The sequence below is a fragment of the Pogona vitticeps genome, chromosome 5 (genome assembly GCF_051106095.1).
Source record: "Pogona vitticeps strain Pit_001003342236 chromosome 5, PviZW2.1, whole genome shotgun sequence".
Taxonomy (NCBI): domain Eukaryota; kingdom Metazoa; phylum Chordata; class Lepidosauria; order Squamata; family Agamidae; genus Pogona; species Pogona vitticeps.
This window is the reverse complement of record NC_135787.1, coordinates 12,180,136-12,467,116: the sequence shown is the minus strand read 5'-3', so window position 1 is coordinate 12,467,116 and position 286,981 is coordinate 12,180,136. Positions and strand designations below refer to the sequence as shown.

At 41.3% G+C, this 286,981-nt stretch overlaps 11 protein-coding genes and 1 long non-coding RNA gene across 36 annotated transcripts; 9 read left to right on the top strand and 3 right to left on the bottom strand.

Annotated features, from left to right (window-relative positions):
* Nucleotides 1–34,812: 34,812 nt before the first annotated feature.
* GPAT3 (glycerol-3-phosphate acyltransferase 3) lies at nt 34,813–67,197 on the bottom strand. 2 transcript variants are annotated; one of them, XM_020801765.3, is made up of 12 exons: nt 66,854–67,197; nt 56,291–56,363; nt 52,131–52,401; nt 50,994–51,068; nt 48,737–48,826; nt 46,038–46,131; nt 43,967–44,082; nt 41,854–41,909; nt 39,650–39,735; nt 39,208–39,336; nt 38,550–38,629; nt 34,813–35,894 (listed from the first exon to the last, which is right to left on the bottom strand). In XM_020801765.3, the coding sequence occupies exons 1-12, from the start codon at nt 66,995–66,997 to the stop codon at nt 35,774–35,776; spliced, it is 1,335 nt and encodes a 444-aa protein (XP_020657424.3). In that variant the 5' UTR covers nt 66,998–67,197; the 3' UTR covers nt 34,813–35,773. The 2 variants fall into 2 exon arrangements, with proteins under 2 accessions (XP_020657424.3, XP_020657425.3); XM_020801766.3 differs by lacking the exon at nt 66,854–67,197 and adding an exon at nt 66,356–66,568.
* Nucleotides 67,198–71,313: 4,116 nt separating this feature from the next.
* Nucleotides 71,314–88,621, top strand: ABRAXAS1 (abraxas 1, BRCA1 A complex subunit). Of its 4 annotated transcripts, none has more exons than XM_078394520.1 (9): nt 71,314–71,328; nt 74,484–74,574; nt 76,005–76,041; nt 77,053–77,119; nt 77,767–77,960; nt 79,570–79,689; nt 81,264–81,348; nt 84,409–84,520; nt 86,635–88,621. In XM_078394520.1, the coding sequence occupies exons 1-9, from the start codon at nt 71,326–71,328 to the stop codon at nt 87,051–87,053; spliced, it is 1,128 nt and encodes a 375-aa protein (XP_078250646.1). In that variant the 5' UTR covers nt 71,314–71,325; the 3' UTR covers nt 87,054–88,621. The 4 variants fall into 4 exon arrangements, with proteins under 4 accessions (XP_078250646.1, XP_072858115.2, XP_020657455.3 ...); XM_020801796.3 differs by lacking the exon at nt 71,314–71,328 and adding an exon at nt 72,699–72,886; XM_020801797.3 differs by lacking the exon at nt 71,314–71,328 and adding an exon at nt 72,761–72,886 and having other exon boundaries at nt 74,488–74,574.
* MRPS18C (mitochondrial ribosomal protein S18C) lies at nt 87,912–93,079 on the bottom strand. Of its 2 annotated transcripts, XM_020801799.3 has the most exons (6): nt 92,880–93,079; nt 91,306–91,367; nt 89,765–89,848; nt 88,490–88,547; nt 88,152–88,211; nt 87,912–88,072 (listed from the first exon to the last, which is right to left on the bottom strand). In XM_020801799.3, the coding sequence occupies exons 1-6, from the start codon at nt 92,977–92,979 to the stop codon at nt 87,996–87,998; spliced, it is 441 nt and encodes a 146-aa protein (XP_020657458.3). In that variant the 5' UTR covers nt 92,980–93,079; the 3' UTR covers nt 87,912–87,995. The 2 variants fall into 2 exon arrangements, with proteins under 2 accessions (XP_020657458.3, XP_078250647.1); XM_078394521.1 differs by having other exon boundaries at nt 87,912–88,211.
* A 357-nt stretch (nt 93,080–93,436) lies between these two features.
* On the top strand, nt 93,437–119,919 carry HELQ (helicase, POLQ like). Of its 7 annotated transcripts, none has more exons than XR_012087815.2 (18): nt 93,437–93,728; nt 96,914–97,631; nt 99,234–99,412; nt 100,745–100,945; nt 102,488–102,560; nt 103,629–103,726; nt 104,481–104,579; nt 106,192–106,337; nt 106,495–106,734; nt 107,906–108,047; nt 109,282–109,386; nt 109,575–109,797; nt 110,888–111,045; nt 112,091–112,189; nt 112,849–113,032; nt 113,711–113,824; nt 114,916–115,050; nt 119,716–119,919. XR_012087815.2 is itself a non-coding variant. In XM_020801791.3 (18 exons), the coding sequence occupies exons 1-18, from the start codon at nt 93,555–93,557 to the stop codon at nt 119,806–119,808; spliced, it is 3,171 nt and encodes a 1,056-aa protein (XP_020657450.3). In that variant the 5' UTR covers nt 93,444–93,554; the 3' UTR covers nt 119,809–119,919. The 7 variants fall into 7 exon arrangements, 4 of the variants coding, with proteins under 4 accessions (XP_020657450.3, XP_020657452.3, XP_020657454.3 ...); XR_012087814.2 differs by having other exon boundaries at nt 93,438–93,728; nt 112,849–113,022; nt 113,711–113,897; XM_020801791.3 differs by having other exon boundaries at nt 93,444–93,728; nt 112,849–113,022.
* Nucleotides 119,920–126,929: 7,010 nt separating this feature from the next.
* HPSE (heparanase) lies at nt 126,930–155,354 on the top strand. The gene is made up of 12 exons (XM_073002015.2): nt 126,930–127,217; nt 134,625–134,770; nt 137,418–137,552; nt 139,626–139,799; nt 141,313–141,484; nt 142,041–142,088; nt 145,151–145,244; nt 146,428–146,534; nt 147,169–147,283; nt 149,045–149,163; nt 150,969–151,115; nt 153,024–155,354. The coding sequence occupies exons 1-12, from the start codon at nt 127,009–127,011 to the stop codon at nt 153,181–153,183; spliced, it is 1,626 nt and encodes a 541-aa protein (XP_072858116.2). The 5' UTR covers nt 126,930–127,008; the 3' UTR covers nt 153,184–155,354.
* A 1,579-nt stretch (nt 155,355–156,933) lies between these two features.
* On the top strand, nt 156,934–174,101 carry COQ2 (coenzyme Q2, polyprenyltransferase). The gene is made up of 7 exons (XM_020801762.3): nt 156,934–157,220; nt 161,377–161,543; nt 162,034–162,155; nt 164,805–164,890; nt 168,179–168,312; nt 169,714–169,902; nt 170,805–174,101. The coding sequence occupies exons 1-7, from the start codon at nt 156,962–156,964 to the stop codon at nt 170,985–170,987; spliced, it is 1,140 nt and encodes a 379-aa protein (XP_020657421.3). The 5' UTR covers nt 156,934–156,961; the 3' UTR covers nt 170,988–174,101.
* Nucleotides 174,102–174,251: 150 nt separating this feature from the next.
* LOC140707650 (placenta-specific gene 8 protein) lies at nt 174,252–186,445 on the top strand. Of its 3 annotated transcripts, none has more exons than XM_073002018.2 (5): nt 174,252–174,757; nt 179,360–179,497; nt 181,107–181,231; nt 183,334–183,442; nt 186,041–186,445. In XM_073002018.2, the coding sequence occupies exons 2-4, from the start codon at nt 179,389–179,391 to the stop codon at nt 183,436–183,438; spliced, it is 339 nt and encodes a 112-aa protein (XP_072858119.2). In that variant the 5' UTR covers nt 174,252–174,757; nt 179,360–179,388; the 3' UTR covers nt 183,439–183,442; nt 186,041–186,445. The 3 variants fall into 3 exon arrangements, with proteins under 3 accessions (XP_072858119.2, XP_072858120.2, XP_072858117.2); XM_073002019.2 differs by having other exon boundaries at nt 184,473–186,119; XM_073002016.2 differs by having other exon boundaries at nt 174,255–174,757; nt 186,229–186,445.
* A 9,937-nt stretch (nt 186,446–196,382) lies between these two features.
* Nucleotides 196,383–209,106, top strand: LOC140707651 (placenta-specific gene 8 protein). Its single transcript, XM_073002020.2, has 5 exons — nt 196,383–196,648; nt 203,454–203,571; nt 204,540–204,664; nt 207,400–207,508; nt 208,942–209,106. Exons 2-4 carry the CDS (start codon nt 203,472–203,474, stop codon nt 207,502–207,504), a joined length of 330 nt encoding a protein of 109 aa, XP_072858121.2. The 5' UTR covers nt 196,383–196,648; nt 203,454–203,471; the 3' UTR covers nt 207,505–207,508; nt 208,942–209,106.
* Nucleotides 209,107–219,820: 10,714 nt separating this feature from the next.
* PLAC8 (placenta associated 8) lies at nt 219,821–233,526 on the top strand. Of its 2 annotated transcripts, none has more exons than XM_073002026.2 (5): nt 219,821–219,900; nt 228,501–228,620; nt 229,638–229,762; nt 230,986–231,094; nt 232,915–233,526. In XM_073002026.2, exons 1-4 carry the CDS (start codon nt 219,855–219,857, stop codon nt 231,088–231,090), a joined length of 396 nt encoding a protein of 131 aa, XP_072858127.2. In that variant the 5' UTR covers nt 219,821–219,854; the 3' UTR covers nt 231,091–231,094; nt 232,915–233,526. The 2 variants fall into 2 exon arrangements, with proteins under 2 accessions (XP_072858127.2, XP_072858128.2); XM_073002027.2 differs by having other exon boundaries at nt 219,833–219,973.
* A 1,074-nt stretch (nt 233,527–234,600) lies between these two features.
* On the bottom strand, nt 234,601–248,169 carry COPS4 (COP9 signalosome subunit 4). Of its 2 annotated transcripts, none has more exons than XM_020801730.3 (10): nt 247,939–248,169; nt 243,610–243,689; nt 242,828–242,979; nt 242,238–242,341; nt 239,892–240,045; nt 238,794–238,944; nt 237,013–237,183; nt 235,959–236,074; nt 235,418–235,502; nt 234,601–235,062 (listed from the first exon to the last, which is right to left on the bottom strand). In XM_020801730.3, the coding sequence occupies exons 1-10, from the start codon at nt 248,010–248,012 to the stop codon at nt 234,929–234,931; spliced, it is 1,221 nt and encodes a 406-aa protein (XP_020657389.3). In that variant the 5' UTR covers nt 248,013–248,169; the 3' UTR covers nt 234,601–234,928. The 2 variants fall into 2 exon arrangements, with proteins under 2 accessions (XP_020657389.3, XP_020657387.3); XM_020801728.3 differs by having other exon boundaries at nt 236,995–237,183; nt 247,939–248,130.
* A 287-nt stretch (nt 248,170–248,456) lies between these two features.
* On the top strand, nt 248,457–279,824 carry LIN54 (lin-54 DREAM MuvB core complex component). 10 transcript variants are annotated; one of them, XM_073002022.2, is made up of 15 exons: nt 248,457–248,584; nt 259,669–259,733; nt 261,309–262,027; nt 263,677–263,797; nt 265,644–265,789; nt 267,848–268,003; nt 268,360–268,576; nt 270,091–270,167; nt 270,323–270,520; nt 272,170–272,261; nt 273,727–273,798; nt 274,264–274,366; nt 274,635–274,772; nt 275,960–276,162; nt 276,413–279,824. In XM_073002022.2, exons 3-15 carry the CDS (start codon nt 261,344–261,346, stop codon nt 276,612–276,614), a joined length of 2,409 nt encoding a protein of 802 aa, XP_072858123.2. In that variant the 5' UTR covers nt 248,457–248,584; nt 259,669–259,733; nt 261,309–261,343; the 3' UTR covers nt 276,615–279,824. The 10 variants fall into 10 exon arrangements, with proteins under 10 accessions (XP_072858123.2, XP_078250637.1, XP_078250639.1 ...); XM_078394511.1 differs by having other exon boundaries at nt 267,845–268,003; XM_078394513.1 differs by lacking the exon at nt 248,457–248,584 and adding an exon at nt 248,769–248,867 and having other exon boundaries at nt 267,845–268,003.
* Nucleotides 279,825–281,582: 1,758 nt separating this feature from the next.
* LOC144589579 (uncharacterized) lies at nt 281,583–284,377 on the top strand. The gene is made up of 3 exons (XR_013545766.1): nt 281,583–281,682; nt 282,546–282,569; nt 284,154–284,377. It is a non-coding gene; the product is annotated as an uncharacterized LOC144589579 (long non-coding RNA).
* The last annotated feature ends 2,604 nt before the right edge of the window (nt 284,378–286,981 follow it).

Below are 286,981 nucleotides of genomic sequence, written 5' to 3'. Positions count from 1 at the left end.
TACCATCTCAGCAACATTGCTGGGGTTGCTTTTAGTATTTAAATATAGTATCATAGTAAAGACTAGTAAAACAAAATATATCTAGGAGGTAGGTGCCATTTCCTCTTCAACTATAAAACTGTTAAACCTTTGATTGTATTTTAATGCAGCTCCTTTTTTAAAAACCAATTTTAATGGGATTTTTATGCTTATTTTAATTGTTACCTTTTAGGAAAGCACCGGCAATAAATTTCAATAAATAAATACATTCTAAGCTCAAAATCAAATGATGTTTTAGAAATGCTCAGCAACCAAGGAGGTCTCTCGGAGGCAGGGTTACAATAAACTAAAACGGCTTTCTTTATGGGGTCATTAGTGGAGCATGGTTCAAGGAAGTCCAGAAGCCTCTGTGATGATGAGGCACAAAAGCTCTGGTGGCCATCCTGGAAGTCATGATAAATGTGTTTTCCAATTAAATGACCCAAGCATTAGCATATCTTTCTGCTGAGCACCATGCACATTGGGGGGGGAGGGGTATAACATAATCGATTTTTCAGTAAAGCAGATACCTTTCTACCTTCTGCAATGACCTGAAACCCACTCTTGTAAGTTCTTTGGAACATCTAGGATGAATCCCAGTGACACAATACTGGCCAACATGTTGACAAATCTCCTTTTTTCATTCCATGCCTAAGGCTACCAAGAAAAAAAGAACCCTTTTTTAAAAATAACATTTTGAAAGTAATTAGTCAGTACTAATTGTTGCACTCCCCCTGAAAAACAACAACACTATAACTGCATTATTTGGATACAACCTTGAAAAGTAGCATGACACATAACACTAATACCTATGTGATGCATCGCCCCTCCGACATTCAGTGTTTATTTGCAAGCCTTCTGAACTGTTTGGGAAAAGAGCCTATAAATGTTTCAGTCAACTAAATAATAAATACATGGCAAGGTCTCCCACCTTCCATTTCTGTTTCCAAAGAGTTTTGGTATAGTACAACTCCAGTGGTGGTTTCAGCCCCTTCAGTCCAAGAATATTCATTGGTGGGAACTCATCGGTCCTGCCTGCCATTTACACACTTGACTGACAAGCCTGCATCCTCTTCGTCAAAATATCACCGTGGTCCCGCCAGCACCGTGGGAGTTTAGAGGGTAGGGGACACTAGCTGCCCTGTCATTTGACGAGGTGTCAGCCACTGCATTGTTACTCATCCTAATCACAGTAATTGTTACACGCAGAGACAGGTTGGAAGGAAACAAGGAAATGAAGGCTATCTCTCCCGGCAACAATGCAACTTCATTTAACCTTAACAGACCAAGCAGCGGCTGCTATCATTTCTCCTTGGCACTCCTGCGTGATTCCGGTGTCAGAACAGCTTCTCATTTGCAATGTATGACAATTGCCTCGCATCTGAAAAGACACTGCCACAAGTCAATAGACTATAAATTGCACTTGGAAATGGGATCTTCTTAACTAAGGCCTACTTGCTTTCCCCTGGAGGTTTGGTGCCTCGCTCTGGCGCTCTCTCTCTCTCTCTCTCTCTCTCTCTCTCTCTCTCTCTCTCTCTCTCGTTCCCTTCCCCTCCCCGCCTTCCTTCTCATAATTTGTATGTTTAGGCATTTGGTCAATTTTCACTAGCCTTGTAATATCGCATAGCTGAAACCATTGATCAGAGTCATAAAAAAGAATCGTAGTGCAATATTGGAGATGAGGGCTGGTGGAGAAAGGGGCTCACGTTTACTATGCCCAGCAGCTTGCCTCCTTGGAAAATTGTCAGAGATTTCAGGTGGTATGGGATTTATCTTTTCCTTATTCTTACTGCCACTTGTGGTGGTGGTGGTAGTGCTGCTGCTACTGTTGTTGTTGATGATGATGATCAAAGACCCTCATGGCACAATGGTTAGACTGCAGTACTGCAGTCAAGACTCTGCTTGCAACCTGAGTTCAATCTTATGGGCTCAGGGTTCACTCAGCCTTCAGTCCTTCTAAGGTTGGTAAATTGAGTACTCAGCTTGTGGTGGAGGGGGAGTTAATATATATCCTGCATAATTAAGTTGAAAACTGTCCAGAGAGTGCTTTAAGTGCTGTAGGACAGTATATAGGCAGCACACTTTAATTTATTTGTTATATGTAATACCCCATCTTTCTTCCAGCGAGCATAAGGCAGTACAGTATATTTGGCTCACAACATCCTCACTTTGTTTTCACAACAGAACAAAGCCTCTTTTAATAATTTCCTAAAGTTGACACAATCAAGCTTGGAGCAGCTGGAAGATTTGATGAGCTGTAACTCACAAAGTAGCTGGTTTCGGTATCTCCCTGCAGAGTCAGAGTTTACTTCCCCACTGTGCCTCCTGTAAGTAGAGCCAGCCTATTATTCCCGGGCAAACTGTACAGTCCCCAGAAGAAGGAAGGGTAAACCACTTCTGAATATTTTTATTTATTTATTTATTTTATTTTTGGACTTATATACCGCCCCATAGTGCTACAAGCACTCTCTACCTAGAAACCATGAAAAGGGTCACCGTAAGTCTGACTTGATGGCAAATGATTATTATTAGTCCACAGAGTAACGTTTCCAAACTCTATGGAGGGTTTGGATTATGGCAACAGATTTCAGTCCTATTTTTAGCACAGTAATCTTTCTTTGTAAGAAACTCTTATGAAAGCCTAGGAGTGGGAAACTTCTCAAGAGTCAGGATACCCTCTGGTAAATCTTGCCCTAATCCTTTGCAAATCTAGGTGGCAGGGATCCCTCTGCAAATGACAACTCATGTCCCCATAAGCCTCATCATGTAAATGGCACTTTAGCCTTTCTGATTCACTTGACAAAGACCAGAAGATGCATTTTTTGAGAAACAGGAAGTTACTGTCATTATAGGTTACAGGTGTGTGGCCTCACAAAATGGCACGGAAAAATATCATGCGGTAGAACCACTGGCTCTTGGTCCATATCTTGCAACTGAATGAAAAACAATGCGTTTTCTTTTAGGTGGCTAAGAAGTAATTCTTTACTCACTTTCAAGAAACAGAAAAGTAGAGTATCATGTGAATATCGTAACTAACTACTTCGGGGACCTTGATACTATTACTGCAATGGCTTTTAAAAATAAAAGTCTGTAATATTAGTTCCCCCAAAAGAAGCCAAATCATAATCACACACGATTAAAGATTTCCTGCACTTTGATTCAATCATCAAGCCAAACGGTGATTGCAGCCAAGCAATCTGAAGAAGGCTGATACTTGGAAAGGTGGCTGTGAAGGATCTAGAGAAGGTCCTCAAGTTCAAGGATGTATCACTTTAGAGCAAGATGAAGACTGTTTACACCAGTGGTTCCCAACCTTAGGTGCCCAGATATTCTTGCACTAAAACTCCCAGAAGCCTTCACCACTTGCTGTGCTCACCAAGATTACTGGGAGTTGAAGTCCAAGAATATCTGGTGAACCAAGTTTGAGAACCACTGGTCTACACCATGGTATTCTTGATTACTGTATACGGATTTGGAAGCTGGGCAGTGTTTTGGAAAGGGAAAAAAATCATTCGGCATTTGGTGCTCTGGAGGAGAGCTTTGTGGATACACTTGACTGCCAGAAAAACAAATAAGTAACTTGTAGATCAAATCAAGCTTAAAGTCTCTCTAGAAGCAAAACTGACTACACTGAGGTTATGAGATTTTGGCACATCATGTGAAAACAGATTTTTCCAGACTTGCCGGAAAAGACAGTCATGTTTGGAAAAACAGAAGGCAACAGGAAAAGAAGAAGAGCATAAAAGTTTCCACTCACTGAAACAGTGGTTCCCAACCTTGGGTAACCCAGGTGTTCTTGGACTGCAACTCCCAGAAATCCTGGCCAAAACAGCTGGTGGTGAAGGCTTCTGGGAATTATAGTCCCAAGGTTGGGAACCAGTGCACTAAAAGAAGCCACAGTGCTGAGTTCGCAAGAGCTGAGCAGGGCTGTTGACTATAGGACTTTGTGGGGGAGTGGGTCAATGATTCATGTGTCACCGTGGACAGGCATTGACTTGACAGCACATAAGAGCAAGAATACAAAGCTACTCCCAAAGAGAAAACTGCTGGAGTATTTGGCAAAAAAAAAACCCTTGTAACCAACTAACCAAGTAAATAAAGTAACCAGAGCCTAGAGAAACAGCTACCTTAGATTCTATATTATTCTATAGTCTGGACTTCCTGATGTTTTGGCTACAGTTCCCCTAATCCCCCATCATTTTCCATGCCGGATTTCACTAATAGGCCCAAACATATGAAGGGTCAAATGTTCCCCAGTCCTGGACTAGACTATTGATGGGGTCATCTTTATTAACAACCTTTTCCCCTACTAGTCAGATTAATACATACTGTATAGTAGGAGGATGAGATGTCTGTTTCCATCTCAATCTCTTCTTTTAAATTCGAGAACCTCGTCATACAAAAAATATTTAGGCCTGGTTTAAGGCCCAGGGGATGAATATTTTTTTAAAATGTAATTTTCAGCTCGGCTGGTTTCCGCATTCTATTTATTAACCGAAGAAGGTCACATTGGTTTCTACTTTAAGAAGCATTAATGAGGAGGCACCTATGGCTGAGCTGTTTAAACTAAATTAAAACAGCCAACAGAACAATCCCGAACTTTATGCTGTGATTTCCCCTCAGTGCAATTCTGTCTTGGACCAAATTTGGAAGTTCTTATGCGATGAGGGGATGAAGAATCTGTTTTAGAGTCTTAAATCTCCAGGGAAAGGAAGCTTCCTTATACCAAGTCAAACCTGTTGTTCTTCAAGGTCTGCACCACATTTCCATAGCTACCCACCTTTAGGAGAAGCTGGATTACAACTCCCATCTTCCTGACTACCGTATTTTTCCGTGTATAAGACGCCCCCACGTATAAGATGCCCCACACTTTTCTAACCACAAATTAAGAAATCTAAGTGGGGCTTAGGGACGTGGTGGCGCTGTGGACTAAACCGCAGAAGCCTGTGCTGCAGGGTCAGAACACCAGCAGTCGTAAGATCGAATCCACACGACGGAGTGAGCACCCGTCACTTGTCCCATCTCCCGCCAACCTAGCGGTTCGAATGCATGCAAAGGTGAGTAGATAAATAGGGGCCACCTTGGTGGGAAGGTAACAGCGTTCCGTGTCTGAGTCGCACTGGCCATGTGACCACGGAAGATTGTCTTCGGACAAACGCTGGCTCTATGGCCTGGAAACGGGGATGAGCACCGCCCCCTAGACTCGAACACGACTGGACAAAAATTGTCAAGGGGAACCTTAACCTTAACGTTAAGTGGGGCTTAGCAAGTGTAGGGGGGAAGGGATCAAAGCACTGCATGATCGCTTTGATCCCTGCTTTCCTCTCCACTTGTGTTTGTTTTCTCCTCAGCTTACTTCCATGTATAAGACGACCCTCAATTTTTAGTCTAAAGATTTTAGTCAAAAGTATAGTCTTTTACATGGAAAATATGGTATTTGCCATGCTGCCCAAGTTTGATAGGAACAACAGCAACCAGCAAGGCCAGATCATAAACTGAAGGGTCCAGGTAAGACAGAAGGGTTTCCGGCTGACCAGTGGCTGTATGCAGAGCAGGACGCTCTGTTTCATTTCAGTTTTCATTCCCTCCCTCACATTTCCCGGGGGGGGAACCTCCTGCCAAAGCAGCCACCAGGAAGGGTCTGAAGGACTTTAAAGGGGCATGGACCTTTGTGATGTCTTCTTAGAATGGCAATATAGGAAACCTGCACCTCTCTCTCTCTCTCTCTCCTCCGACCCTTCCTCCTCTCTGATTCAACAGCTAGTGATGCAGTAGCCATAACACAGACTGTGGTGATTAAAGCAATGACTTCCAGCAGGAAAGAAAAGACTTATTTCTCAGGTAAAGAGAATAACCTCCTTCTCCTTCGCCACCAGGAATGTGGTGGCGCTGTGGGCTAAACCTCAGAAGCCTGTGCTGCAAGGTCAGAAGACCAAGCAGTCGTAAGATCGAATCCACATGACGGAGTGAGCGCCCGTCACTTATCCCAGCTCCCGCCAACCTAGCAGTTCGAAAGCATGCAAATGTGAGTAGATTAATAGGGACTACTTCGGTGGGAAGGTAACAGCATTCCGTGTCTGAGTCGCACTGGCCATGTGACCACGGAAGATTGTCTTCGGACAAAACGCTGGCTCTATGGCTTGGAAACGGGGATGAGCACTGCCCCCTAGAGTCGAACACGACTGGACAAAAATTGTCAAGGGGAACCTTTACCTTTACCTTTTCCTTCGCCACCAACTCAGCCTCTTCCTGAGTTTTCCTTTCTCTTTTCCTCTTTCGAATTGTGATGTGGGAATGCCAGATTTAACCTTAGTCACCCCCTGTAGGAGTTTCCATGTGATTGGGGCTTTGATTTTTTTTTTCAGCCACATGAAGAATCCTCCTGGTATAGATAACTATCCTCTTCAGATTTAGATCTACAGACAGAGAAGGTGAGATGGAAGAAGGCAGAATGAGCCAGTTGCCTCTGCTCCTGGGTTAAGGTAAACCCCTTTACTGAGTGCCAGAATTGGGTTATTGCCTATGCGTGACATGGGCTCTAGGCTCATGAAGAAGGAAGCTTCTCCCAGAGAGCACCCAAAGGCTAGCAGATGCATAGTCCCAGTGGATGAATACAGAAGACAATAAATATTTTGAGGCTTCACACCAGAATTTGAGACCTACATACACACTGCCATGGAATAGTTCTCAACTCCCATTGCTGTGCCAGACAGATTAAAAATTAGTAAGCCTTACACAGCTCTTCTCAGAACTGCAGTTACAACAAAACCATTCTTCGTAATCCGTTGGCTTGAAGGTTGCTTGCTCTCTGATCCAAAAAGGTAGTGAACCAGACATGAGCAGTTCCTACAGCACTACTATTTCGAAGGGAATGTTTGCAAAGCCATGGCAGATAGTGGCCACATAAATAATATTTACTGTTATTATCATTATATGTCATGTTCACTCTGTTTGGCTGCCATTAATAAACCATTCAGGCAATGTTGCTACAACATATAGCGTCCATTTTTCATCCCTCAGGGAAACATATAACTATGAATGAAATAACAGGACTCCGTGGAAAGTTCTATATCTAGGAAGGGGAGAAACCAAATGCACAGCTACAAGATGGGAATATTTGGTTCAGTAATACTATAGGTGAGAATATATATAGGCATCCTTCAGTCTCGAAAGACTATGGTAACATGCTCTGAATTGAGGAGTGTCCCCTCCAGAGCATGAAGCCTGGGTAAAGTAATATGGAGGATAGGCTGTTACCCAAGCAGCAGATCCCCCCTCGCCACGTCGCTGAAATGGTCCAATGGAAAGGCAAGAGCCAATACGACTGTCCTAGTGAGGCAGGATACTTAGCATGGTAATAAGACAAGACTGTAGCTAAAGGCTTAAAATGAACACAGGACTGGAGGGAGTGCTTTACTTTGTTGTTGTTGTTTAGTCCTTAAGTCGTGTCTGACTGTTCGTGACCCCACGGACCAGAGCACACCAGGCCCTCCTGTTTTCCACTGCCTCCCGGAGTTTGGTCAAATTCATGTTGGTAGCTTCGACGACACTGTCCAACCAACTCATCCTCTGTCCCCTTCTCCTCTTGCCTTCACACTTTACCAATATCAGGGTCTTTTCCAGGGAGTCTTCTCTTCTCATGAGAAGAGTTAAACTGGATATGGAACAAATGATTGGTTCAAAATTGGGAAACGAGTACGACAAGCCTGCATATTGTCTCCCTGCTTATTTAAATTATATGCAGAATACATCATGTGAAAGGCTGGACTGGAGGAATCCCAAACCAGAATTGAGGAATTAAAGAACCTCTTAATGAGGGTGAAAGAGGAACACAAAAAATGGTCTGAAGCTCAACATCAAAAAAACTAAGATCATGGCCACTGGTCCCATCACCTCCTGGCAAATAGAAGGGGAAGATTTGAAGGCGGTGACAGATTTTACTTTCTTGGGCTCCATGATCACTGCAGATGGTGACAGCAGCCACGAAATTAAAAGACGCCTGCTTCTTGGGAAGAAAGTGATGACAAACCTAGACAGCATCTTAAAAAGCAAAGACATCATCTTGCCGACAAAGGTCCGCATAGTCAAAGCTATGGTTTTTCCAGTAGCGATGTATGGAAGTGAGAGCTGGACCATAAAGAAGGCTGACTGCTGAAGAATTGATGCTTTTGAATTGTGGTGCTGGAGGAGGCTCTTGGGGGTCCCCTGGACTGCAAGGAGAACAAACCTATCCATTCTGAAGGAAATCAACCCTGAGTGCTCACTGGAAGGACAGATCCTGAAGCTGAGGCTCCAGTACTTTAGGTGAGAATAATCTTGGAACTATTGAAGGTGACAAGCTGAATATGAGCCAATAGTGTGATGTGACTGCAAAAAAAAAAAGGGGGGGGAAATGATATTTTAGGCTGCCCTGGCAGAAGTAGTCTCCAAATCCTGTGAAGTACTAGTTCCTCTTTATTCAGCGCTTTTTAGGCCTCATCTTGAGTAGTGTGTCCAGTTCTGGACTGTTGTTGTTGTTTAGTCATTAAGTCATGTCCAACTCTTCGTGACCCCATGGACCAGAGCATGCCAGGCCCTCCTGTCTTCCACTGCCTCCTGGAGTTGGGTCAAATTCATGTTGGTCGCTTTGGTGACCCTGTCCAACCATCTCATCCTCTGTCGTCCCCTGAGGAGGACGACATCATATACCGTAGAACCCTAGTATCCTCTGAATCAGTATCCACTATTCACTTATCCACAGTCACCTGCAGTCAATGAAACCAGATCACAAGAACCTGTTTAAATTCTGCAGATCCATTCCTCGGATCCAGGCCAGTTTTTCAGAATGCTTGAAGTAAAGTTTTCAAAGAAGCTAGGAAAGAATTGCTAGCTGGATAGAAGGAGGAAGGTTTCTGACAGAAAAAAGTTCCTCTTTCCATATAAGTAAGAAATTAATGAATTAAAGTTTTAAAGCATATTTACAGCTTAAACTTTGTTAAGCTTGACTATTTATTATGGCTGAAATTATTCATGTTTCTGCCCTAGTAGACAAAAAACAGTTGTTGTTTTTTCTCAAAAAAATTAATTAATTAATTAAAAATATTTATATGCGACCTTGCTCCCCACAGGTGATCCAAGGCAGCTCAAAACAGGTAAAATAAGAAATTTAAGAACACTATATAAGCATCACATTTTAAAAAAAACCAGTTAAACATGCATTAAGATTAACAATCAAGCATAAAAATAATTGGGGGAAAATTTTAAACCTGTAGCTTAATACCCAGCATTCTTGAATAGCTTGTCAATTTCTTCCAGATTTTATTTAAAATAATAGTATATGTAACATGGCAGCTAAGTTTCCAGTCAATCATAGGCTTTTGATGTTATTATTAACCATATATGCTGTATCCTTAAGTCTGTGAAATCATAATTTGAGCCCCTAAAATTGATTTATATCCCAGTGATAGAGTAGTCCCCATTAATTATTCCATATTTAATTAATATACGCTTGAAAAAGGAGTTGTCAAAATATGGTGTTAATTAGAGCGATTTCAAGAGGGAAATCCGTAAAATCCAATGTATCACATTTTAGTGAAATGATAATCTCTGACATTATTATATATTTTATTTATAGTATTTGCACATGCCTTTGATTAAAGGAAGCTTTAAAGACAGAGGCAAGAGTATAAGCCTCAGGCAAAGCTTTGACTTTTTAAAAAATTCTTTATTTTATTTATTTTATTTTATTTTATTTTGGTCTCCAACTCTCAGACTTTTCTAGTGATTCTTTCCAAGCTCTGACCTCAAGTATATACAACTGGAAGAGACTTTACATATTTTAAAAATAATGGCCCCAATCCTCCAGCATAGGTAGCAGCAGGAGGGAACTGGTATGACTTGCAGTGGATAATTGCTGTTAATTATTGAGTCTCTGCTTAGATTCCTGGTTATCCACCAAGCTAGAAGGCGGAATAGCAGTTTCCCATTAGTTTCTATGGACGGAAAAGAGCAGATACAGATTAAATGGTTTTCAATGCATTCCTATGGGAAATGCAGATTCTACATAAGAACTTTTCCACTTGAGAACCACCTTCCAATATGGATTAAGTTCTTAAGTAGAGACCCCACTGTAGTTCCTTTTGACCCTTCATGTGTCTTCATCATCCCGGGCACCATGGAGCTGGGCATGGTTCAGAAGTAACACAATTTTTCAAAACCCACGTCCAGATGAGTGTATCAGGTTCCTTTGTTAAAAGCAGGTTTTGGTTTAGGATGGTGCTGAATTACTGACAGCCCTTTGTCTCACAAGAACCCTACTCAACCCCATAGTTATAAAAGAATTGCACAAACACTTCTGATTTCATCTGTGTGTTTTTTTCACATTTGTCCAAAGACATTGTTATTTTGGTTGTTGTGGGTTTTTCAGGCTCTTTGGCTGTGTTTTGAAGGTTGTTCTTCCTAACATTTCACTAGTCTCTGTGGCCGGCATCTTCAGAGGACAGGAGTAGCAGCACTCTGTGCTCTGGTGCAGTTTGTTTGGGAGTGATCACAACAATACACCCACAACAAAAACACACCGATCACCATAATCACCCAATCTCCTGAAAAGGACGAAAGCTGATTCCACAGTCATAAACACTCAACTCCCAAACAAACTGCACCAGAGCAAAGAGTGCTACTCCTATCCTCTGAAGATGCCGGCCACAGAGACTGGTGAAACGTCAGGAAGAACAACCTTCAGAACATGGCCAAAGAGCCCGAAAAACCCACAACAACCATTAGATCCCGGCTGTGAAAGCCTTCGCAAATACATTATTCTTTCCTAGTAAAAACCCAAAGGCCACGTACATTTTGTTTATGAACACCCACAATCAGCCTCATTGCTTTGGACCATAAAGCTTCTTCCAGTTCCTCAAAGTGACACTGCATGGAGAACACTGCAGAAAACTGGCCCCTGTGTGTTGTCAAGACAGCTGGACACCCTCAAGATAGCTGTTGGCGTAAAACCTGGACTGCACAACCTATCGAGCAGAAAAGACCATCAGACATAGGGTTCTCCTCTCCAAAACCGACCATTTGGACATCTTACTTGCACCATGAACTCCAATCAATTAGAGCTGGTGCTTGATCTAAATGGCAGTGCCACACCTACCTTGGAAAGATGCTTGCCACCGCTTCCAGTTGCTCATGGCCAACCACCACATGTTTGTGAATTTTCAGGAGGAGCTTGCATGACAGGCATGGGAGAGGGAGAAGGTGGCAAGTGGGGGAGAGGAAAAGGTTGAGCACTGCCTGCTTGGGAGTCTATACAAACTAAATCAAAGGTATTGTTCAAAATTTACAGCAGGTCATCTCTTCTTTTTTCCCTCCTCCCTATTTCTTTTCAATATCGAATGAAGGGCTGCCCGGGAAGGTCACTCTTTCCTTATTAATGAGGCATCTCTGAAGCTTTGTCTCATTAGGGCACTCAGAACTGTGCATTTACTGCAATTTCCAGCACTTAATAGAGGGAGGTCAGAGCGGGTCATATTCAATTTCCACTTGGCAGAGGGAGGAAAAATGGAAACGATTCATTTGCACAAATTTGAATAATTCCTCTCCTGTCTTGCCACCCGAGCTTTGCTTACAAGCCAGTGGCGGGTTTCTCTCAAAAACTCTATTAGAGGTGGCAACTCCTAAGCATCCAGGTGTCAACATAACAACTGTATGTTACCTGCCTGCCTGCCGCCACCACCTTTCCTATTTTCCCCTCTCTTCCACCTTTCCGTTCTCCACAGGGAATAGCGACTGCCTCTAGTGAGCTCTTAAACTTATCATAAATGTATCAAGATTGCTGTGGGCCATGAAACAGCTGTAAACAATTAATCTTTCCACAATTCTTCCACATCAGAATTGCTATCCCCGCAAAGTAACATCTGCTGTGCTGAGGTGATTATTCATGGGCAACGGGTGACACCATAGTTTTATGCATAGAGCCATCAGTGGCAATGAAGCAAAATTTATAGTTTTCCCTGGTTCAGTAAGAATAACATTTTGGCTGCATTAAAACATCATCCATCAGCATCGTCCCTGGGCTCAGGGCCTCATCTCATCTGGAGAAATTAAAAAGTATTCATTTTAATGCTAAGTTGTGAAGTCTGTAGTGACATTGCTATATTATTATTATTGTTGTTGTTGTTGTTGTTGTTGTTGTTGTTGTTGTTGTTAGCGATATTGGTGAAGATGTTGGAAAAGAGGTGATGCGGTGCAGTGAAGCTGAGGATTAAATGTGCTACTAGGTAGTGATGATATCCCAATTATGGGGCTAATGCTTCTTATTTATTCATAACCCCCCAAATACTTAATCAAAATTCCTTGAATGAAATGCAACAGCTAAAGAGGGGAAGTTATTTCACTGAAGCAGTGCAATTCTTAAGCCTGAGAGAACAAGAAAAAGAAAAAAGAAAAAGAAAGGGAGCTAGATGTGTTTGGCCTTAACTGGGATGGCAGGGGTCTAATATTTGAAAAAGGAAGCCAAATTACAGAAAGGAGAGATACAATGGGGAATTATAAGAGAAAGATTTACCAAAAGTGTTCTAAATTCCTTATTTTTAGGCCGAATCATCTCTTGTTTGTCAGGGAGCTTTTTTGGGGAAAGATCTGAAAGTTTCTTCTTATATAAATCAAAAGGGGTCTAATACGCCATTCTGTTAATGATAAGATGATAAGACATTCATAAGATCCTAATAGTTATACTATGGATGTTAATGCCAAACAATGAGCAAAGCCACACAAGAGAGGTGTGTTGATCACAGGAATTATTCACCGGTGAGTTTCCCCTCTCTTCCTGCTATAGCGATTTGATGTTGTTCCCCCCCCCTCATGAATGTTCTGATTGCTCACCAGCCAAATGATGGTCAAACAGATATTAAGCTCATGAGGGCTGAAAAAGCTAAACCCTGCTCATCAGACTTTGAGCATGTGACACATCTGTCACCTTCATTGGAGAAGTCCCAAGTGATATCTTCTTTGTTTTGAAGCGGTAGGATCTCTTTTCTTCATACTTTTGGGTACCTTCCCAGATCTGCTATGCCAACTTGTCAGATATGGTCATTTGTTGGTGTCGGAGTATCTTAAAATCACATTAAGGAATTTTAAGATTTGAACCGGCCTTACATTTTGTTATAGATATTGACCTAATGCACACCTCTAAAGTAGCTCATAACTTACTGTGTGTTTAGTCAGTTTGGATTTTTTTTAATAACTTGTAAGCTGTCTGGGTCCCTGAATTAGGAGAAAGGTGGCATGCAAATGAAAATAACAAACACATTGTTAAATTGATAAAATCCAGTCAAACAGACTGCATGTTTGAACTCTCCATATACAGCTGGATGGCTATGTTGAGTGCACCTGTACTTCCAGATTTATCACTACACCATTCGCTTCATCACTGGGCCTCATCCTTTTGTTCTCCAGTTTGTTGTTGTTGTTGTTGTTTCAGCTTCAGGGCTTAAAGTTTAAGAAGCCCTGGACAGAACTCCCAATGGTCAGAGACTCTAGGTGTTGAGCTCTAAACCAGTGGTCCCCAACCTTGGGCCTCCAGATGTTCTTGGACTTCAACTCCCAGAAATCCTGGCCAGCACAGGTGGTGGTGAAGGCTTCTGGGAGTTGTAGTCCAAGAACATCTGGAGGCCCAAGGTTGGGGACCACTGCTCTAAACCATCTGGAAGGCCAAAGGCTGGGAGCCATTGCAAGAATCACTCATCTCAGGGGGATCCAATCATCATTTGCCATGATGATTTGTCGAAGGACTTCCCATGCCTTACCTGTGATCTTGCATAGGCCAACGTGGTCCTGCCCATCCAGGAAACATTACTGGTGTGAAAACTTCAGGATACTGGGGTTACATACCTCAGTCCTGGACCCTAACCTTTAACTAGTCCCCTTAATGCACTAGAACTGTTGTGCAGTTTCCCAAAACTGCAATTTCTCCAGAAGATGACCTCATCTCACTTACACACCATAAAGGGAGCTGTGTCGTGTGCTAATGTTGCTGTTTCCCTTCTCCTCAACCCTGTGGTTATGATCTGAAAAAAGGGAATGCTATGTGAAGGACTGGGGGAAATGACTGGTATATTTCATTTTCAGTGCTTTGCAGCTATGAAACTATCCATGCACACTGATGCCGTGGTCTTTATTGGGGGGAAGGGGAATGATCTGCATTATTTGGCTGGTGAGCTGTCAGAATATGGGTTTTGCATGCAGAAAATTGCAGGCCATTTTCATGTGTACTTTCCACTAACATAAAAAAAATTTTCTGGGCTTTTGAGTAGACAACTCTGGTATATAGGATAAACAACACGGTCTCCTAGGCACTCTGCTCTGAAACATAGATGTGAGCTCCCCATGAAAAAGAGGAGAATGAGGTGTCCTCCCAAGAGAAAGAACATTTTTATCCTTTAAAAAAGAAGGAAAGTGAAGAGGACTAGAAAGTGCTGCCATTTTGATTTTCCTAAGGCCCCACAGTAGATTCACCTCTAGATTTCAGGGCCTTCTGAATTCTGGTGCTCTGGGATAGTTGTTCCTCTCTAGTTGCAATCCTGTCCAGATTCCCCCAAGTTTTTTTAAACATCTATGTGCAATTAAGGACTCAAAAGCTCACCTTTGTTGCAACTTTTTAGTCACAAGATATGTTGAAGGGTTTATAACCTTGCGTGCTGACTGGAAGGGACCTTTCTGAGCTGTGATGACTGTCAATCTGTCTAGTTCTAACCCACCACTCCTTCCTGCTTCTGAGTTCAAAGTCTCTCTCTCTCACACACACACACACACATGCTGAATGCTTGGTTTTCTCTCTCTTGAGTTTATTGGGATAATTGTTTTGTTTGCTGTTGATCTGTTCACACCTGTAACGATTTTTCCCTCCTACAAATGTCTCAGAGTGAGTTACTGAGACTATAAGTGCCAATAAATGAGAAAGGGGTGAACTATTTAGGGAGCTTTTAGCTATTCTCCGCTGTGGATCTCTGTACTTCTCCTGCAAAGAAAAGGTGCTTCACCAAAAGTTCAAAACTCTGCAGCATGATACAGGTGTATAACCCAAGCCAGAATTTTGACCCTCCAGTTAGGAATGTAGCCAATTGTTTTTTGTTTTTTAAAAGATGGGAAAGTGAGGCTTTTAAAACGTACCGGCTAAGATAAAGAAAGAAAGAGATAACTGGAGGATAAAACGCACTAGGCCCTTAATTCTACTTGATTGTTTAAAATGGCAACGCACAAATTATCCAAGGCTTAGCACTTTCTCAGGCCTCTGAAGTCAACAGTTACGGTGCTCAAATTTAATCAATCACATAAAATGTTACTCAGAAAGTGACCCTGACGTTACAGCTGAAGTACATCTCCTACATTAAAAAGCACTTTTGTTTCAGCTTGGCCAATATTATTGAAAGCAAGAGTTGCTAATAAGTAGTACCTCGGATGAGAGTGAAGGAGAGGAGGTGGCTGGGAGGAAAGGATGAAGAGAAATGGAACAAAAAGAGCGAGAACGTCAATTTGGCTAGAATATATGAAAAAGGTTTTATCAGGGCTGCACTCATGCCGTGTTGCCATGAGAAAATGCAGGGAGGTGCGGATGGGAAGGCACTGTTGGACATAGATTTTATTATTATTATTATTATTATTATTATTATTATTATTATTATTATTATTATTATTATTATTATTATTATTATTATTATTATTATTATTATTATTATTATTATTATTATTATTATTATTATTATTATTATTATTATTATTCCTGGTGAATTTTGCCAAACGTTTGCTTAAAAAGAAAGAAAAAATGCTAGTCCTTGTGTATGCAAAAAAATGTTTTCTGGGCCACGAAGAATGAATGAAAAAGGACAGGTCAAATGGCAGAAGCCAGAGCAAGGGTTGAACCGATTTTCCGGCTACCATAGGGAGCTCAAGTGCCGAATTTGGAAATATCCTTTTTTAAACGCAATAAATTTCACTAAAAGTTAAGGTGCTCTCCCACACACACACACAACCCAAGAAGGTAACTCTTTAAGTAGCTGCCTTTTATTTCCTTTGTAAGAAACAGAAACTAAGAGCATAGTTACCCCAGAGATGGTTCATGGCTGGACCAGTGAGAAGACTGCCCTCATTAAATTTCAGGGTGATGCACCCATCACTGAATCCTCTAGTTCAGATCTAGGCAAAATGTGTCCCGAGGGCCACATACAGCCCATGAGCCGCACCTGTCTGGCCCGGGGACAGTTTTGAACATCAAAACCATTTACAGTATAGCTTTTTGTCTAAAGTTGATCAATTGCTTATCTTTAACATACTGCAAAAAACCTGTTTAGTATTTGTGAAAATTAACAAGTTTAAAATAAAAACAATAATAACATCACTGTTTCATTTTATTTCAAAGTAAAGTTGGTTCGGCCCCCAAACACAGTTCAGATTTTTCATGTGGCTCCCCCCTATGGAAATTAATTGCCCACCCCTGCTCTAGTTTCTCCCATCTGTCACATGACCTCGCCATTCAGCACATTTAGCGCCATTCAGCACATTTAGCATCGTGGCTTCCATCCGTGAGTATACTGGACACTTTTCCTACTGAAAATGATGTAATTGATCCATTTTTATTTTTAGATTTACTGTATGTTGAAAACTGACAAAGTCCTCAAAGCCTTCCCTGTGCAGTCCAACACATTTTCTATTTCAGGGGCAACATCACCTTTGGACTGCGGAGCTGAAAAGGACCTGATGGATCATCCAGTCCAGCACCTCTCAACAAGGCACAGTGGGGAATTGAACTCTCAGCCAGAGTCCTCAGCCACTGAGCTGTCCAGCTGTTTTACTTTTGTTTATTGCATGTATTTAATTTTGTGCATTGTTTACATTGTATACTTCATTATTATTGTACACCACATTATTATTGCGCACTACTCTTTAGATTTTGTTATAACGAATTAGAATCTTCAACTGCAGAGCTAGAAGGGATCCTATAGATCATCCGGCCCTTCTCAAAGAGGCACAGCGGGGAACTGAACTGCCAACCTCTGGCACCACAGCCAGATGCCTAAAGCACCGAGCTATCCAGCAGTTCAATGATCAGTTGGTTGTTTTTAAATAGTCTGTGTTAAGGCCCATAATTCCATATCATACAACAGAACCAAAAATACATAGACCAGAGAGTACAATGCAAGTCTTGAGTTTAATCTGAACTCACAGCTTTTTAGAAAAGATTTTAAAATCCCATTTTAATTTGCTCAGCACAGTCCAAAATTGGGCACTCAGATGCTGTCTCGCTTACACATCACATATTCCATTCTCCGAAGGAAAATGTTTCCACAATGAAAATAATGTGGCACAAGGGAGAGTCTCTGTTTGGGGTTATTAAAGAGAAATGTAAGTGAGTCATGTTCATTAAAGGCAAGCTTGCAGAATGTTTTATATTAGCGGCTGTGTAATGATTAGAGCTTCCTGTAATAATGTTAATGAGGATTCAACTATATGAATTGAACATTCTAAGTTAATTCACATCCTTTCAACTAATAAGCCCTTAAGGACTCAGTGGGAGGAAGTGATGCTTTTAGCTCATCATCTGAACGGGCTAGACAAAATCGGCATAGCAAGCGAGCCAACCCCCTAAGACGTGGGGTCCTCTCTCCCTTGAGATCATCTTGGCATGACTCTTTTCCTTCTGGAGGGGAATAAAAGATCCATTTATTTTGTTGTGTCTCTTTTTGCCTTGATTTTGCCAGACAGTTATGGAGTTCCGCAGTGGTGTTGCGATGGCTGGACTTCAGGACTCTTTAGCCCATGGAGGGCCCAAATAACTATTGAGAGAACAGCAAAAGATGAGATGCTATCAAGGATATGCCCAGATTTATTAGAACTGGCATGGCCCATCACAGGATCCTTCCTTTCTTGTTTTTTTAAAAAATATTATATAGTTTGTGGAAGACGACTGGTCATGCACGTAGGTAAAGTTTATCATTTTATTAAGTTTACTTGGAGTAAATATTGGACTAAATCCAATTGTTAGCTCCAGTTAGAGCAGATCTACTGAATGAATGGGTGACGTTTGGACACACATGTGTACGTCTTGTGGGTTTTATGGCGTCTCTGGCCATGCTCAACCTCCCTGTCTTGACAGGGAAGCTCTGCTGTGACACTACAGCCAAGTTCTGCAGAAGCAGCTTGCAATGTTTTCCCTTGGTCAGATTCAGAGCTTCAAAAATTACTCTTTTAGATCACAGACTTCTAAATCCCCTAGCTAGAATGGCCAATGGTTGAGAGATTCTGGAGTTCTGGTCTAATTAGGTTCCTGCAGCTTATTTTTAAGTGTGGGAGGGAGGATGAAGTTTCTTGGTCAATGCTGAGGGGAAAGCATAGATCCTCAGAGTCACCCTATTGCAACTCAAGCTGTTTAAGGATTCACCACCTTGGACCCACTGGCTCACCTCAGGCCAGTTACCTGTTACTGTGTTTCACTGCCCCCCAATTAAAAAAATTGGGCCCAGTTTTTAAAAAATATTTATGAGCGCAATGTAGTCCGTTATGTACCTTTGATGTACTTGGTAGTTGGTGACTTCCTTTCATTCTGTCTTGGAGCCAACTAAATGCACAAAGCGTTCACTTCTGGCTTTCTAACTGTGGCTCATTTGAGTTTGGATAGTGTTTGTGTTAGCGAAGGGTTGCCCTTCAGCCCAGCTAGTGTTACTTCACTGGCTGTGGAGTCGCAAAACAGAACCCAGAGTGAATCTCAGTAATAAAATATAAAACACTATTATTTTCGAAAGCAGGACAATCACTAACACGCACAGAATATATGTAAAGTGGGTCTCACCAAATAAGAAACAGTTGCTCTTTTATAGCTCTAAGTGGAAATTTCCAAAGTGACAACTGAGCATGTACAGGAAAGCATAAATAGAAACAACTGCTGAAAAGCAACTACATTAAGGACAGCTTTTGCACAGAAATTGTCCGGTTTATCCTATGTTGAATGCACAAGGGCACTGTTAGCAGAAGACAGCATAAATCACAATAGACAATGAATAAGTAAAAGAGCCCCCAGTGTTATGGCTGACATTGGACTTGTGACTGTAGATATGGGGAAACAACCGATCTCTCGATTTGTGTCAAGGCCTTCTTCCTGTCTCTGTGTCATGTTGCCTGTTGTATGTCACTAGTTGTATAAGATTGAGATTCTGTCTGTAGGTGTGTGCATACTGGCCAGGTCCCCAAAGCCTGTGAGAGATAAGTATTATGCAGAACTGGCTGCAGATCATTGATGATACATCATTGATGATGCATCTTAGTGGTATCAGTGGGAGCTGTAAATGACTAATAATGATTTCTATTTTTCTCTGCTCTGCAGAAGATGCAGTCTTGCAGCAGCTAGTTCCTGGGTACCAGTCTAGCTCTGTCCATTTGCTTTTTCACCACATTGAGTGGGCAGTGTAGTTTAAGAAATCTCTATTCTATACATGTGAGTTTTGAGCTTCTTAAACTATGTTTCTTATGATTCAGCTTCCAGTTGAATGAGCTTATGCACATGGAACAAAGAGGGGCACCATTTTATGCTTTGATTTTGACATCTCAATGTCTTGGGCTTCTCTTGTGCTCCCTAAATGCCACATTGGAATGAGCTTTAGCCCCAGACACTTTGCACATGCAGCTGTGTCATGAGCTAATAGACTGAAACTTTAATATTTAATTTTCCGATTGTTTACTTTTCCTGCACATCTGTTTCCATTAACGCCTTCCTTATTTGTTCTTTGTGATTTCTTTTAGTTACAGTTTTAGGAGGCTGATAATGAATGTTGATAAGGTTTCAGTAAACAGAAACATTGCATCTCTCAAATTCCGATACCTGACAGAAGACATTATAGGTGAAGAAGCTCAGACTGTGTTTAGGCCCAGACGTGTATTGTTAAATGTGACGTGCTCAATTTATCATTAGTTATGAAGTGAAAACGGATGAATACACATTCAATTTAGTTCAGCTGCTTTCTTCATTTATCACACCCTTTCATCATCCATCATCTCCCCTTCTCATCCCGTTTGATTTAAACAAATAACACAGTTTCATAAGTTTAATCTAATTAATCATAATTCTAAGGTAATGTTCCCTTAATGAACCAGACATTGGGCTTTATAAAGTTTACTGCAAATTTTAATAAAATCAGGCCTGATAGAATCTACAAATGAACTTGTTTTTACCCAAGCTACCTTCCCGTCCCTCATTCTCCTTTCCTGTTATTGTTTCAGATAATGAGGGTGATGGATCAGTCACTCGAGCATATTGCCCTTGGACGGAGAACAACAGTTCCAATATATTGGAAAGTGTTCATCATTTTATGAGACAAGATATATATTTAAGGACAGGTTAATTGAAGCAGAAGCAAAGAAGAAAATCAAGCCAATGGGTTTTCGTGTTATCACTGTGAAAGAGGCGATGCTCCCTCAGTCAGCTTAAACCCTCACAGACACCAATGGATAGTGAAAGGAAAGTCTTCCTTAAGAAACAGAAGGCAGCTGTTAAGAAAATCTCCATCAAATGTACCTCTTAATTTCTCAAATTTTAATTAAGTGGAAGAATTTGTCACCTTATCTTCAGGAACACTGGTCCAAGGAAGTATAGTGTACGAGGTGATTAAAACAGAAAACTAAAATTCAGTGGAAGTTATTTGGGAGATGCATGAGGTGACGTTGCTCACCTAATGAGATTTTTCCTCATTCCCTCCTTCTGCAACCCATGGTGAACTTTTTAAAAAACTTCTTGGGAAGGTTCCGGAAGCCTCCAGACGAGATTTTGACAAAGGCATATGGAGTTACTTTCTTTAGTTGAGGTAGACGTCTTCCTGGATGACACACAAACTCCACAAGGAGGGAAGCCTGGTTGTAGGCTCATCCTTCTGCACAGCAGAGCTTGGAAATAATCCATTCAAAATGAACTCATTACCCATAATGTGTAAAAATAAAATAAAATAGGGCACCGGTCTGAAAATCCTCTGGCCAGAATCCTATTAGTGATTTCTGCATGGATGTTACATTGACAACACATTGTGGTGAATTGGTACTAACTAACATAATGCTAATCACATTACAAGGCATGTGTGTGAGCAAATTAGTAAGTAGCAATTCTCTGCAGTAACTTATGCAATTTAACATATGCATTTTGTGTCCTGCAGAGTTGTAGCCAGGATTTTAGTTATTTCAGACTAATGATGGCGCAGGGGTGTGTGCTTTCAGGGTTTGGTTTGGCTTTCTTGAGGAAAAATCATTGGTTCTTATTCATTAATTCATTATTGGCCATTTCTGCAATTTTAAATTAATATGGTTTTAACCTGATGATTTAATGAATTAATTTTCTTCCATTTTCTTAGCAATTTACAATTAAAAAAAAATACATGTTTTGGTGATTCCACAACAGTTCATCAGCACTACTAATAATGCTAAAGCTCTGTTGCATAGCTGTCATTGATTTCTAAATTTGATGTGGGGCATTTCAAACTACCTTTGACACTTTGATGAGTAAGTCAGGAAAGCATTTTAACTTGCCATCCTAAAAGCAAGAATGACAGCCTTGCTTTTAGGATGGTGGCATAATATCATGCATAACCTGGAGTAACCAAATGTTGGAGATCTTGCAATTTCAGTGCTAACTGTGGTTTGTGTGTCAATCTGTCCAGCACTAACCAATCGGTCTTTCCCGTCCCTGAATTCAAAGAAAGTCCTGCTTCTCTGCTGAGTGTCTCTTTCCCTCTCCTTAGTTTGTTGGCTGCAGTGATGTTGTTAGTTTTACTGTTGATCTGTTCACAACTGTATGTAATGAAACACTTCTTATTTTTTCTACTACTAATGTCTCAGAGTGAGTTATTGAGACTGTAAGTGCCCGTTAATAAGAAAGAGGTGGACTATCTGGAGAAGTTTTAGCTATTCTCCTCTGTGATTCTCTTTACTTCTATTTCCACTACTTCTACAAAGAAATTTTACTAAAAACTCAAAACTCTGCAACAAAAACCTCAAAGGCAGAAGAAGAGATTAGCAAGTTTTATATAGTGGCAGGTCAGGAAATTGTAAATAGCAGGATGGTGCAGGACTTAAATAGCTTGCTCTCAAATCAGTTTGCCCTCTTCAGTTTAAAGAGACCTGGGAGAGGTTCCACTTTCTTAAAGCCATGCTCACAAAATGAACTAAAAAGGGGCTGAAGAGATGGGATTAAAACAAACTGACACCCCACAATTTTAAATTGTGCAGTGCTCTGATATGAATGGGGAAAAGAAAGACCAAAACTCCATATCTTTGGATTTTATGAATTCACAACTCTAGGATACTGTACTGCCTTTCTGAGGAAAATGAGCCAGTAAAACACTATAGATGAGTGATTTCCAAGCTTGGGTGACCCAGATCTTCTTGGACCACAACTCCCAGAAACCCCACCCAGCACAGCTGGTAGTGAAGGCTTCTGGGAATTGCAGTCGAAGAACAAATGGGTTACCCAAGGTTGGGAACCACTGCTATGGATGATCCAGGTAATATTCACATTTGACATTCCCAGGTTTTGCATTTTATTTGACAAATTAAACCGTGTCCTTGGGGTTTAGGCACGACAGGTTTCCCTCTGGCTCTTCTGTCGTGAGGGATGTGGTCGGACAGCTCCAGTCCTTTATGTTTCCGCGGGAGCTGGCAAACTCTTGTGTATAACATCATGTGCCCCAGTTGTACTGTATAGGCTTTCTCTTTGTCCTCCCGCTCCTTCCACCTATTTCAGCCTGTGTGGCTGTAGGAGCAAGTGTCAAGATCAGGCCTTCTTTCGTTTGTGTTCTAATTCTCTCCAAAGTCAGACACAACGATGCTCGTAAGAACGAGAAAAGAAAAATCACCCCTTCTAAGGTTTTGTGCATCAAGTAGATTATCAGTCAAAGTCTCCCAAACATTTCAGCGGAGATTGTCCTCATTTCTCCCATTAGGCTAGCTCTCTCGGTTCTCTGTTCCTCTGTCTCCCCTGGTTCAGCTTTTCGGATTGCTTCTGTAATGCCCCTGACAAGCTTTGGCTGTGTAATCTTGCCGGTGACACCTTGCTCCTCCGCTCGTCCTCCGTTTCTCCTTGTCTTTCTCCGGCAGAGAGGAGGACGCTCCTCCTGGTGCCCTGGAAGCTGTCACTTGCCATTAGAGGATGGCCAAAAGCATGGCTACCAATTAACATTACGTGTAAAGAGTGAGCTCTATTAATCATTCATTATCTTCATGCTGCAACAGCCCACGTTGCAGGACCAGCCAGCCCAATAATCCTTACGACCCCCCAAGGTGGCCATCTAGTGCAGTACTGATTGCTTAAGTGCCTGCAGTTATCAGGTGGGGAGAGAGACAAAGAGGGGAACAGTAGTCCCACTCAATTTTATAGGCTGTCACAACTCACAAGCAGTTTGGGAGTTCCCCAATCCAGCATCCACAGCAAGCTTCCAATAACATCCCTGCTCATACATCCCAGAGCAGGTGACAGTTTTGTCAGGGTGGGAATGAAAATTGGACCAGCCCAACATATTTTGCTACCTAAGACTAATGACTAGAGATGGGGATAAATCATCAAAAATGGGGCTTCGTCTTGCTTTGTGAGTCATCAAGTTTGAACCACAAATGGCCTCCCAGTGACCTGACGAACAACTAATCGATTCGTTGGTTTGTAGGGCTATGCAATTAATAATAATAATAATAATAATAATAATAATAATAATAATAATAATAATAATAATAATAATAATAATAATAATAATGATGATGATGATGATGATGATGATGATGATGATGATGATGATGATGATGATGATGATGATGCCCAGCCCCTCAGCCTTCCTATGCATAGGAAAAGGAGGGGGGGAAAGGGATCAAAGCGATCCCCCTACCCCGCTGCCCCAGGGATGGGATTCCCTTCGTGCAGGTTTTAGCAAGCCACTGGAAGGGAAAATCCCTCTCTGCTTATGCCCCTGAGGAACAGCTGATCCGCGGGGGGCATAAGCAGAAAGGGAACAAAGGGACGAAAATGAAAGAGTTATATTCGTTGCTTTGTATTCGTCGGGGTCTCTGGACCCCAAGAATACAAAGTAACAAATATCTGACGAATCAGGGATATTCAACAAATATCCCAATTCGTTTTTATATTCATCCCCATGTCTACAAATGACACAGTGCACTAGAGGCTATTGCCTATGAGCTGTGGGGGTGGTGAGTCCATTCCAGATTTCAATTTTAATTTTACGGGTTTTATATCCAAGGTAATGCACCTGTTTCAGATGGTAGCATTCAGCATTCTGGAAAAATCTTGGAAAACTCAAAGCAAATTCAGCACTCCTTGAAACTGAAGTAACTAGGGGTTGTGCTCTTGCAGGATTGTTTGTTTGTTTGTTTTTGAGTGGTGAGATTTCAGCTCTCAGAATTCTCCAAAAAAATCCCCAAGCAGAATTCTGGGTATATCAGCCCATAAATGCACACCTACAGCCACTTACATTTCACATACCTGGAGCAGAACCTAGCTCTGAGGTTTCATTGCCTTCTCAGATCTTGGTTTCCTGTGGTAAATATTATATAAAAAAGAACTATTGTAATACTTCCTGGGAGTCATAGTCTTGCTGCTTTTTAGATTCTACCTCCTCAAGAACTACAACTCCCAGGAAGCATCATGGCAGGGAACAGTATTTTTTAAAAATATTAACAACAGTATATAAAGGCCCCAGAAGGGCAATCATCCTCAGAAGTTGGCTTTTCTCTAGGTGACCTAAATGTAGGTGCCCAAATAGGTGCATTTGTGGGGTGAAACTTCTAGAATTCTTGGAGTTGTGGGTCTTTAAATAATAAACAGCACATTCTGGAAGCAATCAACCTTCACTGGCAAAATAGTGAACAGTTCTGTTTCATGTATAAAATCTCTCTCTCTCTCTCTCTCTCTCTCTCTCTCTCTCTCTCTCTCACCACCTGATAATGCAGGCACTGGACTAGCAATTAAATCTGACTCCAACATTGGCAATGAGCTGGGATCTTCTACCACACTAGCAAGCTAGTTTAGGAGGGCCTGGCAAGCTTTCTCCAAGGGAACAGAGGGCCAACATCCACCACCTCAGGCCATCTCCTCAACCTCTGTTAGGACAAGACCTATTGAATCCAGCAGCCGTGTGTTGATTGGGATCTTCCTCATCGTCATAATTTGTAGTACATCCTTCTCCAGCCTGGTGTCCTTCAAATGCTGAAGGTTGAACTGGTCAATACAGTCAACGCATCATTAGGTATGGAGCTCCCTAAGGACACAGGTGTGTTGCACATCAGCTTGCTTCTGTTTTGCAATAGGTCTTCAAGAGGTAAGCACCACTTTGTTTCTATGTCTATTTCTTAGATGCTAGCTGTGAAAAATATGCATGCCTAGAGGGAAAACATTATAAAAGGAGGAAACAAACAATTCCATTAATTTGTCATTTAACCCTTAAATAGAACAGATACAAGAAACCCCTGGTTGTATTTCATGCAACAAAGTCCAGTGCGACCTACTACCTCCTTTCCACTCTACTTGGAGCACTGAATGAGATACTTTTCTGATACTCATTCATTCACATCAAATTAAATAAGAAATTTCAGCAAAAAAACAACAACACAGAGACATGAATGTCAGGGCAGCAAAAGCAAGCTGTTCATCGAAGGCACGACACAATAAATCAATATTTGAAAAAAACACATTTGTAATGAGGGACCTTACAAGTCTCCAGTGGAAATAAGTGCTGGACAGAGGTAGGAAAAGTTATTTTTTTAAAATCCACCATTCTCAAAATATCCCAGGCAATATGGTATCCCAAAATGTGACTTTTCCCATCAATGGATTCACAGCTTAGGGTTTGTTGCTTGAAAATCCCCATGCCATGGCATTGCCAACTAGACTTCTAAGATGTGGAATAGGAAGCAAAGGCTTATCTGATGATCTTGATAGGTAGACAAGTCCATATAGGAAAGAGGTGATCCTTAAATTGCCCTGATCCCAACCACAATAGGTTTTAAATGTCACAATCGGCACCTTTCCCTGTACTTTGAAACAAATTGGAAACCAATGCAGACATAAAATAGAAATAAAATAACACGATCCATTACTTAGGCTGGATAGATCAGTGATCCACTGTGTACCTTGTTTTAAAGTGAAGAATGTGGGTATTTGCAAAGTGTTCAACATGGTCGCAGGGGCACGAAAAGAAAAAAGACTCCATGTAGCTAATGGGATATTTTGTAAATAACATTAAGCAGACAACACATGGAAACAACACATTTCTCAAAAGTCATGTCTCAAAATGAGGTAGTAAACGACTCCAGAATGTTCTCCTAATGAGGAAACTGCAGGTTTTTAAACCAAAGTGACAGCTAAAACTTGACTGAATGTTTAATCTTTTCATCCTTGCCCCTCCCCACCCCACGCAGTGGTGCATCTTCAACACAGAGAAAAGGCATGTTCCAGAACTCACCACATGGCAAAGCATTGAGGGATGGGAAAGATATCAGTTTGGTCACTACTGATTGCTAAATAAGAGCATAATTAATTATTTCTTCAAAGGGATTGTCCAGAATCCCACCACAAATCAATTGGCTCTCTGAGCTGCAAATGCACGGACTCTATTTTAGCTCAATGAAAACAAAATCAATTGGGGGCCAATTATACCCCATCTCATTAGAGTATGCAAATAATGTGTGATACAAATTAAAAGTTCCTCTACTCCCTCCCATACCCACCCTTTGGCCGGGCCTTGAAACCCTGTAATCCAGAATCATGTTGAGGAAACGGCTTTCTTCAAGGGAGAAGAAATCATGTGTACCAATTCTGGCCTCTAGCTGCTGCCTGCTGTGTCAAAAAAAATTATCACAGAATTCAAGAAAAGGGCAGTGGGCTTTCCACTGGAAGAACATCCATTCTCTTGGGCAATTCATTCTGCATTCTGTCACTGGATAATCAGGTCTCTTGATCTCCTGAACATATTTCAGCATACAAATTTAGCAGATGGTCTATATTGCTATGAAATGCTAATTCATGTATCTGAGGAAACAGAGAAGATCTGTTTTTAAAAAGTGCAAAGCTTTTCTAATCTTGATGCAAGTATCTAGCAAGAAGTCACTTTATGGAGCCAGAGATTATACAGCGCGCGCGAGAGAGAGCAAATATGGCAGCCAATTATCCAAATACTTTGGGAAACAAGTATTTTCAGCAAAGGTTGTACCTAGGTACATCTCATAAATGCACATAAACCAAACTCAACACAAACACAAGTTGGGAAGAAAATATTCAGATACATCCAATATTTAGATGGAGACGTTTATGAAGACTCACCCACCTCACCCTCCAAAAAAATTCAACTCCTAATCGCTTGAGTACCAATATTTTCAGTAAGGTTAGTGAAAACTCTTTCCATTTAATGTGGGTTGCTCCATACAAAAACGTAACACAAGGAGCTTTCAAGAAAAAGAGAAGTCATTTGCAAAGCAACTCTACTGGGCCATGGATTGTATTTTTATTTTATTAGGATTTTTTTTTATCTTATGACATGCAGGCTGAAAGCCTGTCGGCACAAGGATGCCCACAGAAAGCTGGTGGTGTCATCAGCAAGGGGCAATTTTTGGAAATTAAACATTTCCAATTCCTGTGCTTCAGCTGCCTTGTAGTCCTTTGCATCTTGTGGAAGCTATGGGAGTCACCAGATGGAAGCAGGAAGTCTTTAATTAACTAAACATTCTGCTGACAGTAATGCCATCCCAGCAGCAGCTATTCTTAGTGATTACGGGCGTCCTCCCACAGCTTCCGTACAATGAGAAGACCTACACGAGAGCCATGATAGCCACAGCACGGCCACTGATGATGTCATCAGCCTTCTGTATGCTTATTCATGACAATAGGGTTCCAGCCACTGTTTGTTTGTTTGAATATTTTGATAATTGTAAGCACCCGAATCATCATCATCATCATCATCATCATCATCATCATCTTAGAATTGCACAGCAGGAAGGGACCCTATGGATCGTCAAATCCTGACCCTGTCAAGAAGACAAGAGCGATCCAGCTGTTAAGAATGTCAAGTGCTGCTTTTAACCTTGTGTTGATACCCGGCCTCCTTTGAAAGATGCTGCTGGCCAAAGTAGAACAGCCAATTGCATGGTTGGCTCGTGAGACAGGGGGTGCCTCACACACAAATTTCAGGGGAGCCCCCCCTGCTCCCTCCACAAGTCACCCAACCAGTTGTTCTGTGTTACGGGGGTTAGTCCCTAGTTGATGATGTCCTGTCTCTCAGGGAGATAAAGGGAGAGGTGGTACATTCCAGAGAGAGCGATAAGTTGCTTTCTCTCTGTGGGTTTATTTGGAAACTTAGGAAAAGCTGGATTCCTCTCCTTGGAAAAAGCATTTGGTAGTTACTGCTCAGATATCCAGTGTGGTGTAGTGGATAGAGTGATGGACTAAGACTCTGAAGACCAGGGTTCGAATCCTCTCTTGGCCATAGAAACTGACTGGGGGAGTGGCACTGGTAAAACCACCCCTTAAATATCTCGCTTACCTTGAAAGCTCTTTTAGGGTCATGATATAAGTCGGTTCTGACTTGCTGGCACATAAATAACCATTTACGGTTCAACTCCTGGCCTTCTGTACTCAATAGACCAAAGGCCCCACCTACAAAATCATTCCAGCCCAACAGACATTTTTTTAAAGAAAAACCTAGGACGATGCATAGATTGATGTGGCAAACGTCAGCTGGGATAAAGAAAGGGCTTTTTGGGATTCAAAGCATCAACTCTGAAATTTCGCATACACATATAATATATCTGAGGGGAGTGTGAGCTTTCCAACACTCAGCATGATTTTTACATTTAAAAAAAAATATCATAGTGCTTTAATTGCCACCAAAGGAACATAAAATTCCTTTTAGGTTTCCACCATCTTCTCAGATTCCAGTTTTCAACTGCTTCCATTTCCTGGGTCATGGTGAACTTGTCAAAGTGAAGCCATTAATATAACGGCAATAAAATAAAATAAAAATTTAAAGGAGAAGAAGCACCACCTTGAAAAGACTTGGAAAGTATGAACCAAAAGGGGTGGGTAGCGAGGGGGGGGCAAGCTTTTAACTGTGAAGTACTGTACCTAATAGATTCCTAATACTTCTGGAAATAAAAGTTTGAACTTCTACCTGTAAACATCAGATGTTCCCAGCTTTGATAAATTCACTGGTTCCCACTCTGATATATATTTTTTGTCCACTGGGAAAGAGCTTGTAAAAGTTACTTTCTGGTCTCATAATAAACCACAGCTTTAACAACGCAGAAGGAGTGCATGCATCTCTGGAAGAACATATAGTATATATAGCTCATCATCAGACACACAGGAGAGCGCATTGCCTCTCCTCCAGCGCCACCAACTGCTGGTTTCCTTCCTTCCTTCTTTCCTCTTTTCCTTCCTTCCTTCCTTCCTTCCTTCCTTCCTTCCTTCCTTCCTTCCTTCCTTCCTTCCTTCCTTTGTTCGTTCGTTCATTCGTTCGTTCGTTTGTTCATTTGTTCCTTCCTTCCTTCCTTCATTTGTTCGTTCGTTTGTTTGTTCATTTGTTCCTTCCTTCCTTCCTTCCTTCCTTCCTTCCTTCCTTCCTTCCTTCCTTCCTTCCTTCCTTCCTTCCTTCCTTCCTTCCTTCCCAAAGAAACAAAGGTTGCTTGACCTCTCCAACTTTTGCATTTTTTTCTAGTACTACTGTGGAAATTGACAGGAGGGAATGGGCAAAGCATACGATCTTCCTTCCAACGAAACCACACCATGGATTAAACCATTGTGAGGAATTTCTCTGTATGTGTGTATGGTTCTCTTCTTTCAAACCCATTTCTTCTTAAACCATTTTTTTAAAAAAAAAAACAGTCTTATAGATCATGTCAGAGTGTAGAATGCAGAGATTGTATCTGGGGGAGAGGGGTGTACATAACAGTATTAGTTTGATGAACAACAAAATTAGTGCCAGTCAAAGGGAGGTCTTCCATATACAATCTTGTGCATAAAGTAAATTCACCTTTTTGAGATTGTTGAGCGAGTATGGCTCAATCTCATTTACATGGATTTTACTGAGCAAATAATAAAAATAATACTGATAATCGAATAAGGTAGAGATGACAAATGTCGTTCGGAGTCTGATCTTGATGTTACCATTCTGTCCCCTTTCTTTTAAGAAAAGAAACACTCCAGAGTCAATTATGGGTGCAACCTAGCAGGGAATTCTTGTGTGCAAGCCCCCTTGAAATGTATGGGAGCTAGGTGAGGAGACCTCTTTACTCTTACAGTGAAATGTGGGAATCAGTGTCACTGAATTCAACAAGACTGAATAGGCATGTACGAGGAATGCAGTGTTACGAGTGCTATCACGAAGTTATTACAATGGGTACCATGCAGGCAAAAATCTTGCTGGATCAGGGCCTGTGAAAGCACCCCAGTCTTCAGTTTTGTCCAGGAGCCTGGAATGAGTGAAATCATTGGGATGAGAAGAACAGTTTAAGCAAAATTCAAGGCGCTGCTTCATACACTGTAAATACTAAATGGCCTGAACTTGACCTTATCTGTTCCACATGCTCCTCCTTGCACTAGGGCTAATAGTGATAACAGGAAGTTGTGGTGATTATATTGAAGAGTGCAGAGTGCAGCAGAAGGCTAGTCAGGTGAGCTTATGGGTACGAATTAGAAGTAATAACTCAGGATGTTGATGGTATGGTAAAAGGAAAAATTGATAGTCTATTGTGCCATTCAGAAGAACACAAGATAAAATCTAGGCCTTAAAAAAACTGTTTTATTAATTTTCAGTAAAAAGAAAACAGCAACAAATATACAAAACACTACTAACGTATCAAGTTAAAAAATAGACTTGATAATTGTGGTTTCGTTTATTTTTTTAAAACCTAGGTTTGAAGAAAGAAGCTCCTAGAGATGGCTTCCAAAACCTGAAGACTGAGAGGGGTCACTCTTATGGCTCACCCTTTATAAGAGATGGAGAATCGAAACACAAATTATTTCCTTGAAGAATGAGAGCAGTCTAAATAAGATGTGACAAGTGACTAAGGAACTAGCCAAGATGGGCAAAAATATCCAAGCCCACCTGGCTACTTGTCAGCCTAGTGCCCCCTACTGGTCACTTTAAATACTGTAGGACTCCCGTACAGTATTATAGCAAACACTATTTTAATAGTGAACACTTTACATAGCATGATCTCTAACTTGCTCTAGTGGCTAGTTCTGGTAATTTCATCTTTAGAAATATACAGTTCTAGGATTTTTCATTTAATATTTTTCATATTTTCAGACCGTAGATAAGTGCATCAGCATGTACTGATCCCACAGATAAGGGAGTCGTCCTGTACAATATTTCTTAGTTTATTTTAAACAAGAGAATCATTGCCTGCAAAGCCAGGTTTTATCAGGTATTACACTGTGTGCCATCAAGTCAATTCCAACTTATGGCAACCCTTTCCAGGGTAAACAGAGCCTTTTTGGTAATTCAATTCTTTAAAAAAAAAAACAACCCTCTGGATTAGGAATCTGGGATACTGTGTGTCTGTACAAACAATTCAAAACAGCAAGAAATGGCCTGACATTGCTGCACAATATTGTGCCCGCATTGCCAGCAGGAAAAAAGGATGCCAAGCTTTACATTGCAAAGTGCTGCTTGTTGACAAAACCAATGGCAGCAGTCGATATGGTCTACAGCAGGGGTCCCCAACCTTTTTAACACCAGGGACCAGTTTAGTTGACGACCATTCTCCCAAGGACCGTGGGGGGTGGGGGGGTGAACATCCGTGCATGTTTGGAGCGGGGCATGTGGGGGCATGCATGCATATGGGTGGGTGTGCATGCATGCATAAGGGTGGGTGTGCATACATACGGGTGGGTGTGCATGTATGTGGTTGGGCGGGAGTGTGCGCATACACACATGTTCCTTCACAAACACAAAGCAATTGCCAGGGCTGTTTGTCAGTAAGTATTCAAAATAAGCAAGACTGGTCTTTTTCAATTTGTATGAGCTATTTTAAATCCGGGGACATACAGGATCTCTTGTTACTGCATGGGGGGAAGTTTTTACATTTTAAAATAATAACTTGAAACCCATTTGCCTAAACATCCCCAAATTTGGCACAGAGCAAGAATGGCCTAGTTGCTACATCTGTGCAAAAGCTGGCGTCAATCTGAAGTCCAGTTTCAGAGTCATAATTTTTTGTTTGGACTCCTCCTCCCTGTTTGGAATTGTTTTGTAGAATGTTGATTTGTTGCGCTGTGCATTAACATGACTACACTACTGTGCAGCTATAACAACAGGGTGTAAGAATATTTTGCCAGCAAAGGTTTTTTAGGACTGTAGACTCGTCCATTCTAGAAAGTTTGTTACAAGTTCTTCTTCTGGACAGACTCTTAAATAGGAGTGTGCCAAATGCTGCTTCGGTAACATACTTCTTATCCATTCACTTTATTTGTTTTGAAATTTTAAAATAATGTTTTATTGTATTTTAAAAATTTCTGTGGTTTCAGGTGTAGTTCGGCAGATTATCAAACTTTCTAAACAAATAAATCTTCCCTTAAACAAATATATAGTTACGTACATTTAGAACATTCAAAAAATGTCTAAATAATTCTTTGGGAAAAAAAGATCTAAAAAAAATTCCAGATAAATATACATCCTTTTAAATTTGTCAAAATTTTGATTTCATGTTTTCCAGTGTTTAAACTGGGTTCTTAAGATGGAAATAAGAACTGAATGGATAAAACCCAGCCAGAGTTAAATACAAATCACTCTAATGGGTGTATGGATGAAGGATTGGTATCCTGACATAGAACAGCTCTCCATATGTTTAGGTTAACTCAGAAATAAACCTCAGGCTGTTCAATGGGTTTTCCTTCTAAATGTCATAACATGAGTGGTCTTAACCGACCAGATAGGTGGGATATAAACAAAATAAATAAAATAAATGCCAGCTTACATTTCTGCCCCTGGAATCACAGGCAGATAACAAGACTTGACCAGTGCTTGGAAACTCTTTCTGAATGCTGGAAATGCATGTGAGAATTGGAGAAGCAGGAAATAAAATGGATTTTTCCATAAAAATTCCATCATTTTGTAATTGTAGCGCTCACATGCATTTAAATCAACTCTCTGCTGCATACCACGGCTTTCAGGTTGGTAAAATGATTTGTAAGGCCACCATCTGGTGGCAAAACATGGAATTGATTCATCCTTCTGTAGCTATTTTGGTCACGCTTTCAAACATGTGCTGGATCTAACCAGCATTCCTTACTAGAAGAGTTCCAGTGCAAATTGTTGTTGTTTAGTCGTTTAATCGTGTCCGACTCTTCGTGACCCCATGGACCAGAGCACGCCAGGCCCTCCTGTCTTTCACTGCCTCCCAGAGTTGGGTCAAATTCATGTTGGTCGCTTCGATGACACTGTCCAACCATCTCACCCTCTGTCCAGTGCAAATAACACTTTTCAGCTCACTGTTCTATGAAAATCTCATTCATCACCCAGCCATAAGACACTTATTTTCATTGTCTCCAAGAGGATCTCAACAACTCAGAGCTGGCTGATTCCTAAGTACTGTAGAGGAGTTCCCTAGATCAGGCATGGGGAAAGTGTGGCCTTCCTTCCCATCAGCCTCAGCCAGCATCACCAAATGTGATGGGTTATGGGAATTTCCATTCAAAATTTGGTCCACACATTCTCCATTCCTGCCCGGAATGCTATGCACTTTTGGAATGTTCTGAGTGTTTTACATAGCTAGACCTTCTGTCTTTTCGTTAAGTGACTATATTGGGCGGTTTTCAATGCATTTCAATGGGGTTTTTAATTTCACTTTACGATGTTTTCGCTTAACAGCGATTTTCCTGGAACGGATTATCGTTGTTAAGTGAGGCACCACTGTATATTGAATGGGCTGCCAGGGCAGACTCTTGTATAAAGAGAAATAACTGTCAGAAGGGGAAATGGAAGCCTTGAAGGTCCCCATCAGTTTGCTTCTAAACAGTCACAAGTCAGCTGGGCACAGTAACCCTCTCCCAAACACAAGTAACAAAATTTTACCCAGGAGTAGGAAATGCTTGGTTGCCAACAAGCAACAATATTAAGAGGTACCTGTGTTTTAAATTTCCAGAATACCAAAATTCTAGCTTTTATGTTTCTGATAAATAAGTTTGGAGAATAGTGACAGTGCACAAGAAAATATCAGAAGCCAACAAGGATATACGTCTGACGTTCGTAAGTGATGGGTCTTTGGTGATGTTGATTTGTTCATCACAATTATGAGCAATAACAGCAGGAATTATACAAAGGTACATATAACAAGGGGGACATGGTGGCGCTGCGGGTTAAACCGCAGAAGCCTCTGTGCTTCAGGGTCAGAAGACCAGCAGTCATAAGATCGAATACAAATGACGGAGTGAGATCCCGTCTCTTGTCCTAGCTCCTGCCAACCTAGCAGTTCGAAAGCATGTAAAAATGCGAGCAGATAAATAGGTACCACCTCGGTGGGAGGGTAGCAGTGTTCCGTGTCTAGTCGCGCTCGACAGGTGACCACAGAAACTGTCTTCGGACAAACGCTGGCTCTACGGCTTGGAAACGGGGATGAGCACCGACCCCTAGAGTCAGACACGATTGGACTAAATGTCAAGGGGAACCTTTACCTTTAAATATAATAAATCATTTATACAAAGCACAGAATTTATGCAACATTGCCCCAGATTATTATCCTTAACAATGGAGTATACACACCTCTGGGAAAGAAAACAGTAACTACCAAAGATTAGAAATATAGATTTTTATTTCAATTTACAATAAGGCAACATGACATATTTCTCAGACAGTGACAGATAGACATATAGGCTGTTGCCAACACAGTCCATGAGAGAAGTGTATTTTATTAAACATTGCTTATCTCTGGTATTTCTTCCCTCCCATCTGTAAGAGTTTTAATATTAAAGTTGTAAACAAAATTGCAAGGCTGGACTTTTTAAATTGCTTGCCCTTTTCTCTTGTCCAGGGCACGTATACATATATAGAGAAGGAGACTGACTGAATCAGTCATATTTCTGGATTTATTGGGATTTTTTTAGAAATATGTTTGAGAGAAGGGGTGGGTTTCTCTCAAGAAGTGAAAAATCTTGCAACTCTCCCAAAGTACACAGCCTGTTCTACCTCTTCATCGTGACTTCTAAATAAAGTCGACCAGCCATCCACATTTAGACTGATAATATTCAGATAGTTATTTCCTCCTGAAGACATCTCATCAACAACAAGGACCGGAAAACAACAAAAACAAACAAACAAACAAAAAACCCACCCAGAAAACTACCTCGGAAATGTAAGACCATCTATTCAAGTAATCAACGCACAGCAACCAGTCAGAGTGAACAGGAAGGAAAATTTGTTCAAACATTCCATAAACACGGGGAGGATACCACTGCTGGCATACAATTAAATAATTCCATTTTATTGTTATGTACATTCCCTTTGGAGAAAGACTCCAAATTTGCAGACCATCTTTTTTTTTAAGCACCAGGATTTTCCACTCTGCTTCGAGATCCATTCCTCTTTTCCAGACATCAAGACTGGGAACTCACGGGAGGATGGAAGCAAACCGATGAGAAAACTAAGCATCTCCCTTCCATTGCCCACGCTTGGTGCTTTATTATCGTTCTCTAACTGGAGAAAAAAGCCAAATTATTCTGTGGTGCTGAGGCAAAAGAAATCACAACTGGGAGCTTTCAGTCCGAGTCTGTGGTTCCACTTGACGTTGCTCCGTTACCTATGATCATTTTGCTGTAGTTTTTCTGTTCTTCCTCCTTGAAAGTCTCTTTCACTTTAGCTCGTTTCAAACCCCCATCCCTTGAAACAAGGAAAAAAGGGAGATACAAGAAGCATTACCTTTACCCATCATGATAACATCTTAAATTCATTTAGCTTCTAATGATCTTTAATTCTGAGACTGAAAATGTAACCTCTCCATTCTTGGGTGGGTCTCTGGTTCTTGTTGTGTTTACATTATTTAAGTCACATTTAATGCATTGCCCAAGCATTTACTTGATCTTTCAGTTCTTGTTCCACATACATCTGCAATTCGTGGGCACAACGTGCAGAATTATTGTACACCTTTGCCATCCAGAATTTGCCACCTTTTATATAACACCCTAAAAGCTGTACTGGGATACAGTCTCAAAAATGATAGAATGATTTCAATACGAATCCAAGGCAGACCTTTCAACATCACAGTAACCCAACTTGATGCACCAACCACCCATGCTGAAGAGGCTGAAACTGACCTATTCTATGAAGACTTACAACACCTTCTAGAACTGACACCAAAGAAAGATGTTCTTCTCATTATAGGGGACTGGAATGCTAAAGTAGGGAGTCAAGAGATAGCAGTGACCAGAAGATTGGAAAAGATCAGTCTACATCCCAATCCTAAAGAACAGCAGTGCCAAAGAGTGCTCCAACTCCTATACAATTGTACTCATTTCACATGCTAGCAAGGTTATGCTCAAAATCCTACAAGGTAGGCTTCAGCAGTATGTGGACCAAGAACTCCCAGAAGTACAAGCTGGATTTCGAGGGGGCAGAGGAACTAGAGACCAAATTGCTAACATGTGCTGGATTACGGAGAAAGCCACAGAGTTCCAGAAAAACATCTACTTCTGCTTCATTGACTACACAAAAGCCTCTGACTGTGTGGGCCACAGCAAACTATGGCAAGTTCTTAAAGAAATGGGAGTGCCTGACCACCTAATCTATCTCCTGAGAAATACACGGGACAGGAAGCAACAGTTAGAACTGGATATGGAACAATTGATTGGTTCAAAATTGGGAAAAGAGTACGACAAGGCTCTGATGTTAGGAAACTATGAAGGCAAGAGGAGAAGGGGACGACAGAGGACGAGATGGTTGGACAGTGTCATTGAAGCAACCAACATGAATTTGACCCAACTTCAGGAGGCTATGGAAGACAGGAGGGCCTGGCGTGCTCTGGTCCGTGGGGTCACAAAGAGTCGGACATGACTTAATGACTAAACAACAACAACATTGACCTTCAGCCAGCTGGGTACTCAACTGACCAAGCTTGGAGGGATAGAAGGCCCAGATATCTGGGACTGAACCTGAGTTTTGAGCAGAGATTTTGCTGCAGTACTGCAGTGTAACCACTGCGCTATGGGGCTCCTAGTAAGTAAGTTGTTGTTGTTTAGTCGTTTCCGACTCTTCATGACCCCCATGGACCAGAGCACACCAGGCCCTCCTGTCTTCCACTGCCTCCCAGAGTTGGGTCAAATTCATTGGTAGCTTCGGTGACACTGTCCAACCATCTTGTCCTCTGTCGTCCCCTTCTCCTCTTGCCTTTGCACTTTCCCAACATCAGGGTCTTTTCCAGGGAGTCCTCTCTTCTCATGAGATAGTCAAAGTATTGGAGCTTCAGCTTCATGATCTGTCCTTAGGAGACTCCTAAAAAGGAAGAAGTTCAGCGAAGAATGTGCAACTAGAGAGCACCAAGGTATCATCACTGCAAAGGGAAAGCAAAATATAGCTACTCATATCCTTGTTCAACCCTCTTTTCACTAGTTTCAAAAAATAGATTCTGCTGCATTGCAAATTCCTTCCAACCTTTCCCTGCAACATCATCCCACAGCCATTGAAGGGAGCAGTACAGTCAGAGTTGGCTTGGGGATGATATCGCAAAGCTGATTCAGAACAAGACCAGGAAGCACTAACTCACTGCCAGGGGTGGTCACAAGCTCCAAAGTCTTGGGAATCAATTTTCTACCCTCTTGCACCTACTGCATGCCATATCACACCCACAATTTGCAGGGCAGTTAAGCAGGGAGAAACTAGACTTGGCCACAAATCCATTTCCACTTTCACAAAATCCAGGGGTAATTAGATGCTGTGAGTTTGCATGAATCCCATTTTTATCCCCAATCCTTGGTGAGTGAACACGTCTGGCCCTTTCATCAAAAAACAAATAGCTGTTGGAGCTGGGGAAAGAGAAAGCAATGCTTTGGAACGGCCAGAAGGGGCTCAGGGCTCAGCAGCAGTAATAGCCCAGCCACTTGAAACAGTGTGGAGAGCATGTACAATTTGGTGCATGGACAGAGATTTCATACAGTTGCCCGTTCCCCAGGCAAATGCTCCAAAAGGAACAGGAAAATGTGCAGTCCAATGGATAACAGGTAACATAGACATTGGCCTGTCTGTGCTCAGATTCTTCTCCTACAAGCTATGGATACCAGCCGGGCCATCTATGAAATAAACTGGACCATCCTCGCTCTACCAAGATGGCTTCCGAAGGGCTCCTTTCTTCCTACTGTCTTCCCTTTTGAAATTAAAAAGTGCTTCGAGATTAAGAGGCTGGAATAGAAAACGGTTCCAGAACCGCCTTCTGGATCAGATTTAAGAGTTCTAGAGTGCCACCGACTCAAATGAAAGGGGAAAAAATATCTCCTGATACAAAGCTTTGGCCTCTGAAGCACAGCAATCTTTTTTTTTCCTCACCAGGGCAGTTCAGTCAGTCCTCCTTGGAGAGCAATGGCAGACTTCACCCGGTTGGCAAAGTGAACAGCATCCTCTCCTTCCTGCAAAGCAAGCAACAAAGGGTGAGAAGCCAATCCTCTGCAACCTTCAGGAATGCCACTGGAAATTTAACTATGCCTTTTATAAGAAGGGAGAAACAGAGGGTTTGTTTAAAATATTTATACACCGCCTTTCTCCTAAAGGATCCAAGGTGGCTTACAGAATTAAAAAAAAAAGTTGAAAGCTAAAATAAAAATCATTACAATATTTAAAAAGAAACAGATATCATATTCAAGTTGATTTATGAAGAGCAACATGAAAAACATAAATAAAACAACAGAATACAATAGTTGTTTTTAAAAAATCCTGTTGGTTAAACAGCCCTTTAAAGGAAAGCCTGTCTGAGGAGAAAGGCCTTTGTCTGCTTGCAGAAGGACAGCAAGGATGGGGCCAGCCTGGCTTCCCATGGGAGGGAGTTCCAGAGTCTGGGAGCAGCCACAGAGAAGGCCCTCTTAGATAAGGGGTTTCTGCTTGGTCACTCTCAAGAGGTGACAGGGATTTTGATAGGAAAGAATTTTTTCTTGCATGTCGAAATCCCAGCATCTGAGCAAAGCAATATTAGAAATTTTTAAAAAAATACCTCTCTTGTCATTGGTGGCAGATACCACACGTGGCATACGATGGCCCAGCTTGTCATAATTCGCAGGAGATAGCTTACGATGCCATACTTGCTGCTGTTCCAGAAGGCATCGCCAAACTGGGGGTCATACTGAAAAACGAGGACAAACATTTTCATCCCTAATTCCAAAACCCAAGCGGACATTTCAGAGCACATGTACCACAATGCTTCAACTAGGTTTATTTTAAATGTATACATAACCCATTTACAAAATACAAATTAAAACCAGGCTATCTTTTAAAATGAATTAATATAACCAATTACTCAACTTAGCATTGAGACTCGACTCTGTGGCCAGTATCCTATTGCGTAGTAGCTCCACCTGCACAACAGGAGGGATCCTGCTGGCAGATGCAGATTGCCAGTAATTAAGGTACCACCAGAAAGACTTATGCTCTCTTACCTTGATGGCAACTGGGTAGATGGTGCCACCTATCTCAAAACTTCCCTTTTTAAACATCATTACTGAAGTGTTGTTTATACAAGTGCCTGGCCAAAGAGAAAGCATTAGAGTGAGATCAATAACACAAGCATGCACACAAACACAAGTGGTGCAAATAATTTGAGGGAGTAGATAAGGGGAGAAACCTTCATCCACCAGGATAAATACATCCCTACCTAAAAAGTTCTCCAGATTTCCTTTCCTCTGTTGGATCTTGCAAGAGACTAACAGTTCCATAAAATGGGGGTGAGAGATTGTCAGTAATTACCATTGATATGATCAAATCAAGCCTGAAATCTCTCACTGAAGGTTCAAATGGCTAAACTGAAGCTATCATACTCTGGGCATATCCAGCAAAGAGAAGACCATGCTGGAGCAGACAAATGGAAGGTGGTAGCAAAAGAGGAAGACGGAACATGAGTTGGTTTGACTCAAAAAGGGAAGCCACGGCTTTAGTTTGCAAGGCTCAAACAGGCTGTTAACAATAAGACCTTTTGGAGGTCTTTAACTCACTGGTTCTTAACCTTGGGTTGCTCAGGAGTTTTGGACTGCAACTTCCAGAAGCCTTCACTACCAGCTGTCCTGACTGGGGTTTCTGGGAGTTGCAGTTCAAAAGCATCCAAGTAACAAAGGTTAAGAACCACTGCTTTAACTAATAGGGTCACCGTAAGTCAGAAAAGTAACTTGACATGTAACAAAAAAGAGTACTATTTACCATAGTAATAACTACCTCAAAGTCCAAAATGTGAGAGACCATGTCATGACCCTAGTTTGCTCATTCCTCAGCTCTCACCTCCCCGTGATCCACACCATGAGGTAGCAAAAGCATTGAGGATAAGCGGAACAGGCCCTGTTTTCAGCATTTACACACCAAACACTTATACTTTCTGTTCCGTGTCTGAAAGGGGAGTCGACGCGTCTGGAGTTCTGGTTCTGGCGAACCTTGCAGCCTGACCAATCTTACGGCCCAGGCTGACCGTGATGAAATCTGGTGGCTGTACTTCATGAATGCTTTGAGGCCAAGAGGTTCTTTCACTGTCTTCCAATTGCATGGGCCTTCCACGGCTAGGGTTTTCAATTACACAAAAAGGCTGAGCTCTCAGATGCTGTGCAAATGCGGGGCAGAGAGGGCCAGCCAGCAAGCATGGGCATTTTGGAATGGAGTGAACCTTCAGCTCTCCAGATTTGGTGTGCGTTTGAAAGTGGAGGCTGGGTGAAGAGAGAGAAAAGTGTGTAGAATTTTCCAAAACATCTTGTGTCCTTGCTCTCCACAAATTCCACATCTCTAGATAGAATTCTGTAAATATTGCTGTCTTGTCAGTGGGAGCTGAAGGACAATTCAAATGATAACACTGTCAGAAAACGGGCACTACCAGATATGAACACTACAAATATTGTACTACCTCTCCCAGATATTTAACTCCCCTTAACAGAGCCAGCTTATACATGTCTCTATGGTATAAGAGATTCTACCCTGCTCTCATGGTCATCCATTATCTGGGGAAATTGCAAATGATTACAAAGAACATCTTGTAGGGGAAAAGTTCATCAAGGACTGTAAATAGACCATCTGATTAACATTCCTGTTACTCTACCATTGTTATCTTACCATTGTTAACCTATGACAGAGGGTCCGCCTTCTTTACAGCAATGGTCCCCAACCTTTTTGACACCAGGGGCTGGTTTAGACCATTCTCCTAAGGACCGGGGGGGGGGGGGGCGGGGGATACTTGTTATGCAGTAGGTTGTTGGAGGATAGCTTTCAATTGAGCTCATAAAGGAAATGGCAAGCAGGAGGTCAGCTGCCATTGAAGCTCCACCTCCTGTCAGATCAGCAGAGGCATAGACCGGTACTCGTCCGCAGCCCAGGGGTTGGGGACCCGGCTTTACAGCACAAGCTTCTACTAAAGACCTGCATATCAAAGATGCTTTCTTACTGACCGCTCACAACCTTGAGGCCCAGTATAAATATTTGCCATGTTGTACCTCCTTCTTTTATGCCTGATGAAGTAGACGTGTCCACAAAAGCTCACATTAAAAAATATATAAAAGTTAGTCTTTAAGGTGCCACCACGCTTTTGCCTTTTTTAAAACCTTTTTTTAAAATTTCTTTTTCACCGTAAGAAATATAAACAAAAGTTCTCTTGCTGATGTCCTCCTCTTACCTTCTGGGAAAATTAGGATGGGCAGTTTGTCCTTGTTGGCCACGTGTTCCCTCAGTCTAAAAGAAATGGAGAAATATTTGAGCTATGGCCTCAGGACTGAGGAGTCAATACTTGGTCATTTCAATGAAACCAGCAAAAAAGGTTCTTAAAACATGAGGCCTGGTTTTCAAGGTTTTTCCCTGGCTCCCTAGGCTCCACTGGTTTCAGAGCAGAGTTTCATATTTTGAGGGTAATAGGAACAAAAGTTTCAACGGAAGGAGGGAAAGATCCTCAACAAGGTACAGTCCAGGATATATTCTAAAATTAAATGGCTGCACCTCGTGTTTTCTAGACCTTTTCGGCTTGAATCCCCAACACTGCCAGCCAGCCAGCACAACCATGCTGGTTGGGGACAATAGAAGTTGTAGTTAATCACATCTGAAATATAACACGTTGAGGAAAGCTGGTGTATTTTAGCAGCATACACTGCACTTCTACGTTGGCTCAGACATGTTGTGAGAATGCCTGATGGTCGGATTCCAAAAGATCTCCTGTATGGAGAATTAGTGCAGGGAAATCGCCCCAGAGGGAGAACACAGCTGACATACAAGGATATCTGCAAGCAGGAGCTGAAGGCCTTAGGAATGGACCTCAACAGATGGGAAACCCTGATCTCTGAGTGCTCAGCCTGGAGGCAGGCGGTGCATCATGGCCTCTCCCAATTTTGTATTTGTCTTCCATGTGGAAGGGATGGTCACTCTCGAATTGGCCTTCTCAGCCACACTAGACGCTGTTCCAAGTCCTCCATTCAGAGCACATTACTCTAGTCTCTCGAGACTGAAGGATGCCTAAATACTGCACTTTTTTATTTTTACTACTTGAAACAAGAAGATTCTACTAGCACAAGTTATTTCAAAACCTCTTTCATTTTAAGCCAATGGGAACTCTACCTCTTCACGTAGGAAGGTAGGGCTATTTATCTAGCTGGGGGGGGGGGGGGGAGTCACTAAAACTGCCAAAAGTAGGAGCTCTTGGCGAATATTTGTATGTGGTTTCCACCACAGCACAAGGGATGCTCCACCCTCAGCACAAAATAATCAGCTTTTTGTCACATGACATTACCTTGCACTGTTTTAGTGGATTGCTCTGTTGCCCAGCAACAGACGTGCAAATTAAACTTAATAAAAACGTATTTTAAGCATTTTTAAAAGAGGAAAAAAGTGTTTGTTTTTTTTAAAAAAAGGCAGCCACAAAACAGTTTCTAAGGGCCAGCTTCAAAACTATTTAAGTGAACAATATGTGATGGGAAGAGCTATATAATTTTTTCATAATATAATCAACCCAACTCGAATCCAGATTTCCTTCCTTTCAAAAGGCACACCAAATTAGAGATAGACAGAAACTGTGTCAGCTAAACATCTAGTATTTATATTCTGAGATTATGGACAGTAAATGTGTGTTGTAGTGACCACTGCGTCAAGAGTTAGTTGGAAGAGGCTTTGGGGTACTCTACTCCTACCTCTACTCTTCAAATATACTGAACTACAAGACCCATGAGCTCACTTTGCTGGATGGCAGATTCTAGGCACTATAATCCAATCCTGCAGAAGGGCTCCAGGTGATGGAAGGATGCTACAGCTGGTCCTGGACATTTGGGAGATCTATCAAGAAGCAAAAAGGGACATGGTGGCGCTTTGAAGCCTCTGTGCTGCAAAGTCAGAAGACCAGCAGTCATAAGATCGAATCCAAATGACGGAGTGAACTCCCGTCGCTTGTCCCAGCTCCTGCCAACCTAGCAGTTCGAAAGCATGCAAATGTGAGTAGATAAATAGGGACCATCTCAGTGGGAAAGTCATGGCGTTCTGTGTCTAGTCACACTGACCACGGAAACTGTCTACGGACAAACGCTGGCTCTACGACTTGGAAACGGGGATGAGCACCGACCCCTAGAGTCGGACACGATTGGACTAAATGTCAAGGGGAACCTTTACCTTTATCAAGAAGCACATAGCACTTCCACGCAGCAAACAACGAGTATACACACACTTTGCATTTGAATATGGTAAACACTAATTACTCTAGTAGTTATTATGAACAAGCGTCTAGCCTTTTTCTTAAAAACAGAACTGTCTACCTTCTTGTCACTAGATGGCGATCTTTCATTTCCGAGCGTTCAAACCATACATGCGGGCAGGCCTTGACCGTGGCTCTTTGAATGACTCCCATGAGACCGCCATGAGACTGACCAACCTGTAATAAACACACACCAAAAAAAAAACCCATCATCATTAAATCAACACACGTCCCCTCAAAATGGTAGAATTGCCAGTCTTCCTTGCCATAAACAATTCTATTTTCAAGGGGCCAAACTGCATTTCACGGGAGAAATCCAGGGCTCCCGACCTTTAAACATCCTTCAAAATCTAGAGTAGAGGCCCACTAAGCAAGGATGCTGCCGGAAGCAGAAGAGTCATTTAGCACACCAGACCCACCCAAGTCAAGACAGCAGCCACGTTATTCCAATATTAAGGCAGAAAAGGTCCCAGCAGGTTCTCCCAATCCCAGGCAGTAAAAAATGCAGGGTTAACAAACTAAATATCTATTTGCTACCCTTAACAGGACACCCCCAAATCCGCAGTCAGAAATAGCAAGCTTGCTCTGATGAATGAGGACAACTTTTTGAGGTTTCAGGAAAGCAAACACCTCATCCTGAAAATATATTCATTTTAGTAAAGTATAAAGTATTCAGTAAATACAAGGCACAGGGCATTTCAGGGAATTAGTAAACACTGGGCCTTATTTATTTATTTATTTGATTGATTGATTGATTGATTGATTGATTGATTGATTGATTGATTTCTATCCCATCATTCTCTCAATGCTGTGTTCCAAAGTGGTTACCTAGTTTGTATGGTGTAATGTGTGAGAAGTAGTGTAATTCTAAGAATTATGTCTAATTGTGATGAAAGTTGTATATACAGTGGTGCCTCGCACAACGGGTGCCTCACACAATGATGAATTCACACAACGATGCCTTTTTCTGTTAAATTTGCCGCCTCACACAGCGATGTTTCCTATGGGGGATTTTCACACAACGATCTCCCTTTCCGCTCCTGTAAAAGTGTCTTACAATGTTTGGAAGCCGTTTTAAATGCTTGCAATGGTTAGCCCACCTCCGGAAACCTATGCAAACTGATTTTGGTGTTGTTCTGACACTTCGTTAATTTATGATGATTTTTTGAATTTTCTCCATTGGAAACCATTGGATGGTCTGTCTAATGGTTTCCAATGGAGAAAACAAAAAATAATCATAAATTAACGAAGTGTCAGAACAACACCAAAATCAGTTTGCATAGGTTTCAGGAGGTGGGCTAACCATTGCAACCATTTTAAACGGCTTCCAAACATTGTAAGACACTTTTACAGGAGCGAAAAAGGACTTCACAAAGCCATTGAAATGTATTGAGTCGGCTTCAATACATTCCAATGGAGGAAACATTGTTTCACACAGCGATGTTTCCTATGGGGATTTTCACTCAGCGATGGCAATCTGTTCCAATTGGAACGGATTAACCGGTTTTTCAATGCATTCCTATGGGAAATGGTGTTTCACAGAATGATGTTTCACACAACGTTGATTTTTTTTGGAACCAATTAACATCGTTGTGTGAGGCACCACTGTATTGGCTTAAATTAGTGTCAGTAAATCGAATGCAAATTATGCCCCCTTTTTGTGAAAAATATTCTCCCTGCTGGTGTTTCTTGTCCTCCGCTGCTTCTTTTTCGTGAGGTTGCAGAGGCCATCCTAAGCTACATAAGCAAAAAAAAACCCCGTGGGAATACCAGTTCTTAAAACCTATATACAAAGCTGTCAGGATTCAATAAACCCCACACATTTTACCTCTGCCTCCTCTTTCTCTACTCTCCCCATCAAATTTTGGAGTGAAAGAGCAGGAATCCATTCTCTTGTACAATGGAAGAGTGCCACCGTGCTGATGAAGCTACCAACCAGCAATTTATTTACACTGTCATTTCAGGTTGTGTAAATAAAAACACATGCTGATACATTTTTATACAATTGCCAGGATATGTAGCCATCACGAAAACGCAGCATAGGAACTCGTCAAGTTTAGTGATGGTTTGGGTGCCGTTTAAAGACTTTTTGCAATCCTCAAAGTTACAAAATTCATGTTACGCTGACATACCATTGCATAACAGCCATCATTTGTCAGTATTATGACATCTATTGGCGACGTATGGTTGGCAACACAAATTCCTCCTTTCTGCGGTTTGTTCTCCCTGCAGATATACAAAGACAAGAGTTATTCATAGTAACGTCGTGATATGTCACTAGACTTACTAATGTGGCTCCGAGAAACAACAGATTAGAGTGTGAATCCAGTTGCTAATCCCAACTAGACCAGACTCGCTGAATCACATTTGGCAATTGGTGCCACTGGCCTTTACTAGCAATTAGAGATAGGCTGAGTATTAGGAATATGGCATTTGGATATTTGGGACTCCATTCTGGGAGTTCCATCTGACAGACTGACACCTAAATTTCACTCACTGAGGAAAAGACCTCGCTCGAAGGCTTCATGGCCTAGCGCCAACCTAGCTTTCTGTGGAAAAAATTATGAGAGTGGCAATCCAAAAAAATCTGAATGGCACATCTCTATTGAGTATTCCATCACCCAACCACCTACCTATAAACATTTAAGAAAAAGGTATGGTCAGCATCCTATTGATTTAAGCAATCATGAAGGCCAATTTCATAAGCAACTCTGCCTCTTTACCCAATCATCGTGCTCCCCTGCAACCACTCACTGAATTAAAAAAAAATCATATGTCAGATTGCATGATGGACAGAAAGCCAGAACAGAAAAATTCTTATATGATTGCTATTATATCCATAGTTTTTCCATAATATGATTGGCTGGCGTTTCTAAGCAGTTATGTGGTACAAGATGCACTTGAATTAGCATATATATTTTGAAAACAATCGTCTTGAACTACAACTCCCATCAGCCCTACTAAAGCTGATGGAAAAGTATAGTGGGAGTTGTAGTTGAGCAACAGTTGTAAGGCTGGAAGTTGTTCAAACTAGTTCTAAAGCTGTTCCACAGTTCAATAACGGTAAAGCAAACACACTGATAAAACACAGAATACTGGCATATGCATATGCTCCAAGAGCAAAACTGATAACAGAGATCCTCGTTAAATCTGAGTTGGCCTCAGGTTTAATTGTCATCCTATGAAGAACACTTGCGAATGAAAAATGAGTAAAAACATGACTCAGCCTCTACCAGAAATGCACTCTTCAAGATAGATGCTATCAAGAGAACACTCAGAGAACAACAAAGATTACTGAAGGAACATTCTCTGCACATGTGTAAGTTTTTACAAGATACAGTGGTGCCTCACTTAACGAGCGCACCATTTAAAGACGAATCTGCATAGCGACGCGTTTTTTGTGATCGCTAATGCGATCGCATTGCGATGATACCAATGGGCAAAAATTGCATTGTGATGATCGGTAAGCGTTTTGCTTACCGATCTTCGCATTGCGATGTTCTAAAAACAGCTGATCGGCGGTTCCAAAATGGCCACCGGAAGAATAAAATAGCCGCCCGCAGCGTTTTCGCGCCCTGCCCTCGCTTGCCGAGGTGGCAAAAATGGCGGCCGGATGGGGAATCTTCGCTTACCGGTGAGTTTTCACCCCACAGGAACGCATTAAACGGAGTTTAATGCATTCCTACGGGGTTTTACATTCCATATAGCGATGTTTCCGGATAGCGACATTAATCCTGGAACGGATTAACGTTGCTATGTGGGGCACCACTGTACCTTTCAGAACTACACACTAAGTGATGAACACCAACAAAAGCAATACATACAAAATATATGTAAGCATGATGTAAAAATGCATACCAGTCATGAAAGCTTTTCTGGTTAAGAAACTTACACAGCCTTAGTTAAAGCAGCTATAAAGTGTTATCATCAGGGCTTTCTTGAGCACCCCCGCGGAATAATGCCGGCATGAGTATCTCCAGAACTGTGCGGCCAACACTAAGAAGGCACTGTTATCTTACTGTCACCAACCTAACCAATCTTATTGGAAGCAAGATCATACACATGAAGGCACTCCTTGAAGATACTACGTTGAACATCTTAGAAGCTATGCAAGGACAGTCTGGCTAGTACTTGGATAGGAGATTACCAGGGAATACTGGGGATCCCCAGACAGGATAGGAAAGAATCCTATCTGAAACCCTGGTGGGCTACTATTACTCAGAGTTGACAACACTGGCTAATGGACCAATGGTTTAAACTCTATGTGAAATCTCAACAAGCAAGTTGAGTAAGATCATGCTCAGGCATCACAGCATTTGCTTCATATGAGTCACCTGCATGACGGCTAGGTGGGGGCACACCTGTTCTTCCATTACACACATACAATACTGCAAAGTAATATATAAATGGGAGTCAAAAATAATGCAAATACTTCTTTAGGCATGGCTGTAAAATCCAAGAACATGACGCTGCTCAAGTAGGTAGGAATCAAATCTAAAGCTATGCATTTTTTTCAGCTCTGTGTATTCAACAATAAGAAACAGGCAAGCTGTCTGCATTAAAGTGACCCAAGTTCTGCCTAAAGAAAAGCTAGATACTGCAGTATGTATGCATCCCATTACGCTGCATTGTTCATCTTTGCTGTTATGAAGATAAGCATAGTGGGGATCACTGATGCCCTGCCTTTAACCTCTATGAAATTCCTAGCCTTGGGAACAGCAGTTCAAAGATGTAACTTTTCCAAATTTTACAGGAAACAGATCAGGCTTAAGACTTTGCCTGCACGACACTCTCATTTGCAACACTGTGAAGGAGATATACTTTTACTCACTTGTTGTGGTAATAGATGGTTCCAGAAAGGGCTCTCACAAGGATCCGGGAACATGTGAGATGGACAAGATCGCTCAGCCAGTCTTTGGTTCTATTAAATAGGGAGGATGATGAAGTTTGGATAAGAGCAAGAACGGCACAGCCTTGTCCTACTTAAAGAATCACAGCACCAGCAATTATAGTGCGCTCTCTTGCTTTTAATGTGTTTTTAGTCCTGATTTTATTTACCATTTTTACCATAATGCTTGTTTAATTCTTTTACATGCTTGTATACTTATTGCTTTTAGCTTTCAAACATGGTCCTTTTCATGACATGCTTCCTTAGGTCCTTTTAAGGAGAAAGGCAAGGTAAAAATATTTTAAATAGATAGATAAAACAACACTGCAAGCAGCTTTACGTTAATGGCCAGGAAGGAGTCAGCATGTAGCACATACATAAACAAACAAACAAACAAAAACAGGGGGAGAAACCAGCCCACCATTTCAGTAGCACCCTAGATATAGCACAGGGACAGACAATTCTCAAAGATTTTAAACTTTAAAAGCCCCACACATTCACTAGCGCCCAAATGATGTTTGAAAATGTATAATAAATACTTTGGGGGACATGGGACTCAATAGAGCCTGGAGGAGGGGGACAAACTTAGCAAAATGTTTTCCCATCGCTCCTGGTGAACACAGAGCGGCTTTCTGAGCCAAAATTGTAATTACTTAATTAAACCAACATTGACCTGGGATGCTAGTGGCACTAGAAATTAGAGAAAAGCATATTCAAACATTAGGGTTAGCAGGCATGGGTTGAACTTTTAAAAAACACTTTTTTCTAGCACCTTAAAAACCTACACATTTATCGTGGCATATGCTTTCCTATGCTGAAGTCCACTTCGTCATCAGATACATTCATTGCCTCAAACTAGCACGGGTGTAGACCAATACAGTACACATAAAGGGAAAGGAAATTTCACTTGATGTGAATCAACAAAGTGAAAGGCCCTTTTTTAAAATGTGGATAATGACATTAAAACTTTATGTAAAAAAAATTTTCCAACTGAATTTAGGAACTCCTCCCAAGATGCGTTGCTGTGCTTGTTTTGAAGTCTTGTTTTTGCTGCAACAGATGTTCAAGGTTTTTTGTTTTTGCTTATAAGCAAGAGTCTACATTTCTCTCATTGCCTGGAGAAGATACAGGCGCTGCTATGGGCATAATTTCACTGTCTACTTCATGCCTTTGCTAAAGATGTTGGAGGTACATAGATGTTGCCCATACACACAGAGAGACGGGTTTAAGGACTCTTTTCAGTCTAAATTGAGTTCTCTCACCCCATACTGATGAGGGTAAGAAAAAGCTTTCGTACCTACCTCCATGCAAGGCTGAATCCTCAGATTCCAACCTGCCCCCCGTTTGAAAACAAGAAATGGCCACAAATTTACAGAAATGTTTTGACAGCTTAAAAAAAAGTGGAAGGACACAACTTGTGCCACCCGAGTCATATACCTTCCTGGAGGTTTCCAGAGGTATTGGTTCTCCCTTTCTCTGGAAGGACTTGAACAAGGGCCGGGCGGGGGTGGGTGGGCTGCTTACAAGACTCTTCAGGCAGTCAGAAGGGCCTTGGTGGGCTGCCTCCTCAGTTTCCTTTCCTACTCTAGACAGAACAAAGCTGATGTAAATAGTTCATTATGTGGTAAAACTCTCTTTCAGCTTTACCTCATGGCACAGTGGTTAAACTGCAGCACCTCAGCCAAAACTCTCCTCACAACCTAGTTGTGAGGTATCCAGTTCGACCTTCTGAGGTCAGTAAACGGAATGCCCACCTGGTGGTGGTAGGTAATGTGTAGTGTGCATAATTACATTGTAAACCACCCAGAGTGTGCTTTAGGCAGTATATAAGCAGCACACTTTTGTGTTACCATTTCAAGCGAGTGCAGGACAGGATCGCACAACCAAGTGTTTCCTTTGTAGGGCACAGAGAAGGGAGGAACTCTTAAGTCCAGAATACAAAACACATGTGAGCAACAAGACTGGAATGCATGTCCTCAATACTTAGCTTTCTATGCATATGAACTTTTGATGAGGCGAATCATTACTTATTCTAATGATTCCAGGCAATATAGTTTACTACACTGTAATCATACCATCACTGGTATAATTGCCTAAGGAGGAATCAGACATGTCTTATCCTGTTTTGCAATCTCTCCTGTTCTTCAAGCTGTTCTTTTTTCTTTTTCTTTTTTTGCTAATGCAAAGGAGATTCACTTACGATCCATTTGGCAGCTGTCCTACCAGAGTGGTGCCCGTGATCATACTAACTGTCCCAATCGTTGCCAAGGTCACACTGGGGGGGGGAGGGGGAGAGAAGAATAACAAATACATTATCCATTTTGAAGCAACAAAAACTGACTGAAGCATCTTTACAGAGTTCATGAGAGAAGGTGCCATACAGCAAGAAGAAAAAGCCCTCTTAAAGGCTGCACGCCTGGCCTTCTGATATATTATTTACATGTTCATTGCCTGTTTATGCCACCTTTCTCACAGTGAGGGACTCAAAGTGGCTTACAATTTGTTTTAAAAATGCAAGCCAACTTTAAGCGCAAGAGGTGATTCCGTTAAAAACAGTTAAACATACAAAAATATGCAAAAAAATTAGTTAAAATGTGTTTAAAGACACATATACAAAACAATAATAATAATGTGCAGCATCCCACAATCAAAACCTCTTTGTTGCCTCATTCAGTAGTTAAGTGGTTAAAAGCCTATCTGAAAAGGAAGGTCTTCCCTTATTTGCCAAAGGGCAGGCAGGAGGGGGCTAACCTAGTCTCCTAACGGAGGGCCTTCCACAACCTGGCTGAAACTAGCAGTAAGGCCGTTTCCCACATCCTCATCAGATGTGCCTGTGAGGACCTCTAGAAAGCTTCTCCTGAAGATGTCAAGCACTGGAATATTTCTTTGTCACAGTGACACTCAAAGTGATATACATAGCATTGGGATGGGGGGATGGAGCCTCCAATACAGGCGCCGACCAGACCAATTTAAGCACAACAAATATGTTGCACGATATGCTTTCTGGCCAAGTCCTTGACTAGGGTTGGGCAAAACGAAGCCATCTAGAACTTAATGGACTGCAACTCCCAGCTGTCTTCAGTGGTTTTATATTCACTGGTTTGATATAATGTGAGCTGCAATCCAATAATACGTGGAGGGCAACACATGATGGACTTCAACACATGATAAGACTCAGTAACATGTGGTCCCAAGCATTTCTAATTTCCTTCTAATTCCAACAACTCATAGGACATCTCAGCAGATCTCTCTCTCTCTCTCTCTCTCTCTCTCTCTCTCTCTCTCTCTCTCACACACACACACACACACACACACACACACAAGTTGCTAGACCTACCGAAGAGGCAGCAAGAGGCAATACCGCACAAAGACGCCAATAACCCACACCACCGTCAGCCGTAAACTGATATACTGGAAGTTGACGTTGGTCCTGGTGAGAAGGTTCCAAGAGACGAGTTCCTCTGAGCTGAACCTTTGGGTGACCTCGTCTTCCACAATTGCTTCGAAGCCTTTCTTGCAGAAATAAAAAATATCCGAGACCTCAAAGTCACCACGGCGCAGACCGGCAATAGCCTCCTCCATAGTAGTGTGATCTCTCTGAATGATGACTTTAGGGTGAGGAAAGGAAAGGAATACATTACAGCTGGATGACAAAGTTTGGCAGGAGAGCCCACCCCAATTTGTACTCATCAATAAAGAAAATGATTTCCACTGTTTTATTCTTAGTTTTGAGCTCTCTTATGAAACATTTGAACTCATAAGCTTTGGTTTTGCTGCAACTGATTTTCTAGTTTGAAACATATAGCCTTTAACAAGCTTTAGAGTGCATCTGCACCACAGTTATAACAGATAAGATTTCACTTTAAGTGCCAAGGCTCCATTATTATTACAAGATTCTGAGTTTGGTGAGACACTGAGAATTCTCTGCTGTAGCTAACAGGTGGACATTTAACACTCCTTGGCAGAGAATTCTAAGTATATCATAAACTACAAATTCCAGGATCCCGGAGGAAGAAGCCATGGCAATTAAAAGTAGGATCAAAATGGCTATAACCCTATAGTCGAGATACACCTTCAGGCAGCATGCCTGATTTTCATGGATTCTAGGAGTTGTGGGCCAAGAATATTTGAGGAGCTAAGGTTTACATGGGAAATTCTGGAAGTCACTCGTTTGTAGGGTTGCAGGTGACTTCACAGTACATAACAACAACAATTGGGTTTATAATCATTAGTCAAGGGAATCAGCACCACCTGAAAGGAATTCGCCCTAGTAACTGGAAATTACGAAACGGATGGGCCACCTTTCCTCCAAACATGTTTACCGGCTTGGACCGATCAAAGCTATGTTCCCCACAGTCAGCTTCTTGTAATATATTTGCTTATGTAAGACTTTCATATAACAAATTACATAGACCAACTGGGAGCAGTTGAGGAGCGCCGGGGTGGGGCAGGACACCTTCTTCTCTGACCCACTGTTCGATCTTTGAGATGACAACCACATAAACGCACTGGACTTTTACTACACAACGCAATATATGAACTGGATCAGTGATTCTTAACAGGATCGATATGGGCCCCCAGACGATGATGAATCACTCTTGGGGGGGTGGCAGGTGCCCACAGAACTTTGAGGGGAAACTAAGGAGGAGATGCAAGTCCTAGGTCCCACTGGCGAAAGAAACTCACTGAGTGATTTTCGCTCTGTCACTTTCTGTCACCCTGACCAAACTCATGGAGTCGTTGCAGAGATGAAGTGGTGAAACGACTGGAGAAAAGGCTAGATTCAAATGTAATTTTTTCAGTACAATAGATTAAGAAAGGCATGCCGAGGTTAGCAGACTGCCCTGAGGCCACCTGCTACGCCAGAAACTGTTGGAGCTCTTTCTTGGGTGTACCTAGGACACACTGCACAGAATCGCAGAACTCCAGTTTCTAGGCAAACTGTCTTGTACTGGGTCAGACCATTGGTCCATCCAAATATTGTTGATTAACTGGCAGTTGCTCTCCCAGATACCTCGGGGTAGTATGTCGGCACCAAGAAGAACGACTGAGGTTGAACTGCTGTAGAGCTGTATAAATTACCGAAGCCTTACTGGGAGAAGTGAAAACCTTCCAAAGGTCTAACTAAGGTCTGAAGTTTCTCGATGTAACGCAAGACCCAAAATAATGTATGGAAGAGGCCACTCCTAGAGATCCTGGGAATAATACAATCCCTCTGAGTCAACAGCTGGTGCAAAAGAGGGCCTCTCTACGGATCCTGTTTCTCGGGGGCTGGCCTGACAGTGATAAATTATGCAAGTACAGGCCAGTGTTTCATGTGTTGATAAGCTTTAGAAAGAGACATTGTCGTGGCATGGATGAATTCATTCACAGTCCCATTCAAAGCAGAAAGTAGAACAGGAAACTGAAAAGACAACCCAGCCCAGTGAGAAAGGAACACAACTGCCTTTTTAAAGCGACATGGGTGGAGATGACAGCACAGAAAATACCTTGGAATGCTCTATGACTTAACAAGGAGTGAGAACTAGGTAATTATTTTCTCTAAGTCAACCACGGCCTACAGCTTAGTCACACGGGACGGTCAAAACATGCTGTGTAACAGCCACAGTGAGGTGAAACGTCAGTTTCAAAATCTGGGTAAAAGGAAGCAATGTTAAGCAACTGTTTTTAACTCATGAGTGATGCGGACAGAAATGCCAAAGAAGTGGAAAGATAAGGGCACAGAAACTAAAGTTGTAAAGGAAAACAAAACAGAAGCAAAGGATGTTGCTAGAGATAGGAGCTTCACATTTGTATCCCTGGGGATACGAAGCGCAGCACCAGAGATGGACAACCAGAGATGGACCACTATGGAGGTCCATTCCCTCCCTGAAGAACCAGCCTGGTCCACTCACCCAGCTCCAAACAGCACGCATGTCCACCGGTGGCAACATTGCACCAATCACAGAGGTAGCCTGACTGGCTCTGCCCCGTCTCTCTGCACAGCTGACCACTCCAGCGAGGAGGCGGGATGATGAGTCTACCCATTCAGCTGTTCACCAGTCAGGACTGTGTGGGAAGGTGAGGCAAAGCTGGTCAGGCTACTTCTGCAATTGGCGTGATGTTGCCACTGATGGATGTGCATGCTGTGCGGAGCCCAGTGAGAGGACCAGGCTGGTTCTGGGGAGAGGGAATGGACTTCCATGGCACCTGTGGGGCCACACTTCGTATTCGTATCCCTAGGGAACACGAATATGAATATGCTCCCATCTCTAGTCGTTACTCTTGTCTTTTATTCACTCCAGTATCAGATTTTTATCTACCCTTCCCTCCCAAAGAGCCCCTCTTTGGTCAAGTAGCTGCCCTAGCACTAGAACAGCTAACCTTTAAAAGGAAGAAGGAAAAGAAAGAAACAGGATGGGACGGGACGGGAAAGGAAGGGAAGGAGAAAAACAAGCAGACCCAGGCACCAGGTTTGGGGAGAAGATTCTAACAGCACCCATTTTCCCCTATGTCCTGCCTGTCGTATTGCTGCTATATCTGGGTGGCTTCAAATCCAATGATTACAACCACTCCGTATTGGCTCAAGCAATCGCCTGAACCGATGTGACTGAATTCAATTTCAAAAAAATAGAAGCCCCAGCGGTAGAAGAAAAGCCTACGGATGGGGGCTGGGGATTGACTCCAAACTGATTCACACTGACTCGTATGTCATAGAGTCAACAGAAAACCATGCAAATCTAATCATCCGAATTCCAGAACATTTCTCACATTATCTGTCAGGTTAGTCGCCCCCTTGGTATTCAGGCAGGCACAGATTATTATTTTTTATCATTCTAACAAAATAGCAAATTGTGATTTGCCTCAAACCACCTCTGAGAGGCAGAGAACTGATACTGTACTCACAAAACAATAGTTGGCGTTAAGGCTGAATAAGCCTAACTAGGTCTTAGCTCGCTGATGACTTGAAAAGTAAACTGAACATAAAGTGAATTAACATACCAACTAAAGATACCTGAAACTTAGAGGAAAGATCTACGTCACTGATTTGTTAATGAGGACATGTTCGGCATACAAGCAATAATCAATGTTCATGCTATTTCTGCTAGTTCATGAAATTTCCATAATCCTCTTACAGCAATTATCTAATTGGTTTGTACTATTTTCCTGCTCACCTCTGGCAAGAAAAAAAATCACCTCCAGGTGACTAGGTATAGACGCATAAGAGGGTTTTTTCTAGTAAAATCTACATAAGTGTCCCAAATAACAAACTGACAATGACAGCAAGAAGGGCTACTGTCTTTTCCAGATTTGCAGGACCAAAGAGGGGCTACAAGGGTCTCAAAACGATCACATCGAGGCTTCCATTTACTGAGCTTACTTTTCAGCTCGAGGGGACCTCCTTTCACCCACTTTCACTGAATACAACCCTGTACCCTTTAAAGCCAACGTTTGTTTAACTAGCTTGTTGCACAGTAAATGCACTACACACACACTTTTAAGTTTGGAAAGCTTTACCATTTGAAGGTGAGGGTTTCACTGCCTCTCTCTGCTGCCTTCTGATTCCCTTCTCAATCCGAAGCGTGGCCCACTGTTTGAAAAGAAAGAAGAATCACACTGTCGCTTGTTGATTAGTGTCATAAATTGCACAAGAGTAGGCCTACTGAATCAATGGAGATTTGATGAGTCAACTCCTCTGTACCTTCTCTTGATTCAAGTGGGGCTTTACCATAGTAAGTCACAGTTACAGTAATCCCGCTGAATTAACAGAATTTACAGAGGAGCAATGACATATCTAGACAGCATCTTGCCAACAAAAGTCCACATAGTCAAAGCTATGGTTTTTCCTGTAGTGATGTATGGAAGTGAGAGCTGGACCATAAAGAAAACTAACTGCTGAAGAATTGATGCTTTTGAATTGCGATGCTGGAGGAGACTCTTGAGAGTCCCCTGGACTGCAAGCAAGGAGAACAACCCTCTCCATTTTGAAGGAAATCAACCCTGAGTGCTCATTGGAAGGACAGATCCTGAAACTGAGACTCCAATACTTTGGCCATCTCATGAGAAGAGAAGGCTCCCTGGAAAAGCCCCTGATGTTGGGAAACTGTGAGGGCGAGAGGAGAAGGGGACGACAGAGGACGAGATGGTTGGACAGGGTCATCGAAGCTACCAACATGAATTTGACCCAACTCCGGGAGGCAGTGGAAGACAGGAGGGCCTGGCGTGCTCTGGTCCATGGGGTCACGAAGAGTTGGACACGACTTAATGACTAAACAACAACAACAGAGGAGCTGACACTAAATCTTCATTGATTCAATGGGCTTCATCTACCCTGTTTCCCCGAAAATAAGACCTAAACTGAAAATAAGCCCTAGTATGATTTTACAGGGTGCTCGTAATATAAACCCTACCCCAAAAATAAGCCCCAGTTAAGTGAAACCCCGCCCTCCACCCTTGTGCAGTAACCAGAAGATGACATGACTGTATGTGAATAAATGTAGATTTTTGTACATGAAAAAAAAATATCCCCTGAAAATAAGCCCTAATGTGTTTTTGGGAGCAAAGATTAATATAAGACCCTGTCTTATTTTCGGGGAAACACGGTAGTGCTATTTACTAGAGAAAGGCAGAGTAAAATTATTTGAAATAAATAAATTTATTTTGCAAAACCTCAGCAGAGCTATTAATGATTAGACTTCCTACGGGTCATTAATTTGTAAAGTCAGTGTAAGTCTGAGGGCACATAACATCATACCCAGCTGTACAAACTTGAGTTCCTGGTATTCAAGGATTATTCACCTCATCATTAGGAGCTAAACTGTAGTTTATGGAGGAGGAGGGAATGGCTTAAATACCGGAAATACTGCATCTGACTTCAAACAGTAACAGAGATCTACTTCTAATGTCAGGTTATCTCAAGAGGGTAGGGCATGGCAGATATCAGCAGTCGTTAAATACGTGTCAAAATGCCTGTCTCATGACAAGACCAGGGTTGATAATCTTATAAAGTAAACTACTGGAACGTGGTCCCTGTGAAACCACATTTGAAGGATGCCCAGAAATTCTGCAACAGATGGGAAAGAAAATCAAACAGATGCATCCAACACCATGGGGCCTTTAGTGCAAGGTTTAAAAATACTGAATTTCACAAATAATAATAATGGGGAAAAGCAATTAAAGGGGTTTCTATAAATGGAATGCCAACAAAATCTGCATAGAAGATTACTGGTATGTTTTCAAAGGTTTTCATCATCACCAAGAGAAATAAAAAACCTATTTGCATTAGAATTTTGTGGTAAAACTATAAACATTTCAGTTCCAAAGCAGATGAAAACCAGTTTTCTCTAGGAAAAGAACAATAAAATCCATTCTTCCCCAGAAACATATAACTGACATCTACTTCTGCTCAACAAAGTTACTGCAATCTTTTGCAGTTCTAAAAAGCTTCAAGTCAATCACTGGTATCCTATCTCTGGAACATCCTCTAAGATGCTACGTACACTTTAAGCATCTGTGCTCCCTTTGCTTCTACTGTCTAAAAAAGAAGATGCATTAATAGCCAGGTGCAAGGCTAAAATAAACCTTGCCTCCATAACTGCTCTCCCAGCTCTGAAATGTAAGCAGGATGATTTAAGAGGACACTGATTTAACCTTGAATGGTCAACCAGAGGGTCACATTTCAAGCTCTCAGGAGACCATGGATAACTGGCCTGGGAAGAACTGACAACAGACTATGGGGTTTCAACAAAAGTGTGAGTGGCTGAATTTACCATCCCAAGACCTTCCCATAACCAATCACATTGTTCCCCAAAGGGAAAAGAAAGTCAATTTAATGGAAAAGACACGTTTAAATCCTGGCATTTGTATTCCCTGGTAAGGCTTTCCACTGTGAACATTTCTTCACCTTAAATTTGTTACCTCCCAAATCATAACAACAATGATTATGGCCCATCAAGTTAATCCTGATTTATGGCAATCCTGAGTTTAAGCATTAAAACCAGCCCCTCTTCCTGGCGGTAAATGAGCTGTGACAGAGCAGCTCGCCCAAGGCCACATCAATCGCAGGCCACAAACCTCCATCAGTGATGCATCTTCTGAGTGACTTGACCAGGCCAGTCTCCCGGGTGATGCAATATATTTTCACATTCCCAATCCCTGGTTCCAAAACCAGGGATTTCTATTCAGTGAATGGTATTCTCTTGGTTCTCTCCTTTTGTTGCTAGTTGTGTACCCTCAAAGTTGCCTCTGACTTACAGCAAGGTGTGACGTTCAAAGGGAGTTGACATGCGTCAGAGGTGACTTGACTGTTCTTTCCAACAGATTATTATAAAAATGCTGTTTATAAACAATAATGTTAGGGCAGAGATTGGGGACACTTAGCCCACCAGACATTGTTCAACCGCAATGCACACGGAGACATGGCTTGCACAACCGGTGGCGATGACTGATGGAGAAATCTGATGCCGTCCGAAATCTGGAAAGTCACAGATGCCTGCATCAGGGTGTTTTAAAGCATACCGCATCTGCTGACAGCACTGAAAAGCAAAATGCTATCCCCATCGCGCCATGTAATTTGACAAAGGCTAATTGATGAATGTGTGGCAGAAGAAAGCAATTTGCACTAGGGACTTCACAGTTTGTAAAAACAAAATACAATGGTGCCTTGCTAGACGATGATAATCCGTTCCACTGAAATTGCTGTTTAGCAAAATCATTGTCTAGCGAAAAGCATTTCCCCTTTGGAATGCATTGAAATCTGTTTAATGCGTTCCAATGGGGAAGAATCGTCGTTGTCTAGCAAAGATCGGCCATAGGAAAGCCGCTTTGCGAACTGCCTATCAGCTGTTTAAATCGCTGTCTTGCAAACCTTAGGTCCCGAAAACACCTGTTTTGCGAGCACAGAGGGAGCTGTCAAAATCATCACCTAGCGAAAATCGGTTTGCAACGCAGGGACCAAACATTGTCCAGCGAAATTCCCCCATAGGAATCACTGTTTTGTGAATCGCTATAGCGATCGCAAAAAGTCAATGTCTAGCGAAAAAAACTATCATGCAGGGTAACTGTAACTCAAATGCAACAGGAGGCCATTGATCTCAGAGGCGCTTTCCCTCTGTATGGTCTCAAGCCCAGAATTATCTACTCTAACGTAGAAGTCTTAGACTTGTAATCTTTCCCACCACCTGCCACTCCTTCCCGTTTTCCACCAGAGACACCCTATCCCGTGCCACAGACCTTCTGCGTGCAAATTAAGTGCACAGTGGCTGAAGTATGACCCTGCTCCTCCCTCAAAGCCACAACTCTGCACCCATTCTCATTTGCACAGCCTTGTAAATAAACCCAAGCTTGTTGTATGGATCAACTGGAAAGGCCGGAGGAGGATCAATACACGATGCATGGGAAAAAGAGTTTTCCTGTTTTAACAGCGTGTTTCGTTTCTATGCTGGGAGCAGAAAAGGGGCCCGAATGTTTCTCTCTTTTCATACCCTGCCTACTCGCCTATGAGGTCCGTGAACTCACTTGCACACAGCCTCAGGTCACCTAGGAAGACAAGCACCAAAGCAAGTATTCAGACAAAAGCTGAATTACTATTACTTCAAAACGACTGAACATTCTGATCTTGGGTTAGTTAGATCAAAAACCAATCTTTTTTAAAAATATATATTCCTAAGAAAAATGCCAGCCGTCTGGATAGTTCAGTGATTTAGGTATCAAGCTGTGGAGCCAGAGGTTGGGAGTTTGATTCCCCACTGTTTCTCCTGGGAGTAGAGCCAGCCTGGGTGGCCTTGGGCAAGCTGCACAGTCCCAAGACGCCCCCAGAAGAACGGAAAGGTCAATCACTCCAGTGTACAGTGGTGACTTGCTTGACGAGGATAATCCATTCCAGCAAAATCGCTGTTATGCGATATCCTCATCAAGCGAAATAAAAAATCCCATTGAAATGCATTGAAAACCCATTCAAATCATTCCAATGGGCTGAATAACTCACCGTCCAGCAAAGATCCTCCATAGGGCGGCCATTTTCAGCTCCCTGTCTTGCGAAAAAACCTTCCTAAACACAGCAGGGAGCCATTTTGTACACCCAGTGGCCATTTTGAAACCCGACGATCAACTGTTTTTGATCGTCATAATGCGAAGAATCGGTTCCTGAAGCAGGGAACTGATCATCGCAAAGCGAAAAAAACCCATTCAAACATCGTTTTGCGATCGCAAAAACTTCATCATTAAGCAATTTCCTCGTCTAACGGGGTAATCGTCAAGCGGGGCACCACTGTATTCTCTACCTGAAAAACCCTGAAAAGGGTCGCCATATATCAGAACAACTTGATGGCACATAAAAAACAACAACAGTAAAATGCCAAGTTGGGTCATTTTCTTGTGACCCTAGCTTGCAACTTCATTTTATTTGAGTCAGTCTTACTTTTTAAAGAACATTTGGCCCCTGGAGAAAAGGATATGGAAGAAGGGGAAATGGGACAAGACTTGCAATGAGGTCACCTCACAGATGAGCTGCAAATCTGAGCCGCAAATTATTATTTAATTAATTTTTTTCCAGCATCAAAGAAATAATGTTGTATGCCACCCTGGAGGGAAAAGCTTTCCCAAGGCAGCTCAGGTGCTTAATTAGAAACAAGACTTTAAAATGTTCTTGTTACAATTATAACCCTAAAACAGATGTCTAGAGACGCTGTAAAAGCCCAGCATAGCAACTCAGAAAAGACAGAGTTGGAATCAATTAAAAGTGATGTCAGCAAAGGTGTGAACTCTTTTGGGATTACCTGTCTTCCCCAATACCTGAGGCGGAAAGCAGATGGAAACTAACAGATCTAAAATGGATCTAGTAAACCCTATAAACCCCTTCACAGATTGCTGCCTTGTCGTGGCAAAGGGGCGCAAGTAATTCAGAGAAGCTATGGGCTATGCCGTGCACAGACACCCAAGATGGACAGGTCATAGTGGAGAGTTCTGACTAAACGCGATCCACCTGGAGTATCCAGTATCTTTGCCAAGAACGCCCCATGATCAGAAACAAAAGGCTAAAAGATATGACGCTGGGAGATGAGCCCCTCAGGTCGGAAGGCGTCCAACATGCTACTGAGGAAGAGCAAAGGACAAGTACAAGTAGCTCCAGAGCTAATGAAGTGGTTGGGCCAAGGCTGAAAGGACGCTCAGCTGTGGATGCGCCTGGAAATGAAAGGAAAGTCCAATGCTGCAAAGAAAAATACTGCATAGGAACCTGGAATGTAAGATCTATGAACCTTGGTAAGCTGGATGTGGTCAAACAGGAGATGGCAAGAATAAACATTGACATCCTGGGCATCAGTGAACTAAAATGGACAAGAATGGGCAAATTCAACTCAGAAAATTATCATATCTACTATTGTGGGCAAGAAGCCCGTAGAAGGAATGGAGTAGCCCTCATAGTCAACAAAAGAGTGGGAAAAGCTGTAATGGGATACAATCTCAAAAATGATAGAATGATTTCAATATGAATCTAAGGCAGACCTTTCAACATCACAGTAATCCACATTTATGCACCAACCACCAATGCTGAAGAGGCTGAAATTGACCAACTTTAAGAAGACTTACAACACTTTCTAAAACTGATAAAAAAGAAAGATATTGTTGTCATTATAGGGATGGGAAGGCTAAGGTAGGGAGTCAAGAGATAAAAGGAACAACAGATGAGTTTGGCCTTGGAGTTCAAAACGAAGCAGGGCAAAGGCTAATAGAGTTTTCTCAAGAGAACAAGCTGGTCATCATAAACATTCTTTTCCAACAACACAAGAGGGGATTCTACACATCGACACCACCAGATGGGCAATACCGAAATCAGATTGATTATGTTCTCTGCAGCCAAAGATGGAGAAGCTCTATACAGTCAGCAAAAACAAGACCTGGAGCTGATTGTGGCTCTGATCATCAGCTTCTTATAGCAAAATTCAAGCTTAAACTGCAGAAAATAGGAAAAACCACTGGGCTTATCAGGTAAAATCTAAACCAAATCCCTTATGAATACATAGTGGAAGTGAAGAACAGATTTAAGGAACCAGATTTGGTCAACAGAACGCCTGAATAACTGTGGATGGAGGCTCGCAACAGTGTACAGGAGGCAGCAACAAAAACATACCAAAGAAAAGGAAATGCAAGAAAGCAAAGTGGATGTCCAACGAGGCCTTACAAAAAGCAGAGAAGAGAAGGGAAACAAAATGCAAGAGAGATAGGGAAAGTTACAGAAAATTGAATGTAGACTTCCAAAGAATAACAAGGAGAGACAAGAGGGATTTCTTAAATGAACAGTTCAAAGAAACAGAGGAAAAGAGTAGAAAGGGAAAAACCAGAGATCTGTTCAAAAACATTGGAGATATTTAAGGAACCTTTTGTGCTAAGATGGACATGATAAAGGACAAAAATGGTAGGAACCTCGCAGAAGCAGAAGACATCAAGAAGAGGTGGCAAGAATACACAGAGGAATTACAGTGGTGCCTCGCTTAACAGGCGCTCCGTTTTACGACGAAATTGCATAACGACGAAGTTTTTGCGATCGCAAAGGCAATCACAAAACAATGTTTCCTATGGGGGAATTTTGCTTTGCGATGATCGGTTCCCTGCTTCGGGAACCGATTCTCGCAAAACGACGATTTTCCTACAGCTGATCGGCGGTTTCAAAATGGCCACCGGGTTAAAAAAAATGGCCGCCCGCTGTTTTCTGGGATGGATTGTTGACTGCATGGGCAGCGAAAATGGCCTCGCTATGGAGGATCTTCGTTGGACGGTTTCAAGCCCATAGGAACGCATTAAGCGGGTTTTTATACGTTTCTATGGGCTTTTTAATTTCGCTTTACGATGTTTTCGTTCTAGAGCTATTTTGCTGGAACGAATTAACATCGTAATGCGAGGCACCACTGTATATCAGAAAGGTCTGGATGTCCCAGACAACCCAGATAATGTGGTTGCTGACCTTGAGCCAGACATCCAGGAGAGTGAAGTCAAGTGGGCCTTAGAAAGCATGGCTAAAAACAAGGCCAGTGGAGGTGATGGCATTGCAGTTGAACTATTTAAAATCATAAAAGATGATGCTGTTAAGGTGCTACACTCAATATGGCAGCAAGTTTGGCAAACTCAGCAATGGTCAGAGGATTGGAAAAGATCAGTCTACAACCCAGTCCCAAAGAAGGGCAGTGCCAAAGAATGCTCCAACTACCGTACAATTGCACTCATTTCACACGCTAGCAAGGTTATGCTCAAAATCCTACAAGGTAGGCTGAAGCATGTAGACCGAGAACTCCCAGAAGTGCAAGCTGGATTTCGAAGGGGCAGAGGAACTCGAGACCAAATTGCTAACATGCACTGGATTATGGAGAAAGCCAGAGAGGTCCAGAAAAACATCTACTTCTGCTTCATTGACTACACAAAAGCCTTTGACTGTATGGACCACAACAAACTATGGCAAGTTCTTAAAGAAATGGATGTGCCTGACCACCTTATCTATCTCCTGAGAAATCTATATGTGGGAAGAACAGGAAGCAACAGTTAGAACTGGATATGGAACAATTGATTGGTTCAAAATTGGGAAAGGAGTATGACAAGGCTGTAAATTGTGCCCTTGCTTATTTAACTTATATGCAAAATACCGTACATCATGTGAAAGGCAGGAGGAATCACAAGCCAGAATTAAGGTTGCCGGAAGAAATATCAACAATCTCAGATATGCAGATGATATCACTCTGATTGAGGACGAATTAAAGAACCTCTTAATGAGGGTGAAAGAGGACAGCGCAAAAAATGGTCTGAAGCTCAACATCAAAAAAACTAAGATGATGGCCACTGGTCCCATCACCTCCTGGCAAATAGAAGAAGATATGGAGGCAGTGACAGATTTTACTTTCTTGGGTTCCATGATTACTTCAGATAGTTACAGCAGCCACGAAATTAAAAGACGCCTGCTTACTGGGAGAAAAGTGATGAGAAACCTAGACAGCATCTTAAAAAGCAGAGACATCACCGTGCCAACAAAGGTCCTCATAGTGAAAGCTATGGGTTTTCCAATAGCAATGTATGGAAGTGAGAGCTGGACCATAATGAAGGCTGACCGCTGAAGCACTGATGCTTTTGAATTGTGGTGTTGGAGGAGGCTCTTGAGAGTCCCCTGGACTGCAAGGAGAACAAACCTATCCATTCTGAAGGAAATCAACCCTGAGTGCTCATTGGAAGGACAGATCCTGAAGCTGAGGCTCCAATACTTTGGCCATCTCATGAACAGAGAAGACTCCCTGGAAAAGACCCTGATGTTAGGAAAGTGTGAAGGAGAGAGGAGAAGGGGATGAGAGAGGATGAGATGGTTGGACAGTGACATTGAAGCTACCAACATGAATTTGACCCAAGGCATTGGAAGACAGGAGGGCCTGGGGTGCTCTGATCCATGGGGTCACGAAGAGTTGGACACAACTTAACAACTAAAGAACAAAACCCTATACAGTGGTGCCTCACTTAACGGGCGCTCCGTTTTATGACAAAATCGCGTAACGACGAAGTTTTTGCGATCGCAAAAGCGATCACAAAACAATGTTTCCTATGGGGAAATTTCACTTTGCGGTGATCGGTTCCCTGCTTTGGGAACCGATTCTCGCAAAACGACGATTCTCCTACAGCTGATCGGCGGTTTCAAAATGGCCGTCGGGTAAAAAAAATGGCCACCCGCTGTTTTCTGGGACGGATTCCTCGCTGCATGGGTAGCAAAAATGGCCGCGCTATGGAGGACCTTCGCTGGATGGTGAGTTTCAAGCTCATAGGAACGCATTAAGTGGGTTTTTATGCGTTTCTATGGGCTTTTTAATTTCGCTTTACGATGTTTTCGTTCTACAGCTATTTCACTGAAATGAATTAACATTGTAATGCGAGGCACCAATGTAAAAACAGAGGTAAACAAATCATCTTTTAGAAGGGCATTCCACTACCCTGGGAACATTATTTATAAGATCCTGTCTTCATTGTCTACAAATGTAGTTGGATTTGATGGTGGGTGGATGTGTTATGTGCTCTCAAGTCTTTTCCAATTTTATAATGATTAAACAAAGTGACCACCTCTAAAAGGTTATATCATTAATAGCTCTGCTTTGATGATGCACACTCAAGACCATGGTTTCCTTTATTAAGTCCATTCCCCTCTTGTTAGATCTTCCTCTTTCCCTACTGCCTTCCACTTTCTTTAGCATTATTGTCTTTTCTAGTGAGTCTCATTTTCTCATGATATGTCCAAAGTACAACAGCCTCTGTTTAATTATTTTAGCCTCTAGTGAGAGTTCAGGCCCGATCTGATCTCAAATCCTCTTATTTGTGCTAGGGCCTTTGGAGACGAATGTCTTTCAGGTTTATTTTTACACCCAGCATTTCAGGACAGTTTTCCTGGGCAAGACGTGACCTCAAAGGCCATTTGCCAGGATTATTTTTTTTTTTTTAAGCTGTGACAACGACCTACGCAAGAGCAAACGGAACACAAAACATTCCTGGAAGCAAGCAAGGCAGGCGTGTTCTGTGCATGCAGCTTTTTAAAAATATTGTACTTTCCACCACCACCCCACATACCCCCATTATCCAGTTGGTCCATGGCAGAAACGCAACGCAGCAGGTTTGTCGGGAAAGAACGACAGCCAGCCCCGCAAACGCGCGACAGGATTCAACCTAGGCTCGCCAAGATGGGGTGGGGAAGAGATGTCTGGAGGGCGACCATTGTTCCTTTCCAGCTTGCCAACCCTGAGCGGCTCTTTCTCTCTCCCACCCTCGGTCCCCGTTCCCCCCGCTCCCAGCATCGCGGAAACAGGGAGGGTCACGCCTTCCTCCACGTTGAATCTGGCCGGAAAGGTCAGCTGTTAACGGTGCCAAAAGGCGCACGCATCGGCACGCCCGGGCGAGAGAGCGCAAAAGGCAAGATGCCCCCCCACACTCCCACCCCGCTAAACTGACTCTCTCTCACACACACACACACGCATCTTCTGGCTTAGAATCCACACACCCCGATCTGTGAGTAGCCCCCAGCAGATCGGACCGAGCCCCCCCCAAAAAAAAACACACACACACACTCACCTCCCAGGTCTTCACCAAAGCTTTAAGGTACAGCTCCGAGATGCCCAAAGAGATGCCGAACAGGGACGGGAGCACGATCAGCAGGAAGACCAGAGCGAACCAGGCGCCCAGGAGGTGGAAGGCTAGCGTCAAGAGCTTCTCCATGGTCGCCGAGGCTGCTGCGGCGGCGGGGCAGGCCGCCCCTCTCCACCCACACCCACCGGCTCTCCCTGGGTGCCTCCAAAGGGCGCAAAGGCCGTCTCCTCCCTGCGCGTCTTGGCGAGGAGAAGGAGACCACGGCGTATCTCTTCCGAGCACAGCGTCCCCGCTGGCGGGCCTTTCTCCTCGGCCGCTCCGCCCTTTTAACTCCTTCTCTTCCCCCCCCCCTCGAGGCCGGATCCAGAAGCAGCCCGGTTTCCCTCCCTCCCAGGCAAAGCTCTCCCCCTTCCCGCCCCGTTCAGACAACCGCGCTTCCAACGCGAATCGCGGGCGCCAGGGCAGGACTTCTTAGGGGCTGCCCTTGCGCCTGCCGGCGGTCATCTCGGAACGACCGCGAGCTCTTCCTTCCTATTATTCGCTCACGGGTGTCCTGTGATTCTCAGGATGACTTGACAACGTCGGGAGAGATTCGTGGGAAAGGGTGGTGGAGGGCTGGTCGTTTCCTGGAAAGGCTAACCGGGGCCACCGCAGAGCAGTCGCCCCTGTTCTGTACAGTGGACCCTTGACTTACAGACGGCTTGACTTACAGACTTTTTGAGTTACAGACTTCTCTGGCCGCAAAATTGAGGTTTGACTTGCAGACTGAGATTTGACTTACAGACCAGAAAAAAACCAAAATGGAACAAAAACGGTCTGTTACGGGATTAATCGGTTTTCAGTGCACTGTAGGTCAATGGAGACTTGACCTACAGACTTTTTGACTTGAGAACCGCCTTCCAATACGGATTAAGTTCTCAAGTCAAGACCCCACTGTATACAGAAGTCATCACAAATGATAGAGATGAATTTTGTTTTCGAGAGCACCCCTGGCTTAGCACGACGCAAGACTGGCTTTGCCGCATGCCCAGCGCACTTCCCTAACATCCTACTGGCAAACCAGCAATCTTGCATGGAAATACAGTAATTGTTATTGTGTGCCCAAATCGCCCTCGCAATCCCATAACAGCCCTGCTGAGCTCTTGCAAACTCAAGCCTGTGGCTTCCTTTACTGAGTCAGTCCATCTCATATTTGGTCTTCCTCTTTTCCTCCTGCCTTCCACCTTTCCCAGCATGATTGTATTTTTTTTCCCGCCAAAAGTAGGGCAACCTCAGTTTCAACCTTTTTACTTCCAGAGACAGTTCAGGCCTGATATGCTCTAGGTCCCATGTCTTTGTCTAGACTCTAGGGTATCTGTAAAGCTTTCCTCTGGCACTAAATTTCAAACAAATCAATTATTTTTCCTATCCACTTTCTTAACTGTCCAGCTTTCAAACTGGAGAAGGGAAAAATGCGTACAAGAATGTGGATGATCTAGGACTTGATCTCTAGTGACACCTCTTTATCCTGGATGGTCTTTTCTAGTTCCTTCATTGCTTCCCTTAAGAGAACCAGTCTTCTGATTTCTCGGCTGCAGTCTCCAACTGGATTGACCAAAGTACTGTATACAAAATCTCTGATTATTTCAGTATCTTAAAGTTGTATCGTGCAAATCTAATACATGGAATTATGGGAGGAAGGAACCTTTCACCAGACTAACTTGTTTGTTGACCACTAAAATCAAGCAGTCATAAGATCAAATCCATGCGACGGAGTGAGCTCCCGTCGCTTGTCCCAGCTCCCGCCAACCTAACAGCTCGAAAGCATGTAAATGCAAGTAGATAAATAGGTACCGTCTCGGTGGGAAGGTAAAATGGCGTTCCCTAGTCACGCTAGCCACATGACAACAGAAACTGTCTTCGGACAAACGCTGGCTCTATGGCTTGGAAACGGGGATGAGTCCCTAGAGTCGGACACGACTGGCCTAAATGTCAAGGGGAATCTTTACCTTACTATGTTTCACTGATGCAGTGGTTTCTAATATTTTCAATGTATGTCGAGACCTGGAAGTCTTATCACTGCAGTAAGGTAAGCAATAAGCGCCACTTCACGCAGTTGGACTTACTTTAAAATTAACATGCATAGGATTGTAAAATAAACTAATCTGGATAGCAGCTAAGATGAAAAGATAATTTGATAAAGAAAAAACATTGTTAACCATGTTTATAATTACACTCTCCCTTCAGCAATGCTGGGGCTAGAGGCATCAGACTCCCGTGTAGTTCAAAGTCTGTGTTTAACTCTTATGCCCCCAAACATAACTGGAGCCTCTATCGGAGTGGGGAAATGAAGGCACGATGTCCTCTCACAGCAGTGCGCTGCTCCGTTGAGGTGGGAGGAAGAGTAGAGATGTAAACTTTCTGAAATTTTCCATTTTTTTCCTGGGGGGGATTTTTTTTGCCTTAAATGTTCTACTTCGTCCAAGAAAAAAAAATTTAAAAAGGATTTTTTTTCTTCAGAACAAATGGAACTTTTTGGAACTTTTACATTTCTTCTCCTTCTCCCACCTCCATGGAGCAGTGCGCTGCTGTGACCTTCCTCTACCTGTGTCAGCCTCCCAGCATGCCCCAGCAGCCTTCCAGAACATGGTATGGAGCTGCCATGCCCGGAGAGAAGGACGGTTAGGCTGCTGCACCAACATCTTACCTTTCTCAACACACTGCCTGGAGACAAATAACAGCACAGTATTTACTGAATATTTATTTATAAAAATCCATATACCACCAAAACCATGCTCCTCAAACCCATGCAATTCAAGGGAGAAGTGTGTTGTTCAGGTTCATGAAAAATGTGTCACGGTCTTTGAAGGCCACAGCTGTTAACACCTTGCCATAAATGAAGCTAAAGTTCATTGTCTGCCTTCTCATACAAGAATAAATGGCTGGGGGGTGCGGACACGGGAATAGCTGACTTCAGAGAAGTTACTCATGTACCTTGGACTCTGACTCTCTTTTTCAATTAATGCTCTACTTTCTCTTACCATCTCTTTCTTCCATGACTACTGCCAAAGCAAGAATTGCTGGGAAACCACAAAACTGCATTGTTAAGATTACAGTTCTCTTGTACACAAGTTACCTCAACATGAGTCTTACTGAAATCAGTGAACAGATACGAATAAAATAGTTTTGCTACTCAGAAGAATCTAGTCCTACAATATCACCCAATGTCCCCTTTGTTTTCTTAAATGCATTCCAGTCAGGGTATCATAGAACATTACAGAACATTTAGTAGCTCCCCAATTTAGAGATTATAAAACTGATCGTATTAAACCATTATTATTGCATCAAGAAAGTTGGCATAACAAACATTTTGGTGAAAATATCTATGCCAATATATTTGGAATAGCTTCTAGCAGTCCAAAATACAGTGGACCCTCTACTTAAGGAATTAATTTGTATTGGAACGGTGGCTGCAGGTCGAAAAATCTGTAGGTCGAGTCTCCATTGACCTACAATGCATTGAAAACCGATTAATGCCGTAACCGGCCATTTTTGTTCCATTTTGGGTTTTTTCTGGTCTGTAAGTCGATTCTCTGGCTGCAAGTCGAACCTAAATTTTGCGGCTAGAGAAGTCTGTAACTCTAAAAGTCTGTAAGTCGAGGGTCCACTGTAAGTATTCCTCTTGTGCCGACCTTCTCTAGTTTTCATATGTTTGACTTAAATTAGTTAACACAACTAAATGGATAAGGACTGGCTCATGAACTGTACTGGGGGATTTCATTCCTGTCATGAGTAGCTTCAGGATATGCCCTAAAATACTTTTAGTCAAGGCTTTGCACCCATTTCCCCCCTCTTCTCAACCGTAGAAGCACGTGTTTCTTGCTGTTCCCCCCCCCCCGAAATCAAGCTTTAAAATCTATTTTATTTGGTGACCCATTAGAACACAGACCCTTCCCCCAGTGCATGTCTGCTGTATTCCTGCCACTACTATACAGTATACTCAAATAATGTTTTCCTTTATTTTCAGTCTTCCATCTCTGAAACATAGCAAGGAATTCCTATTGCCTTAGGTAACCCTTATAAAAGAAAATAACTGATTTGTGGCTCACATACTTTCAGCGTATCATGAGAAGACAATTTTTACCGAAAAACACAATTATGTTGGGGAAGGTTTAAGGCAGCAGGAAAAGAGAAAAGACCAAACATTAGATGGACTCAGTACAGGAAGCCGTGATTGTTATTTTGCAAGCAGTGATTGTTATTTTGCAACACCTGAACAGGACTGTTAATGACAGGATCTTTCAGAGGTCACTAATTGATCTGGTAACTGGCTAGACTGGTCAGTGGTTTAAATATGTGGCTGTGGAGCCAGAAGAACCGGGGAGTTCAGTTCCTCACTCCTTTTCTCCTGGGAGAAAAGCTAGCCTAGGTAGCCATGAGCAAACTGCGCAATTCCAAGGTGCCCTCAGAAGAAGGGAATGGTAAACCATTTTTGAGTACAGTATTCTCTACCTAGAAAACCCTAGGAAAGGTCACCATTAGCTGGGATAGACTTGATGACAAATAATTTTACATTAACTGATATGGTTAACATATACTGGAAGACATTTTAAAGAACTTAATACAAATGTTGAGCTGTAATCCTGCTTTTTCACTTCCTTCCTTGTGTATCTTGATTTACTGATCTTTGCTCTGCCAGCTTTCACTCCTCTTTCATCTGAAATCAGCCCAGCTTTTTGTATAAATTGTTCAGCTTATAAATTGAACAGCTTGGTGAGATAAAATAAGCCCCTAAGACACCTTTGAATTTTTGAAGCTATTCTGCGTTGCCATATTCTGCCCTAATACCATGTTTCCCTAAAAATAAGACAGGATCTTATATTAATTTTTTTTCTCCAAAGAACACAATTAGGGTTTATTTTTCAGGGAATGTTTTATGTTTTTCATGTACAACCATCTGTATTTATTCAAATACAGCCATGTCATCTTCTTGTGGTTGCTGTATGTTGCATCACACCCATTTCTTTTAGAAAGATCCATAGCTCTCCGTGATCTCCATAGTCCAAGGCTTTGCTCTGATGTGTAAAGCACCATCTGATTATCTTCTGGAACTGTTTGGTTCACTCCAGCAGCAAGTATATATATTTATCATATATGTTTATTTTTTGGAATCCACCTGAATAGTATTTCTCACTCCATGCATGAGAAGACTTTACAGTGAAAAAGTCCTGCTCCTTGCCCTACTTTCACTTCACACACACTTGCAATCCCCAACACAAACACATCACAGACAACAGTTTTGGTAGGAAACCTTCTGGTTTCAGAGGCCTACAGGATAATTCTGGTTGAGAAAACTAAAATCGAGGACGGGCCAAGGTAAAGAGTCGAATTTGGAAGTGCAAATGACAAGAGGCCCCTAGCCATGTCCTTAGAAAGGCACACAAGTGCAGGCCTCAGGATTGGTGCTTGCCAACCACAGAGAAGCCGGACTTTTGGAAAGATCATTACTCTTAATAGCCGGTGGAAAAACCAACACCCAGATATTCAGATATTTTTTGGTCTGAAAGCAGGGATGGTTTGCAGCACTAAATCCCTGCTTCTCCCACCTCCTCCTGTGAGGATTGCGGGCAAATTCTGAGGGGACATGAATGAAGGCCTGAGAGGGAAGGCGAGTCCTGTCACGACCCCCAGCCGTTTGGAAAAGCAGCCCCTGCAAGGGGCGGTTCGGATTCGACTACCCACCCACCCTTCAGGCTCGCACGGCCGCCTTTCCCGGGGGGAGGCTCCCTCAGCGGCCCAGGCGGCGGCTGCCGTGCGCCCTTCGAGCGCTAGGGGAGCCCCCGGCCCGCCATTGCGGCGCCCGCCCGGCTTCCTTTCCTCCGGCGGGAGGAGCCTGGCGGGCCCCGCTGGGCCTCCGCCTTGGCCCGCCGCCGCCACCCCGTCAAGCCGGCCATGGAGGGCGAGAGCACCACGGCCCTGCTGCCGGGCTTCGTCTTCGGCGCCCTGGCTTTCCACCACCTCAGCACCGACTCGGACGCTGTACGTAAGGCTTGGTCGCGGGTAGGGCTCCCACGTGCACGCAAGACCCGTGTCCCGTTGGTCTCTGGTAGACGAAACGCGCCTCCCCCCGAAAGAAGCCGGGAGAGGGCAGTGACTTTCCCCTTTGGTTGAGTCTCTCATGGTCTCCCCTCTCCCTTCCCCCGCATTAGTCCCGGGTCGTGTTTTTAGCGTCATGGAGCGAGAGAACCCCAGAGCATGTGCAGAGGGCCTTCCTCTTTCCAGGCGGGGGAAGCCCCTCTGTCTCGCCCATCTTGGAGGCTACTTTCTACCTATAGTCTCCGTGTCAGCGCCTCTTCCTGGCTGTCCAAGTTCGCAGATAGGTTTCCAGTCGATTCCAACAACAAAAAACATTCTGCAACAGATGGATGTATTAATCACCTTCTGGTATAGCAGCAGCCACATTTCAGTAGCGGGGAAAAAATGATGGGAGAGTGATGGGTGCATTTCTTCCTACCTGTATTTTATGCCACAGACAGAATATACTATTGGCCACCACCCCACCTTCCTGTCAAAAGCATTACCTAAGAATCATCTTCCTTTAGTAAGTCAGCAAAGATTGCTCCCAGCCCTTTGAAATCTTCTTAGCGTCCAGTTAAGGGCATGGAAGAGCGGCTGGATTTGGCCTCCCACATATCAGTGGCCTCAGTTTCAGCCTTGCAACATGCTTAATGTGTTGCTAGACCAGTTCCAAATATGCTTGCATAATAACAATATAGATTTGCTTTTGTGCAAGCATAAATCTAACATCCCTAGCATTTCCACATGAGCTACGGTGCATGTTCAGTCTCTCATGCCTTCCATCTCTTCTTAATGTAACTGAATATTAAACTATGGTAGTCGTGTCTGAGCAAACCAGCTTTTAAGATTGCAAGTGCCCAATTATTTTTAATTTTAAAAACGCTTTGAGGTTCAATCTTCAAAATAAATTAATACTTGTAAAATAGCCTATGCCTCTGATGTAGAAGTAGCAGTAGGAGAGATTTCCATATGGGTGAGTAGGTAGACATAGTAATTATGATTTTCCTTATACAATTGGAAACCATGGATTATTTGGGTTTTTTAAAATATATACTGAGCAGTCACTACATCTTTCTTTTTTCCTTTTAATGAAAACCAAGTTTTTGAGAACTACCAATAGTGTGAAACCCAAAGCACGATGCTCCGGTACCACTAGAGGATTGTGTCTTTATCTGGAAAAAAATTTTTATGGCACTTCCAAAGTATGGTGACCCTGATAAGGTTTTTGATATATATAAGATTTTCTTGCCATTGTTAGAGTTTGGTAAGTTTCTGTAGCCAAGTGGAGATTTGAATCCAGATCAGTTGAGTCCTAGTCTGGCTCTTTTATCTACTATACCACACTGGCTCCTATAGAAATGATATTTTCAAAATTCAGTCTCCAACTTTTTAAATTTATTTAGTAAATGAATATTATGTCTTTCTGCAAGTTATTACTGCAATATTGTTGGATGTACTTTGTATATTTTCAGTTCCCTGTCTTCTAATCTTAAATGACCAAAGCTGAAATTGTCCGGCACCTACAATACATTGATAGGTTTGTTTTCCACTTTCAAAGGAAGGATTTCTCCTTGGAGATGTGAAGGGTGAAGCTAAAAATAGCATTACAGATTCTCAGATGGATGATGTTGAAGTTGTTTACACAATTGGTAAGTCATTCCAACACAGTTTGTCATTTTCCTAAGAAATACGAAGAATGGTTTTTCAGTGGTCCGCTTTACTAGTTTTACTGAATTACAGTGGTGCCTCAACTGACGAACATCCCGACTTACGACCAATTCGAGTTACTATCAGCTCTGGCCACAGAATTTTGCTTTGACTTGCGGCCGGAGCTTTGATTAAAATCAGAGGGGGAAAGGTGGGGAATTCAAATTGCTAATGGTTGGTGGCGAAGAAGCTGCTTCTTTGTAGCTCTTTCGCCTCAACGGTTAGAGAGTGAGTGATCGGAGGAAGCTTCAGACTGCCTGATAAGGTGCTGCTTTCTGCTTTTTAAAAATGCCTGTTCTGGGTGGGTTTTGCAGTGTGGTTTTGGGCTGGGGGGGTTATGTTTCTGTGCTGTGATGGGTCTTGCAGGGTTTGTTTGCTTTTTTGGTTCCCCACCCCCATTTCCGATGGGTCTTGCAGGGTTTGTTTGCTTTTTGGTTCCCCACCCCCATTTCCGATGGGTCTTGCAGGGTTTGTTTGCTTTTTTGCCCCCCCCCCCATTTCCGATGGGTCTTGCAGGGTTTGTTTGCTTTTTGGGTCCCCCTCCAATTTCCAATGGGTCTTGCAGGGTTTCTTTTTTCCTTCTTCAACTTCCATGTTCTTCACAGTGGTGTCTTACTTTCCAGCATAGTCAGTGCAGCAGAACGGGAAAGCACAGATGTGGACCTAGTTTAGTTCTATTTTTGGTCGTGTTCCTCGAAGAAAAAAATCTATATCTTTTGATTTTTTCCCCATCATTTCCAGAGTAGTCATTTCCCTCTCCCCCCATTCTTCTCTATATTTCAAGTTTGTTTTTGTTTTGTTCTGATTAGGCCTAAAACTCTAATTTGTGTTCTTTTTGCATCAGAGCTCTTTCATCGTGTGGATTTTTCCTTTTTAACTGTATTCAAGTAGCAATTTATGTATTGTGAACATTAAACCCACTCTTACAAAAATCAAAACAATACCCATAAAGACATTTCTCACATAGTTATGGTAAAAGTAAATAGTTTAGTTGTAGTAACTAAGTAGTTAATTAAGTAAGTGTAATGCAATAGGCGAAATCCTGTCACATAAAGTTACACCTGTGTAAATCAGATCTGGTGTCAGAAGTATTTAATTTATATAATCTGAAAGTTTCTTAACTTCCCCTTTCAAGTTCTAAAGCTCCTTGGAGCACCTGTTTGCTCTGAAGAAGGGTTTGGGAGCCTCAGTTAACACAGTATAACTTTATGCTAATAGGATTTTGCCCGGTATATAATAATGATTTATATCCAATTCCATTATTCTATGGTTCTATGATATGAATCTTTTATTTTTAAATTCTTTGAGGAAAAAAAGACAGAAGGAAGTCTGTCTCAAGCATTCAGAATAATATAATGTTGTTTCATTTCAGATATACAGAAACATATTCCATGTTATCAGCCTTTCAGGTGAGTATATTTTACTGTAAAAATAATGAAAGTTGTTTTGTATACAGTTTTATAAATTTGGAACTAACATTGCTTAAGGACTGTATATATACTAGTTCTTGAAAAGCTGAAACACTGGCTTTGATTAGTTTTAGAAGATGTAGCCATAGTCTGTGCTAGCATATCCGGCAGAAACAAAAAAAAAAAAAATAAAGATGTCAAAAATATGCCACCTTAAAGATGGAACTACTTAGCCTTAAATCCTAGCTTTGATTATGTGATTTTGGAACATGTTACCTAGCCATACAGATGGGTCTGCCTCATTTGTCTAGCTGAAATGGACAGTAAATTTCTGTTTGCACAGTCATTTCGGAATGCAAACAATGCACAATGTCACGAAAGAAAACATAACAGCACAATCCTGTATGAAATAACTTCCACAAAATTCAATGCTACTTAATCTTGTTTCTGTAACATACCATCTGAGAGTAAGCACCAGTGAATTCAGTGGTAGTCATTTCTGAATAAATACTGTATGATTTCGCACAGTTAGTCCCATGCATATTTAAGATTATCTTGTAATTTAAGCTTATTTCTTTCCCTGTTCTATTAAAATAGTGTTACAAGTCATATACCGGTACTTCCGAGTTTGCTTATAAAACAGCTATTATGCAAGAAATCTACTTTGCATCTCGTAAAAGCTATGGGAATTGGTTTATAATACTGAAATTATTGTGCTAGAGAGTCATTATTCATCTCTTTGCAGTAATGCATAAAGATGAAATCTAGTGGTGGAGCACAATATATGTCTTCTCCTTATATTCCTTCTCATCTGTTCCCATAGTTCAAAGGGGGAATCTCTGAATTCTGATTAAACTTATTAATATTATTTGTATTTTTTATATGAACAACATTATTCAGAAAAAATTACTATTTTAGATAAAGTTAGCATTTTAGGACAACACACCCTAGATAGAAATCCATTTATTTCAGTACCTCTATTGCTGTCTAATTTATCTATATCTCTTCTAGCTTTTATAATTCAGCTGGAATATTGAATCAGCCAATGCTGAAGAAAATATTATCAGGATGTAAAAAGGTATTTTACATTCAAAATTTGGCCTCTTTCCTAGATTGATTCAAGGAACTGTATGAGTATAGCCAACTATTATAATTTTATATAAAGATTTACATAATTCCCCCTCATCCTAAATAATTTTTCAAGAATTTTCAGATTAGCAGGAAAAAAATTTTTGTTTCAGCTACTAACTGAAATAGAAAATTGTGAATTTTACTAATGGTGAATTAGGGGGGCATAAACCTTTTTATATATTTATACCATACATTTAGCATATAGTTTTTAAATAAAGGTTATTAATCTTACTTAATTTGGATTTTTTGACAGTCCCAAATAGATATTTTTCAATATTGTCTTCTAACTCTAATGATTCCCCATCAAATTAACATTTCTGGATTATATACATACTTTCCCCAATAAACCTCAATTGATTGCCTAAGTAATAATTTTTAACATTGGGTTATCCCTATGCCTTATTTTCTGTGGCTATAATTCTGGCTCCATGATTTATTCATTCCAGCAGCTCATTGAATTAAATGGTATATATTCTTTAGAGTTTGTTTTTTCTTGACTCTGATTAGTAGAAGTATGATTTGGAAGAGGTGGTTAACAATACATTTATATGAAGCAAGCCACATCTAATATTCAGATTGATTTTCCTTTTCTAGACTGTGGTAGGATGGTACAAATTCAGGCGTAATACTGACCAGATCATGACGTTCAGAGAGCAACTCCTGCATAGGCATCTACAATCATATTTCTCAAATCAGGGCCTTGTTTTTCTGTTACTCACCTCCAGTGTGACATCTTCAAGTTCATCCACTTACAAACTTGAATATGCCTTGCATAAGCCACAAGAGGGGTAAGTAACGTGAGGTGCTGTGTAACTTTACTATTTCGTTCCTTAGCAATGCTGTTGACTAGAAAGGAACATAGTCAAGTAAAACAGGTAACAAAATAAGCCTACGGCCAAAATCCTGCTTAAACAGCAGGAACGGCATCATTGTCAGCAACAAATTGTTGCTCATTAAGTTCTTCCTTTTTCCAAGTTTGAGATGAAACCATAGTCCTCTTGAGACAGAAAAAGGAAATCATAGCATTTAGGCAGTGACAGAATCTGTCCAACAGAATTTCAGCCCATGTACTGAAACGGATAACTGATCGGTTTCTTCAGTTTATCTGCCTAACCCAATTGATATATAGAAAAACATTTCTGTCTTTGAAATTTGGAGTTTGTAGTGGAATTATTTCTTTCTACTGAAATGTTGCAGCCACTACCTACAACCCTCTACATCAGGAATGAGGAAAGTGCTGCCCCTCAAATATTCTTAGAATAAAACTTTCATGATCACAACCATTAACTAGGATGGATAGTGTTGCCAGGGAGTTGTAGTCCAGCATCCGGAAGTCCACTCATTCTCCATCCTGCTCTACGTAACTTATATATAGTCTTGTACAGGCTTAAGGCTGCTGAGGATCTTTGCGTTCCATCTGAAATCTAGAGATAGCTTACATGTTAGATTGAATTTTATTTTGAAGCTGTGATCTTGTAGGCCTCTATATGTGCACAGTTGACATACTGTTCAAGCTGCCATCTTAGACGTATTCGTACCTCATATCTGATGATGCTTCAGAATGTTTATCTTAAAAACCCGAGTAATTGTCTCTTGCATAGCATATGCAAATACAGGTGTTGGCCATACTTTCATGGGTTAAAAAAAAGGAACCTGATAAAACACAGGAACAACTTGGATTTTTCAGATATGGAAATAAAACAGCATTGCTAAAATTGGTCTAATATCTTTATCCTGTTCTCCTGCAACCATCGAAGTGATTGCCCAGTGCTGTCCAAAATGGCTTGTCATGAACATCAAAAAAGCTAGTTTTGGTTTGTGATCCATAAAGCTGTTCTTTCTTAAAATATTTCCCCTTGGCTTGCAGCCACACTTGCGTTAATACTATCATAGATGTTTAAAAGGAATTGTCACTTAAGGACTAAAGAAGTATTGTCGTTCTGGCTTTAGTTGTCTGTTCTTGTGCAAACAAAATACTTCGGAAAGCTTTGCATTATCTTGATTAAAATTTGTGGCTGAGCATTACTTAGTCTTAAATGACTGGCAGTGCAGTCTTATAGAAGGGGACAGAAAAACCATGATGGTTTATAAAATCCAAAACTCTGCTGGGTAATGCAAGCAGAGCAGAGGGGGGGGTGCCATCTCCCATATTTTTTATACTGGGAGAAATAGGATCGTGGCACTTTCCCCTATTCTTGTGTGGGTGGGGGAGCTGGAGGGATCCAGTAGATCGCAAGCCACCTCTGCCCTTCCTCCATTTTGCTCTCTAAACTATTGCAGCAGTAGTGGCTGCAATAAAGCTTTCTGATGGAATCGGCATTGTCACATGTTGATAAACCATCTAATAAAACTTCCCATAGTATTTGTATCAATTCTTTCATTTCTGCTTCTGTAAAGTCTATTTCAGAAAGTTCCACTTGTTGTGGCCAACCTAGGAATGGCAGAGCAGCAAAGTTACAGAACAGTATCTGGTTCTTGTACTTCTACTGGTGTTTGTAGAGCAATTGCAAAACACAGGTAGGAAGAGAAGATTTTCATATTTTGTATGGCATTTCCAGTAGCTCTGTGAACAATCTTGTCTTTTATGGTTCATTCGGAATCAGAACTTAAATGTTGAAATATATTCATACTCTCCAATAAAAGTTCTATTCAACATTCCAGCTATACATTACTTCAGGAATAAATGATTTGAGGCTCAAATTCACCATAATCTCTCAGTTTTTGTTATACCTAACACTAAGTCCTTTATTTAGGTACAGTAGGATGCCCATATCCACTGGGATTAGTTCCAAACTCACTTCCCCCCCCCCCCATGGATACTGAAAACTGCAGATAATAGTGAATGCTATATTGCACGGAAAAAGGAAAAATAATTTCTTGCATGCATTACCACAATTGGCCACTAGAGAGTTCCAGGAACCATGCTACGTATTATTCACTAACAGATACCATATTTTTCCATGTATACAACCCCCCAATGTATACGAGGACCCCCTGATTTTGTCCCTTGGCGGAGGAGCAGTCAATGGGCAGCCGCGAGGGGTGGCTCCGTCTCCTCCTGCTGCTGCCTCTGCCGCCAGATCACATCACCACCTTGTCCCCTGCCTGAAGGGAGCCTGCGAGTGGTGCTGGACGAGGCAATCCGGTGGGAGGAGGAGGAGGAGGCAGCAAAGGAGCAGCTGCACTCAGCCACCTCTCGCTACTGCCGCAGCTGCCAGATCACCTCCTCCAGCCACTCGCGAGCTCCCTTCGGGCAGGGGACAAGGTGGCAACGTGAGCTGGAGGTAAGCCCTGACGGAAGGAGGTGGTGATCGGACAGCGGTGGCAGCAGTCAGTGGGCAGCTGCGAGAGGCGGCCAAGCGTGACTGCTCCTTTGCTTCCGCCTACTTCCATGTACAAAATGACCCTCAATTTTTCCTCTAATGATTTAGGAAAAAGCGTCATTTCATACACATAGCAGTCTCTGGCTCCCTCTAGTGACCGGTTCTGGTTATATACATGTGAAAATAGTTTTTTCTGGATTTTTTAAAATATATTTGCAGAACATGGATAAGTGAAACACAGACACTGATCCCGCGGAATCTGCTGTATTAGATTTGTACCATGCAGTCCTAAAAATTAGGACTTAATTGTGCTTTTGAATGTTATTTTTGTAAATATTTTTCTATACTTGTGAACCTCAGCATACTTAGGGTGCCAGTATTGCTTTCTTAAAGGTCTTGTGCTAACTCCATTTCTGAAATGCTGTTCAGTACTGGAAGGAGCAATTAAAATATTAAAGTCCAATATGGGAAAAGAAGAAGATATGCATATGCACATTTTAAAAAAACATTTAAACACTTTGGTGTTTAAAACTGGAGTGTGTTTTGCCTGATTACCTTTACATGGCAATATCCTAAGGAGCAATTTTTGTAAGGTAGCAGTGCTTAAGGTAAGGTCTGCTGTGTATATCAGTAATTTTGATATCAAATGTATGTAAACATCCATATGTAGAGTAACATAGAGTAGTGAAATTTAGATACTTCAAAATCTACTTTACTAAAAGTTATGGGTGCAAATAGTAAATTCTAGGTTTCTTTTTGTATGTAAAGGTCAGAATTTTTTAAAGAAGATGGGACTCTAAAAGAGGTTCATAAGATTAATGAAATGTATGCTACTTTGCAGGAAGAACTGAAGGTAAGTTATGCGTTTTTGGATGACATTTACCAGGTAACGTAAAGCTTTTCACGTATATTTGGCAGCACTGTTAAAAAAATAAAAGTTCTGGCAAAGTGTCTTGACGTTGGGTGGCGTAAGTTAGAGAAGAGCGAGCACCACTTACTTGCGGCCCCTTCAGATGTAGCAATATGCCTCCAAGAAATACAGTGGTGCCTCGCACAACGAGTGCCTCACACAACGATGAATTCACACAACGATGCCTTTTTCTGTCAAATTTGCTGCCTCACACAGCGATGTTTCCTATGGGGGATTTTCACACAACGATCTCCCTTTTCGCTCCTGTAAAAGTGTCTTACAATGTTTGGAGGCTGTTTTAAATGATTGCAGTGGCTAGTCCACCTCCTGAAACCTATGCAAACTGATTTTGGTGTTGTTCTGACACTTCGTTAATTTATGATGATTTTTTGTTTTTTCCATTGGAAACCATTAGACAGACCATCCAATGGTTTCCTATGGAGAAAAAACAAAAAATCATCATAAATTAACAAAGTGTCAGAACAACACCAAAATCAGTTTGCATAGGTTTCAGGAGGTGGGCTAACCATTGCAATCATTTAAAACAGCGTCCAAACATTGTAAGACACTTTTACAGGAGCGAAAAAGGACTTCGCAAAGACATTGAAATGTATTGAGTCGGCTTCAATACATTCCAATATAGGAAACATTGTTTCACTCAACGATGTTTCCTATGGGGATTTTCACTGAACGATGGCAATCCATTCCAATTGGAACGGATTAACCGGTTTTCAATGCATTCCTATGTGAAATGGTGTTTCACAGAACGATGTTTCACACAACGTTGATTTTTTTGGAACCAATTAACATCGTTGTGTGAGGCACCACTGTACAATGATGAATGTTATTTGAGAAAGCCACTCCTCTAATTGTAAGAAAACAGAAATCTTATAGCACCTTTAAGACTAACTAGTTTTTATGTTTTCTTAAGCTTTTGTGTGTCCAAGCACCCTCCTTCAGATGAATAGCTGTGTCTCTGGGAGGAGTCTGAAATTGTTAGCAAAGTGAACCAACAATACTGCCTATTGGTCTGGGATGAAAAAAGTCTTTGACAGTTGGCAGTGATTGATTCGGTTGTAATGGTGGTGATTAATGTGACAGGGTAACAAAGGCCCCTTGTTAAAGATCTTCATCCAGGATCAACACACCTTCTCTGTCAGTAGTTTTTAATTCCCTCCAAAAACACAAACACTCCATTTGTCTGAATAAGTGTGATTCAATGCACAATAGTTTATTAAAATAAAAACAAGCTGATCATAGAGGTGCTACAAATCCTCTGGTTTCTCCTGTACAACTAACATAGCTAGTGGCTAGAGTTGTTGTTGTTGTTCAGTCGTTAAGCCGTGTCCGACTCTTTGTGACCCCATGGACCAGAGCATGCCAGGCCCTCCTGTCTTCCACTGCCTCCCAGATTTGGGTCAAATTCATGTTGGTCGCTTCCATGACACTGTCCAACCATCTCGTCCTCTGTCGTCCCCTTCTCCTCTTGCCTCCACGTTTTCCCAACATCAGGGTTTTTTCCAGGGAGTCTTCTCTTCTCATAAGATGGCCAAAGTAGTGGAGCCTCAGCTTCAATAGAGTACCTTCTTCTAATTATAGAATTGTTCAGAGAGAAACCATAATCCAGGATAGCTTTACTTTCAGAGGGTCACCTACAAGCAAGTTCTTTCTCATTTCTGCAGACATAACTACATAGCTATTATTTAGAACATGTGTACTTCCAGAGTTGATAGCAAACATGCAGCAACTGAGGAGAATCTCAAGTACTGGACTCTGTTTCAGAGAGGGTTCTTGGGGCCGCATTCCAGTGGCAGTGGGTCCAAAAGCAAAACGGTGGTGCCAAAACACCAGCCTATTTTTGTTTAAAGCTCTAACTGTCGATAACTAAACCACAGTGTAAGTATTTCAGTCATTTAGAATGGTGTAAAAAATGTGAAAAGCCAACCAAAAGTAGTGTCATTAAAGAGTATGTAGTTGTGGGCCTCCAGCGAATGCTGTGGAGACAGATTGAGACCTTCCAGGGCCTGAGGTTCTTAGTGCTATCACAAAAAAATGCCTCAACCTGTGTTCCTTGATCTAGCTAGGGAGTAAACAGAAACAATTGTGGAATCAATGTGTAGATGGCTGACTGGTTTTACTTCACTCCCAGCTCAAGTGAGAAGAACATTTGTATTTCTCAGATGTATCCCATGTTTATATGGTTATGAGTTACAGCATGTAGTTGATGTGTACACAGTTCTTGAAATACAAGTAAAACCCATTACAGGTAGAGATGTAGAGTACATCAGCAGCTAGTCAGATTTAGCAATAAAGCTGTTTTCTGGCAATTGTATACAGTGGACCCTCTACTTACAGAATTAATCCGTATTGGAACGGTGGCTGCAGGTCGAAAAGTCTGTAGGTCGAGTCTCCATTGACCTACAATGCATTGAAAACCAATTAATTCGTAACTGGCCATTTTTATTCCATTTTGTTTTTTTTTTCCTGGTCGATTCTCCGGCTGCAAGTTGAACCTAAATTTTGCAGCCAGAGAAGTCTGTAACTCGAAAAGTCTGTAAGTGGAGCCATCTGTAAGTCGAGGGTCCACTGTACCAGTTTGGCAGCTGAACTGATCAGAACAGATTTAAGAGTGTGTGCAATATTGGCTGCCTAAGAGTGGTCACAACAGCCAGATAGGCGGGATACAAATAGAAGAAATAAATAAATAAATGAGATTTTTAAATGGCTTGTTGTACTTACTGCTTTGAAAATGTATTTTGGTGCTGCTTATATGTGTTTTTTAATTATGGTGTTTGATACTTTTTAGAATTTGTATATTTACTGTTGTTAGCTTTTAATATTGTCTTTCAGTAATCTGCCTTGGGTCCTTTTAAGGAGAAAAATAGTAAGAAGAAAAATAATTCAAATAAATTATCATTACACTTCTAAACTATCCACTAACCAGAGTTCCTTGGGCATTTGAGTGTAATGATGCAGTGACGTGTCCATTTTCTTTTCTTCTAGAATTTATGCAGTAAAGTAGTGGATAGTGAGAGATCAGTAGAAACCCTATTGGCAGATGTAAATCAACTGAGACAAAGAGTAAGAATCAAGAACGAACGGAAGCAAATTGCTGGTAATGTAAACAGTTTATATGCGAGAACTATGGTTTTAAAAATCCTTACTTTGTAGTAAATGTATAGCATACCCAAGATTAGACATTTATTGGTACCACTCAGAGACCCCTAATCGGTTGTTTCTGTTTTATGCTTTCACTTAGTTTTGTTTTTATATTTGTTGATGCTGCAATATAGACATTTCAGAAAAGCTTATTATAAAACCTTATTATCACTTCTTTTCTGAATATTTAGCTGGTAAGGCTACATGGCAAGAACCTGTGCCAACTTACACTTATTTATATGAGACTGGTGGGACCAACTTCACGGGTAGAGAAGCGCACATTGTACAGGTGGACCTCAAGTTTTGAAGGCAAGCTCTGGTTCCCAGGTTATCAAAGCTTCAGTATTCCCACTCAGTGGGCTGGAGACCAGTTTTGCGATGGGAAGAAAGTGTTGGAGTGTCCCCCTCCCCCTCATCCTGTTATCCTTGTCTACAATAGCTTGCCAAGCAGATGTGTGGCAGACTGACCAGAGAGCAATTTGGTGGGAAGCAACAGCATACTAAATTATGCTCTGGATAGCATCAAGCACATAGTTTGGTGGGCAGGTGCTGATTATTGATTCCCGTAAAACACCTATTTGGTGGACCAGTCAGATTGCCATCAGGGAGTGTTATCCTCCCTGTTTAACTCACACATCTCCACCTTCCAGCTTATTCGTGGCAAAAAAAAAAACCCTAAACAAACAAATCTTAAGCTGTGTCCAAGTAATTTCCAATATCTGTTCTATGGTTTTACATTTTCCCTTTGATTCCAGCCAGGATGCATCACTGGATTACCGCTGGTATTGATTTGCATCTCCATAGGTTCAGTTGCCACTAGGCATAGCTGCTTTTTTGGGGGGGCTCCAGATCCCAGAATCCTCCATTCTGAGAGTTCCATTTGCCACACCTACCGTAAATTGTGTACCTGTGAAGAAAAGCTGCACTGGAAGGTTTCATGGCCTAGGACAGGCAGAGCTGAGCGCCTTTCAGCCCAGCACATTTTGGTGTGAGTCCAGCAGGTGAAACTCCCAGAACAGAGAATTCTGGGATTTAATGTCCAAAACTGAGCGGGTATGTGACTAGTTGCCACTTATTCCTGCAGATGAATCAACCACTAGGAGTTTTTCATATTTAATACTCTAATAATACTAACAGTTTTGTGCCATCAAGTCTGTTCTGACTTATGACCAGCTTTTTCAGGGTTTTCTAGGTATCCTCAGAAGTGGTTTAGCATTCCTTTCTTCTTGGGACGCTCTAGGATCCTGTAGCTTGTCCAAGATATTTCTTAAAGGAGGCAGATTAGGAAATTAAATTCCTGAAACCTGGTTCTGCAGTCAGTTGTTCCCAATCTATCCCCTGCTTAAATTTTACAGAGGTATTGATAGGTACTTGCTTTTCTGACAAATGCAAAGGGAGTGTAGGTGATGCACTGGTTTTCCACATAATGGTATGCCAGCATTTCCCATTTTGCACATGGGTTGCTATATGCCTGTATGGCATGGTCTGCCCTACTTTTGTGACAGTCCTTTGTGACTGTGGTTAGAAAAATAAAACACCTTAATTTCAATTAGAAATTTTCAGGCTATTCTTTTATGCATACCACAAAATGAGTTTTCAGAAACTCTAACCAGGCAATAAACTTAAGAAGCCAGACACCTGGATTATTTTTCTGGTCTATTTAAGTAGTTCTTCCTCCTGGTTATCTAGGGCACTGGTTCTTAACCTTGGGTTACTCAAGAGTTTTGGACTGCAACTCCCAGAAGCCTTCACCACCAGCTGTCCTGACTGGGGTTTCTGGGAGTTGCAGTTCAGAAGCATCCGAGTAACAAACGTTAAGAACCACTGATCTAGGGGGAGCATACAAAAACAAAATTTTGGATGGACCCACTCTTGCACACAGATTTAGTGCTAGACTAAGTTTAGCAATACATTCAAGCCAGCCTATTGAAGTGGTGTTCAGCAATATGTAGTGTTGGTTTTGTTTGTTTGTTGTTGTTGTTTTTGTTATTTATTGTGAGTTGGCATTTTTCAGTCTACCATAGCATTGGTGTCAATATCCTCTCCTCTGTCATTTTTGTGCTGTTTCAGGAAGGAATAAAAGTCATTCAGAGGAGCCAGAAGAGAATATATTTCTTTGTCAAGCTTTGCAAAACCTTTTCCCAAACTCTGGACTACAAACAAGCATTGTTACTCTAAAAGGAAGGCAGATTTCTAAGCAGTGTTGTAACATCAACCACAACATCGAAGTAACAGATCAGTTAACCTTAATGCTCAAGGAAATCAGTTTTCCTGAAGCAAAAACAAAGCAAGTAATTAAGCGAAAAGCTACGGTGAGTACAGGTGGACCAAAGCCATGCAAAAGGCTACGATCGTTCCGACTGCGTCGAAAGCTCTTCCGAGAAGATGAAGAGGACAGTGATCAAGAAACAAATGTTATGAGTAACCCCAAAGTAGATGAGGATGTACCAGGGGAGCCAGATGAAAGCCCAATGTCTTCTACTATCTGACCTTTTCTAGACAGATAAAAGATTTCCTCTATCCTGAGCAACTACTGCCTGTGTAATTTTCATTCTACATTAATACACGGTGTCTTGACAAATCCTTAAGATACAAAAGTGCACTGATCAAGATACAGAATAAAGTAGTTCAGAGCTCTTCCCCATCAAATTCTGCCTTGCTTATCTTCTCAGGGATTATCACTAGTGGAAGGTAACAGCACACAAACATACTAAGTGCTTGTGTTTGTAAGTGCTGGAATGAGAATATAACACAATGGCTAAAATCCTGTTTGTAGCAAAACAAACATTTGACTTTCTGGCCATTCCTTCCTGGTAGAACCACTGTTGTCACAACTGTCAGGGGTTCATGCTGGGTTAGTGCATGCACAAGCTCCTCAGAATTTCAGCAACAGTTATTTACCAGGGAGAAATGACCTGGAAACTAACGCTTAAATATTACAAACAAGATTTGAGCCTATGTCTTGCCTTCCAAGTGAAGTGGTAGCATTAGCAATTTAAGTGATACAGAAAGAAGATTCTGTTCAGATTATCATTTTATACCATATATTGTTTTTGTAATGCAATTATGTAGATGAACCAAGATTAGTAGCTAAGACTACATCATGATGAGCATAGTGAAAACCTAGTTTCAAGCAAAGATATAACAGCATGTTCTCTGTCATTCATGAAACAGCTGTGATTGGCTAATACCTACTGTGACTTGAACAAACCAATATAGTTTAAAAAGAAAACAACCTGATGCTTTCTAGGTTTGTGTCACTCGTTTAATCAGGCTGCATACCTTTTTAAAAGGACAAGTACTCAAAAATTTTCACTGCATTCTTTGTACATGAGGAAATAGGCTCATTGAGGTTTGTGGCTTGTTTATTAAGATTCTCCAAGCAATAATTACATATTATACAAACAGTTTTTATGCACAATACATACAATTCATTGTGGGTATTTAATATTGCATATTTTGGGGTCACTGCGGAACGTAGGGTGCTTATATGTTACTGGCATTAAACCTGCAATATAATAAATAAGATGTTTTAAAAACAAAACCTATTTTTTTAAAAATTGAACTTTTACATATCTCAAACTTACCCATACATCGGGATCTTTTAATAGCTTTTGAGATTGCCAGTTGTTTCTTTCCACATAAACCTGTCAAACCAAACAACCATTCTAAAAGCCACTTCCAACCATTTAAAAGGCTCAATTTATCCATTAATTTGAATTAAGCATTTAAGGTACTGGGGGGGAACACTCAAAATATTACGAAGTTTTTTCTCCACTTCAGTTTTAGAAAACATGTTATCTAAGCTAACATAATAAAATGCCCAACAGTTTCTGGCTGGCTGTTTACATTGTTTAAAATTAAAAGAGGTGAAAGGTATTAGCACTGGATGTAAGAGTTGACATAATGTTACGTTTTTTATTACCTGTTATGTGTCTACCAAGCAGACGACCAGTATATGGAGAAATAAACTGTGATAAAAGCTGTTGGAGAAACGAGATGTTTAATTCTTAAAAATTAGTAAATGTTATCAGTAAATATTACTATTTTACACATATTTCATGTCCGTGTATGTTTATAGTTCTCTTAAATAACATTAACAGTGTTTTCTTTAAAGCAAATAAGCAATAACATAAATTAAATATTTTTAAATCCAGAAATTTTCTGATCTTTATGGGTGAAGATTTGCAAAGTGAAAATCTTAAAGGTTTTGAAAAGTTAATTTGAGTAGGGGGCTGGGAGCAATTTGTTGCAAAAAGTATGAAAGTAAAGGCCAACTTCAGATATGTATGAACAAGCAGGGGGGAAACTTCAATACCAAAGATTTTCTTTTTATTGTTCTGTGAAGTCTTGGCACATTTCAGCCCCATATTACTTTTAGGGTCTTCCTCAGGGCTACAAGGGAACATTAGAATAGATTTGAAACTCTAACTAAAGATAATTGAACTTCATTAAAATACAATTAAATTATACCATGCAACTTAAAAGCAGGCTTTGAAGGAGTTTCAGAAACAAATACCTATAATCCCACCAAAATCAAACACTGAAGAATCAAAGTTACACTATTTTATAGTGAGAAGCACAGATGTCACTGCTATTGCCCTAGCCAAGAGCTTTATGAAATGTCTCTAAACAAAAGTCCTATACTAAATTTGTTGTAAACTCAAGAAACAGATCCAGGAAGTATCACAGAAATAAAATCCTGTGCTGGATTTCAACCGTATTAAAAAAGAGGAAGGAAGTCAATGTCCTCATTTAGTCCTTGAGGAATTAAGCATTTTAAATCTATGAATCCATGTCATCTCTTTTTTCATTGCTGTTATATACCATATTAACTTATCATCTGATGTTCTATACCTCTTTCTCAAAATTATGCACTACTGGGGTATCCACTTTCTCTTTTCAATTCTCCATTTTTTCCCTAAAAGTGGACCGCAGTGTTTATTAATGTAATTTTTTTTAACAGAGGCACTTAATGATACTGTTCCTGCATATGGAAAAATGTCATCGGGCGTATTTCTTCAGTTGTCAGCATCTCTGAACTATATTAATCTGGAAATGTGCTTTGTTGTAAACATCACATCTGTAATTAGTAGGAAGCTGAGAAACTGCAACAGTGAGGTGTTATCAATATCTCAGACTTTGTTTCATTCAGTTTTTCAAAATACAGAAAGGCACATTAAAGTACACATGAACTTACCTGTATATTCTTGTAGTCAACTGTTACCCCACACAAAATGCACTTTTTCAGAGGTTCCTTATAGGGATCTTCCATTTCTACAGGCTGAAATAGAAACAGTTTGAGCCACAGCTTCAACTCCTGTTTCTAATTCTCTGTAAGATACAAAACTTCCACTGTGTAGACTCTGTACCACAAGCCATGTCTGTTTTGTTGGAACAACTAACAAATGTGGTTTCTAGCTAGGACTTAAGCCTCTTTGCAAAGCAGCACTTAGTCCTAAAACGAACCGTGCTTTTTCTTTTTTCATTATTATTAAACAAATCAAGACACATGCATAAACAGTTCATTTTAACAATGCACAAATAGAAGCCATCTTCTATAAAAACAACAGTATTGTGGAGCTTTTAAAACTATCCATTTTTATTTGGTTTATATTTGTGTGGACTTCAGACATGTGAAGCAAAATTGAAAATCCCAAACCTGTATATCCTTCAAGAAGCCACAGGCCTTGTTTCTACTGCAAGTACTACTACTCCACCCCTGGAGAAATCTTCAGTAAATTTTTCCACTGCATCCTTTCACAACTGCATCTAAATCTATTACATTTTCTCATCCCTGTATATTATCTTCATATTTCCAATAACTCCTGTTATACATTTTATGTATAGAACTTCATTCCACTATTCACTATGGTCTCAATACACATCTACATTAAAAATTGAATAAAAATAATTGTTCCTCAATGTCAGATTCAACTATTTCACTCTGATATATAAGCTAATAATTGGTCAAGATATGATGGAAAGCAACTGCTTTCATCAGACATTGAAGCTAATCAATGCTGGTAGCAAAGACTAGTCTACAGTCCTTTGCCCTCCAGTATGCTCCAAGCAGTAATACGTTAAGTCTTGCCCTCTCAATAAGCCTTTTAGGGACACTATGCTGAACAGCAATGACTGGTTCAAGATACAGTAACTCATTGAATTAAATCAGGGACCTGAGGAGCAGTTGTCACTCAAGTACAATACTATACCTTAATTTGTCATGGTATATCAGATCTGTAATGCAAACCACCATACTGTCATTTCCTTTTTAATCACAACTGCTGCTCTAGGCACAGTTATGATCCCCAAGATCTCCCAAAGACCCCTTCCTTTCTCTTTCCATGAGTTTAAAGACTTCGTAAAATGTAACGAGTTAGATACTGGATATGCCTTCCCCTATGAGCAAACCTTCATTCATGGAAAATTCCTTCAACTGATTGTTAGCCCCAGTGCCATTACTAATCTGATACATAGGGGTTTAAGGAGTTGTTGTGTGGAGGTTCATGCCCACCACCCTATTTGCACTTGTTCAACAAGTATCTAACTCAGTGTTTGGAAAAGTCATTATCTTCTCTGGTGCTTCTAAACCATTTTCCAACCTACTTCTTACTTTCTTATTCTGCCAAATAACCCAGCTATTTCTTACAACCCTAATGTTTTTCAGAGTTATATAAACAAAGAACGCATAAGATTCAAAAGTACACTTACTTATATGATGGTTACAAAATATCTTACCATATCAGCCTGACTGGGAACTTGTTCAGTTTGCAAACAATACTTCCGATTCTGTAATATAACTGAAAAGAAACACAACCTTGTTAAAATAAACAAGATTAAGACCATAAACGAAGCAGCAGAAAATGGTTATCATTGGTTTCCATGGGTCAGTCTTTCTTCGTTTTCATTAGGAAAGGTTGAAGGCAACAGGAAAAGATGAAGGCTAAATACAAGATGGATTGACTCTCTTGTAAAACTGAAGGCAAGAGCCTTCAATTTACAAAAGCTGAGCAGCACAGTTCAGGACAAACCATTATGGAGATCACTCTTTCATGGGGTCACCATGAGTTGGAGGCAACTTGACAGCACATATCAAGATAATGGACAAACAACAAATAATGTTAGCAAAAACACTTAACATTAATTACATTGTTAAATACAAGAGCAATTTGTCACAGGCAACATGAAATAGTTATAGCTTGCTATATGTTAGTAGATGCCTAGCTTGAGCTGCTATTATTTTGAAGATAGATCAAGAATGCACTTACTGTGCAGAATTACGTACAGTTTCCAAAGATAAATCATGCTGAATATATATGCCAGGCCAGACAAGTATGCCAAACCACAGTTAGGATTCAGAACACTGAGAAAAACCATTTTGACTGCTCTTGGTTGCCAGTATAGCAAAAACAGCAGCAGCCTCTAATACTTGTTAAATCCAGCTGCAATGTTAGTTTAAATATTCCACTTCTTCTGCCCCTAAGATTGGGCGGGGGAGGGGGGGAGAAACCAATTTCACCTCCCTTTGGGACAGCAAAGTAAAAACTCCAAATACCTTGCTATTCAAATATGCCATCATGTTGCACCTGACTTTAAATGACTCTAATAGGATTTTCAAGAAAAAAAAACAGGAAACAGCCATATGGTCTTTCACAATACACAAACACAACAGTAGACAATACCTTTTTTAATAATGATTGTGCCATCAAGTGAATCCTGACCTACGGCAACCCTTTTCAGGTTTCTCCAGAGAGAGATACTCTGAAGTGGTTTATCCTTCCCTCCTAGATGTATCCTGGGACTGTGCAGCTTGCCCAAGGCCACACAGACTGGATATGTTCGCAGGAGACATCATGAGAAATCAAACTCCCAACCACAGCCAAATACCTAAACTATTAGCAAACAACAAGCTTTCGAAGATAAAAGGTCCACTTCTTCAGGTTTATGTACCAATATTTGGTGGATAGTGCACAAAACCAAAAAATAAATACTTTTTTCAAGGGACGTGAGATACAGTATTCAAGAGGTGGTTTACCACTGGCACCTCCCAGTGATTTTCCATGGCCAAGCAGGAGTGTGAAAATAAGTCGTAATCCAGCACTCTACACGATGCATCCGATGATGTAACTTCAGCAGCAGCTCCAAAAGCCTTGAATAAATGGGCGAAACTTCTTCTTTCGTTGCGTTAATTTGCACTAAAATGCCGCACCGTTTGACTGCCTTTCCTCTCAGATGCCTACCCAGGACCCACTTCCTAGCTGCACAGTCCATCAAAGACAAGCGGAAAAGACAAAAACCTGCCCTCTCCTTACCTAGACCAGAAGCCCACGAACCCTTCCTTAATCCGGCGAAGACAGAGGAAGACCTCCCTGAATCTTTCGCCGTCCCAACCAAGCGAACCAAGGCCGCCATCTTGTTCCCACGCCTTTAAGCTTCCGCTCCGAGCACGGCCGCGAAATCGATTCCCCCTCACAACACTTCCGTTTCCGCGTGCCATGTTTCCGGCGCATGCGCTCTGGCGGAAGGAAAAAGGAAGGCCGACGTTCCCCCCCCCTCGCGCGCTGTCAACCACCTTCGAGGATCAATCGCCGCCTTGCGCGAGGTCACGTGCGGCGCGTCTCTTTCGCGACACCCTTTCCCTTCCCGTTTCTGTGCTTTCTCGTCTCGCGAGACCCTAAGGAAGGCGCCGAGCGGTTCGTTCATCCTGGCCGAGGGGAGTTTAAAAAAAAAACGTTAAGAGGGAGGAAAGGGAGGGGGGGCGTTGACGTCAGTCATTTGGCTTCCTCACCCCCTCCTTTCTAGCCGTTGGTATAATCCTCGCCTCTCTTGGAACGTTCTCCTGAGGAGAATTGGACGGTTCCTTTTCTTTGCCGGGGGGGGGGGAGAAGAGGCCATGGAAGAGCAAACTTACCTGAGGCGGAGCGGTGGTGCCTTGTCTGCCCGGCGTACCTTGGGCTGACCCCAAGGATCGGCTATGTTGCTGCCTCATGGAAGGCGACGGGCTCTCCGTGAGGAGGACCCCGCGGAGGCAGACGCCGAGACGAGGAGCCGACTCGTGGGGCAAAAGGACCCGGGACGGGTCTGGCTCCCGTACTCCGCGGGCTCCCAAGAAATGGAGCTCCGGCGGAGGCGAGGGGGCTCAAGAGGAACCGGAGCCTGAGGTAAAAGAGACACGGGGGCTCCCAATGCTGCTGGAAGCCAGCCGAGTGTCCAGGTGTTTTATCTTTCTCTGGCTGAGAATTAAAGCCTCTCGCTCTATTTATTTAAGTTATTTACAATGTTTTCACCCCGCCTTTCTCCCTGAAAAGGACCCAAGGCGGCATGAATGTTGACTGTATAGATTTTTATGACGGGCTATTGGCTTTATTTATTGCACTTCTGCTGGCCCTTTCGGCTACAAAGTAGCGCTCAAGGCAGCTTATAAACCTGCTTTTTAAAAAAAACACTTAAAAACAATGAATGAAATCGTATAAACACCTTAATGTAAAACCATTAAAATCAAATAAAATGCATTAAAAACGATTGTAGGGGGGGTAGCTGGGTTAGTTTGCCCGTGTCTGATGAACTGGACTTGTACATGAAAGCTTGCTTAAAAATACAGGTATAAGTCTTTAAGATGCCACCTCGTTTATGTCTTTTTTAACTTTTTATTTTGTGTTCACCTGTAATTAAAAACAATGGTACTCGACAAAGGATACAAAATCAAGGGATAGGCTGAACATCATAGTCTAAAAAGATGATTTTTGCTCCCCTCTTAAAATCAGAGTGAAAACATCACAGCTCAGAAGGAAGTGTATTTCATAGTTTGGAGAAAGTCTTCATCCCCCCTCTATTCCAGTACTGTACATGGATGTACTATTTTACAAAATAATGGTAGAGATTCATGTTTTAGGAGCTTACAGTCTTGACAGGAAGCAAGGATAAATAAGGAGAGGATATACTGTACCAAGTTTTGTTACTGTTTTAGCAGAAGATGCTGAAAGCTGCCTAATAAGAAATTGTAACACGGCTATTAAAACAATAGCATTATAACATAATTGTGCATTCATTTCAGCTGCATGCTATTAAAGAAATTAAGGCTATAAAAATTAACACAGAAAGCATGTAAACATTTAAAGTAGCAGTTTATTTGCAGTAGCATTAGAATAACAGTTTAGAGTAGAATCCTGTATACATCTAGCTAGGATCAGTAAAGAAACTGTGCAGGTGCATACTGGAGTGATACAGTGGGGTCTCTACTTAAGAACGTCCCTACTTAAGAACAATCCAACTTAAGAACAGCTCCATTTGCTAAATTTTGCTTCTACTTGAGAACAGAAATCCAAGATAAGAACAGGAAAAAAAACTTTCCTGCTCTTTTTTTAACCTGAGGTCATCTTAGGTTAAAAAAATTTCTCCCCCTAGTGGTAGAGTACGTATTAACCAGCTTTGCATTAGTTCCTATGGGAACTAATGCTTCAATGTACGAACACACCTCTACATAACAAAAAAACAACCAGAACGGATTAATTGGTTTTCAGTCCATTCCTATGGGAAATTTTGCTTCAACTTAAGAACGTTTCAACTTAAGAACACCATTCCAAAACGGATTAAGTTCTGAAGTAGAGGTTCCACTGTAGTTTCTATGGACGGAAAAGAGCAGATACGGATTAAATGGTTTTCAATGCATTCCTATGGGAAATGGAGATTCAACATAAGAACTGTTCAACTTGAGAACCACCTTCCAATACGGATTAAGTTCTTAAGCAGAGACCCCACTGTATGAAGTTGGAGTCCTTTACATACTTACCTGGGACTCTGGGAGTAATCTTGTCTGACTATATATTGATGCACAGTAAGCTCATGTCATTTTGTGTTCTGTAAGGTACCGTGCACTCTCTAGATATTTAAAGCCAATAAATTGAATAGTTGTGAAGTAGTGTCAGGTGGAATATCTTTTCATTTATCACCAGTATTATCAGATCCTGCTTGATTTTATAATACGTGGAAGTGAGAGAATATTTCATTGCAGTTCTACACACACTTGCTTGCAAGCAACCCCCACTGTACTTGGCAAGCTTGTAACTCCATGAAAAGGAATTCAGGATTCCAGTACCTACCTTTAATTGTTTTTGTGAAAGAGGGAATTTCACCAGGTGTGCCTTGCACAGAACTGTTACAGGCAAAAAGCCTTATCCCCTTACTTATGTGGCCACTATGACCATATTTTTAAAGAGGTTATTTTAAATGAAAAAGTGGTTTCCCTCCCATCCGGTGAAGTTGTGTACATCAATGTTTGGCATTCTGTTAGTATATTTGTAAAGCTGAATTGTCCCCCTGAGGGAGCAATATACCATGTGTTGCTAGGGAGTAAGTAGGAATCTGGGGGCAGTTCTAAGGAGAGACAAAGGATTCCTGGTTTATTACGCCTTCCTCAGTTCTAGGGTCTGGATGTGGGTGATCAAGTGGCAGGTATCTAAATAAAAACAACAAAAAGTTAAAAATCTAGAATTACTTCTGTTTCATGTTGCATCCCGTTTGACCCACAAGACTGTAAATCTAGTCATGCTTATATGAAAGCAGTCACATTTTAACTTCGTGAGATTTATTTCCAAGCAAAGCTATCCAGGATTTTTGGAGGTTTTTTGAGTAACAGAGATGTTCATTTGTGGACTGCACCTCCTATAATTATAGGAATGTCCATGCTGCCTGAAGAATGTTAGGACATGTAATCCAAAATAGCTATATTTTATGACATTATGGCAGCATGAGATTACTTATGGACCACCTAGTCCAAACTTCTGCTGGATACAGAAAATCCAGACCTAGTTAATACCAAACAGATTTTTGTCTGGACTCTGCTTAAAGATGTGCAGTGATGGAGAGCTTCTTTCTTGCAGTTTTCTCCATTTTCAAGCTGCTCTTACTATATAGAGTAGAGGGCTAGATGGGCGGGATAGAAATCCAATAAATAAGTATTTCTGAATATTTAACTAACATTTCCTCTTGCATAGCTTATGGCTAATGGATTTGTTCTGACCCTGTGACATGACAAAGAACAATCTTGCTGTCTTCTGTATGGTGAAAGATTTTCAGGTATCTGAAGACTAGAACTTTCAAGTTCCTTTCAGCTTTTCTCATTAGTCTTGTTTACACATTCTTCCAATTATTTTTGTTACCTATATCTGAACTTGATCAGGTTAATTTATATTGTTTTCAAAGAGAAAAAAAGATATTAGCATGGCCCAGAGACAGTTTGTACACCATGTAGAAGTCTTTCTTGGCAACATAACTACCCTTGCTATATAAAAAGCTAATTATTTTTTAAAAACTCATACAGATTCCTTTTTTTCTATTTTCCTCCCAGTACATTGATAGTGAAGATGACATGTTTGGGGAATATGACAGTTTTTCTGGGAGCAACTCTTTATTGGCTGAAGTTAATGATATTGAACAAAGGTGTATTCAACTTACTGATGATGTGGATTCTGATAACTTAGATCACAGTAATGTCAGAAATGTGGCAGTGACAGAGACATTTTCAGCTACAAGTGTTGTGACCAGCTCCGTAAACAGAAGAGAATATGATTTCCTGAGGAATGCAAAAGAACATCAGAATAGCAATCTAAAGCATCAAGATACTGATCCAGAGAATCTGCCTTCATCACAGCTTTTATTTCTTAAAATGTCAGATGAATGCTTAATTGGCTGTCACGAAGCAGTAAGTGTAAAAGAAGGTGTCTATGGTATGGATGACAATCTCAAAAAGAGCTCAGATCTGCTTTATTGTCATGAAACAAAAAATGTGGTAAAAGATAGTGAACCATATACAAGTCTTGTATCTGAACCAGGAAGGAGAAAAAGTCTCAAAGATTATCTCAAAAGAGAAATGACTGGAAATGCAAGAATCCCGACTCCACTGTTGTCTAAAAGTAAGCAGCTCAAAGAAGCTGTAGTATCTGAGGAGACTGGTGTTACAGAGAAAAGAAATGGCTCTTCCTTTATTGATATTGGCCCTTTCTATGGCTTACCCACCAAAGTCAAGGATCTCTTACTACACTTCAGAGGAATTGAAAAACTTTATGGTAACAGCACCACATTGTTCTGATATTACATTCTGTTTAGTTCATTACAGCCTTTTCATTATGCTGTATGTATTTGTGAAACTGAATTATTTGATTTAGCGATTTGTACATTTATACATTTATCTAAACATTTTAAAAATAAGACAAATATGAATAATTTTCTTGTAGAACAGAGGACATAGTGGAAAAAAACAAGAAATGAAATTTCATTAACATATCCTTCTGGAATGTCAGGCAGAAATGGTACTCACAGTTTGGCCATTGTTATACATAATTTATGAGGTAGAGAAAAACTGTACTGTACTTTGTAATGGCAGGCGGAAATAGTACTGGCTGTTTTGACATTGTGTCATTAGAACAGCTTTCAGTTTTAGGGATTTTAGCCTATGTGGCTTTGGGCAAGCTGCACAGGCCCAGGGCTTCTCCAAAGGAAGAGAATGGTAAACCACTTCAGAGTGTTCTTTACCTGGAAAACCCTGAAAAGGGTCACCAAATATCCAAATTGACATGACCTGCCATTATTATTCAGTTATACTTGGAACAACAAGAATGTGCTCTGTTGTGCACATCGGTCACAGGGAACCAAGGAGATATAAACATGGAAGAACACATTTTCGCCTAGAAATCCAAAACAGCTGCCAGTTGAAACGTGTCATTGAATGTCCCTTTCGGGACGTCCTTCCATGGATAGCCTTCTGTGATAAAGATGTGTTTCTTTAGTTTATTATAAAAGTTTTTGCAATAATATTAATTTTCCAGTGAGTATCTGTATTTACTTGTACATCTCTCCAAAATATAAATTGTGCTAGGAAAAACATGTACCCCTTTTACACATAGATCAGTGAACTGTATTTTGGAACTCCTACGAATTCCATCATGTTTCTTTGTTGTAGTACATCATAGTTATACAATATGCATTCCAGTAAGAGGTCTTGAATTGCCTTAGAGGCATCTAGTGATGCATGAGGCATTCAAATCCTAAGCAAGCCCTTTTTTTGCAATAGGAGATAATGTGGTTGGGGGAAGAAAGGAAATGGAAGACAAATTGGCACACGTTTATTTATAGCTGTAATGTTTTGACTCAACTTAGTGCATTGGATCCAGGCATCAGATAACTTACCTGCTGACCAGTTAACTGCAACCCCATGGGTCAACTGGAGGAAAGGCACAGGATGGCTGTTAAGTGAAAGCCCACATGAGCACATGGCATCTTCTAGTTACGTACTTAAGAAAATACCCAGAATCAGAACAGTAACTGCAAGCACTGGCAGCTATTTTTAGTTTTAAGGTCCAAACTGAAATTTCTCCTCATTTATGTCATTGCTGCCACAAACAAAAGCATCTTCTTGTTTCACAAAGTGCAATTTGTTTCATTTTATGAGTTTTACTTTTATTGATTGAGTCATCATCCTGATGCCATCTGAACTATATGTGTGTTAAAATTATTTGTCTGAACTTAATTTTCCCCAAATGTCACATATTTCATGGTTTATACAACTTCTCTAAAATTCAAAAAAAAATATTTATCTTTATTTTAATTGCCTGCAGATGTTAAAATACAAGATCAGTAATGTAAATAATGGCTTTCTTTTAATTTTACAGATTGGCAGCATGCTTATTTAACATTAGAATCAGTGCAACAGAGAAAGAATTTAATATATTCCTTGCCGACCAGTGGTGGAAAAACACTTGTTGCTGAAATTTTAATTCTTCAAGAATTACTCTGCAAGCAAATGGATGTTTTAATGATCCTGCCATATGTGGCTATAGTACAGGAAAAGGTGTGAAATAGTAGCATTTTATATATCTATGCATCCTTCCCCCAGTCTGCAATACTGTGCACATTTTATTAGGAGTAAATTCCATCTTGGAACTTATTTCTGAACAGATAAGAATACCATTAGTTGTCATTCATAAAACTTGCTATTTTGAAATTCAGTGTGTGTTCTTATAATGAAAAACTACATTCTTCAATTAAGTAATTTACAAGATTTTCTATGGCTTGAGTTTCACAATTAACCTTGTATTCAAGACCTGCTCTTTACTGCATATTCTCAGTGTTGAACCTAAGGATCAGAATCCTGCATGATCACTTTAGGACAATCACATAGGTATTCCTCTCCTCCAGTAGGCAGCTTTGTGCTTTTGATCTTGTACTAGTTATATGATCAGGCATACACCTAGGGGCTTGCTGGAGGGAAAACCTGCAGGGCATCTCCTCTTACAGAGAAAACATCAACAGGATTTCAGCCAAGGTGTACTTAATGTTACATAAGAAGAGCCGTGCTGGATCAGGCCAAGAGCCCATCTAGTCCTGTATTATATTAGTTTTATTTGTATGCCATATTTCTCCCAACAAAGGGACCCAAGGCTGCTCACAGCATTAACATTCACACAAAACATAGTAAGTTAAAATTAAAAGCCAAATAATATATAATTGAAAATAAAATTAAAAGATTAAAACATGGAGAAGATTAAAATTACCTGCAAAACAAACTGATTTGTGGTTCATTTTTGAGTTCATTCTGGGGGGGAACCACCCAGTCCTCCCCCTGTCTCCGTTGCCACCCCACCTTATCCTAAAGCTGCTGCCACCATCCTGAGAAGCAGAAGGCCCAGCTCCTTGCATGGATGCTGGGCCCGTTTCCTGTATGTATGCGCCTACCTGTCAACTGAGCAGTGGGCACATGCACACAGGCAGCAGGCTTGCCTTCTGGAGCTGGGCCTGCTGCCTCCAAGGATGGCAGTGGAGGTGGGAGCAGCTTCAACACTATCTCACAGTGGCCCCACCAGATGCCTCTGGGAGCACAGGAGACAACTAGATACCTGTGTCCTGATTACCCCCCCCCCCCCGCATCTGCATTCTGAGCTACCTTCTTTTTAATCCTGGAGATTGTACATCCCCTTCATGGCTTACAAGCGATGGACCTTTCCTCCAGGAATCTGTCCAATCCCCTTTTAAAGGCCTCTAGGCCACATGCCATCACCGTCCTGTGGCAAGGTGTTCCACAGAGTAACAACACGCTGGGTATATATTTTATTTTGTCTGTTCTCACTCTCCTAACACTCAATTTGAAAGTAATGTTCTTACATTTCTGTTGCTTTTCTTAAAGGTTACAGGGTTGTCAAGTTTTGGAATGGAACTTGGTTTTCTGGTTGAAGAATATGCAGGGAATAAAGGAAGGATTCCTCCAATCAAAAGAAGGCTAAAGAAATCTCTGTATGTTGCTACTATTGAGAAAGGACACAGCCTGGTGAATTCCTTGATAGAAATAGGCCGAATCAATGACCTTGGTCTCGTTGTAGTTGATGAGGTTTGCTATCAAATTATTGATGTTTTTTTTTAAATATTTAAAGTATTGTTAACTTAGGAATGTTTTTATATGCTGCACTGTGCTGTAAATTACATTAATGTAACCATTTTAATTGCTTTTAGCAGGCTAAAATGTATTCAAGTACTAGGGATTAATGTGCTCTGTTATGATATTAAAAATTATAATTTTAATGGAAAATATATTTGTGTTGATAATATAGTGGAGTAAACATTTTCTGTAATTTCCTGAGCTCCATTCACCAAATGTCAATTTAAACACAAAGCTCTTATATTTCTTTTAGAAGAAATTCAACTTTTGCAACAGAAAATAGAGGAAATCAGTTCTGACAAACTGTATCTGCAGAAAATACTACTACCCAGTTTCCCTGAAAATAAGCCCTAACCTGAAAATAAGCCCTAGTATGATTTTTTAGGATGCTCATAATATAAGCCCTGCCCCCAAAATAAGTCCCAGTTAAGTGAAACCCCACCCTCCACCATTGTGCAGCAACCAGAAGAAGATGACATGACTACAGTATTTGAATACATGTAGATTGTTGTACATGGAAAAAAAATAAAACTGAGATTTACTATAGCATTGCAAATCACTAGAGTAACCTATCATACAGGAATTGACTCACTAAATCCCCATTGATAATTCGATTTATTACGTTAAGCAACAGGATTTTGGACAATGTGTATAAATCATTTAATAGGTTTCCTTAAATACTGTTTGTAACTTTCAGTGTCTGAAATTCTGTTAATAAGTCACAACTAGAGTAGGCCTGTTTGAATCAATGGAACTTACAGAGGAGTTGACTTATCAAATCTTCACTGATTCAGTGGGCCTAACCTAGGTTAACAGGAACAGGATTTTAGCCATATATGTCTCTGGGAATAAACTTATTTATATGTATGTCTCTGGGGAAAAACTCAGGCCCTTTCCTACATAGAAACTCTATACAGTGGTGCCTCGCATAGCGATCGCTCCATTTAGCAACGAAATCGCTTTGCGATGGACTTTTTGCCATTGCAGAAGCGATCGCTTTGCGATGGTCCCTATGGGCTATTTTTGCTTTGCAATGATCGCAGGGAAGCGATCGTCGCAAAGCCTCCATTTTCGGCCAGCTGATCGGCGGTTTCAAAATGGCCGCCAGGTAAACAAAATGGCCGCCCCGCTGTGTTTTTGCAAGGATTCCTCGCTTTAGAGGCACCGAAAATGGCAGCACTATGGAGGATCTTCACTTAAAGGTGAGTTTTAAGCCCATAGGAACGCATTAATCACGTTTTAATGTGTTTCTATGGACTTTTTAATTTCGCTTAGCGATGTTATCACTTAGCAGTGATTTTTTCAGAACAAATTAACATTGCTAAGCGAGGCACCACTGTAGCTCCATTTTTTTAAAAGGACAGGTAAGTCATAGTACAGCAAGTATGTCTAAAGAATCTGACTATTCTCCCTGTCAATATTGTAAAATTCTTGGGATCCATTCTCTTGTTTTCTTGCTCTCATCATTCATTTCTATCTTTCTCTGTCTTAAAGTTGCATATGCTTGGAGAAGGAGGTCGTGGAGCTATCCTAGAAATAACACTTGCAAAGATTATCTATGCAAGCAGTAAGTAGCTTCTCTATAAAGTCTATGATTCTTGTGATCAGAATTACCTGTTTTAATATGTTCAGTTATAGAAATTTCAGGACTTCCTAAAACTGTAGTAGTATAATCTATAATACAAAAGTAGACATTTTAAATTTTTTAACAAATTCTCCTTGGGCCTAAAACAGGTTGGGAGGGCAAAAACAATGCAAAATAGTCAATCTACCTGCTAGGGAGCACTGGGGGAGAATTTCACAGTGAGGGATCCTAGGCTGACCATGTGTTAGTTAGGCATCCTTCAGTCTCGAAAGACTATGGTATCGTGCTCTGTATGGAGGACTTGGAGCAGCGTCTAGTGTGGCTGAGGAGGCCGATTCGAGAGTGACAGTCTCTTCCACACTGAAGACAAATCCAGTTTGTCCCCTGTCCAGCTCCCTGGTTTTGCTGCTTTTGTGACTTCCTCTTTGCCTCAGCCTGCTGGGCAAGGGTCTCTTCAAATTGGGAGAGGCCGTGATGCAATGCCTGCCTCCAGGCTGAACGCTCAGATGTCAGGGTTTCCCATCTGTTGAGGTCCATTCCTAAGGCCTTCAGATCTCGCCATGTGTGGCCCACAACATTAACCACACTTTGGCTTACAAATTGCATGTAGTTCAGAATTATTTCAGGAAAATAAAGAGAAATTCAAACTAAGATTCCAACATATCAGTGGGGTTGTTTTCAGTTAATAAACAGTTTGTACATTGGTTGTAGTGAGATTATAGCATTTGTTTTACAATGGAGGATGTAAAGGTGGTTGGTTGGTTTTCAAGGCTGCGTTTTTTGCTGTTTCAGGTTTTACAATATTGAGTACAATTAGTTTTTTAAAAGTGTATTAAGACTGCTTGTGAAATAGATGTTGTTCTTGGCACTGGGTTACTAAAGAAAGTGCCTTATTTTATTTGTAGTACAAGGTTCTGTGGTTTTTTAATGCTATTTTTGTTTGCTGTCTGATGTCCAGATTCTCTCAGTCTTAGGTTCTTACTCCAAAATATTCAGCAAACTATACGGCAATCTTCCAGGCTATATTATATGTTGTTATATTTTATGTAGAAACAACTCAGATAATTGGAATGAGTGCAACTTTAAGCAACGTTGAAGACCTTCAGCAGTTCCTGAAAGCAGAGTACTACACAAGTAATTTCAGACCAGTATGTATGTGATTAGAGGGAACTGTATTAACCATGCTTAAAAGTAAATGTTCTATATTGACGGAATTGTTTATCAGTTAATGATGTATAGTGATATACAGTAGTTGCATATTAATTAGAATTGTAGTGTATTGAAAAGGCATGCTCATTTATTAACTGCTTATACAATTTATTTGGTACACTATAGGGCTTCCGTTTGCTTGCAATAACAGAAAAATATCTTTACCTGAGAAAGAAAGTGCCTTCATTTGTTAATCTTTCATATGTCTGGTTTTATGTGGCCAGAATTCTAAAAACAGTGTTCCCTGCTAGTCACCATGGCAGAGAAGGAAGATGCATTTGTTAATTTCACTTAATGAAACAAAATGTAGGGGGGAAAAACAATGAGCATCATAATTCTAGAAATCTCAATCTGCCATTTTCAGGAAAGCACCAAGATTAGGTGCAGACCTCCATAGACCATGCTACTTTTTACATGTGGCTGATAACGTCATCTGAAAGTGTTCCTTCCTTTTTTGAAAGAACCTTTCTCCATTTCATCCATGGTTAAATGCATGAATGGGCGAAGTGCAACCTCTTAGATGTTGTTGAGCTAGAACTCCCATCATTCCTCACCTTTGGCTATATTGGCTAGGGCTGATAGGACTGGTAATCCAACAATATCCAGAGAGCTGCAGTTTGCTCACCCTGAGTTAATGTGTGCTATCAGTATTTGTCATAATTTGATTATTGTTTGCAACTTTTAAAAATCTAGGTCAAATTGAAAGAATATGTTAAAATACAAGACAGCATATATGAAGTGGATAGCAAAGCAGAAAATGGTCTTACCTTTTCACGTCTCCTAGAGTTCAAGGTAATGCAGATAAATTTGCAAAGTTTTGGTTTTCTGTGGATAGTTTAACATTCAGTTGTAGCCATTACAGGTAGTGTGGGTAGAAGGTGAGTCAGACTTTATTAACATACAGTATTACAGGTCACAGTTTATGAATCCCTATTTTCTAATAGGAACAAATAGAGGAGGCCCCCTACCTCAAAATTAGGTGACTCAAAAAGAATGCTAGGGGTGGGAGAAGCTGAAGTGGGTTTTTATGTGATGGGATTTATGAGGTTGATTCTGATTTTAATATTTCACAGCTGAACATGTGTTCAGAAATGCTCTACTGTATTCTTAAAGCATATCTGGCTTAGTGAGCTACACAATTTAATTTACACATGCATAAATCACTAGCAGGATTCTGGCCTATAAATGTGTATATATACATACACAAATGTGACAAATAATCAGATACTGATTTGTATTGTTGTTGTTCTTGTTTAGAGACTGATTGACTGTACTTTTAAGCCGAAGTTTAAATTAGTGTATAATTTGTTTTTAAATGTTATTTTTAAATGTTTGGTCTGATTGCAGTGAATTTGTTTGCTTTAAGCGTGTACAATTTGCAACAAGGCCCTGACATTAAAAGAGCCCACCAGCCAGAGCTTTCTATGTGGTGTACACAGCATTCAAAATGTAGGAAACATCAGTAAAAATAAAGTTGAGACTGAAAACTAAATTAAGTTGTAAACTATAAAAAGACTTTACAGTACTACAGTAAAATCAGCAGGAAAGAATGGCTGAAATACTATTGTGTGAATGATAATGTCACAGCTGTGGGCTTCTGTCGGTCATTGAAAGTGCCCTATTCCATCTCCCCACCCCTAAAGTTCTGATGTTCCCTGGGGAAGCCATTCGGAGCCTTAGGACAGAGGTGGGAGAGGGAAGCTTTTAATGCCCGAAAATCACCAAAAGTCCCAATCTGGATGGCAGGACCGTTGGTGGTGATATCTTGAAGTTCTCAAAGGCTTCTCTAAAAGGCAGCATGAGGGAGCCTCAGAACCGTGGAGTTGAGGGGTAGAATAGGAAATTTTAAATGAGCAAGAAAAGATGTGGCTAGTGACAACATCAGCTTGTGTGGGTGTAAATTAATGCAATAGAATTTCAACCAGAAAAACATTACATTAATAGTAATAGTGTGCTGTCAAGTTAGTTCTGACTTATGGTAACCCTTTTCAGGGTTACCATAAGTCTGGGAGCATCCTAGAACCGTGCAGCTTGTCCATGACTGCACAGGCTGACTCTTCTGGGATGCACAGTGGGGAACTGAACTCCCAGCCTCTGGTGCCACAGTCAGACTTTCTGAGCTTTCCAGCCAGTTAAAACATTACATTTTACAGCATGTAAAATCAAATTAGAACAAGCCTCAAAGTTAGAGTACAGTGATGTAAAAATGCTAAGATTGTTTTTAAAAGTTATATATAACTTCACGGTTTAGTTAATGACAGAGAGGACATGACTTCATTGTAACTATTTAACAAGTTAATTGTGTGTACTGTATATATAAGATTGTGTGTGTGTGTGTGATGCTTTAATAGTTTAAGATACAAGATGTAATTCAATTTTAAAATAAAGTTATGTAATGTTTCAGTATTCCAGTAGTCTGCAGAAGATGGATCCTGACCACCTTATTGCATTGGTGACAGAAGTGATACCAGAGTACTCCTGCCTTGTTTTCTGTCCCACTAAAAAGAACTGTGAAAATGTAGCTGAAATGATATGCAAGCACTTGAACAGGTACGTTTCTTAGCTGCAATTCAGTCACTAAGTACTAATTTTTGCTAAGTACTAATTTTTATATACATTCAGTGACAAAGACTAAGCATGAAACAAACTTTTCTTGCATGTACAAATCCCTGAACCTGCTTAGTCTGAAAGTACTCTTCTTTCCTAGAGACTTCAAAAAGATCAAAGAGAAAGAAAAACAAGATCTTGTTAAAGATTTAATGGATATCTGCAGTGGAAGACTCTGTCCTGTACTGAAGAGAACAATTCCATTTGGAATTGCCTATCACCATAGTGGCCTTACCAGTGATGAAAGAAAGCGAGTAGAAGAGGCTTATTCTTCAGGCATCCTCTGTTTACTTACCTGCACATCTACCCTCGCTGCTGGAGTTAACTTACCAGCCCGAAGGTCAATCTTCAAACAAGCCTAAAATGTATTATTGTTTAATCATGTGCATTATAAGAAGATGAGATGGTTGGACAATGTCAGTGTCATTCTACGAACATAAATCTCACCAAACTCTGGGAGGCAGTGAAAGAGAGAAGGGCCTGGCGTGCTCTGGTCCATGGGGTCACGAAGAGTCGGACACGATTAAACAACAGCAAATAAGAAGAAATGTAACAATTTACTCAGTAGCTTGAAACCAGAGGAAGAGGTCCAGCAGCACAGCTGATAAAACGAGTTAGGTTCCTGAAATACCAGAATCTTATTAAACTGAACTGTCACAAAGAGTATTTCATACTACAGATGAGGGCTCATGACTGAATCTTCTTCCATTTAGGGGGTGGGGGTGGAAATCAGGAATCATACCTTTACATTTCTCTTACATACTGGTTGGGAATTATTTTTGCATGAAGGAGAATTCAATCATATGAGCCTTTGTCAGCAGTTTGAAATAATGAAGGTCAGCAACAGATCCATTATATTAATGGTAGTTGTTTAATATTATATCTGAATTTGGCCTATTTTGCTTCCAAGCTCAAGAACTAGTAGACGTTGTCTAGAGGGGCGGGGTAAAAATCAAATAAATAAATAAATAAATAAATAAATAAATAAATAAATAAATAAATAAATAAATAAATAAATAAATAAACGACTCTTGATCTATTTGCTTGTTCAGCTTGCCCTCTCTCTGTAGTATTTCTTCACTGACTATGAAGAAGAAGGGAATGAAGTCTTAGTAATGTGGGTGTCCATGTTTATAGATGTTGCTCTCAAGGTTTTTCTTTGCTGCACATTTGTTGTTTGCTCATTCTCATCTGATTCTGACAACACCATGCTGGGGAACTACTGTAGTTGTCAAGGGAGCATATTTCAGAAACACTGTCCTTTTAATTAAAAGACTCTATACTAAACTACTGTTTGCTACTTAGCCTGTCATTCATGGAGTGGTATGCACTTTAATATTTCTCTGGCATTTGTAACCATTTAGTGGACAGAATGCCATTGATACAATTATGCCAGCATAAACTAGATCTTGGCACCTCCCCCCCCCCTTGGGGAGAAAAAGAATTAAAATTGAAATATATCTGTAAAGTATTTTCAATATAATTAAAGCATGTTTCTTGTTCTTCCTTAGGGTTATTCTAAGAGCACCTTATGTTGCTAAAGAATTTTTAAAGAAGAACCAGTACAAACAGATGATAGGCAGAGCTGGTCGTGCCGGTATTGACAGAGCTGGTGAAAGCATTCTTATAGTGCAAGAAAAAGACAGACAGCTGGTAACTTAAGCGAAAAAGAATGACAATTTTGAGACTTCTGAGTCGTCAGGATAAGTCGATTGTATAGTATAGGGAGGAGCTCAAGTTTTAAAAACACAAGCTTGTTCTGAAATAATTTGATTCTTCTTTTAGTAAGTATATTTCAGGGTAGTTTTCCATACTTTGTTAGGATAGCTCATCTCAGTACTTCTCCTTGGAAGCCTATAGTGCACTGGTTGCCAATATTAGGTAACCAGGTGTTCCTGGACTGCATTTCCCGGAAGCCGTCACCACCACCTGTGCTGGCCAGGATTTTTGGGAATTACAATCCAAAAACACCTAGGTTTCTTAAAATTGAGAACTACTGCCATAGTATGTCATAATTAAATGGCATATGTTATATCAGATTAAAAAGGGCAAAGTGATATAACATTCTGGCTACACCATTTTGCTTGTTTTATCAAATAAGATGCCCTGTTTGGGTAGGTTTAGAGTATACTTACAGATTTCTTGCAGAACAGTTTAGAGTGTACTTGCAGAAAACTTCTTGACATTTATTTTTAAAAGGTCTATGTTGCTAAAATCATTCCTTATCCACATCTGGTGAATTGAACGGAGAACCTGTATTCTTCCAGATGTTGTCCGGTTCCACTCCCAGCATGGCCAACAGTCAGGACTGATGGGAACTGTAGTCTAACAACATCTGGAGGATCACAATTTTTCTGTCTCTACACGTATGCTTGCTAAAATAAAAATGTTTACATCCCAACTGAAAAGGTTTCAGAGCTGAGCAGATCTAAAGATCTTCCAAGCTAGGAAGTATATATTTTGGAAAACATTCTTTGAAGAATAATATTTTTTTTATCCTTTTGCTTGTTTCTGTTTGAAGTTAATCTTTTTTGAAAAGTCATATCTTGCCTTTCAAAAAAAAACTTCTAAAACATGTAAACAACCACATTCTATAAATTTAAGAAGGACAGCATAAAAAAAGTTGTCTTGCAAGGTAAAAACTCAGATGTTTCAGTGAGTCAATTCCAGACATCCAATGTTTTTGTGAATATGTAGTCATTTTGCAATTACTGGAAAGTTAGGAAAGAGATACATGATTACACATTTTGAGGCAAATTATTCCCTCAATCTGTGGTAACCTCTGAGATGATGGAGAACATCACCTTTGAGGAGTGATATAATGTTTAAAACTTTATTTCCCTACTTGTATATTTCACTGATCCATGTTATGTTACTATTTTTTAAGGTTCAAAACTTAGTATGCAGCCCTCTGGAAAACTGTTATAGCAATCTTCTGCTTGAACAGAACAAGGGTATCCGAAGTTTACTCTTATCATTGGTTGGATTAAAGGTAATTCTGAAATTTTAATGAAGGTGATTGCCTAAAGTGTACATGAAAAGTGAACATTGGAAGAAAGGAAGTTTTCAAGTGACATAACAAATAACCCATAATTTTTATGTATTGACACTATTTTGCTTGCTCATTTGAACTGGCCTTCACGTTGTCTTAGTGTAGTATCCTACTACTTTCCATTACAGATAGCAACCAGTCCTGAAGAGATTTACCAGTTCATGGGTATAACCTTGCTTAGTGCCCAACCACAGCTTCTGCCTAAAGAAAAGAGCCTTTATGATGTAACTACAGAAGTGTTGCAGTGGTTAACACAACATGGACTCCTAAAAGAAAAAGTGAGCTGTGATTGTCTCCAAAACATTCAGCAGAATTTAGAAATCACTCCACTGGGTCAAGCCACTTACAAAGGTAAATGATTTGTCTGTTAAAGCTGCACTCTGGCACGATTTAGATAAAGTAAGAGACATTGTTCCTAGGAAAGCCGCATGGTGGGTTAAAGAGGTCTCCTTTTCCTCTTTTCCTTGTCATATATTTCTGGTAGCAGAGCCATTATGTGCCTGGCAAAGCAAGTCCTTTCCGCTCTTCCAAGGCTTCTCCAAACCTATACAGCTGGGAGAGATCCCTCTGAATGCAGCTGCACTTAAATCTGAATGAATGTGTAAGACTACATATGGATGACTTTTCTCAACAGGGTGCAGAATGAGCAAAAATAGTGAAGATTTATAACCGTATCTCAAACATACGTCAACTGCGCAACTACATTCCATTTGTAGTGAGAGGCACATAGCAGCATTAGAACCCTTGAAATATGGACAGTTAATGGGATTTTCACTTTTAGTTTGCCATAGTGTTAGGAGCCCTCCATTTGCACATGGGTCACATTTTCCATTGTAACTACTGATTTTATACTAAATAGAAAAGAAAACATGTTAGTAATCATCTTGGGCAAAATCCAAAGAAACAAAAAAAACAAGACCAAAACATGTGGCACCTTAAATACTATTATATGTTATGTTATGTTTATTGTATTGTATTGTATTATAGGATGCACCACCATCCTTTAACAAATGCTCATAAAAGCAGCAGTGCAGCCCAACGCGTAAAAAATGACAGTGCAGCTCCCAGCCCCTTTCTTGTCTTATCTGAAGTAATTTTAAACTGATAGCAAACAGCATTGTCTTTATCTTAAACTATATGACTTTACTTTACTTGACTTGATTGGTAGACAAAATCTTCACCTGGAGTAAATACTTCCTGGTTTCCATTCAGAAATTAACCCAGTTTGATTGGGGAGGATTTGCTGCTAAGCGGGTGGATGGGTGGGTGGGTAGAATATCATGGGGAAATACTTCAGTGGGTAGTGAAGTTTAAGGAGCCGTCAGACACTCTCGCATCCTAAGTTGCCACATCACTCAGCATCTTCTCAATATCAGACCAAAAGAACATATACATCTACAGAATATTGAGCCAAGTATATTTGTTTTTAAATATATCTTAGGTTCTGTCGATTTGACATATTGTGACACACTGTATGCAGACTTGAAGAAAGGGCTTCAGGGGCTAATCCTTGAAAGCTACCTTCACTTACTCTACCTGACAACACCTTATGATATGATATCTCAGTGTAGTCCGGATTGGATGATCTATTTTAAACAGGTAAGTTTTCCTCATTCCCCAAAATAAGAATATTTGTTCTTAGTGTCATTTGTTATCTCCTCTCTGTGTCTGAGTTTAATGACAAGAAGCTTGGTTAATGGTCTCTGTGGAAATAACTGAAGCTGTGTACAGGTATTGGGAGATGAAGACATTGAGTTTTTGGGCCATGTCTTGCTTGAATGTCACCTCCACAGAGAAGAATGTAACAGACTTCTGTGCCCCATTATGAGGAAATGCCCTGCAAAGCCATTTGCGTGGTATTTGGAGTTTTTGTTGCAGTTATAAACCAAACAATCCAAGTCTGTTTCTTAAATTTTGTTTTCTGTTGTAAGATTTCATAAAAGACTGTATTAATTTAACAGAGTGCTTCTCCTAAATATGAGTATGTTCTAATAATTTTGTGTGTGCTTGTGTGTTTGTTTGTACTGTTTTAATTTTTGTCCTTGATGGCATAATAAAAAGAGTGTGTGTGTGTGTTTTAAAAATGCCCATTGTGGTGTAGTGGATAGAGTGATGGACTTTGATTCAGGAGATCTGGGTTCAAATCCCCACTCGGCCATGGAAACTCATTTGGGGAGCAGAACTGATAGAGCTACTCTTTAAATATATGAAAGCCCTAGTAGGATCATTATAAATCAGCTCAAATTTGACAACACATAACAAAGGAAACATTTTATGCTGTAATAAGCCTGGCAAATAGATTCCATCCAAGCAACAGTGTAAAGCCCATGTATGATAGATCCTTGAATACTCTGTTCCATATTGCTCCTTGCCTGAACCTAGGTAGGTGTGTGCAACACAATACCAGAGCTGCTTGTATCAGGGAAAGGTCTATCAGAGAGTTATGTATGTACTTTAGGGAAAGGCCTTTGGTTGCACATACGAAAATGCTCATGTCAAGTTAGGGAGGAGAAACAAGAAACTATTGGGGTTAATGCCAGTTCCACCTCCTATTTATGTATAGACTGATCATGCCCTGGTTGTGGGCAGGGGGACATAGTTTAATTATTAATTTATCTGACATATACTTAATTCCAATTTTTAGTACAGTCAACTAAGTCCAGTAGAACAACAAGTAGTAGACATTGTTGGAGTGCCTGAGAGTTTTATTACAAAAAAGGCTTCTGGACAAACTATCAAAAAGGTAAGAGAAAGATATAATATGTGAGGTGACTGGATATAATATTGGGGGGGATGTGATTCTTCATTTGCTTATATGATCAGAGCCTTGGATTTGTAGAGCAGCTGTAATTATTCAAAATTCTCTCCTTCATTCTCTCCTCCTTTTTTGTCTGCTCATTAGTTTTTTCAATCCTTCTAAAGTAATAATTTCACTTATTACACACAGGAATTTAAAATATTGTAACAGTTCCTGAGATATACTTCAACATGGTAAATACAGGACAGTTTCTCTGAGCTTCCTTCTTAGAATACACATATAAATTATATTTAAATAGTTCAGACTGATAGTTGAAATTAATCATATATGAAATGTGAAGTGACCATAAAATAGTTTTTTCTGAATGGCAAAGTACCTGGAAAAGAATGCAAGAAAGTGGTCTAATCAATGTTGTAGTAATAAAATTTACCCTTGTACCATTGCATTTTGCTTATATCTGAAATTCTTGGTTGAAGGTTTGTGCTGTTAATGCCTCTGTTAATGCCAAGTTGCCTGTTAGTGTCTCCTGTTAAATAATCATGGGAGTTCAGACAACAGTTGTGTTAGTTTAGGGAAGCTAAAACATGCAAAAGGGTTCCATTAAATTGCTTCTTGTATTTCATATTAAATTACTGTCTTCTTAGGATGTGGATAGCAGAAATGTCAGTAGACTTTATTTATCCTTGATTCTTCATGCCTTGTTAAAAGAGACCAGCATATGGAATGTCGCTGAAAAATTTAATATACCACGAGGATTTGTTCAAAGTCTTCTTAATTCGGCTGCTTCATTCTCTTCATCAGTTCTACGTTTCTGTGAGGTAATATAAGGTACCTGAACGCATCACTGCTAGAACACAAGAACATTATTCTTCATTTTCTTTAAAAAAAATTTTCCAAATGCTCTGATGAAATGTTCTAATTCCAGAGCTGAACAAAGGATCCATATTCAGTATATTGAATTGTTCTACCATGATTTATATTTAAATAGATTCATTAACTAGGTTCAGTGGGATCTAAGTTATCTAAGCCTAAATCCCACTGACTTTAATTGGTTCATTCCAAATATGAGTATAGCTGGAATTTACCCACTCTATTTTGCTTGCTTCCATATGGAGAACTCTCAACCTGAGAACAAAAAACTAAGTTGATAGAACCTTTGTGACAATGTCTTATATATTGCAAGATAAAAAGCGTTTTAAAGAACCATTGTAACATCAGTTAAGAGTTGTACCAATAGTTCATCGTATTGACTTCTGTTGTTGTCTATTGCAATCATACTTGCATTTTAAGATGGTGTTAAAAAGTAAGTTATCTCTTTCCAGTCTCCTGATTTTTACTGTGTGACATTACATCCTTGAACACTACTTTAGCTGAGGCAAGTGAAGGCTTACAGGAGTTGATGCATATCTTTCTATCTTCTAGAACCTTGGAAGGATTTAGCAAGCAATTTTCCAAATAAAATTAATCAACAAATGTGTTTCTGTGTTTCTATTTTATTTATTACAGGAACTGGGTGAATTTTGGGTTTATAAAGCACTGTTGACAGAACTTACAACGAGATTGACTTATTGTGTAAAAGCAGAGCTTATCCCTCTTATGGAAGTGACAGGAGTTTTAGAGGTTAGCAAAATCAGTTTTTCAGAAAAAATATTTCCTGAACTTTCTGTGAACACCTTTAGTACAAAGAAGCCAGGTAAATGATGCAACTGTATGACGCCTTAGAATTGAATTTTCATTTAAAGATGACTTTTGTAATGTCTTCAGAATGACCATTATTGCCTGAGAGCTGATACAGTTCTTTTGCAGGGGAGTAAGTTTCCAATAAAAGAGCAGTACACATGCCGGCAACCCAAAATGTAATTCCTGTTACATTACAATGAAATATACTGTTTCCCGTGTTTGCCCTTCTTCGTCATTAAAGCAGCAAGTCTCATGTTGCTACTGTAGGTACATGAGATCATATTCTTTGGAGTTTAACATGGAGACAGTTTTTGTGGCTATTTTAATGTAGAGTTTACTGTGGAAGTTTGCTGTGGGCCTTACTGAGGGAAGTTACTCTAATTTTTAGAATGTGCATCCATGTGTCTGTTTGTGCTGTAGCACTCAGTGAAATATAAGACCTTGGAAACTTGGCATAAATAGTAAGTGGAGATCATTTTGTTTTAAAATTGATCCATTAATTTTACGTAATCCAAAATTCTCCATAGCTTACAATACCATCTCCAATCCCTCAATGGCAGATATCCCTAAGCTTTGCTAGCGACAGGTCTCAGGTACTCATTTGTACAGAGGTAGCTCTTGCCAGGGTCTCCAAACTCTTCAGACAAGAGAGAGAAAGAAAAGGTGGTGGTGCCTGGCATGGGAGGGGAAGGAGAATGAGAAGAAGGAAAGGATGCATGAACACTAGGGCGAAGAGAGATGAAACATACCTGTACAAGATTTGGGATGATAGGGACCACTAATGTACAAAAAAGGCTGGTGTTTGAGAACATCTGATAGTCATCGGAGATTGTACAAGTAAGTGTTGAGCAGGGATGGGCAACTTGTGGCCCTGCCTGGACTGCAACTCCCATCATCCTGAGTCAGCAGTTAGTGGTGAGGGATGATAATAGTTGTCCTCTGAACATCTGAAAAGCCACGAGTTGCCCACCCTGATTGAGAACCATGGTGGTGGCTCTCTCCCTTAATTCGTTTCTTGTCTGCTTTCACAGGCTCGAGCCAAACAACTCTACAACTCTGGATATAAAACTTTAGCACACTTAGCTAATGCAAATCCAGACCTGCTGGTGAGGAATGTTGCACATTTATCCCGACGTCAGGCAAGACAAATAGTTTCATCTGCAAAGGTGATTAAAATTGCTATGAAAATATTAGAAAAAATATTATTAAATAGTGTGGTGGGGCCCACACTGGTGCCTTCTCCAGGCCTTGACATACATTCTGTGCCAGAATGCTTCTCCAGAAGCATCTAAATCAGTGATTACTGACCTTTGATGCTCCAGATGCTTTCGAATTCCCACTGCCAAAAGCCCCAGCTAGCATGGCCAATGATCTGGGGAATCTGGGAATTGAAATCCAACACATCTGGAGGCCCATAGGGTAATACCACTGCTGTTTCACTGTCTCCAGGGCTTTTTAGGCTGGGAAAAGCTCTTTGTAGAAAGAGAGAGTCAATCAGTTGTCACTTCAGGGTTTCAAAAAAAGGTCTTTATTGGCCCCAGAAAAGGAGTAATATTGCGTTCAGAGAGTAAACTTGTCCCCCATAAACCATTTGAAACACAGAAGAAAATTAGGGAGTGAGGTTCAAGTGGTAGCGTCGATCACAGAAGCTGTACTGGGGTTCTAGTTTATCCACCATGTTTTAGAGGAAGGTCTAGATTAGAACAACAGAGAAGCCCCTTCTCTTTTAGAATACAGTGCTACTGTTGTCAGCTAAATTTACCACGGAGTTTGCATAGTTACAGAGAGCAAGACAGCCATGTGTTTGAGCCAAGATAATATTCTCCTGGTTTCCTGAGGGAATTAAGGACACATTGAACAATGGACTGATGATATATTTGGGGGGGAAAGAGTGTGTGTGTTTTCTTTTGGGGAAATGTGTTGAATGGTGCTTACTGAATTAAGCATTTTGTTAGCAGTCTAATAACCATGGCATTTAGGTGCATGTAGAAGGAAGCTCATGTATCGAATGGTTCATTGTGGATTGCTTCTTTGCACTTGACAGAGATGTACATTGTACCTCTTAGCCGGTTTTCTGGCAACAAGGGTCCCCATGCACATTTTATACTCATCACAACAGTGTCTCCAAGCACAATAATTTTGTTTTATGTAGGATTAAATGGCATCCTTCATGGATTGCTGCCTTGTCGTGGCGAAGGGGCTTGAGTAACTCAGAGAAGCTATGGGCTATGCCGTGCAGGGACACCCAAGACGGACAGGACATAGTGGAGAGTTCCGACTAAACGCAATCCACCTGGAGTAGGAAATGGCAAGCCACTCCAGTATCTTTGCCAAGAACGCCCCATGATCAGAAACAAAAGGCTAAAAGATATGACGCTGGAAGATGGGCCCCTCAGGTCGGAAGGCGTCCAACATGCTACTGAGGAAGAGTGGAGGACAAGTACAAGTAGCTCCAGAGCTAATGAAGTGGTTGGGCCAAAGCCGAAAGGACGCTCAGCTGTGGACGTGCCTGGAAGTGAAAGGAAAGTCCAATGCTGTAAAGAAAAATACTGCATAGGAACCTGGAATGTAAGATCTATGAACCTTGGGAAGCTGGAGGTGGTCAAACAGGAGATGGCAAGAATAAACATTGACATCCTGGGCATCAGTGAACTAAAATGGACAGGAATGGGCGAATTCAGCTCAGATGATTATCATATCTACTACTGTGGGCAAGAATCCCGTAGAAGGAATGGAGTAGCCCTCATAGTCAACAAAAGAGTGGGAAAAGCTGTAATGGGATACAATCTCAAAAATGATAGAATGATGTCAATACGAATCCAAGGCAGACCATTCAACATCACAATAATCCAAGTTTATGCACCAACCAGCATTGCTGAGGAGACTGAAATTGAACAATTCTATGAAGATTTACAACACCTTCTAGAACTGACACCAAAGAAAGATGTTCTTCTCATTCTAGGGGACTGGAATGCTAAAGTAGGGAGCCAAGAGATAAAAGGAACAACAGGGAAGTTTGGCCTTGGAGTTCAGAACGAAGCAGGAGAAAGGCTAATAGAGTTTTGTCAAGAGAATAAGCTGGTCATCACAAACACTCTTTTCCAACAACACAAGAGGCGACTCTATACATGGAAATCACCAGATGGGCAATATCGAAATCAGATTGATTATATTCTCTGCAGCCAAAGATGGAGAAGCTCTATACAGTCAGCAAAAACAAGACCTGGAGCTGACTGCGACTCTGATCATCAGCTTCTCATAGCAAAATTCAAGCTTAGACTGAAGAGAGTAGGAAAAACCACCGGGCCACTCAGGTATAATCTAAACCAAATCCCTTATGAATACACAGTGGAAGTAAAGAACAGATTTAAGGAACTAGATTTGGTGGACAGAGTGCCTGAAGAACTTTGGATAGAGGCTCGTAACATTGTCCAGGAGGCAGCAACAAAAACCATCCCAAAGAAAAGGAAATGCAAGAAAGCAAAGTGGCTGTCCAACGAGGCCTTAGAAATAGCAGAGAGGAGAAGGGAAGCAAAATGCAAGGGAGATAGGGAAAGTTACAGAAAATTGAATGCAGACTTCCAAAGAATAGCAAGGAGAGACAAGAGGGCCTTCTTAAATGAACAATGCAAAGAAATAGAGGAAGATAACAGAAAAGGAAAGACCAGAGATCTGTTCAGGAAAATTGGAGATATTAAAGGAACATTTTGCGCAAAGATGAACATGATAAAAGACAAAAATGGGAGGGACCTAACAGAAGCAGAAGACGTCAAGAAGAGGTGGCAAGAATACACAGAGGAATTATATCAGAAAGATGTGGATATCCCGGACAACCCAGACAATGTAGTTGCTGACCTTGAGCCAGACATCCTGGAGAGCGAAGTCAAGTGGGCCTTAGAAAGCCTGGCTAACAACAAGGCCAGTGGAGGTGATGGCATTCCAGTTGAACTATTTAAAATCTTGAAAGATGATGCTGTTAAGGTGCTACATTCAATATGCCAGCAAGTTTGGAAAACTCAACAGTGGCCAGAGGATTGGAAAAGATCAGTCTACATTCCAATCCCAAAGAAAGGCAGTGCCAAAGAATGCTCCAACTACCGCACAATTGCACTCATTTCACACGCTAGCAAGGTTATGCTCAAAATCCTCCAAGGTAGGCTTCAGCAGTATGTGGACCGAGAACTCCCAGAAGTACAAGCTGGATTCCGAAGAGGCAGAGGAACTCGAGACCAAATTGCTAACTTGCGCTGGATTATGGAGAAAGCCAGAGAGTTCCAGAAAAATATCTACTTCTGCTTCATTGACTATGCGAAAGCCTTTGACTGTGTGGACCACAGCAAACTATGGCAAGTTCTTAAAGAAATGGGAGTGCCTGACCACTTTATCTGTCTCCTGAGAAACCTATATGTGGGACAGGAAGCAACAGTCAGAACTGGTCATGGAACAACTGAGTGGTTCAAAATTGGGAAAGGAGTACGGCAAGGCTGTATATTGTCCCCCAGCTTATTTAACTTGTATGCAGAATACATCATGCGGAAGGCTGGACTGGAAGAAGCCCAAGCCGGAATTAAGATTGCCGGAAGAAATATCAACAACCTCCGATATGCAGATGATACCACTCTGATGGCAGAAAGTGAGGAGGAATTGAAGAACCTTGTAATGAGAGTGAAAGAGGAGAGTGCAAAAAACGGTCTGAAACTCAACATCAAAAAAACTAAGATCATGGCCACTGGTCCCATCACCTCCTGGGAAATAGAAGGGGAAGATATGGAGGCAGTGTCAAATTTTATTTTCCTGGGCTCCATGATCACTGCAGATGGAGACAGCAGCCCCGAAATTAAAAGACGCCTTCTTCTTGGGAGGAAAGCGATGACAAATCTTGACAGCATCTTGAAAAGCAGAGACATCACCTTGCCAACAAAAGTCCGAATAGTCAAAGCTATGGTTTTTCCTGTCGTGATGTATGGAAGTGAGAGCTGGACCATAAAGAAAGCAGACCGCCGAAGAATTGATGCCTTTGAATTGTGGTGCTGGTGGAGACTCTTGAGAGTTCCCTGGACTGCAAAGAGAACAAACCTATCAGTTCTAAAGGAAATCAACCCTGAGTGCTCACTGGAAGGACAGATCCTGAAGCTGAGGCTCCAGTACTTTGGCCATCTCATGAGAAGAAAAGAGTCCTTGGAAAAAACCCTGATGTTAGGAAGGTGTGACGGCAAGAGGAGAAGGGGACGACCGAGGATGAGATGGCTGGACAGTGTCTGCGAAGCAACCAACATGAACCTGACACAACTCCGGGAGGCAGTAGAAGACAGGAGGGCCTGGCGTGCTCTGGTCCATGGGGTCACGAAGAGTCGGACACGACTAAACGACTAAACGGACGGAAATGGCATGCATTCAATAATATGAGGAAATGTACATGACCCTACTTGACTTGATGGCACACATATTATTACTATAATGATTCCACTATATCGTTGTATAGTATGCAAGTATACTGAGATTTACGAGTGAGGATTAAATCTAATCCTTGCTCATCTTCCAGTCACTGCAAATCAAATCAAGCCTTGATTTGCACAACCCCCATTCTGTGTCCAAATCTCACACTAATGTGACAGGAATTTGGAAGTTAGTCTGTTTGTGTCTGCATTTGTTGTATATGAGACAGAAAGAGAAGAGTTTATTATATGTATTAGACAAGTCATTGTCTTTGTCAGTTACATTTGTTGCAGGAGGATGAAATATACATCAGATGTGTGCATCATGTTTCCCCATTGAGATACAATGTATAATATCTTAATAATTTGACTGGTGATGCTTGTCTTTTTATGCAGATGCTCCTGGCAGAAAAGACTGAGGCTTTACAAGAAGAAGTTGAAGAACTATTGAAAATACCAACAGACATTCCTGAAAGCTCTTCCATATGAAACACTCTTCCATACAAGTCTAAGCATCAAACTGTCATTTTCTAATCAACCTAATGTTAGTAATGTGCTGTATATGCTGTATATATTTGTATATAAAAGTCAAAAAATCTTTTTGAGGACTCCTAATTATTACATCATGGAAACAGCACAGCTTATCAAACTGTAACAGGGTTTTTTGTTGTTACCATCTTGCAAACAGTACCCTGTTGGATATTTTCACATATGGAATTCCATCTTCAGGATTTTATTTATTTATTTCATCGATTTTATGCCACCCCTTTTAGTGCTGGAGCACTATTCTTGGTGGTTGACAGTCATGGAAATAACCTTCTATTCTAATTGCTAACCCCGATGCACTACCCCACTAGAAGCTGCTGTGATGATGCGATAAGATACCAGTCATCTCTGGTCATGTGCCGGATTACGTGTTCCAGTTGTGCTACCATGTCAGCTTTCCAACTGAAGTTCTACATACATAAATATTGAATAGGATACTCCTTTCATCAAAAGCTGTTCTCATTTGATCTACTATATACATATGGAATTAGTCCCCCGTCCCCACAAAGCCAGATCCATTTTGAGGTCAACATGAACATAGAATACTAAAAATTGTACAGATACCATTGGCATTATTTGCCTATACTGAGCAAACTAAAATATCAGATATGCATTTTAATAGCTTCTTTAAAAATTGCTTTTTAAGATTCTGACAACCATGGTTATGTCAAAAGTATGCAATGTACTGAAGCTTCCATTGGCACTATGTAAATATATTCAATGTACAGTACTGTATATAATTACCAGACTTTCTGCTGTGCCTATTAGCGACTTTGCTTGGGCTTGCAGGTCTGTCTCAGCTCCAGTAGTAGAAATCAAATAACTAATTATGACACCGATTGAACCTGGTGTGCTAATGGGCTTGTTTTTGTCAGTTTCAGGGGATTATTTAGTATGAAATGATAAAGACAAATAGTATGGGGATGGTAGAATAAGCATGTGTCTAGTAACCTGTGTGAGGGCTACAGCTATAAAAAGCAGATAATTCAGTCAAATTGCCTTGCTCAACCATGACCATTCTAGAGGAGCAGCTTGTGGACCAAAAAAGGAGGTTGCCTCACCCCCAAATTTTGTGGAATTCACCCTAGTCTGGACAGAAGCTGCTCCCCTTTTGTGAAGGGCAGTTTTGCTTCTGCAGCAGGGACTGTTCATGTAAATCTGTTCATCATGTTTTCTTCTATCTTTCCTGACAAAAGTAAAATAAACAAGTAATGCAAATATGTAGGAAATAAATACTGTACATAACCTATTCCAACTTGCATGGTGTGTCCCAATAAGCATGATGTGGGTTTCCTGTTCACCTGTTTTTTTGAGGAAGCAGCTTGAGCAGAATGAGTATGTACCTTTTTTTAAGTTACTAGATTTTCCAACTAGAAAAATTATACAAGAGTGCAATGTGTTCCTCCATGCCCTTAAAATAACTTAGGAAATAATTCCATAGCCTTTCCAGTGGTAGGTCGAGTGTTAAACTAGAATAGAGAGATCTTGATTCAGATTATGTGGAGATACTTGGAATAGACATGGGAATACATTAAAAAAACAATCACAATATTTGATAAAAATTTCTGATCAAATGAATATTCATTCCTTTGTATTTGTGAATTCCAGAGACCCTGAAGAATACAAAGGGATTAATATTTCACCATTCGGTGGATTTACACTTATGAGAAAATAATAAAGAAAATGTATACATACCTATTGGAATATGATTTGGAGGATGAGAGGATAAAGGAGAGAATGATAAAATGGGCAAGTAACTTTGGTTATAATATTGATCATTGGACAATGGTGTGGAAAGAGTTTTATAAAATGATTAAGCCAGTAAATTTAAGAGAAAATATCCTCAAAATGTTTTATAGATGGCACTACACCCCTGTAAAGCTGGCAAAAATGTCAGAGGGTAGCAGCAATATTTGTTGGAAATGTAAACAAAAAAGTAGGAACTTATTATCATATGTGGTGGACATGTGAAAAAGCCAAGGGTTATTGGTTACAGCTGTGGGAAATAATAAAAGGAGTCACTCAACAGAAACTAAATTTTAAACCTGAAATAGCACTACTAAATATTATGCCAGAAATTACTGATAAGAAAATTAAATATTGTTTGATGTATATACATATTTGTAGCAGCTAGGTTACTCTGGGCCACAAAATGGAAAAGTGAAGATACACCTATGATGGAGGAGTTCCTGAAGAAGCTGTTGGGTATTGCAGGACTAGACACACTCTCAGAAGCACTACGAGAACAACCAAGGGACTATGCAAAACAAAGCTGGAACTTAATATATGTTTGGGCCCAGGGACCGATCAAAGCTTAGGGCAAAATGATTTATATGTGGGTTTTTTTCAATGCCCTCTGGAAACTTGGGAAATTTAGGACTTAATGAGGTTGGAATCTGTCCTCAAAAGGGGGAAGGGGGATAATTTTTTAAATTTCTTTTTCTTTTTTTAAATTTTATACTTTACTTTGTAGTTTGTAGAATTATATGTTGAAATAAAAAAACTATTTAAAAATATTTCACCATTCGGCCCCCATAGACTAGCCTTCCCTTTCTGCCTATGGGCCTGCTGAATAGCTGAATTCTTGTTACCAGTGATTTGGCACAGGTTGATTGAAGTGACATGTCACAAGAGTTGCAATACTCTACTGGTTCATGTGGAATGTCAAGCCTATTTGTGAGACATGAGATACAGTAACTGTAGAATTTGGGCTAGCTTGAAAAACGCCCCATGTTCCAAGTCCTTGTGCCTCTTATTTACAGTACTCTCCACACACACTATATTCTTTGTGACTTTCAGTGCAGAAAACAGATCTATTTCATGCACCTATTAGACCAGAGGGGGCAAAATGCAGCCATCCTGATGTAATTTCCATCAGCATCACCATGGCCATGGGATTTTAGTCTAGCATCTGTGGGAGGCTCCTTCTACTGGCCTCTGTGCTAGAACTCCTAGACTGAAGAACAAACTTGTTTGTTGTACAGATGGAGAAAGAGCAAATCTAACTGCAAAGTTTGGGAGAGGGAGGGAGAATACAGTTGAATTGCAGAAAAACCACTCCTCAAACATTTCATTCTCATAATTCGTTCTCTATCGATATTTACACAAACCAACCCCTAGTCCAATTTTTTGTAGAGGTGGGATGTTTGTGGACCAAAGGGGAGCTTGCCCCAAAATTTCATTTCGTCTCCCTTTTTGTTTGTTCAGTCGTTTAGTCGTGTCCGACTCTTCGTGACCCCATGGACCAGAGCACGCCAGGCCCTCCTATCTTCCACTGCCTCCCGGAGTTGTGTCAAATTCATATTGGTTGCTTCGATGACACTGTCCAACCATCTCATCCTCGGTCGTCCCCTTCTCCTCTTGCCTTCACACTTTCCCAACATCAAAGTCTTTTCCAAGGAGTCTTCTCTTCTCATGAGATGGCCAAAGTATTGGAGCCTCAGCTTCAGGATCTGTCCTTCCAATGAGCACTCGGGGTTGATTTCCTTTAGAATTGATAGGTTTGTTCTCTTTGCAGTCCAGGGAACTCTCAAGAGTCTCCTCCAGCACCACAATTCAAAGGCATCAATTCTTCGGCGGTCAGCTTTCTTTATGGTCCAGCTCTCACTTCCATACAACACTACAGGAAAAACCATAGCTTTGACTATTCGGACTTTTGTTGGCAAGGTGATGTCTCTGCTTTTTAAGATGCTGTCAAGGTTTGTCATTGCTTTCCTCCCAAGAAGCAGCCGTCTTTTAATTTCGGGGCTGCTGTCTCCATCTGCAGTGATCATGGAGCCCAAGAAAGTAAAATCTGTCACTGCCTCCATATCTTCCCCTTCTATTTCCCAGGAGGTGATGGGACCAGTGGCCATGATCTTAGTTTTTTTGATGTTGAGTTTCAGACCGTTTTTTGCACTCTCGTCTTTCACCCTCATTACAAGGTTCTTTAGTTCCTCCTCACTTTCCGCCATCAGAGTGGTATCATCTGCATATCGGAGGTTGTTGATATTTCTTCCTGCGATCTTAATTCCAGCTTGGGATTCCTCCAGTCCAGCCTTCCGCATGATGTATTCTGCATATAAATTAAATAAGCTGGGGGACAATATACAGCCTTGTCGTACTCCTTTCCCAATTTTGAACCAATCCGTTGTTCCATATCCAGTTCTAACTGTTGCTTCCTGTCCCACATATAGCTTTCTCAGGAGATGGATAAGGTGGTCAGGCACGCCCATTTCTTTTAGGACTTGCCATAGTCTGCTGTGGTCCACACAGTCAAAGGCTTTTGTATAGTCAATGAAGCAGAAGTAGATGTTTTTCTGGAACTCTCTGGCTTTCTCCATAATCCAGCGCATGTTGGCAATTTGGTCTCGAGTTCCTCTGCCCCTTCGGAATCCCGCTTGTACTTCTGGGAGTTCTTGGTCCACATACTGCTGAAGCCTACCTTGTATGATTTTGAGCATAACCTTGCTGCCGTGTGAGATGAGTGCAATTGTCCGGTAGTTGGAGCATTCTTTGGCACTGCCCTTCTTTGGGACTGGGTTGTAGACTGATCTTTTCCAGTCCTCTGGCCACTGTTGAGTTTTCCAAACTTGTTGGCATATTGAATGTAGCACCTTAACAGCATCATCCTTTAAGATTTTAAATAGTTCAACTGGAATGCCATCACCTCCACTGGCCTTGTTGTTAGCCAGGCTTTCTAAGGCCCACTTGACCTCACTCTTCAGGATGTCTGGCTCTAGGTCAGCAACTATATTGTCTGAGTTGTCCGGGATATCCAAAACTTTCTGATATAATTCCTCTGTGTATTCTTACCACCTCTTCTTGATGTCTTCTGCTTCTGTGAGGTCCCTTCCATTTTTGTCTTTTATCATGTCCATCTTTGCACAAAATTTTCCTCTAATATCTCCAATTTTCCTGAACAGATCTCTGGTTTTTCCTTTTCTGTTATTTTCCTCTATTTCTTTGCATTGTTCATTTAAGAAGGCCCTCTTGTCTCTCCTTGCTATTCTTTGGAAGTCTGCATTCAAGTTTCTGTAACTTTCCCTATCTCCCTTGCATTTTGTTTCCCTTCTCTTTTCTGCTATTAGTAAGGCCTCGTTGGACAGCCACTTTGCTTTCTTGCATTTCCTTTTCTTTGGGATGGTTTTTGTTGCTGCCTCCTGTACAGTGTTATGAGCCTCTATCCAAAGTTCTTCAGGCACTCTGTCCACCAAATCTAGTTCCTTAAATCTGTTCTTCACTTCTACTGTGTATTCATAAGGGATTTGGTTTAGATTATACCTGAGTGGCCCAGTGGTTTTTCCTACTCTCTTCAGTTTAAGCTTGAATTTTGCTATGAGAAGCTGATGATCAGAGCCACAATCAGCTCCAGGTCTTGTTTTTGCTGACTGTATAGAGCTTCTCCATCTTTGGCTGCAGAGAATATAGTCAATCTGATTTCGATGTTGCCCATCTGGTGATTTCCATGTGTAGAGTCGCCTCTTGTGTTGTTGGAAAAGGGTGTTTGTGATGACCAGCTTGTTCTCTTGACAAAACTCTATAAGCCTTTGCCCTGCTTCGTTTTGAACTCCAAGGCCAAACTTCCCTGTTGTTCCTTTTATCTCTTGACTCCCTACCTTAGCATTCCAGTCCCCCAGAATGAGAAGAACATCCTTCTTCGGTGTCAGTTCTAGAAGGTGTTGTAAATCTTCATAAAATTGTTCAATTTCAGTCTCCTCAGCAATGGAGGTTGGTGCATAAACTTGGATTATTGTGATGTTGAAAGGTCTGCCTTGGATACGTATTGACATCATTCTATCATTTTTGAGATTATATCCCATTACGGCTTTTCCCACTCTTTTGTTGACTATGAGGGCTACTCCATTCCTTCTACGGGATTCTTGCCCACAATAGTAGACATGATAATCATCTGAGTTGAAATCACCCATTCCCATCCATTTTAGTTCACTGATGCCCAGAATGTCGATGTTTATTCTTGCCATCTCCTGTTTGACCACCTCCAGCTTCCCAAGGTTCATAGATCTTACATTCCAGGTTCCTATGCAGTATTTTTCTTTCCAGCATCGGACTTTCCTTTCACTTCCAGGCACGTCCACAGCTGAGCGTCCTTTCGGCTTTGGCCCATCCACTTCATCAGCTCTGGAGCTACTTGTACTTGTCCTCCGCTCTTCCTCAGTAGCATGTTGGACGCCTTTTGACCTGAGGGTCCCATCTTCCAGCATCATATCTTTTAGCCTTTTGTTTCTGATCATGGGGCATTCTTGGCAAAGATACTGGAGTGGAATTGCCGGTTCCTACCCCAGGTGGATTGCGTTTAGTCAGAACTCTCCACTATGACCTGTCCTTCTTGGGTGGCCCTGCACGGCATAGCCCATAGCTTCTCTGAGTTACTCAAGCCCCCTCGCCACGACAAGGCAGCAATCCATGAAGGCAGCCACAGAACCCCTGTTCCCCCCGATGCCTGGCTATTCTGGTGGGATGTGATTCCCCCCAATCCCCTTTAAAAGAAAGGAGTCTCCCGTCGCTTTGATGAATCCTCAGTAATGGCACGCTCATTATTGCCTAATTCAGGGGGGGTCCGGTACTCCCCTTGTGCCAAAGACAGCAGTTGATGCCAGTGGACAAAGTCGGGGTGCCCGCTGTGTGCGCAGAGGAATCAGGAAAGCCTGTGTTTGCCCCAAACTCTGGCCGCCCGTCATGCCTGCCCTTCCCTCCTCTCCCGCAACGCAAGGATATGCTCACTCTGTACATGCCCAGAGACACTCCCGCCCTTGCCCCGAAATCCTGAGGCCAACATTCTCCCAGTGTCGGGACGGAGCTGGTAGTGATGGGGGGGGGCGATGTCTGCTGAGCGTGGCTGGAATCCCACCCGGCCTTAGCAGGCGCTGGTTCAACAGGGCGTGGGGATTCCTCCTTCCATGTTCCCCACCATCTCCACTTTCCGATCCGAGCGACTTTTGGAGCGCAGGCTCGTCCGTGCTCGATCCCAGCGGAGGGCGTCGGGTTTTTCTACCCCGGAGGCAGGGCAGCGCTTTCGGTGTGTGTGTGTGTGTGTGTGTGTAAAGGCATGGGCCCTCCCTCTTCCTCCTCCGGTTCCCGAAGGCAAGCGGCAGGAGGCGCCCGGACAGCCGCCTGCTTCCTCGCCGGCATTCACCCGAGGAGATGCTGCTGCTGCCGATCCTGGCGTGTCTCTGCGCCGGAGCGCTCCGGATCGGGGTCTCCTCGGCGGAGCCTCCCCCAGCCGGCGACGAGGCGGCCGAGCTGAGCATCCCGCAGTACAGCCGGCCGCTGAGGCAGGTCAACCCCTCCTTCCTGTCGCTCACCATCGATGCCAACTTGGTCACGGATCCCAGATACATCACCTTCCTGGGGTAGGTAAAAGAGGGGGGGTACCACCTCGTCCCCTCCTGACAGCTGTTCCGTTCGGAAAATTTTTAAAAAAACACCAGATGTTCAACAGGTAAAGCTTTCTGTCCACCATAGCGCGAGGGAAAGCTTCACCTGACCGATGGCTACCTGCCCGGACCGGCGATTTGGAGGGTGGAATGGAATCGCTAAAACCGCGGCTGCTTTTCCATCAGTTTTTCAAGGGCTCCTATGCGGAGTCTGGAAAAGTTACTGTTTTGGGACTACAATTCTCAAATGCCACTAGCGGGCATGGCCATGTTAGCTGGGGGCTTCTAGAAGTTACAAGCCAGAAGAGTAACTTTTCCATGTTCTGCATGTCCAGAAGTTTTGCAGTTTTTTGAAACTTGGTTTCTCTCTGGATCTGCCTTTAACTGACAGTTCCCGTTTAGAAACGAGCCTGGTGGCAGCTCCTTCGGGCTTGAATATAGAAAGACAATGGCCATCATCCCCTGGTTAGTTGTGGGCATCAGACACGGCTTTTTGTGATGCCCCAAAGGGCAGTGGACAAATGCTCTCTTCTCGTTAAAAGTGCTGGAAAATGGTGGCATAAAACTGAAAAATAGGTTCTCAGAGCTACATTCTGGCTCATTTTAAGCCATGACCGTACTGCAACAGTACAGATGTTGTCTTTTGTGGGACATTTAAAAGTGATAAGGTCGTATACCAAAGTTACCGGTATGTGTAGCATTCACCCTCATTTGAATACATCCTTGGTCGAACAAGTTTGTGTGCACTCGCACTGCTTCAAAACCTGCAAGATCTGTTTAACCACAAGATGGAAAGCAAAGTATGTATGCTCCATGGGCAATGGTGTTTTTATTCATCTTTTAAATATTATAATATGCTTTTTAAAATTCTTAAGACTTGTAACTTGTTGAGTTTTAGTCGCCTCTATTTTTTAACCCTTTGGGGCCCACCTGGGTCCCTATATCAGGATGAAGGTGGCATAAAAATGTTCCAAATGGTCAGTGCAACCAAATGAAAAGTTACACTAACGTAACTCCATTAGTGAACATTTCAGCTGTGAATTGCATCATGTTACGTTAGTGCAGGTATTTACTGTTGTGTACTGAGCAACATCTTAAAAAGCAGAGACATCGCCTTGCAAACAAAAGTCAGCATAGCCAAAGCTATGGTTTTTCCAGTAGCGATGTATGGAAGTGAGAGCTGGACCATAAAGAAGGCTGATCGCTGAAGAATGGATGCTTTTGAATTGTGGTGCTGGAGGAGACTCTTTAGAGTCCCCTGGACTGCAAGGAGAACAAACCTATCCATTCTGAAGGAAATCAACCCTGAGTGCTCACTGGAAGGACAGATCCTGAAGCTGAGGCTCCAATCTTTTGGCCATCTCATGAGAAGAGAAGACTCCCTGGAAAAGACCCTGATGTTGGGAAAGTGTGAAGGCAAGAGGAGAAGGCGACGACAGAGGACGAGATGGCTGGACAGGGTCATCGAAGCGACCAACATGAATTTGAGCAAACTCTGGAAGGCAGTGGAAGACAGGAGGGCCTGATGTGCTGTGGTCCATGGGGTCACAAAGAGTTGGACACAACTTAATGACTAAACAACAAAAACTGAGCAACATATTCATGCTGACTTGTGGCAATTCACAGCTGAGGTTTACACCAGTGGAGTCACACCAGTGAGTGTTACTGTTAAGATTCTGGCTAATCAATCAATCCCAAATATCTTCATAGCAGCAAAAGCCAGCTATTTTTTTAAAAAAAAACTTCCCCTTTTCTTTTTTTTTTAAAACACCAACTAGCATGATGAACAGTTCTGAAGAACTCAAAAGCATGAATGCTTAATTTTAGTCTGCAGTACTCACTGTGCTTGGTCCTTTTTCGTGTGTGTTATTTCCGTAATTTTTAACCCCACTTGTGGCTTTTTGGTTTTCCTTTGTGTTCATCAACCAACACAACTATCTTTGTTTTCAGAGCTTAAATGTGTTTGCAAGGCCAGTCCCAAACAACCACTTCATGATCTTTCACATTACAATTCTTGGCTTACTCCCAGCCAAGTTGAAGTTCATGCTACCATATTTTTTCACATTACCCTTCTGCTATAGGGAGGATGGGTTAACATAAGTAGAATTAAGAAGCAATTGTACTCTTAATTATCTACTTGCCTAAGTATTTTTGCTTTGCCATTTCCTGTGGTTCCTTCTTTGTCTTTTAGTTGATGACATATGTATCTCGGGAATCCTGTTTTTCATGGAGCAGTGAGAAAGCAGTCTTTTTTTTTTTTTTTTTTTGCACAGCACAGAGCTACAGCAAACCAGTCTAAAATGCATCCATGCAAAGATTTCAGCAAAGTCCTGGGAGTAATTTACTGTGGGTACAAACTGGCACATCCTATCTGTGGATAAATCAAAATATAGCACCTTTACTACTGCCCTCATACATGCATTGGACCTTTAATTAGCCAGTTTACATTAACTGCAGATAACAGCGGAGTGGAAAAAACCAATGTTCCTGGAGTCAAAGCAATCTGATTGCCTTCCCATGACAATGAAATTCTTGCACATGTGAAAACAAGTTTATCTTGGGAAAATGGTATTGGGCAAAGTACTGTATGTGGAAACTTGCTGGCTTAAAAATTTCAGCTACTTCAGAGAAAAATCAAGACAGGGACCAACTGAGCAGATTATAATTACAAGTCTCCCTCAAATATACCATCCTTTATTGCATAGTTAGATTTACCTCAACTGGAGTCTCAAAAGATTCAGTCAGAGATTCTGGTGTTGAGAAAGAATAAAAATGTTTCTCTTCTACTCACAAAATCTTCATATCAGAATGAGAAAGAAAGCATATACACTTGTTACACAGTTTGAGATCTTAACTGGTTAACTATTATTTTTGACTAAATGGTTACATAGCAACATGTAAAGTCCCTTCCACCCAAACCTCTGCAAAAAAGCATAATATGAAGGTTGCTAAGATTTTCTGATTTCCCAGTAAAGACAATGGCATACATTAATAACACACAAGACTGCAAATCACTTTTGCAAATGAGCAACAATAACTACAGTTGGCGCCACCCGCCTCTAAGTAAGGTAAGAGGGATTCCTCTGAAAAATAACGTTCTACGCTCTAAGAACATGACTGCAGAAGAAGTATACAACTTTAACGTTGAGCATGAAGAAACTGAAATCGTGAAAGATTTTGTACATATACTCTGGTTCCACCATCAATCCACATGGAGACTGAAGTTAAGGAATCGGTCGAAGACTGAGACCAGGAATGGCAGCAATGAACGAATAGAAAAGATCAGCAAGTGGAAGGATTTGTCACTGGGGACCAAGGCCAAGATCATTCACCCTCTTGTCTTCCTGGTAACTATTATGTATGTGAAAGCTGGACAGTGAGGAAAGTTAACAGGGGAAATAATCAATTCGTTCGAAATATGGGGCTGGAGGGGAGCTTTGTGGATACCCTGGTTTGTCAGAAAGATGAAAAAGTGAGCAAATCATATATATATATATATATTTAAGTCACCGTCCCAAGTTCAGGATAAAATTGCCATGCTGACCAAAAAATTCAAGGTCCCATTATCCAAAAAAAAGAGTAACTTCCATAAGCTTTGCATTTATCATGCTGTTCTTTCCTCCTGTGCTTGCTGTTGTTAAGTGCCACAGTTCTATTTAATTCCCAGTACAGAGATGTGAGAGGGGGTTGGTGTGAACTTAGGACACTCTGCACAATCCATGTGTAGGCTGATGGATCTTAAAGGAAAAAATATATATTAAGATTTATCCGTTGGATGGGAGGAACCTCCAGGCATCAGACTTGCTCCTTCCCCCTCCCAACAGGCTGTGAACGAACATGCTTGTCTGTTTTCTTGCTAAGAGAACTTCAGCGGCCATAAACTGACCTTAGCTGACACAGATCCCTGCAAAGGGAGGCTACATCAGTTATAAACATGCTGTAGATAAGCAGCCGCCAAGTACTTCCTGGTGGAAGCTGATCGAGCATCGGAGTTAAATCAAGGTCTCGCCGCCAAAAGCAAGTGATGCTGCTCAACAATCATGTCCCCGAGCTCATCGAGTTGTATTCAGTTGCGTTGAGAGTCAGGCTCCCTCACTGCATCATTTATTTCTGCTTAGCAACTAAAAAGGAGATAAATAAGTGTATGAGTGTATGTGCCCCTTTTCTGCCGGTGTGGCTGGCCTTGTCCAGACTCAGCATCCAACATGAAGTGTTAATTTCGTGGTTGCAGGCTTTGCTTGTTTTGAACGGGAACCGACTGAGGGTGAGGAGCAGGTGGCGAAAGTCTCAAAGACTATGATTAAATGGGCTGAGTTTTTGGTTCACGACAGGGATTCTTAACCTTTGTATCTCACGTTCCACCAATCGCTCCTTCAAAAAGCTCAAGTCAAGTGGAAATAAAAGTTCCACTTCAGAGATGCCTGTGTTTACAGCCATTCTTATGTTCATTATTTACAGTAAATTATACTGTAGGAGAAGAAGGGGTTGGGAAAACAGGGAGTGTTTAAAGTTACTACTGTATAAGGATGCCAAAGGATCACAGACAAATAATCCATCAGGGGTGTGGGTCAAGAGGGTTACAGAAGGGCGTGGAGATTGAGGGAAAATACATTCCTAGCAATTGTTGTAATAATCCTTGGTTTTTGTTGTTGTTTAGTCATTAAGTCATGTGGGACTCTTCATGACCCCATGGACCAGAGCACAGCAGGCCCTCCTGTCTTCCACTCCTCCCGGAGTTGTGTCAAATTCATGTTGGTTGCTTCGAGGACACTGTCCACCCATCTTGTCCTCTGTCATCCCCCTTCTCCTCTTTCCTTCACACTTTCCCAACCTCAGGGTCTTTTCCAGGGACCATGTTATTTGTCAGACCGTCTCTCCCCAGTGTCATCTGCCCAACCCACCAGATCTTCTCAGGCTATGCTTCTGAGAGAGGCCCCAAAGTCTTCTACAAGAGGCAGGAATCAGCTCCTGGAGGAGTTACGCTTGGCTCCCTTCTTGTTGTCATTTAGGAGGCAGCTCAAAACATTCTTTTTCAGGGAGGCCTTTCATATCGACAGATTGTTTATCTCCTGCCCTACTCCGATTGGGAAACTGTTTATGGCGTCATTGTTTTTTATGTTGTCATGTGTCCCAATTTTACTCTTTATTGTTTGTTTAATATCTGTTTTATTTTATTCTCAAACTGCCCAGGATAGTGCTTCTGCCCTAATGGGATGGTATATAAAATAGACAGACAGACAGATGCTCCCGTGCCCTGCCTAGATTGCTTCTCTGTGTTACAAGTGACAATTTGGTTCAAATTTTTAGAAGGAGGGGAGGGGGAGAGACAAAATATTGAGGCACTTTAGCAGATTTCTTTTCATGCGAGCTTTTGTGGATCACGGGTGCTGCAGTGCAACGACATCTGGAAGGCTACAAATTGCTAGAGCTTGCTGTCATTTGTTGATATGTAAAAGGCACCCTGCACGTCATCAGGAGCGTCCTTTCTTGTTATTCCATCACATATCCAGTAGTTACTGGTGACGAAAAAAAATTCTGGGCCAGATCTCATGTCAAGGCTCTCCGCCCAATTAAGCCCTGGAGAACAGGAAATTACAATAGCTGTGGTTAAGCTTAATCAAACTTGCAGAGGCAGATCCTCAGTAAACAAGGCATCCGGAAATGCCCGTCCGGTTTATAACCTTGCTGCTCTTTAGTGAGAACCATTATAAACCTGTTTGATCCTGCATCTGCCAGCTCTGAAGAATCTAGTCTGACTTCAAAAGCTGCAGGACTGGCCTTTCAAGCCACTTCCACATGACTTTTAGATTCCTAGTGCAAATTTTGCAAGGTTTATATTTTTAAATGCCTTCTTTATTTATATTTAGCTGGCTGGTTAGCTCAAGTGGTTTAGATATCTGTCTGCAGAGCCATAGGTTGAAAGATTGATTCCTCGCTGTGCTTCTTATGAGTACAGCCAGCCTGGGTGGCCTTGGGCTAGCTGTGCAGTACAACGGTGCCCCAGAGGAAGGGAAGGGTAAACTAGTTCTGAGCATTGTCTACCTGGAAAATCCTGAAAAGGATCACCGGAAGTCAGAATTGACTTGATAGCACATCATGATGATGATGATGATGATGATGATGATGATGATGATGATGATGATGTTGAAGAAGAAGAAGAAGAAGAAGAAGAAGGAGAAGGAGAAGGAGAAGGAGAAGAATTAGACTTGTTGTATTTAGACCAAATAAATAATACATAAATTTAAGAAAGAAAACCAAAGAAACAGACAAAAAGACGCTGATGGTGAGTCACAAACAGCTGGAACAAACCAGTCAATGAAAAATCCTCAGTCCATCTTGTCACTCTCTTTCTCTTCCCATAAGCGATAAACTGTATGATCAATTTAAAACAACTATGGGGAGGGAGAGAGAGCATCTGAATTTCTTAAGTCAGTTACTTCTTGCTTACTCAAGTTTGCCTGATCTGAACGCCCCTCCCTCACCCTTACTGATGTTTGTGCCATGGACGGTGTGAGGACATGGAGGTTAAACAACCTGCAGATCAAAACTGCATGTATGCACCTGAAAACATATGCATGCATGGCTGCTTTAAAGCGTAGACAAAAGTCTTCAGAAAAGCCAGCCTTTGGCCCTTTGTCTTCATTTGCTTGGAAATAAGGGGTATCCACTAGACTCCCTTTCAGCTAAAAAACATAATACTTAGAACAAAGGACTTGCAAGGACACTGGGCTCTAAAAGGCAGGGACAGGTAGAAACACACGGAGAAAGAGTAAGTACCTTCTCCTAGCACACAATTTGGGGAAATGCAAAGTTGGACATGAATTCATAGAGGAATCATGATGATGAAAGGTGTTTCTTTGGACAGCGACTGTGGTAGGGTAGTTAAGAACACTGCACTGGGACTTGGGAATTCCAGATTCAAATCCCCCAAGAGCCAGTACAACTCACTGAACAACCCAGCTCCGTTTCTTCAGCCTGGCTAACCTCACAGGGTCATTTGTGAGTAATAACATTACAAGAAGGAGAGTCAAGTGTGTTGCCTGACCTTATTAGAAGTAAAGTAGGATCATCATAACAACAACAATCAGGTTTTTTGGTTGAAACTTGTATCAGTCAAAGTTTTTATAATGTTGATTGACTGTGTCTGATATTTTTAATGATGATGATGATGATGATGATGATGATGATGATGATGATGATGATGATGATGATGATGATAATAATAATAATAATAATAATAATAATAATAATAATAATAATAATAATAATAATAATAATAATAATAATAATAATAATAATAATAATAATAATAATAATAATAATAATAATAGGTAGTGGAGATGAAGATAACAATGACACATTTCTTGTCCTTTATATTCCTAGTTCTACAAAATTGCGCACATTAGCAAGAGGCTTGTCTCCTGGCTTTTTGAGATTTGGTGGCACCAAAGAAGACTTCTTGATCTTTGATCCTAAGAAAGAGCCGACATTGGAGGAAAACAATTTTCTGGATTTGCTGGCAAACCAAGGTAAAGTAGAGTCTCATACTGCAAACCTATACCCAGTTGGTAGTGAACAAAAGCTAGGGAATACCATGGGACTTCCATCAGAGGACACTCAGCTAGCATTCCATACCTCACATCGGTTAGAGGTACACTGCTAGCAGACTGAACAGGCACACATGGATCGCCTGATCACAAGAGGTGAAAAGTAATATATATTTTTGCTTGAACTACAGTATTAATATTCTCTCTTTAAATTGGCCTTTTACGTTGTTTTAATTGATTATTGAGATTATTTTATGTCTTTCTGTTCATTTGAATGGCTTTGTTGTCTAATCTGGTTTTAGTTTCTTTAAAATCTGTGTTTATCCTATTTTTGATCTGTTTGGAAGCCAACCTGAGTGCAATTTGTTAACTGGAAAAGCAGAGTGAAAAAGTGGTCAATAAATTATTCCTCAACACACATCTGTGCATATAAACTGGCCCATGCAATTTTTGAATGAATCTGCGCTTTCTTTCTAATGACAGGCTTCCACTTTTTGGTTAGCCACCCTAATCTGACTGTATCTGGAGGTCTGTGGGTCCTGATTTAAACAGATGCCAAGTGCCCCTTGCTTAGGGTTTTCGCTGAGCGAGTACTGCCAGCACTGGATGCCTTCAGAGCGAGTACTGGCAGCGCTGGATGCCTTCAGAGGCTGAATCAGGAAAGAAATGCAGAGTTTGGAAAAGTTATCTTTTTGGATGGGAACTAAAAACAACAACAAAAACCCTCCATCTGGATGGGTAATCCTTTCAGCTGTTGGTCAGAAAGAAGCTTCCAAGCTCTGAAAAGGGCTTCTGAGCAGAAACACCTACTTGACTCCACGGTCCCCCTGATTCTTGATACTTTTCTCTTTAGGAATTAAACTTTAGTCAGAAGGTAACTTTTCACAAACAAAAAGGGGAAAAAAACGAGAACTGATTCCTAGAAGACCAAAAAAAAAAAAAAAAAAAAAAAACACAAAAAAACCACCACAACAAAAAACCAACCCTCCACAAAACTCAACCTCCAACCCAACCTCTCTCTTTCTGCGTGGTGGGGTTCATGGAAGCTATTAATCCCCTTAGTGAAAAAGGTAATTGTTCTAGATTATCTCCCCAGGCTTTTTAATAGAAGTATGTCAGCAACCTTATTGTATGAAGCAGATGGGTCAGTACAGTTCATCCACATTTTAGACACTGAGACTGGCTGACAAGCCTGTTTTTCTGCAGTGGGCTTTCTCTTTACTATGGAAGGAGGTATGAGTTCAGACACAGCGTTACCCCAGCTGCTGGTCATTTCAACAAGAATAACAACAAAATTCAAATTCCAAGGTAGTGAGGAAGGGGAAGGGAAAATCACAGAGGGACTGTTCTTTTATTACTGTCAATCAAAAGGCCTCCAAATATTGCGCCTTTTTTAAATTTCTTCAGAACTCTTAGGCAACAGATAAGACTGTGGAATGGAAGAAAAGCAGAAAAGTCCCCAAACTAGGCAAATTTTGGACTTTTTTTAAAAAAGGAGCATCAGCGGTTTAATTTATCAAGGAATGAACAAACAAACAATACACTTGGCTGACATTTGGTTCAAATTTATATTCGATTTTTCCAGTCCAATAGGAAACACATTACAGTCTTAATGACAGTATACGGTAGAAGGAGTAAATCAATGCATATATGTAGTAATAGAATGGTGTTATAAAACAATAACCAAAATATCCCTTCCATTCCCCTTTTATTTTTATGTTAGTTCACTCCGAGGCCACTGGCATATAAATAAATTTGTCAGATCAGTCAATCAATTAGGCATGGTCGGCAGCAGTACAAAGCAGAACTTGGGAGATTTACCGTGGATTATAATTTTCAGATCTGGCCACTGGTGGAAGGATTCTGTTGTCTTCTTGCCAAAAGGTTGTTTCAAGCTTTTGTTAAAAATCTAGCAGATCAGAGTTATTCTCACTTCAAAACAAGAACCAAGGCCTATAGAACTCTCTTGGAAGGAAGTCCCACAGAGATGCTGCAACTGTGAAGCTGCCTCTCTGTGAAGCTGCCTCTGTTTTGCTGTCTCAAGATGAGTTATAAAGGCGAATGTGTTCCTCTTCCTCCTACAAAAGTTATTCTTCCAAGCTCACAAATCTTCCACCTCTGACTGAGTCATCAGATACGCAAACCAATCCATGCTATCTCCCAGGTGACCAGTTGCAATACAAATGCAGAAGCAAGCTCAGATTAGAATATACAGACATGATTTCCCTCTTAAAGGTGCACTGCTTCTATATACGGAACCTCCATCTCATCCTGCGGAGCATTGAGCTTCCGAAATCAGAGGCATGAGGAACAAGGTGTTCCCCAAGGCTTTCAATAAGCAGACTCCTGCTGCACATCCTAAAGGAAACTTCCCCAAATGTAGACCCTTTGATTGTTGTGTTAGATAAGAATTCTTATCATTTCCTACTACTGTGCCCTTTCAGTTGAATACTCCAGTCTCTTTGTTGACTACTCATTCTGGATAAATGCCATGAATGAACAAACATGCACAGCTGTTGTACAAAGATGTAGTAACAACTAACAACACAACATCCGCAAAGATGTTTATATAGCTTCATAGTAATACTAAAATGTTCATCTCTCTCTCTCTCTTTTCTCCCATCTCCAGATGCTGCAAATGTTTGTGGAATCAGATCTCCTCCTTCAGACATTATAGAGCTCTTGCAGTCTCAGTGGCCCTTCCAAGAGATGCTCATCCTCAGCGAGCAGCACAGGAATAAGCATAAAAACACCACCATTACACGTATGATGTTTGGATCCTTATGACCCTTTTCTGCAGTTCTCAAAACTCAAGAGTCTGGAATTCATTTAGAGTGGAGATAGGTCCCTGGAGCAGATTCAGCTTCCAACACAGGCCTAATGGCCTGATACTCTGTTCTGGTGTAGCGGGAAATCTGGAATTGTAGGGGCTTACCTTGATAGTTGACAAAGCCAGCTCCCATCACCACCCAGAAGGGCTCCCAAAATTCAGACGGCTGGGTCAGTTCATATGAACAAAGGGAAGAGCAGGTCTTTTGTAAAGCTAATAACTCTCAATGGTTTTGTACTCTGCAGGTCCTAAGAGAAGGGAGCCAGCAGCTCCATTTGGCCTGGACCTCACCTCACGGAGGGAGGAAAGCTCACCTCAGCCAAGGAAGCATGTTTTTACACTGAAATATTTTTTAACCCTTCTTCCCAAACAATGAGGGAAAATGTGAAATGACCTGGGTCTCATCTGAGCTGTCAGAGGGTATATTAGCCAGTAAAAGAAAGTGGATGTTCCCATTCCCATGGTCCTCTTCATATAGCCAGAAATATGGGAAACAATCCCTGATGTAATATATAAGGAGGAACAGAGATTCCCACATCATTTTTCCCAGTATCCACAGGATTGTGCAGGCTCATATGATTCCCTGGGCTTCACAAGAATACAAAATCAGCAGAGGAGATAAATATAGCTCAGTGATTTAGGTATTTGGCTGCAGGGTCAGTGACTGGGGGGAGGGGTGTTTGATTCCCTGCTGTGGTTCCTTGATGGGCTGGATGTGATGATCTCTTTCAACTCTGCAGTTCTGATATGGAGCTCTTCTGGAAGTTGTTTGCCAATGCCATGCCCTTTGATCTTCCATGGCCAAGGATGATTTGAACCTAGATCTTCAGGGTCCTAATCCAGCACGCTATCCACTACAGTAATAACTAGCAGCCAACACAGATTTGTCAAGAACAAATCCTGTCAGACTAATCTGATCTCACTTTTTTGATTGGGTAACCTCCTTGATAGACAGAGGGAATGCTGTAGACGTAGTATATCTTGACTTTAGCAAAGCTTTTAACAAAGTGCCTCATGATATTCTGATTAGCAAGCAAACTAGGTGTGGGCTGGATAGAACAACTGTCAGGTGAATACACAGTTGGCTACAGAATCATACTCAGAGGGTGATGGTTAATGGCTCCTTTTCAAACTGTGAGGAGGTAACAAGTGAGGTACACCAGGGTTCAGTCCTGGGTCTTGTACTCCTCAATATTTTTATTAATGACCTGGATCAGAGGATGCAGGGAATGCTAATTAAGTGTGAGGATGACACAACATTGGGTGGAATAGCTAATACCATGGAAGACAGAAAAAAAATTCAAAATGATCTGGGTAGGCTTGAGCAGTGGGCTCTTCACATTCCATGAAGTATAAATTCCCTTCTATTCGATACTGGTTAGGCCTCATCTTGAGTATTGTGCCCAGTTCTGGACACCACACTTTAAGAAGGATACCAACAAACTGGAGCAAAATTGGAGGAGGGCAACAACGATGATCAGGGGACTGGAAATTAAGCCCTATGAAGAAAGACTGAAAGAATTGGGCATGTTTAGCCTTGAGAAAAATAAGACTGAGGGGAGATATGATAACACTTTTCAAATACTTGAAAGGCTGTCATACAGAGGCGAGGCAGGATCTGTTCTTGAACATCCCACAGTCCAGGACATGCAACAGGCTCAAGTTACAGGAAGCCAGATTTCGGCTGAATATCAGGAAAAACTCCCTGACACGTTAGAACACTATGGCAATGGGACCAATGACCTTGAGAAGTGGTGAGTGCTCCAACACTGGAGGCATTCAAAAGAAACTTAGACATCCACCTGGCAGATATCCTTGGGGTTGAACTTGATGGCCTTATAGGTCCCTTCCAACTTCATGATTCGATGAACACTTGTTCTCATTTTAGCGATCACAAATGAAATGAATTGACTCGCCTAAGATTCAAGTGGAAGAGGCATTTCGTAGACTTGACTCTCAGCCCTTTAATAACACAGACCTTTGTTCTTTTTTCTACACGGTTCACAGGAAGTACAATAGATATTTTATACAACTTTGCACGCTGTGCAGATTTGCATCTGATCTTTGGACTCAATGCTTTGCTGCGGAAGGGCGACTCCCAATGGGACAGCTCAAATGCCGAGTTAATTCTGAATTACACGGATTCCCAGAATTACAGCCTGTCTTGGGAGCTTGGAAATGGTAGGAGGTGCATTATTTATTTGTTTAAAATATTTTTACCCCACCTTTCTTCTTAAAAATGACCCAGGATGGCATGCATCAGTAAAAGACAATATCCAAAATGTAAAAACAGAAAGATACAAATTTTTGAAAGGTTGAGACAAGTGCCGCACTAAAAAATGGTAAACAAAGGTAAAGGTTCCCCTTGACAATTTGTCCAGTCATGTCCAACTATAGGGTGTGGTGCTCATCCCCGTTTTCAAGCCGTACAGCCAACGTTTGTCCATAGACAGTTTCCGTGGTCACGTGGCCAGCACAACTAGACACGGAACACCGTTACCTTCCCACCATGGTGGTACCTATTTATCTACTCACATTTGCATGCTTTCGAACTGCTAGGTTGGCAGGATCTGGGACAAGCGATGGGAGCTCACTTCGTCACGTCGATTCGATCTTACGACTGCTGGTCATCTGACCTTGCAGCACAGAGGCTTCTGTGGTTTAACCCGCAGCGCCACCACGTCCCTTGGTAAACAAAAGCAACACCAAAAACACATTCAAAGCAGTAAGATACAACAATCTATTTAAAAACTCCTCTCAGGCAGCCAGTCACTGAGGGAAAGTCTGCCTGAAGAAAAAGGTCTTTGCTTGCAGAAGGACATCAAAGATGGGGCCAGGCTGGCCTCCTGTGGGAGGGAGTTCCAGAGTCTGGGCCACATGTTGGAACATTTCATATACCAACAAATGCCTGGCCAAGGAGGAAAAGAAAAAACCCTTTAAGAAAATTAGTTTTGCACACCTTGCAGAAATGTCTCCCATGCCATGATTTGGCCCAGGGATGTCTATGCGTCTTGTGCTGCTTTGTGAATTGATATCGTAAGAACAAGGTTCTAATGGAGAATTAGTTGTTCCACAAAGTAGAAAAGCGTGGATTAAATCTATATGTTTGGGCTGCAAAATTTGAATTATTCGTAATAACAACATCAATGTTTAAGGGGCAAGAAAAATGTATACCCAATAAATGTGTATAAAAATTGACTTTGAAAAAGAATTAAAATACAAACTTTCATTGTGAAATTTTCATTGTGACATAATCTTTATGCATTAGTTTCTCCTATGTACTTCTATTAATTGTGTGTATGTGTGAATTATTGGTATTTTGGATATCAAGACTATATTTTTAAAAAGTAATAATACGAAACTATAAACTTCTTTGTATTTTTAAAAACAAACTTGATATTCTACTTCTCTAGCCACAAAAAATGACATTGACATTTTTGCAAAGTACAGTATTACAGTAAATTAGATGTACTCGTCAGAACACAGTTTAGCTGGAATGTTCTTCTAAATAAAACAAGTCTCATATATTTTAAATTCTCTGCCATTGTATAAGTACAATATATCTAGTAACCACTATGACATTTAATCTCCTACACTTGGGATGGATTATTACCACTGTGCAAATGTTGAATGAGTCATGATGGATAACCATGTGTTGAGAATCAACTATGTTGACTTTTAATGTTTTCTTCAGAGCCTAACAGTTTCAAACACAAGTCTGGAATTTATATTGATGGATTCCAGTTAGGGCAGGACTTCATCCGCCTTCGTCAGCTTCTGAACAACTACAGCCGCTATAAAACTGCCAAGCTTTATGGCCCTGATGTAGGTCAGCCTCGGAAGCGAACTCAAAAGTTGTTGAGGAGGTAAAGAAGAAAATACTTTATTAAAAATGCTTGACTAGATAAACCAACAATGAGACATTTTGGCTCAGTGCAGATGTATCACAGTTGGCCTGAAATATGTTTTGTTAGCTTAGGCATGGTTAAGATCACAAACAAAATCATGAGAACAGGGTTTAATTTGCCAAATTTAAGGCTTTCTCCTAGAGGGAATATATATGGAAGTAAGAGTGAACACTACTTTATTCAGATTGTCTAAAGCAGAGAAATTACCTTCCTTCACAACCTGGTTTTGGCCAATATTAATCGTGCTTTAAATACAAAATTACATCTCCTGTAGAACTAAAGGGCAAAGAGGGAGCAGAGCTGGGCTAAGTTTTTGTTTTTTGAACTGCAATGCCCAGAATTGAACCACAATGATGCTGGAGTCTGGGAATGTTAGGTTTCAAAAATAATTTTCCAAGATATGAGAGAAAGCCATTAAATTACCCTGTTGGTGGGTGGGTGGGTCGGTTCGTTCCAACATACATACCACTCCATAGTACTATACACCCTTCATGTTGCTAATCTTGCTTTCCAGATTCCTGAAATCGGGAGGAAAAGTAATTGATTCTGTTACATGGCATCAGTAAGTACTGGATTAATATGCATGTTTTTCTCCCATGCCCACCTGGCCACTGGTGATGCTAGCCAGTAGCCTATAGGAGTTGTATATAATAAAAAAGAAAAATAATAATATTGCAAAATTCTGGCCCAGGGTCCACTAGTAACCATTCTTTACTCTTAGTTGAGACTTGTTCTTCTCATGATAATATGGGGAAAAGAAAATCACCAAATCTCAAAGTTGTATAAACTAGTATTGGAAAGAAACATGGAACAGGAAGTAATTAAAGAAAATATGATAAAATGGATGCAGGAATTAAGTAGAACAATCCAAACAGAGGATTAGTTTAGAGCATGGAGTGGTAACAAAAAACTATAAATAGGTACAGATTTGAAAGAAAACTATATGGAAATATTATAGATGGTATATGACACCAGAGAAATTGGCAAAGGTGAAGAAAAATGAGAAAGATAAATGTTGGAGATGTAAAACAATAAAAGGAACATTATATCATATGTGGTGGGGTTGTAAAGTTATTAGGAAATTTTGGAAAGAAATAGAAAAAATAATCACCATTGATTTAAAAATAAAAATGGAGATGAAACCTGAAACTTATTTGTTCAATATGGTAAAGTTAAACTTGAGACAAGAGACAAAAATTTGTTTATACATATTAGACACAGCCGTTATTCAAGTGGCAAAACAATGGAAAGACAAGGAGGAATCTTCAGTGGAGGATTGTTTAATAAAATTACAGGAACTAATGTTAATTGACAAACTAACAGACTCATTGAAAGGAAAGAGTAGAATGAAGCACGAATCTCAATGGGGGAAAGTAAAGAGTTATCTTAGAGAGAAATGGAAGAAAGATTCCAAACCTGTACCAAGTGACTTCAGTTTAAATTAGACGCAGAACTGCTCTCAAAAGAAGTTAAAAACAAAGTAAAGCAGATTGTTAATATGGATATAAAACAAGCATTAAGAAAGGTATTATTAAGATTGCGAAGAAAATAAATGTCTGGTGGAAAATAAGGAAGTGAAAATGTTAAAAGGCTTACTGTTTTGCGAAAGAAATAAAGTTATTTCGGTTATGTGCTAATAATTGTGATAATTATTTACTTATTTTTATAATTTATTTTTTAAATGCAATAAAGATTAAAAGTTAAAAAAGAAAAGAAAGAGAGACTTGTTCTTCTGTGACCAGGGCCTTGTCTGCAATACAACTAAAATAGCCAGCCTTTCTGGTGCACCATCCAAAGGGCATGGTAGATGCGCTGTTCACAGGGGACATATCCCTCCATGAACTCTGAATACTGTATATGGGCTTCCTATTTTTCCGCTTCCCTCTCTGATCCATGCCAAAATGGTCGGATTTTCTCTATTTTTTTTTTAACAAGACCGAACCAGTCCCTTTTCCAACGTGCACATTTTTACATGTATTTACATTGTAGACATCCCTGCAATGCATCACCCTGTTGGCCAGGGTCATTGAAGCAGTATTTTGGACACAGCTGAAGTGTTTTTCAAACATGTGCATAATCCAATGAAAATACCTTTCTCAGTAGCTGTTTCTCATTGTTCTAATTCAAGGGTCCTTTTGAGGAGAAAGGCAGGGTAAACATATTTTAAATAAGTAAATAAGAATTACATCTGGTTGATGGACTGTCCAGGAAGTGCAAGCCAGGCAAATTCTACGAGCCGTAGGAAAGGTCTGCCAAACCACATTGTTTATGCATCACATCCTTACACCACCCTCACTACAGCTGGTTCTTATAGTCATATGCAAGAACCAGCTGGAGTTGTTGATTCTTTGTGCTGAATCATGTACTGCATGATACTTTGCACCATCAAGAAGCTGCTACACATGTACTTACACAGTTTCCATGGTGCATGCCCACTAGCTGGACTGGCAGAGCTCCTTCTGATGAACCTATTTGTGACCTTAACCTTCTCCAAAGGTCTTCTACTCATGTCTTTGAAGGATGTGGTTTATTTCTCCTTTCTCTTATCCTTAGAACGTCTTCCAAGAATATTTTAAGCATCATAAAATTAAGTCCTTCCCAGACTATCTGTGCTGAATTGCACAACACTGTACTTCGGAATGATTGTTTTGATAAGAAATAAAGATAAACCATCTATCAATAAATGGACATACAGCATCTGTGTTTCTCCATCAGACATACATATCTTTCAGTGAATTGGTTCCCCCCAGGGAACCCTTGTTTGCTCCAGAGCAAGCAGGCCGATTATCACTTTCCATTCATGAACAATACCTAAATATAATGTCAATGATTGCTCATTGTACCCCATTAAAAATACAATGCTTCGAAGTGACCAAGTATTTGTAAACCAAAGCCTAAATCCAATTGCTAATCCCAACTAAAATAGACTCACTGATTCAACTCTTGAATGGTAACTCAACCCTTATGAAGATTCCATGGATTTAATAGATCTACTCCAGTTGTGACTAACAGTTTTCTTGGAACGCAAGCATTTTTCCCCCAAAAATTCCAAGTAAGGTTAAGGCTCAGAATTACATCATACTGTGTAAGTCTATTTCTTCTGACTTGATGGAATAAAACTTCAACAAATCTGTCTTTCCCACATTTCTTAGAACTAGTGGTAAAAGTCGTTATGCAACCAGCCAAATTCATTTATGAACGTTTGCAGGGGTTTCCCACCACTTCTTTGACCTTCTTCTTAAATAAGGCAAAACGTCTGTTAAAGTGGGAAAGAATGCATAGTTTCCCGGTACTTTCTCATTAGCAGAGCTACTCAAAAGCTTGGAACTGTTGTTGTTCCAATTTCAGAATCAGCAGCGGCCACGTTGACTGTGAGATTCTGGAAATAGTAATAAAAAGAAAAAATAATTGTTCCAAGCTCTGTCCAGACACATCTCATGTGAGAAATTATTAAATGATCATGGTCTATAATTGCACGAAGACCTAGAAGTCTGCTTTTGTAACATGGAAAGAATTCCACAAGAGAAATGTTACGTTACAGCTAGCCAAGACTCATCTGAATTGTGGAAGTACCATGAAGACAATGGCCTTCAAACCTGTGCAATATGTTTTGATTTATTGCAGTTACTACGTAAATGGACGAACTGCTACCAGAGATGATTTCCTTAGTCCGGATGTACTAGATACCTTAATCACGGCTATACAGGAAGAGCTCCAGGTATGTTATGTCTGTGGAAACAGGTGGATTACAGGGTAATGTGTAGATTTCCCAAAATGTGCACCTTCCGTATATGTTTGACTGCCAGCCCCAGAGGTGAACGTTCAGTACCAGCTGTTGGGGAACAGAATTTGGGGTGGTATTATGTTTATATCCTGCTTCTGGTCTTCTATAAGAGAGCTCTTGGATCATCATGGGAACAGTACGCTAGACTAGGTAGGCCTTCACTCTCTAATCCAGTGTGGCTCTTTGAGGAACATAAAAAGCTGTCGCGCAAAGTCACATCATTGGTTCATCTAGCTCAATGCTGTCAACTCTTGACTGGTTGTGGCTCTTGAGGGCTCCAGGCTGGAATCTTTCCTACGTCTCCCTGGAGAACCCTAGGGTTTTCCCATTGCTCTCTCTTCCAAGTACTAACAGCTTGTGAAATCAAGCTCGATTGGATGTGTTCAAGGTGCTGTGTGTCCTTGTGGCTACCTGGTCTTTGTCCACAGAAGACTGATCATTAAAGAGGACCGTTCCAGAGGACCATTCTTATGCAACTTCCACTCCTCCTCCCAGACCTTGGAAAATCAAGAAAGAAACCTCTTAAAAAAGCCCCCTCATGCCCTCATGCCTTCTAATGGACTTATTTAAAGGGGGCAAAATTCAAAGTGTGTGTGTGTGTGTGAGTGTGTGTGTGTGTGTGTGTGTGTGTGTGTGTGTGTGTGTGTGTGTGAGAGAGAGAGAGAGAGAGAGAGAGAGAGAGAGAGAGTCTACATGGCTAGCATCTACCCAATTATTTTGTGAATAGGTTTTTAAGTCCCATATACCATATTTTCCATGTATAAGACTATACTTTTGTCTAAAATCTTTAGACTAAAAATTGAGGGTTGTCTTATATGCGGAAGTAAGCTGAGGAGAGAACAGAAACAAGTGGAGGGAAAGCAGGGATCAAAGTGAGCCTGCAGTGCTTTGATCCCTTTCCCCCTACACTTGCTAATCCCCACTTAGATTTCTTAATTTTGAATTAGAAAAGTGGGGGCGTTTTATACATGGGGGCATCTTATACAGGGGAAAATATGGTATTTCATTTGATTCCCACTATCTGAGATTTATGAGGCATTAACAACACAACTCAGCCGGGCCTAGGTCCTTATACTAACTCTTCCTTTCTATACTTCACTTTCACCACATTGTCTAGCTCGTGGATGACATCACACCAGGAAAGGAAGTGTGGTTAGGAGAAACCAGTTCAGCCTATGGAGGGGGAGCTCCTCACCTGTCAAATACATATCTGGCGGGTTTTATGTAAGTAATATAAAAATCTGTGGCCTTGCTAACTAGACTATTCTTTTTGTTGTTATCTGGAAATCTAACCTTCCCTATCTGTGATTCTGTCTAAAAGAGCTGCACTTTCCTTTTGTCGAATGGCAGGATCACAAACAGAACATCTGGCCAGCTAGTAAGCCAGCAACTCTTCCTTTGACACGTGGCATTGCCAGGAATAACTTCTGGTTTTGTAAAAATTCACCAAACGGTCAGGGGGACGAAAGGAAGACCATGGTCTGTTTTACATAAACCCACACCAACGTCCCCTTTCCCAGAATTTCAGGAGAGGTGCTCACACATACTCTTGGATGGAACCAACAACAACGTTCTCTTTGTTGTCATCATTAGGGGACACAGTTGCTACACAGCACAAGAAATAATATCCTGGCTCATGCCATTCTCCATATCTCTTTCACCTTCAAATGATTCAAGAACCGCACACCTGATATTTCCCCTGGTCTTCATTTCTACTGTGCACAGAACAAAATACCACACTCTGCCAGCTACAACAGATTTCCTCTCTCCCCTTAACACTCACTGCTCTAAGACAGGCTGTGCGTTCAGGTTGCTTGAATTAAATTGGCTGTTTGTGTTTTCCTATTTTATTTGGCAGGTGGCTGGATAAACTAGGACTGTCTGCCCAGCTGGGCATCGATGTGGTGATGAGACAGGTTTTATTTGGCGCAGGGAGCTACCATCTGGTGGATGCCAGCTTTGAACCTTTGCCAGTATGTATGCAGTTGCAATATCGCAAATGTATTTGGACACAAACTAGGCTGCAGGCTGAATCTGGCCCACACAGCTTCCCTGTTCATCCCCTCCATTCCCTGAGGTACTATCCCGAGTGTTTGGTTTGTCTTGATTCCCTGAGACAACCCTACACCTCATCCCTTTCACTCATGGGTATGTACTGTCTGATGGCCCAGGGACCATTTCCCCTTCCCCGAGACCTGGAGGGGTGTACACACCCCCAACACCCAAAAGGGAAGGCTCCAGGCTTGCAAACCACTTCTCCTAGAAGGAAGGAACTTGCCCTTTAAACACAGTGGCCAACATCCTGTTGCTGAGTGTAGCAAATTGCACTAGAGTAGACCTGTAGACGTGGTGGCGCTGCGGGTGAAACTGCAGAAGCCTCTGTGCTGCAAGGTCAAAAGACCTGCAGTCGTAAGATCGAATCCACGCAACGGAGTGAGCTCCCGTCGCTTGTCCCAGCTCCTGCCAACCTAGCAGTCTGAAAGCATGCAAAAATGCTAGTAAATAAATAGGTACCACCTCGGTGGGAAGGTAACTGTGTTCTGTGTCTAGTCGCGCTGGCCACGTGACCATGGAACATTGTCTTCGGACAAATGCCAGCTCTATGGGTTGGAAACAGAGATGAGCACCGCCCCCTAGAGTTGGACACGACTGGATAAATTGTCAAGGGGAACTTTTACCTTTACCTTAGACCTGTTGAATCAGTGGGGATTTGGTGAGGCAATTTCTCTATAGGGGGCCCAATACAGTGGATGGTCTACCACTGAACTGGGGTGCTTCTGGCTTCATAGGTGTTTACATGTCCTTAATTCAACCCACTCCCACACGCACCCGTTCATATTTCTGTGCTTAGTGGTACGTTGTTCCTCTGTCCAAATGCCCCACACATTTTGCACAATGTGCCTTGGCTCAATTAGCTGTGATATCAGTCGGCCTCATCCATGTCTCGGAAACTGCGGCCAAGGTTATGACTTTGCAAAAATACAACTTATCTATTACTTGGCAACTGCAAAGTCATAACCATAGAAGGAAAATAAAAAGAGAAAGGCGGGCAAAGAAATACATGGCAAAAAGGAGATATTCTAGAATCATAGAAGAATTGAGTTGGAAGGGGCCTAAAAGGCCATTGAGTCCAGTCCCCTGATCGAGACAGGAATCTAGATCAAACCAGATCTAACAGGTGGTTGTCCATTTTTCTCTTGAATGCCTCCAGTGTTGGAGCCCTCACTACCTCCCAAGGTAATTGGTTCCATTGTTGTACTGCTCGAACAGTTAAGAAGCTTTTCCCGATATTCAGCCTAAATCTGGCTTCTTGTAGCTTGAGCCCATTCTTCCATGTCTTGGATTGTGGGATGTTCTGAGAAGAGATCCTGCTCCTCCTCTGTATGGCTACCTTTCAAGTATATTTGAAAAGCGTTATCCTATCTCCATTCAGTCTTCTTTTCTCCAGGCGAAACATGCCCAGTTCTTTCAGTCTTTCCTCACAGGGCTTGGTTTCCCATCCCATAGTCATCCTTGTTGGCCTCCTCTGAACTTGCTCTGGTTTCTTGGTATCCTTCTTAAAGTGTTGTATTTAGAACCGGACACAGTACTCTAGGTGAGGTCTAACCCATGCTGAATAGAGGGGGACTGGTACCTCATGGGATTTGGAGACTATACGTCTGTTAATTCATCCTTTATTATTAGTTTGGTTGTTTATTAAAGCTTTCTTTTTGTCTTTTTTTGATGCGATATAGGATTATTGGCTCTCTCTGCTGTACAAGAAACTGGTGGGCACCAAGGTTCTGCAGGTTAACATTGCAGGCCAAGACCCAAGGAAACTTCGGGTGTATCTCCACTGTACCAATGAGGATCAGTAAGCATTGAGTGCAACATTCACTATGTTCTGATAATATTAAAAATTCAACTTGCCCATCTTCAAATTTGACATGAGGCAAGTCAGAGCTAAGAGAAGGTGCAAAAAAACCCCTTTCATTAACCCCGGTACAGCAACTAAAGGCAATGTCATGGCACATACCAGAGGCAGCATGAGAAAAGATGGCCAGAATCCTATTGCTAACTTTGGCTTCCATAAAGGAAACTGCTTAAGTCTTACTAGCAATTTGCCACTCATTACTCATCCAGTAGTGCTTCGAGAATGGAGGATCAGTTGATAAGGTGCTGTTGTTGCCCAAGGAACAACTGAATGCATTCATAGTGTTCACAGACTTGGGGGAGGCTCTTTCAATGTCCACCAGCACTCATTGACAAAGTGCTGGTTGTGTTCCTGGATGCACATGCCCACTGAGGTGGAATAGAAGAGTGGCAATGAAGATCCAGGAGCCTTCCTGCATGCTCAGGCTGTTTGGAATTTGTCACTATCTGTACAAAAGTTTTTTTAATGACTTAGGAATTCTCATTCTGCAAACACCTTTCCAGATGAGGGTCCTGACCAGATTAGAGTCCTGGTAGTTTACCGTATTTTTCCATGTATAAAACAGCCCCATGTATAAGACGCCCCCACTTTTCTAATCCAAAATTAAGAAATCTAAGTGGGGCTTAGCAAGTGTAGGGGGAAAGGGATCAAAGTGCTGCAGGATTGCTTTGATCCCTGCTTTCCCCTCCACTTGTTTTTGTTCTCGCCTCAGCTTACTTCCGTGTATAAGATGACCCTCAATTTTTAGTCTAAAGATTTTAGACAAAAGTATAGTCTTATACATGGAAAAATATGGTATTTCAGGTAAGACAGTCTATTTTAGCAAAATGCCTGTCACTATATGTATATAAGTATGTAGGTGTAGCACAGGCTTGCCTATTGCTCTCCCATGAGAGAGAGAGAGAGAGAGAGAGAGAGAGAGAGAGAGAGAGAGAGAGAGAGAGAGAGAGAGAGAAGGCTCTGCTACATGTAGGCTGTGCCAACACTGGTGAGGGTGGGGATGGATTTTGCCTTGCTGCCTGGTGCACTTCTGACTCCATCTATAGTACTTCAGTGTCTGGCTGGATAACAGTCAGTTGGGTGCCTGATTGTGGACCCAGAGGTCAGGAGTTATATCCCCCAAAGTGCCTTATAAGAGAAGACCCAGCTTGAATGGCCGTGGGCAAGCTGCACAGCTCAGGGCACCCACAGAAGAAGGGAATGGCAAGACAACTCTGAGTACTGTATATTTGGAAAACCCAGGAAAGGGTCGCTGTAAGTTGAAATTGACTCAATGGCACATAATTAAATAATTAGCATGTACAGGTGGCCTTTTGCATCTTATTCTAATCTTCCCCAACAGATATATTGGATAACAATTCTACTAACAGCCAATCGCTCCCCCAAATATCTATGAATGATAGACAAGATACACTTGCCCAGATATGAATATACAGTGGTGCCTCGCAAGACGATTGCCTCGCGGGACAATTAATCTGCAAGATGATTGGTTTTTGCGATCGCTGTTGCGCTTCACAAGATGATGTTTTCTATGGACGATTTTCGCAAGACAACGATTTTCCCCCATTGGAATGCATTAAATAGATTTCAATGCATTCCAATGGGGAACCGCGTTTCACAAGACAATGTTTTCACAAGATGTTTTTTGCGGAATGAACTAACATCGTCTTGTGAGGCACCACTGTATTTTAATTTATTTGGTAGGCATGTAATTTCAATGGGCAATTTTATTGTTTGTCTTCCAGCCCAAAGTACAGAGATGGTGACGTCACCTTGTTTGCCTTAAACCTCTACAACAGCACCAAACGCTTGCAGCTACCCTCACACTTTTCCAACAAGCAGATCGACGAATACATTTTACTACCTCATGGGAAAGACGGCATACTTTCCACGTGAGTACTCCAGCCTGCTCAGTTTTTCTAAAGTATTTGTTTAGCCTTTTAACTATTCTTCGTTTATCATATTTTGTTAAGGAGGTGTGAGTAAGCCCTGTTAAATCCAGTCGGATAGACATGATTTCAAGTTTGTAAATATTTAGCAAATCAGAGAGCTTCACTAGGGAAACTTGCATAAGGTTGCTCAAACTAATTATTATGATTACATCGTCCTCAATCAAATTTGTGAGCCTGAGTGTATCAAGAGCTATCAAGCTGTTAAAATCACTAAAACTGCAATCCTATACCCACTTACTTTTAGAATATGTTCCATTTCATTCAGTAGGAGTTATTTTGCTGAGTAAGCATGCATGTTCTGTTTTGTGCTGTCAAGTTGACACCGACTTATAGCGACCCTAATAGGGCTTTCAAGACAAGTGAACTATTTAAGGAGTGGCTTTATCAGTTCTACTCCTCCAATCAATTTCCATGACCAAGTGGGGATTCGAACCTAGACCTCCTGAGCCCTAGTCCGTTACTCTATCCACTACACCACACTGGGAATCTCAAGCATGTATAGGATTGAGCAATAACAATGTACCTTTTTATATACAGTATCTACTTAGACATAAAGTCCATTACATATATGTATAGGTCTGCTGTCCCAGTGAATTTGCCACCTAGACCAGGGCCATCAAGTTCAGGGAAGCTCCATAACAAATACAGTGGTACCTCGCTTAACGATTGCCCCGCATTACGATGAATCTGTTTTACGACGATTTTTTTGCGATCGCAATCGCGATCGCAAAATGATAGTCTAAATGGGGGAATTTCGCTTAGCGATGATTGGTTCCCTGCTTCGGGAACCAATTTTCGCTTTACGACAATCAAAAACAGCTGATCATCGGGTTTTCAAAATGGCCACCGGGTGCTTAAAATGGCTCCCCGCTGTGCTTAGGGACGGATTCCTCTCTATACAGTCAGCAAAAATGGCTGCCGTATGGAGGATCTTCACTGGACGGTGAGTTTTTACCCCATTGGAACACATTGAACGGGTTTCAATGTGTTTCAATGTGGTTTTTTAATTCACTTTACGATGTTTTCGCTTCACAGCGATTTTCCTGGAGCGGATTATCGTCATTAAGCGAGACACCACTGTAGAATTAATGTCAATCAGGCTTTGCCAGCATGTTCATTATGCAAATATGGCAGTTTTGAAGAACTCATTTCTGCACAGATACTGTAGTGTTCTAATTTTCTAAATGCAAAGCTGCCCACTTCATTTGTTTCTACTTTCAGCCTAAATCTTCCAAATTCCCTGGTGGTCATTTGGGCTGGACAATACTAACAGACAATGCAGGAAGGATGCCAGACCAACGTAGTGGTTGGTATCACTCAGTGGGTTGGAGCAACTGGCAGCAGAGCGGAGGAAAAGATTCCCAGTCTGAGTCTCCACTGTGTCTCCTGGGAGAGTGTCTTGCCAACTGATGGGGTTACATGCCCTGCCAGATGTGTGGCCTTGGGCAAGCTGCATGACCCCAGAGTGCAACCAGAAAGAGGGATCGATAAACTACTTCTGAGTCACCTAGAAAAGCCTGGGTCACATTTGCAGACCTAACTTTACCGTATATAACTAATTAATACGTCAATTACATAAATAAGTAAGGATCAAACCTCTTGCCCACACCAGTCACACATTCTCACTGGAACCAACCATGGAGATGAAAAATGAAAAGGAGAACAAACAGAAAGTAAGCTTGCCTCAATAACCAAGCACATGCCTACCGCTTGACTATCGCCATTCTCATTTTAGAAGCCGGTTTTCTTAAAGCATGCAAATCAAAATGAATATGTATGGTTTTGTGATTATATTTTCGCCCCTGATTTGTTGGTCAGTGTCTAAATATCACCCTTTCCCTCTTGCAGGTCTGTTCAGCTGAATGGCCATGTCTTAAAAATGTTGGATGATGAAACACTGCCAACGATCAGTGAGAAGCCTCTGAGTCCAGGAAGCAGGCTTGGGTTTCCTGCTTTCTCTTATGGATTTTATGTCATAAAAAATGCCAAAGTAAGGGCATGCATCTAGCAAGTCAAGACATGCTACCAAAATTCAGTTGAAGACTACAGCCTTGTGAAAACATTGGACCTTTCAACTGTTCCAGATATTCTGATCGGCGGGGGAAAGTGTGTCAGGAGAGATAGGCATTACCGAGACCTTTTTTTCCAGCTTTTTCTATATTTCTAGAAAATTATTTCAACTCCTCAGTCTGCAACAGTTACTTAAGCACTTTGTTTCAGTTCTTATCATCCCAACAATGAAGGATCTGCTACAGGAAGGTTTCTCTCTGGCTTTTTAGTCCCTACTGAATGATGACATTCACATGGTAGCTGTGATCCAGTCACTTGCTTCCAGCCTGATCTACCTCATCGAGTTGTGATAAGGATCAAGAGTGGAGGAGGAGAACCATCTATGGTGCTTTAAGCTTTATCAGAGGAATGGTTGGATATAAATTTAGCATATAAAAATGCAATACAATAAATGCCAAGCAGTAAATCGGAAGAAGGGTGGCATCACTAGATTACAGGAAGTTTCAGGATAAATAGAGAAATAGACCAGTCAAGTGTTCAGAAACTTGAAGGCAAAACAAAACTATCTAAGGACAGCAAAGACCAACTAAGCAAACTCTAGGCACAAGTAGCATTACATACCTGTCACCTCAATATTATTAAAGCAGGAGGGGAAAACCGATTCCATTTTATGTTATCAGTGGAGGCAGTCGAAATTAAGGAACAAGTAACTGTTTTCCCTGGATCAATTGTTAGGAAGCAAAACCCTGACTTCGAATGAATGTTATTTGTTTCACATTCCCTGTGAATCCAGAAATCTAACTAGCTTGACTATGTTTATTTTATATGCCATTATTACTTGTCACCTTCCTGTATCTTATACAGGACAGCTAAGAAGCCAGAGCCTGACACCACTGTTTTCTTCTCCTATGGGGTTGTTTCATGACAGATCACCACAATTTTCTTTTTTTTTTTAAAAAAAATGTGGATTAAAGACACTTTTCTCACCCCTCTGTGATTAGAGGCTCTGAAGCTAAGTTCCACTATCTTCATAGTAGATCCACCCCTGCTAAGAATCCCTGGCGTCCTTGCATTTTACGTAGAGTTTGGAAACGTTTCCTTTCCTGGACTACATCTCCCAGCCCTGTCCACTTACAGTCCAAAAACAAAACTTGTATTTGCTTTCAAAACAGGGTTAGAACGAGAAGATATTATCTTCTAGACCAGTGGTTCCCAACCTTGGGTCCCCAGGTGTTCATTAACTAAAACTCCCATAAGCCTCCACACAAGTGGTGCTGGCCAGGATTTCTGGGATTTGTAATTCAAAAACACCTGGAGATGTAAAGTTGTTCTAGAAATTGTTCAAACAATTGTAGTGCTTGTTCTAATGTATCTGGCCCATCCCCATGATATCATCTGTGCCAGTCTTTAAACTGATGAGAACACCTGCGTGGGTGATTGCAGAACAAAGGAAGGCTAATTGCCTTAGAACAAAGGAGTCGACAGCACGGATGTCAGAACCAGCGGAGCCTATGGGCAATGCCCTGAGAGCTCTTTTTATTTACTTAGCATGATTACATAGTATGTTGCTAGAATTCAGATAGGATACTAGCTATCTAATTGTAACCAGGATTGGTTGAAATAACTCTTTGATCTTATGCTCTACCTTTGAGCGAAAGGGCAGAATAAGGGGTTACCCCGCCTGCTAGCAGCTGCCACTTCCTGCCAGGAGTGTATGCACGTCACTGGAACAGAATGCAGCTACAACCTTTAAGCAGAAGTTTCCCACACATCTGTGTTGCACACAGAAGGTTCCAGGGTTCAATCCCTGGCATCTCTCTGTATCTGAAATGCCAGTCAGGGAAGAACAGCCTTCCCTAACTAGATTCATTCCAGAGGTATAATACTAAAAACTCCCACCATCCCAGGACACAAAGTCAGTGGTGATAATCATAGGAGTTGTAAATAAGCAGAGGACATCAGCTTACAAAGGGGCCAGTGTGAAGACTGCTGATCTAAATTAATCAGTTTTCTGATTCTATATAAGGCAGCTTCTTATGTTCCTAGATTTTGGAACAAGATTTGTCAAAATATAATCCTAGATAACTCTATTTTATTTTACTTTTGAAGTGCTTTTGTATATGCCTTTCCTGGTATTTGCACATTTTGGAATAAAATGATTTATATTAATAGTTGCTGTTACAGTTGTTCAGTTTTGCATTTGTCACAAAACCTCCACAGTGATAAAGGAGTCGTTTATTTGAGATTTATCTAGGTTCTTATTATAATGCAGAAGATGCACGTTTAAAAGGTTCTAGTGCTGCCCTTAGAGATGTTATACTTTAAGATCTGAGAAGATTCTCAGTCATCCAGGTGTGGTTATCTTGAAGTTGAATCATGGCAACAGGACTTCTTTCTTGTTAGCTTAATGCGTTCCACTACTCATCTGAGTAGCTGAAGAAGCTATTTGGATGAGTAGCGGAAACATTTCAGCCTAAGAAGAAAGAGATCCAGTTGCCATGACTCAGCTTCCAGATATACTTCAAGTACTGCAGTTCCTTGTATTGATTGTGTTGTCTGGGAATCTAGGGAATGAAGTCCAGAACATCTGGATCTTCAAAAACCCATACCCTATACTACAAAAAGAACAACCAGACTGACTTGAAAACTCTTTAAAAAGAAAGAGAGTTCTCAATATTACTATGTCCATAACCATATCTTCAGGAAAAACCCAACAGGAATTTGACGTGAGCCCTGGTGCAGTTAGAAAATGGCGCCAGTGTGCACTTTTGAAAACTGCACCAGACTTCCTGTCACCTGTTGGCCAGGGCTGGGAAGCTTCACGAAATTCAAAGACACCTGCTTCTTGGGAGGAAAGTAATGACAAACCTCGACAGCATCTTAAAAAGCAGAGACATCACCTTGCTGACAAAGGTCTGCAGAGTCAAAGCTATGGTTTTTCCAGTAGCAATGTATGGAAGTGAGAGCTGGACCATAAAGAAGGCTGACCGCCAAAGAATTGATGCTTTTGAATTGTGGTGCTGGAGGAGGCTCTTGAGGCACTTTTCAGGGTCTTCTTCTAGGTGTACCCTGAGATTGTGCAGCTTGCCCAAGGCCACACAGGCTGGCTCTTAGTAAAAAGAAAAATCACAGTAAAAAGCTTCGTGCAGGTTACCGGAAACATTTAGTTCCTGCCCATTTCTCCCTGCTCACTGAGGTATCTCTGGAGGAGAATACTTGGGGCAACCAGGGTTTTTAGAAGCATAACAAATCTTTATTTTAAAAACAACAACAGCAAAATGGCAAACACTACTAGATAGTGAGCAAGGTAGCTTGCAATTGGTTAACAAGTCAGCATTCATGAACACAAAGATGCAAGCCTTTGCTGCCTAGACACCGTTGGGCTCAATGATCTCTGTGACAGCTTAATTAGTTAAAAATAATAATAGGGAAACCCACCCACCAACCACTATCATTGTTTAAAAGCAGGGTGGGAAAGCCTTTAAGTCTTCCTGAAATTGCCACAATGCCCATAAACTTATGGTAAAAACTAAACGAAGCCACTGATACATGCCAGTAGAGCTATTTAAAATCCTGCTTTTAAACAACAATCGTGTGGGAGCGGGCGGGATCCTATTATTATTGGCAGCCAGTTGGGCTGTAGTGGGATTTTTTTACGGCAGATGAGGTTTTTATCTGTTTCGTTAGATCCCGGAAGTGTGGATTAGAAGAGGGGATTTTTTTTTAATTCCTCTTTAACTCTAAAGAGAGGAAATGACGTCAGATCCAGAGCCTTCATGGCTACCGCGAGGTTCCTCTCGCGCCTGCCCGGCCGGCTTGGCCCCAGGGGCTGCCTTCTCGCGAGGGGAGGCTCGGCTCGTTTACCGACAGCCGCCCTCTGGGCCTTATCTGGCCCCGGTTGGGACCACGGCCCTCCCCGCCCGGCGGGACCAAGGCAACGGCCCACCCGCGCCTTCTCCGCCGCGGCTTTGGTGCGAGCAGCGCCGGGTCCCCTTCAGCCCTACTTGCGCCTCATGAGGCTCGACAAGCCTATTGGTAGGTCGGTGTGTCAATCAGTCTCAGAGGGGGCGCTGGAGCCAATAGGCTCCCTCCTTCTGTCTTTGCCTTCTCTCTTATGGGAACTTAGGTAGGATGGGGATTATTGTTATCCTGTCCTGCGTGTGTTTTTACTGTGGGATAAATCCATAGATGTATTCCTGAGTAGACATGTAACATTTCCGAAAAATTCTATTCCTCCCCCCCCCAAAAAATACATTTTCCCCCTGTAAGAAAATTGAAGTTTTTGAAAATTTTACATATCTTTAAGTGGTTGCACAACTGTTGTGGATTTTTCCCCCAGGAAAATGCGGGGGGAGGGGAGAGTGCTTTTTGCCAGGAAAAAAAATGGAAATATTCAGAAAATTTACATCTCTCTCAGTGCAAGTGCAACTACTGTGCATTTCTTCTGGGGGGGAAAGGGAAATTTTGGGAAATGTTGCATCTCTGTTCCTGAGTAAATACTTGTTTATCAGTTGCCTTTCTCCCAATAAGGGATCCAAGGTGGCTCACGTATTAAAAAGAGAGTAGTATTAAAAGCATAATAAGTTAAACAGTAATAAAACTTTGCTAATTATAATTCGATTGAATGATTTTTTTTGTTGTTTAGTCGTTAAGTCGTGTTCGACTCTTCGTGACCCCATGGACCAGAGCATGCCAGGCCCTCCTGTCTTCCACTGCCTCCTGGAGTTTGATCAAAGTCATGTTGGTCGCTTTGTTGACACTGTCCGACCATCTCATCCTCTGTCGTCCCCTTCTCCTCTTGCCTTCACTCTTTCCCAACATCAGGGGCTTTTCTTGGGAGTCTTCTCTTCTCATGAGATGGCCAAAAGATTGGAGCCTCAGTTTCAGGACCTGTCATTCCAGTGAGCACTCAGGGTTGATATCCTTCAAAATGGATAGGTTTGTTCTCTTTGCAGTCCAGGTTACTCTCAAGAGTCTCCTCCAACACCACAATTCAAAAGCACCAATTCTTTGGTGGTCATCCTTCTTTATGGTCCAGATCTCTCTTCCATACATCGCTACAGGAAAAACCATAGCTTTGACTATGCAGACCTTTGTTGGCTAAGTGATGTCTCTGCTTTTTAAGATGCTGTCTAGGTTTGTCATTGCTTTCCTCCCAAGAAGCAAGCGTCTTTTAATTTTGTGGCTGCTGTCACCATCTGCAGTGATCATGGAGCCGAAGAAAGTAAAATCTGTCACTGTCTCCATATCTTCCCCTTCTGTTTGCCAGGAGGTGATGGGACCAGTAGCCATGATCTTAGTTTTTTTGATGTTGAGCTTCAGACCATTTTTTGCGCTCTCCTCTTTCACCCTCATTACAAGGTTCCTTAATTCCTCCTCACTTTCTGCCATCAGAGTGGTATCATCTGCATATTGGAGTTTGTTAATATTTCTTCTGGCAAACTTAATTCTGGATTGGGATTCCTCCAGTCCTGTCTTTTGCATGATGTAGTCTGCAAATAAGTTAGATAAGCAGGGAGACAATATACAGCCTTGTTGTACTCCTTTCCTAATTTTGAACCAACCAGTTGTTCCTTATCCAGTTCTAACCCTGACTATGAGGGCTACTCCATTCCTTCTACGGGATTCTTGCCCACAATAGTAGATATGATAATCATCTTAAACTGAATTCGCCCATTCCTGTCCATTTTAGTTCACTGATGCCCAGGATGTCAATGTTTATTATTGATATCTCCTGTTTGACCACATCCAGCTTTCCAAGGCTCATAGATCTTACATTCCAGGTTCCTGTGCAACATTTTTTTTGCAGCATCGGACTTTCCTTTCAGTTCCAGGCATGTCCGCAGCTGAGCATCCTTTCGGCTTTGACCCAACCAATTCATTAGCTCTGGACCTACTTGTCCTTGTCCTCCGCTCTTCTTCAGTAGCCTGTTGGACGCCTTCCCATCTTAGGGGCTCATCTTCCAGCGTCATATCTTTTAGCCTGTTGTTTCTGTCCATAGGGTTTTCTTGGCAAAGATACTGTAGTGGCTTGCCAGTTCCTGCTCCAGATGGATTGCGTTTAGTCAGAACTCTCCACTATGACCTGTCCGTCTTGGGTATCGTAGGGTCATGTTTGAGCTGACCTTCTGTGCTCATGCCTCATTGCTTTTTAAATATGGGTCGTTAAATGCATATGTCATGGTGAGTCTAATTTCTCATGACTGGGTTCTTATGTAGCCATCCATGTAATGCCCATAGTTGTGGTTCTCCTCACTTATGTGTCTGCATTCTTACATGCTGCCATTGTAAAGGAGTCAAGCTGAGTTGTTAGTTTAGCTATAAAATTATCAGCACCTCATCTTCAGACATAAGCAGCTGATAAATTTTATCTCTACATTGAAAAAAAGCTGCTTTGACTTCTGTTTACAAAATGATACCAAAACAGGTTGTAGCTTTCTATAGTTTGTTGTAGCTGAATATAGAAAATAATAAGAACAGAATTATGATGAGAAACCTTCCTGTATGACTTTGGGATCCATGTCCCAAGTCTGAATCTTTGGTATCAAGTCCCAAGCCCCAGATCCAAGTCTCTATTAAAAACAAGCTTTTCCCCCCCAGAAAAAAAAAAGGATTTCAAATCACTCATTGAGTTTGAGTCGTGGAGAGAATAACCCCATTCAGGTCTCTGGTGCTACTCAAGTCTGACTTGACAGCGAGTCACGTGACTCAAGTCCCCATCTCTGGGAAGCCCCATCAGAGCCATCTGTATAAGCACACACTTGGCGATCCTAGTGTTCTAGACTGGACTGGGGTGACTTGATTTCCATGGAACCTGCTTCTGTGTAATATAGCCTTAATTTGAGAGCATTCCTCTAAGCATACAGTACATTTCTGCATTCTTCTGATGTAATTTTGGTACCCTTCTGTACTTTTGTTCATTCTGTTCTACTTTTGACCTCCAGAGGGAGTAAAGCACCATTAGAAATACGTACTGTAATTATAAAGTTAAGGGTTGGTATAATGTATTCACGAAGGCTGGTATAATGCTGTCGATTTTGTCTCAGATGTGGTTGTGGATTGTGGCGGGCTTCTGAAATAAAATTCTGTATTCGGTCTTAAGCTGCAGTTTAGCTTGTTCCTTCTTTTCTGCTGAAAGAGGAATATATTTGTTATTTCCACTTCTATATTGTTTAATTAGTGTTATCACTCTGTGTGGTTCATAATGTGCAATAAAATCATACAAAATCATATGCAATAAAATCATCATATGCAATAAAATCATATGTAATATATATAATAAAAGAAATAAATTCGGTCTCTTGCTGTAACTACCTTTAAATAGAAATACACAAATAAAATCCCATTTGAGCATCTCAGGATATTGTCACATGAGTTGAAGGCAGCTTTATACAATTCTGTCTTGATTAGGTTCCTAAAAGTAGACAGATAGCACCTGATGAATCATTCCAGAAGGAAGTGGCCATGATTGAGAGAGATTAGCTCCTAGTGTTAGCTTTTTTGGCCTCCTTTGTTGTTGCAATTCTGAACATCAAGAACAACAAGGAGTGTGTGGGATGGGTTGCTATTTTGGGGAGAGATGTTCCACCAAATATAAAGGTTCTAAACAGAGATAAATGAGAGTCCTGTGGACTGCGAGGAGAACAAACCTATCCAATCTAAAGGAAATCAAGCCTGAGTGCTCACTGGAAGGACAGATCCTGAAGCTGAGGCTCCAATACTTTGGCCATCTCATGAGAAGAGAAATCTCGCTGGAAAAGACCCTGATGTTGGGAAAGTGTGAAGGCAGGAGGAGAAGGGGACGACAGAGGAGGAGATGGTTGGACAGTGTCCTTGAAGTGACCAACATGAATTTAACCCAACTCCGGGAGACAGTGGAAGACAGGAGGGCCTGGCGTGCTCTGGTCCATGGTCCATTGGCTAAACCGTTGTTACATGCTTCTAAGCCCTGCCTCCTCTAGTGGGTGACCACTTAGAGGCGGGCCAGGGAAGCCAGGCCACTGCTAGAGGAGGCAGGAAACTGACAATGAAGACATGCCAAGACTGTCTACATCTTCAGAGGTAGTTGACAAATGCAGAAAGACAGGACAGCTATTAAACAGAATCACAACAGCATGAGGAATCAGCAGCTTGTGTGAATGTGGGTTAATATTGCTCCTTCTCCAACCTCTTACATATTTTTTATTTTTAGGGACATGGCTGCTGTATCTACCCTGCACCTGGAGTATTGCCCTGGCAGCTGAGCCAGGCTGTTGGCCGGCCTGGGATATGTTGCTACTTTTTGGTACCGGTGCATTGCTGATGCGTGGAGCAGGATGCACAATTAACGACATGTGGGATCGGGAGTATGACAAAAAGGTAGAGAAGACTTGAAAAGACTAGGCAGGCTGATAATGTTTGCTCAGTAAGAAAAATGCCTTCTTGTAAAGCAGTCCTCCCACCTGAAATGCTGACTGAAGGAAACAGTATTGCTAATGTCTGTGATCCTGAGCAATGAATTATTCATACTGTTTCTACCAGGCCATAAATGCCTGGACTGCACTTACTGTTGTTTACGTTGAAAGACACACTAGAAGTATGCATGTCAATTTAATGGAATACATCAGAGTTGACAAAAGGCAATGTATGTTGAAAGGCAATTAGACAGAGGTTTTTCCCTTCAAGCCAGATGTTCTTAATATACCTGCTTTCAGCTTGCTAGAAGGGTAGAAACACACAACCTGAGTAGCAGGAGTCTGCTTTTTCAACATTACGAAATCTAATTTTTTTTTTTTTTTGGCTTGTGAACAGTAGGTGTGTGTGTTGCTAATGATAATAACCAACCATTGAAAAAATCCCTGTGGTTTAGGTGTCAAGAACAGCAAGTCGGCCACTGGCAGCTGGAGAGATCTCAAGTTTTCAGTCCCTTGTGTTTCTTGGGGGACAGCTTAGTTTGGCGTTATGTGTCTTATTATGTTTAAATTATTACAGGTAAGTTAAACATGGACGGTTTTTGTTTTTGCCATAATCGGTGTAGGTTTGGAATCATTCTCGCAGAGGCATAAAACAGGCACAGTCTTCACATTTGAATTGATAATTTTTCTTTTTGTTGTTGTTTAGTTTCAGTTTTTCCCGAAGACAGAATTTGGTTGACCAAATCTCATACAGCAATTTTCATTGAAATCTAGCAGGGAAATCAGCCTTTTTTTAAAAAAAAATCACACCAGAAATAAGGGATGAAGAAGTTTATTTAATTTTATTTATTTATTATATTTTTATCCCGCCCTTCTAGACATATGTCTACTCAGGCGGCTCACAATAAATTATTCATAAAAACATAAAAAGCCTCCCCGAGTAGACATGGTCTAGAGGGGTGGGGTATAAATAAATAAATAAATAAATAAATAAATAAATAAATAAATAAATAAATAAATAAATAAATAAATAAATAAATAAATAAATAAATAAATAAATAAATTTAAAACGATTTACATTGAAAATCCAAGATGGGAAAGATGAGAGTGGGAGCTAAGTACTAGCTGGAGGGAAGGCCTGCCAAAAGAACCAGATCATCAATTTACTTTTGAAAGCTCCCAGCGAGGGGGCCAGGTGAATCTCCGTGGGCAATGTGTTCCAAAGGCGAGGGGCCGCTGCCGAGAAGGCCTGGTTTTTAGTTTTTCCTTCTGGGCTTCTCTCAGTGTTAGGCCCCTCAGCTGCCCAGCCTGGCTAGAGCAGGTGATACAGGTAGATCTAGGTGGAGGAGGCATTCTGCCAGATATTGAGGTCCTAAACCGTAGCAGGCTTTTGAGAACCTCAATTTGCTTTTGTTTTGTTTTGTGTTTCTTGTTTAAAACCTATAGCTTTTAAAGAAGTAGCTGTGTTAGTCTGTGCAGGCATATTAGACAAAAAGAGAAAGAACAAATAGGAGGGGGTGCTGACAAGTATTGAGCCTTACCCAGAAAAAAAATGAGCTAGGAAGCTGTAACTGCCACACTATTCTACATATTCCCCCAGGAAGTCAACACACTTGCGACATTTGCCCTGCAGCTTCTTAAGTCCCTGCAAATACAATTCTTCCGACTGCTGGTGTAACCACTCGTTTGAAGTATTAGTTGCCTCCAGAACACTCCCAGATTGTTGTCCCTTTACGTGTTTTTTGAGTTTGGGGAATAGATAATAGTAAGAAGGAGCCAGGTCGGGAGAATAGGGTGGATGGGGCATCACTTGAAAGCCTAAGGAGGTCAATTTTGTCATTGTTTCACCTGCAGTGTGTGACGAGGTGTTGTTATGCAACAGGATGACACCTTTGGAGAGCTTTCCTCGGTGTTTTCCTCGATGTTTTGCCTCAGTTTCATCAATAAAGCACAGTAATATTTTACATTGGCATTTGAACCCTGTTGGAGGTAGTCCACCAGCAGAACCCCCTTCTTATCGCAAAAAACTGTTGCCATTTGCTTCTGCACTGACCTTTGCACTTGGAACTTCTTTGGCCTGGGGGAACCACTGTGCCTCCAATCCTTAGACTGTTCCTTTGTCTTAGGCTCATAACAATAGATCCATGTCTCATCACCATTTGCCAGTTTGCCCAAAGTGTTCCAAAACAGCCACCAATGACTCCACATGTTTGCTCTTTTGTTTGGTTGTCAAAAGTTTGGGGATCCACTTTGCTACCAGCTTTCTCATTTCCAAGTCATTGTGGATAATGGCACCAACTCTCTCACGTAATATTCTCAGATATGTAGCAATACTTATGGCTGATATTCAGCGGTCCTCGTATTGAGTAAATATTGAGCCTTATTTGTTATAAAACTGACAAGGAAGGCTCAATACTTGTCAGCACCCCCTCGTATTATGGCTCCTTAAAGGCTAACAGCGATATTTGAATGCAAGCTTTTGTGGATCAGACTGTCTGGATAGCTCAGTGGTTTAGGTATCTGTCTGTGGAGTCTGTGGTTGGGAGTTGGATTCCCTACTGTGTCTCTTGTGAGAAGAACCAACCTGTGTGACCTTCGGCAAACTGTACAATCCCAGGATGTCACCAGCAGCAGGAAAGGTGAACCACTTCTGTGTATTGTCTACCTAGAAGACCCTGAAAAGGGTTGCCATAAGTCAGAATTCACTTTGATGGCTTATGACTTTTTTTATTATGTGTGGATAAAGTCCACTTCCTCAGACTATATTACTGTCGTACATAGCTCCCAAACCCATGAGGATATAGATAATGGGCAGAATGACAATGGTTCATTAAGAACAGGACTACCAGGCTTTGAATAATCTCAGTTACTAGTCTATGAGTCTACAAGGTAAGATTTAAGTTAACAATTGTAAGCCTTGTTGACACAAGTGGCTAACTAGAGGAACCCATATAGAATTTCACACTTGGTCATGAGCTTGACTGATGTTAATCCTTTTTGAGCTGGTCTCTAATCAAGACTGACCGATCATATAGAAATGGCAGGTGCTCAGTTAGATTGTTCTAATCAAGCCCAATTTTTCCAAAGCAGCCCACACGAGCTTGCCCACTGCTGCTAGTGTGACTGCCCCCAGAATAAAGCACTACGGAATAGTTGATGTGGAAGTACAGTACATGCACCAAGATTTTAATTTTAATTTTTGTTAAAGCTTCTTTTCCATTCTCAGTATTGCTTTAGGAGCCGCCTCGTTATCTCTCGTGGTGACTTACCCACTCATGAAGAGAATAACATACTGGCCACAGTTATTCTTGGGTAAGCTCAGGAAATTCTTTTTCTTCTACATGGGTTGTTCTTACTGACTTAACACTACATTGGGGTGTGATTTGGTTACTTAAGATGTTGTGTTCTTTGCAAGAAATGAACAGATTTATCCTGAGATGTAATTGCTCATTTCCTCCCCCTGCAGTGTGATGCTTATTCTGCAAGCACCAACTCCTCCTAAGCTGATGTCTCCTCACAGACAAAAGTTCCTCCATAGTGTTAGGTACTTGTTTATACCTTCAAGTTCTGGTATCACATTTTAATTGAGCTATCAAGTGGCTTACAAAAACAGAAAATAAGCGGTATAAAACTGTTTAGGAATGATGGGAATACATGCTGAAGTTGAAGCGGTTTTAAAGGTTTGGCAAATTAAAATGATTTCGCTACAGTGGGGTCTCGACTTACGAACTTAATCCGTATTGGAAGGTGGTTCTTAGGTCGAAAAGTTCTTAGGTTGAATCTGCATTTCCCATAGGAATGCATTGAAAACCATTTAATCTGTATCTGCTCTTTTCCGTCCATAGAAACTAATGGGAAGCTGCTATTCCGCCTTCTACCACTAGAGGGGGATATTTTCCCCCCATAGGTTCAGGAAACGAGGAGGAAGGCAGGGAACAGTTTGCAAAGCACTTTAGAAATCTTTTTTTTTCAATGAAGCCAATTTTAAATCATGTTTTAAAACATGTTGTGCTGATTTTTTTCAGCACAAAGACACACAGGCAGGCTTTTTAAGTGCTGAGCAAGCCTCTGGATGCCTCTTCAGAGCCAGCCCATCAGCTGTTAGGCGGGGAGAGGAGAGGGCAGGAATAGGGGAAAATCACAAAATGACTGTCAGGCTCCCTTCTGGGTGTCGGCTTTTAGCTGTTTCCTGCTCTTTTTCCTGCTGTTTGGGGGCTACCAAGGCTTGGTAAGTGACGTTCTTTTATTTATTTTTAAGTTTCTGACCCTTTTCCCCCCTCCAGAAGCCTCTAAGGGGAGGGAGGGGCACTTTTTTCCTGTTCGTAACTCGAGGGAAGTTCGTATGTTGAGTCCTTATTTCCCCTATAGAGCGGGTTTGTAAGTAGAGTTGTCCGCAAGTAGGGTCGTTCGTAAGTCGAGACCCCACTGTTATCTGTGTCAGTTCTCAAACCTTCCATGGGCAAGGAGACATCAGAGGAGCCCTTGGGGTTGATCATCAACACATGGGAGACTTGTATGTACAAAGACCTCAGAACTTTATTCCAGAACTGTATGCAGCAGACCAGTTGACGTCGCTGTCTCTTTCCCCTCCGGACCCTTTCTACTTCTCTTAGGGTAGACTAGTTAAGCTTCACCGTCTCCCAGTCCAGTTCAAGTCCCTTGGGATGATTCTGTTCACCCTCAAGTCTATTAATGTCTTTGTTCCACCTTCCGCTCTTCCTTAGCATGGAGGTCTCATTTGAACCGCCAGTCTCTTGAATCGATTTTTTCTTCTCCAGTGCCTTAATTGGGTTGGAGATGGGATCAGTGCATGTCGGATTGGGCTAGCACCGATAGAGTGGACCCAGTCCACCACATCATAGGTTCATTGTCAGGCTGGTCTAGTCTCTGGCCCAACCGTGGTGGGTCCATCCAGTAGTAGACCTTGTGGAAGAGTGCTCCATGGTGAGGCCAGTGTATCTAATGGCCCGTTCACTCTGTCATCGAAATGCACCAAAACAGGTTCTATGTATTCCCCAGTTGGGTGTCACCTTTAATTCTACAACTACTCACCGGGCAGGATAACTCCAACCAAGACCCTCACAGGTGATTTTCAGATCTGGATAGAAACAAGGAAGTAGTCTTCAATGGTGAGGAAACATAATTCCCTCCCCCCCTTCTCTCTGGTACTGTGATAGCCAACACCTCACAATCCAGAGGACTTGAACTGGACTGGCAAAGGGCGAGACTTAGCTGCTCTACCCTAAGTGCCAACGCCCCACCTCACCCTACCTGTTTTACAACTGCCGGATACATATGTTGAGTGTTCCTAACAAATCATCTGCTAGGGCATATGTTGAAAAAGTTGTCTTTGGGGTACAATTTTCAGATTTCCCCAGCAGGCCTGGTCAGTGGGATTCTGGCAATCATAATCCAACTAAACACGTTTTCCCCCCTAAATTCTGCATGGGGGTGGTCAGGATCACAGCAGGTCTACAGGACTGTAGACCTTCTACAGGAAACACGAAATGCAGCACGAAATGCAGGGGGAATGTTTGGCAGATGCATTTTTTCCATCACAAGTCTTAACAGTGATGAGCAAAGCTTGCTTTTTTGGGTAGCTCAATAAAAGGTAAACCAGCTTTGCCTTCCTTTGTGTCCTGTCACCCTGTTGGTGAATCAAATAAAGAGAGTGACAATAATTCACCTTCTACAGGAAACACAAGTAGGATTCAGAAATGGGAGCGGCAGGCCTTGAGTCATACTTTTTCTATTGGAAACTGCCTTCCTCATTGCATAGGACTTGACTCACTTATTAGAAAGTACATTAAAAGGAATTACCATGTTGTTTCACAGAGGCTTGGCTTTTTCAAATCTAAAGGTAGCATTCTACCATCCATTTATGATGTTCTCTCTCTCTTTTCTTTTGTTGCCAACTAATTCATTTTGAATCAGGCTTGAGTTGTACAGAAATGAGGTGCCTTCTGTTTTTCTGCAACATAGATTTGCAAGCAACCACCATTCCAACCCTCCCGCCATGTGGGAACATCCATCAAAGTACATATTTGAATGAACCAGATATATGCCATTTGAGATCTCCTTTTGTACAACTGCCTCAGTTGTCTGCTCAGTCTGTTTGGCCATATGCTGGCACACTGAAGCAACAACAAAAATGTGCCGGCTTTCCGACAAGTTCATGTTCCCATCTGTCTCTGTAAAGCAGGGAGATAGCACTGCATGCCTTCCACAATCAGAAATGGGGAGATTGCACTAAGTATGTTTTTCTTCCTTGCATTACTAGAGGCGTGTACACTTCATGATCCACAGATTCCCTTTCAGTGGGAGCTGTGGAGGTTAGGAAGACTTTGTGCTGCAATAAGCCCGTGTCCGTGTAGCAAGACACTGCTTTTATTTTCTTGCTCCAGACTAACAGAATTTCTTTTCAGTACAGTATTTAAATGAGAGTTGTTATTCTATTGATTTGCAAAGCATTTCCAAAAGTCCTGTCTGAGGGCCTTGCAGGTCATTTTGAATCTTGCTGCCGTTTTTTCCCTGAAAAATAGAATGCATGCTATGACTGCCATGTGAGGCTCTTTTCTTTTGTTTCTCCCTCTCTTTTAGGCCTTGCCTTTAACTGGGGGGCTTTACTTGGCTGGTCAGCTGTCCAAGGCTCTTGCAACTGGTCCGTTTGCTTGCCACTGTACTTCTCAGGAGTTCTGTGGACACTCATATATGACACTATTTATGCTCATCAGGTATAGAGTTTTCTGATTGCTAAATGAGATCCTTGAAGTAAGGGTCTGATGCTGAGTGGTTTTGATGAATTATAATGCCACAAGGTAGTTGCTTCTGCTGAATGCAAAAATGGATTTTACATCCCTTGTGTAGGTTTGAAACTATTTATAATTATTTTAGTGTTTTTGCTGGTTATTGTCACCTGCCATCAAGGTCTTGTTTTGTCATCAAAGCAGGCTAAAAATGAAGATGCAAACAGTGTCTTTGTATGTTTGATAGTTTAAGGTGTCATCACTACAGTTTTATCAAATTTGAATTACATGGCAAGCAGCTCAAAATCTAAACCAGCAGTTCTTAGCCTTTTCTTTACCACGGGCCCCCTTTAAACATCTTCTGTTACTGCAGACCATCAAGATTTAGCTCAAGATTCAAAACCCTAAAGTGCATCAAGCATTTACTAAGTTTCTCATGAAGGGCCTTCAGATTTGATTATTGTTGGGTTTTCCATTTTTTTGCTATTTGTTGAGAAACTTCAAATGAGGCGCTGTATTCTCATTGTTACAACCACTTGCAGCCTTTTTAACCATTTTCTTATTTTCCCAAAGCTCATGCAACAGTTTTAAAGATGACTTTAAAGATTCTTTCTTTCTTTCTTTTTTTCTTCATATTTTAACTGCAAAAATCATAGCATTTCTTCAAGCCTTCGCAGACCCTCTGTGAGTTCATTGTGGGCCCCAGGGGTCCGTGGCTCACAGATTAAGAATTGGTGATCTAAGCCAAAAGAAAGAGTTTCTGAATCCCCGCTAAGTGTAGCCCCAGAGGAAAGGAAGCACAGATACGTGGGATTCATTGCAGCTCTTTCTCCTGTAGTTTGGTGTGACATCTGAACATAGCCAGTGAGGTCAATAAAATTACTTTCTGTATTTTAAGTTGGGGATGTCTTGTAGCTGCAAACAAGCTCTTGATCTTGCTTACTCTTTTCCTTCTTCACCTGGTTTTTAGTTTTTGAAAGACACTCTTTCTTGAATTAAGAACTTCTCAAGACGTTCTTGTCATCTCATTCCACCCCTAGTTGTATTATGATTTAGTGGTTTCTGTCCAACTGTTTCTCTTATGTTGACTGTTTTCAGTCTCAGATTTGGATCAAAATTCCCAGGACCGCGTCTTACTAGTATCACATATAACCACAGCACAAGAGTACAAAGCAACTCTTTTTTTCTCCAGGGGTTCCCAACCTTGGGTCCCCAGATGTTCTTGAACTAAAATTCCCAGAATCCTTCACCACTAGCTACACTGGTTAAGGATTTCTGGGAGTTGTAGTCCAAGAACATCTGGGGACCTAAGGTTAGAACCACTGAATTCTATGCAATGTTAGTGCATTTGAGTTTTTCTGCTAACCGATTTGCATCCTTTTTCTGTAGGATAGAAGAGATGATCTTGCCATAGGTGTGAAATCAACGGCACTCAAATTCAATGAAAACACCAAGTTGTGGCTCAGCGGCTTCAGCACTATGATGCTTTTAGGACTTACTGTGACAGGAATTAATTGTGACCAGACTTTCCCATACTATGCAGCAGTAATGGCAGTGGGCTTCCACTTGGCTCAGCAGGTCAGTTACCAGTTTTGTATGCCCTCTTTATACCGAAGTTTGAAATGGGCGGAAGCTGTGTCAGTTTGGCTTAAATTCCTAATTGCCATGTTTTCATATCTGCTGAAATCAGTTACAGTGGTGCCTCGCTTAACAGGCGCCCCATTTAACGACGAATCCGCATAGCAACTAATTTTTTGCAATCGCATTGCGATGTTTTAAATAGGAAAAAATCGCTTTGCGCTGATCGGTACCCTGTTTCGCGTACCGATCATCGCATAGCGATGATTTTCCAACAGCTGATCGGCAGTTCCAAAATGGCCGCCGGGTAAATAAAATGGTCGCCGCTGTGTTTTCGCCCAGATTCCTCGCTTACTGGGCAGCGAAAATGGTGGCCGTATGGAGGATTTTCGCTTAAAGGTGAGTTTTAAGCCCATAGGAATGCATTGAAGGGGTTTCAATGCATTCCTATGGGCTTTTTAAAACCGCATAGCTACAAAATCGCTTTGCAGCGATTTTTGCTGCACGGCTTATCGTCGCTATGCGGGGCACCACTGTATTGGCTTTTCAACAGAATGAGGAGAAGAACAGGTTGGGGATTTTAACCCAGGCCTCCTGAGTTTGAATCCCTGCACAGCCATAGAAGTTCCCTGGAGATGTGGTAGTGGTAAAGCCACTCCTTAAAAAATCTCACATACCTTGAAAGCCCTATTAGGATTGCTGTAAGTCGGTTACAACTTGACAGCACAATAATTTATGCCTCTAGTTCAAAACAGTTGAAATTTAAAACAGTTGAAGGTTCAAGAAAACTTCCCAAAAAAGGGAGGTGTTACAGCGGAAGAGATTTGAGAAGCGGGTGTGCATTTTACAATTTAGATACTACATTACAGTAACATTAATGCAGTTTTCACCTCTTTCCTCAGATACACACTTTGGATATTCATAATCCTGAAGATTGTTGGAAAAAGTTCATTTCTAATCGCACACTAGGATTCCTGCTTTTCTCAGGGATTTTACTTGGAAACTTGTGGAAAAGCAAAAATCCAGAAGAGCTGAAGAAACCTTTAGAGAGTAATTCAAAGGAGACAAATCTGTTTCGTAGATAGGAAACGAACATGAGTTTTTAAAAAACTGCACACATTATTTATAATTTAGTTCTTATTAAAAGAAAATATTTTGAGAAGACAGTATTTTCATGTGTATAAACTATGGTCTCAGCTATTTTGAGCTCTTTCTTTACTCTTCTGAGTAGAGATTGGCAGTTCGTCCTGGTTCGTTTATCACCGCAACAGGTATTGAGTGGTAAGGCACTTTGCCCCCTCCAGCTGGCATCCGCTCAGAAGCCATGTCCGGAAGAGGCAGGGCAGGGAAGCTTCGGATGATGCTTCCGGAGGGAAGGGACAGGGCACCGAACTGCCGAACATTTGTTGTGGCCCTAAATAAACTGTTTCTACGTCCGAGAGAAAAACTGGTGGGGAAAGCATCCATGCTGTAACTCTAAGATTGTACAATTATAGTGGGTGTGAGACAATTATGTATATAAAGGAACTGTGAAAGATAAGTTTTGTAATGTGATTTGTGGAATATTTTGTGTAAAATAATTACATGGTAATATATTTAGAACTATGAACTGTATATTGATTTCTGTCCCGGTGTTGGTTGGTTCCCTGGTTTCTCATTTGTGATGTGTGCTACACTCTTGTGCTAGGTTTGTTGTTGCTGTTACCTGGAAATCTACCCAGATTCTTCATCTGGCCTCCTCCTGAAGGCCTCAGAAGCAGCACTGTGGGCTTCCCTGCCTTGCCTCCTGCTCTAAGCGGGTGTCTGTCTGAGGAGGTGGAGTACAAACTCTGGGACACATGTGCAACACCTGTGGGCCTGATCCACCAAAGTCCAGTAAATGCCCATCTCTGGTGCATGTATATACAGTGATGCCTCGCAAGACGAATGGCTCGCGCAACAAAAAACTTGCAAGCTGAAAGCATTTTGCGATTTATTTTTTTTTGGTGACTCGCTAGACAAATTTTTCTATGGCCGTGCTTTGCAAGATGAATAGGAACACATTAATTCAATTTCAGTGCATTCCTATGGGAAACCGCACTTTGCAAGACGAAATTTTCGCAATACGAAATGACTCGCGGAATGAATTATTTTCGTCTTGCGAGGCATCACTGTAAAATGTGAGCAGTGCTAAGCAACTTACGACTTTTCAGTCTTTCATAGAACAGTTGCCTCAGCTCCTTTGATTTTCAACTAAATAAACATGCATGACTTCCAAATACAAACAGGTTTTCCACTGATAAATATAAATGAAAGATGGTAGGATTGGGGCTTAATTTGGTAAGTTTAATTATCATTTCCTGAACATATTTTAAAAAGCTGGGGCAGCTTTTGACCAAGACAGCTTCTTTATGTGACTCTGTTGTAGCTGACAATATCATTTGTTCTGAAAAGACTTTCAGTGGTGAAAGCTCTGATTGAAAGAACTAGATTAAGCTCACCACTTTGTTGGATTAAGTTAATAATTAAATGATTACTGCTTTTAATTCAAGTAATTCACTTCAGACCAGATGCATTTCCTTTATCGCTTCAGATCTACTACAGATCTGTGTTGTTTATGCCTAGTTAGATGATAAAAGGATTCATTAATGCCAGAATATTAGACAGTCCGATGTTGGCACAGCAGTGAGCTATTCAACCAATGAGGCAGCTGTGCTTTCAGCAAGGGTCCTGTTGCAATATTCTAATTGCACAAGATAATGGAGGGTTGTTGCTTATCTTTCTACTGAGGCAACTATGCTACCTAAGGAAAATATATTGCCCAACCACTCTTGGAAATTATTTTAGATGCAGGTGTGGCAGATACACCCATCAGAAGAGTCACAGTGAGGTCACTTCTGTGACATTTATTTATTTATTTTTATTTATTTATTTAAATTATATGCCGCCCACACTACCCAAAGGTCCCTGGGTGGCATTTGTCTCATAGAAGTCCCTAGTGCTTCCTGTTGTATTATGATGACCTAATTTCATTGCTGAGGTTGAATGGGCAGGGATGCTGTTTCAATTTTTTAAAAAAATCAGCTGGTGCTCTTTTTGATACATACCTGTGAGATTCTGCCTCTGTTGTCAAAAAAAGGGTTAAACCTGGAACACATAACGTATAATTGCTCTTCTGAGAGTTCCCTTTGTGACATAATGTTTTTTTTTCTGTTTCTGCACCTGCACTGTCCATCTGACAATTAATCAGACACACATCTTTAAGAGAAGGATGTAGTTGTCCGAAATGGTTGGATAGCCTTTCACAATGTTTTGGCTGTTGTGTTGCCTTCACTACCCCACCCCGCCCCATATAAATACAAGGCAACAGGATAATGTGAGAATTTTTAACAAAACATTTTCAGGAACTGTAGGTGGAGTGCAAACATTCTCTTCTCAGACACAGTGGCAGCCTTTCCAGCCAAGCCAGCTATTTGGTTTAATGATCAAATACTGTATTTTTCCATGTATAAAACAACAAATTTTCCTAAAATAATTAAAAGAAAAATTGTGGGTCATTTTATACAGGGAAGTAAGGCGAGGGGGAGGAATCAAAGCACTTTGATCCCTGTTTCCATGTTTTGCAAAGAAAATGGAGGGGGAAAGCGATTCCTCCTTTCCCCCTACATTTTCGTGGCAAAAAGCAGCTTTTCCCCTCCATGCAAAGAAAATGGAAGAGAAAGCTGCTTTTTGTAACGAAAGTGTAGGGGGAAAGCAGGAATCACTTTCCCCCTCCACTTTCTTGCAAAGAAAGAAATGTTGGGTGAGAAAAGTGAGGATGTCTGTTATTCTCAATGTACATCAGTTGACAACCTCTTAGGTGCTTATCAGAGGCATTGGGGGCACACTATCAGGTCCACAGCCACTATTGTACCAGAGCACATCAAACTTCCAAAATCTTGTCCAAGCACAGACTGGAACTCAAATCTAGTGTAGAGGTGGCGTACACAAACTGCTACATACAAATAATTTTCAGAATGTGGAAAGTTACTTCTGAAAAGTAATCAATTCCCAGATTTTCAGCATCATATTTTAAGAAAAAATGTATTTTCTTTACCATCTCTTGGTTAACTCTGATAGTCACTTCTTAGATGCTTTAAAACATCTGATTGCAGCACAAGCCATTCCATGAAATATGCACTATGCTTTATTATTCAGCAATAAATTGTAATTATTTGTCATTTGTTTTCTGATTTGTTTGTGTTTTTTTATGCCACCGCCTTGATCAAGATGATCCTGACATACAGTATGTTCCACCATATACACACTAGACGCGCTAATCATCATCATCATCATCATGTGCGGTCAAGTCAAGGACTCCCTTTTTGAGGGCCACCACCTAGTGCTTTTTAACCTAGCCCAAGCTGAAGATTCATAGATCATCAGCAGAAGCCTACATGTGCAGATGAGTCAAACGAACATTTTAATTTTTAATTTGTAAAATGTCTTTCAAATTGAATTTCTCGCGGTAGTCAGCGTATAAGTTAAGCATATCTAAATATAGAAACCCTAATTCTGGAGGTGTATGTGTAATCCAGTGGCGACGGTGGAACAAAGCCTTCATATTTTCCCAGTTGTGCAAGAGCAATACCCATGTCTAATTTACTAGTTCGTCATGCAGATTTAATTACTGATTTCACATATTATCAGGTTCAGAACAAATACTGCAACCAACAATTATCTTCCCTAAACATAAATAGCTACGGACTGTCTCTGGAAATACGTATTAATACTCATCAGGATTGATACGATGGTTACTCTCCATCTATAAGAGAAGTCTGGGTCAATTTTCCCTTGGACAAAGAAAACTCAACTTTGAGAAGCATTCAGAAAAGGGGTAAGTACGCAGGCTTTGCCCTACTCCCAATTTCTCTGGGAAATCTGAAAGTTCTAAAACTGATTGGAATTGGGAGGGACAGTATTTAATTTTCATATCAGTCATTGGATGGGATTGGTAAGAGTCGACAGAAAGTTGTGACTTAAGGCTTTATTGTTTTTTCCTCTGCTGACCAGGTGGCACAAAAATTAATTTAAAACTTAAGATCCATATTTTCTTTCCTGCCTTTATCATTCTTCAAGGGAAAGAGAAGTTATTTTGTTCTGGGGGTGGATCTACAGTATTTCATATGAACAGTTTGTTTCCATGTCAGAGGCACCTTTAATTGGCTCAGAAAATTGCTTCTTTTTGTAAAATAAAGCAAAGCCTCCAGAGGCACAGTGGCAACAAGGAAGTGAATTTATGAATGTTTGTTTCTCAAGAAATCCAGAAAAATGATTTTTGAGGATGTGAGAAAGGAATGACTAGGAGCCTAATCATATACTGTACCTACAACCCGTTTACTAGCTTAAAATATTTATCGCCTTAAATCAAATGTTTTTTGAGGCACTCTAATAGCTATGTATATTTGTTATCCACAGTATACTCTGTAGTATAGAGTGGGGCTTAATGGTAAAGGTAAAGGTTCCCCTTGAAATTTAGTCCAGTCGTGTCTGACTCTAGGGGGTGGTGCTCATTCCCGTTTCCAAGCCGTAGAGTCAGCGTTTGTCCGAAGACAGTTTCCGTGGTCACGTGGCCAGCGCAACTAGACACGGAACGCCGTTACCTTCCCACTGAGGTGGTACCTATTTATCTACTTGCATTTTTACATGCTTTCAAACTGCTAGTTTGGCAGGAGCTGGGACTTACTCCCAGGTAAATGATTTCAGCCATATATCCCAGAAGTAATTAAGACTCAGTCATTGATGGAACACGTGGCTGAAATGACAGCTAGCAATGTAAAATTGCTGGCTTCGTGAATTATAGGAGAAAGAGATTTTAAGCACTCAGTGGAAAGATGGGGGAAATTCTAGATTTATACTTTGTATGCCAGGGAATGGCATATTGAATGCCCATACATATATATACACACAAAGACATATCTTCCTATATGTTGAAAAATAAAGTGACATAGTAGAGAAATACCCTGAGTCTTTCTCCATCTCATGCCATTTTGACACAACAAAGAGGATTTCTTAGGGAAGTACTGACATGCGCAACTCCCAGATTACTACCTCATGCAAGTTTGCCTCATTCCCATGCAATTTAGCTCATGCTAATGAATCACAAATGAAATTTTAGACTCTAGAAGAGCAGCCTTTTCCAACCCTATTGTCTCACAGGTAGTGTAGCACAACTCACTTAAGCGGGTCCCATTTGAGAAATGCAATGGTCTTAACACCTCCCCTGTCCAGACGGGGTTATGTGTGTGGGGGGATATACCTAGGATGAAGCATATACCCCAGGACATCAAAATTTAGAAGCCCCTGAGATTGCTGAATGTAAGAAAAGTAAACTGCAATACCTCCCTCCATTCCTTGCAAGGCATAAATAAAGCCCACCAACAAAATGTTCCAGTAATAGCCAGATCAGTAAGTTTCAGGGGGGAAAAAACTAAAAAGAGAGCTGAGTATGGATTGACCTTGCTTTAATTGAGAATCATTTCTGGTCTCCTGGTGTGTCTAAAATGTAGGATATTCTATACCTAAACTGTATGATGCTGACTTAAAAATGCTGCCCTGTTCTTTATGAATTAATTTTAGTCCCCTTTTAAAAAATTGTGTCAACAGACCAATCAAGTGCTGTGATTTTCTAACCGCCCTAACTCCGCAGGAAAAGGAGCAAGACCCATAGTGTGTTTGATCTGCATATTTTTACACCTCTCTCACATTCACAAAAGGAAGATGTGAAGAGGAAGTGACGTTCACTCCATAGGAGACAAATCCACAGCGGCATCTGTTTTAAAGTTGTCTCTGTAAACACTGATGGTTCATTATCTTTTCCCATCACCAAGGGAGAAGGGCCACATCTTAATTGTTCTCCTTTTCTTCTTTTCTTTTTGTTTTGCTTCAAATGTCAAGAAGTCGTGACCTAACTGTGAACCACATTTTACTATCATCAGCATCAGTTCACATGGCTTGGTTAGAACTTCCCTAATCTCCCCCCCCCCCCGCCCCAGCATAGCCACTGCCCATTTTAGCTGGTTGCAGGATTTTGCGATGGTACAGGTACGGTGGTCAGAAACAGACTTTAAACTAGAAGAGTAGGAAAAACAGTTTTCTGTGTATAATGTGGGAAAAAATGGCAGAAACCATGCCTGGATTCTTATTCCTTAAAGCCAATCACACTGAACTTTTTCTTTCCTGAAATATAAGCCTGCTGCCTGGATAGTTCAGGGGTTTAAATATGTGCTTGTAGAGCCAGAGGGTTGGAGTTCAGTTATGAACTCATTCGTTATGAATCATAGAAAAGTCAGCCTATATAGCCTTGGGCAAGATGCACAGTCCCAGGACATCCCCAGAAGAAGGGAATGATAAACCACTTCTGAGTACAGTATTCTGCACCTAGAAAACCGTGGAAAGGATCGCCATAAGTCAGAATTGAATTTGACAGCACATGATTAATATAAGTCTATAGCAAAAAAAGGGGGGGGGGAGGAAACTATGCTCAATTTTAGGTTTGGTTTAGTATTGCAGCAGCTATGATCCCCAAAGCATGTTTTGGTTGGGTGTTTTTCATTTTTGTTTTTGATCGAGCAATGTAGTAGAAATGCTTGGCTGGTTCTCTTTGCACGTTGTTGGACCAGACTGAGCCGAGCAGAATTAACTTATCTATGTAATGAATCAGTGGATAGGAAAAAAAAATTAGCATCACAGATTGAAAGGGTGGTGCAAATACACAAACAAGATGCTGAACAGACTCAACAAATGCCATTGTCATGTGAAGAAGGTTTTATAACGCCTTCACCACTGGCTATGCTGGCCGGGATTTCTGGGAGTTGCAGTTTAAAAACACCTGGTTTACCCAACATTGGGAACCACCATTCTATGTTATCCCTCTAAGGCATGGGCATTCATTTGCTACTCACTTCCAACTGGCACCAGAACTTATTCACTTGACATGGGACTGGTTTTTTTTTTCTGCATCGTCCAAAAAATACTTAGCAGCAACCTTGGGAAATGTACATTATTACACAAGACATCTCTCTGAGGAAATCTGCTGGTGATTGAAAAAGAAATGCACCAGTAAGTCCCAGCTCTATTCACTCTCCTCTTCAAAAATCAAACAACTTTTTTTTCTTCTTCTTTTTTAAGGGAAACTTCTTCTTCTCCTTTTTCTTGACGCATGGGCTCATGCCCATGTCTTGAGGCAGAAGTGGTTGAAGGTGTTACCCCATTCCTAGGAAGCGACATTTCTAATTATAGCTCTCTTCTGAAGGGAGAAAATTTGAAAACCACTTTGGAAACGAAGCTGGGAAGGAGTGTTCTTATCAAAGGGAGGTTCATGGTAGAGGTCCATGTGCCATAAATATTAATACTAGCATGTTAATACAATTCTAACAGTAGAGTGCCAAAAATGGTCTGAAGCTCAACATAAAAAAACCTAAGATCATGGCCACTGGTCCCATCACCTCCTGGGAAATAGAAGGAGAAGACATGGAGGTAGTGACAGATTTTACTTTCTTGGGCTCCATGATCACTGCAAATGTGACAGCAGCCAGTAAATTAAAAGATGCCTGCTTCTTGGGAGGAAAGCAATGACAAACCTAGACAGCATGTTAAAAAGCAGATATATCACCTTGCCGACAAAGGTCCGCATAGTCAAAGCTATGGTTTTTCCACAAGTGATTCATGGAAGTGAGAACTGGACCATAAAGAAAGCTGACCGCCGAAGAATTGATGCTTTTGAATTGTGGTGTTGGAGGAGACTCTTCAGAGTCCCCTGGATTGCAAAGCGAACAAACCTATCCATTCTGAAGGAAATCAACCCTGAGTGCTCACTGGGAGGACAGATCCTGAAGCTGAGGCTCCAATACTTTGGCCATCTCGTGAGAAGAGAAGACTCCCTGGAAAAGACCCTGATGTTGGGAAAGAGTGAAGGCAAGAGGAGAAGGGGTAGACAGAGGACGAGATGGCTGGACAGTGTCATCGAAGCGACCAACATGAATTTGACCCAACTCCGTGAGGCAGTGGAAGACAGGAGGGCCTGGCGTGCTCTGGTCCGTGGGGTCACAAAGAGTTGGACACAATTTAATGACTAAACAACAACAAACAGTAGAAGAGAGTCCATTATGACAAAAGGAGCACTGTGCCTCCTTTCTTGGGCTAGAAAAGGTGATAATTAAGTTCTATATTTTGTGCCACCTCCCCCAAAGAGGGAATCCCTCAACATAGAATTAAGTATACTAGTGTGGAAGAATGCTAACCCAGCATCAGATATTACCCTTCAGTTCAATTAGACATTAGATGTTAAGGAGTGGCATGGTCATGTCTCTGCATGTCAGGAAAGTGTAAATTAAGCCATAATTACTTAGCCCCACTCAGCTGCTGGTGGAGAACGTGAAATGAAAAGACCGACTGTGTTTTTCCATATCACCAACAAAAGGAATTTTTTCCCCACTAGGTAGTAACATTTAACCAGGCGGGATAAGCATGGAAATGACAAGTCACCCTATCATCTCTCAGCCTCAATGCCACCGATCCACGCGGAGTTTTGAATGGCAGACGGAGCTCTGTAACTGTGGCGACAACTGCCGCATCTGTAAGTGACTTTCTGAGCTGGGGGGTCGTTTCTGATGTCCTTGCATCTCTCCCGTAGTTTGCACTTTGTTTGAAATCATGGCCAAGCTCTCTGTCTCAAAGCCAGCTTCTCAACATTCCATCCCATTCCAAAGGCAGCAGTTCCCAGCCTTGGGTCCCCAGATGTTCTTGGACTAAAACTCCCCAGAAGCCCTCACCACGAGCTGTGGTTTTTGGGAGTTGAAGTCCAAGAACATCTGCGGAGAGGTTGAGAACCACTGCTCTAATGTGACTGGAAAAAAATGGAAATGAGAATGAAAACTAGGTTTTTTCCCCCCTTCTGTTCCTCTCCTAGTGGAGATTGGAAACCACCATGGCTCTCTAGAATTTGTATATAACAGGGCTAAAAATGATATTATGTTATATTCATACCAGTTTCCCCAGTTCTTCAGCCAAAGTATCTTTCTTTCCTTCGTTTGTTTTATCTTGATCTATCAATAGTGCCAATCTGCAGTTTTCAATTCTATTATATATTCCACACTTCCATCTTCTGTACATGTTTTATGATTTCCCGGAGTTTATTCCTTTGCTTTAGTTATTTCCTTGTACCTTGTGTTCTTGGGTCCTTTCAAGGGGAAAGGCGGGGTAAAAATATTTTAAATAAATAAAATACCACTCAATACAGGAAATTTTTATTATCCTGCCATAAATTTCAAATACACGTATCTCTTTTTATACAGCTGCTTTGTGTTAAAGTCCACAAGTCAGTGCCACACAGTGAAACTCATAAGAATATATGGCACTAAACAATGCCCATTCTCAAAGCTAGCTGGAAAGTTTTATTGGATATTATATTCTTAAGGTAATGGTTCTGAAAGTGAAAGCTGGTCTATTAGGGCAAGTGGGGTGCCCTACACTGTATATTATCTGGTGACTAGAAAAGATGGCAGAGACCCAATTTTGTTCCCTAAATGAGAACAGAACATCATCATCATCATCATCATTTCCCTAATGAACCAATATAAGAGACTACACATCAATTCTGTCAGAGATACGAAGACCAGGTCCCTAAAGAGCAGTCCTATTGAGTCAATCACTGAAAGGCAAGGTACTGTAAATCCCATTAATTCAATAGGTTTCATCTAGTTGGGAATAGCCAAAGAATACTGGCTAAAATGTTAGGCATTCATGTTGCAGCATCATTAGTCAACTGTATCTACTGTTGACTTTGGCTTTCTCTCCATGAGCCATCCTGCCCTGCAAGTCCTAATGGGATAGTCAAAGAGTAAAATAGTGGGATTAGGCTCTTTATGGGAAGAAAGGGATGTAATTCATGTGCAGGACACACAGAAGTTCTGGAGAAGGTGAGGACTCCGCAGCAACCAGAAACAGAGACTTGAACACCTGGTTAGCTTAATAAAAGTATACTGATAATTCTGATCTTGGCATTTGGCTTACAGCCAATACAGCATCTCTGTGTTTTTTTGGCTATTATTTGTCAATCTCAAGGCACTGGAAAAAAAAATCCACTGCTTCTCTCAATAAGTCTCCTATCTAATGAAACTTTCAAAATGTATTGGGTTGTGTGAATTCGAAAGAGAAATGATGGTCTCCGTTTGATCTCCATTTAGGTCTGTGTGGAGCATTCTGCTTCTGTTGCCTTGGATGCCAAGTAGCCAATGACATGGAGGAATGCTTTTGCTGTGGCGCAAGCGTGGCCATGAGGACTCGGTACCGGACTCAATACAGGATACCGGTAACTTCCTTGATAATCATAGATGCATAGAATAATGGAGTTGGGAGGAGCCTATAAGGCCATCGGGTTCAACCCCTGCTCAGTGCAGGAATCCAAATCAACCTAGATCTGACCTCGCTTTCTAGATCTGTTGTCTAACTTACTCTTGAATTCCTCTAGTGTTGAAGCACTCCCATGCCTCCCAGTTAGTTCCACTGTTGTATTGCTCTAACAGGAGGTTTAAGCAAGATCTGTCTTCCTGTAGCTTGAGCCCATTATTATGTATCCTGCACTCTGGAATGAGAGCAGGAGATATAACCATCAGTGCATTGCAGTTTTTTTTTTAGTGCTCCAACCAACTCTTGAAGCAACAGTGTATTTCTTTAAGAAGTCAGTATCTGTTGTGCTCTTTTTTTAACCATTTGTGCTACTTTGAGATGTTAACCATCAACCTCAGCTGGGGTCCAGGTTAATCATTCCACTGACTATATGTTCGAGAGCCAGCCAGATGCTGAGCTGAGGTCCTCATCTGTCAAGTTGGGGTGGATAGAATGGTGGAACATTAGGGTCCTCTTGTTTGAAGAGCTGACAAATCTTTCTTTGGAAGGTGTCCTCCATTGGAAAGCAGGTCCAGTCCAAATCTGATTTAAAGATAAAAGAACCAGGAGGAGGGGATTCAGGGACCTTGAAGTTGCCCACCCACAGTGAGGAGCAGAGGACTGATTTGCCTTGTCACATCGAGATGTTTTGCAATTGTGCTTCAGTTCTAAAAATGCTTTCTGATTTTGCATCTGCAGATATAAACTGAGAATCGGGTTGGTGCAGATGGAGCCAGGGAATGGGCCTTTGAATCCCCACTGTGTCTCATGGGACATCACTGAAAGGGTTAACAGCCTTGCCACTAGTGCAGCCTAGGAAAAACCGCACAGTTCCAGAGTGCGACCAGAATGAGGAACTGGGAAGAACCACTTCTGTGTACTTTAGACCTAAAGAACACAAGAATTGCTCAAAATCAGAACTGACTCAATAGCACATCATTACATGATTGGATACAAATTAGCGTAGCAATTTTTATGCGAATCCTCTTTTGTTCTCATTTTTTGCCCCCATTTTATGTCCTCATTTTTTGGGTGATGTCTAAATGATCATGCCATTAGTGGGTTATATGGGAAATTACCCTTCTGCTCCTGAACTGGGGTTCAGAGAATAGAATGCCTGCCATCTGACAGAGAATAATCGAAGGTGATCTTGTGTAAGAGAGAGATCCACCTAGTTTTAAAATGTTTTTCAATATGATCAGCCCTTTCTCTGTGCAGGCACAGCACTCTACCAACTGGAAGGCTTCATAACTCTTGGAGCATACTCAATCTCTGCTGTGTACACATGCAAAATGCTTCTCTAAACAAGGTTTAAAATCGGAATATATAAAGTTTTCTGGACATTTATTCCATCATGGCACAGTGGTTAAACTGCTGTACTGCAGCCAAAACTGTGCTCAAGACCCAGGGTTCAATCCCAGGTAGCCGACTTAAGGTTCACTCAACCTTCCATCTGTCCAAGGTTGGTAAATTGAGTACCCAGCTTGCAGGGGGAGGGGGGGCAATGTGTAGCCTGCATAATTAAATTGTAAACTGCCCAGAGGGTGCTTTAAGCACCATGGGCCGGTATATAAGCAGCATGCTTTGCTTTTGCCTTGCTTTGTCCCCTTCAGTGGGTTTTAAGCCTGTAGGATTTGACTAGTCTCTGTGTTTTGGCAGAGTTTCTTCTGCCTGATTCTACCTGCCACCTGTTTGAAGTATCTGTTCCAACCCGTACGGGAGTGCAAGGCACATTGTTTAAGGGTAGCTCCTTGCTCACAACCCTTCCCCACAGACAGTTGAAGATCTCCAGCCTGGATGGTGCCTTTTGCAAAGGCAGTTTCCTGTTTTGAGCAATGTCATGGAAAACACCAGCAGTCTTGGCCAAGACTATTTCTGCATAACAGCACCCAAGCAGAGAGCATTCAAATCCCCTCATGTGCACGCACACTTGAAATCTCTGTTGAACACTGAACACAACAATTTAAAAGAGAAATTAGGTTCATAGGCAGGGTAATGATATTGTGCTTTGATTGATTTTTCCAGGGATCCATCTGCTCTGACTGTCTGACTGCTGTTTTTTGTGCTCCCTGTAATCTTTGCCAGCTCAAGAGAGATATTAACAGGCGGAAACAGTTGGGGATATTCTAGAAAGGTTTGTGACTCTTTATATATTATTTGCAAGAACAGGTAACTGGCAGTGGGTATGTAGTAAAAAGGGATCATTTTTCCCAGGGCAGTATCCTCCTTTCTTCATTATGACAGTCAGGCAGTGTGAAAAATATAAGACTCCTTTGAACCTCCAAATGTGCTCCTAGCTATTCTGCAAAAGCTTCCCTGTAGACCAGTGGTCCCCAACCTTGGGCCTCCAGATGTTCTTCGACTACAACTCCCAGAAGCCCTCACCACCGCCTCTGCTGGTCAGGATTTCTGGGAGTTGAAGTCCAAGAGCATCTGGAGGACCAAGGCTGGGGACCACTGCTGTAGATGACGCACTGTACAGTGGTGCCCCGCATAGCGACGTTAATCCGTTCCGGATTAATCGTCGCTATGAGGAAACATTGCTATACGGAAAGGAAAAAGCCATAGGCTCCTAAACTCACCGTTCAGCGAAGTTCCTCCATAGCGCCGCCATTTCTGCGCCCTTGGTAAGCGAGGGCAGGGCGCGAAAATGGCTGCGGCGGCCATTTTGGAACCGCCGATCAGCTGCTGAAAAAAACATCGCAATGCGAAGATCGGTAAGCGAAACGCTTATCAATCATCGCAATGCGATGTTTTACCTGTTAAAACATAGCGATGAGATCGCATTAGCGATCTCAAAAAAGACATCGCTATGCGGATTCATCGTTAAACGGTGCGCTCGTTATGCGAGGCACCACTGTATCTGCATTGGCCCAAGTTTCAGTTATCCAGGTGCTTCTTCAGCAAGACTTTTCCTTCTTGATACAATGTTTGATACAGTATATATTTTTCCATCTTTAATCACACTCAGCTAGGAGAGACATTGTCTTAAGTCGGCTCAGGAAAGCCAAGTGGAAACCAAACTTTCCCGGGACAATGTTGCTTGATGTATCTCAGAATTTTATCTCCACAATCCTCTTCAGCCATGCAGGGTAGAATTGACCAGGATAAAGTAACAGATCGAACACCCTGTTTAGAAGATCCCTCACCTGTTTTCTTCTTAGGGTGTTTCAAGATGGACAGCTCTGATGGGTCCTAGTTTAAAGGTCCCCTTCATGGATTGCTGCCTAGTCGTGGCAAAGGGGCTTGAGTAATTCAGAGAAGCTATGGGCTATGTCGTGCAGGGACACCCAAGATGGACAGGTCATAGTGGAGAGTTCTGACTAAACACGATCCACCTGGAACAGGAACTGGCAAGCCACTCCAGTATCTTTGCCAAGAAAACCCCATGGACAGAAAGAAAAGCCTAAAAGATATGATGCTGGAAGACGAACCCCTCAGGTCAGAAGGCGTCTAATATGCTACTGAGGAAGAGCGGAGGACAAGTACAAGTAGCTCCAGAGCTATTGAAGTGGTTGGGCCAAAGGTGAAAGGACACTCAGCTACGGACATGCCTGGAAGTGAAAGTAAAGTCCGATGCTGCAAAGAAAAATGCTGCATTTTTGTTGTTGTTGTTTAGTCATTAAGTCATGTCTGACTCTTCGTGACCCCATGGATCAGAGCACGCCAGGCCCTCCTGTCTTCCACTGCGTCCAGCGCATGTTAGCAATTTGGTCTCTAGTTCCTCTGCCCCTTCAGAATCCAGCTTGTAGTTCTGGGAGTTCTTGGTCCACCTACTGCTGAAGCCTCCCTTGTAGGATTTTGAGCATAACACTGTTAGTGTGTGAAATGAGTGCGATAATGCATAGAAATCTGGCATGTAAGATCTATGAACCTTAGTAAGCTGGGTGTGGTCAAAAAGGAGATGGCAAGAATAAGGCAATGACAAACCTAGACAGCATCTTAAAAAGCAGAGACATCACCTTGCCGACAAAGGTCCGCATAGTCAAAGCTGTGGTTTTTCCAGTAGCGATGTATGGAAGTGAGAGCTGGACCATAAAGAAAGTTGACCACCGAAGAATTGATGCTTTTGAATTGTGGTGCTGGAGGAGACTCTTGAGAATCCCCTGGTTGGCAAGGAGATCCAACTTATCCATTCTGAAGGAAATCAACCCTGAGTGCTCACTGGAAGGACAGATCCTGAAGCTGAGACTCCAATACTTTGGCCATCTCATGAGAAGAGAAGACTCCCTGGAAAAGACCCTGATGCTGGGAAAGTGTGAAGGCAAGAGAGAAGGGGACGACAGAGGACGAGATGGCTGGACAGTGTCATCGAAGCTATGAACATGAATTTGACTCAACTCAGGGAGGCAGTGGAAGATAGGAGGGCCTGGCGTGCTCTGGTCCATGGGGTCACAAAGAGTCGGACACGACTAAACAACAACAAAAGTTAAAAGGTGTTGTGCTCTCCTTCCGTTTTTCCCTTCCTTAATGGAGTTACTTATGCATTCATTTTAAGGCAAGGAAAGCAATAGAAAAACTGAAAATGATGCAATAAAAAAGCCTAAACTAGAAACACAGGGTATTATAGTACAGTAACCTTACTTTCCAACAGCCACTGCAGGCAGCTAAAGACCAAAGACACCATGCCAAACAGCCACTACAGGCAGGCAGGCAGACAGCGGAAGCCCCACCTAACCTCATGCTACTTCATCTAGTCATCTTAACATCACTGCTTTCCCTTCCTTTCCAGGAAGAATGAAGACATTGCTCCACCTGCTTTGTTTTTCCTTCCAGTTCTGTGGCAACAGATTTTACCTGCAGTGAAGGGAACCAAGAACATTGATTGATTAAGTGCAGAGTGATAATACAGTCGAGCAGCTGACCAGTCACATGGCATGTTTATACATGACTATATCATTTTCCCTCTCTCCATTTCAGGTGTTCCCAGAGTTACTATTTTACATGGTTCTCTTTCCCTGAACTTTGGATTGTTCTTCAATGTGCTGCTGAGCAGAGGCAAAGAGCAGGATCAGACCCGGGAGGTCTGTGTGGCTTTTGAGACAATTGCCGGAATTTAATTTTTTAATTTTGTCTGTATCAGTGCTTGACTTTGGTATAGATGCATTTTGAATAAACATTTTTAATAATGACAGAATTTGTTGTATAGACTTTGCTAAGCCAAAGAGATGGATGAAGTTTTTTTAAAGGCATGCAGAAAACCTCACGTTCAATCTGTCCTTGATTTCTCTGCTTAGGTACAACCTCGCTTAGAACCGCTATGAACCTTCAAAAGGGGAAAGGAGGAAACCCCCTATTAAGGTTTCTCTCAGTAGTAGAGTAAGAGGTGCATGGACTCATGGCCTGCTAGTCCCTCAATAAAACAGGCAGAAGTGGTTTAAAAAAACAACTAGCCTTTCTTAAGAAAGTTACATTCAGGATAGTAAGGCTGGAGCCCTAATTCTAACTAGACAGACACATATCTGAAAGGGAACACTGGGAAGGAGCAGCAACACCTGGCTCTTCAGAAAGTCGGAGGGGGAGAAGGGAAGTGAGATTGATAGACAGACCCTGAGAATATCAATCTAACAACAGACTCAGCAGAAAGTAGAAGTGGCCAGAGCCATGTAAAGGTCACTCAGGATCCCTGACTTCTCTATTCTCAAATGCCTCTTGTGGTCATCTTGGCCGGATAAGTGCTAAGAGATTATGCTTGCAGGATGCCAAGCCAACAAGAACAAAAGGAGAGCGAGATTAGTCCTTTTGGATCAAACCCAAGCCCTTCCTGGTCCAGCATCCTCTTCTGTGGTGGTTTATGAGTCGACTTGGTGAACCCGTCCACCGCAAGAAGGATATGAAGGCACGAGCATGGAAAGTGTATGATGTGCGAGGTACTGAGACATATAATGCTTGAGATCCTAGAAGGAGCTATTGACTGGTAGCCACTGGTAGGTTTCATCACAAAGAACGACCAGTTCCTTTGTGTTTAGTCGTTTAGTCGTGTCCGACTCTTCGTGACCCCATGGACCAGAGCACGCCAGGCCCTCCTGTCTTCTACTGCCTCCCGGAGTTGTGTCAGGTTCATGTTGGTTGCTTCGCAGACACTGTCCAGCCATCTCATCCTCGGTCGTCCCCTTCTCCTCTTGCCATCACACTTTCCCAACATCAGGGTCTTTTCCAGGGAGTCTTTTCTTCTCATTAGATGGCCAAAGTACTGGAGCCTCAGCTTCAGGATCTGTCCTTCCAGTGAGCACTCAGGGTTGATTTCCTTTAGAACTGATAGGTTTGTTCTCCTTGCAGTCCAGGGGATTCTCAAGAGCCTCCTCCAGCACCACAATTCAAAGGCATCAATTCTTCGGCGGTCTGCTTTCTTTATGGTCCAGCTCTCACTTCCATACATCACAACAGGAAAAACCATAGCTTTGACTATTCGGACTTTTGTTGGCAAGGTGATGTCTCTGCTTTTCAAGATGCTGTCCAGATTTGTCATCGCTTTCCTCCCAAGAAGAAGGCGCCTTTTAATTTCAGGGCTGCTGTCTCCATCTGCAGTGATCATGGAGCCCAGGAAGATAAAATTTGACACTGCCTCCATATCTTCCCCTTCTATTTCCCAGGAGGTGATGGGACCAGTGGCCATGATCTTAGTTTTTTTGATGTTGAGTTTCAGACCGTTTTTTGCACTCTCCTCTTTCACTCTCATTACAAGGTTCTTTAATTCCTCCTCACTTTCTGCCATCAGAGTGGTATCATCTGCATATCGGAGGTTGTTGATATTTCTTCCGGCAATCTTAATTCCGGCTTGGGTTTCTTCCAGTCCAGCCTTCCGCATGATGTATTCTGCATATAAGTTAAATAAGCTGGGGGACAATATACAGCCTTGCCGTACTCCTTTCCCAATTTTGAACCACTCAGTTGTTCCATGACCAGTTCTAACTGTTGCTTCCTGTCCCACATATAGGTTTCTCAGGAGACAGATAAAGTGGTCAGGCACTCCCATTTCTTTAAGAACTTGCCATAGTTTGCTGTGGTCCACACAGTCAAAGGCTTTCGCATAGTCAATGAAGCAGAAGTAGATATTTTTCTGGAACTCCAGAAAAAACTCCAGTTCCTTTAGTAATATATAATCTTGAGAATCTCCTAGCCAGTATGGTTAAGGTATTGGCGTTGTTACTTTTTGCAAACTCTGGCTTGGAAAAGCCAGATGTATTATGATGTGGCCTAGATTTCACTCTTGGCACACAAAATGTCTTGGGTTTGTGTACCAGCAGAAGTGGGAGAACTAGCTCTGGTGGCTTTTACAACAGTCCTGCCAGCCATGTGCTGCAGCTACAGGAATCTTTGAAATGTATCATGTACAAACCATTATCATCACAATGAGGAAGGTCATAGTTCACTGGTAGACCACATGCCTTGTAGGCAGAAGACCACAGGTTCCATCAGTCCTTGGCTTCTCTAATTACTAAAATACTGGGTAGCAGACAATAAGAAAGCATGTGACCAATTAGAATAAATAATATGAGCTAAATGAACAATTAGTCTGACCAGTTTTAAGGCAACGGCCTATTTATGTTGAGACACACTCCACATCCATTTCATGTGTGTATAGATGAGAGGATTCTAGGTCAAAGAAATCATAGAAAAGTGAAGTTTGGAAGAAGCCTACAAGGCCATCAAGTCCAACCTCCTGCTCAATGCAGGAATACAATCAAAGCCTATCTGCCAGGTGATTATCTAGGTTTCTCTTGAATGCCTCTAGTTTTGGAGCACTTGCCACTGAGGTAACTGGTTCCACTGTTGTACTGCTCTAACAGTTAGGAAGTTTCTCCTCATATTCAAGGTGGCAAGGTTCTTTGTAAAACTTCAGAGAGAGATTCTAGACAACCATGTTGTAATTACCACTATTATGTCCATTCTTTGTTATCATTCTAAAATAAATGAATAAATAAATAAATACAGAAGTATTGTTTGAAAATACGTTACATCCCTAAATCAGCATAGTCAGTGTCATGAAGGATCTCTAATTTAGAGATTATAGCTCATTTGGAAGCAGTTTCACTGTGATCCCCACGTCTTGTTCAGGCCTGGCTTAAAACTATTGCCAATTTTGTCAGCCTTTCCAAAGTGAAGGTTCACAGCACCCAAAAGCAACTTATTTGGCATGTGAGGTTTAAAACATTCAGCAGCATTTACCTGAGGTTAAACACACACACGCATGCACGCACGCACGCACACACACACACACACACACACACACACACACACACAAATTCCACAAGCACTTGAAGTTTTCTTTTTTTAAAGGTTACCACCAAACTCAATAGCCATGGTTTGCTGCACTTCTACGACATCCTTGCTGCACTTCTACGGCACCCTCCCAAAATCTATAGGATGAGGTAAACTCCTCACTGTGTCCCATGCTAGGGCCAGCTCTGGTCATCTGAAGCACACAAGCAATTATCAGCAGTTTCTATATGACTGCTAAAAAAAATATACGTTTTCAGGCAGAGGCCTTCCAGTTTCATTCTGCATAAGCCCAGTCATCTGAGCACTTTTTAAAAACCTTTTCCACTACAGATCAGCTGTTTGCCTTGTGCTGCACAGCATGATTTTCAACCCAGTCCTTGTTTTAAAATGCATGTGCTATTAGTTTCAGGTTTTCACATCTCCAAAATCTACGATAGTTTTAACTTCATCATTTCCCCTGCTTACATTTTGGCTCAAAACAAGGGCCACTTGAATTCATTATCTGTGTTCTACTTTTTCTACACAAGATGCTAAATTTCTTTCCCTCTCTGACACTGGAAGCTTTTAACTGTCATATTGAGCCCAACCCACCCAAAAGTGGCTATGCTTGTCTGCAAGTTTATTCTCCAGGCACTCAAAGTGTTGAGTGGATACCAGCATCCTCCCTCTGTAAAGTTCTTGATGATCAGGGCAACCATCTTATACTGCAAGAGCAATTGTACCTGAGAAGGATAGAGGTTCAAACTAGATAATAACGATTATTACGTTACTAGAAACAGTGCTCCCTTAAGTCAGTGGTTCTTAACGTGGGCGATAATGCCCCCCAGGGGGCGATTTCATTTTTCAGGGGGGCGGTAGAACGAAAAGGGGCAGCGTGGGGGCGCTGGAGCAAAAGGGGGCGGTAGGGGGGCGCTGGAGCAAGCCAAACCTGTGAAGATGGCTGCAGCCTTTTTACAATGTGCATGAATATATATTTTCCTCCAATCTTAATTTAGTTTCAGAGTTTTCGTCTTGAAATTTTTAGTTCCTGCATTGTGGTTTGTTTTTATGCCCTTTTTATATTTCTTTTTGAGTCTTAAAATTCGCTTGCAACTAAATCATTAAATGTTACTTTTGGGGGGCATTTCATTTTCTTGGAATTGAATTTTGTTTTCAGGGGTCATTGCATTTAAGTGTCTTAAATAAATAAATAAATAAATAAATAAATAAATAAATAAATAAATAAATAAATAAATAAATAAATAAATAAATAAATAAATAAATAAATAAGATATCATCACCGCGGGGAGGGGGGCGATGATAACTTCCTCAATGGTTCAAGGGGGCGTTTCTTTGAAAAAGGTTAAGAACCACTGCCTTAAGTGATAAAAGCTATATGTTTAATTATCACCATCCCACCTCAATCCACATGTTGCAAATTACTTTTGTTCTGTTTTGTGGTTGGTCTTTGGGAGGTAAACGGGGCAATTCCTTGGGATACTGATTCCATTGACACTATGATAAGAAGGCCTCTGCAATGCAATCTGGATAATATACATGGATTTGCTTCATAGTGGACTATTTTGCAATTTAACTGTGGCCTTGACCTTCATTTGCTTCATATTTGGTTGTCGATTTAACTGCTATCTTGACTTGGTCTAATGATAAGCCATGCATCATTTACTGGACTTAATTCCATGTGGAAAGTAAGGGACACACCGTTTAGAGAGAGTGGCGAATTGGTTGAACCTCTGTTATCACTTTAAATGGAGCAAACTCCTAAGAACAGGTAAGATAAGAACAGATAGGAACAGATGAACGTTTTTCTTCTCCCCTGTTATTTCCTTGTACAAGGTTCAGCAATGTGTGCTGGTTGCAGGCCTGTAAAGTTAACAAGCCTGGCTGCAGGGGGATTCTGGGTAGTGTAATCCAAAACAGTAAAATTTTCAAGCTCTGACCAGGAATCTAACCTAGTCCGTAGCAATGAAATGATAAGAACAATGAATTTCTTGCTCTGAAGAAAAGCAGAAAGGGCCTAGGTTCCTAACTTGTACAGCAGTTTATCTGATTGGACAGTGTCATCGAAGCGACCAACATGAATTTGACCCAACTCCGGGAGGCAGTGGAAGACAGGAGGGCTTGGCGTGCTCTGGTCCATGGGGTCACGAAGAGTTGGATATGACTTAACGACTAAACAACAGCAGCAACAGTTTAACCACTGCACCACGAGACTCTGTCCTGACCCTCCCCATCTTCTATTGTTGTTCTTATTGTTTAATATGGCAATCCTAGAATGTGCCCTCATTTATCCCACTCTGAAAGAGATAGAGATATGGTATTAAAAGGAGAAGTGGAGGGGTAATAATAACAATGCTAGCATCTGATAATTAAATGATATATTGAACTATCTGAGACAGTTGTACAACATGGGTTAAGACAGAAGAGAGCCCCGCCCCAAGGCCCTTGATGAAGCTCTGCTAGCAGATGGGGCAGCTTCCACTGTGAATCCACCGTGCAATGCTGGTGGAAAGTAGCACAAGTGTAAAAACAAGGCATTCTAAAGGCAAGAGTGGAGGTAGCTTTGGGTGCACCTGATCGACATCCTTCCATTCCCATATGAGAGACCCAGCTAGTCTGGAACTACTATAGCTACTTACTCCTTCTATTGGTTTTAGAGGAAGGGCAGATTCCGGAAAACTGGGACCACTTATGGTTTTTTAAAAAAATCTTTCTTAAATTGTCTTGATTAATTAAAAAAATAGTATCTCATTGCTAAAAACACAATCAAAGCTCCCTGTTCCCTTTGGAAATCTGGCTGAATAAATGAATGGATGGATTTGTTACTTCTGGTTTATTTACTTATTTTTTTAAAAAAAAATAAACAAAGTATTTGTTCAGTAATCATTGAGATTATAATAATTGTGCATTTAAAAAAACTCTCCCTCCATCTGAAACTCTGGAGAATCCCCTAAATGCTTCCTGCCTCTGAAAGAATGAGAAAAGGACACAATATAAGATCAAGCAAAGATACAAAAATATTCACATTTCCTGAAAATGATGCTCTTGAACTACATGCAGCAGAGGTAAGAACTGTGGCCCTTCAGATACTTTTCAGCTGCTACTCCCATAATCCCTGACCACTAAACAGTCTGGCTAGAAGAGAAACAGGTTTCGGGGCAAAAGTTATCTGAAGGGACGACTAATCAGCCCGTTTTGACATCAGTTATTGGGTTTGCCCTTCAACAGATGACGAGATGTTGTGGCAACGAGATAAGAAAAAAAAGGGTAAAGCCACTGCTTCATGGTAAAGATAGAAAGGCAAAAGTCAAAGGATCTTGTATATACCGTAAGAAGATATGGAGATAAATTATATATGTTGCACCACACCCATCCTGAACGTTCTGTGCCAAACAATGACTTACAGAGATACCTGTGGTGACATATGGCCAATAGAAAAAGCTATGCCACTTCGGATGAAAAAGGGCTGAAGGTCTCTGGAGAAGACGGTGCCATGTTACTATCCTAGGTGAGGACTGCATATGGCACTTGTGCCCCTTGATGATTTTGATCTCTTGATCTCTGAGATGCCGGTCCTTGTAAAGGCAGACATTTGCTGGTGCCCTAGGAAGTTTATTCTATCGTTGGTTGACAAAGATTCAGCATGATACAATATCAAAGGACAGATACAAACTCTCATGCTCGAGAGCTTGCCTGAGTCCAACTGGGTGTCATCGTTTTGAGGTCATATGCCACACAAATAGTCGTCTCTGTCTCCCAAGGCAGGAGAGAAACCACAACATGGACTACCAAACTTGTTTTCTTATGTCTTGGGCTGCCTAGCTTTCCTACATTGAAACCAGCAGGGAATAATAGAAAACCATGCTTTCCCAGTTACACCGGAGACAGGGTCACTGTTACATGCTGAATGGCTCAAATGCCTTCTTTGACCTGGTCAACACGTTATCACCTTCATAAGGTCAGTTCCTTCTGGAACAATAGTGTCGTGAATCACTCCCGTCAAGGTCCAGTCCGAAGGTCAAGAGACATCCAAAAAGGTTTCACGAAGCAGTCCACATACAATAGCATCCAAAAACAACAGTTGCTTCCTACATGGATTTAGCACAGGAGCCAAACTTATATGGGGCCGTGGTGATTAGTCATCGCTTCCTGGTTGATTCCCTTTAGCACTTACAAGCCTGGTCTCAGCTAAGCCCTCAACGTGAACCACCACGAATAGGTCTGTAAGTCCAAGATGCAACATGCACGTTTCTCTCTATGCTCATGGCCCCCACTAAGTGGGCGACATAGCATCGTTTATAAATGTGTTTGTGCCGCAAATTCCCCACCCAGTAGCCCTCTCACCTTAAGGATGGAGACTAAGTGGTGGATGAGCAGAAAAGAGAAAATGTTTAATCAAAAAAGAGGAAACAAGAGGATGGATAATGTCTAGGTATAGAAACACATCTTGAAATGAGAGTTATGATTTAAATAGAAAGACAGTGTATCTCAATAAGGAGAAGAAGCCATCTCTATGTGCTTGTTGAGTCTTCTGCCCAGGTAGTTCTGTTAATGGACAATTTCATGAGACCTCCCTTCTTTTTTCTTCATTGTCATTAAACAGCCCTTCCAGGTAGAGAAAACCTTCAAAAGCAGAGCTGTTCCTTGGCAGACCTTCAAATACCTTCAAAAAACAGAGAAGAAGACTGAATCTCTGATAGCCCTTCAAACAGAGACCTGGGTCCTGCAGAGCATAATACCTTGCTACCTTGTCCAAAGGTAATAATGAATGAGGGCCTGAGAAATTCATTTGGTCTCTTGCTGTGTTTTTAAAAACAACGTTCTGATATTTCTTGCCAAATTTGATGGAAAGGACATTTCAAAACTGAGATGTGAGAAAATGTAACAGTGACAGACTCAGCCATTCAGGCACAGAGTTTTAACAGCTCAATCTTTAAAAGTTTACAGTACAATACTTTTGAATATCTGTATGTTTATCGATGTCTGTGTGATCAGATGGGATGACTTGCTCCTTTTTCCCATGAGCGCATGACAGACATGCTGTTACGAACCAGCCTGCCCTTGATCAATAGCTACCTGCACCTTTTTTGTGTTCCTGTCGGGGGCTACTGTTTGGGTTTTTGTGGGAGGTTATGTAGGACTGCTCAGTCTAAATAGGGCCCCTCGAGATGTGGTGTGGCCAATCTTTGTATGGATTAAATACCTCGAAGCAATCCATTTAGCATGATCTAGATCAATGGTTGTGATCCTTGGGTCTCCAGATGTCCTTGGACTGAAGCTCTCAGAAGCCTCCGCTACAGAAGACAGCTGTGCTGGCCAAGATTTCTGGGAATTTTTGTCCAAGAATATCTGGGGACCCAAGGTTGGGAAGCACTGGTATCTGGAGTGATTGGGACCAGATTGCATGTGCACAGGAGAATGAACGTGTCCTTTTGTGGGCTTTGAGTAGATAGGTTACAATATTATTATGGACTCTCTTTTCACCACCTTGCTTCACTTCTTCTTTTCTACTTTCACCATAAAGAAATGCCAATAACGGCCACTCTTGTAGTCTTTTGGCATAAGCAAGAAAAACTGAGTTTTTCTCCTTTCTGTTCATGTTAGACCTCTGAGATAATTCTTCCCTACATCTGAAGGAGTGCATGACTGACGTGTAAGTGAAGCCTCGTGGCGCAGTGGTTAAAACGCTGCACTGCAGCTAAAACTGTGCTCACGACCTGGGGTTCAAATCCCAGGTAGCCGGCTCAAGGTTGACTCAGCCTTCCATCCTTCCGAGGTCGGTAAAATGAGTACCCAGCTTGCTGGGGGGGCAATGTGTAGCCTGAATAATTAAAATTGTAAACCGCCCGGAGAGTGCTTGTAGCGCTATGGGGCGGTATATAAGTCCAATAAATAAATAAATAAATAAATAAATAAATAAATAAGTACTTCTAAACTCTCTATTTAAGGTCTACCACCTTCCCAAAATTGATTGTGATGCATAGCTCTCACTATTCCAGGTCATAGCCATTGGTTTCCCCCATTCCCTGTTTATTTAGGAATTTGACTCAACTCCAGGAGGCAGTGGAGGACGGGAGGGCCTGGCGTGCTCTGGTTCATGGGGTCACGAGGAGTCGGACACGACTTAACGACTAAACAACAACAACAACAACAATATCTACTGATCTGGAATATTTCTGTGAAGATTCTCAGTCATCCAGGTGAAGTTATCTGGAAGTTGAGTCATGGCAACCAGACTTCTTGCTTATTAGGTTGAAACGTTTCGCTACTCATCCGAGTAGCTACTGATCTGGAAAATCACACCTCTCTGCATCAACCCCAGAACAAATCGGTTCACACCACCTCCAAAACAGCTCACAGTGGGTCAGTCCTGATCTGTATAAATCTGTTGAGCTTGCAAGGCAGCATTCATGACAGGTAGCGTTTCCACATGTGAAGATCTTCCTGGCCTAGAGAAATGTACAAGAAATGTTCAGATTTGGATATGGTTGGGAGGTAGGTACTTGGGTAACTTTAGTTTTCTCAAAGCCAGGAAGATCTTCACCTGTGGAAATGCCGCCTGTCACAGAGAGATGCAGGCACAACAGTTCTGCAAAGAGAAAGGGAGAAGTGGGCAAAGAGAGTCCTAAGATTGCAGGAAAATCTGTCACTCCCTGCTTACTGTCATTGAGTTTGCTAGAATTATTTTTCAGTAAGTGTGCATAAGATTGCCCCCCTTCTCCTTTTTCTGTGACTCTAGTATGAAGTCATACCCCAGTAAACTGGGATCATCTGACATCTCCATGCAACACCCACCTCTTTCCTGTTTCATACGAAACTCATAAGCAATAAATAAGCAACTTTCCTTTCTCCATGACAAACAGCGGAGTTACTGAGTTGTGTAATAACAGAGTTGTACTAAAAGTCCTCTTTTATATCTTTCCGGAATTGCTTATACAGTACAGTTAAAAGGGGGCAGTTATCAGCTCAAATGATTTTGACCTCAACTTCCTTCTTCATAACCGGCCAGATGCTATCCCTGAAACCTACAAAGGTTGGCTCATTCAGTACGTTACTGCTGTAGTCGCTCTTGACATCGCCCGAGAGTCATCTCTTCGTTCTGTACTACGCCAAGCGCTTGGTAAGCAACATGTATCTGTACAATTCATTATTTAATGTTGCAAGGCAGTCGTATGTAAAGAATTAAAAAGTACTTTAGAGTTTGTAAATCACGAGGGAAAGGAACCTATAGCTGATGGCAAAGAAATAATAAATATTAATTTTAGAAATTTGGAAGGCAAAAGTGGAATCCATTAACAGTTGTGGTTTCAACAGTGCAATAATGCACACACAGGTACATGAAACCTTAAAATCAGGAGATTTTAGTCCTCAATTTTTAAGAGCTGGGTTTATGATTTTATTTTTATAAAGATTTTCGAGCTGCTGTTGATTTTGCCTGCTTTGGCTTGATTTTATATGGCTTTTAAAGGTTTTAATGCCGTGTTTTATGTCTTTTTTATGTTTTATTTTATATGGTTTTAATTTAATTTTTTATATTTTATTTTATATGGTTTTGTTTTATATGGTTTTTGTGAAACCACTCTGAACGTTTCAGCTATTGGGCATATGGAAATAAACAATTAAATTTCCTGATCACTAGTGATATATATTTTGGAAGTTAGTTACAAGTGAATTTATATTTACTTGATTTTCTTACTATTTTCTTAGAAGAGGGTTCCATGTTAGTCTGTGCTAATGTATCAGGCAATAACAAAATTTAAAAAAAATTAAAAAACTGTTATGGCATCTTACTTACTTACTTACTTACTTACTTACTTACTTACTTACTTACTTACTTACTTACTTACTTACTTACTTACTTACTTACTTACTTACTTACTTACTTACTTACTTACTTAAAGACTAACTACTATATCTTAAGGTGAGCTTCTATGGATCAAGTCCAGTTCTTCAAACTTTAACATGAGATTACATGGTAAATGTTTATACATTTATACATAGCCATGAAATAAAGAGCAAGGGGTTAGTTTGTAGTTATAAGGTGCAAATTGTGTGAGTCAATGTGGTCTTTCACAATTCTAGTTGTGTAAATTGGGCTTCTGCTAAATTTGGAGAATGGGTTGGGAGGAAAAGGGGAAGACAGGGAAAAAACTAAGGACTACCCAAAACTCTGAAAGAAAATACCCATTTACATGGGTGTGGGAAGGTTAAATGGACAAGATAAATCAATGGATAGAATTCAAGCACATACCCTATTAAACTCAACTCACATCTCAGCCACATCCCACTCCATTGCTTTAACTCCAACCCATTCTCCAAACTGTATTCCAAAGATAATTTGTCACATGAGGTAAAATCAAATTACTTTAGCAGAACCATTTTCTGGGGCAGACTTTCAGGTCTGGGAAATTATATTTGCAAATGAAGAACATGTTTAGCTGCTGAAGATCAGGAAAAACAACAACAAATTGATCTGAACGCTCCAAGAGGTGAAAAAACTCCTCATGTGACCATCATACACGATGAAGATTTAATTTCTTCAATAATTCGTGATCTCTAACACATAGTTTTGACACTAAGACTGAATTGTTACTAACAGGATAGTGTATATACATATTGGAATATGTTATGGCTACATGGGAGAGGTCACTGATATCTACCAGTCAGCACTTGGCGTTTTGCTGCAGGACTAGGTCGTATGTGGGTCAACTTCAATTCCCATCATCCCAAAACATAGCCTGCAGTGAGGGATGATAGGAATTGCAGTTCAGCAGTATCATAAGACCTCACATTTTCCATCCCTCTTTTCTCATCAAGAGAGATAATGATCCGTGAACCGACACTAGGATTAAGTCTACATTACCTGCAGTAGTAATTTTCTGAGTGCTTTAACTACAATGGTTGTGTTCAGTGGAATTCATCAATTTCTAGTTGGGTGCAGTACGTAGAATTCTCTGCCAGAGAACCCTAGCTCTGTAGTTTGGTTGAGCGCACTAAAGCTCTCCAGTAAAAAAAATGGCATCATCCTTGCTATTTAGAAAGTCTCAGTGCTTCCGCCCTGTGAGCCTTGGCTCCACTATGCCACTGGTTATATTACTCAGATTTGTGTTCTTTGTGATGGTCTTCGGTTTCTTCCTTTCCCTTTGCTTCTCACCCTCTTGGATCTCAAGCTCTAGGAAGGGGTTGTGATTTTTTCATGCATGGCGGCAGATAGAAGCTTACTCCTGCTCTGGCTGCTTAGTACGAATATGTCCAAATTCAGGAGGATTCCCTTTTGCCCCATCCACTTCCCTTTGGCCCAACCATTTGTCCTTACTACCACCACCCCAGGTCTGGCACGTGGCCCTCAAGAGACTTCCCAGATTAGAATTTGGCCCCTGAGGTAAATCAAATCCTTCCACAAGCAGGCAATGATCTTCCTTTTCTGTCAGGCTTTTCTTTAATGACTGACTGTGTAGAAGTCCATCAAATATAAAGTCCATTATATTTTGTTGCTTTTAATTTTTTTTTTTTGTAATTCTTTTACCTCACATTTTAAATATAATGTTAATCATTCTTCTTCAAATTTTGAATGATTTACGTTTTTTTGCTTTTAAAATTGTATTTTTAGTTATGGAAGACACCTCAGGTCCTTTTTAGCAGAAAGGTGGGGTAAAATATTTTTTAAAAAATATATAAAACAAATAAAAACTAATAAATACCCCACCCTTGTCCTAAATGAAGATGGGAAAGGGATGTTAGTGAGATCAGCATTAGCTGAAAGCAACTTGACAGCTCGTGGCAAGGAGCGGCAGTCACGCAGACTGGGGCAGGTGGACCTTCCCCTCTCGTTATATCCGAGAGCAAAAGCACAATTGGCTTTATTTATAACTACTTTTTTTACAGGCTATAAAACAAATCAACCTTTAGCACTTGCAGACCAAAGGGGTACAGCCTTGTTTGTACAACAGCCTACATGTTCCGGATCTGTGGCCATAAAATCATTGAATTCTCAGTTACATGAGAAATGAAACTCACGTTGAGGATGACAGGGTTCAACCCCAGCCCTGTGAGGAAGAAGCCCAAGACCCAAGACGAGGGTGGCTAAACTCCCCATACCCCAGGGACCTCAACCAAGGGGGAAAGAGAACAGGCTACTGATATACAGTGGGGCTGGGTAAGCCACTCCTGTTGCAGCACCTTCTGGCTAGCGTTAGCATAGCATAGGCATCCTTCAGTCTCGAGAGACTATGGTAACATGCTCTGAATCGAGGAGTGTCCTCTCCAGAGCATGAAGCCCGGGTAAGGTAATATGGAGGATAGGCTGTTACCCAAGCAGCAGATCCCCCCTCTCCACATTGCTGAAATGGTCCAATGGAAAGGCAAGAGCCAATACAACTGGTTCCAGCAATGTCGCAGGAGTTGGCAGAACGACACATGCTGCCTTCGGGACTCCAGCTCCGGATTTTGCCTCGAGGTTAACTCCTGAAGCCTTTTCCATGAGTGGATATAGCCACAAGGCAGTGGAGGTTTGAAATTGGAGTTTTCCTTCTCCTAGATGGGCTGCCTTCCATGGCTGACGAGCCCCACCTACCCGGCCTGCTCTTTAATAGTGCAAAAGTATGATCTGATCCTTAAAACTTTCCTGACTACCCGGCTTATGCAATTCTCATTGGCTTTCCTATTTACCATATTAAGGCCAGATACAAAATTTGAGAATTTCGCGCGCCGTTAGGTGCGCGGTCCTAGAACACACTCTTTTAAAGCAGGAAGTCCCACCCCTAGGCCCCACCCCCAGGCCATGTGCTCAGGAGATAAAAAGAAATCCCAGGAAAAAAAACTCAGCAAGGCATCCATGCAAACAGACCTGGCCTTCGCCCTCAGCCCAGCTTCCTAGGGAAAAGGGTCCTGGGTCCTGGAACACACTCTTTTAAAGCAGGAAGTCCCACCCCTGGCTAGCGTATGTGAAGCCATTACCACTTTCTCCTGAAGGGAACCAGGAAGTTGGTGTTAGGCTCTCTAAAAAACAAAAAGCATTGGGTCAGGTTTGGAGAGACCAGTTGGAAGACTGCTCTTTGGAAGAACCCTACAGGTTGCTATGCTATGGTCATTGCTACGCTACATGGGGGATTCCATGCTGTGGTCAAAAAAATCCACATCTACCTGAAGCCTTCCCATTCTTGCAGCGTCTGCCAGAGCTTACACTCTACTGAGAACATGGACATTTTACTTTTTCTGATTCCAGCTCCTACAAATACCTCAGCGGCATGCCTGATAGTGGCTTTTCCATCTTTGTAGATGGGGTTGACTGCTTTGTCTCATTGGATAATCACCTGACGCTTAAAAATTCAGGCTTCAAAAGTGGGTAGGCAGCGTTACAATCCTAAGAACTCGCTGGGAATTTCAGTATCATGCCAGTAGAAACTTACTAGGGTTTCCAAGGTTTGTTTCATGGGGAACTTGATGTTCAAATAATGAAGCCGAAGAGATTTTTCTCTTGATGAGGTCAGCTTTTTGTTTGTTCTAATTCATATCGGTGTTTTATTATGCTGTTTTTAATTGGTATGATTGATTTCACTGGTTTATTCGCCGCTTTGTACTTTGCCTTGCAATTCATCTGGACGAAGGGTGGTTCAGGAATACTTGAAGTAAATATTAACCCTGGCTTGATGAACACTGCTACAGCTGCATTTCGAAGTATCCAGCTACTCTTCATAGCAAAAGAGCAAGGCTTGTTTGAGAAGGTAGCAATAATGCTTGCAATGGCTTCCATGCCATGGCTTGGGAATGTAGATCTGCTCTGTAAATTGAACTGAATGGAGAACCTCTTGCACTCATGGGAGTTTCATGTATCCTTAGAGGTTCTTCAAATATTCACTTTTTATGTCCTTAAGGACAAAGTTAGCATGTCCTTGCAAGCAATGGCCCCTTTAGACGGAAAAGGCATATGTTTTCCTAGGACGACCTTGCATCATTCCAAATGTCGCATATTAGCATGCTGTTGGTTTGCAGTTGGCCACAGAAAGGCAAACATGGACTTCATTTGCAAATCTGACTGCTGAGGTACAGGAGATGAAAGAAATATGGGCCTGCAGGGAACACATTGTAATAACAGGAAATGTGCATTCTAAGAAAGGCCAAAATGGAGATCCTCCCATGGTTCACTTATATGTTATGGTCATCTAGGTAGGCATCCTTCAATCTTGAGAGACTATGGTAATGTGAATAGAGGTCTTGGAACAGCATCTAGTGTGGCTGAGAAGGCCAATACGAGAGTGACAATCCCTTTCACACTGAAGAAAAGCCTGTCCGGCTCCCTGATTTTGCTGGGTTCAGGACTGCCTCTTGGCCTTGGCCTGCTGAACAAGTGTCTTTTCAAATTGGGAGAGGCCGTGATGCATCGCCTTCCTCCAGGCTGAACGCTCAGATGTCAGGGTTTCTCATCTATTGAGGTCCATTCCTAAGGCCTTCAGATCCTGCTTGCAGATATGCTTGTATCACAGCTGTGGTTTCCCTCTGGGGCAATTTCCCTGTACTAATTCTCCATACAGGAGATCTTTTGGAATCCGACCATCAGCCATTCTCACGACATGCCCAAGCCAACGTAGGCATCGCTCTTTCAGTAATGTATACATGCTAAAAATTCCAGCTTGTTCTAGGACTACTCTATTTGGAACTTTGTCCTGCCAGGTGAAACCAAAAATGTATCAGAGGCAACATGTATGGAACATATTCAGCTTCCTCTCCTGCTGTGCAAAAAGGGTCCAGGACTCACTGCAGTACAGGAGTGTGCTCAGGACACAGGCTCTATAGACCTGGATCTTGGTATATGTCGTCAGCTTCTTATTGAGCCATACTCTCTTTGTGAGTCTAGAGAACGTGGTAGCTGCTTTGCCAATGCATTTATCCAGCTCGACATCTAGGGAGAGAGTGTCAGAGATTGTTGAGCCAAGGTACAACCTCCAATTCTTGTGTGGAGATAATAATAGAGGGAGGTGAGTGCACGCCCTGGCCCATGACTTGTGCTTTCTTCAGGCTGGTTGTTAATCCAAAATCTTAGCAGTCCTTGCTAAAACGATTGATAAGTTGTTGGAGGTCTTTGGCAGAATGGGCAACAGCTGCATTATCAGCAAAGAGGAAGTCCCACATGATTTCAGCTGGACTTTGGTCTTCACTCTCAATCGAGAACAATTAAAGAGCTTTCCATCTGATTTAGTCCAGAGATGGACACCTTCTGTTCCAAAAGCGTGCTTCAGCATGACAGCAAAGAAAAATCCCAAACAGGGTTGGGCAAGCAGCTTCCCGACAATGCCGGGAAGAGAGATGCCACGGTAGTTATTGCAGTCGCCCGTCTCCTTTGTTCATATACAGTGTGACAATGTTTGCGTCCTTCATGTCCTGTGGTACTCCACCTTCCCTCCGGCAAAGACAAAAGATTTCGTACAGTTTGATGGTGATGATCTCTTTACAGCACTTCAGCAGGGATGTTATCCTTCCCAAGTGCCTTGCCGGAGGTGAGGGAATCCAAGGCCGCTTTTATTTCTGTTAAAGTTGGTTCATTGTCCAACTTTCCCAATACAGGCAGGCACTCGATGTTATTTAATGACTCTTCTGTTACTAATGGTTCCCATGGTTCATTTGCATGCAAGGGTCATGGATACATGAAACACTCCTCTGAGCCTGGTCTGGCTACAGCTGTCAAGTCTGCATCTTGTAACAAACCTCGTTGTGATAAACCTCCAGACAGATCCTAACTCAGGGATGAGGAATATGTGGTCTTACGGGCTTTTTGGACTGCAACTCCTATCATCCCTATGCAACATAACAACAAGTTGTAGTCCAGCAACAAGAAGAAGACCAAATGCATCAGAAAGATATCACTTGGATTGTGTTACCTTAATGTCAGGGGTCCTAACGTTTAAAACATCTCCTTACTTTTACTTCAGACAGCAGCCCCTGTAATCATGAGTCATCCTGTGATCATGAACCAGCCACAGATTGTGACTGTACAGAGATCCGACTGGCAGACGGGTTTATTTGACTGCTGTGACGACTGTGGAGTGTGTGAGTATCGGTGCAAATATTTGATTGTGGGACTGTCATAGGCTAGTAAGAAGAGATGTGGACTTTATACCTTTCTATACCAGAAACTTTTGATGACAGGAAAAACATTTCTTTGGAATTTTTATTATGAATGTTTACTAAGGGAAGGACTCCTCGATGCACGCCCCCAGCAGTCCTTCTTTTTCAAAAGCTACAGACCAGATTCTGGGGCTGGAAAAATCTGGAAGCAGGCCAGGACAAAGACAGCAACTTATAGATGTCTGTCTTCTGCCTTTGGTACTGCTGAGTTGATGATTACTATCATGCAAAAAGCTGCCAAGGCTCTTAGACCTCGACTGGTGTATCCTCTGTGGCTTTCTGGAATCTTAAAGAAAAAAGTTCTAAACACATCTTTGCATCTGACAGCAATGAAGTGTAGAAATTCTGCCTTGCTAACCTGAAACATCGCTTGGGATGAGTTGGTCCAACTAGGAGAAAGACAGGAAGCGGAGGGCAAATAGGTTGTCATGATGGAGAGAGATAATGATCAAGTTGCTGTCCCCCATAACACTTGGTATGAGAATTTGTGTTCATGGTGAGCCTTATAAATTAAACTCTTAACTGTTTAACTAGGACATTTGCTATCCTGAGATGATGTGATAGTGAATAGGTGACCACGATCTTGGATGGCTTTTAAAAAGAACTAGAAAAAAAATTATGCAGAAAACGGCTATCCATGGCTACCACTCATGGTATGTATAGGACCCCTAGCAACGGTGACAGTACAACTCTGTCCACCAGTTACTGAGAAACCCAAGCATTAGAACATGGTTGCATTTAGACTATCCATATGCATATGACTTGCCTTTGCAGGAACACAACAGTGGGCTAGAGAAGTTGATGCTAGCAAGATTTCATTTTGAGTTCAATCCTTGTATCAATTCTATGCTCTTGAGAAACTTTTGATGCTCTGCTCTGGTTCGATCTAGGCCTCTGTGGGATATTTTGTCCCCTGTGTCTGGGATGCCAGATTGCTTCAGATATGGATGAATGTTGCTTCTTTGGGTCAAGTATGGCCATGAGATCTGTCTACCGCACAAAATATGGAATCCCGGTAAGTATGTCACAGACATGTACTTCCCTTCCCTCTGTTGTCTCCTGAATACATGAACACAAGAGGTGCCTTATGTGCCTGCCCTTTTATTACTGGCTGAATTTATGTAGTGGTGAATTTGGAAATATTTGCCACAGGAGGTCTTTGTAAATCTAACGGCTCTTGATTGCCCATTCAAGACTAAACCACTCTCCAATGCATGGCATTGCAACAGAGATGGCTTGCAACAATGTTCCTGTGGAAATCCATTTTACATTGAGGTACTGAGAAGCTTGCAGCCCAGCTCATAGGGAAGCCAGGTTGGGGGCATGGTGTGTGTTGGGTGGTGTCATAGTTCCATCTACTCAGAAAGTCCCAGAGCTTCAACCCCACAAGGCCTGGTTCCACTACACCATTATCTGTCTGTGGAAGGATTTGTGAAACTCCAAATATCTTCTGCTCTTAAGGAAACAAATTGGTCTTAAATACAGGTACTGATCTGAAAATGCAGGTGAGCAAGCTCTATACTGTACCAAGGGGGGAAAAAAACCAAATGATTCCCCCTTTGTCAATACTAAACAAAATAGAATGAGTTGTTTAAAAAGCAGCAGTTTTGAGCAGAGACGTGAGTTGAAGGTGTTCTCTTTGGAAAGTCTTCAGGAAGTTGCCTTCCTGGAAAAGTGGATGATGCGTTGAGGGTAGTGGTACCAGATCTTTGGAAGAAGAGATCCTGAAGCTGAGGCTCCAATACTTTGGCCATCTCATGAGAAGACTCCCTGGAAAAGACCCTGATGTTGGGAAAGTCTGAAGGCAAGAGGAAAAGGGGACGACCGAGGATGAGATGGTTGGACACTGTTGTCGAAGCGACCAACATGAATTTGACCCAACTCCGGGAGGAAGTGGAAGACAGGAGGGCCTGGCATGCTCTGGTCCATGGGGTCACGAAGAGTGGCTTAACAACTAAACAACTAAACAACAACAAAGTATTATCTTGGACCACCAGCTGAAGAGGGATATCGCAGGGGTAGCCAATAGTAGAGAATAAGGAGAAAATTTGATTTTCTGCCTGTTGGGTGGCTTTAAAGCTTGCCCAACCAGCCTGCCACAAGGGGGAGTGAGGAGTCCCCCAGCTCTGTCTTACCTTATTACAGTACTAGATTAGATGGTTCCTTTCGGCTCCTGAACTCAGATTCCTCTGGTACCCTTTTCCACCATCAGTTGGCCCAGAAACATTTTTAACTTATCTCCCAATCTATGACATTGGAATCTATGACATCGAAAATATATTTTTCTTGTGACCTAGGCTAGGTTCATTTTGATCTTGAAATTTTAAAGCAGTGTTTTCCAACCTCTTTTGCCTCACAATCTCCTTTTATAATAGCCAAAGTACCTGTGACCTCTGCCACATTGGCATAAAAAGGCATTTTCATGGGGTAAAGAAAACACATTAAAAATAAAAAAATTCAGAATATAATTCTAATGTAATGTTTAATGTGATGGTTGTACTTGCATCCGGGCAGCCAGCTTCAAAATTCGCAACTGAGTGTTAAAGCCATCCTGCCCGAAAGAGTCCCTTAACAGGCTCAAGGTGGGACAGGGAGCAAGAGTGGGTTAAAACTGGTTTTTAGAAGAGCCTCGTGGCACCGTGGTTAAACTGCTGTGCTGCAGCCAAAACTCTGCTCACAACCTGGGGTTCAATCCCAGGTAGCAGCTGGTTCAAGGTTCACTCAGCCTTCCATCCTTCTGAGGTTGGTAAAATGAGTACCCAGCTTGGGTGAGGAATGTGCAACCTGCCTAATTAACTTGTACATCACCCAGAGACAGCTGTAAGTGCTATGGGGTGGCATATAAGCAGCATGCTTTGTTTTTTAAACTGAGGGAGGGCGGGTTTTTCTTCAGGAAGGGAACCATCACCCTTTTCATCCTCCCTTCAGCTGGTGGCCCAGCTGCTGCCTCCTGCTCAGACATCCATCCTCTCTAATGTGGAGGCAACGTGGCTGAAGTGAGGAGGAGAGGATGAAATTCCTTCCATGGTGGCAGCAGCCTTTTCCTTCATCGCCGTTTCTTCTCCTCCCCCTCCAGCCTATCTCAGGCTCCTCGCCTCTCAACCCCCTTGAGAGCTGACCTGGCCCACAGGGGCTATGGCTGTGTCCCCCCCTCCTGCTCCTCCCTGTCCTGGTCCCCTATCTCAGCCAGCCAGCCAGCTGAGCCAAGGAGGAGTTGCCACTACTGGACAAGGAGAACACACAGCCAGGGGTATCCGAACACCCAGGACCCTTGCAGTGGAAAGCCAAGAGAGCTTGGCTTGGGGGAAGGAAGGAAGGTGCAGAAGGGGGCTGGGGAGGTGGGTGGGCAATTTGACCCCCTGAGAAAATACTTTGTGACCCCTTTGGGATCATAACTCCCAGGTTGGGAACCCATGTCATAGAGCAGTGGTCCCCAACCTTGGGCCTCCAGATGTTCTTGGACTACAACCCCCAGAAGCTTTCACCACCACCTCTGCTGGCCAAGATTTCTGGGAGCTGAAGTCCAAGAACATCTGTCCATAGAGAATGGGATGCTGATAACCTGACAAGCATAGCTGAAGGTACATTTCCTTTCTCCATCAGTTGAGAGGCATTTCGAGTTTCAGAACCACATCACATTCCCTTTCCTTGAGTTTCCTTATGAATTTGCATTTATTCTCTCCCCCACTCCTTTTCTTTATGCTTCCCAAATAACAACAGTGGTGTGAAATGTTTTTTTCTGTCTAATAGGGATCCCTCTTGGGAGATTTCTGTGCTGTCATGTGCTGCTTTCTTTGTGCCACTTGCCAGCTGAAGAGAGACATCAACAAAAGAAGGGATATGGGGATGTTCTAAGAAGGTGGGTTTCATGCAGTCTTAACCATCCAATGGGCTGTGCAAGGAACTAGTGAAGAATCGCAGTATGTGAGGCAGTGACCACAGCTTCCCCCATTTCAACATCAAGGCCCTGAAGTGCAGCATCTAAAAAGATAAAAGCCACTTCACAATTTCCATCCCTTTTGAAAACCGAGCCAGAGGTGGTCGAAGTGGATAGAATGTTGGACGGAGACCCAGAAGCACAAACCTATGCTTAGCCCTAGCACATCACTGTGGGAGTCCTTGAATTTCTCTACAAGAAGGGCTCTGCTGGGTAGCTGACCCTCATTGAGCTCATGACAGCTATGAGAAACCTTTGCTTCTAGTGTGGTCAGTGGTGAGAGTTTAAAATGCAGGAAAGGTCAGCGTTTCCTCATCCCTGCTAGACCTAAGCTAGCAAACATTACATTTCTGTAACATCTATGGCCATGCAGACATGGGGATTCTGGGAAATATATTCTCAAAAAAATAACATTTCCAAGTTGTGAGTGAACTCTGGATGAGATGTAGTGTTTACAAACTCACATACACCTCTACATGAAATCTCACAAAGAGAAGTCTTTAGACAGCAGCCATTTTGTGTGGAGGGAGTGTGGGAGAGTTTGTAGCCTTTTATGGCCATGCTCAAAGCTCCCTCCTTCCCAGGCCTCTTTCCCTTCAATAATAAACCACAGATGGCTGAATGGCTCAGTGGTTTAGGTTGGGAGTTCGATTCTTCACTGTGCCTCCTTTGGAAAAAGCCAGCCTGTGTGGCCTTGCCTTGGGCAAACTGCAGAGTCCCAAGGTGGCCCGTAGAAGAAGGACATGACAAACCACTTCTGAGTACTCTTCACTTAGAAAATCCTGAAAAGAGTCATCATAATTCAGAATTACTTGACGGCAAACAACAACAACAACAATAATTGAAACATCATGCCTCCGGAAGAAACACACTTCAGTAGTCCCCGTAGATATTGTTCGGGAACAATATCAAGAAATTTCACACAGTACTACCTGTATAAGCATTTGCAAATCACACCACAATCCGAGCTACAAAAAACTGCAATATTAGGAACAGCCTACATACTGTGTCAATATTACATACTTAGGTTTTTTGTTAAAACTTGTTTCTGTTACTGTATATAATACCAGTCAATGTTTTTATAATTTGACTGTGCCTGGAGTTTTTGAACAATAACAACAATAATACATTTACTAGTGCACATGTTAGCTCTTTCAATGACATCCCCTGGATTCTCAGGGCTATGAGGTATTCTGGGAAATGTAGTCCAAAAAAGTAATATCCACGAGCTTGGTCTTATTTACATTTGTATTCTAGTGCAAGACATTTCTGCAGCAAACAAATGAACATTAGCCAAAGAAGTACTAGATACACATGATCTATTCTGAATGTTTGCTCTCTCTTGTCTTTCACAGGTATTCAGCCACCTGGCCTGTATCCTGAAATCTCTATTTGCATCATCGAGCCAACCGTTCTTTGAATAAGTTCCTACATATGTTCTCTGCAAGTTGAAACATCAAGTCTTATTCCAAGGAAAACAGTGTATTTTTTTTTAAAAAAAATAAACATTTCTGTATATACATATGTAATTTCCTTAATGAAATGTTGTTTAAAATTAATTCCAAAGTAACCTTGCACTGCTTTGCTCATTTGTAACATTTTTTGAAATGGAGATGTCGCTGTATGCTTCACAAACAGATCTGTCCAAAGCAAAAACCATAACTGATCTATTGGGGAGTCATTGCAGACACACTTGGTCTCTCATGAAGCTGCTTCTTTCTCTAATTCTTATAGCAGGTATGAGAGAGCCCAGGTAAATCTAGAGCTGTGTGCCGTAATGTGTTCTCCAATTTCTCAGAAGTTTTGCTTCTTCCCAGAGCAGGAATTAGCAATTTTGTCATCTAGGACATGTGACATAAATTGTTGATTGTATCCAAATCAACATTTTCTTTCCAGATATATGCATGTATATGATCCACAAAGTCCATATATATGCATATATCACAGTGCTCATATTGACTGTACTGTATATCATATATGCAATATGGTCTCAAGTGCCTCTTCTTTCTCAGAATCCAACTTAAACATCAGGCATTTCTTGCTCTGCATAAGACAAAAGCCTTTGTTTCCACGACCTTGAACATCGCTTTCCTTGCAAATTCTCTGGAAAAGACAATAATCCATAAAAAGTTGAAGGCAGCAGGAACAGGAGACCACCAAATTTAAGGCTGATCGGCTCCCAAAAGGAACCACAGCCTTGAATTTATAAGAGCTGAGTGGGGTTGTTAAGGACAGGACATTTGGAGATCACTCATTCATCAGGTGGCCACAAATCAAAGGCAACTTGACACCATGCAACAACAACAAAAGTATTATGACCAGGGATGGGAACTGTGAGTCACACGGCTCGCTGTTGAGTCTGACTTAAGTTGCACTGGCAACTTGACTCCGACTCAACTCAGAGGTTTTTTGGGGGGACTCTTGACTCAAACTCATTCATCCAAGTTGTGTTGTCGAGTCCCTATGGGCCTTTCTACTTGCTGCCACCACCGCCCATTGCCACCATCTTCAGAGGTAGCAGGCCTGGGTCTGCTGCCTTTGCCCACGTATCTGCCACCCAGCTGATAGGCTGGCATTTGCAAAGAGGCAGGGGCCAGCTCCAGGAAGGGAAGTCGACCTGTCTCTCTGCATGCACTGGCCTCTTAACTACCTTATTTTTCTGTGTATAAGACTATACTTTTGTCTAAAATCTTTAGACAAACAATGAGGGGTCATCTTATACAATGACCAGATAGGCGGGGTATTAAATAAATAAATAAATAGACAGACAGACAGACAGACAGACAGACAGACAGACAGACAGACAGACAGACAGACACACACACACACACACACACACACACACACACACACATACATACATACATACATACATACATACATACATACATACATACATACATACATACATACATACATACATACATACATACATACATACATACATACATACATACATGGGAGTAAGCTGAGGAGAGAACAAAAACAATTGGAGGGGAAAGCAGGGATCAAAGCAATCCTGCAATGCTTTGATCCCTTTCCCCCTACACTTGCTAAGCCCCACTTAGATTTCTTAATTTTGGATTAGAAAAGTGGGGGGGGCGTCTTATAAACAGAAAATATGGTATGTGGTTCATGCATGATCCGAGTCTTGGGGTCCAAGTCCCGAGTCTTGAGCAATGCAAATGATTTGAGACACAAATTCAATGCTTGGAACTCGGGACTTAGTATCAAAGACTTGGCACTCAGCCCCAAAGACCTGCCAACATCCCTGATGATGATGATGAATTATATTTTAAGGATAATATGAATTCTGAAAAGTCACATTTAATTAGTTTATTTTGCAGATGCAAGTCATGGGGAGAGATGAAGAAGAAACCAAGATGGGTGCACAGATTGTGAATGAGTAACATACATAGCATTCCCAACAAGACAGCACTCTTAGTCTACTGCGTGTTACAATAAAAAGCACACAGAGTTTGATACCACCTTGTTATGTACCACCAAGTCACATCTGATTTATAGCAGCCCCTATGAATGAACGATCTTCAGAATGCCCTGTCCTCAACTGCTCTGCTCAGCTTTTGTATATACTACCTTAGAGACTGACAAATAGTTCTTTTTCGGCAGCCCAAACATGTTTAATCATTAAGATGCCACAAGACTTTACTTTCATTGAGACAGACAAATGCAGAGATAAGACTGCCATCTCGTGGGCATTGCGATGCTAGCATTTTGTGTGTCCCACTGTGCCCCAACATAAAAAAAACACCAAAGATCATAGTCAATGGCCCCATCGCCTCCTGGCAAATAGAAGGGGAAGATATGGAGGCAGTGACAGATTTCTTGGGCTCCATGATCACTGCAGATGGAGACAGCAGCCACGGAATTAAAAGACGCCTGCTTCTTGGGAGGAAAGTGATGAGAAAGCTAGACAGCATCTTAAAAAGCAGATACATAACCTTGCCAACAAAAGTCCGCATAGCCAAAGCTATGGTTTTTCCAGTAGCGATGTATGGAAATGAGAGCTGGACCATAAAGAAGGCTGACTGTTGAAGAATTTATGCTTTTGAATTGTGGTGCTGGAGGAGGCTCTTGAGAGTCCCCTGGAGTGCAAGGAGATCAAACCTATCCATTTTGAAGGAAATCAACCCTGAGTGCTCACTGAAACGACAGATCCCAAAGCTGAGGCTCCAATACTTTGGCCATCTGATGAGAAGACAAGACTCCCTGGAAAGGACCCTGATGTTGGGAAAGTATGAAGGCAAGAAAAGAAGGGGATGACGAAGGACGAGATGGTTGGACAATGTCATCAAAGCTACCAACGTGAATTTGACCCAACCCCGGGAGGCAGTGGAAAACAGGAGGGCCTGGCCGTGCTCTGGTCCATGGGGTCACGCAAACAGCGGCACGATGTTTGTGCGGGCGGGTGCTTGCTCATGTGCAAACGGCAGCGTGGCGCTAGCACAGGCATGCTGGAGTGTGCGTGTATGCACAAATCAGCTGTGTGGGGTCAGTATGTGTGGGGGTGGGTGGGACATCTGTCTCCGTGGCCCAGTCTGGCTCAGGCCACGGACCAGCAACAGGCCGCGGACCAGGGGTTGGAGACCTCTAGAGCAGTGTGTCAAACTTAAGGCCCGTGGGCTGAATCCAGCCTACCAGGCCATTTTATGTGGCCCTCACAGTGTTGCCTGCTACTATGCAGTATATAATACACAGGCGCTTACTCAGTCACCCATCATACTTCTCAAGGATGCTGGGAATCCGCCCTGTGGGACTTCTAATCCCAGCATTCCAAGCAACGAAGAAACAGAAAGTGCAGCCGCTTGGGCGGTGTACAGCACCTTGGGAAATGTAGTCCTCGCTATTGCCCACCCCTGTTCTTACAGTTTCCAGTGAGGACTGTTTGATGGCATCGCCTAGCAGCGGCCATCTCCGCCTCCTCTCCGGAAAAGAGTGAGGAGCCAGGTGGTAACGAAGGCCAAGGGCCATGGCAAGCACGAGAGAAAGGTGGGAGATTTTTGTGAGTAATTAACAAAGCAAAAAAAAAAAAAAAAACATGGGTGGGGCTGTGGAGCAGGTGTCAACGGTTGTTACTAAAACTCAGTTTTCAATAAATTGTACAATAGTTGTACACTTGAATAACTGCTTCTCATGTGCCAGGAAGCAAGCGGTCGGTGGACCAACAGGTTCGGGGGGGGGGTTGTCCAAATTGCCTCTGGTGCCAATATTCATATTCATCTCCCCTGGGAGATGAATAAAAATATTCCATGTCTACTTGGACCCAAAGACTTGCCAACGTCCCTGTGACAAACACTGCAGTTTTGCGGTGCACCCAAAATAGCACATTACTAGCAAAGATGTTTGCAAAAGAGCCTCGTGGTGCAGTGGTTAAACGGCTGTCCTGCAGCCAAAACTGTGCTCACGACCTGGGGTTCAATCCCAGGTAGCCGGCTTCAAGATTGACTCAGCTTTCTATCCTTCCGAGGGGGCAGTGTGTAGCCTGCATAATTAACTTGTAAACCGCCCAGAGAGTGCTGTAAACACTATGGGAGGGTATAGAAGCAGCACGCTTTTTTGGAAGAAATGTGTTTGTTTAACTTATATGCCGCCCACACTTCCCAAAGGTCTCTGGGTGGCTTACAACAATTTAAATGCAATAAAAAGATAAAACAATGAAAATACAATAAAAAATTTGTCAAAGTCGGTTTGTCTGCGTCTCAACTACAAACTCACATGCTTTGTTCCAGGGCCTACTTTTCTGTGATGGCATGGAATATGCGTCTTGCAACCTGAAACTGGCACAAACGCAAATCTGGAAGGAAAATGGGATCCAGAGGTGAACGTTTTTCTGGCAGACTATCTTCACTGACACTCTTGCAGGCTATCTTCACATGCCCTTACAGGCAATGCCATGCGTAAGACTTAAGCTGTGTTCTATTGAAGGCTTCCAAAATCCAATACGACACAGCACTACATGACATAACACAACAGGTTCTGTCACATTTACAAAAATTCAGTGGTGTTTCCAGGAAGACAATGACATAGCTTTGATCCTGGGACAGAGGGTGGAAGAAGCCGCCCCCGGGGCCAGCCTTTCATCCTGTCTGCTGTCCTAATTAACTGAGTTGAGCTGCAGAAAAACCACAGGAACGTGCTGAGACAGTTGTGGAAAACTGAACCCAGCCTCTATAATTTCCTGAAGCAAAAGCAAGCAAGCATGAAGAAGACGGGCGGGTATTATTCCTGAAATTCCTCCTGAAGTCTCAGCAAACAATTCGGGTGACACAAAGCTTTGTTCCTGTTGTTGCTAATCTTGCAAATCATCCTATTTTGGGTTCAGAAAGGAAGGGGGGCCTGTACTTTCTCCTCCTGCAAGATACGTTCACAGTGGTTGTATAATGTTCCCACAGAAGGAGGAAGTGGGCACCAACAAAGCATTCTGTCCAAGAAGCATCCTTCAGTTTTGAGAGACTAGGGTAACGTGCTGTGAATAGAGGTCTTGGAACAGCGTCTAGCGTGGCTAGGAAGGCCAATTCGAGAGTGACAATCCCTTCCACACTGAAGACAAATACAATCTGTCCAGCTCCCTGATTTGCTGCTTCCGGGACTGCCTCTTTGCCTCGGCCTGCTGGACAAGGGTCTCTTCAAATTGGGAGAGGCCATGATGCACCTCCTGCCTCCAGGCTGAATTCTCAGATGTCAAGGTTTCCCATCTGTCGAGGTCCATTCCTAAGGCCTTCAAGTCCCGTTTGCAGATATGCTTGTATCACAGCTGTGATCTCCCTCTGGGACGATTTCCCTGCACTAATTCTCCATACAGGAGATCTTTTGGAATCCGATAAATAAATAAATAAATAAATAAATAAATAAATAAATAAATAAATAAATAAATAAATAAATAAATAAATAAATAAAATATAAAGTATATGAGCCCTTACAGAAATGGCCTGTTTGCAGCTTTCATAGATTTGAATTCTTCCTTTGATTCAATTCTCAGACCAAATTTATGGGGGGAAAACTTTATTTTTCCTCATTTGATAAAAGACTTTTATTCCTTATCAGAAGCCTCTATCAGTCAACAGCCCACAATTAGGGTAAGATGTGGACTGGATGGAAATCTGTCAAATCCCATTCAGGTGGAGAGAGGGGTTCACCAAGGTTGCATATTGGTGCCCACACTATTCAACTTGTATCTTAACAACCTCTCTAAAAGTTGTTTAGCACCTGAATGTCACCCCCCCCCCCCCCCCCCGGAAACTGGCTAAAATCAATGTACCCCTGGTACTATATGCAGACAATGCGGTTTTCATGTCATTCTCGGAAATTGACTTTAAAGGAATCATACATGCCTTTATGATTTATTGCAGAAATAAACCACTAACAATCAATTTTGAGAAAACCAAAATAATGGCCTTCTCTAGAAACAGTAAAACCAAAGACTGAGTTATTGAGGGTCAGTGGATAGAACAGGTTAAAAAATTCAAATACCTGGGAATTACTTTTTCACGTTCCCTCTCCTGGTCCTGCCACAGACAATCAGCAGTACAGGTGGCCAATAACACAAACTACTTAGACAATTTCACTATAACCAGGGTGGGGAGCTGATTCCTGTGGCCTTACATATAATCAAGTATAACATCCTTGTGCAGCTGTTGTATGGTATCGCTGTTTGGATTAATGGTTTTAACCTCTCCGTTGCAATCTTTATTTGACAACCCAAGATGCACCTCTTCAGCCAGTCTGTGGCTTGAAGCTGGTATGCCCTCAGTAGAATGCCAAGCGTGGCTTCATGCATTTCGTTATTGGTTAAAGGTGGTCTATTCCCTAATAACCAGTGGCTACCCAAGATAAACTTCATTTCAATAGACACATGGCCAAAACACGGTTCAATAAGATAAGAGAGGGTAGAAGAAGCTGTTTGGAGCTTATCTAACAGTCTCCAGAACCCAGCTAGGCATTTCCTGTGCACCCATACTTTCTTACTGAGCCAGGAGAACAATCAAACAGTGAAAAAGTCAGTTTATTCTAAGTTTTTCCTTTTCCCTCTGCTGAGAATTTAAAACTTTTAGCCAAATATATATTTCAAAATATGCAAGGTGGGGAAACATATTGGGTTTTCACAAAGGGGACCTAAGGCGGCTCACAATATTAAAAGAATGACATTAAAAACATAAGTTCAACATTTAAAACAATGAACTATACACTCATTACAATTCAATTGAATAATTAAGAACATTAAAAACTTTCTTACCACACAACGCAAAAGGATTTCGGACAATGAATATTTTAATAATATTTTGTGTGTAATATTTTGTGTTCTCAAGCAGGCTAGTCTAAACTACGGAATCAAGACTCCTTCTGTTTACAAAACACCTGCTCCTGATGCAGACAAAAACTGCTGGAACAGATTTGTTTATCTGGATCAACACGGCTGCCTGTGTTCTCGGACCTTTCTTAGGGGCCTGTATGGGGAATGCTTCTGATGAGATTCATATTAACTGTCAGACCTCTGTTACCAACATCTCCCGCCCTCCTTCTTTCTATTCCTTTCCTTATATCCTGAGTTCTGGTTGCTAACCTCTGCAGCCTGACTCTTTAGATCTTAGCAACCTTTTATTGTAAATCACGGCCAGGTGAATCCAGGTGAGTCATTTTCGTTCATGACACACAAAGAGAAACGAGGAAGAAAAGGGGAGCAGCAACAAAGCAAAACAAAGCACACAATGGAACAAGTTGAGGAAGGCAGCTCCTTTCCATGGGAATCAGTCCAGAAATTAATTGCTGCTCTACCCCCTTATTAGGGCTGCCTGCCGGCTATGGTTCCACTAGCTCAGTGGTTCTCAACCTTGGGTGCCCACATGTTCTTGGATGAAAACTCCCAGAAGCCTTCACCATGAGCTGTGACGACCAGGATTTCTGGGAGCTGTAGTCCAAGGACATCTGAGAACCAGTTGCTCCACTGCATGTACTTCCCCAGCGGGATCCCTCTGGGCCAGGGGACTTGGACCCTTTGCTATTTCTGTGGGTGGCTCCTCTACTGTGACCCCTTGACCTTTCAGGTTCAGTGATGCCACAACCTGGGTCTAGAGCTCAGTCCGAGGTGCCACAGAAAAGCTGGACTTCTTCCTTGCCTGGCTGCACGTGATGAATCCTCCCTCCTTCAAATGTTCATCGGACCCTGGAATGACAGCTTTGCATCTGAGTAATTCAGACCTGAGCAAAGTGCGGCCCGAGGGTCACATACGGCCCACGGGCCGCTCCTGTCCGGCCCGCTGGTCGTCTCTCCAGTTCGGTGTTCAAGCACTTGTTCAAGCCCAAGACAGACTAGATTTCTCTCGCTGAACAAGTTGAACATCAAAACCATTTATAGCTTTTTGTCTAAAGTTGATCAGTTGCTTATCTTTAACATACTGCAAAAAAACTTCTTTAGTATTTATGAAGATTAACAAGTTTAAAATAAAAACAATCATAACATCACTGTTTCATTTTATTTTTAAGTAAAGTTGGTTCGGCCCCCAAACACAGTTTAGATTTTTCATGTGTCCCCTCCAATAGAAATTAATTGCTCACCCCTGGAGTCATTGATGAATTCAGTCTTGGAGGCTAACCTTCTCAGCCTCTAAGTCCACCATTTCCTTTCTTTCTGCCTCTAGACATCCCCTGGTTGCCAAGCATATGTTTTTAGCTACACCTAGCTCTGAAGGATAAACGTAATGATACCCAGCGTGCGGTGGTGGACAGACTAGGACTTTGAGGCCTAGGTTTTGAACCTCCACTTCACCGTGGAAACTCATGGAGGGATGTGGAACAGATAAAGCTACTCAGATATCTCACATACCTTGAAAACCGTTTTAAAGCCACTATAAATTGGTTCTGACTTGAGGGCATATAACAATGACAAAGCTCTGGGGTCAGCACCTCCATTTGCAATCGTTTCTGCTTGATTGTCTTCTTCTTAGTCTCCCTCCTCTGCTTCTCATGGGACAGATACACCAGCCAGCGTCAAGCACCCTGAACGTGCCAGAAGGAGTACTGCGGTTAATAGATGCTTTTCCCTGAATTTGTGAGATTGCATCTATGATGAGGCATAGAGTTTTTAAAGAACACCCACAGAGGAAGAAACATCCTTCAGAGTGTTTTCCTTTGCCCAAAGAGTATGTTGCAGGTAACCCATTTTGCTCTCACTGGATTGCTACCTGAGGTTTCTTCTCTGAGGTTGGGCATGGGACTATCACATATTGTCCTGTCGCCTCCTCCAATGGGCCTTTTTTCTTTGAAATATATCTGCTCTTCTGCTAGTAAGCTACAGACACTACTGTACTTTGCTCAAGCCAAGTCCAGGCCACATGCCCTCTCTGACTACAAGAGCGAGATGACACGACAAAAGAGGGAAGAAAAATAGGACATTTGGCAAACACTTTTCCAAGAAGGAAGCATCGACTAACCACAAACTGCCAACAATAAAAAGTACTGAGGTTTGGCAATAAAAACGTTTAATACAGTATATTAGGAATTTGGTCACTCCTTTTGTTAGTAGAGCGCAATGCAGAAAACCAACAAACCTAAGAGATTTGGCCCAGTTTCACTAACCCTCTCATGGGACACAGTCTAGTCCTTTTGTAATACGAACGGTTAATCTATATGCATCTTGAGAAGAGAGAAATGATATTTACTTACAGTTACCCGCTTTGGTTACAATCAGAAGACAAAGTTGAAATTCTGGCATGGAGGAAGACTCTATGCTTGTTTCTCAAAAGATGTTTGTCCCCCTTTCCACCAATCAACTAACATGGGAACCCCAAACAAACAGGAAGAAGGTGTTGGAACTAGTGACAGAGGCAGGAAAAAATCTTATCTGTCAAACCAGTAGCAAGATGTGTGTGGGGGTGGGAACACCCCCCTTTCCCCAGAGACTCAGTGTTTCATCATGCAGGTTTGCAATTTTCCCAGCAAAAAGCTGATCTCCAAAAGGGCCTTTTGAAAGCAGCCCTACTCAACTCTTGCAAACGCAAGGCTGTGGCCTCCTCTATTGAGTCCTCCTGCTAAAAGTGCAAGAAACAGGACTGTAGTTGATTACTAAGAAGACAGAAGCATTATATAACTTGAATGCTTGAAAGATTTCCTGTACCTTGGTTCAATCATCTATCCGAATGGAGACTCCAGCCAAGAAGCCAGAAAAAGACTGAGACTTTGAAGGAGAGCTATGAAAGAACTAAAAATGACCCTCAAGGACAAGGATGTGTCACTGGAGATCAAAGTGACCTTCATCTGTACTATGGTGTTCCAGATTCCAAGGTATGAAATCTGGACAGTGAAGGAAACTGATAGGGAAAAAATGTTTATGGGTTTTTTTCATGGGGAGAAAACTCTGTAAAAAATAAGAGACCATCAGAGAACGGTGAGAGGTGCAATAATGTTTATGAATGCAGTCCTAATCATGTTCAGTTGTAAGGAGACACTTTTGATCCCCTCCTCCCATTATAGTCTACATGATGGGGAACAGCTGGCCGGATAGCTCAATACGCTAGATAAGAACCAGAGGTTGGGAGTTCAATTCCCCCCTGTGCCTTCTAGGAGAAGAGCCAGCCTGTGTGGCCTTGGGCGAGCTGCACAGTCCCAGGGCTCACCCCAGAGGAAGGGAATGGTAAATCATTTCTTAGTACTCTCTACCTAAAGAACTCTTTAAAGCAGGGGTCCCCAGCCCCTGGTCCGTGGCACAGTGCCAGTCCGTGAGCTTCCTGGAACTGGGCTGCAGAGACAGATCTCTGCCCCACCCACACACACATACGGTGGGCGTGCCGCGCTTGTGGATGGGTGTGTTGCAACGCACCCCTCCGTGAGCGTGACATGCCCACCCGCAAACACGACACACCCCTCTGTGAGTGCAACACGCCTACCCGGGAGCATGACGTGTCCACCTGCGAGCGCAGGGGTGCCCCGCCCCCATGCATGGAGCCTGCACCCCCCCAACTGGTCCGCGGTCCCGAAAACATTGGGGACCGCTGCTTTAAAGGGTTGCCACAAGTCAGAATTGACTGATAACTGATAACAGTATTATTATTATGTTTCACATGGAATACTAGGTCTATTTATAAGTAAACTTCTTTGAGTGCAGTGGTAGAACTCACAGGGTATTGTGTGTAGGACTGCCTCCTGAAGAAATAAAATGCTTTCTCTTTAAGAAAAAGATTTTCTTAATAAATTGCCAGGACAACAAGCATTTGTAAGCTTCAGTAGTTTTGGCCTGCTACCAACTTCCTCATACATGACACAAACCAGCCAGTTACAATCTTTTGGGGAAACAACAGAGGGTAGGTGCTATTCACTGAAAGTTCTCTGTAGTTGCATTCGGCATTGACTGAGAAGGATCACTTTAAGCACGTGGTGAGTAGCATGAATGTAACTGCATATCCCCCTTTTAAAAATATTACAATGTGAATATCCTTAAATATTCAGAATAGCTGAAGATGGTTGTCAGTAGACAGATCTTTTGGAAGTGGGAAGTGCAATAGTGCAATAATTAACTTTATTATGGAACATCGGAAGCTGTAGGCAATGCTATTGTAAGTTTATTAAAAGCATATATGTGCATATATCTAAACATGAAAATTTTACAAAGAGGGTCCATAATCAATATATTGTATAACCTAGGTTTACATCTCCTTGATATGTTTTAGTCCCCAAAGTTAGATTTGCACAAATTTAGGAAACGGATAAAAAGGAGTCCCTGCAATTGTTAAGGAGAATGTATAACGGGAACAATTCAACAAAAGGATGAATGTTAAGAAGACTCAAATGATTACAGAAGAACTACATAGCTTTAGCACTTGCAATGAAGAAATCGAAATAGAGGTTTTATATACATTGATTCAATCATCAACCCAAATGGAGACTGCAGCGAAGAAAAAGAAAAAAACAAAGACTGGGAAAGACAGCAATACAGGTGAAATTCTCAGTATGCTCACTTAGACTTCTTCTTACAAGCTTTTTGAAAATGTACAACTCAACTGCATCAAAATAATATTATAATATAAAATAATAATATAATATAAAAATATTTTCCTGTTGGTGTTCTACCATGTTTTCCCGAAAATAAGACTGGGTCTTATATTAATTTTTGCTTCAAAAAAACCCATTAGGGCTTATTTTCAGAGGATGTTTTATTTTATTTTCATGTACCACAATCTACATTGATTCAAATGCAGTCATGTCGTCTTCTTCTGGTTGCTGCACAATGATGGAGGGTAGGGTTTCACTTAACTACGGCTTGTTTTTGGGGTAGGGGTTATATTACGAGCATCCTGAAAAATCATACTAGGGCTTATTTTCAGGATAGATCTTATTTTCAGGGGGAAAGGGTATTTATAGGAGGTTTATCAGATTTTTTAAAAAGAGGAGGTAGCTGTTGTGTTTGCAGTCCTAGTGGAAGGAGGAAGTGTCCCCAGCTGTAACCTTCATGAAAAGCTGCACCTGCTAACATTTCCCCTTCTGAGCAACCATCAAGGGTACAGAATTTCTATCCTCTTTTTCATCTGGTTGTGCTAATTCAGAGGCTGCCCATAATCTAAGGTCCTAAATGTTAATTAGCTTGAGCATAAATCTGGCACTGTAATGAATAGAAAGGATGTAATTTCAACCAGGTCTTTGAAGATAAATTTTCAAAGCAGCACAGCCATGATTCCCTGATTGCCATGGAGGAAAAGCCCGACAGTGGTGTAGAAGCCAGCAGTAAACACTGTATATTTAGGGCAGCTTTCTCCAACCGAGCACCTTTACAGAGGAATTAGATTACAGAAGGACTGGATAATAGGTATAAGTCTATGAGTGTCAGGATGTAAAGGTCAGTTTGCAGCATACAGATGTAGCATGTGAGTTTTAAGCCTTGTATTAGAAATTTAGACAACCACCTGGCAGATAACCTTTGAGTTGTATTCCTGCACTGAGCAGGAGGTTGGACTTCATGGCCCTACCTTAGGCATCCTTCAGTCTCGAGAGACTATAGTAACGTGCTCTGTATCGAGGACTTGGAATAACATCTAGTGTGGCTGAAAAGGCCAATTCGAGTGTTACCATCCCTTCCACACTGAAGACAAATACAATCTGTCCCCTGTCCAGCTCCCTGATTTTGCTGGGTTTGGGACTGCGTCTTTGCCTTGGCCTGCTGGACAAGGGTCTCTTCAAATTGGGAGAGGCCGTGATGCACCGCCTGCCTCCAGGCTGAACGGTCAGATGTCAAGGCCTTACCGGGGGGGGGGGGACTTTACATGTCCCCAGGTCAATCTGGCAGCCCAAAAAGGTATGACAAACTCAAAGCAAGAACAAAAGAGAGTTTAACTCAAAGCAGGAAAGCATAGGTACAGAACATATACTACAAATAAAGCAGGCCCCAAATGACCTCTGCCCAAAATATTTCATTCATTTTCAGAGGTCCCTGAAAGTGATAGTGATTTGGGCAGAATGAGAAACTTGTCTGGAAATTTCATGAGGTGCAGGTCTTTAGTATAAAGTGCTTGTTCAAGTTACTTCTTGGGCTGCAAATTGTAGAATCCCCTAGTCCGCAAAACCACTGATGGCCAGGAGATTCAGGGAGTTACAATCCAAAAAGTTATTTTTCCAGTCTCAAGTGTGGAGGTAGTGGTGGGTTCTTGACTGCTGAGTCCTGCTTTAGGATCCTTGTGACACAGTGGTTAAACTATAGTGCTGTAGTCAAGGTGTTGCTCATGATTTCAGTTCAATCCCGACAGACTCAAGCAGGTGGGCTCTGACAACCGATCCTTCCAAGGTTCGTAAACTGAGTACCCGGGTCACGGAAAGGGGTACTGTGTAACCTGCATTCTTAAATTGTAAATCACCCAGAGAATGCTTTAAGCACCGTGGGGCAGTATAGAAGTAGTACACTTTGCTTTTTGCTATAAAAACCCAAGGTTCGCCCACCATATGCAGGTGGTGAGAAAAGATGAAATGAAAGTTTCCCCCGGTGTTGGCTGTGGTCCCAGCCTTTTGCCTCCAGCACAATGCAAACTTTCGTTTCTCCTCTTTGAATAGCATCCTGCAGGTCACGGCACGGTGCTTTTGGTCTGAGTCATCAGCATTATGCATTTTTAAATAAAATACCTCCAAGGGTCAGACCAAAAAAAACCACACCAAACCTAAGGACAGTGTGCAGATATATGTGAAGAATATTCCCAAATTGCCCTGAGTTATCAAGTAACAATATGTTGTTGTTGTTACATGCCCTGAAGTTCCTTCTGATTTATGGCAATCCTATGAATGAATGATTGCCATTTTTCCTGGTTTTCTTTTCCAGAGGGTCCTGCCTTTTTGTAATGTACCCAAATTACGACAGCCTCAGTTTCAATATTTTGCCTCCAGAGATGGTTTAGGCTTGCCTTGATCTAGCACCCACTTGTTCGTCTTTCTGGCAGTCCAGGGTATCTGCAAAGCTCTCCTCCAGCACTACATTTCAAACTAATATTTTTTTCGTCTTCTCAGTTTTCTTTACTGTCCAGCTTTCACACCCATACAACAGTGCGGATTACCTGTTGTGGAAATACAACAGTGTGGATTATCTTGGTCTTGGTCTCCAAGGACACCTCCTTACACTTAATGATATTTTCTAATTCCTTCAAAAGAAGACTATGGGGAGATCTGATAGCAGTTTTCAAATACTTGAAAGGTAGTCTTATAGAGGGGCAGGATCTGTTTCTGATTATTCCAGAGTGCAGGACACACAACAATGGGCTCCAGTTACAGGAAGCCACATTTCAGTTGAATATCAGGAAAAACTTCCTAACTGTTAGAGCAGTACAACAATGGAACCAATGATCTCGGGAGGTGGTGAGCGCTCCAACGCTGGAGGAATTTCAAGAGAAATTTAGACAACCACCTGGCAGATATCCTTTGATTTGTATTCCTGCACTGAGCAGGGGGTTGGAATTCATGGCCTTACAGACCCCTTCCAACTTCATTATTCTATGATTCTGTGAGTCATTGGTGCCCTATTGAGTTTCAGTCTTCTGTTTTCTTGCCTGTGGTCTCCATTTGGAGTGATGATAGAACCAAGGTACACAAAATCTCTGACCATATCAATTTTAAAATTCTCAGTTCTAAAACGGTGTCGTTCTTCTGCAGTCATAATTTTTCTCTTTTTAATATTCAGCTGTAATCCTGCAGTGGCAATATGACCTCTCTATTAAGAAATGTGGGAAAGGATTATTTGAATATTTCTTTGTTAATCTGATTTGAGGTTGTTGAACCAAACTTTATTTGCATCCACGAGTTGGAAACTAACATGTTATAAAGAGGAACATTGTCTCTGTCTTGTTACTTCTTTTGTCATGATATTGCTAATATCATTATTTTTAAAAAATAACATCACAGCTGGCAACACTGTTTCTTTTTGTATTTCAAAAATATGATTTGGATTTGTCATTTATTTTTAAAGTGAAAGTTTTGAAAATGTCAGAATAGAATGTTATGAATGCAGTACTGTTTGAAATGACAGCAGAAATTGGAAAGCTAGTAGAAAAGAGTTAATGGTTTAGTTAACTGCTAGTGTACCCCAAAATCTACTTCAGTTATTTTTAAGTAAGAGAGTTTTTAAAACTATTGAGTTCATGCTAAATTGCTGCTTAAGTCTATGTTAGGGTGCAGCTGCACAGGATAGGAACACTGGATTAAACTGGGTTAGTTTTAAATTGGAAGGACAGATCCTGAAGCTGAGGCTCCAATACTTTGGCCATCTCATGAGAAGAGAAGACTCCTTGGAAAAGACCCTGATGTTGGGAAAGTGTGAAGGCAAGAGGAGAAGGGGACGACAGAGGATGAGATGGTTGGACAGGGTCATCGAAGCGACCAACATGAATTTGACCCAACTCTGGGAGGCAGTGGAAGACAGGAGGGTCTGGCGTGCTCTGGCCCACGGGGTCATGAAGAGACAACTTAACAACTAAACAACAACAAAGTTTTAAATTTCTTAGACCGGTCCTTGTTGGTTTCTGGCTGCTGAAATCTCTATAGTGGTTCACATAAATCACATAAATTACTGTATTTTTCGCACTATAAGACACACTTTTTCCCCACAAAACGGGGGTGGAAAGTCTGTGCGTCTTATGGAGCGACGAAAACAGATTATATTTTCCTGTTTTCTTCTCCTAAAAAATTGGTGCGTCTTATGGAAAGGTGTGTCTTATGGAGCGAAAAATACAGTATCCTGTTGTAAAAATCCACAGTGCACTTCACAACTGGTGCAGCTTCCAATTTTATCCCAGCCCTCTCCCCCTGACACCTCTTTTCCCCCTTCTTTTCCTCCCTCCTTTTCAAGCAGAAGCATAATATTCATTTCCCAGCAGTTTAGACTTTTCTTCCAGAATTGACATAGCATTAACTTGTAAGGCTTCTCTGCCTACTGCAGAGATACGGGGCTGTGCCATCAAAAGTAAGAAGGCAAACAATGTAGAAGGAAAGGTAAACATAGTAAGAGGACCAAAGCAAACATCGTAAAATACTAGTAGTCACAATGAAAGACCAGGTAATGAAATGACCGGAAGGAGGAAAGCATACTAACCAGTAAACAAGGCCCTTATCTGACCCAGCGCTGATAGGCATATTTTAAAAAAAGAAAAAGAAAAATAGTTCAGAGGAGAGACAACAGTCCTTCACTGGAGAGAGAATTTTCACTGTAATGGCATATTGTGTCTCACGTAAGACATCAACATCACCTTAAGATGCTCTGTGACTGTCTTTTTTTTGGCCAGAGATAGGTGATCAAACACATCAGAAAGGGGGAGGGGAATGAGATGCGAGGGGGATTAGTACAAAATAAGCAACCTCCTGATGGCTGACTCTCAAAACCTGAATGTACACGGATCTACACCTGTCTTCTCAGCAATTAGTGTTACATTGTGTAATCTGCAAAGAAACAAAAACAAAACATTGATTTTAATCATGCCAACTCCATCACAAGCAGATAGGTAGAATGAAGTATAATAATCACAGTCTTAGGTGATTACAATAAACCTTACAGGGAAAAAAAGTAGAGCAATCCCCTCCATTAATTTACTCTTCTCCGAGAGAGCAACGTGAATTTTTGAAAAACCCATTTCCTACCCAACCCACCAAAATGCTGCTTTGACTTTCCTTCTCCTCTTCCCTTATAATGTCATCACTTCGGATTTCCCTTCCTCAATTTGTGGATTCCCAGGTGGCTTCCGCCAACAGACAGTATTTTATTTCTGACCCAGGGGAGAAGCTTTGATGTGGTGTTTCATTTAAGGCACGAGACGGCCACAATTTTGATTCAAAGAGGACCCGTGCTCCCTTCCAAGCCACCCTTATTATCTGTTGGCTTAAAGTTGTTTGACTTTGCATGATAAGGCTAATTAAACAATGAAAGCTACTGTGGTGCTCCAAGTTCAATGTCTAGTCTTCGACCACGAACAATGGCTTCAACCCACTTGTCAGTCTTTGGAATTTATTAGGGGAGCAGGCAAAACACCCTAAAAGTAAAGTACAGTTTAAAACTATGGTTTGGAATTTCTACTATGAGTCCTTCCAGAACACTTCTAAAAGTACCAAAGCAATTGATCTGCTGTATCACAGATCAAGGTTATAGAATTTAAATACATTTTTAATCAGCTTAAGGTTTATATATCTTTATTTATATTTCATTATATCACAAACAGCAGACCCAGCACCCTTAGCTAGGAGCTTCCCTAGCTATTCGCTGACCCAGTGAGATAAGAATTAATTGGGTTATAATAAGCACACACAAAAGTATAAAAACAGGGAATACATCACACACCAGCATAAGGCATCTTATCCAAGGAAGAAAAAAGGGTGTGAGACTGAAAATGAAAAGCCAGGCAAAAGTCATTAAAGGAGCGGAAGAGGTAATGATGCAGGGCCAGAAAATTAACAATGGACTTTGCTTAGACTTTGAACTGACTTGGCTGGATGAGCTGTGGGCAGGTGACCTTGGTTGCTGAAGAAAGAGCTTTTAAAATAGATGGGAACTTGATTTTCTCTTTTAATGGTGGGCTTATCTGGATGGATGTCTCAATGGGCTGAGTACTTGGTTATTTATTTATTTATTTATTTATTTATTTATTTATTTAATTATTTAATTATTTAATTATTTAATTATTTAATTATTTATTTAATTTATATGCCGCCCACTCTACCCAAAGGTCTCTGGGCAGCTTACAACAATTAAAATTCAATACAATAAAATATAAAATGATTAAAATGCAATTAAAATACGATTAAAATACAATTAAAATTGCCATCATCAAGACCCACAGTTGATGTTATTTCAATTAAAACCCTTCTGGAACAGGAAGGTTTTGACCTGGTGCCGAAATATCATCAGTGTCGACGCCAGACAAATCTCAGTCGGGAGGGCATTCCATAGTCTGGGGGCAGCTGCCAAGAAGGCCCTTTGTCTACAAACCGTCCCTCTTACCTCTTTGAGGGACGGCTCTTTCAAAAGGGCCCCCTGGCTAGATCTTAACGGCCAGGTGGGCTCATATGGAAGGTTGCGGTCCTTCAAGTATCCAGGGCCCAAGCCGTTATGGAGGAAGAGTTTGGGACTTTGATTCCCCACTGTGCCAACTTGGGAGAAACGCCAGCCTGTGTAACCTTGGGCAAGCTGCACAGCCTCAGAGCACCCCAAAAGAAGGGAGTGATAAACTACCTCTGAGTGCTCTATACCTATAACACCCTGAAAAGGGTTGTCATAAGACAGAGAGTACTTGACAGCATGCAATTACTATTTTTAATTCTGCGATTTAAATTTGTTATGTTTTTGCCAAATTGTATCTGTTCTGTTTTACTGTGAACCACCTTGAACCCCGTTTTTGAGAGAAAAGCATGAGATAAATCAAATCAGGTATTCTATACAACAATATCTGTGCAGATTTCCTATGCTACACATTAAATCTTCCTCTAGCATGTTTCTGCTGTCTGGGAATTAGAATCCTGGAGACGTTAGTTCATTGATAGGTTTTGAAATGTCCAGCGTTGCACGTACGAAAACTTTCTGTGTATTGCCATATTCTTCTTCCTCTTTCTTCTTTGTTTTGTGGTCACCGGCAGTTCAAAAAAAGGAAACAAGAGTGGGTTTCCCACAAAGCCTTGTACAACCTCCTAATGAAGACAAGGGGCATCTGCTACTTTTCTAAGTGCTCCAAGGCACTTCTCGCCATTGAACTGAATGGGTTAGGGTTCTTGAGCTTTGTGGAGGTCCCCACAGGCATCTATCCCAGTTTTCAGGATCATAAGGAAAGGCAAGCTGCACGTAACATTTACAGATCTTAAAAACAGAGAAGGCAAAATCTGAATGAAAAGAAACACCGATGGCACAATGGTAAATCTGGAGGTGCAGGAGCTCATTATGAGAGTCCCAAATGCAAACAGCTGGATCATTTGGTCTCCGCCAATGAATAAGAAGTCTTCTATAAAGCTAATGGCTGTTGATTGCCTTTTTAGCATAAACCACCCTCAAATACTTTGTGTTAGAGCACAACTAGTTTTCTACAGTATGCTGTTCCTGGGAAAATCCATTCCTTTCTAGATAAACACCTGACAGATATGCTTTGATTATATTCCTGCATTGAGCAAGGGGTTGGACTTGATGGCCTTGTAGGCTCCTTCCAAACTTCACTTTTCTATGATTCATTGGGCTGCAGATTTCCCAGAATGCCCTACCCCACCATGGCCACTGGGACTTGTAATCCAAAAAGTAACTTTTCCTATCTTTGGTGTATTCTCCGTCACAAATTGACCTGGTAATCAAAGAGGTGGAAAGTCATTAAAGGATATGACATGGTTTTGCACACAGACTGATCATAATTTCCAGATGTTATTGATCGATCTTCCTTCCTTCCTTCCTTCCTTCCTTCCTTCAAACCAGTGGCCTTCAGGATGAACCCTCAGCAGGTGATCGTAACCCAGCCACAAGTTGTGGTTGTCCAGCGACAGCAAAGCCAGTGGCAGACGGACATCTGTGACTGCTTCAGCGACTGTGGTGTATGTACGTGTCCAGCAAATATTGGTGTTTCAGACTTGGGTAGCATCTCTTTGACAGTGTCAAGTTCATACTGAAGCCCACCGCTTTTGCAGACCAGAAACTTTTCATAATGGAAATAACGCCTCACTGTTGTTTGGATTACCCATGTTTACTAAGGGAAGGGCTTCCCTGTATCGAGAACAGCAGGATCGGTAGGAAGACTGCACACACATGCCTTATGTGTATTACAAACAAATTCTAGCTATGAATTGTAGTTATGTAATGTGTCCTTCCTCCCCAAGGTGTGCCTCGTTTAGCTACAGCTACTAAATAATGGCAAATGCCTGTTCCATTTTCTTCATCATATTGACTCAGAGCTAACACAAACCATTGTGTTTTTTTAATTATTATTCAGTTCTCTGTTTGCTTGGTCTTCTGTAGACAGCTAGGAGGCCTTCAAAAAAGAACAAATTTTAGATTAATCAAAGTTCTGTGATAATTATTGCCACTAGAACTTAAGATTTCTCAGAAGAAATGAGGCTTATATAAAATATTTTGAGGTTATTTATGTTTATTCTAGAATGTTAATTAGGGATTGAGATTTTTTAATAAAAGGAGGTTGGGAAGTAGTCCTACAGAGGAGGGGCAGGATCTGTTCTCGGCCATCCCCAGAGGGCAGGACACGCAACAATGGGCCCAAGTTACAGGAAACCAGACTTCTCATGAATATCAGTGAAAACGTCCTGTTAGAGCAGTACGACAGTGGAACCTATGACCTCAAGAGGTGGTGAGTGCTTCAAAACTAGAGGCATTCAAGAGAAACTTGGATAACCCCCTGGCAGATATCCTTTGATGTGTATTCCTGCATCGAGCAGGGGGCTGGACTTGATGGCCTTATAGGTCCCTTCCAACTTCACTTTTCTATGATTTTTGAGCAGGGGGGTCAAAAACACTCATACTTTGTACAATGTTTTTCTGTTTTACATTTAACTAAGCCACCTCCCGCAGAGGCTTTTAACACTCTGCCCTGCCTCTGTCTAGGTCTTTGTGGATTTTTTTGCTATCCATGTTTGGGATGTCAAGTGGCTTCAGATATGGGTGAATGCTGCCTTTGTGGTACATCTTGGGCGATGAGGTCAGTTTACAGGACAAGATATGGGATCCAGGTAAGTGGCTTATCCAGCTAACTGAAGGGTGGAAAAGGCTTTGAGCTTGTGACATTTACTTGACTCTTAAACTAGAAGCCAAACATTACCAGTTGGAAAAAATATGAAACAGAGGGGAAGAGGCAGCAGGTATAGTTATAACTGGTACTAAGGGATACAGTGATTCTGTACTTATTTTGTGTGCCAGAACTGTGCTCACAGCCCTGTCATATTAAAATCCATAACTGATTCCCAAACATGATGCTGCCTTATTGAGGAAGGAAGACCACTTTTGTCCTGGCTATTGTTTAAAGAACTGTCAAATGCCCTTACCAACCTAATACATAAATTCTGAAAACTGTAGTACAATGCTAAGAACTTATTTACAGTTGTTATAACAACTGAGTAAATATTCAGCCCAGATCCAGGTTTCGAAGCCTTTAGTGTATTTGGTATATAACTGGATATTCACATATATATACAATATCCAGTTGTATACCAAATATACACTGCCATTGCAGGATTAGTTATATCCCACAATGGCCAGAATTCCATTGCAAATTTACACTTGCATAAGGGAAATCATATAAGTCTTGGTGGAGACTTGGGAAGAGCAAATAACAGTGTTCTTAATGAGACAACTGGATTTAGAACCAAAAGAACATTCAGCCGCTGATATGTAGAAATGTGACAGGAAAGTCAAAAATTGTATGACACCCATAATTGGAACATATAATGTGAGAAATAAGAAAGAAGGTAAGATTGCAATTGTGGAACAAGAAACAGAACATTTAAACATTAAGCAATACTTCATGTCAAACAATTAAAGTGGGTAAGATTAGGGAATTTTCAACCAGTTAATTACATGGTGTTTTACTCAAGAAATAACAAACGCAGCAGAAAGACACTGAGAAGTGATAACAGCACAAGCAGTTAGGGGCTGAAATGTCTGAATAATATAATCATCATCATTATAGAACTGCAGAGCTGGAAGGGACCCTATGGATCATCAAGACCCTCTCAAGCAGGCACAGTGGGGAACTGAAATTTACGTATCAGAATGTATGGGACATCTGATTTGAAATTGCATTTGGCCTTTGGGGAAAAAGACATTTCCCATTCTTGGGTTAAAATACACTTCTTGCTTCTTCTCTACTCGATATCATCCCTCCCAAAGTGGCCCCACAACATCAGCAACATGGAATCATCATTATATTCCTTTTTGATTTCTTTTCTATTAATAGGGATCCCTCTGTGGTGATTTCTGTACTGCCCTCTGGTGCCCTGTTTGTTCCCTTTGCCAAATCAAGAGAGACATCAATAGAAGGCGACAACTGGGAATCTTCTAGGAAGGTGAGTGGTTTCTGCTTAAAAGTTCTTTGTGGCTGGAAAAATCAGTGGAAAGTGGTGTTAATGAACTGCCCATGGAATTTAACAGCAGTGCAGAGTAAAAAAAAAAAATCGAAGAAGCCGCTCCCCACAATCTCTTCATTCTTAGCATGACTCAAGAAAGAAAGTGAAGCTAGGGCAATGCCGGTAAGGGCAGGCTGGATCCTTAATGCCTGGAGGACATATCCTAAAGATGTTCCAAAAGGCACTTCTTCACTTTGTCCCATGAAAATGAATTGGTGTTGTTTCATCTGTAGAGAAGATCAGAATTGCATATCAGGAAATAGCAGACCTTCCCAAAGCAGTTCACACAAGCATGGCACTTACAACACACAAGCCCTCCATTCACACCCTTCCTATCCTATGAGGGGTGTTTGTTAGTTAAAATATCATAAATCCATTTCTTTACATCCCTACTAGAAAGCAAATCCCATTCAATACAAGGATCTTTGGGATGATTTTTCTTTTCATCAAAATATGTAGCTATTTCTGGAAGAAGGAAAACGTTCATATCTTCCAAATTCTTCTGTGGAATCCCTGTTCCATCTCATCTTCTCTGTCATCCTCTAGTTCATTTAAGCCTTAGCTCTGACCAGAGATAGTGCCGATTTCATTCCCAAAATGGTTTCCTCTACTCAGTATTCAGCTAAGCTCCAACAAGCACAGGACATGGTCATTCTGTACAGTACTTCCTTCCCCTTCTGTGTGTGTTGGAAAGAGGATGAGCTGCAAAGTTGGATCTCCTGATGGAATGCATTTTGATCAAGAATCAGTGATGTCAGAGAAGTAGCCAACCCCATGTCACTGAGTCCGTGGAGGGGAACTCTACTCCCCTTGCAAATGGATCCTCATCACACCCACCCCTGTTGAAGAAACCTATTTTATAAGGAATTTCTTCCAGGCTCTTTCCTCCAAACCAAAACATGTTAGTGTCCACCTCTTGAATTAGGACACCAGCTTGATGTCAAGCAGAAGACAAGTTTCCATTATGAAAAACAAAGGAAATGTGCAAATGGTGTTATCTGCAACATCTCGTTGGGTTCCAACTGCTTCCCAATTCCCATTTGTACCAATTTGGCTCAGTTTACCTGGATACCCAGAGACGTACCTATTTTCATAAGAATGTCACAAAAAACTTTGAGAAGAGGCCTCCCGTTCCCCACACACCAAATATCACTCTTTCAAACCTGGTCTTGCATGTGCTGTAGCTATTTAAAAGTGACTTGTGGCAAACGCCACCAAAAATATAGAGTCTCTTTTTCTGAGACCAATTAAAAACTGGTCAGCCATTATTCCCTGTCCATAATAACCAATAAATTACACAGAACACACAAAAACTTCAGCAACAGGATGGGGCACAATGTAGAAGTGGGAACATGGCACTTGACCAATTTCCTACCCGTAATGTTTCCCTTACAATGTCCTCCTCCCTCTGTACATTTTCTGAGATACTTTTAACCACGTATGGCCAGCTGGTACCCTGCAACTGGAAAATCTGCCTGGGTTAAGTTAAGCACGCCATTACCAGTTCTCCATTCCAAATCACCACCCAGAGATGCTTTGCACATCATCAGACTTTAAGCTATGCACAGGAGCATGTAACGAGTAATCTGGCCCTCAAGACTCACCAGTTATAGTCATTCTCACATTTATACTCCATTATACTGCCAGAAAGCTTACAGCAAAATAGAGAAATAGAATAAATATTTAGAGAACAGAACTTAACAACTTTGCTATGAAAGTTTACTTCATTCTGAATGATGCTTCTCTTCTTTTCTCCCCAGATTTTTCTCTCAGAAATGTCTGTCCTGGAAATTTGATGAATCATTATCAGGAGTTGAAATCTTAACTCATATTAATATGCCATTAGCTGATCACAATGAATGTGTTGACTGAAGATTTGCCCTGCTAAGCATAATCTTGAACGCAGTATACAGTACATCACAGCTGTATAGCACAGCACTTTTTTCTCAGTTGCTTGCATTTGTATAGTCCCAAAGCAAGATTGTCATTTATTTGTAGCGTGCCTTTCATCTAGCCCAGCCTCAAGAGCGTAATATTCACACTAAGAATATAATTGTGTAGACAAATCATTCTCATCACCACCCAAATATCTTATATGCAGAGTGAAATCTGAAGCAGTAATGCAATAGTCTTTGTCACTGTATTGGGCTATGGATATTAATTTAGCCCAATAAAGAGTTTTGAGGATCTTCTAAGCATAAAATCTATTCAGACTGGCTAGGTAAATGAAGTTTTTTTTTCTTTAACCGGTCTCTCCTAAAATCTGATCATTTTGTATGAGTAATAGCTACATGTTTGAATTTTACTATCCGCTTTTGCCTGTTACTCAAAGATTTAAATAAACTGTGGGCTCATAATGCACAAATGGGAAACATTCTCCATCAACATTCTCATGGGGAAAGGAAGAAACAAGAGAGTAAATTAACTCTCCTTTTCTTTGTAGTGCACATGAAGATATACAAATGGGAAGGAACTGTGCAAAGCTTAGTTATTTTCAAAAGAGAGACTCAGTCTGCTGATCGGAATACATCAATTGTAATATCAGATTTATGCAACATGAAAATCCTTCTGAATTCTGAAGGAAGTCTTTTTGCATACTTACATTGAGTAATTTAGGGAATTACAGTATTATCTTTATTCATTATGGGAGTGTGAAGAACCACAGCACAAGACATTAAAGCCTTGTCCACCTATCCCTGGTAGGACGAAAGTTATGCATCACACCCAAAAAGAGGTAACAGAAATACTGTAATATTTAAATAAAGATAAAACACATTTCATCCTAGCAAAAAAGGCTGTCACCAGGTAAGCTGTGTGGCCTTTCTGGGACTGCTGACCCAGTGCTATTTGAAAGTGACTAACTTCTACATTACTGGTTTCCCTTCTTGTGACTGTCTCCCTGTAGCACAGCCTTGGACCAAACCGCCTGTAAACAGAGGGAAACAAATACACCTCAGCCTATAACCATCTTTCTCCCCCTTTTTTATGACTTCAAACATTCAATGCCCAGCATATTTTTCTAGAGTGCTTCCATGACATCTTGCCAAGGTTCCCTCTAAGGTGTGTGCCTCTGCGCGTGTGACCCTGCGGGGCTCCTCCTCCTCCGTGCACCAACAATGACCATTTTCAACCTCTTTGGTTCCAGTCATGATGGAACCTCGCATAGGGGGCAGGGGGCGGAGTCACATGTGCGAGGGGCAAAGCCCCACCCAGAAGGGCTGCAAATTAGATGGAATGTTGCGCCTTGCCAAGAATTATAGGCAGTTCTTGCTGCAGTCAAATTACTGGACTTGTTTCCTGAATATGGAGAGAGCCCATAAATAACCTTATGTTATGTTGTTTATGTAGCTTAGAATAAATTTCAAAAAACATAAATTTAATATGTAAAAGCCTATTAGCATGTTGACATTTTAGGAAGGGCTAAATTGCAACAAAGAGTCCAGGTGTTTGATTAAGTCCAACCCCAGCTTTATTGGAACAACCAGAGCAAAGGAGACCATGGCACCTTAATTTTCACAACACATAAATACTCACAACGCTAGAAAGCAACTGAAATTTTAATATAAAACCTTAACACGCCTTTACACTCTGCTCAGTTAGTTTTACTTTATAGCTTAACACCTCTTATGATGTTCTACTGTACCTTTAAGAGCAACCTTTAGGAGTTTTAATACAAGTCGTGGTGTGAGCCCGAATTTCATTTTCTTATGTTTATTTCACCTTTTTACAACAACAACCAAGAGTCTTTTCTACAGAAAGGAACGGAACGGTGCTTTACTGAGCCATCTGAGCCTCCATAGCTTGTGCTGTCCATTCTGGAGCAGTCTGACTAATCTTCTCCAAAAGATTGTTAACTTGGAAGCAAAGTGACTGAATCTGTTTGTCCCATGTTGGTAAGGCTTCTCGAGCTGAAAAACAAAATGCAGACCATGGTAGAACTCATCCTTACAGTCCTAGACTTTTTCTGCTAAATTTCTCCTGATGTTCATGATAAGCACAAGCCAATTTTTGTTATGAGGTCTGTGTTTCCAGATTTAATAGAATGTAAAAATCCACACAATTGAATAGAAAGCACATACACTACTGCCATCTGGGGGCCAAAACAAGAATAATATTGTCTTTAACGGTAACAGTACTGTAGGCTAAAATACACCGCTTATCTTTTAACAGCAGCTTGTAAACAGTTAAAAATCTGAAGCTCCTTTAAACATATACTTCAACTACGGTGAGAAAAAAAAAGAGCAAAAAGTTAGTCAAACTTACTTTCAAAGTGAACTATTCCATCTATCTGATCAATAAATCCATTCATGCGACCCTCTGTTATCATCTGAGAGGCTATCTTCTCTGCCTGAAAGATTAAAAAAAAAACCAGGAAAGTATCCTATTCATTATTATTTCCTTTAAAAATGAGGTAACATTTCATGTGTGTACGCAATGTATCTGTGACATTGAGGATTTATGCAGACCAACTCATTCATCCAAAATCTTCACATGTTCTCACTATACAAATACAAACGAGACCACAGATTAGTCTGTGGATGAGCCTGCATAGCACAGTAACCTCAACCATAACTTAAAGATCAGAGGGATTGTGCAAGATTCAAGGTATACACAGATTCAGAACTGATGGCATGACTTTTTGATGGAATTTACAAGTGAGTCTAAGTGGACAGGATTATCAGAATTATGTACTCTAATAAAGGGCTGGCAGCTTGTAGCTAACACAAACAATGGGGAAAGATAATAGCACTCACAGTCCAACAGCTCAACAGCACAAAGGAACAATTGACTAAAGTTGATATACCTTGGCTGCAGGAATCTCTAATAACGCTCCAAGTTCTTCAAAGGTAATATTGTTATACAGCTTGCTTGCAGATAGCAAATTATGTTCAATGACAGCTCTGTCCAAAATACTGGAACCTGAAGAAGAAACATTAGAAGTCTGAAATGCAAAATATTATTAGCTACAAGTGAAACATGTAAGGAAACAGGTTGTATGCAACCTACAACCTATCCTTCTTTTAGCATTAAAGCTTTACAACTGAGACTAACCACATAGATAGCTTGATAATGTAATTACTGTATATGATTATAAATAGTTGGAAGCACATCCAAAAAAACAAGATAGGCACCTAAACTTATTAGTCATTAACAATACTCTTGTACCTTGAGTAACCACAGCTTCTTATATGAAAGTTGACCTAAATAGTGGAATTTGTTTCTCAATAAAATAGCAACATATAGTGCACTTGTTCTAAGAGTTACACATGAAAGAAGCTAGGCTACATCATAACCAAATGTTTCAGTACATACTGTTATGAAGCATTATGGTAACATTACTACAAAAACCCCACAGTACAGTGGTGCCCCGCTTGACAATTACCCCGTTTAACAATGAATCTGCTTTACGATGGGTTGTTTGCGATTGCAAAACGATGTTTCAATGGGGTTTTTCAGTTTGACGATCGGTTCCCTGCTTCGGGAACCGATTTTTCGCTTAACAACGATCAAAAACAGCTGATTGTCGGGTTTCAAAATGGCTCCCCACTGTGCTTTAGGATGGATTCATCGCATTATAGGCACTGGAAAATGGCCGCCCTATGGAGGATCTTCACTGGACACTGAGGTATTTCGCCCATTGGAACGCATCAAACTGGTTTTCAATGCATTTCAATGGGCTTTTTCATTTTACTTGATGATTTCGCTTAACAGCGATTTGAATGGAACGAATTATCCTCATCAAGAGAGGCACCACTGTACAGTCATGCTCAACTGATGATGGAGGATTCTGAAAGGAACAACATTTGAGGAGCTCTAATCCCAGAGCAGGGTACACCCACAGTTGGAGACATGAGTACCGTCAGCCGTCGTTGCTTTTTGGTGTGGCATGAGCATCGCAGCGAATTCTTGCAATTGGTTCCCTCTGATAATTCTGTCTAGATACATCTTCTCCAAAATCCCATAGGCTGCGAGCTGTTGACACCTTTCATCCTTGAAAAGAGTGGCTAGCATACGGGAGCGTTGTTGTCCTGGAAAACAGTAAGAACAGGGTCAACTGGCCCATGTCTAGTCAGCGTGCTTTACATCTCTAATGATCTACAAGATCCATACTAACTTCTTCTCTTCTTGACAGTTGATTTATGGTAAATTGTATCCAGTTCCTGAGAAGCGAACTACCCATTCCTGCTGATGGGCAGAAATGTCTGTGCCTACTTTCATCAGCAGTAATACTTCACTGATTCAGAAATGGACGGTTGAACATGCTTCTTCCTCTGGCAGTGGAAGAATTACTACATTGAAAATCAGACAAAATCTTGCCGAAGAGCTGTGACTACAAATCCGATTATAACTGCTGCTGAAACAACCTTGAAGATCCTCCTTCTGCATTTCCTGTATTCCCCGAGACTTGTGTTCCCTCTGCTCCTCCTCACTTCTCTTGATGTTACTGGCTAATATGCTCCAATACCAATGACAGTGAATATGGCTAATTGCTAAGAGAGACAGTATGAAGACCTATGAACCACTTTTATTAAACTGACCTACATGATTGCTACTAATACTCTCAGAATCTATGGACTATACCTTGTAGATGGGTATTTACATGAGAGCACCCAAAAATGTTCTACAGAAACAACAAAAGCGTTCTGCTTAGGGATGCAAATTCTAGGTTGCTGTTCCTCCCAGATGATCAACATCAATGACCATAATGACTAACAGGGATCTGCAGAGGTATTATTTCAACTGAAAAAGAGTTTTGAGGACAAAAACCAAGCAAACTCTTTACTGTTGTTGCAGTTTTATTTGCTGTAGTTCATATATGCAACACAGTATTTTTTAAAGAAAGGGTTAATGCTTTCACATCCCTATTAAATCTGGTTATAGTACACAAAATGCTGTAACTTTTCCCCTCCCTTTTTGATATCTAATAATAAGAATTATTAAATGCAAAGCATTTCTTTTTGATAGGGGATGGAGGATCCATGGTGGAGGGCCACCAGCTTCTAGGACCTTGCACCTCATGTCAAGCATGGCAGAAACTTTACTACCCTCCAGATTTTGCACTACTCTTCCTCCATTGTTCTGGCTTTTTAGAAGTTTCCTTCCCATTAACATTAACATGAAAGTATGTCAGCTCCAGGGCTAGTATCCTTTTTTGCTCTTGTCTGAAGGAAACAAAATGTTTGGAATCTTATAAATCCAAGGCCTCGATCAAACTGACCTGACACATCCTTCTTTTCCCTCTGCACATCTATAGACACAATAAAGCAGTTCTACTTACAGGGTCTTCTGCACCTCCCATTAAGAAGGTGGCCTGCAGTGCTTATTCAGTGTCCAGAGAATTGTAGTTCAAGGTGAGTAAACTTTAGCCTAAGGCTGGCAACCATTATTTTGTAACAAATATTAACCAGCCTTTCCCCCAAATAAATGTGTGCTATATCAACAAATTAAATTCTCATGGTAGAATCCCGTAATCATTAATCACTTAGGTGCCTGTGAATTACACCTTAATATCTGTATGTAGAGACTCAAATGGATTCCTACACATGTTCTGAGCTTTATGGAAGCTGGGTTTTATGAACAGACCTTCCCACACCAGTATCACCATATGTGTCACCCCAAATTTTTAAAATGGCTTTACCTGCTGATGCTAAAATTGTACAATGCAAGGCATGTTTCAAAGCTTCTAGTCTTTCACTTTCATGGACTATACTCTTATATGAAAGCTCATTATACCGCTGGGCGGCTTCAATGAATTTCCTTCGGTAGTCAAGAACACGTGCGTAGCACACCTGAAACAGGAAAAAGCAGCACAACTAAATACAAGTAAACCAATATCCTGTTTCCAAGTGAAACTGAAGTTGTGGAAGTGATCACAGCTATTTGGTGAGGTGCCTGTCGCATGCCATATAACAAGCACCTTACAGTGCTTCCATTACTTTAACTCCATGTTGTTATCCAAACAAGATAATGGCGGCAAATAGCATTTTAAGACTTCCTGAGTAGCATTTAAATAACACTTTAAACCATCAACCAATATGGCCATATTTTTAAACTAAAATACAGTAATGTTTAACTGATCATGTCTGATCTTCATCCAGTTGACTCTGCTCTAAAATATTGAAGTCTTTAGAATTAGGGTTTAACAAATGTTAATCAACAAATCTGGCTCAGAATTTGGGGAGGCTGCAACAACCACACCATATAATAACATGCCAACTCAGAGGGGTCTGAAGGGAACAGAGACTATCAATGTGGCCCTTCTGAGTTTGGGCCCCTAGCACCACCACTAGCAAAACAAAAGGCTCTGAAGAAAAATACTGTCAGATGTTTTGATTGGGAGGGTACAAGGCACTGGACACCTGGGTGGTCTAATCTTATTATGATCTAACCAAACTTTGCATTTGGCATAGAAATGTAATCTACACTTCAGGAGATTATACCCTATATCATATTTGCACTCTTAACAGAAATAATTAATGACACTGTACATGAGACATTCTCCACTATATTGGCTAGAATCCTACTGATATTAACACAAGGCTCCTGCAATGTCCTTGGTTAATTGCTGCTAACTGAGAAGGTGCTAGGGCACATCTCAGTTGCACAATGAAATACACGATGGGGCATGCCTTGACAGTTTGGCAATTAGCCTTAACAAGTCAAGCAAACCTTATAAACATGTTAATCAGACTCTGGTTATTTTCTTCCATCTAAAATAAGAAAATAAGAATTTCACCTTATAATGGATTTGTAGCTGCTCATTGGTAGATTCATTCTGAAGAAGAGATGCCCTGTTGATATATGCCTCAGCTTGAACAGGATCATCATCCTCCAGATAGAGTCGAGCAATTTTCAGATAGGTCTCCAATTTATAGTCCACATTGTATTGCCTTGAATGGGTCAGAACAATATGTGAAATATTTCAACTTCTATTTCCATTTATTCCAATTCTTCCACATAATTGTGTCTGTCTGTCTGTCTATCTATGGAACAAGACAGCTAAAATTCACCTGTATAATAAAGTTTAGCACTAAATGAAAGGAAGGATGATCTGTTTTTTCTATGCTGAAATCTTGTTGCTCAATGTAGCAAGTCACAAGTACAGCAGGCCCACTGAAACTATGGGGAGCTGGTAAGCCAACTCTTCCATGGCTTTCACTGATACAATGTCCTTGGCCCTTGTTGTGGTTTTCCCTGTAATTGCTCCATAGTTACTGTTGACCCAATAAGTTAATGACATCCAAAAAGTCTACAGTAATCTCAAGACTGTGACTTCTGTCATAGGGTTAATCTACCTCACATCTCTTCTTCTTCTTCTCTTGAGGCCTTCACGTTCTGCCAGTGTTTGTTCATTCCCAGAGAGGCTGAATAATCCCAGTGTAATCGTTTTAGCCTCTAGCAGGAGTTAAGGCTTGATTTGATTTACATCCCAATTACTGTTTGGTGGGTCCACAGCAGCTGCAAGCCTTCTGTTAAAGTTACACAACATCAAATTTTCTGGATTTGCTGGCAAGGAATTCTGAGAATTCTTGATCTGACTATCCCCCCCCCCCCAATGCCAACCAAAGTCAGTTTTTTCGCTGCTAATTACCAGCTAATATTTTTATTTATTTATTTATTTATTTGATTTATATCCCGCCCATCTGGTACTGTATATTTATATCACTCTGAGTGGCTAACAACAACATATATACAATTAAGATAATATAAATCCATAAACATCAATTATTAACAAAACATACCAAAAATAATAAATGACAGATAGACAAGAGAGAGAAAATTAAATTAAATGCTGGCAGGAGGGAAGGCCTGGACGTAAAGCCATGTTTTTAGTTGAGTTTTAAATGTACCCAGCGTAGGGGCCGCACAAATCTCAAGAGGGAGATTGTTCCAAAGGTGAGGAGCCACCTCCGAGAAGGCCTGGTTTCGCGTCTTTTCCCTCCGGGCCTCCTTCGGCGTCAGGCTCCTCAGCCTCACCTCATGGCTCGTGCGGGTGATCCGGGTAGATCTAGGTGGGAGCAGGCATTCCGCCAAGTATCAAGGTCCCAAACCGTTTAGGGCCTTATAAGTAAGCATTAAAACTTTGAAGTCAATGCGGAAACGAATGGGCAGTCAATGCAGTCTGGCCAGTGTAGGAGAAATGTGATGGCATTTTCTCCCTCCAGTAAGGAGTCTCATACTTTTTCCACACCAGTGGAAATTTATCAGTTCTTCCATTATTTTTATAGGTTCAACCATCTGGCCTAGCTTTTGCTCTGCCAGAGCTGGTATTACATCTGGCAATCTGCAGACGCCATGAGGATTACACTGACACTTAAACGATGGCCCTTAAATTCTGCACTTCGACAAATAAGACACTGGCCTGCATATATTGTGCAGAAGGAAAGCTACGATGGAAAGCAAATGTTGCTGAGTCATAAAGAGGGCAAAATTGTTTTAAAAGCTTTTAAAGGTATTTAGTTAACTGTAATTAACAAGGATTTCACTAGGTAATCATTTGCACTGTTGAGAAAAGTGAATAATTTGGCTATTATGAAAACAAAAATATAAATGTCCTTAATATCACTGTGAATTATATCAGGAGTCAAAAATGTTCATTCAGTGTTTGTATTCTTTTCATAAGAAATGGAAGACACATATTCTAAAATATTTTTTAGCCTCACTCTGATATTTACGTACCGCCCCCTTCTTCTCAATCATTCCAACACATGTAGAATTAATCCCTAAAGTTGCAATTTTAAATGATTTCTCACAAGATTGAGGGTGGGGAAGGGGGAAAGGATTGATGAACATTTGTGCTTCTTCATGGCTCATGAAACCTGGAGCACTGAAATGTGAAAGACTGGCATGTGCACTGCTTGATGTTTCCATCATTAAAAGATCTTGTTAAAAAGTAGGGGAAAGTTCCCACACATTAGTTTGACAAAGCAGAAATCTCTGGATCTTTGCCACAGAATAAAATGCAAGCTACTGTATACTGAAGAGCACAGAACCAGAATACATAAAAATGAAACATTTATACAGAAAGAAATTCAATGTACCAACAAGGGGGAAAAACAGCTTTTCAAGTAAGAGTATTTACTTTTGTCCTGTTTCCAAAGGAATCCCCACTAACACTTGTGCTGCATTCCTCCAGTCTTCTTCCTTTTCATATATTGATGCAAGATGCTGTCTTATCGAGGCAACCTGCAGGTATTGGGGCAAGGTAGAAACACATGGAATAAAAAATAGTGGAACAAACTTAATCTAATATAAAAGTGATCCACTTTCCAATACCCTAGTATGCTCTGCTTCCTTTCTGCCCTTCTCCCCCCATAAGCTCTTTATTTACATGACCCAAATGATTTATTTATATATACAATATAGTCAAAAGAAATTACTTTCTCTACTCTTTGCAAGTAATGACTTTGTTCTGTCAGAACTCAATGTATTAAATATGAGTGATAAGAAAATATTTAACAACCAAGTAAATGTTAGCTTTATTTACACAAGATGCTTCAAGATGAAGCCATACAGTGGAAACAGGCAACAAGAAGTCCAGAATAAAGAGTTTCAGCAAGAATTTGTCTAAATGAGTTTAAAAGTCCCACTTGATGCTTGTATAGATCTAGAAAAAAGCCACCAGGCTGGCTTTTTAGAAACCAGATTTGATACGTAGTATCTTCTTCTTACCTGCTCCTCAAATGAAATAACACGAGGCTGGATCTTTTCCAAAGTGAAGTGGTAGATTTCTTTGGCTGTACCATCAGGAAGACTTGGTAAATGTGTACAGAAGTCTGTCAGCAACTGCCGTGAAATGACTAAACTGACATTTTCATTCACCACTGGTTAAGACACACAAGGGAAAAACAAAAACAAAACATTATTTTAATCAATATTCAGTCTCAACCACTGGTCTTACAAACAACTAAACAACAGTTTCCAACTCAAACTTAGAGGCAATGGTTACTAAATGCTTGGGCTTAATGTCTGTTCTGGCTCATTATCAGATTTCAACTTTGCTGCCATGCTTTCATAATCAAATGTGTCAAGTAGCATTATGAGCAAGTTTCACCATCATCAGACAAGAAATACAATTAACTACATGGACAGGTTAAATACCACAAGAGCAGGGAAAACAGGAAGCTGTTCTAATGTTGGCAAAAGCCATTCAAAGGGCTACAACAACATCGTTTTCCACAACACAGTTTTCCATAACACCTACTTTGTAGTTTTAAATACAGAGACAGAATAAACATATAAATCTCTTAAGTTTATAAATGTCTAATACAAAATGGTTGAAGAAATTTATTTCCAGTTATGCATATTTAAGACTGCAACTTTGAAGTATTAGTGAAGTTTGCTTTCATAGAATACATTTGCAAGGCCAGCTATATATTTTCAACTTTTCTCTAACCAGAATAGAACTCTTACAAACATATCATGCAACACCTAAAAATGTTGTTTTAACTCACTTGCTTCTACAAAGGCTTTTAAGGCTTCTAACTGTTCCGCTCCTGACAGCTGAATAGCTTTTTCCAATATCTGACGATACCTGCCAGAAAAATTTAAAAGTCAGTCACATGACTTTTATATATAATAATTAAAACAGGGTACATTTATGAAATCATTTTTAAATGTAGACATAGACAGAGCAACATTCAGCATACAGAGAGAGCTTGCAAAGTGAATGAAGAATGCTACTCTTTTGTAAACTGTTTTAGAATGCATATATTTTAAATATATACAACATACACACAAATTCTACTTGAATTGAAGCCTCTAGGACGAAAGCTGGTGGCAATTAATTGGTCAGTCGTAAAAATTATAAGATACATACAGTCAACCCTCGACTTACGAACGGCCCTACATATGGACTTTTCAATTTACGAACAGCTCCGTTGGCAAAAATTGGCATCGACTTGCGAATGGAGCTCGACCTACGAACGAGGTTGAGGCTCTGTTCGCAAGTCAATGCCATTTTTTGCCAACGGAGCTGTTCATAAATGGCTCCCTGCAAAAAGGCAGGGAGAAAGGGACGAAATTTGATTTTCCCACCCTTTCTCCCTGCCTTTTTGCCTTTGGAGCTCTCAAAGGGCATTCCGCCCAACATCAGAGGAAGCCCTTTGGGAGCTCCGAAGGCGCCCATCGCGGTGGCGGGGACCCCCAGGGAGGTCTCCCATGGTGTCAGGCAAGCCCTTGGAGACCTCCCTGGGGCTCCCTGCAACCACAATCATCACCTTCAGAGGTCTCAAAGGGCTTCCCCCCCCCGACATCGGAGGAAGCCCTTTGAGACCTCCAAAGCCAAAAGGGCAGGGAGAAAGGGCTGGAAATTCGATTTCCACCCCTTTCCCTCTGCGTTTTTGCCTTTTGAAATGCTGGAATGGATTAATTCCATTCCCATGCATTTCAATGGGAAATGGTACTTCGACTTATGAACTTTTCGACGTACGAACATCGTTCCAATACGGATTAAGTTCGTAAGTCGAGGTACCACTGTAAATTTGTTTTATGAAAAGGTTATCATTACCTAGTTTTCTGAAGTCACTATAAACTCCCATCTTCCAACTGAGATACACTATACAGTCAATTTAAAAGCACCAGCCAATAAACATTAGGAACAAGCAGGGTACTGAAATTAGAATTTTCCACCATTTACAACCTACAGTACTTGCCTACAGAATGGCACCATTGAAGGTCTCCCTAGCTATCTCACACAAATGAAATCAGTATAATTTCTTGTACCAAACCAAAAGTAGAGAAGTGAATGTTCACAACATTCAAGTATAGCTGCAATGGGAACCAATTCCTAAAGTCAGGGTCAATTGAACACACTGCTAACATAGCAGCAAACAGGATTCCCTTCATATTTTGTCTCTGTTGCCTTCAAACACATTCATTCTTTACCCCTTTCTGCCTCATTCAACAGAAAATACAGTACAGTACTAAGCAATGTGCAGGAGTTGGACTCTTTACTCATAATGTTGTTGTTAAGTCATGTCCGACTCTTCGTGACACCGTGAAACAGAGCACGCCAGGCCCTGATGCCTTCCACTGCCTCCCGGAGTTTGGTCAAATTCATCTTGGTAGCTTCGATGACACTGTCCAGCCATCTCATCCTCTGTCATCCCCTTCTCCTCTTGCCTTCACATTATCTTGCAGATAATACCACTTATAATTTCACTGTTATGGTATATCTAGAACTGAGCAGTATCTAGCTTACGTTATTGACCAGCAGGACCTCAGGTCTGGTCAACAAACACAAGAACATGTCTATAAGAGGAATAAGAGATGCCATTTTTAAGCAATCTCCCATTTACACAGAATAAAATTCTGTACTTTTAAAGTCTATAGTTAGAAACTACAGCTTTGGGGGGGAAAATGAGCTCCTCGCCTGAAGACTGGAGTCAAATACCTCAAGAGTTCAAGCATTTTAATAGCTGAATGTTTAGACAAAATCTTGCCACAGTGGATCAAACAGTTCATAAGCAATCCCAGCAAATTACTTATCAATCTCTACCTGAGTGCGGAAGGCCAATTACAGCTGATGTTGTTGTTGTTGTTCAGTCGTTTAGTCGTGTCCGATTCTTCGTGACCCCATGGACCAGAGCACGCCAGGCCCTCCTATCTTCCACCGCCTCCCGGAGTTGTGTCAAATTCATGTTGGTTGCTTCGATGACAGTGTCCAACCATCTCATCCTCGGTCGTCCCCTTCTCCTCTTGCCTTCACACTTTCCCAACATCAAAGTCTTTTCCAAGGAGTCTTCTCTTCTCATGAGATGGCCAAAGTACTGGAGCCTCAGCTTCAGGATCTGTCCTTCCAATGAGCACTCGGGGTTGATTTCCTTTAGAATTGATAGGTTTGGTCTCTTTGCAGTCCAGGGAACTCTCAAGAGTCTCCTCCAGCACCACAATTCAAAGGCATCAATTCTTCGGCGGTCAGCTTTCTTTATGGTCCAGCTCTCACTTCCATACAACACTACAGGAAAAACCATAGCTTTGACTATTCGGACTTTTGTTGGCAAGGTGATGTCTCTGCTTTTTAAGATGCTGTCAAGGTTTGTCATTGCTTTCCTCCCAAGAAGCAGGCGTCTTTTAATTTCGGGGCTGCTGTCTCCATCTGCAGTGATCATGGAGCCCAAGAAAGTAAAATCTGTCACTGCCTCCATATCTTCCCCTTCTATTTCCCAGGAGGTGATGGGACCAGTGGCCATGATCTTAGTTTTTTTTTATGTTGAGTTTCAGACCGTTTTTTGCACTCTCGTCTTTCACCCTCATTACAAGGTTCTTTAGTTCCTCCTCACTTTCCGCCATCAGAGTGGTATCATCTGCATATCAGAGGTTGTTGATATTTCTTCCTGCAATCTTAATTCCAGCTTGGGATTCCTCCAGTCCAGCCTTCTGCATGATGTATTCTTCATGGATTGCTGCCTTGTCGTGGCGAGGGGGCTTGAGTAACTCAGAGAAGCTATGGGCTATGCCGTGCAGGGCCACCCAAGACGGACAGGTCATAGTGGAGAGTTCTGACTAAACGCAATCCACCTGGGGTAGGAACCGGCAATTCCACTCCAGTATCTTTGCCAAGAATGCCCCATGATCAGAAACAAAAGGCTAAAATTACAGCTGATACAAGCAAACTATTTGGAAATTACGCTCTGCTTCTATTAAACCCTGTTTAGCAGAGCATTCCACTAAACGGCTTGGTCCCTAGATACCTGAAGGACCGCCTCCTTCCATATGAGCCTACCCGGCAGTTAAGATCTAGCCGTCCCTTAAGGCAGTGGTCCCCAACCTTGGGCCTCCAGATGTTCTTGGACTTCAACTCCCAGAAATCCTGGACAGCAGAGGTGGTGGTGAGGGCTTCTGGGAGTTGTAGTCTGAGAACATCTGGAGGTCCAAGGTTGGGGACCACTGCCTTAAGGAGGTAAGAGGGACAGCTTGTAGAGAAAGGGCCTTTTCGGCAGCTGCTCCCAGACTATGGAATGCCCTCCCGACTGAGATTCGTCTGGCGCCGACGCCGATGACGTTTCAGCGCCAGGTCAAAATCTTCCTGTGCCAGAAGGCGTTTAATTGAAATAACATCAGCTGTGGGTCTGATGGCATTTTTTAGAGTATATATTTTTAATTGCATTTTAATTATTTTGCCCTTTTATTATATTTTAAATGTTGTAAGCCACCCAGAGACCTTCGGGTAGTGTGGGCGGCATATAAGTTAAATAAATAAATAAATAAATAAAAGAAGGAAGGAAGGAAGGAAGGAATCTCTTTAACAACACTGTAACCTTCCCCTATTTATACTGGCCTCCCACTACCCTGAAGTATGATTGGACTTTGAAGCCTATGACTCTCAGCGCCAGAATCTCTTTTTTCACACCCGGTCAAGACCCATGAACATCATAACAAAAAATGAGGATTATTTTAAAAGCTGGCCCCTTCAAGCCCTCCCTTTTAACAGCAGTTCAATCGCCAGCAAATGGTCAGTGTTCATATTTAACCCCATTTAAATTCGGGGGAGGGGAGGCGGACGCTTCGGCAAGCTATGCCTCTCCGGATGTTGTTGGATTACAACTCCCATCAACCCCCGCCGCCGGTTCTACTGCGAAGGGCTGACAGAGGCGTTGGAGACCAACGGAACTTGGGAGGTCCACAACCTGAAACAAGCGATGGGCTAAAACGCCAGTCGAGGGTTTAAGATCTCCACCTCCCTAGCCCTGGACCCACCGACTCTCCTGCCCCCCCACTAGACCCACCACCACCACTTTCGTCGCCATTAGCAACCAGGGACAGAGGGAGGGCTCACTCACTTCCCCGCCAAGTCCTTGTGGGAGCCGCTGGAGCTCATGAGCTGGGTCAGCTCCTGCCTCACGGCAGCCGCCATCTTTCACTCCCCCTCACAGCTACCTCCTGAGGAGAAAACAGCCCCGCTCCGGACGCGGGCGAGAGGCTGAGGTGTCCAATGCGAGACTACAACACAGCGCCCCCTCACGCCTCTGCGTAACCATAGAGCGGCGCGGCTAGAGTTACGCGAACGTCACGACAGCGCAGCCGCCGTCTGGAAGGACTCTTTGGAGGAGGAGAGGGGCGGGAGAAAGGACGGCTGCCATTGGCCGGCCCTCTGGCGGGCGGGGCGGGACCAAGGGCGGAAGTCGGGCGAAGTTTGGGAGGCGGGAGAATGGAACGTCGGAGCAGGGGCCCCCGCGGGTGACGCGCGACGCCGCGGTTGCCAGGGCGGCGCTGCCGAGTATTATGGGATGCGGCGGCGGCGGAATGGCGCTCGGCGCGTGATTTTGAACAAACACGGAAACCTGGCGCTGCCGCCGCCGCCGCCAGCCGGCCGCGCGCAGGAGCGAGCGCGCCCGCCCGCCCGCCGGGGGTGGTTGCCTGTGGCGGCCGAGAGGAGAGCCGGGGAGCGAGAGAAGCGCCCGGCTGAGGCCGCGAGGACCCCGTTCGGTGCGTGGGACGGCGAGGCGGGCTGAGGGTTTAACGGTGGGTGGGAGGAAAGGGCGCCGAAAGAAGGGCTTCGCCTGAGGGGGAAAAAAAGAGCGAGTGAGGGAGGTCGTGAGGGGAAGGAGCCTGACCAGGCCGGGTCTGACAGGACGGACCCCCCCCCCCCAAACGAGCCGCGTCTTCTGTGGGAAGAAGTTGTTTGCCGGCGTCGCTTCCGCCTTTCTCCATCCCGCTTGACACCGCCTCCTCCTTTTTCGACGTTCACCGCGACACGCGTCAGCGGCAGGTGCTGTGTGGGCGCTGTCAAGAGAAGGGCGTTTTGTTTGGGGTCAAGAGCCGGGGGGGGGGAAGAAACCTCCTTTGGTCCATACGCAGGAAAGGTGAGGGGGGTGGTGAGTGCTTGGGGGGGGAAAGGGGCGGAAAAAGAAGAGGGGGGTGCTGCCTTTTGGGATCCGGGACCAGGGACAGAGGATGCGGAGACGGAGGTGTAAAACTGTCAGTTCCCTCCTGTTGGGAGACGGTGGAGATTTCATGGCTGACTCGGGTTAAACCAAGTAAGGACAATGGGTTTTTAGACAAATCTGCACACCGCTGGCCCAAGCAATTGTTTTTTTTTTTCTGCGACTTAGATAGAAAGGCCTTTGTCTTGAATTGGAGATAGGTAATTGGTAGGCAGCAGGAAGGGAGAAAAAGAAAAGAGCTTCAGGATGTCTGGGGGGGGAGCACATCTGTCGTTATTTTCCAGTTATATGATTATGACTTTAATAGTTTCTCTCTTTTTTGGATGATGTAAATCGGAAAATACTTATTCACCTGTTGGGTATATTTATTTCCTTAAATGTAATATAGGGGAAAAGTTTTTATCCTGTTCTTGTAATGAAACAAGGTGAATAACTGATCTAAATAAACAATCTCCCCCTTCAGTGTATTCGCGAAGGCTTTCACGGCCGGGATCTAATGGTTGTTGTGGGTTTTTCGGGCTTCTTGGCCATGTTGTGAAGGTGGTTTTTCCTAACAGTTTGCTGTCCTCTGAAGATGCCGGCCACAGAGACTGGTGAAACGACCAATCCCCCCCTTCCCCCTCACAACCTTTCATGCTGTGGTGAGGTATATTTTAACATAGATTATGGTGTGTCATACTAGGTTCTTGCACTATAGTAATCTTGTCATCTCTGGATGTTCGGTGGTTTAAGTTGCTATTTGTGCATTATTACACATTAATAGAGGGTGGTATGATGATACTTTTTTTAAAGGTAGGATTCTAAACTAATGGATACCTGGTAATTTTTAAAAAGTAATTTTCAATACTCTTACTGACATGATTGATTTACAGCAGTTGCTTTCCACTTTTGTTGATCCTGGGAAAGTCAACAAGAATTCTTTCTGCTGGCAGAAAAAACTGAATATATTGACCGGCTGAACTCAATTAGCATTGAAATGCAAAGTGTTGAATTCTACTGTGTCAGCATTTAAATGCAAGTTAGAGGTATAATTGATTCTGCTGTACTGATATCAATTAAGATGCAGAACTCCAGTACCTGATAGTACGTATGTATTTTTTAAAATGCTACAATTCAGACTATATCTGTTGAAGCTATACTATTATACATGATAAACATTTGATATCAATAATCTTTTCGTACTTTCTATGACATAATTCCAGTAGAAAGAGAACTTTAGTCCTTTGAACGATCCCTTAGCTTAGCATGTGTAGAGGATAGAGACCATATAGTTTATTTGTCATATAGATATGCATCCTGTAATGTTATGATTTTTCTGATGCACACTGCAAAATGTTTACATGGGAACTTATCTCATGGATAGGTTGCATGGTTATTCCAAAACTTCCAGGATAGCTTAATGTCTGTGCAACGAGAAACACCTTTGTCAATCTTTTTGTATAATTTTTTCACCGCTGTCCTTTCCTTTAATTGCAAAGAGAATCAACATTTTTATCAAGGTGTGATTGAAATAGTACCTGACACTTGAGAAAGTGCAAGGCTTTAGTCCTGGGATGTGATGATGAGGACGAATTGAAAAAGGCAGATCTTTTGAAATCCTGTCATGGTCCCTGACATACCAGAGACAGTAGCTAAACAACCTTAAGAGGTTCCCCCCTATAGTCCTATATCTAGGACTAATGATTTTTTTTAAATTAAGTATGTTTTACATTGGAGTAAACATGCATAGGATTGCAATGCCTACTTTTTAAAAAAGCATTGTAGTTCCCATAACAGGAACATATTCTTAAACATTTTCTTGCATTCTTATTGGTTTGAGTTCCAGTCTTTGGAGTTTTGCCAGTGACCTAGAACTACTGATCTGTTACAGTATTAACAACATAGTCATATATTGACACTTGTAGTCAACGTGTTGGAGATGACGTAGAATAAATAGAACGAAAACTGGGAATTCTGTAGTTCAGTTCCATTTGTTAAACTTCTTTGGAAATAACTTACAGCGTGATGTTCTCACATAGTGTTTAGACTATTAAATTAATGCTTGGTTGAGTCCAAGTTTAAGTTAGCTGAATTGGCATTCCATTGAAATCACTGTAATGAACTGGTAATGATTTAAATCTCATTGATTTCAATGACAAACTGCAACAAACCTATTCTGATCTAGAGCCAAGCCTGTGTCATATGGAGGAACCTAGGTTACAACAATTTCTTTAATGGCCAGTGTGAAGACCAGCTTTCTTTTTTGTTCAGTAGAATCAGAATCGTTGGAAATGCTTCTCATGTACGTAATTGCTAATACATGGAGATCTGTGGTTGGAATTGACTGGCAATTGCTTTTTACCTGTCAGGTTAATAAAAACGCAAAACCTTTCATTTAAGGAAAACTGCTATCCATGTGTACATAGGACCAACTTTTGGTTTTCATTCATACACCAGCTTCTTTGCCCACGAAATCTTATTCCACAAGTTGGCAAAGAACGTGAGTCTTTTTTTGTGTTAGACAATTAAACCTTTTTGGAGAGCTGTCTTTCGTAGGGTCGCCACGGCACCTAACAACAACAATCGCACCAGCCATTTCTTTCTGGAATTAAATCAATGTGTTGTCCTTTTGAAACTGGCATCTCCTCCTCCTCCTGGCGTTTCCCCTTCTCCGGCGTGCTAAAAGCTTCGGGGGTTTGTTTGTCGCCGGAGGGGAGGCGGGGAAAGGGTGCTTTTATCCCCTCGGCAGGTCAGGACTGGAGAGCCTCGGATTTCTCTTGCGCGCCTCGGTGTTAGGGAGGGAAGGGCTTTCCTCCGGCGGGGAGTGGCTCCGGGGCGGATCGGGGCGGAGGGAAACGTGGGAAGGGGGAGGAGGCTGAGGTTGTTGCTGAGCTGGGATGTGATGATGATGACGAAGTGAAAATGGCGGATCTTTCGAAATCCTATCCCGGCCCCTGACATACCAGAGACAGTAGCTAAACAGCCTTAAGAGGTTCCCCCCCCCTCTCTCCGCTGCCTGCTCCTGCTGCTGCCGCCGCCAGAAGCCCTCCCCTCCCCTCTTCCTCCTGCTCCCGAGCAGCCGCTTTCCAGCTCTTCAGAGACGGAGGGGGGAAGCCCCCCCACCCTTCGCCACCAGCCTGGAAGGACTCAGTGGCGGCGCCCGATAGAGGGGAAGAGGCTCACCTCCAAGGCCTGGACACCAGGAGAGATGGGTGGAGCTTGGATCCCGAGAAGGAGGTATCCCCTTTCAGGTGCTTGGAAACCGAAGGGCCATCCGTCTCTGTTTGGGAAGCAGCGAGTGTGGGCGACTGTTGAGGCCTAACTCGCTCTCCAAGGTCTTGATGCGGACTGTTGCTGAAATAAAGCCTAGTCTTCTGCCTAGTAATATGTTTGCTGCTTGAGGGCTTCCTGCAGAAGTCAGAAAAATCTCAGTAGACTCTGGATTGCTGGATTAATTGTGCCTGTGTTTTCTTCTTCTTTTCTTTTTGGTGCAAGTGCTGTGAAGAATATTTCTGTGTAAAACTGCACGAGACGGTAATTTAAAAAAGAGATTAATTCTATAGCAGCCTATTAGTCAAATTGATGATCAGCCTATTTCATTGCTAATTCTCTAAAAAAATTAGCAGTTGCAGTGGATAGCAAAAAACCTCCACAGCACATTCAGTCAAGAGAGCTACTGATGGAGTTTATTAAGTACTGTATGTCTATCTGGATTTTCTTGTCCGAGACAAGATGGTAAAATGCACAAGACATTTTAGCACTGGATCCGTAATACAGCTTGGTAATGCTGAATTCCCACTTCTTGTTGGCAGAAAACCAGTATTAAATAATTAATTAAAGTTGTAGTGTCCTGTTTTTGTAAGCCCGTTAATATATAACTTCCAACTATCAAATATGCTGCCATATTTCCATATGATTCTATATGGAGAATATTTACATTTTTTATGAAGTTCATTACATGTGACTAAATTTTTCATAAAGTTTTGATGCAGGATATTTCTGTTTTGGGAAGCAATTTACAGGTATTAATGTTCAGCTGAAGTACAGAATAAAATATTTTGTACTATTTTAATGTAAGACAGGTCAAACTTCAGGATAGCTCAGTGGTTTCATTGAGGTTGGGAGTTCAGTTCCTCACTGTGCCACCTTGACAAGGGCCTAGACTTGATGATAAAATTGCATTACAAAATCTGAAATAAGGCTAAAATTAAAGATAAAGCAACTCTTCATAGACATCTGTGTAGAAATTACGGAAGGTTGGTTTGGAATTGTGGATATTCCAGTTTAGCTGTAAGCATCCCCTTCTGTTTTTATTTTTGTTGTTTATTTATTTTACAGAAAACTTTCTATATGGGAGGAGCTGGTTGAAATCTACTCTTCTAATATATTTTCCTGTTAGTGTTCTACCTTGTTTTCCCAAAAATAAGACAGGGTCTTATATTTATTTTTGCTCCAAAAAAAAAAAAAAAAGAATTAGGGCTTATTTTCAGGGGATGTTTTATTTTTTTTATTTTTTTCATGTACAACAATCTACATTTATTTAAATACATTCATGCCATCTTCTAGTTGCTGCACAATGGTGGAGGGCAGGGTTTCACTTAACTAGGGCTTATTTTTGAGGTAGGGCTTATATTACGAGCATCCTGAAAAATCATATTAGGGCTTATTTTCAGGTTAGGTCTTATTTTTGGGGAAACGGTAGTTCAGGTAATTATGTAAGATATAAAGTAGGGATGGATAATTAAATATTGCTAGATTGCAGTTCCCATCTTCTCATAGAGGGCTTGGCCGTGCTTCCCTATACCCCTAATGTAGTCCTTCGCTTGGAGGCCTGTCTAGTTTCCATAAGAGCATGGGTCAACGTTCTTATGATTAACTGTTGGTTAAAACTTGTAATTTTTTTTCATAAGGTCTGGCACAATTGACCCTCTTGGATACTTTCCAGTCAGACTGGAAATCCTTTGTAGTCAAAGAAATACAACAAATTGGCTTCTCTCTCAATATCCTTATAGCAATGGGCTACACCAGCACCAAAGTGGCAGTGAAATGTAGGATCTGGGATATAGAATTTTAGGATCATGTGAGCCAGATGGGTACTAACAGTGTAGTTACATACAGTGCTTTTACAGTGTCTTCATGTTTTTCTAGCCTAATGTTCTCAAAGATAACATGAGCTTTTTTACCTTCACTAGATTGAATATGCTCCCTTCCATGCTTCTGGATGGGAAATTCCAAAATATCCCCCTTTTAGAGTGTTTATGTCCTTGCAAAAGCAACCAAATAGAAACCGTGACCCACATCCTTCTATGTTGCCCTTTCTATCAAGAACTGTGTAAGAAACTTATTCATCCTGTTATTCACAAATTTCCGGGGAGGCCCATTGAATTCTATGTGAAGCTACTTCTTTCGGACAGGTCATTACAGACCACAAATTGTGTTGCCAGATTCTGTAATGCTGCTATGCTCATCCACAGATGTATGATTGCCAGAGCTTGTAGTTCCGCAAACCATACATAGTGCTTTATTTATAAATGGTTTTATTATGTAAACTGTGTCTCTTTTTACTAATATATCTTTATAAGGTTTTATTGTATTATATTATATTATGTAAGACTGGGTTAACAACCATAAATAAATACTTCATAGAGGGCTTATGAGAACTGTAGTACAAAAATATCTGGAGGAGAAGGCTACCACTCACCTGTCTCTGCTATAAAACACAAGCTGAAACAACAGATTGCATAACTCTTGAGGTTTAATTTTGTGATATTGGGTAAAATGCAAAGAACTTCCAGATTCTTTATTTTAAAACAAGCAAAGCCTGTTTTTCAAACCACTGAAAAGCTAAAGTATATTTCTTTTGTGATTTTCACCAATATACTTGGATATGAAATTCAGAAAATCTAAACAATTGAAAACAAAGGGTTGGATACTGGCTTAATCCCATTGATTTCAGAGGGTCTGGCACAGAGAATGATTGTCCAATCCAAAGGCTGAAATCCTGTTCTGCAGTTAAACCATTTTAAAAACTGATTTGCTGTAAATTAAGCGATCTATCTGTTGCATAAGTGACTCATATGTTGCATACATAACATGTACAGACATGACAGTGATATATTTTCTAAATTAGTATGCAAGTCCTCAAAGCTAATGACCATTAATAGAAAGGACACTCATGTTCATTTAAAAAAAGTAGAACATTTATACTGGTGCAAAGTGTTATTTCTTGATGTTGTGCCACAACTAACTGGAAAAGATAATAATTTTTGAATTTGTTCCAAGGATAACTGTTCTGTGGAAATATTTGCTCAAAGCTGTGGTCTTCAGTGTCCTGAAATTATTGTTACTCTTGAAAAGCGCTAATTTTCATTTTGATATTTACTTGCCCATTGTTAATGTGGCAATGAATAATTGGAAACTTATTGGGTAGCATTATGGTAGGATCAATTATTAATCAAAATAGCTTACAGTGAAGCAGTATTTGCTGTGCCCTGTCTAAGAAGAATTCTTGTTGAATAAGTTGAAACTCAAGTCTACATTTATGTAGGGATTGTTTTCGTTCTGTGCTAATTGTAGCAATATGTTTATGTTGACCTAGACATTTATAAATCACGCTTTTGTACAGGATTTTCATATTGAACTTGAAGAGTCTTTTATGAGCACTAAGAGTCCACCAGCTGTTGTCTGTGGCAAAGCCCCATACCCACTAAAATCTAAGAGTACCAACTCTTCTCGATACAAAAGAATTTAAATAATTTTAGGAATTAGGTTGAAAAAATAATGTGTATATTTCTTTAGTTACTATTAGCACTGTTTTATAATCGAACAGTATAACCACCAGTTAGTCATCTGCTTATTGGTGGGTTTCTATTGTTTTATTAGATTTTTAAAGTTCTAAAAACCAAAAAAAAAAAAAATGCCAAAAGCCATTATTAAATTTAGTTTTCCAAATTACTACTTTTTAAAAAAATTCACTTTTTCCATAGCAAAGGATTGATAATTTTCTCATATTAATGCTACAAATCAGAGTGGATATGATTTAAATAAGAAAGATTGGATTGTTTGCTTATTTAAATAAAAATGATTTTAATATTTAAATCATGAGTGAAATCATGATTTAAATAAATATGATTTTGAAAAATCATTGATTTTTAACTACTCGCTGCTAATTATTTATCTTCTTCCTACTGCTTGTATATTTGATCGGTCAGAAAACATTTAACCAGCTGACTGATCTAATGTTATTGAACAAAAGAATTAGGAGAACAGTAAAAAAGAACCCAAACTTAAATCATAGAGTTATAGTTTATTATGATTACAAAATAGATCAGTTGCTTAGTGCAAAGGAAATTATAACAATAATTTATTATAACTTCCAGTAAAGTTAACTAGTGTTTTCATAATGATTCACTGAACAGTACTGTACTTTAAATTTTATCTTAAAGTTAGCCTGCTACAGTAGCAAAACATTTTTGTTTAAAAAGCCAAGTATGAGAGATACTTTGGAGAAAAAATAGTGCATAGCCTGATGAAGACTGGTATATTTTGAAAGCTAGCAATGGGGTGGTGGTGTTTCCAGTAAAGATATCACTTGCACTTGCGTTTGTGTTGTGCAAGGAACACACAACTTTATTTGTTTTTGGCTTCTGTTTTTTTCTGTACTGCGTGTCAAATATTTGCCTGTTCTCAACACTATCTGCAGACCATGTGGCTGCAAAAGCAGGGATTCACCGGGTCATTAGTATCTTGAGACAAATACCAGAAAGCTTAAAATGCTTAAAAACGGACTCTGGAGCAACTTCCTCTTTAATTTAGTTATTGAGCGATACAAACTGAGCTGTAAAGCAATTTTGTAATCAGTGAACAAACTCCTTAATAGTTCATTAATGTATTAGAATAGCTTTTTGTTAATCCTTTTAATTATGCATAGGGATTCTACATAAGTGGTCTTTCTGTGGCCTGTTCAGGTTCATACAGTTCATATATTGAGGAGCTGTGGTTCTGCTGTTGACACTAATGACATCCAACATTAGTGTTACATGTATTGAGAGGGTAGTTCCAAATGGTGAATGAAAGAAAACTGCTGATGGGAGTGAACAGAAGAGGCATGGTCCACAGTGTTGGTTCCCGCTGATAGGCACTAAATTGCAGGAAAATTTGCAACTGGCAATATTATTCTGTTTCTATAAATGTCCCTGACCCTATCGTATTGCTTGCTCTCAGCCAATAAGCGGATAATTTCCAAACAGTGTGCAAGGCACACTAAAGAGAATATGCTAAAGAATAACCTAAATTATAAAAGATTTGTAGGAGCCTGAAGCATTCTGCCTCTGATGAGTCTCGGCACTGGCCTCTTGTCAATCAGCCTCCACTGAGGCTCAGGTTATTTTGAAGGACATCTGCATTACATAGGGATTTGGCAGAGTGTCTTGATCTCATCAGAGGCTGTTTTTGTGTGTGTGTCTGTTCTAGGCATAGATCTTTGCAGTGAGCAGGTGTGCCAATATCAGGACACATTCAGAAATACATTGACTTCTTCAGAAGGCAGAAATTTTTATACACAACGTAAAAGTAAGTCTTTTTAGGTGTAAAAATAAATAATGCATCCAAGCTTAATTGAGAAGAAAGATGTGCTTGTGCGATCAGATGCTTGTGAATCTCTGGCCTAAGTTTGCAAACACCACCTGTCATTTTTTTTTTACTTAGCTAATTTTTTTGTTGCAGGTGGGTGTCTTAAATCAGAGTTCTTCTTCACTGTTGTAAAGTGACTTCACTTATAACACATTTCTTATATGGAGATGTTCCATGTAAGAGAGTTTCTTCCATGAAACGTCTCTCAGCCATCCATACTACTTGAACTTTGGGGGCGCAAAAAAAATTCATTAGCATATTTGCAAAACAATAAAAGGTAATACGCTATTAACCCCCCTCTCAACCCCTCCAGTATTTTTAGTAAACAATAGAACAAATGATGTTATCAGTTGTTTGCAAATTTGTTTTCTTAGTATGTTCTTAGAAGACAGGAGGGCCTGGCGTGCTCTGGTCCATGGGGTCACGAAGAGTCGGACACGACTAAACGACTAAACACAAACACAGTATGTTCTTATATGGTTCATAACACCCTCCTAGTAGTTTGAGTCTGTCATGATCTGTAACAACTAACGTTTATCTCTAAAAGAGTTAAATACCAGTTTGAAATGGATGATCATGACAGTTAAATCTAAATTCATCTGGGTATCAAGGTATAAATCATTTACTTGCTCCTGCTGGTTCACCAGGATTGTAGCTTCCAAGCGTGATCTATAGGGGATGGGAATAAATCAGTGTTTCCACTCATAGTGAAGTAAACAGAAAAAGGAGTCCAGGCAACATTAGATTGTCTTATTTCTTCAAGCTTTATTCATCCACACTGCTTCTATGTATAAAAATCCAGAAGTTACTGAAAACATGTAACTTTTTGAGAAATCAATAAGCTAAGCTATATACTGTAGATACATATACTGTAATTAAAAATATATGAAGAACAAATATATGCATATATGGGAGTTTTAGGCAAATACTTAAGTCAGACAAACATCTTTCAATTGTAAGCTTTTTCCTTTAAAAAGTTGCAAACAAGAACCTATATCTTTCTTCAGTCCAAAAATACAAGAGCTTATAGCTTTAAGAACACATCTTTTTAAAAATTAGTAAACATCTATAATAGTAGAAATACTAAGTTTCTTACATGCTCCCACAGTGATCTGCCAATTAAAATCTATGGAGGAAAATCCATGTTTTCTGTGTGTTACCTCTGTGTTCTCCTGTTTTATTTCCCCACCCTACCCCTGGGTTCTCAGCTCAGTTTGGCACAGTTCCATTGTGGCTGAACTGGCTTAGTTGACTCTTGGCTGGTAGGCAGCTTGCTTACACCAGTCCTTTTACAGGCATGGATGTTTATGTATCCTTATCAATTGTGTACATGTTTTCACTCCAGTTGCATAGTCTAATATTAGCAGTTTAAAGCAAAATCTCACCCCGTTTGCTGATAAGGAGAAACAATATCATTCTTTCTTATCTTCTTTTTCTCCTAACCTAGCATACTCAATACATTTTCTCACTGAGTCTGTTTTGGTAGCAAAGTCCATGAATTTTCTATGGGACTAACTACAGTTGCAGACCCAGTGGATTTTTACATAGGCTTCACTATTTTAGAAGAAAGCATGGGATTGTATGGGGGATCTTTAATTTACTTTGCAGCAACTTCTAATGGATAATCTGTACATTGCTACTTAAAAGGTTACTTTTTTCTTTTCCTTTTTTAATTTTCAAGGTTAGATCTCTTTGTCCTGAAGTAACCTCTACCAGCAGTTCAGACCTCCATGATATAATCACATTTCCAGGGTTACAATTCTTATAACCTTAATGATGTAATACTTTATAAAGACAAAATTCAGACTGTTACAGTTCCCCCTCCCACCTGGTCAGATTGTGAGGAAGCCTTGCTTGCAGGTTTTCTCTGTTGTTGTTCATTATTCTAATTTTGCCATCTTGACAGTAGCATTTGTTAATACAGTACACTAATTTATAAAGGGCATCATTCTGTGACTTTTGAAACTTCCTTTTTTTTTTTTTTTTTTTTTTTTTTTTTTTTTTTTGTCTCAGCAGACAGTGCTCTATGATGAAGCCTCTGGAGGTGGTCTGATGTGGAACAAGACTTAAAAGGGATTCAGGTAATGTTATAAGGTAGAATGGGTGATTTTTTTGTTTGTATTTCATATGGTCGCTAGTTCTGGGAGGTGGGAATGGAGCACCCTGGCACCTGTGGTGCCAAGTTTTCTATTCATGTCCTTCGGAATAAAAATACAAAGCTCCCATATCAACCCATATCACTTTGAAGGAATGTGGTCCTTAAATTTAAAAATGCTGTTCCACTCTGGCATAATGCCTTCAGCTGTTCAGACCACTTCTCAAGCATTGCTTAATTGTAATGTCTACAGCAACCCAATGAAGCAAATCATTATTCTTCATATTTCAGCGTGAGTGGTCTGAGGCCAAGAAAATGGCTTGCCCAAGAATATCTGCCAGGTTCATGGCAGATGGGAAATTTGACCCTTTCTGATTTGCAGTTCAGTTTCTTAACCATCACATTACACCAGCACTCGAAATAGTTAGTGAACATTCTTGTTATATGTAGTAGTGGCAATCTGAGATTTGGGGCCAAACTTTTAATTTCCATTGACACTGTGTAGATGGTAGTTTTACAGTCATTGTTATTATTTAGTTTATTTGCATATCAAAATTTTCACAACACTTTGCCCTTAACACAAAAACAGATGCATGTGCCATTTTCAAAGGGAGCCCTGACATATTTGAAGGGGCCACAGACTGGAAACACCTCTTTACACACCACCTTATAAGGTTCATTATGTGACTCATACAATCTTGATTTGGCCTATATTTCTTTCATATTGTGTTTATGGTTGAGGCAAAAGAAAAATTGAGAATGACTGATATACAATTAGGCATTAGACATTACAAGTCATGTAAAGCCTTTAAAAAAAAATTAAGACCAGCATATAACAACAGAAGATTCAACAATATTGACATTGTACATATATTACAGAGGGCATCTTCCATAGATCTGAGGGTCACACCCATCCCACCACGGGCCTTGGAGGGCCACTTTTGCATTGTGCAAAAGAATATATTTTTTCTTTCAAAAAGGCATTTCTGCTGAAAAGTGCCTTTAAGTGCTTTAGTGACCAAAATGTTTTTTAATTAAAAATTAAAGAAATTTTATGTGGAATGTGTATAAGACAAGAATGCTGCCCCCCCCAACATGGAAGAATTGTCTTCGCTTAGAGAGCATAAGGGGATTTTGTTAGACAAAAGTTTATTTTGGAAAATGCAAAATCTGTTTTAGCGGACTCAGAAATGCTAGGAAACACATTTGGATCCCTGGGTGGCAATATGCTACCCTCGAGTCATACCCTGCCCAGCTCTGATATGAACTTGTGTGTTCTTGTTGACCATTGCAACTTGTCAGTGGTGCAAAGTGAATAAATATTAATGCCTTTTAAAAATCCAGTTGAAGTAAATCACAATTTAAATGTTTTTTTTATTTAAATTGTTTTGAAAAGCTGATTTACATTTTTTAAATGATGATTTAAATCAGTTTGGTTTAAATCAAGTCCAACCTGCAGTGATGTAATCTCCCCCGCATTTCAGAGTGTCCTCTTCAGTAGTCATGATCTGTCTGTGGTTGTAGCACTGAAAAACTGTATTTCCTTTGAATATCACTGCAGTGTCTCATCTTGAGCCTGCCACTTACATTTGCAACATGGAGGTGGTGTCCGCGGAGGTGAATAGCCTGCTTCCCGAAGAGATCATGGACACAGGGATAAAGCTGGAGGAGGATGAGAACATTGAGGCTGTAATTGTGGGTGACTCCATTCCTATGGAAACGGAACTGGAAGGAATGGCAAATGTAAGCTCAGTTGGTGATTCTACTATTGCTGCTCCATCCTCGATCACCACAGAGATTGTAACGGTGCCTAGCAATTGTGTGAGCCATCTCACGGGCAATGCTGCCATAACAAACACTGATACTGATGTGACTATACAACCTTCCTTTCAAAGCGGCCTCCAAAAACTGGGTGCTCAGGCTCCTGTCACTATATCAGCCAATCAGATCATTCTGAACAAGGCAACAGATCTGAAAATTAGTAAACAGACTTTACAACAGGAAGGACAAAAGCTCATTGTAACAACTCTAGGGAAGCCTGGACAGCCAATTGTTCTAGCATTGCCCCACAACCAGCTATCACAGTCTCAGAAGGCAACATCACAGGTGCAAACAAGTGACTCCAAGGTTTCAGCACAGCAATTCAAGGTGGTAACTATTGGAGGAAGGGCAGAGGTGAAACCTGTCATTGGTGTGTCAGCCTTGACTCCAGGGAGCCAATTGGTAAATACTACCACCCAATCTTCTGTATTGCAGACTCAGCAACTGAAAACAGTGCAGGTAAGGAGTTGTTCTACTAATTATACTTCTTGTGAAAAAAAATTGCTCTCTTATGGGATGGTTCCATTTGTTACAGTAATCGTTGTGGAACAAAGCTTGGCAGATAAGAGACCTAAGGGAATCAGTAAGCAAGATGTAAAGCAACATTGAATCATAGTAGAGATAAAAAGTTATTCTAAATAATAATTGTGGGTGTAACATACAGAAATGGATGTTTGAATGTAGACCTCATGCTGTGTTCAGCTGCCTAAGGGGCCGTTCCCTATGTTTCAGTGATGGCAGATGTACATCATGTGGAGATGGAAGTGGCAGCTTTTTTGCTTTGATATCATGATTATGGAATATTTCTTCCCCAAAGGGCTATTTAGTGTTGGTCTTATTGTGGCACCGAGTTAAGATGAGGCTATTTGTTCAAGATTTTGGCTCTTAGTGGTCGTAGCTCAATTTTGTTATCTTTCTTTGGGTTGTTAGTGCTGATTTTGATGGTGGTACTGGGTTGTGGATTCTGTTTACGATTCTGTATTGACTTTTATTCTTGATTGTACCTGCTCTGACATCTGTGGACATAGGATGAATGAGAAATAATAAATAAATGTGTTGCAGCAGAAAAGGAGTTAGAGGATACCTTCCAGGAACCACGAGAAAGTAAAAATCACTAATGATGAGTAGAAACAGGAATTGGCTCTTGTGGAACAGCCTCCAGACTTAATGTGGTATTGCAATGGAAAATGACATTGAGTTGTCTGTGTAAAGAGAAGGTGAGAATGAGTGAGAACTCTTGTCTGTACATGTGTATAAACACGTGCAGGAAGTGAAACTTCAATACAGTATTGATTCATGAAGATAGCCAGTCTTCAACCTCAGGGTTGTGGTTATGTTTGTTAATACAGAAATATAGAGGTAGTTTTGTGTTGTTGTTTTTAAGACAAAAACAGAGTAAACTGTTTCTCTGAAATTAGTGACTGCTGCTTCAAACCAGTAGGAAGACTTAAATTCTGGCTCTCCTGTTTAGCTTTCTGTTCATATCACAGCAAATATTTGTGTGAATTAAAATGACACTCTGTGTCCAAAGCCCAAAAAACAGTTATAAGGTGCACTACAACTCTAACAGTTATAGTGCACCGTATAACATATATTCAGCTTCATCACCAGGTAGCTTTTGTTGATTGAGGTGAACACTCCAGTGTCATTTTGATTCCTTTATCTTTGCCTGTCTTTGATTCGCACAGTCACAGCCCATATAGATTATACTGTTTGAATTCAGAGTCCAAGTACCTTGGGCCAGGGATGTCTCTCTTGCTTAGATTATCTTGTAAAGTACTATGTGCATTTGGTAACTGCTAGGAAGCAAGGCTCTAGTCAGGCCAACGGCAGTGCCGATATTCTCCACCAGCCAGTTCCTTTCCCTGCACGAAAGGTGAAAGGTACTGTGTGACCCAAGAGGCTGTTAAGTTCTCTCATTTCTGATTTTATAGGCTCTTCAGTTAGAGGTGGATTTAGCACCCTCGCCATCCCTTTGCAGTTGTCTGGAAAACATCCACCTTTCCAGACTGAAGAAGCTAGTTTTCACTGGTGTAAAGAGCACGTTAAGCAGGAATAATGTCTGAATGAATGGAGTGGGTATTGGATTTCTCTTCTTTGTTTTTCAGATTGCTAAGAAAACCAGGACACCAACTTCAGCCCCAGTGATCACAAAGTTGATCTTCACAAAGCCAATCAATAGCAAAGCAGTCACAGGGCAGACAACTCAAGTCTCACCAGTCATTGCAGGTTTTTTTTTTAATATATAAAATATATGTATGTACGTATGTATGTATGTACAGTATATGTATATTTGTGCCTTTTTCATTGTGCTCTTTTATTTCAAGTAAGTGAATTAACTGAGTCACATGTTACCTGGGATGCAATGGGCTGGATGTTCATGGGGGCTTTTGCTAATTGTCTCTCCATCCCGAAGATGGAGAATATCTGTCACTATTTTCCAAGCCACCATAAATATATGTTCCTGAACCCAGGGGATCTTGCAGAGTAGCATTAAATGTAGGAAGGGATAATTGAAAATTCAGTTCCTATATGCTCCCAGAATGCTTTTTGAGTATGCACAGGGCTCTATGAAATCTCAATGACTGTTGTGCCCATGGCAAATGGAAAGCACGTTAAGAGTTTGGAGTCTTAAGGAGCTTACAGATCACTTGGATCATTAATTTTAACATTTGTTTGAACTAAACAGCAACATTGTGTTATCATTTCCTCAGATGTTCAGAAGCTCTTTTCTGTAGATGCAGGCAGCCAGTGTGCATGTGGTACATATGACAAGCTTGCCTGCTTTATAAATGTGTGCCAGAAGGCAGGAATACAGCCAACAGTGGCTGGCTCTGAAGTGTTGTCTGGCTGCTATTGCTCTATCCCAGTTACTGACTAGCTATCAAGACATTAGCTCTCCCCCTAAGTGTTTCTGCAAAACTTGATTGTACTTAAAATAAAAGTCAAGAGATGATTCAAGGTGTTCTAGTTTCTAGGTTATTGAAATGATTCTATTGTTCCTATGATGCAAAAGCATTCATAAACTAAAATATAAAGTGGATATATTTTTTGGGGGGGATGTTACCTTACTTATTCTGTTCGATTTAGACAGGAGAAAATATTTGTCCTTCACTATAAAAACAAGAATAGTTGCAAATATGCACTTCCTGCCAGAATAGACATGCACACAATCAAAATTCGAGATACATTACATTTATCCATTAACATAACATCCTCAAGCATATATAGGAAGGAGGTTATCCGTTCTGCAAGTCCTATCCCTTCTAATGGTGGATAGAGACAACTGGATTTCACCTTGTATCTTTATGATGTGAGAGTGGTATGCAGTCTCATCTCTTTTCACCATAGTGCTTTTTACATTCCTAAGTCCTGGATAGTAGTAAAAATGTTATCATCATTTTTATAGCATGATGAAAACTCTTGCTGTCAAGATGTAAGCAAACAAAATGATTAGTAAATTCAGCTTGATTAAAGAAAAATCCAGTGAATTTTGAATATTTTGAGGCTCCCAAAGGCTTATTCAGGGCGAAAGAGAGACCTGTGGAGCCTTGGAACCTGAAAGGGGGTGGGACAGGAAGTTTTCAATTAATTTAAATTAAATATTCTCATAACCGGTTGATATCACCTGGCTTGTATGGTTATGCTAAGTTATGCTAAAAAGATTCTGATCAATGTATTTCAAAGATGATGTGTGTCTTATGATTTGTGCTATTAAATTGACATCTTGCTAACACAGTTAGGAGAGGAATGGCCAGGCTTTTTAACTGGAAGTTTTAACTTTCAGTTGGATGATGGCTTACTAGACTGCCAACCTTTTCTTGTCCTTATTTTTTTTTAATTCATTTTATCTTTGAATTCTTCCATTTGTTGTAAGAATTAAGTTTAAAAAATCAAAGACATGTCTGTTCAGTTACTTGAGAAAAAGGTTGATATTAAGGCAGTAACTCTTGTGCGTGATGGCACTGAACAAGTGAATTGGCAAGGTGCTTAACATAGGTGGTTTCTCGCCTAGACTGGAAAGACAGTATCAACTATAATCATAAAGATGTCTCCATGCTTTTGTTTTCTTTAGGTAGGGTTGTTTCTCAGACTACTCCAGGAACACCTCCAAAGACTGTAACTATCTCAGAAAGTGGAGTTACTGCAACTTCTTTGAATTCTTCCATACAGCAGGCACCAAACAAGATAGCCATCTCTCCATTGAAATCGCCTAATAAGGTACATAGTCCAGATAACTTACTTCTGTATAATTTCTGTATCATAGTGCTAATCTCATTGTCGCAACTAGTGGATATATTCATCTTAAATGAATTTCTAATTTGTTTTTTAAAAAATCCTTTACCATCTATTTTTCTATTTATATTACTTTTAATGAAACTGGAATTGTCAGAATATCAACACCCTCTGGCTGGACAAAATTTTCTCAAAATGAGTAGTTGTGCTTCGTACCACAGACAGCTCCTGTTTGCTAAGATACTGTAAAATGATACAGGTATACAAACATTAATTGGGATTGATAATGTTTTTTTAAAGCAGACATTAAATAAATAGTGAGAGCTGCTCTTATTCATATTGTACTTGCTGTGGTCATATTCAACATTATGAATTTTATATATCTTTTAATTTTATGTTTTAGGCAGTCCTGTACAATCGCATGATGGCATATACTCTCCATCCTTATTTTTCCTGTGAATATAACTATGTGTTAAGTTTTATAATAATACTACTCGTGTCAAAAGGTCCAGGATATTCTCCAGAGCATTGCTGTTGCTACCGCATGAAAGGGAAAATGGGTCTCAGTTTTTATCTGTCATAAGCAGCTACTCTAGTCAGCTGTGCCAAGAAATATTTCCCTCTGAGAAAAGTTGGTCCCATTCCCTTCATTTACACTTGCTGATTCCACAGGAATCATGAAAAATAAATCCTTTTGCATGTTGCTGTGACTTACTACATCACCAGTATGGAAACCAGGGCAAAAGACAGTGCTTGTGTTTATTGTTTGCATTTGCAATAAAATAAAAATTGCCAGTCTGGTCACTTGCAAACAATTCTTAGTTGTCAGCACCTGCTAGAGTTGACATGAGCAGGTATCACAGAGATTATACTCATTGGACTGGTTACAGGGAAACTTAATTAGCCTTGATTGGGTTACACTCCCTTTGAAGGATCAGGTCTGCAGCTTGGATCTGGCACTCTCTATGAAGGCTCAAATACTGCCCACGGCCAAGAATGCCCCTTATCAAGTCCCGTTGATTTCCCAGTTGTGCTCCTACCTGGATACAAAATGCCTAGCAATAATGGTTCATGCATCAGTAGTCTCAAAAATAGACTACTGTAATGCTCTTATTGAAAATAATACAGAAACTTCAGCAAGCCTGAAATATGGCAGTCAGACTGATTTCTAGAATTAGTAAATTCAATAATGTATCCTCAGTTTTGCCCTGTCTTTATGGCTCCCTGTCATTTTCCATGCTCAATTCAAGGTCCTGGTTATGACCTATACAGCCCTTAAAGACCTGTCAGAATGTCTCTCTCAGAAATCACCCACTTCTTTTAGTCCATGTTGCTAAAAGTGGCCACACCAAGAAAAGCCATAAAAGGCAATGATAAAGAATTGGGCCTTCTTTGTGGTAGCTCCATTTTTTTTAAATAAGTTACCATCTGAGATACACAAGGCTTCTTCCCTTCCTATGTTCAACAAACTGATGAAAACAAAATTCAAATCTGCCCTCAACAACTGATTCTCCTGCATGCTTTTAATTTAAATGTTAATTTTAAGACCTGCATTGTCAGATCGCCAATTGTTGAATGTATTTTGTTATGTGGGTTTTGTGGAGCCAAAATTTAACCTATAAAACACCCAGAGTATTGGTTTCACTAATGGGGCGGTATATAAATCAAATAAATAAATAAATATGCTATTAATTTTCTAAATAAATGAAGTATGGCAGGTATGTGTTCTCCACATGAGGCCGCTGGTGTACCAACGTAGCAATGCAATTAGGTAATTTTAGACCCTGGACTTAATGGTATCTGGACTTCAGATCTCTCCTTTCTAAGTGGTATTGTACTACAGTACTTGACTTCAAAATGTGGCAGGGCAGCCTTGCTGTGTTGGGGACCTCAACCACTTCCCTGCATCCTGCCCTGACAGCACCACTATATCAACAGCATGAAAAGCCTTTGCCTCTTTCGTGTTTACATCATGCACATGTTGTCCTTGTAGTTGCCTACTAAAAATAATTTAACTTGAGATGTTTGATTTTTGTTAAGCAGTTAACAGTGGTGTCGGTTGCCTCCCAGTCTCCAAGCTCCCCACAGAAAACAGTGGGCGTTCCTCTCAATGTAGCCTTAGGACAGCAGATTCTCACAGTGCAGCATTCAACACCATCTTCTCCAGGAAAGGCTGTTGCTAACAATACTACTGCTCAGGTATGTTCAGTGGGCCTCCCTCTCTTATTACATGTTATTATATGTTGTTGACTGGTCTACATCTATACAAATTTTGCTTTGTTCTGCTGAGTTCAAAAGAATCATGACTGGGGAAAAAAACTCTTAAAGCAACCCTAGAAACAAACAGTAGTCTATTATATCCAACAGATAGATCCCAGCCTAATAATAATACAACACTAAGCGCGTTTTCATGTGTTCCTTTATCTGTACTTTAATCTGAAACGTATGAAGGGGGATAATGCTAGCCCTCATTAGAAACACTGATTTGTTAGCCAGCTCTGAAAAAGAGGTTGATATATCAACACCATAGAAGTAATTTTATTGTTGTTTTGCAGGCTGTGAAATCTGCAGTACAAACCCTCACTGTAGGCGGAGTAAGCACATCTCAGTTTAAGACCATAATTCCCTTGGCAACAGCACCTAATGTTCAGCAAATTCAGGTACCTGGAAGCAAATTCCATTATATTCGTCTCGTCACTGCTACAACTGCCAACAGCTCATCCCAGCCAGCTGTGCAGAATCCCAGCACCAGCACAGCATCCCTCCAGCAAGGTTAGTAGTTGAATGTTTTCATGCTAATTTGAAATGTTAATAACAATATAAAGAAAATAAGGTAAGGATTTGCTGATGTTCCATATTTAGTACAGTAAATCTGCAAACTGAATGCCTGCCCTTGCACTGGGAAAATTTTCTATATTTCCTATTAGTTCTTTCTCAGTCTCACCCCTGCATTCAGCGTTTTGTGGCCAATGAGCACATTCCATTTATGTTGAGTAGGTTTTTTTTTCCTGAAGACATTTCAAACTTCTGTGCACCTTGGGATGATCATAGTCTACTGAAAATTCCCTCTTGTACCTAACAGGCTATGTAAGCAAAAACATTCATGTCAGAAACAGCACAACAAAGTGAGACCTGCAAGAAAATTTTATAGTGTGAAATGCTTTTCTTCCAGATTCTTTACACTCTTTTGGTTTTGATGCCTATAACAATGTGAAAGCAACATTTTTTCCTCTCAACAATCAATCAGCAATTAAATACTGCATATTAATTTGTCACTGGACTGTTTTGATTTATTTGCGTAAGGATCAATATAAGTATCTAATCAGGGCTTGAAAAATGCACTCGTCCACTCGTCTGTGATGAAAAATGCTGCTCGACAAGTCACAGCTCCCTCTCTGCCTGCCTCCTTCCCCTCCGCCTCTCTCTCTCTCTCTGCTCCCAATTTCAACCGAACAACGACACATCCTGGGGTTGGAGGGAGCTGTGGCTCCTTAAAAGGCCAGGCGCTTTTGCTTTCAGTTTTATTTTTGCTGGAAACATTCAAAAGAAAGCCATTCAAAATACAAGCTTCATAACTCTACAGGTATACAGGTTATAAAGCAACCCAGGTCTGAGGGTATAAATCAGTGATTCTCAGTCCCAATAAATTGCAAAGCTATAGTCCAGTCATGCTGAGTGGTGAAATTTTTGACTGACTGGTGAGACATTCTAAAAATTTTCAAGCCCTGTATACTGTATAATAATATGGTTGCATCTTAAAGTTTTGTGTTTTTCTGAAAGATAACATGTTGCCTAGAGTAATTGTGTTAGTAGATGATTTTAAAGTGCATGAAATAAATATTAGGACAATAAACAAAAAACTTCAGATTTCTCTGCTTGGCTAATACCTTATTCCCATGTGGATCTATTATCTTTTTGGCTCTGTAAGTGGCAGCACTCTGCAAAGTAAATGAATTTGAAACTTATCTAATGCTGTATAAATGTATCAAAATATTTAAATTTATTCATATGTCATGTAATTACATAAATGAGAACTGTGCTTTGATTTTGTTACTCTGTTATGAGGTTCAGATTGGTAGTTGTGTTTGGCCAAGAGACCACCTTTTATTGGAAGTTTTTGATCTTTTAAAAGTAGCAATATTTACAGGTATAGTGAACAGTGTTGCTTCTCTCTACTTTTCTGAACTGATGGCACAAAGAGGACACACTTTCTCATTGGACTTGGTAAAAGTCAAGGTGGGCCTTGTTATATCCATGTTGTATCTGATATGATTTCTTTTGAACAGCAAAGCCAATGGTGGTGAACGCAACCCCTGTGCGAATGTCAGTCCCAATCGTCCCAGCAGCACAGACTGTCAAACAAGTGAGTTCTTCTTACCCCCAATTAATATGAATCCCTAGCTTTCAACAGATGCCTTCCGTTAATTGCACTCTCCAAAGAATTCTCAGGAATCCCTGCAGAATTCCACAGATCTTCTGTGCAGCAAGAGATCCTCATGAAAATGTCTTTCCTTACAGGTAGCGCCCAAACCAATTAACACAACGCCACAGATGGTCACAACAAGCCAGCCTCAGCAAAGACTTATAATGCCTGCCACTCCACTGCCACAAATCCAGCCAAACCTCACCAACCTTCCTGCGGGTACTGTGTTGGCCCCAGCCCCTGGTACAGGGAATGTTGGATACGCCGTTCTTCCAGCTCAATATGTCACACAGGTAAAGCATTGGTCTGCAGATGAACATGGCTGAAATAATTAATGAGGAAGGAGTGCCTGTGTTGCTCAGAGTAAATCCCATGAGAAACTGAAGGATTTCAGAATAGAAGAGGGTGCTCTTTCTGGAGAAATGGGATTCAGATGCAGGATTTTAGATCTGGAAAAAACAATTGGATTGAAACAGGATCCACAGGGGTTAGAAAACCAAGTTCAACTGACAAAACTAATTACAGATCTCAACTTAGCCATTTCTTTGTACCTCATGCCCACAGAGGTCCTTGGAATGCTGGGGGCAGGGAGGTGGTATTGCAAAAGGGAGATTGAGGAAAGGCAAGTGAGACCCCAGACATCTTTTCCGAAGATTTCCCTACTTCTCCAAAGTAAGCAAACCATAAAAATTGAGCAAATGGCAGCTGCCTTCCTAACTTCTGCAGTTCTTACAGAAGTTTAGCATTGTGTGATATCTGCAGCTAAAGAGAAGAAGAAAAGCAAAACAAAACAAAACAAAACAAAAAACTGGTTGATTTGTTTTCTCAGAAGCCATGCAAAACATATTAATTATTTTGTAAAGATAAAGATAAGATCATACTGGTAGAAACACAGTGTAGAAAAGCCAAACACTGAAAAGAAAAAGTCATGAAGATATAAACTAATTTTTACTTATAGTTTCCCCATCACTTTGAAGTTACATTTTTGGCAGTCTCTTTTTTAGTCCCTAGCTTTTAGTCACTGGATACCCAGTGTGGTGTAGTAGAGTGATGGACTAGGACTCAGGAGAGCTGAGATCACATCACTCCTCAGCCACAGAAACTCACTGGGAGTGTGGAACTGGTAAAACCACTCCATAAATATCTTGCTTACCTTGCAAGTCCTATTAAGGTTACTATAAGTCAGTCCAGATGTGATAGCATATAAAAACAGCTTTTCATAGATGTTTAACCATTCTGTTCAGAGGTGGGCATGAACCTCGGTTCAGAAGCTTGTGCAAATTCGTATGTGCGGCACCACATGTGCCACGCGTTCTCTTCCCTCCGGGATACGCCACTTACCAGCCAGCTTGCACTCCTCTTCCTCTTCCGCTCTTTGACCATTCTCCGGTGGGAGCTGCCCTGCCCCACCTCTTTGGCTGATCACTCATTCAGGCAGGGAGGCTCCTGCTGGGGAACAGCTGAAGAGGAGGAAGAGAGGAACACGCTCCCAAATGGTGAGTGGGTTATTGGCTGGGGAGGCGAGGGAAAGGAACATCTTCCTGTCCTCCTCCTCTTTGGCTCTTTGTGTCCATCTCCAATTTTGTTATTACTTTGCTTTAGTATTCATTATTTTTGTATCAGAAAAATAATTTCTAGAAAACCATATAGTGAAATTTCATCCAGATATGTTCCAGTCCCTTAGTCCTTTAACAGCAATAGCAAAAGGACCCATAGTGTGACAAGAGAATAATTATTACAGGATTGAATGCAAAACAGCTTATGTTTCTCATAGACACCTATGTCCTTATTGAATACAGATAATAATCCAGAAGTGGCAAAAGCTCTCTTACCTCTGAATAGCAATGAGCAATATCTTCTGTCTCCTAAGCCCTGAATAAGGTGTGATTAATAATTACTACTTACAAACAGTAAGTAATGTGCTAACATTATGCCTTTCTAGTTACAGCAATCATCCTATGTATCCATAGCAAGCAATGCCAGCCTTAGTGGAACGTCTAGTATCCAGACGCAAGCCAGACTGCCATTCAATGGGTGTGTATTGCTTTGTAGCTGAATTATAAATTATTATTTTGCACAACATTTCAGCCATATGGAAAAAGAATGAATTGGAAAAAAAGCAGATATGGGGGTGTAGTCCAGGTTCAGCTGCTGCAAGCTCAGTGTACTTTTTCAGGACCAGCAAAATGTTTCCTTCCATGGTTGAAATACAAGGTTATTCCATTGCTTTTCTTTTTAGCGCATGTTTTGGTGCTTGATTGCCTTCTGTTTATTAATTTCATCTGGCGCTTGTTTTATACCAATCCAAGGATTTCAGGGTAGAAAGCATTTTATTAAAATTATGAAAATGGCCAAAACAGTAAACTAAATTAAAGTGCAATCCTGGCAGCTATCCTCTGTCCGCTCCTTTTATAGTTATGCAATTTATATAAACTTCCATAAAATGGTAAGGATTGGATTGTGTCCCAATCCAAGGGAAGAGAGACCCACAAAGGAAGTGGCAAGTACCTGTAACAATTCTCTGAAGCTTGTGGGCTGTGATGATGGAAAGACAGAAGCAGACTTGGTTAATAGTTTAAATCATGATGGAATGTTTAGATGAAGGTGGCTCAGTATTTACGCTATTTCTGATAGTGTGAAACAGTACTCCGGTGGCATGAACAAAATATTTCTACAATGTGTAGAAGGAAGAGTGAGATTCTGTGCCTTAGGAAGAGGTCATCATCTGTGCTTTCTGACTGGAGAATAGAAAGAGCAAGTCCAAAACAATGACTTACGCTGAGTCCTAATGACAGTGTGCCTTCTTTGGGTAGTGGCTGTGCTGTATCTTCACATTTTGGGTGACTGAACTACATGCTTACACCTAATCCTTCAGTAGAGTAAAACTGCTTGGCTGCCCTCATCTTTGTTGTCCTTCCACAGAGGCAGGCAAAGACCTTTATTCTCTTCAGGCAGGCTTTTCCTTAATGACTGGTGGTCTGAGAGATATTTTAAATGGACTGTTGTGCTCTGAATCATTATACTGGCATAATTGCATTGGCACAAAGTTCAGCAGAGAATTGCCACTAGCTCATAAGTTTGTATTTGTTGTTGTGTGCCAAGTCATGTGACTGCTGTAGGACAGAGAATATTGTGTCCAGGTCTTAGGGGAAAAACTTAGCTAGTCCCACTTTGTTGCTAACGTTTATGCCAACTGACGTGTACCAACATGTGTAAGTCGTAAGAGTCTGTTTAAACCTTTTCTCCATTCTTGGATATTTTTCTTTTGGCATACAGATTGAGAATTCTGGCATGTCATTTTCTGTTGTCATTTATTCTGGTATTCTGTGTGTTCTGTGGTATTCCTGGTCTCTCCTGCATGCCTTGACTTGTGTAGGCTGATCTGAGTGAACAAAGAGCTCTGCAACATTGTGTGTTTCAGATGTGCAGTTAGCAGCTAAGATAATTGCTTGGCCTTTGGAAAGAAATATCTGAAATAACACTTAATATCGTTTTTCAGAATAATTCCCTCCGAATCTGCAAATCGTCCCAGAAAACCATGCAACTGTACAAAATCACTGTGTCTTAAGCTGTAAGTATAATTCCTTCGGTTACGAGCCTCAGATATTAAAAGTTTAAATTTCCCACTAGCCATGATATGTGTATGTTGGAACAAATTCTATGTTAGTTCTGGTTTAATTATTAATTCATTTTTTAATTCTGCAAGCAGGCTCTGGTATCATTGTTAAATCCATTTAGAAGCCTGGGTAGAGGAACAGGTGCCTCCCTTACATTCATATTTAAGCAGGCTGTGCAGATGCTGGCTTGGATCCAGAGATGGACCAGAAAATTGCCTCTCTGTGGATTTAGGGAATTCCCCCCCCCCTTCAGTCTTTGCTGTCTGTGCCATAGGTCTCCCATTCTGCAGATTTCCTTAACCATCAGGTGAGCCTTTCTAGCAGGCAGTTGAGCAAAGCGGGGAAGTTGGCTGATGCTAATCTCATGACACATTGCTTTGGCCACGTGTTTCAAGCATCCTCGGGATCTTTCCTTTCAGGTATTGCGATTGCTTTGCCAATGGCGAGTTCTGCAACAACTGCAACTGTACAAATTGTTACAACAACCTGGAGCATGAAAATGACAGACAAAAAGCTATCAAGGTACAATTCACATTTCTACTTAACAGTGGGAGAATGTTATGGTGTTTGTTCGTTCACCTAATAGGCATCTTTGAAAAGTAGATTCCCCCCTTTGCTTTTTAGTACCCTTTCTGGAATAAGCATGAATGGTGGTGGCATGATCATTGCCTTATATGGATTACATGAAAGTATGTTCACCAGTTCCTCTTGGGAAAGGCTGGAATTGAGTTTCCAGCGTTTGTGTTCCTTACATGTACAGTGACATACTTCTTTGCATCTGCCTTGTTAGGCCTGCCTTGACAGAAACCCTGAAGCATTCAAACCCAAGATAGGGAAGGGGAAAGAAGGCGAGTCGGACAGGCGGCACAGCAAAGGATGCAACTGCAAGCGGTCTGGATGCCTCAAAAACTACTGTGAATGTTATGAGGTAAGACTTGAAATAGTTTTTATTTCATTCCTCTCCAGATACCATTTCCAAACCATCGTTCTGTGGTTCAGCCTTGAATCAGCTCATTCCCCACCCTCCCAAAAATATCCTGAGTATTTTAAGGATCAAAATTAGAATGCAATAATAATATTCTGTGCTTGCTTGAAGTCTAGAGCTGTTGCCAGCCCATAACAACCTGCTTGTTGACCTGGAGACTGAATCTGGGCCTTGAGGCACTTGTGAGAGCATGGTGAAAATCTCCAGCATTTTGTAATGGCCATATCCTTGGATTTTTTAAAAACCCGTATAGATTGCCCCTCACCTCATTTGACTGGAGCCAGTAAAAGGAGCATATACAAGTAACTGCTTCATTGGTTGCCTGTCTGTTTCCAGGCCCAGTTCATGGTTCCTGGCTATGAAGTCCTATATGGCTTGGGTCCGGGTTATTGGAAGGATGATATCACCTCATACAAGCCCTCCCAACTAAGTCCTCCTTTCAGTCCCACTGCTTTCACAAACATATCTGGTGGGAAGCCTTTCACTTCGGCTGTGCCCATGTTGAGGAATGCCCCCGCAAGGCTAGTTTACCCCTCTCTCACCGCCACCTTGTCGTTCATCTTCTAGTGAAGCCATCATTTTTAGACAGACTTCTGAAAATGAAATGGTTAGGGAAAAATTTAGATTTTGGATACTGTACACATTATTATTTAACATGTATTCTAATACCTTTTACCTGAATGTTTTAATACTATAATATGCTTAATTGTTTCAATTCAATAGTTTTATCATGTTTTTAGTTGCTTTATTTTTAATAATGTGTGAGCCAGTTTGGGTTCTTTCGCTGGAGAGAAGGAACTTACCTGCTTACCTACATAAATACTGGGATATCACAACTAAGAAAGCCTTGTTCTTGTATGACAAACCTCTGATACAAGAAGCATCTGAATAACAGCCTCAGAATATTTGCAGAAAGCAAAGAAGGTGATTATTATAGGGTCTGTATTGATAGGCATATTTATTTGGCTAGTGCGGCGTTGGAAGACAATGAAAGGCGTGTCCTAAAAAAGGCAATCATTTTAACACTTTATCAAATATATTGTTCTACACTCTTTCATAAAATCTATGATGCACACAGTTCTAACATACACAAAGAAATTACATTTTGTTTGCCTTTTGTTTCCTTGTAGGCCAAGATCATGTGTTCATCAATTTGCAAATGTATTGGTTGCAAGAACTTTGAAGAAAGCCCAGAGCGGAAGACGTTGATGCACTTGGCCGATGCTGCTGAAGTACGAGTACAACAGCAAACTGCTGCAAAAACTAAGCTGTCCTCACAGATTTCGGACCTCCTGACCAGGCCAGCACCAGTGCTGAGTAGTGGAGGGGGGAGGTATGTTGACTTCCGTGTGATTGACCAAGTGTAATTTCTTACATAGTGTTCTGAAGTTATGACCAAAAGAAGAGGAAGAAAAATACCATGTAACTCGTACTTCAAAGTTAAAGAGGATTTACATTGGCACTATCTCTCTAAATCTTCCCTTTGCTTTTCCCCTATACCTTGTTTCTTTTCTAAAATAAATAAATTTGCTTGCCAACTCTGTATTGTATGCAGGAGCTTAAGCCTTTTCTTTTCTTTTCAGGTTGCCTTTTGCATTTGTAACAAAAGAGGTTGCTGATGCAACATGTGACTGCTTACTTGCACAGGCTGAGCAGGCCGAGAAGGCAGGCAAATCCAAGGCAGCTGCAGAACGGATGATTCTGGAGGAATTTGGACGTTGTCTGATGAGAATCATTAACTCGGCAGGAAAGTCGAAAAGTGACCATTGTGCCATGAACTGCTGACTCTTGAAAATGAGCTAAATAGTCTGAATGGGACACTAAAAGGCACATGGACACTTTCATTGCAGCATTCTTTGTTCTTAACAGGGTGCTGCTTAGTTTCCCTTGGTGTATGTTATTAGTGAAGCTTTACAATGATGAGTACTCTTTTAGCTTAGCTTTCTTTTACTTGACACCTGTGAACTTCTCCTTCTCAGCCTCTAGAATATATGGGAGTGTGCAGAGTTTAGATGGTTTTTTTGCCTCCTAGAAATGTTCTTCATGCCATTCTTTAACTAATTATTATTAGTATTAGTAGTAGTAGGATTTCCAGTGTATAGTGTTGAATTTTGAATTGGTGAAATGATGGTGGAGAGATGCCAGCTAGTCTATCGGGAACATTTCTTGCGCAAATGTGATGGCTAATACCATACAGGATTTTGGAGAGATGTTCCCAGTACAGTCATTTAGCACCACATCACACATATTTTTTGCATCACCATATAAATAACAGTGCATCTGTGGGGCAGGTAATGCTGAAAGGATAACGATAAAAATAAATGTTTGCCAAAAAAGCAATACATAAAGAGATGCAAATCTGTCAGTAGTCTTGTGGGTTGCCATCATGACTTTGGTGGGAATCCTACTTGTGTTGATTAGAAGCAACACATTACGAGGGCTAGATACAGAAATCTGTAATATTGATATACAAAAAATCAAGGTCAAAAATTATATCTCATATTCAGATTAGTATAAAACAATCTTTTAAATAAGTTTTTTTAAAAGAGGGGGGAAATATCACTGTGGTTCATAATCCAAATTTTAATAAACCACTTTCATTTGGTTTCAGAGACGATCAATACTTTTGGACAGATTTTAATGTAACCAGAGACTTTTAACCTTTGTGCTATTTCCTAGACATCCCTTGAACCTCTAAAGGATTGAAGGCAATTTTTTCTCTGGTTCTTTTCTCAGAAATCATTGTTCAGCAAGCAGCTATGATTCCAAGTATATTTCTAATATTTCCTAGAAAATTCTCCTCCTGGTATTTTATTAGAGCTACAGCAAGATCTTAGATAGTGTAACTATCTGAATAGTTAGATAAATTACAATTTTAGGACCTCCTTAAAATGTTCATACTTTGTGCACCTCCACTGCATAGAACAGAAAGCATCTCATATTGGATTATACTCTTATAAATGTGTTGACTTAAGTGGGTCTGAACAGCACTTCACAATACCATTCCTTTCAGTTCAATGCTGGAAGGGGGGGCAGCAAAACCCTCAGGCCAGATAAAATTCCAGATGTTTTTGCTCACTAAATAATCCCAACCCTTTCCCTAGATCTCATGAGTGCTGGTGGCCAATATTAAAACAAAACTCACACCCTAGTTGTGAACCTCCTTGGGTTTTGAAATGTTAAGTTCCTCACCCTATTTCAGATTTGCACATAGCAAAGTGTTCCCAATCAGGTTGGGAAGAATTCAGTAACACTTCAGCATATCTAAAGTGGCATTTTCAATCCAAGCCATTGGCAGTGGAAATATGTAGAAATCAGGCAAGAATTGCAACAGTTGTGTTCATGGAAGCTATTTATGTCTACGTACATGGAGTGCACCAAATGGTGTTCACTCTAATGATGAGGTGGTGTGCTCTTTTAATGATAGCTATGCACAGATTGGGTGGAATAAACACTGGTCGCTATTCGATACTAGTACACTTCAGCCTATTAGTTTCAGTGGCTTTAAGTGCACCTGTTGTTGGATCATGACTGTGGTGGATCAGTCAATGGAAGTTTCATGTTAAAAACTATCCAAAGCATTATGTAAAACCATATGTGCTTGCATAGCAGGTAAGATCCATCATCTATATAGCAGGATTTCAACAGCAGGGAAACAAATTGGCTCCCCCCCGCCCCCATTTAGCAGAAAGCAAACTAAGTCCTAGTAGGTATTCTGCAGAGTTGTCCAAACTAATTGCCATCCATGTGTACTATTGATATTGCCTCTCCTATTTTATATTTTTAAAGTATTTTAGCAATGCATTTTGTAAGCTTGATACTCTGTATTAAGACAAAACTAAACCTAATGATTTGTTGGCAGAAAAGGACAGACTGAACATGCTTAAAAGCAAGAGCATTTATAACAGATGCTATTCAGATGCTAGAAATGTGATTGCATGTTTTTCTAGCAAAGCAGGTTGTTTCATGTTTCATGAATAAATTCCATGTTTGAATTAGAAAGCACTTCCTAGAGATTTTAGTCTGCTTTGTCATTATACTTCTGCAATTCTTTGAAAGGGATTTTTTTCTCTCCATATAACTGTACATGTATATTCTGTTATATAACAGTATATATAATATACACATATCAAACTTGCATATATGTACACACAAGCCTGAAAGGGAAGCTCTACATGTAAGCATATTTTTTTTTCAAGTAGGGCCCTTGATTTGAGATAAGTCATTATGGTAATCTTTCATAGTAGGTGAAGGCTCAGCTTTTCCTAATTCCATGTGCACCCATATGGTGAGAGATTTGTATAAATGTAAATTAGTGTAAGTGGATAAAGTAATACTTGATCAAGTTATTTTTCAAACATGGCATCTTTGGGGCTAGAACTAAATTTGTTTAATTTTGTACATATTCTGTCTTACTCTAACTTGCACCTTTTTGTGATGTGTATTTATATGTGTGCTGAAGCCCATTTGTGGAGTTTGGATTCAAGTTGTAGATTATGTATGATGGAATTGCCTGTAAAACATTTGAAGAAGGTGCAATCAAAGATTTAGTTTTCTGTCTCAGAAAAAGTGCTCTCCTGTATGTAGCTTGGGTCTTATCCTCCTTTCCCTCATGCCTTTTCTTTAAACTTGGCCCTTCACTTTAAATTGCTAAACAAGTTGGTTAAAATATCTTATTTGTTATTGGAGATTTTGGGAGCAATTTATGAAGCACTTCTGTGGTGCAACCCTTTCTGGTTCTGCCACATTTCTGTCATCATGACCGTCACAGAAATGGTTTGGCAGTACCTCGGTAAAGCGCTATTGTATCAAACTCACCATCACCAGATTTTGAGAGGGGAGGGCATGAGGGGTCAATTTTCTAGTTCTGGTTTACACCTAAAAATAGATTTAAATTTATATTTACTAGACCTATTCAAAGAATACACTTTTCTATATTGTAAAAACAAATGTCAGATAAATCAAAAAGGAAAAAAATAAAATGTTTATATTATATATCAACAGACTTTGTATATTTTTCCCTCTTTCAATAGCTGGCAATGTGGAGGTTCATATTAAGCTACCAGCTCTCACTGACATTATAACAGTCCCTGTTTGGAAAGTCACGAGTAAATCTTGTCCTGGAAATATTTCAGCATTCAAAACTGAGCTTTCATCTTTCCATTCAAGACCTTCCGTCCCCCAAAGATTTATCCACAGATACCCAGCCTGGTGAAATAGGCATGCCTTTTTCTCTTTAATTCCTCTCATTTGTTCTTAACATCCAATGTGTCACCAAATCATGCTCCTTGTCCCTTTACAACACTTGGGCGGTGGGGGGGAGGCCTTTTCTCTAACCAACGTCCTTTTCATCTGTTGCCCATTGGTTCTTTACCATTGGTTAGATATAGAAGTCTAGGCAGGACTCAAGAATTTTCATAACAACTGGGTCTCTCTGTCAATCCTAGTATCTCCTTGCAAGTATGACATGCAATCTCCTACCATCCATGCTTGTCATGGAGTCTTTATCTGTGACCTTTGTTCACAACTGGTACTCACTTATAGCATACAATCAGTAACGCGGGATACTTATTTCTCTATTAATAAGGTCCCTATTAGAAACATGTCTCTCTAAATGTTTTGTTAACCTGCATACCATCATTGTTTTATACCTACAACAGCAGTAGAACTCACAACCCATCAGTGTTATTACATTATTTAGCTGCCTATGGAATAACTTTTATGTGTTTACTCCAACCATACAATTGTTTAAAAATTTTCACATTTAACCATGATTGACACATAACAATGCCTGTAAGCCAACAGGTGTCCTTCTGGCAAGAATTGAGACTTTTATTTTTATCATGGTGGAAACCAGATTCTTTGATAGTGGGTTTGGTGGGACATCATACGGGAACCACTGCCCTAACGTATTGCCATCTTCTCTTTTGTTTTTATATGCTCTCAACTTGACTCCCTCATTCTGCTGCTCATCTCCTGCTCTGATCACATAATGTTCCTCCTTAAATCTCTACGTTGGCTTCCTTTCTCCTTCTAAATCAATCACAAGCTCCTTTGTCCCTTTATTTTCAAAATATTCCAGAGGCTTCCATGCCTCCTGCCCACCCATTAATCCTCTTTGCACCTCTTCTGGTTATTTTCAGTCTTCCATCTCTATTGTCTGAAGAGGCCCAGTTTCATTTAACTGCCCAATATGCTGGACTACCTCCCAAAATGCTTCTGTGATGTGTCACCTTTTGCTTTTTGTAAATCCTTAAAACTCACTTTTTCCAGGAATCATGAAAACACTCCCAAATCTTACTCTCCCAGTCTAAGCTGAAGCAACCATTGCTAACCCATTGCCAGCTGCTTGCTCTTCCTTGCTTTGAATTTTAGACAGTATATTCAGTTTCCCCTTGAGCTGCTGGAATGGAAAGTTACACCATTAATAATGCAGGATCATGTTTCTTGCACAGATTGCGCAATACAGACGTAGGGGGAAAAACAGATTATGGTCCAATGTAGGCTTAGTGTTGCTTTGTTTGCAAACAAGCCAAGAGTGGAAAATTATTTCAAAAGTATACTTGACGTTTTGAGAGCGGGTCTGTCTACATTTTTTCTACCTCTATGGCTATACAGTACTTTTTGCATGTGTGCATGTCTAACCTTTTCGTACCTCTAGAGATAGAAACGACGTTCCCGCGGCGGAACCGGAAAAGGGAAAAAAAGGCGCGAGCCAATCAAAAGCGGCGTTTGCTTTTAGCCAATGAATACACAGGCATATTAAGGATGCTGTGACTTATAGCCGTGCGCGGCGGAAGGTCGCTCCTTTTGACTTCTCCCTGCGCGGACGGCGTGTTGGTAAAGAGAAATGGTTGGTTATTATGGGATTGGTCGGTTATTATTGGGCAAAAAAAGAAATATTTTATGTTTACATAACGTAAATACAAAATGTGTAAACATATTTACATAAATATTATACATAATATTTAAAAAAAAACAAAATATTTGGGCCAGGTAATAAGACACAAAAAGTACTAAATAATTAACAGCTCGTCATTCAGAGAAAAATAAACGGGAAAGAACGGCGGGGAGGATAAAAAAATTACTGGCTAAAACACTTGGAAGACTGCGTGGTTGTACAACACAACGCAACATTTGTTTAGCGATGCTGCATGCAGAGTCAAAAAAGGGGGATGGTGACGGTCCAGCCTCTGGTAGGAGAGGCACAGGAAGAAAAAGGGATCATGCTTTGCACAGAAAGGTGCATTCGTGCAATTTTACAATTTGGTTTTGTGATGTAAATTCTTTTAAGATCCTGGGACGGGACCTCCAGTTGTTGTTGGCTTGGTATAACGATCCCTCACTTAATAGGGGTCAAACTGTGACTAAGTCTGGATCCAGCCCAGTGTATTGACTACCTGCAGCTTATCATAAAGCTACTGTTCTAACAAAGTATAATCTGTATGTTTTAAAAACACACTGTTTAAATATGTGAATAAGAATTAAGCAACACACATCAACTGCAGCAAAGGTAATTTTTGGCTCCTTGTGTCCAATGATTAAAACATTTTGCTGTTCACATCATGATTTGCTGTGATTATTTATTCACATAGATGAGGACACAGAGTTTAAAGTTCCGGTTAAGACTTTTTGAGTGTGTAATTTGGCCAATAGAGGGGAATGTAAGGACCATTTTTGATATGTACTTAACACCAGTCTTTTTCTGGTTCTTAGGAATGAAGTTTCCAGGATCACCAGGTAACTAAAAACAATTATGCAAAACCAGCAAAAAAAGTGTAAAGTTAGATCATATGATGACACAGTGACTGAAATCTTATTGCACAGTTATGCAAAGGCATAACCTTTAGAGGCAAATTGCCTCAAGAATCTCTGTATATACTATCTATTGCATGTGGAATTGCAACAAGATTGCTTAACTTGAGGCAGTTCACCTGAAAGTTATGCCTTTTATGTAACTAACAGGATTTCAGCATGTCATTGTGCAATCATACAATCTTTGCTGCTGAAAAAAGTCATGCACTGGTCATGAGAACTCCTTGTGTTAAACAGATCATGTATGTTGTTGGTAATAAACTGTATTGTTAGTTTTGCTCACGAATTGTAAATCAGCTCCCTTATCATCCATAGGTCTTTTTGTTGGCAATTTGAGGCTTTTTGCTGGCATTTAAAGAATCTCCGCTGGGTTTTTTGGGCATGTGCCTGACCAATGGCTTGCTGCATGCTTGAAAGACCAATTATTAATTGCCAGTGAGAATCTGCTGCAAGCTAATCCATTTCCCTTCTGCAGAAGGAAAACCACATAAAACTTTCAGTAGACACATACGCAGTTTTTGAAGAGTTGGGCATAGTAGTCTATGCTAGCATATCCGACTGAAACAAGCAGATTTTTTTTAAATGTTGCATCTTAAAGTCTAGGTATGAAGAAGTGGACTTGTCCACAAAAGCTCCCATTAAAATATAGCAGTTACTCTTTAAGGTGCCACAATGTTTTTATCTTATTTATTTTGCTTTTGCCTGATATTCAGTAGAGATGTTACATTTAGATATTGTTCTTAGAATTTCAGAATATTTTGTATGTAGATCTCACTTGGTCTTCTAGCTAGGCAGGCTTTAGCAGATTAGATTAGGCATCCTTCAGTCCCCAGAGATTATGGTAACGTGCTCTCTATGGAGGACTTGGAACAGCGTCTAGTGTGGCTGAGAAGGCCAATTTGAGAGTGACAATCCCTTCCACACCCACACTGAAGACAAATACAGTCTGTCCCCTGTCCAGCTCTCTGATTTTGCTGCTTTCAGGACTGCCTCTTTGTCTCAGCCTGCTGGACAAGTGTGTCTTCAAAATGGGAGAGGCCATGCTGCACTGCCTACCTCCAGGCTGAACACTCAGATGTCTAGGTTTCCCATCTGTTGAGGTCCGTTCCTAAGGCCTTCAGATCCCGCTTGCAGATGTCCTTGTATCGCAGCTGTGGTCTCCCTCTGGGGCGATTTCCCTGCACTAATTCTCCATACAGATCTTTTGGAATCTGACCATTTTAGCAGAGTTGGGGGTATAATAATTCCCTGACTGGTAGCAAAGTTGTATCATGTTCATTTGGACAATTGTTTGGCTTACTGCCCATACCCATGCCCCAAACACGTAAAGTAATTTATTTAGAAAACTCCAGATATTCCAAAGTGCTTAAAGACCTGATTAAATGTTAAAATAGAGAATACTATGGTTTCAGTAGGCAGAAAGCGTTTTGGGTTATTTAACTATGAAAAGTTCTTGGCATTCTACTCCAGGAAAACAAGGTTATAAACAACTTTCTTTTATGTTTTTAGGTATGTGAAGCAAGTTAAACATTTCTGCTGAATACATGGGCTATTTGTGTGATGTCTTGAGCTACTTTAATTTATACACTTGCATGGAAGATCTCAGACAGATTTCCAAGCAGAAGAAACAACGAATGTATTGGCAAAAATGTATATGTATCAACAGTGCTTATAGGCAACCTTTTGTATTCAGTTATTTAGCAATAATAAATTTGCTTTTTGATTGTGAATAAGGTTTTGTGACATTCTTTCTTTTTTGGGGGGATAGCACTTCCATGTGTGTGATTTCATCCATTAAGTAATTTATCCAAACTACAACAGCCATGAGTGAGACTTTTTTAAATTATTATTTTTGCCTCATGTGCTAGTTGTTTACTGTTGCAAAGACATCTGGCCAGGCTGGAAATGGGGACACACCAATTTGTCTATCCCAACAGGCATTAATAGGTGTACTATGTTATTAGCCTACCCACCAATGATTCATCAAGCCTGCATTCTCCATCTTAGACAGACAGTAACTGTCCATCATGTCTAAAATATCTCGTTGAATTTTTAGGCACCTCTGTTTTTCTCCCTGCCCCACATATACCCTGTAGCCTGATGAAGATCTCTAGAATTCTTATATACTATTTTGGACTTGTACTCAATACTAATAAAGGTATTGGCCAGTTTTGGATTTTGTTATGAATCAGCATAGCTGTCTTTTTTTGCATTTGCTTTGAGGCAATAAAGTTGAAGTGCTATGCTACTTATTCTGTAAATAGAAATGAAGGTGTCTGAATTAACTCTGCAATCATGGCATAAGAGGGAGGGTCCTCTTATGGATTGCTAAGGAGCCTCAAATGGGGGGGGGCCAGGTAGTTCTCACAGTGGATCCTGTCTGAAAGTCTCTGGGGGTCATTGCTAGAAGGTAGAGAGTCGTCTCCAGGTATGGAAGGTGTCGCCTCCCAGATGTTTGCAGCTCCTGTCATCCATCATGATAACTGGCTGGGGTTGATGGGAACTGCAGTTCTGCTGACTGGAATAGATAGTCTTGAGTGTGAGAGATCAGTGGTGTGGCTGAATAACAATGTGGGATTGGCCACACTATTAGGCATGGTGAGGTAACCACTCCAAATGCTGTGGGGCTGCTGTGGCAGGACCTGGATGTCTGCTGGGCCCGTTCACCCTTGCCTTCTGTGGAGGGGAGCTGGCCATGCCATATGGTACCTTGTACATCCCTACACTAGCCCGCTGTCCTCAAGTGCATTGAAAGGGATTTCAAATGCTAGTCTAGTCTGGATATGAAATGTTCTTTGCCTCAGACAGCCCAAACATCTTGGGAGGGATAGCTTTGTATTGCTGTTCCCTTCCCTCAGTTGCTTTGAAACAACAGTAGGACCGAAAAACAGCAGTACGGTCAGCGAAACAATACAAATGGAGGAACAGGTGATACTTTTATTGGAACAGTGGAACAGAGTTGGTCATAGGTGACTTCACCTGTGGGCTTTCCAGAAAGACTTGGGTGGTAACAATGAAAATAAAGTGTATTCACGAAGGCTTTCACGGCCAGGATCTAATGGTTGTGGGTTTTTCGGGCTCTTTGGCCGTGTTCTGAAGGTTGTTCTTCCTAACATTTCACCAGTCTCTATCTCACAGCCATAAATACTCCACTCCCAAGCAAACTACACCAGAGCACAGAGTGCTGTCCTCTGAAGATGCCGGCCTCAGAGATTGGTAAAACGTTAGGAAGAACAACCTTCAGAACACGGCCAAAGAGCCCGAAAAACCCACAACAACCAATGAAAATAAAGTTGCTGGGCCAGACCTGGCTCAACTGGGCTCTTAACCAGCTGTGGCTGGAAACTCAGCATAGTGAAGGTGGAAACGTGGTTTGCACCAGGCCAGAGGTGCTGCCATGTTAGGTACAAGGCTCAGCTCGGGCGATTCTTATAAAACAGTTGAAAAGTGCTTGTAAAATCATGGCGCCCAACTCCAAATCAAAGGGCATGTGATAGATGGTTGCCCAATTTTCTCTTGAAATCCAAATGTTATGTTTGCGCAGACCAATGTGGCTTGTTTAGTCATTAAGTCGTGTCCGACTCTTTGTGACCCCATGGACCAGAGCATGCCAGGCCCTCCTGTCTTCCTCTGCCTCCCGGAGTTTGGTCAAATTCATGTTCGTAACTTCGAGGACACTGTCCATCCATCTCGTCCTCTGTCATCCCCCTTCTCCTCTTGCCTTCACACTTCCCCAACATCAGGTTCTTTTCCAGGGAGTCTTCTCTTCTCATGAGATGGCCAAAGTACAGGAGCCTCAGCTTCAGGATCTGTCCTTCCAGTGAGCACTCAGGGTTGATTTCCTTCAGAATGGATTGGTTTGTTCTCCTTGCAGTCCAGGGGACTCTCAAGAGCCTCCTCCAGCACCACAATTCAAAAGCATCAATTCTTCAGCGGTCAGCCTTCTTTATGGTCCAGCTCTCACTTCCATACATCGCTACTGGAAAAATCATAGCTTTGACTATGGGGCAACCTCTTCTAAAATTATTTTCTCTTGAACACCTCCAGCGTTGGAGGGCTCACCACCTCCTGAGGCAACGGGTTCCATTGTCACACTGCTCTAACAGTCCCCCCCCCCCCCGATATTCAACTGAAATCTGATTTCATGTCGCTTGAGCCCATGATGGCCTCTCTTTGTACAGTACTCTGAAATGAGAGAGATCGAATCCTGCCCCTCCTCTGGAGGACTACCTTTTTAGAGGGGTGTGTGTGTGTTTAAGTCACTCCAACCCTTTTAAAAGACACTCAAGAGAATTAATATATATATATTAATTATATATATAAAAAATTTTTCCTCA

Coding starts and splice junctions, on each gene's coding strand:
- GPAT3 (XM_020801765.3), bottom strand. CDS start 66,997: ATGGAGAAGCTCTTGACGCTAGCCTTCCACCTCCTGGGCGCCTGGTTC. Junction 56,364..66,853: donor CTTTGGTGAAGACCTGGGAG/GTGAGTGTGTGT, acceptor CTTTTCAAACAG/TGGGCCACGCTTCGGATTGA. Junction 48,827..50,993: donor GGACAGCTGCCAAATGGATC/GTAAGTGAATCT, acceptor CCTATTTAATAG/AACCAAAGACTGGCTGAGCG.
- ABRAXAS1 (XM_020801796.3), top strand. CDS start 72,800: ATGGAGGGCGAGAGCACCACGGCCCTGCTGCCGGGCTTCGTCTTCGGC. Junction 76,042..77,052: donor CCATGTTATCAGCCTTTCAG/GTGAGTATATTT, acceptor TATCTCTTCTAG/CTTTTATAATTCAGCTGGAA. Junction 84,521..86,634: donor CGAACGGAAGCAAATTGCTG/GTAATGTAAACA, acceptor GTGCTGTTTCAG/GAAGGAATAAAAGTCATTCA.
- MRPS18C (XM_078394521.1), bottom strand. CDS start 92,979: ATGGCGGCCTTGGTTCGCTTGGTTGGGACGGCGAAAGATTCAGGGAGG. Junction 89,849..91,305: donor TTCCCAGTCAGGCTGATATG/GTAAGATATTTT, acceptor TTTCTATTTCAG/CCTGTAGAAATGGAAGATCC. Junction 88,548..89,764: donor TTGACTACAAGAATATACAG/GTAAGTTCATGT, acceptor TTTCTCCAACAG/CTTTTATCACAGTTTATTTC.
- HELQ (XM_020801791.3), top strand. CDS start 93,555: ATGGAAGGCGACGGGCTCTCCGTGAGGAGGACCCCGCGGAGGCAGACG. Junction 97,632..99,233: donor AGGAATTGAAAAACTTTATG/GTAACAGCACCA, acceptor TTAATTTTACAG/ATTGGCAGCATGCTTATTTA. Junction 106,338..106,494: donor ATATGCAAGCACTTGAACAG/GTACGTTTCTTA, acceptor CTTCTTTCCTAG/AGACTTCAAAAAGATCAAAG.
- HPSE (XM_073002015.2), top strand. CDS start 127,009: ATGCTGCTGCTGCCGATCCTGGCGTGTCTCTGCGCCGGAGCGCTCCGG. Junction 127,218..134,624: donor AGATACATCACCTTCCTGGG/GTAGGTAAAAGA, acceptor TTATATTCCTAG/TTCTACAAAATTGCGCACAT. Junction 139,800..141,312: donor GTCTTGGGAGCTTGGAAATG/GTAGGAGGTGCA, acceptor TGTTTTCTTCAG/AGCCTAACAGTTTCAAACAC.
- COQ2 (XM_020801762.3), top strand. CDS start 156,962: ATGGCTACCGCGAGGTTCCTCTCGCGCCTGCCCGGCCGGCTTGGCCCC. Junction 164,891..168,178: donor CTGGCCACAGTTATTCTTGG/GTAAGCTCAGGA, acceptor CCTCTCTTTTAG/GCCTTGCCTTTAACTGGGGG. Junction 168,313..169,713: donor ACACTATTTATGCTCATCAG/GTATAGAGTTTT, acceptor CTTTTTCTGTAG/GATAGAAGAGATGATCTTGC.
- LOC140707650 (XM_073002018.2), top strand. CDS start 179,389: ATGGAAATGACAAGTCACCCTATCATCTCTCAGCCTCAATGCCACCGA. Junction 179,498..181,106: donor TGGCGACAACTGCCGCATCT/GTAAGTGACTTT, acceptor ATCTCCATTTAG/GTCTGTGTGGAGCATTCTGC. Junction 181,232..183,333: donor GGACTCAATACAGGATACCG/GTAACTTCCTTG, acceptor TGATTTTTCCAG/GGATCCATCTGCTCTGACTG.
- LOC140707651 (XM_073002020.2), top strand. CDS start 203,472: ATGAGTCATCCTGTGATCATGAACCAGCCACAGATTGTGACTGTACAG. Junction 203,572..204,539: donor CTGTGACGACTGTGGAGTGT/GTGAGTATCGGT, acceptor GGTTCGATCTAG/GCCTCTGTGGGATATTTTGT. Junction 204,665..207,399: donor GCACAAAATATGGAATCCCG/GTAAGTATGTCA, acceptor TCTGTCTAATAG/GGATCCCTCTTGGGAGATTT.
- PLAC8 (XM_073002026.2), top strand. CDS start 219,855: ATGACACAAACCAGCCAGTTACAATCTTTTGGGGAAACAACAGAGG. Junction 219,901..228,500: donor TTTTGGGGAAACAACAGAGG/GTAGGTGCTATT, acceptor CCTTCAAACCAG/TGGCCTTCAGGATGAACCCT. Junction 229,763..230,985: donor GGACAAGATATGGGATCCAG/GTAAGTGGCTTA, acceptor TTCTATTAATAG/GGATCCCTCTGTGGTGATTT.
- COPS4 (XM_020801728.3), bottom strand. CDS start 248,012: ATGGCGGCTGCCGTGAGGCAGGAGCTGACCCAGCTCATGAGCTCCAGC. Junction 243,690..247,938: donor CACAAGGACTTGGCGGGGAA/GTGAGTGAGCCC, acceptor TTTTTCTGGCAG/GTATCGTCAGATATTGGAAA. Junction 237,184..238,793: donor TACAATTTTAGCATCAGCAG/GTAAAGCCATTT, acceptor ACTGTTTTCCAG/GACAACAACGCTCCCGTATG.
- LIN54 (XM_078394511.1), top strand. CDS start 261,344: ATGGAGGTGGTGTCCGCGGAGGTGAATAGCCTGCTTCCCGAAGAGATC. Junction 263,798..265,643: donor AGTCTCACCAGTCATTGCAG/GTTTTTTTTTTA, acceptor TGTTTTCTTTAG/GTAGGGTTGTTTCTCAGACT. Junction 268,004..268,359: donor CTAACAATACTACTGCTCAG/GTATGTTCAGTG, acceptor GTTGTTTTGCAG/GCTGTGAAATCTGCAGTACA.